This window comes from Dermacentor albipictus, chromosome 1 (assembly GCF_038994185.2).
Source record: "Dermacentor albipictus isolate Rhodes 1998 colony chromosome 1, USDA_Dalb.pri_finalv2, whole genome shotgun sequence".
NCBI lineage: Eukaryota > Metazoa > Arthropoda > Arachnida > Ixodida > Ixodidae > Dermacentor > Dermacentor albipictus.
The window spans coordinates 309,916,611-310,204,968 of NC_091821.1; the positions used below are offsets into that span (position 1 = coordinate 309,916,611).

The 288,358-nt window shown below is 45.5% G+C and overlaps 10 protein-coding genes across 16 annotated transcripts; 3 read left to right on the forward strand and 7 right to left on the reverse strand.

Moving 5' to 3' along the window:
- Positions 1-2,950: 2,950 nt before the first annotated feature.
- Positions 2,951-21,165, reverse strand: LOC135907012 (leucine carboxyl methyltransferase 1-like). Of its 2 annotated transcripts, XM_065438666.2 has the most exons (7): positions 20,528-21,165; positions 19,279-19,462; positions 18,648-18,704; positions 18,315-18,559; positions 13,980-14,089; positions 4,035-4,118; positions 2,951-3,559 (listed from the first exon to the last, which is right to left on the reverse strand). In XM_065438666.2, exons 1-7 carry the CDS (start codon positions 20,723-20,725, stop codon positions 3,421-3,423), a joined length of 1,017 nt encoding a protein of 338 aa, XP_065294738.1. In that variant the 5' UTR covers positions 20,726-21,165; the 3' UTR covers positions 2,951-3,420. The 2 variants fall into 2 exon arrangements, with proteins under 2 accessions (XP_065294738.1, XP_065294739.1); XM_065438667.2 differs by lacking the exon at positions 18,648-18,704 and having other exon boundaries at positions 20,528-21,160.
- A 205-nt stretch (positions 21,166-21,370) lies between these two features.
- On the forward strand, positions 21,371-30,403 carry LOC135907014 (transmembrane protein 256 homolog). The gene is made up of 3 exons (XM_065438668.2): positions 21,371-21,762; positions 22,253-22,374; positions 30,235-30,403. The coding sequence occupies exons 1-3, from the start codon at positions 21,540-21,542 to the stop codon at positions 30,376-30,378; spliced, it is 489 nt and encodes a 162-aa protein (XP_065294740.1). The 5' UTR covers positions 21,371-21,539; the 3' UTR covers positions 30,379-30,403.
- A 22-nt stretch (positions 30,404-30,425) lies between these two features.
- On the reverse strand, positions 30,426-53,114 carry IntS6 (integrator complex subunit 6). Of its 2 annotated transcripts, none has more exons than XM_065438665.2 (11): positions 52,835-53,114; positions 52,674-52,751; positions 52,344-52,583; positions 51,713-51,890; positions 51,240-51,502; positions 42,916-43,380; positions 40,943-41,303; positions 37,557-37,693; positions 36,252-36,456; positions 35,613-35,750; positions 30,426-30,601 (listed from the first exon to the last, which is right to left on the reverse strand). In XM_065438665.2, exons 1-11 carry the CDS (start codon positions 52,949-52,951, stop codon positions 30,426-30,428), a joined length of 2,358 nt encoding a protein of 785 aa, XP_065294737.1. In that variant the 5' UTR covers positions 52,952-53,114. The 2 variants fall into 2 exon arrangements, with proteins under 2 accessions (XP_065294737.1, XP_065294736.1); XM_065438664.2 differs by having other exon boundaries at positions 35,613-35,753.
- Positions 53,115-57,545: 4,431 nt separating this feature from the next.
- Cul4 (cullin 4) lies at positions 57,546-108,132 on the reverse strand. The gene is made up of 12 exons (XM_070531543.1): positions 107,733-108,132; positions 96,455-96,675; positions 95,925-95,993; positions 95,771-95,844; positions 92,854-93,016; positions 91,198-91,370; positions 85,645-85,825; positions 80,111-80,303; positions 79,626-79,730; positions 72,604-73,049; positions 64,484-64,885; positions 57,546-57,747 (listed from the first exon to the last, which is right to left on the reverse strand). Exons 1-12 carry the CDS (start codon positions 107,983-107,985, stop codon positions 57,652-57,654), a joined length of 2,376 nt encoding a protein of 791 aa, XP_070387644.1. The 5' UTR covers positions 107,986-108,132; the 3' UTR covers positions 57,546-57,651.
- A 204-nt stretch (positions 108,133-108,336) lies between these two features.
- Positions 108,337-112,815, forward strand: MED11 (mediator complex subunit 11). Its single transcript, XM_065438663.1, has 4 exons — positions 108,337-108,496; positions 108,622-108,703; positions 108,784-108,924; positions 112,011-112,815. The coding sequence occupies exons 1-4, from the start codon at positions 108,494-108,496 to the stop codon at positions 112,199-112,201; spliced, it is 417 nt and encodes a 138-aa protein (XP_065294735.1). The 5' UTR covers positions 108,337-108,493; the 3' UTR covers positions 112,202-112,815.
- On the reverse strand, positions 112,723-161,480 carry mus201 (rad2 superfamily protein mus201). Of its 4 annotated transcripts, none has more exons than XM_070531542.1 (12): positions 161,120-161,480; positions 160,746-160,921; positions 159,364-159,533; positions 150,166-150,334; positions 143,862-144,078; positions 132,936-133,840; positions 125,424-125,525; positions 123,080-123,293; positions 121,164-121,311; positions 118,753-118,941; positions 117,512-117,602; positions 112,723-114,417 (listed from the first exon to the last, which is right to left on the reverse strand). In XM_070531542.1, the coding sequence occupies exons 1-12, from the start codon at positions 161,205-161,207 to the stop codon at positions 114,262-114,264; spliced, it is 2,625 nt and encodes an 874-aa protein (XP_070387643.1). In that variant the 5' UTR covers positions 161,208-161,480; the 3' UTR covers positions 112,723-114,261. The 4 variants fall into 4 exon arrangements, with proteins under 4 accessions (XP_070387643.1, XP_070387642.1, XP_070387641.1 ...); XM_070531541.1 differs by having other exon boundaries at positions 132,936-133,843; XM_070531540.1 differs by having other exon boundaries at positions 143,853-144,078.
- Positions 161,481-164,910: 3,430 nt separating this feature from the next.
- On the reverse strand, positions 164,911-166,000 carry LOC135907006 (eukaryotic translation initiation factor 3 subunit G-like). The gene has a single exon (XM_065438657.2). It carries the CDS (start codon positions 165,842-165,844, stop codon positions 164,987-164,989), a length of 858 nt encoding a protein of 285 aa, XP_065294729.1. The 5' UTR covers positions 165,845-166,000; the 3' UTR covers positions 164,911-164,986.
- An 8,310-nt stretch (positions 166,001-174,310) lies between these two features.
- On the reverse strand, positions 174,311-200,239 carry LOC135907005 (eukaryotic translation initiation factor 4E type 2-like). The gene is made up of 6 exons (XM_065438656.1): positions 200,082-200,239; positions 199,687-199,756; positions 199,003-199,140; positions 189,237-189,341; positions 178,408-178,697; positions 174,311-174,474 (listed from the first exon to the last, which is right to left on the reverse strand). The coding sequence occupies exons 2-6, from the start codon at positions 199,696-199,698 to the stop codon at positions 174,432-174,434; spliced, it is 588 nt and encodes a 195-aa protein (XP_065294728.1). The 5' UTR covers positions 199,699-199,756; positions 200,082-200,239; the 3' UTR covers positions 174,311-174,431.
- Positions 200,240-200,321: 82 nt separating this feature from the next.
- On the forward strand, positions 200,322-221,668 carry LOC135907004 (beta-galactoside alpha-2,6-sialyltransferase 2-like). Its single transcript, XM_065438655.1, has 6 exons — positions 200,322-201,040; positions 203,944-204,140; positions 207,434-207,570; positions 211,046-211,245; positions 212,127-212,301; positions 221,303-221,668. Exons 1-6 carry the CDS (start codon positions 200,795-200,797, stop codon positions 221,557-221,559), a joined length of 1,212 nt encoding a protein of 403 aa, XP_065294727.1. The 5' UTR covers positions 200,322-200,794; the 3' UTR covers positions 221,560-221,668.
- Positions 221,669-225,962: 4,294 nt separating this feature from the next.
- Positions 225,963-259,559, reverse strand: LOC135907003 (interstitial collagenase-like). 2 transcript variants are annotated; one of them, XM_065438653.1, is made up of 9 exons: positions 259,320-259,559; positions 250,468-250,591; positions 237,379-237,596; positions 236,414-236,618; positions 233,496-233,654; positions 232,331-232,465; positions 229,210-229,346; positions 228,377-228,700; positions 225,963-227,944 (listed from the first exon to the last, which is right to left on the reverse strand). In XM_065438653.1, exons 1-9 carry the CDS (start codon positions 259,542-259,544, stop codon positions 227,600-227,602), a joined length of 1,872 nt encoding a protein of 623 aa, XP_065294725.1. In that variant the 5' UTR covers positions 259,545-259,559; the 3' UTR covers positions 225,963-227,599. The 2 variants fall into 2 exon arrangements, with proteins under 2 accessions (XP_065294725.1, XP_065294726.1); XM_065438654.2 differs by lacking the exons at positions 250,468-250,591; positions 259,320-259,559 and adding an exon at positions 238,090-238,234.
- Between the last annotated feature and the right edge of the window lie 28,799 nt (positions 259,560-288,358).

Sequence of the window (288,358 nt, forward strand, 5' to 3'; positions counted from 1 at the left end):
TTAAAGGGACATTAAAGCGAAACAATAAATCAGTTTAGACTAATGAAACATTGTTTGAGAACCCTGCAGGCAGTCATTTCAAAAAAATAGTTTATTAGATGAGAAAATGAAGGTCCAAGTATCAGTATTTGAACTTCGCGCCGGTACGTCAGCGTGACGTCAGGGATACCAAAGTATGTTTTCGCATTTGGGCCGCGTTGGCTGAGTAAAGGTTCTTGAAACTTGCCATGTTTAATATTTGGTTCCTTTAGAACACAATATAGTCAATCTGTACCGCTATATGTAATTAGTAGACCCTAGAAGATGCCATCAAAATCCATAACATCACAGCCCCCAGGTGCAGAAACTTAGTAGGCATCGCCACCCATATTTCGTTCTTGCGCTTTTTCTGGCTTACCAAACGTCTTGTTGTTGTAAGAGTGGTGTTTTTGGTGTAGTATAACGGTAATTTACTGATGCAGTAGAAATCATTTTTCACTTTAGTGTCCCTTTAAATAACATAAATTTGTTGTCATATAGTTGTCATGCCATCATCATCCTATTGTCAAACCGCCTTCATTATTCAATCAACACCATTCCTTCGTTATTCAATTGTGTTTATGACGCCGTTGTCATGCCATCGTCGCCACGCATTTCTTGTGCCGTCGTTTTGATGCCATCGTGGACATTCCATTGCAATTGTGACATTGTCGTCTCTATACTATATTCATAATTTAAGAACAGTCATATCATTTCTTCATGCAATCATTATAGCACCTTTGGCTGCACCCGTGTATGCTTAGAAAGCCAGTGAGCACTCAAGTGTCGGAGAGGAGTACAGTAGTTTAAACAACAATGCTATAAAACATCCTTTACACTGAAATGTCATGGAAGAAGCGGAACCCTCAGAGCCCCAAGAACTTTGGCAAGCTCAGGATACAGAGCGAAAACGGCTAGCCCATACCAAAGCTAATGCTTAAACATTCATGTTACACATTCGTAACCGTCCTAGGAGTTTTCCCTCAAGCAAACTTTAAGCCGTCTATATTTTATTTAAATATTTCTAGGACACACATTTTATATTTTGCTTTTACTGAGACATGCTGCAGATATTTCTTTTGATGGTTATAGATGTGAAGGTGTTTATGTTAAACACCAATGAAGTGAAGCTGTTTTACTTTATTTGAAAGATGACATTTCTTATTAGGTACTGTCTGAATCTTCATGCATTGCTGACCACTACAAGTATATTTCTGTAAAATGTTGTAGACATTTGTTGTAGACGCATTTAACTGTTTCTGTTGTAAATGTTGTAGACGCATTTAACTTCTCGGCTTTACCACGAGCGATTCGGTTATGGAATTCACTTCCTAATAGCACTGTCGCTCAAATGAGCAATGATAAATTCAGACAACTACTGAACCTGCAGTCTTCATCATAACAAATATATTCATCTGTACATATGTCATGTCATATAATACGTGACTTTCTTGTTATTGTGGTTTCAATTTTGTTTGCTTTATGTACTCGCGCTATGTACGTTATTTCGCGCAAGTGTTACATTGCCTTTTATGTTAGAGTGAATTGCCCTTTTCATTCCTTTCCCGATAACGCTTTGTATTGATTTAGCGGTTTTTTTTTAAACACTGTTTGGAAGCATGTGATCATTACAAACATTTTTAGCTCACATTTTTTAGCGCGCATATATATGTTTTCTCTTGTCATTTGTTCAATGACGCCCCCCTTACTCAATGCTCCCCTTGGGGCCTGTAAGGTACTTTGAAATAAATAAATAAATAAATCTGTTGGCATTTATGTATAGGGATGCCACACCCCTTTAGATGACTTCAGAGAGTTCGTTCAGTACATTACCATTGTGTTGGAATATGCAGGCGATCAAACTCTGCCTGGCATTCTGGTTCGCAACTTGAACATTAGCTATTAACTACCACACAACACGGTTGGTATATTATAACCATATAATATTAACAATGGAATATGTTTGATGACCACAATAACATCAGATGCCAACATCCACACATGCATTGTGGAAAATGCTGGCAGTATCTTGTACTGAATTAGGACTGATAGTTGAACTAGTTGCTACAGTTTCATACATTTAAACAGAGTGTGTAAGGTACACACAATAATGTAGAAGAGACAGACACCAGCACTGCAGTCCGTCTCTTCTGCACTGCATTTACAAGGATAATGTGCACCTTAGTTTACCAAATGCAAAACATGTGAACTGATGCTGTTCTGTCCTACCGTTCTGTGTGATGCAATGCACACAAACATTACACATATTGTTTTTTGTTTGACCAATAAAGTATTTATGGCCTCACCCTATCGCCAAGCTGTTCCCTGCATAGAAACACAAAACTTAGAATGCGAATTCAAGTTTTAATGTCTTTGTAAACATCATTGTGTAAATCACTTCACATATGCAATGCTGCAACAGAAGGTGCTTGAATTACTAAATGAAGGCTGGACCTTCATCAGGTGTTGCAAAACACCTTCAGCCCAACCTTCCTTGGTTTCCAGTGTATTCTGTGAATTGAAATAAAATTAAGTAGAAATAACAAAACAAACATCTGTGAAGCATAACTGCGAGTCGGCCTAGTTGGAACAGATTCATCTTAAAACTTTTTGTGCGCAAACAAACAGGGACGAAGAATAGGGGCAACACAAGGAAGCGCTCATCCTTGTGTTGCCCCTATTCTTCGTCCCTGTTTGTTTGCGCACAAAAAGTTTTAAGATGAAACATCTGTGCTTCTAAGGCTGCAGCTATTGTTTTGAATGTGCTAGATTGTGGGAAACTAATAGCTTTTTTTCCCCCCTAACAGCATGAATGGCATAGTGGCTTCACTTTAAACTATGCACATAGAGACAATGGCCTAAGCTTTGTCAGGTCATTCATAGACTTTGTATAGATGTGTGTAATATGACAGCTGTGCAATGGAACTCACACTTGGTTGTTTGCACATGCTTTAATAATGCTTCTGACATCAACTTTCACAGGATCACAATGTTGTGCCATGTAACTTGAATGGCATAGAAACCAAGGTAGACCGAATATTAAGCAGGCTGTGCTGCGGTAGGTTCATAAAACTATACAGTGGGCAAAACTCATACACCAACAAGCACGCCCCAGCAAAGCACAGGAAACCTGCTTTGTTAGCAACAAAAATGGGAGTGCTGTAATGAAACGAATGTGCGGTAACCAACAAATTTATCACTGGGATACTGCATTTATGAGCACACAGTAATGTAATGCACTTCATTTTCTTCCACATTCTGATCCCCGCCCCCAAAAGGTTTTCAGTGCTACTTCCAATTCCCTAGGCAACACATATGCCACATGAGATGTCCACATGTGCTGCCCAGACAGGATAGGCACCAAACCAAGTCTGACAGTTTTTGTTCACAACAGTTGGCACATCAGTGGCTGTCAAGTGGGAAACACAGCTGCTCAAACTTGGAGGGCACACCTCCACCCTTGTACGCTACGCAGAGGCAGTAGTGGGACAACAGTTGATCCAATAGCTCCCGTTCGTCCAGCATCTCCAATTTCTCCACCCTGGAAGGCAAATAAATGAGAAATACCACGTTAGAACTCAACAGCGAGATATTTTTCACTGGCTTTTCCTTTTTCTTTTCTTTCTTTTTACGTGCAAGATTTATTGTATTTTCTATATTTAAGTTTGCCTGCAGGGCATTTAATTATGAAGAAAGAGGATTTTAAAAGCACAAAAATAAGGCTCCAATCTGGAGGCATATAATGAGAAATGAAGAGGTAATAAATTTAGCATTAAATATGGGGGAAAACAAAATGTTGCATATGAAACACACCAATAATAAGGTAATCTTAACTCAATAATCTGGCTGTTTGGGTGTGTTGGTAGACGTGAGAAAAAACAGGTGGTGGAGAGAGGTACACACTGTTGATATGTTTAACTGACAGTTAATTGCTAGAAAGTTCAAGCCTTTCATTGGTACAAAGTTATAATACAGTGCAGAAATTGACTGCAACCACCTGTGCTTGCATGACTAACCTGTGTAATTCCAGGGCAGGGAATGACTGGTAGACCTGGTTCATAGTCCAGACTTTGCACACTTCCCAGCCTGACTGGCGAATCCTGCATTGTCGACAATGCAAGCAGCTTGTTGAAACAAAAGGAATGCCATGCATTAATTTCTACTCGGCAAAAGTGCCTTCAAAAGGCATCACTCAACAGACAACATATTTCTTACTAGTTTGCTCGCATTACAACGGACCTTGATAATCTGGCAACAAAGCTCCGTTTTATTCGAAGTCTGTGATATCGGAAACACCTCACTTCCGAAATTTTGGTCACGATGTGTAACATTATAGCAAAGAGTGGGTGACAAACATCCAAAGTAACAAAACAAACCAAAAAGTTTTGAGGATGCTTAAGTTTCGCCTTTAAAGAGTGCAACGCAATAGCATTCAAAGATCCCTGACTGCTTCTCAAGCTTCCCGGCACCTGTTGCTTATGTAACCGTAATGTTTACCAAGAAACGCTGGTGGCAAACTCTATGCACGAAGACGAGCATCGTGATAGAAACGCAGCCTCTTGCGTGGGCCGCGATGCGGCAGAGGCGAACGCCATCTGGAGCTGTTACAAGAAACCAAGTGGCTTTATGGCCTTTGAGATTTGCGAAAGGGGTTTAAGTTTTCAGTTTCTGCCTAACAGAATAATTATGTTTTCTCGTTTATTCAAATTACAATCCGATGCTCTCACGTCTTTAGGTTGTGTGTAAGTCATACTTTATGATTATTCTAACATATCTCACCTTGAGAAATTCAATTAGTTCAGTAACTTGCTAGTGCTACATGGAGGGCCTGCATGGTTGGGTATCCGCGGTTCAAAATGATTTTTGCTGAAAAGGCGGCCGACGCAGGATGTCGACGCTGGACTTTTTTTTACACTGGGCTCTTGCGTTAAAAAGTTGCAGTTTCACCTGAGAGGCGAGGCATCGATTGCGATATGGTGTCACGCTTGCACAAGTAAACATGAATACATTTTGCTCGATGACTGCGAAAATTTGCTGTCAAAATGTTGGATTGAGGAAGCGCAGTAGCAGCAGCGAGTGAATTGACCTTCGTGCTGTCTCTTGCTTCAATGTGAACTAAACGTGGGAGGCACAGCGCATACCAAGCTACCAGGCCTGGGGCACTTTGTCCACATTGCAGATCGCTTTTAATATACGGTGCCTGGGTGGGTGAACATTTCGTCCACATGGCAGATCACTTTAAAGATATGGCAGCAGCCCCGGAGTATATCTCTCCCTCGCCTCCCCCCCCCATGCCTCGCGCATAAAAGAAGGCGCGCTTCCACCCTGCCCCACCTTGCTCCCTCACGTGCACGATATTGAGCCACGATCATCGGCTGACCCTCGCAAGTGAGTTGTCAGCACATGTCGACACGGCAAAAGTTCGTTTTATACGCCCGATTTTGACAAAAATTGCTGCTAATTTTGTCTGCTGTAGCCGATAGTGGGTTGTAGCGTGGTCCGTTAAAAGCAAATTTCGTTGCATTAGTACAATAGGTCAAGCAAACTAAGGTTGAAATATGGTCTGTTATATTAGAAAGTCTATTGTACATGGGTCTGTTGTAATGAGCATATACTTTATTAGAGAATACTAAAAAAAGAAGAAAGAAAAAGGCTTAATTAGAGAGTTTTAGTTTAGCATAAAAGCAGGAACAAAATGCACATGTGCAGATCACTAAACGACCCATAGTGTTAAGCATACATATACTATTTCTCAGATTTAATGTTAGTCTGTGTGTGGCTTATGTAAAACATGGCGGCGGTCCCAGCCGCCTGTTTCGAACTGAATTTGCTGTTGCTTCCATAGAATTCACTTAATTCGTAGCAGACTGTGTACATGGCTTTGACTGTGTAAAAGGCTGCTTCAACAACAGGGTATTATGGATAACCTTGTGGAGTTTTTTGAGATCACTTTTTGGTTTGAATGCATTGAGGTCTAATGAAAGAAACTTCTGCGATGGCAGTACCACCCAACGGCAAGGTCGAGACATAGGTGTGACGGCACATGACCATCATGATCTCCCGATCTTGAAGGCCATGGACAACAGGCTTGTACTGATTTCGCCCCGGATCAGCATACGTGGAAAGTACAACTACAATGCGCTGCCTGTCCCACTTTTCAGATGTGCATGCACAGCTTATACAATACATAAAATCACTTATGTGTATTATATATATGACACCTAAGTGCCATTCGAATAGCGTCCCACATGGAAACTACGCTATCACGCTATACTAAAACTCACTTTTTGCAAAGTTCGAAATATTTACAGCAGAAATCCCAAGTCGGCCTATTGTGTCTAATAACAACACACCTACTGAGTCACTATCTAAATTCTGAAATCGCCACCTGTCAAACATCCCCACCACCCTCACATCTTTCGTTCAAGACGTGCCCCACTTCCTTCGAATTACTGACGGCATCAACGCGAACCAAATCCTTTCTGAGGGCGCTATTCTAGTCACTTTGGATGTTTCGCCCTTTACACCAACATACCCATGAGTGAAGGAATTGAAGCCGTTTAGTCTAAATCCCTCGCAATCAATCCCCAAGCGCACGCTCCTGAAGTTTACCTGTCGCTCCTTAGGTTAGTTCTCATGCTAAACTATTTCGAATTGGATTCTAATCACTACCTGCAAACTTTCGGCACTAGCACGGGTACACCATTCGCTCCCACGTATGCGAACATTTTCATGGAACAGCTTGAAGGAGACCTGTTGAAATCCTACCCTTTAAAACTCCACACCTATCTTCATTACATTGACGACATATTTATAATATGTGAACACGGCAAAAGCACCTTAAGCGACTTATTTAGCCATTTCAATCGCTTTCACCCGAGTATTAAATTTACTGCTCACCACTCTCCTAGTCAGATCAACTTCCTGGACATGACGGTCTACATAGAAAACGGAAAACTGACAACGGCACTTTACCGGAAGCCTACGGATAGCCAGCAATATTTAAACTACAACAGTTATCACCCGCGACACTGCAAGCAAGGAATTTTTGTCGGACAAGCAAAATGAATAAGAATCTGCAGCGAAGACGATTATATCCACCACCTAAATTACCTTAAAGTAATGCTAGCAGAAGGGAACTATCCCCAAGTTACTCTCGATAGAGCTTGTGATCCTGCATCACGATTGGGGAGACAGTCGGAATTGGCGAAGAAACAGCCCACACCAGAATCTGACGGACCACCGGCCTTTATAACAAAATATTCTAATGCACTCCCAAACATAAACAACATCCTACGAAAATACCACCCAATATATCAAGTAATGAGCGTCTGAGAAAAGCGTTCCTGGGTGTACCTAGGGTTACCTATCGCCACAACAGGAACTTTAAAGACATGTTAGTGCATGCAAAAGTCAGCCAACAGCATTCCCCCGTAATAGAAGCATATTGTCGCCCCAGGTGCAAAACCTGCAGGCACCTTCAAAGTGACATTAAAATTAAAAGCACCGCAAATAGTTATACACACGAAGTCAAATCTAGCTTCACTTGTACAAGTTCGGATATGATTTATATGGTTGAATGTTCCTTCTGTAAGAAACAATATATAGGTGAAACAAGACAATCAATGAACGTCAGATTAAACGGAGATCGTGCGGACACAGCTAAAAAGCTTCCCAAAGCCGTCGCCGAGCATTTCAACCAACCAGGTCATAACTTTGATGAACTTAAACTCTACATCTTACAGTCAAATTTTTGTTCTGAACGAGAAGCAAAATAAAGAGAATCATACTTTATCTATAAGTTCAAGACAGTGCAACCAATAGGCATAAACATTTCAAAGGGAGCTTTAGAATCTATTCGCTATGCTAAATTTCAAGTTATAGACAACAAATACTTAGTTTGGTTTCTTAGCTTTCTTTTTTTCATTTTTCCCCCTTTCTTTCTTCTTCTTTTTTCCAGCCAGCGTGTCAGATGCTGTTGACATGCTGGCTAACACGCAGGCATTGACACATGCTTGATAGACGGTCAGGTCACACACCTTTGCTCGTTGCCACACTCACCCGCCTTACACCCTCTCCCCTTTAGAAGAACTCCACCTATAAATACTGTGGTGAGGAAAGCATATGCCGCCTTGAAGAAGACAAGTCCACTTGTCGAGACGTTGGCTCCTGCTTTCACCTTGTTCTCATTTTGCTCATCATCCTAATGTCACATAGTGACAAATAACATTTAGGTCGATTTTGCCAGTTAAGCATATAATAGTAGTCGGGTTAAAATTTATATTTCTAAATCTAATTCAATTCTTTCTTTCCTTAAAACTTGCCAAGCCCTAGTGTATCATGGTTAAAATTTTTAATGGCAGGTGAAGCTTCTCTAGGAATTTGAAAGTGGCATTGCCATGTGCCTTTTACCGGTAGTTTCATGCCCTTTTTGGTAAACCAATATGCTACAAATGTTGCTTTCATTTAGTGATGCCGTATCTACTCGAGTAATTCTCGCACTCACATAATGCACACACTCCCCTCATGGCCCATCAAAAATGAGATCACACCCCCAAATATCGCAGCGGCAGATGTCATCTGCTCGTTCTGACCACTGATGATGATAGCGTATGCCAGCCGAGCACCATGTCTTATTAAAGCATGATGCACATTATCAACGAGTGCAGCCCTTGTCTTAGTCCCTAGCACACAGCCCTAGTCCAGAGGTCGGCCAAGAGACATTTTATTTATTTGCTTAGTGGTTCCAGGTTTAGTGTCTGCAAATAAATCTTGCTTTGTGTTAAACCTGTGGTTCTACTGCTAAGTCCTGTTTGGAAGTACTTCTATGAGCTTGTAGTGGATGGCGTGAGAACCCCGATTTGCAGCAGTTTCGTTCATTTCTTTTTTTTTTAGCACTTTGTATGTTCTTGCAGTAAATTTTCCTCACATAATTATCGCACCCCCCAAACTTCGCATCATTTTCCACAAAACGAAAGTGTGAGGATTATGCGAGTAAATATGGTACATCTGCTGTATCAGAAGTTTCAAGTTGTGCTGAATGTGCATTTACTTCCCTTTGGGTGTCTATTTAACCTGCTAATATCAGGCAAGATCAGAAGCTCACTCGACTGATATACCGCTGCAGAGGTGAGAAGGAAACACTTTAATGGAGAACACTATAACACACACAGCAAATATATTTGAACCTTGACTCAGTCATATCTATGGTTTGAAAATGACAAATCAAAGCATAAACGATTACATACCTAGAAGAAATTATAGCTCACTTAATTTGTAATCCATCTTGTTAACAACTTCTGGGTGCAAGAACACGCACTAGTATACACTCACACACAGAAGGGGTTTTTCTTGAGTGTGTGACTGCGTGCATGTATGTGAATATGTTTTCTTGCACCCTGAAGTTGTTATCAATGTTTCTTTGTTTGTTTGTTTATTTATACTGTCAGTCCAAGAATGGACCATTACAGGAGTGGATAGAAATACAACAAAAATATACAAAATATTGGTACATGTAGATAAAAAAACAATACAATAGCAGTTCCTGTAAAAAGTGACATGCGGTGATCAAGGACACTCGCAGTATGCGCATCAGAAATAGAAACAGTTGCTATGACACATCCATATCCAGGAAAATAAGATTCTCCACACCAGCAGTAAAAGCACTGACAGAAGAATATGTGACAAGTGGATTGGGTAATTCATTCTATTCTTTGATCGCCCTCGTAAAAAAACTATGCTTGAATATATATCATTCCGTGTAACTGGCGGCTGTGTGTATAAACTGTGCTTGTGTCTGGAGCGCTGATCTGGTGAAATTACACAGAAATCAGCTAAATTAATTCTAACCTGGTTATGAATAATTAAGTATTAAAACTTCAGTCGGTCAAACTTAGTCCTTGGTTCTAAAGCGTAGAGGTTTGCACGTCTGCATAGTTCAGTAGGAGAGTGCACAACGCTGATACTTAATAAATATGAATCTGGAGGAAAGTAGTTGAACTCTGTCCAATTTATGACGGTTGGTTACAGTGTTTGACATAAAAATTGTAACAGCGCAAACACATGCAACCACAAAGTATCAAGGACAAGACACAGAGCTTGTGTCTTGTCCTTGTTACTTTGTGATTGCATGTATTTGCGCTGTTACAATTTTTATGTCAAGTATGCACCAACTCGCCCAGAAAGAAGTTTTAATGGTTACACTGTGCCGGTCCCATACAATCTTAGCGTATTCAATAATTGGCCTTACTAATATCTTATATGCCAAGCTTTTCACTTCAGGAGTTGCGCTGTACAGTCTTCGCCTGAGAAACCATAAGACTTTGCTTGCCCTGCTACACACCTGATTGATATGCATATTCCACCTTAAATCTTGAGTAAATATTAGTCCTAGATATTTATATCCTGTTCCTCTTTTTAGTTCGTTTGGATTGATGCTGTATTTGTACCGCAAAGTCACTTTCTTTCTTGTTATGGTCATACAAACTGATTTTACTGGGTTCAGTGACATTTGCCATTCATTACACCATTTTAATATCCTTTGTAAATTGTTGTTAAGGTCTAACTGCTGACTTAAACATTCGACCCTATTGTAAATAATGCAGTCGTCTGCAAACAACCTTAGTGGAACAGTTATATCAGAAGGCAAATCATAATTAAATATAAGAAATAAAAGAGGACCCAAGACACTGCCTTGGGGTACTCCAGACAAAACCGGTTTGGACATGGATTTAATTTTATTTATTTCGATGTACTGCTCACGAGACTGAAGGTAGGATGTAAACCACTTATTAATATTTAGATTTCTAAATATTTCATCCATTTTTGGCAGGGGTCTAGGATGCGGTACTTTATCCAACGCTTTGGCAAAGTCTAAAAAAATTAGGTCGACCTGTCCTCGGCAATTTAATGTTTATGAAAGATCGTGAACGGTTTGAACAAGCTGTGTTATTGTAGACAACCTCTTGCAAAAACCATGTTGTGGTGGTGATAATAAATTGTACGCTTCTAGGTAATTTGACAGATGTTTACAAACGATATGCTCAAGCAGTTTGGAGCGGGTACTCGTAAGAGAAATAGGCCTGTAGTTTCGTACCTCAGATGTGCTCCCACTTTTGTGAACTGTAATTATTTTAGCTTGCTTCCAGGCTGTAGGGAAATGTTCCCTCGGTGAGCAAAGACTGAAAGACTACGGTAAGATATTTAGCAACCCACAGAGCATACCTATATAGGAACTCGTTCGGGATGCTATCAGGGCCGGGGGATTTCTTAATGTTAATGCGCAGAAGAAGCTTGAGGACTCTTTCCTCGTTGAGGAGAAGGTCAGATGCTGAAGGGCGGTCAGAGGTGTCATGAAAGTACGGAAGTGTGTCATTGTCATTGGTGAACACGGAGCAAAAAAAGGAATTGAAATTTTCTGTACGTTCTTGGGTAATCATTTCATCCTCATCTTTATATGGTTTGTTTAGAAGGGTTTACATATATCCAAAATTTACTAGGTGCTTTATGAAGGGAATTTTTCAGTGTTACATTAAAGAATCTCTTCTTGGATTCCTTGATAAGACCGTTTAAGTCGAGCCTCATGTTATGAAGCAAAGTCTTGTTTTGGGCGCTAGGATCTCGAGAACAAGCTTTTCGTTTCCTTCTTATCTTCTGTTTGACATGAATTATTTCCCTTGTAATCCATGGGTTATTTCGTTTGCATTTTTTGACGCCTACAGGGATAAATCATGTAACACAATGCATCGTAACCTTGGAAAAAAAGTCCCAGAGATCGTCAGTGCTACCATTGGATTCATAAACAGATAAAAGGTTATCAAACAACCTGTCAAGGTAATCAAAGACACTAACATCATCAGCAGCTTGAAAGTTTAGATATTGGATGCTTGAATCCTGGTGCAAGGAGTACGATGACATGTTCAAGGACAGAATAACCATTTTGTGGTCAGATAACCCTTCATCAACAAGACAGTCAATCACATGCGGTGGCAAAGCATTTGAGATTAATATAAGATCAAGTACAGATGACGTTGTTGCACACACCCTAGTATATTGGTTAACAAGCTGGGTTAAATTGTAAGAATATATTAAATCCAAAAACATCTCAGAAGATGTAACATCTATATCTCCGGCTACATATGAATCCCAATCAATAGCCTGGAGATCAAAATCACCTAGTAACAGTATGCTGCCTTGCTCTTTCACGTACGTTTCCATGAATTCTCTTAACAGCAAAATGTGTTCTATTGGAGAGTTTGGAGGCCTGTATACCGCTCCAATGAATACAGTGCGATTATTCAATTTTGTAGTAATCCATACAGCCGCAATATTTTCTGGTACTTCTGAAGTGAAAAATGTGATATTTCATTTCACCAGAAGGGCCATGCCTCCGCCTCTTCCATCTTGATCCCTGCTAACCAGCGAATATCCGGGTGGCGTGATTTCGCTATTGAATTTTTATACAACAAGGTTTCAGTAATTGCAGCAATGTCAGGTGCGTGATCAATAACTAGAGCTTCAAGTGCATGCGCTTTGTTTATCAGGCTTCTTGCATTTACGTTGATTATTTTGAAGCCAGCATGTTGGCCCTGCATGCGTCAATTATCACTTGCTCCTGAATAAGTTTGTAGTTTGCACCTTTCCTCACGTCCTTCATTCCAGCTGTACAGCATATTGTTTACCTTTAATTTATCAAAAAGAAGCTTTGCTTTATTTCCTGCTTTCTTTTCCTCACTTGCCGAGTCCCATAGCTTTTTTCTTATTCCCTGTACTCTTTTAGAGAAATCTTCACTTACGCTGTAATCCATGTCTTTCAGATTTGTGCAGTTTTGCAAAACTTTCATTTTATCCCTATAGCCTGCCATCCTCAGGATGACTGGTCGAGTTCTACCAGAAATTTTCTTGCCTAACCTATGAATTCTTTCAATAGAAGATACACTCACTTTCAGAGTAGCACTGAAGATTCCGTCTTTTACTTTGCTTAATAGGATCTCTTTATTTTCATGTTTGTCTTCTTTAATTCCTCTAATGATAAGATTATTTCATCGTGAACGGTTATCCAGATCATCCAGATGTTTGAACAGACTGGATGTCTCAACGCTGTGGTCAGCTACAATTCCCTCAAGAGTTGCGAGCCTGCTCAGAGTCTCGTCTAAGCTTTGTACCTTAGTCTAGATAACAAGAAGCTGGTTCTGCATGTCTAGGATTCTTGTTTCAAACGAGTCTTGGTTGTCCTGAACCGCAGTGAGTTTAGACAAAATTTCCATCTGGTTATGGAGCAATTCCCTGTATAATGTGACTGCATAGACGTCCATAAACGTGGAAAATGTCAAAATACTTTAAGCCAACAATTGTTCCAGCAAGTACGACTGTGGCTCTGTCTCTCATGGTCCAGAGATAAATAATCAAATTCGTTTAAGCTTGAGCAAATGATACAGTGTGCTGGGGACAACAATATTTCATTGTTCACAAAGCTCTGTGATTGTCACATTTGACGAATTGTAGTAACACCAACTTATGTCTGGTTTTGGTCAGTGAAAAGATATTCATCGCTAACCATTATACCTTCCTTGATGAGGAGGCGATTTCCCAAATGCTTGAGGGCAGTCTAGAAGGGCAAATAACACTACCCACATTGGTCTATATTGTCAAGTGCAGTTAATGTGTCAGCAAAACTATTGCCATTCTAGTGGTTTGCTCTGCCAGTAGCTTTCATGGCTGGTGAACTTACTGTGAAATATAGTGTGGTTAAGTAATGGCTAAAATGCAGAAGACATTCGTCCTCAGGGGCAGTCATTCTGTAGACTGGAAAGGGTAGTATTGACCCTTCCCTTGTATCTTCAAATGCCAATGCTCAAAGGTATAATTATTTTGCTGCTTTTTTCGTATTGGTCACCATTTACAGTGAAGTGGAAACAACGACAGCAATGTAACATTAATAAAGGAAAATACAATCCACTAGCCTTTCCTCCTGAGCTTTGATGGTAGTACATGCCTGCAGCCCCGCTAGAAGGCAATTGCGCTGCTTTAGGTTCTCCACCATCACCTCGGCAAACTTGTCAGCCATGTTGACCTGCACAGGTGTAACCAAACAAGACAAACGGAGTTAGAAAACTTGTACTGATTAACAGTGGACAAACAAGAAAAGCCTCAGTGCAGAGCCAACGTTTCAACACTTCTGTATCTATATGCTTAATAAGGTAAAAAACAAAGAAATAAAGCACTGCACAATCTACATGCACAAGTGTGTAGAAAAATTTTAAGACTGACCCTTTTCACGGTGATCCCATGGGTACCGCCATGTCTGATCACATGGTGATGAAATTGTTTGCCTGAGCTGCCTCCGTATTTACAATGGATGTGCATGACACCCGGTGCAGCTCAGCAAAACACTGTTTCGGCAGATATTGTCGACAGTAACAGGGTGAACGACACAAAGATTTGGCCACAGCTTGATGGAACAAGCAAGCACTTCCAAAGGTCCTTATGCCTTGTCTTAATGGTGTGAGCAGTGTATATGATGCCTGTACTAGAAGCGGGGCTAAGATATATTTTAAGCCATATAAACTTTACGCTTCTGAATTAAATCAGGATCAGTGTCTATTGCTCTTAGTTCTTTATTTGCGAAATGCTTTGAAGCAGTGGTTTTTCATGTTTCTGGCTCAGTAACGTTCCTCGATGCAGTCACTATCTGATTCTTTCTTTTCTGCCAAATCACTCGCAGGTTTGCTCAGGTGTGGCAAATTTGTTCTTGCGGAACACCAGGCTTGGAAAATAGATGTGCTGTATGTTATAATAGCTTGTAGCAAGGACGTATTTATCGCTAGTCACTCACTTACTCTATGGATCGTCACGAAGCATTCAGCTTCGAACAATTGTGCTGTCAGTATAGTCCACCATCCATGCTTGGGCGCATTAATTCAAGAGTGCACCTATTCACTTATTCTTGACATGTAGGCAATAGAGTGGGCATTGAGTTGGGGTGGATGTGCCTAGATGGGCGAGAAACTTACTATGCCAATGAATGCTGCTACACACTTTGCCATTGTGTGACGAGCGGTACTCGCTCTTGGCGATGTTTCGGGGTTGAAGTCCTTTCTTTTCTTTGGAGGTTAGTGATCTGACACCGATGGATGCGTGAATTTTTTTATCCTTGAAGAAAGCCATGCATCTCGAAGGGCTGGCAATACAGACAGTCCTTGTGTAGCAGCCATCCGTGAATTTGGCCGTACAGATTCATTTTATTCCTTAATATGCCTATCACTATTTCTGCATCCAACTACAGCACGCATCTTCCTTCTACCATTCCACATTTTGCAGCAAGGATGGAGTGCAGTGTATTAGCAATCACCCAGTTACATTTTCAACAGCTGATCACACAGGTAGTAGCGGTAATTGTTTCGCATTTGCTTGACGCAATGTGTGGTGTGCCGCCGAAAGTGCCATCTTGTTCTTCTAGAGCCTACTACTCTGCAGAAACAGTCTATAGTGGTATGAAGTGTCAGTATTGCAAAATCTGAAAAACTCCACTGTGTTAATAAAATTGTTGAACTTCATTTTCGGGAAAAGAAAAAACATTTTTTTTGACAGAGTGAGTTTGTATGCGATACAGTCGACTCCCGTTAATACGAAGTTCACGGAGATCGCAAAAAACTTCGAATTAAACGAACTTCCAATTAAGCACAAAACACAAAAAACGGCACTTTATTTGTGGCGAAATCGAGTATTTTCTCTAAGAAAAATAGTCGGTCATTTTGCTTTGCTTCTTCTTGCCGAATCGCGCTGCTGAAAGCAAGTTCTGCAGGCTGTAGATGTGGCGGAACGCTTTTTCCACGTTACCTTCAGCGGCAAAGAAGCGCTCCGCGAGAGCAAGGCCCGCAGCTACATCAGCAGCCTTAGGTTGCAGCTCGCCTTCAACGTCATCGTCTCTTTCCTGGGTCGCTTCCTGGGGCCGAATAATCTCTACAATTTCGCTATCCATCAGCGCACCACACGTTTAGACCGCCTTGTCTACGGCGACGTAATCTTCAAAATTGACGTCCCCGAGAGCATCACCAAAATCAGTGCCGTCGAGCTCGCTTGTTGACGCTTCCTCCGCTGAAATTTTAGAGGCATCCTCCGAAGAAGCTGCCACAAAACCGCAAGCCCTGAAGCAGTTTGCGATTGTTTCTTGCTTCACACGATCCCATGCTCGCGCCAACATGTGGATGGCACTAAGCAGGCTCACCTCGTACTTTGTAGAGCTATCCATACACAAAATCATGCGCTCGAGGAGGTGCCGCCTGTACAGGACTTTAACATTCTTGATGATGCCTTGGTCCATTGGCTGCAAAACAGCCGTTGTGTTTGCAGGCAAAAATGCGAGGCGTATTGCACTCAAGGCTGGCACATTCACGTGAGCATTGCAGTGATCGACAAGGAACAACACCTTGCGGTTCGAAGCAGCAAACTTGCGGTCCAATTTGCTTATCCAGCTCTTGAAGATTTCGGCCGTCATCCAAGCTTTTTTGTTCGCCTCATAGTCCACAGGCAGCGTCTTCACTCTTCACTCCTTTAAAACATCTCGGCTTCGCGGCTTTCCCGATCACAAGTAACCGACATCGATCCGTGCCAGTCATGTTTGCCGCGATCAGCACCAACACGCTCTCCTTGCTGCGTTTGCCCCCAGCACAGTCGTCGTCCTTGAATGTCAGGGTCTTCTCTGGTAGAAGCCGATAGAAGAGTGCAGTCTCATTTGCATTGAAGATGTCTTCCGTTCTGTATTCGGCGAGATATTCACGCAGCTTTCCGTCCCTCCACGTGGCGCATGTTTCCTGGTTAACGGACGCCTTTTCACCACACACACTCTTGAAAACCAGGTCATGGCGATCTTTAAAGCGCGTCAGCCATCCATCTGACGAAACGAAGTCATCGATCCCCAACATTGCTGCAAGCGTTCGGGCTTTCATCGCAACGATGTCTCCGCTGAGAGGAAGTTCGTTGCTCCTGGCCTCCCTAATCCAAACCAGCAGAGCCTTCTCCAACTCTGGGTAAGCGCCGGTGTGCATTCACTTCCGAGAAGTCTTGAACTTGTCGTTCTCAAATGCATCCATTATTGTGCGCTTGTTCTTGATGTAGTTTGAGAGCGTGTTCGGCTTGATCCCGTACTTCCGTGCTATGTCTTGTTTGGCGGCACCTCCCTTCTCAACTTCCTTCAAAACCTCGACTTTCGTTGCCAGGTCCAGCGTGCGATAAGAGCCACGGTTTGCCATGGCTATGAACTGCGTGACTAGGTACAGTCAATTCCGAATCACCCGAGGAACAACCTAGCCTACGAGCTTCCCGCACAAAGGCGCTCGACCAACACACGCCTTGACATACGCTGCGCACGCTGCAAGACTAATCTCGTACAATCTCGCCACTGCCAGTATGCAGCGCTGCATGCACCTATGGCACCCGCAAGGCCTCAGCGATCAGCTTCGGCAACGCGCGGCAGCCGCGCGTGGCCTTCAGTGGAAGCCGCTTCGCCTCCCGCCGGAGCTGATCGCGGAGGCCACGGCAGCCGTAGCAATGAATAATCGCGCCGCTCCAAGAAGGATGGCGTTGCGGGCGGCTGCGGTGGCGATGACACCAACGCGGAGCACGGAACTGTTGCAACACTTGAAAAATTGCACATTCTACCAAAGAATGACGGTCACCTCGAGGATCCCAGCTGAAAATTAACTTCCAATTAAACAATATTGCTGGATGAGGACTTCGAATTATCGAGCGATTTCTTCTACAGGATTACATGCAAAACTGACGGGACCAGCACTTCACTTCTAATTAACCAAAAATTCCAATTAAGCGGCTTCGAATTATCGGGAGTCGACTGTATATTGGTAATAAAGTGAGCACTACGCATTTTTGTCAATGAAACTAACAATGTCAACTGAACTTGCCAGTCTGATCTCATGTGAAAGGGGACCTCAGATGCCAATAGAAGAGGGCCGGTATAACGTAACGATTCTTTTCGCTTGGTTCTGTTTCTTTTTTATCAGTCACTGCTGATGAGTTGGCAATCCTGGTGATAATATAGGTGGAGTGTGCAATTGGATTACAGACAAAAAGGAAAGGAATTGGAATCAGAAAATCTTTGCATTATCCCGGCCCAAAAGTGCAGCATGGAGAATCAAACTGCAGAGTAGTAAGGTCTATTTTACTACAGTGATTGCCCTGCATTATGTCATTCTTCATAGCTCGCACATAGCTCAGGGCTGTTAAAATGGTCCAGACAATGTGACTACTATCAATACTGTTGCATCAGTGCACCAACTCACGGGGTCATAGGAAACGAGCACTGCATTCGGGAAGTTGCGTGTGATCCAGGACAGGAGTGCCGATGACTCGTCGCAACTCATGTAGACAAGAACACACTCTGCGATGAACATTGTAGGCAGCTTAAGGTCTAGTCCAGACTCGTGCACCACCTTGGCTTCGAACACATCAAGCTCGCGCAGGTCACAGCCCACCAGGTGGTAGTGGCCAGCATGCAAGTCTGAAGCGCTGACCCGGACATCATCATCTGCATACATGCAAGCAGTTGCACTATTATAAAGGCAGCATCACCTCGTGAAAACTGCAAAGAAGCAGCGGCACATTTTGTACTTAACCCAAGGTTGGTGTGCTAACACCTGATGCACGATGGATCAGCAGCTGGTTAAACGCATCTAGAAAGGGCAAAAGGAGACAGTGACATGCAAGTAGACAGTGAAACGTACAGAAAAAGTAACTAGCATGCTGGGAAAGAACAAAAGAGGTCCCAGCATCATAGCACTTGATGGGCATTGGCAAGGATGCATCTTACTGTAAAACAGCAGACCAGAAAGGCCAGCACTCAAGGGTTGAAGCATTGAAGGAGAACTAATAGGTTTTAAAAACAAGTTTGTATTGTGCTGCACAGTCAAAAGTGCAGCCAGATTCATAATACATGGACAGTGACCCGAGGACATGTAAACATAACTTTTTTTTCCCCCAATATGTATATATCATTGTTCCGGAGAAAAGTGACAATAGAAAGCACTCCCTTGAGGCTCTACTCTATAATTTACACCAACACAAAGTATAATAGCTAACCTTGCTTAAACGATCACAAAACTGGTGACAGAAAAGAAAGCTGCCGACACATCAGAAATGCATAACGGAAACATGACAAGACCATACACAACACATAGAAAGTCACTTGTAGAAGTATCACCTGGAAACATCAAGAAAACAAGTACAAGTGATGAAGATAAAACAGACCTTCAGTGGCTATGCCTTTGAGGAGCTGTTTGCGCAGTCTGATGTAGTAGCACTTGCGTGTGGTGACAGCAGGTAGGTCTACTTCTACGAGGCTCTTAAACTGCGCTTTCTCGTCCATGAGCCGCCAAAACAAGGTGTCGAAGCCCGCACCCAAATTGACGATTTGGCACTCAGGACCGCAGACCTACGGGCAAAAACATCATAACTGATATACATGCTCAATAAATGAAACGAAAACTACATTTATCCTTGATAGAGAGAGAGAAAGCTGATCACACTTGTTTAGCAAGCTAAATTGCCGCTGTTGCTTTGACAACTTGACAGAAAAATGTGACAGCACATCATCAATAAAGAGCACATTTGACACTGGCAGAATCAAATAATAATAAATACATGCAAAGCAAACGTCCCATTTAAAGTGTAGCTTTCTTTACCTACTTTCCCAGTTGTCCCATGGCTACCTGGATGCTGTTGTATCAGTCGGTCGCTATATCTTCGCAAGTATATCTATGAATATATATGCAAAAGTTATATGTGCACGAACGAAAGTACAAGTGAACTGACTTTTTAAACCCTTGTATGCTGCCCAAGCATGTGCGCCTCTGTTCAGTGTAACAAAGAAATAACTTCCAAAATAAAACCTGTACATATAATGTCACCTCACAGACACCTCTAAAGCACACCGATCTGTTAATAGAATGGGGAATTTCACGAATTCTTTGATTTACTTCATTTGATTTAGCCATTCAGCATGTGCCACTGGGGATGTTCCCGTTTTTGGTCAATCCTTCAGAATGGGTATATCCGACTGTCACACAAGAGATGAATTCCTAAGGGTAGTTCGACGCGTGGCGTAATTTTCTGTGCATACATCTGCCATCGCCATTCTTCTCTCGACAAGCATCATACATCGTTTTCGTCCTTGTGACAACGCTACGTGTACGCCTTACACTGTGCATTCGCTTGAATTGGTGTTTGCATTCCAGCATAGCTTCTAAACGATACCGTGTATAAATATGAAAAGATTGCATGACACTAGAGCTGTGATCTTTACGGTGGATAAAAAGAACTTCCATGAGAATAAATGCTGCTTGGGATGAAAGTAAACAAAATTGCACGCCGCACCGTTAATTGTAGAGCAGTTAATAAACCACTTTACTAAAGCTTCACTTCACATAGCTTCCAACATGTGCATTGGATCTGCGCATTTCTCTCTCTTTCTTTAAATCAAGTTGGTTGCTGCGCTCACCTTGAGGAACTTGTCCAAGAGCATTTTGACACCCTGAACTCTGGCATAGTAGCCGCGGCTGATCTCAGGTGTCTTGCGTTCCGTTGCCTTGACAAAGTACTGTATGTAAGGATCGTGCCAGTAGCCCTTCGTAACCGCATCCCTTTTGCTCGAAGTGGCATCAATGTTGGTTTGTATCACAGGGTCCTCTTCACTCATAGCGCACTGCTGTCAACCTCGTTTCCAACTTCGGCGGCACCGCTTCTTCAGGAGCTCGTCTCACCAGCAGTTACTGGGAGCGCTGCAGTATTGTCGCAGAACCATAACCCGTAACCTCCATGCAGCAACGCTAACGCTACACAGCAGTGATTAAATGATCACCACCAGCGCCGCAAACCCGCATAGGCGTGGAAAACAGATCGAATCCTCAAAAACAACCAAGTAGCATCGCTATCATCATCTGCACTACATCATTTCACGGACAAATGATTTGGCCAACTTCCTGAATCAAAAAGCATGGAGTTCTTAAGTACCGCCAGGTACCGCCGTTGATACGGTTCGCGGAGACGTAGCGGGATCACTTAGCTTCAGTAAATGTGGCATCAAACGTCAATTTTAAATATTGACGACGTAGAGCTTAGAACTGCTCGCTTGCTTCTGGATCGATGTACAGAGATGAAACCCTGAAGCCACCAATTCACACTACGTCAGCTCACGTTCTCCGATTTGTTCAAACAACGTAAAAATTGCCAATTGTTGCACATTTATGTAAAAAAAAAAGAAAAGTAACGTTAAAATGAAACATCGTGATTTTTAGGAACAATATAATTAGATTCGCAATCACCGCAAAGGGATTACATGGGATAAGGGAGAAATGTGAATCCGAACAGTGTCCGGAAACAGCTGGTGCGAGTTGAATGTGAGGAGCTTGTGTGAACAGTGTACACGAGACGGTCATTAGAGGAATCGCACAGTGTACGGGTGGTGTGCAGAACGTGCAGAAGAACTAAAGCAAATCGCCGCACAGCCCACTATGAATTTCATCAAGTACGTGTCGGACGCAATGACAGACAACTTCGTTACGCGGTATGTGCGCGGCTACGCGCACGGACCGCTGTCCCCTGCAAGCTCTCCGCACGAACTCTCGAAGCCGCCCTCGTGGGCGTGTCAGCTCGTCAAGAGTGGCGGTGTCTTCGTGCGGCTTGCGGGACTGTCAGGCGCACTAGCCGTCGCCCTTGGTGCATACGGCGCACACGGTAGGCAGCGTGCGAACGACGCACTTTGGTACGGTATAACCTTCGATCGCGACCCGGCAGCTCCACGAGAGGGGAGCCGAGCAGTGCACCTCGTGCAATTTATATGACGTAATGTTGCACTTAGGGCTCAGCTGCCGAGCAGGGAATGTATACTGAAAATTACCGTCGGGCAGCCATGCCCCCCTTTTCCTTCCAGCGATTGCTCAAAAGAAATTTCGTGTGATTATACATATTCATCTGTCGCTCTGCTTCAGTAACTGAACTAACAGATCGTACAAGGCTTGCTTCCTTCGCATTGCGTAGCAAACGAGAATAGAAAATAGTACAGACACGTATATTAAAAAAAAAAAAAAAACGACGCGCATTTTTTAAAACCAACGAGCCGCCGATGTTCGGCGTTGCGAGTCGCAACGGTTGTAGACAATCGCGCGAAATTGACGTGGCAGCCTCCCGCTAAAGCAGTCTGATTCACAATTCCTCTGTCGTGCAGCCCTGTTCAAGCGCGACGACGTACCAGAAGAGCTGAAGGAGGCATACGACCGTGCCAACCACTACCACTTCCTGCACACGCTGGCACTGCTGGGTGTCCCGCTAACAAGACGTCCAGCACTGGTTAGTGCAGTTGCTGCATACAACAAAAGTATTAATGAGCACAGTGTCGTTGTGTCACGCCAAGGCATTGGTCACGCACACGTGCTGTAGACCCTTGTCAGCTCCAGTCTTGCCCAATCGCGTAGCATGTGTGAACTTGCTGCCATGATAAAGTACGGCGGGTTGTTAAATTATGGTTTCAGTACTTTTGAACGCAATAACCAGTCGTGACAATTGCAAGATGTTAGGGTCATTGATACTTAAAAACAAAGGGGGGGGGGGCAATTTAAGAAGGGGGCTAATTTAGCACACAATATATGCTAACGTGGGAAACATGTCACTGTTTCCAGGAATTTTCTACACATTCCATTTGTGACGAAAGGCCTATGCTGACTGGGAAACAAATTTGTGAAGAGCCCAAGTTTACAGCTTGATTCTTGAAATTGAGTCTTTAGAATTTGTCAATGAAAGAGCTAGCTAATGGTACTTTCACTGCAAGATGGTGCTACAACAGGATTCTACATTGCGCACTGAAATGAACAAGTTCATGAAATGGTGCCTGTCAATGCACAAATTAACACACAAGTTCCTTGGACAGTAAATGCCAAACCTTCCTAATGTGGGTTACTGTGTAAAGGAGTGCTGTTGCCTTAAGCATGTGGCAATTTTGTCAGTTTTGAAGTATTTTTTGCTCACATGAGAAGTGTGGTTCCAGAAGTGAGACTGTGTTAACATAAATTGCCATTTCCGTCCCTTGTGCATGCTTAGCTCATTTGTCTGCTGAAATTTGTCACAAATGATACATTTCAATTGGCAATGGCAAAAAACAAGCAAATTGTAAGCACCGAGACTGTGCGGAAATTTGTGTGTCAAAAGTTATTTCTGGTCATGCTAGTGTCTAGAATAACTGGCTATTAAAATGCGCTTCACACATTTGTTTCGTCATCCGCAAATCAATTGTACAACTCTCTAGTGGACCGCGCGACTGCTTCAAGTCAGCACCATGTGAAAACAAGATAAGCTGGAGATAGAGATATACAGTCAGCTGTTCAGATAAGAGCAGCAGAGCAATCATATTGTCGGTCTTGGCAAAGTTTGTTTCACTGGCACAGCAAAGACGAAACCCATTTTCCAACCTGCTAAGGCGTTTCAGGCTTGCATGTTCTGAGGGGCAACACGTGGCAACCAACCCTGAGCGGCTACCAGCTGCAGCTGCTGGCAGGCAGCGACACAATTTATGCTAACACCGTCACAGCAGTGGCTTACATCCACATAACAAAGGAAACCTTGCATAATTATTCTTAAAAACCAGGCAATTAATTGTGCCAAGTGTTGCACTGAACAACTTAGACTACAAAATTCAATCTTTCTTTCTGCAAAATTTGAACAAGAACAGTGCAGCAGCAAGAGCAAAATATTTTTTAGAACAGTGCAAATGAAATATGCGCATCCCTGCATATGGCGACTTCTTTTCAGCAGCTGCTGCATCCATTGCCCCTAGGAATAAGTTAATGCAAAGCAGTTAGGAGAGAGGCACTGCACTGCTCCGAGCACTATTGCACTGCTCCGAGCAGTTGGCAACTGAGAGGAGAGTGTATGGTAATTGCGATGAAGTATAAAAGGGATGCGCATGTCATGGGTGCAAATTGGAAGAGAAAAAGACTGCAGCAAAATATGAGCTTGACACCACCTACAAGGACTGTGCAGCTGCATCGAAAGCAGTGCTGCTATGAAACCTAGCATGAGAATATTATAGTTAGGGTTCTGTAATTTCTGATTAGTAAAATAAAATTTTAAAGAACACCCTCCGGTAAAAGTAGATTTAGATTTATATGAAAAAGTTGGAATTTAGGCATCCTCAGTTATGATCACATGAATATGGTGGGTCTACTTTCACAGAAAAAGGTGAGAACGTCAAGGTATTTGTCGTGGCAATAAATGCACAACAACCTGGCCATCAAACAAAATTTCCTTATGAATAATTGAAATGAACTGCTCTTAAATTAAGAAACTAGAAGCTGAGCACTCTCTTGCATGGTGTGTACCATTTTCTACTGTGCACCTGCAGCTGCTGCTAAGTCGATGAAATGACTCATCTGCAAAAACCTTTGGACGGACCTTGACTGTATGCTTGACATTGTAGACGAGGAGACGCCTACCTTTCCACATTTCTACACCTCCGTTCCTTCTTGTGTCGGTGTTTGCACCACCTGCCTTTCAGTAAAACAAAACCCTTCTGCTTTTGTAAATATTGCCTGTAAGAAAAATATTTCTGTGGCTATACTGATTCTACCCCCCTCCCCCTTTTTTCTTCTTTTCTGCAACACTGCCGGCTATTTTTTGTGTGTGGGCCAAAGAAAAGGTTGATAATGCTACAAAGGGCAATAACTCCACATTTCATTGCGCTGTAAAAGCAGGCAACAATAAACTCCGATTATTTAAAGGATAAACTCCAAAGAGCGCCCTCCTGTTCTGCCCCGAAATAACTTCAGAAAACACAGAACCATAGTCATGGTATAATAAGCCTTGTGAGGCAACTTTGTGTGGTTGATGTGCAGCGGCTATCACCTCTGTTTGTCATGGTAAAATGCAAGCATAAAGTTTTAAGAATCAAGCGAGGGCAGTGATTAAAGACATGTCGACATTTGCCCCTGGTTGGTAGTTATCAGAGCAAGTTCTGGAGTGGTTCTTGTGTGTGTGCTTACCTGAACAAATACAGTGAAGCCCTGCTCGTCCTTCCATTGTGTTTAGTGGCTTGGTCAAGTGATGTCTCACAGCAGTAAGTGTCTTGGTGACAGGTAGAAAACATTGATATGTATTAATAAAACCACAGACTGAGATCCTATTTAGGTTTAAATGTTCCTAGTATACTGAAAGCAACACCATTTGGTTATTCCCATAAACCAATTGTTTCTACTCGTCGACTACTAGAAATAATTACAATTCCCTACGACATGCATATGAATGCTAAATTTTGTTGCATCCAAGAGTGGGCATTTCACTAAAGGTGCTCCTTTCTGTGTCGCACTACTATTGTGAGGTGAACAAATCAGCTTTTCCTCTTAGTGTGAAGCCTATGGGCAGCAAATGGCTCACCCTTTTCAGGCAGTCCAATCGAGCTTGCCAAGAGTTCAGCGTGCAGTTGGCGTGAAAGCACTTCATAATTTCTTGTGAGCAATAATAAGACCAAGAATCATTTGAACAATGTATAAAAAATATATCTAACAACAGCGTATGTGGCATAAGCTGTGACAGTTGGCTCAAAATTTTTCTGTGACTGTGGCACAGCCTGATGGGTGTGAACAAACAATGACTTTAAACTGATTTATTCTGCTAAGTAAATGGTAATGTATATTAAAAAAGTCAGCGTTCTTATACAAAAGCTTACAGCTGCTCAAATAGTACTGAAATTTTGCAGAGACTAGACATACAGGACAGTTTGTGTAAATTGTCTTAAGGAACACTGCACACTGTAGGAAGCATGCGACACAGGCCTGGCATATCAGCTGCACGTAGCGCTTATAATAATGACCACGAAAACCTATTTGTACAGTCACTAATTAAAACAGTCTGAGACATCCTTGTATAATTTGTAAGCCTCAGTCCATCTTCTCTTCACATTCCTTTTTCTCCAGAGGTATGATGCATTGGGATTCTTTTAGGAGCCTGCGCACCCTTTCCATCGGTTTGTTCGCTCACTATAAACAGATGGCGCTTGCACCGCACCTTGCCATGCGCTGCCTCGAGAAGTGCCATGTAGCCTTTGCCACAGTTCGATTCCCAGTCGTGTTCCGAGAGGGGTGGAATGCAAAAACGCTCCTGTACTTAGCTTTAGGTGCACGTTAATGAACACCAGATGGTCGAAACAAACCTGGAGCCCCAACACTACTGCATCCCTCGTAATCCACTGTGAAGTTTGAGGATGCTAAAGCACAATTATCTTTAAAGATCTGCTAAATATGCTGCATGCATACGCATTTGAGTAAGACTGCTTCATAATCAGTGGACTGACAACTGGCATTCTCAAATGGATCTTTGTACTAAAATCTAATCGGCTCGCAGTGTTTCGTATTCACAATAGAGAAGCACCAAAAAAAGATGTACCACTTGTTAATGGTGTTCGGTCAACTCTGCTTTGTTGTAGCTACTGTCCTCCCAGGACGTTTCTTTGCACCACAACCCCGCAATAAAATGTCAATCTATCATCTCGCTCAAATCAAGGTTTTGCTGTGGCAAAATGACATTGCAGTGGCTAAACAATTTTGCAATTATTTTTACCAAAGGCAAATTTCCCATAACTATATGATGGCCGGATAGCACTGAAAATTTAGTGTACACTTGCTCGCGCTTGTAAATATTTATTTTCTGGTCTCCAGCAACATTGGACCCCATTCACTGAAACCGAATGAGACTCGCAGTATTAGATATAAGTGCATTAGTTAGAGATTATGTCGACAAATGAATGGGGGTTACAAATGTTGCTCAGGAGTGTTAGAAGCTGAACATTTTGTCACAAGCCACAGCGTAAAGGAGTGACAAATAATATTGCATATTTTCAGTAAGCTACTAGAAAATTTCAAAACGTAAATGTTTTAAGTTCGGAGCATGGCATGAAGAAATCTAGCGCAATTGGCACATTCACATGCGATGACGTAGAAAGTAAATAAGGTAATGAAATTGCACCGAAGGTGATATTAAACCAAACACATGGCAACCTGTGGCTTCAAAGACATTGGCTATAAATTATTTTTAAGGAAATACATACCACTATATCCATGGAAAACAATTTCTAGCTGACGACTGTATGGCTACGCTTTCACCATTTGGACAAGGCGTAATGAGCTCGAAAGGACAGATATGCAACATTTACATGTCTTCTGAAGCTTTGGCAAAAGTTTTGTGCCATTCATAAGCATTGTCAGCTACTAATTCCGCAACAATGGATTGCTGTGCCACACCGGCATCGTGCGCAGCCGTTGTAAGCAGAGACAGCAGAGGCAAACAATAGGCCCGTCACCACATGATCAAACATGGCAGCACCCATGGGAGGGCGGTGAAAATAGTATAAAAAGCTTCTTTAACATGACTACAGTCAGTATATCCTGGTTGTTGTCTTATGTTATAGAAAAGTATGCAGAAACTGAATGCCATTTTTTTTTCGTCTCAAACTTAGACGGACGAGCCCATAAGCCAGCACACGGTGCGCAAGAAAAATTTTACATCTTTATGTACAGTCAACCACAAAAGTTTACGGACCACGGGATCTCAGAAAATGTTCAATTTCAGAGCAGCCTGTAACAGTAGTCAGCAAAACCAAACATCACAGTGTTGCTCACATAAACTAGGGAAGGCTGTAAATGCGAATACTAACAGTAGTCAGCAAAACCAAACATCACAGTGTTGCTCACATAAGGGAAGGCTGTAAATGCGAATACTGGGCTATGTTGTGACGCTGCGCAGGTGTACAGCTTTTTCTCAGATTTCATGTCCTGTAAAGTTTTGCGGTCCAAATTCTTAGCACATACACAAGATATTCAGGCATTTTTCTACAAAATGGCATAATGACCACCGTGCAGCTGCGCCACTGTTCTGGCAGTCATGACAGTTGTTTGGTGTCGAAGTAAGCAGCACATTCCACATTTTGAACATGTATAATCTATATGCACAATGCTGATTTATAGATGTTAGGTGGAAGACATTATTTCTATTCAGAAATGTCTCCAATGATGGCATGTGCTCCTAACAGCATTTTGTAGCAAAACATTTATTGTTTTCCAACCAAAATGTCTACGTAAAAAGTAACATGCCCTGTAGGGATGCTGCTGCTTGCAACATTCATAAAGAAAAGAAACAAAGCCTGAAAGATAATTCGAGATAATCTGATCGAGATGAAAGGCAGACAATTGCGAGGATAAGATGTGAACATGGGTGCGCTTAAATTTGTCTCGATCAAGCTCTTGAAGCGAGCTTACCTTAGCAAAGACAAATTTGCATGGTTTAAGTGTAGCCGAATCTCCACACCCCCTAATTGTACTTTTCGAGAAAAAAGATGCTGAAGATATGGCTTGGGCTGCTTTAAACACAGTAATCTGAAAGACCCATGGTACTGAATAGAAAATGTGGTGTTACCTTGGTATTAGTTTTTACTGTTCCATGCAGCCATAAGAACGAAGCTCGGGATGAAAGGAATGGTGAAGAACTATAGACAAGACAGGGCACACAGAACATTGCGTAAACAAGTCCCTATTCACACTTAAATCTTTGATGAAATGACACATAGGCACACATTGCAGTTAATACTTTGTACATGACACGCTTCATTCTCGTCTTCACTGCTGAAGACTCGATGATTGTTAGTAGTCTCCTATGTACAGGTACCTTGAGTTGCGAAACAAAAATGTATGAGACCGTTGTAAACCCAAACCCAATGAAGCTGCTATGTACACAAGGTAACCGGTCATCTGCCCAATAAGTACTGTACAGATGGCAATGAGAGTGCCCCCATGAAAGGCAGTGCATGTGCGCTGTACACGTGGCAAAGAAAACATCAATGTATGCCTGGCTGAAGTTCATTCAACCAGCAAGTGGACAGGTGCAACTTCCTTCATTTCCTATAAAAATGGGATACTAGTGATAATGCGGCTGCACATGGAAAAAGAGCTGGGAGATATACAATGTTTACATAACACGGCACTTAAAGATGGGCAGATTGAGATTGCTTCTTCACCTGGACGTTCTTCTTAAACAGTAGCAAAAAAACATGCGCACCAGACATACTATTAAAGAAAGGAAGAGTGAATGTGACGAGTCTTACGAGACACAAAAGACTTGGGACACGCAGTAACTCGCCAGAGAAAAGTTACAGTGCAACAGATTTTTTTTTAAAAAGACACCCTTTTTCTTGTATTAAGGCTTTCATATTTCATTCCTATTTTCCTAAACCTGTCATTGCAGCTCAGGGCAACAGTAAAATCTCCACTACTCTGTGTCAACTGCATATGCATATTTCAGATCCAAATACACTGATCAAAAGTATAATTGTAGTCTTCACTTTCATTAAAATAAATTGTTCTTAAGGCCAGAGGGACACCACAGTTAAACTCAACAAGTAAAGACGGAGGTGTCACCCTCTTCTCTTTGAAAGCATGATTTGCTGTCTTTAACATAAAGTGCTCCAAATGCACTGAGGAACGACTTTCAGTGTAGCTCTACAAGAGCTATTGCTGATAAAATCTGTCATACCAGGACCAGACTGATGTCTAGTACTGAGTGAAGCAAACTCTGTGTTTATTATTGCTGACAAATGTGGGCCCTGAAGTGAGTTTATTTAGTGATGAGCCATGAAAAGAAATTATGACGAAAAAAAAAAAAGACTAATTTTACTGGCACTGAACAGGTGACAGACAAAGAAACCAAGGTAAGCATGAATGTAAGAGAATAAATGTCGCAAATATGAAAGCTCAGCCTATTGTGTGGTCGGTATGCTGTGCCCAGCCACCATGCATTGTGTTGTCACCTTCACAAAAAGGATTAGAGCTTGTGGAAGGGCTGGGCAGGTAAAGTTCCAAAATAAACTACAAAAATCTTCAACTGAAGGGCAGAATTGCCACTGTAAAGACACATAGATAGACAGAAAAACATTAATGATGACACTGGCAAGTTTGCAGCTGTGTCCTTCAAGTACGAACTGAGCCAACGAGTCCTTTCTGTCACATCCTGAATTGACCCCATTTCAGGATTGGTTTTGCAGTGCTTGTAAAAGTGAACACCGGCACGCATAACGAAACTGGTCCTTGAAAGAATAACAAAAGCATGGGTTTCCCAAACTGCCTCGACCCCATTGCCAGTCAGCAAACACACCAACTTGCTTTCCGTTTGCAGGTGGGCAGCCTCCTCTTGTTGGGCATGGGCCTTTTTTGTGGCTCGTGTTATGCGTATGCCCTGACAGGCAACCCTTCCGTCAAGTATGGCGCCCCTTTCGGTGGCACTGTGCTCATCCTGGCCTGGCTGTGCATCCTCTTGTGATCAAAATAAAAGTGCACGAAATGGACTACTATGTGACACACACTCTACTAAGCTGATGGAAAGGCAGCGGCATCGACCAGCCGCTGCTCAAAGTCCTGGAGCATCTGCATGAGCAGGCGGCGTTTGAAGCGTCCTGCTTCGTGGATGACATGGCGCACCATGCACACTTGTGTTTCCAGGCCCCCCTGCACTAGGCCCAGTAGCTCAAAGAGACGCTCAAAGTCTGCAACGAGGAAAGCAAATCACACACACACTCATCAATAGGTGTGCTTCTGTTAGCACAGCAATGATTTCAATACCATAATCAGTGCAGAGGCTGTGACAGTCTGCTGCTAAAGCAACATTGTGGGTTTGACTCCCTGCCATAGAGACTGCATGTTGTTGCACACTTGTTTACAGTCTTCCACACATGTGTGTAGAGATTTTAAATGGTGTACTGCAATATGGAGAAATTTATATGTGTGCATTGCTCACCAGTTAGACAGACAAATGTGTGTGACCAACGGAAGTCACAAGGATGCCCATGCAACACAGTGCTGTGAACCTAGCAGGTGCTATGTTAGTATGTTATGTTTTCTTATCTCCTAGTGCTCCAATGCTATAGGCAGAAGTGTGGAGATGACTGTACCTAAATTTACTGCAAGACTTATGGCAAGAAAAAAAACAAGCAAAGCCTCTTTCTTAAAAAAAAAAATAGTTGAATGCGAAGCTTTCCCCCAATGCCAACTAAATCAAAGATCAAAGCCAATGACCATGCAACGACTCCAAAAAATGTTGAGCGACATGATGCTATGCATTGTGATTTGATTGCTTATTTAGGATTGTATTTTTTTAATGTTGAAGTTGAATAAGACAAATTTCATCAATTTGCATAGCCTTTATTTTAGGTCATGTAGCCTTGATTACACGCCACACACACTTTTATAGACAACTCCACGCTTGCAAAGTATTGCCTTGTGACTGCTGAGGTAGACGGTCAGAGGCTCTGCCATCATAACGTGACACAGCCTGCTTGTAAACGCGAGATCAATGCAGTAACGGTGTGATGTCATGGGTCTCTGTAGCTTCTTCAGTTTCAATGAGTAGCGATCTAGCATGAAACTCTCGATACATTTGCCATGCTCTTTCGCAACATTGATGTTAAAGTCACCGCACACAAGGATCAGCACACTATGTGGCTTTAAGGTCTCCAATGTTTCTGCCAGGGACATTTCCGTGTCACGAGATGTGTTCAGTCTGATGTACAGGCCAGCAGGCATCCCGACTGCACAAGCGTCGCCCACATGGCTTCTGCATGCTGTTGCCAATACATGAGATTGGTCTTACGGGCATGATCGCGCTCACGTTTATGTTCGCATAGGCAGCTTCTTCTGCTGTGCGCTGCACCTGCGGCCTACCCACGGTGACGGCCAGGAATGCATTGCGCGACACGCATAATGCAATGCAGATATATACAGTTCGTCTGGGTAGCGTGGCATTCAACCATTTTTCTTTAAGAAAGGGGCTTTGATTTTTTTTTTTTTTCAGATCCTAAGACGACTTTGTCTTCATGTGCACTTGCTGTGCAATACAACAGCACTGAGGGAAAGGGCACAACTGAGTTGAGGGGCAGGAGATAGGAGAAGGGGGTAGAGTCGAACCCACTTATAACGATACCAGTTTCACAACATATCTGTTATAACAATGAGAAGCTGCTGCACCATCAACTTCTGTAAGTTTTCTACGATGAAATAACCCGCTTACTACAATGCTACATTATAGGTTATAACCAAGAAGTCTGACTACAGGGTGTTTGTTCCGAAAGGTAAGGGAATGTGAAATCCTTTAACGGAAAAGGGGGAATTCTAGCCGCTGCATGCCGCCACACACTGTTTTCCAGCCTCGAGCGCTCCTCTTCAATCGCTGTTCCACCCCTCCGAGCATGAATGGGCTGTGCCCATAGCTCTATGCTGCGTCGCCCTACGAAACACGAATGGACCGCGCCAACTTCGCTGATAGAGCTGGGCACTGCTCCCATATTGCTCACTGGCCCCTTGTGCTGCGCAGTTCTGCTAACAAATTAATCTTTGTTGGTTGCATCAAAGTCATTCCTGGCCACATGGTTTCTCAGCCTTGTTTGATTCGCCCAGTGATCATCAGCAATTCACAACATTGCTGGTGAAAAGAAAGTGCTGCTATAGCTTTGGAAGTGAAGTGCTTCTAACCGATGAGGCGATGTCGCAACGTGCTTACATACGATAGCGACAGTGACGGCAGCGATGAGCAGTACAGTAGGGCAAGCTGCCTCAATGTTGTCCTCGCAGAAAACCCTGCGGATAATTCAGTACCCTCAGGGCTTCACTATCACGAGCAACCTTCCGCTGCACCATGTGGAGCACCTGGATGCCTTGGAGAAGGATGTCGGAAAGCTTCGCATAAAGCAAGCAAAGCTGACTCGTGCAAGCCAGTGATCTTGCCCCAGCGTTTCTCCCGGATTTCTCAAGCTGAGAGGCTGCCGCAGCAATGTTCTCGCATTTTTTAAAAGGCCCCTTTTGAGACCACCAAAGTGATGCCTCGGTGGAGCTCACATGTCGCTTGCCACCTGTGACCCTGATTTCCAGTAATAGCAGTGCCATTGTTGAATGTCTACAGCCGTGGCTTGTTACATGCGATCAGAGCATGCAGAAAGCAGAGCTAACCAGTTAAACAAGTCAATGCAATCAGCAGCCGGATGGAGGAAGGTGGTGGGGGAGAGGCACTGGCCTCCCTGCCATTATAGTTTTCGCACAACACTTGTGCCTTCCCCCATTTTGATATTTTTCATGAAGCCCGCTTACAACACTTATTGATTATAACAATGGAATTTTTGTGGCACTTGAATATCGTTATAAGTGGGCTTGACTGTACTGTCATGTGTGAGCTCTTGCGCACACAACCGAGCTGTGGGGAGGTGTGAGTGGGAGGAGGGAGGGACTGTCGTCTATAAGCTCTTGCTTGTTAATTCGTTCAGGCTGTAAAAGTGAAGGCCTTCCTATTACATGAGCATGCTTTGTCATAGGGGACGGACAAGGCTTCTTTGAAATAAATGCCTGGGAGATCTGCTGTCTCTCTTGTCTAAGGGCCTTGTCCATGCTCTACCATGGAGCATGCTCTTTTAGTACAAAGGCCTTTGTCTTTACACAGGCCATCCACTTACACTGAAAATATTGAAAATCATCGTTAATAGTTTATGCACAATAATACCGTGTAGACACCTGTCAAGGCCACACCCCCAACTTGGCAGCCCAAAATTTTGAGAAGAAAGAGAGAAAGAAACAAAGAAAATCATTCTATCGGAGAAGCAATCATGTTCGGTGCCCCGATACTATGTGAGTGCATCGATGAATTTTTGCGCGCTGCATACTTGCACGTGCCATTACTAGATGGCGAGAGCTGCACGTTGACTTCCGATGCAATGGTATATCCAGGGTGTGCAGCAGCCACCGGCTGCGCCGACACCATTTTGATCAATAGGTTTAGTCCTGTGCAAGGACTGCACCAGCCCTTACGTGAGTCTATACGGTAACACAAAAGTATTTTATGCCAGGCCCCACCAAAAAACTGTCCAGTGCACGCACATCACACAAATCTGTGAGATGGTGATATTTTGCCTATCTAATGGTTAAGATAGTAGGCATAGAAAGATTAGAAAGGATTGGTTTATTAAAGGGATTGTTCTCTTCATCAGATGTATTTGTTGCAATAAGGATATTTACCTATAATATATGTTGTCACTGAGTGTAATTTCATGGACAACGTGCCCAGCACCGTGGACACCTAGAAGGGTAGTAAAGATGGCAGTGCGTGGAAGTGTCTTGCTGACAAATTCAGTCAGCTTTTATGGTAGGTGACAACCTTCACCACTGGTGGCGCGGGGCTGAACTTTGAACAAGTGTATGTGTGGGTGAGTGCACAATGCCGCTGGAACTCTATGATGCACTCTTGCCACTCACGGACTGACTGATCGTGCCTGATATACATATGACGGTAGCCTCCAAGGTACTGTTTATGCTGGCCAGCATCACAGGCCTCGCATTCTTGCTATTACTTTTATTGCTTTGCCTCTTGAGTGAAACTGTAATTGATATAAGACTGCACATTTATGGGATTTATACCTGTGAATGAGCAACGAAGCTACCACTGGTTTTTAGAATACACATTTCTGTTTTGTGTTATGACCAATTCCTTCAAAAAAGATAAACCATTTTTTTTTATATGCAGTCAATCCAGGTTATAGCTAACCTTGAAGGGGATCACCAAATACAGTGAAAGCTCGTTAATTCGAACTTCAATAATTCGAATTTATGGATAATTCGAACTGTATGATTTGGTCCGGCCAAGCTCCACAGAAGTCTATGCATAAAAAAGTCCGTTAATTCGAACGCGAGAAGGTTCCCTCGCGGATAATTCGAACTACGCTCGCCTGGCACACGGCCAGAGAAACGCGCCTACTACCTACACACAAGGCTGTATTGCCTCCGAAACGGAGAGAACGGCGAGAGAAGGCAAAATCGGAATAAAATCTAACCGACGCGGGGTCAGCCAGAAGGCAGTCGCGGCTGCCGCCTCTCCGTTCTACGTAACCTCCGAGACTTCTTGCCGGTTGTGAATCTCGGAGGCTTTGCAAATCTTGTACAGCTGCTAATGTTGTGCGGAGATGGCACGGCAAGCTCCAAAACACGGCGAATCAAGTACGTCGCAGCTGCGCTTGCAATCAAGAACCAACGAATCAGGGCCTTCGCCACCTTCACATGTTCAGCGTCTTTGTCTCGGCAGTCTTCATCGGTTGTGCACCTCTGTTTTCAGCTTGGGAGGTATCGGCCATCGCGATTCATTGTGATGGTGTTAAGCCTCGGCTAACGTTCGTTTCGGTGGACATTGGTGGTGCGGCACAGTCGCACCCAGAGCTTCGACTTGAAGATGGAGTGTGCCCGCCATCTGACATGCCCTACTGACATGCCCTACTGCTTCCAAATCGCAGTGTACTGTTGCCCTCCTTCACTTTCGTTAGTTCGAACTTTCGTTAATTCGAACTGAAGCGGCTTCCCCTTGCGGTTCGAATTAACGAGCTTTTACTGTAGTTCCGATGTACTCCAAAATATAATGTATAATGAACTGTTGTGAGAACAGTGGAGCAATGCAGGCACAGTGCTCAATGCATGCCCACAGCTGAACTGATAAAAACTAGCTGGCACACACCAGACCACAAGACTCACTTCTGCCAGGTTTCCTGACTTCCTTGAGCAGGCAGCCCCTGATAAGACCATTGTCACGCCATGGTGGAGCCACCTGACCATTTCTCTCTTCCCAGGCGACTGGTTCGTTAGGTGCCCAGCCATTGCTTGCCTCCTCTTCTGCTGTGCAAGACAGATGCAATGGTTAAAACAATTTATGGGACCTGTTGCTACATGATCGTGCAAAGCCACAGCTAAGCGTCGAAAACGAGCCAAAGAAGCCGCACTGCGAAAGCAGCAACGTGATACCGCAATGTAGAGAGGAGGCCGAAGCTCGCAGAAAACGATTTACCACACTTGTTCTTCACTTTGCAGCTCGTTATGTCTTGCAAGATGTGTAACCCCTCTTATCGTATAACTTAATGCATTAACAAGTGTGCAGCAGGCTTTCGCCTTCACGCGTTAAAGGAGTTTAACATGCGGCCAAACTTTTCAAGTAAAGGAGCCCTCTTTAAAAAATTTTCGGTGGTTGGCTGATGACAACAAAAAGAGGTGTTGGTTGACATGGGAGAACATGGCTAGCTTTAAATGTTGGAATGTTCATGGTACTGCTAGGTGACCTAACTGCCATTAAGGTGGTCAGTCTCCTTGTCACAGCTTTCTTTAAGGTCATTAACTCACCCCTGGGTGGACTCCGCTTGGCAGTAGGAGGCTCGGGAGTAGAAGGAGGGCTTGGCATGGGGCTCCGGCTGCGGGTGAAGTTTCGGGGCAGAGGTCCTGGCCGCCGCTTGGCCCTGGGTCCTCCAGGAGCCTCGGCTGCGGGTCGCTTGTGCCCCCGTGCCTGGCTGGCTGCCGGGTCCAAGTCCGCTTCATCCACCATCATGCGCTGCAATGAGCAGAGTTTTGTGCATCAGACAAAGAAGGACATCGCACGGCTTTCACAGATCCCAGGCCAGCACAAGTTTCATACAAGTGGGAATAGCCAGTAGCAAATAGTAGCTCTAACCACACCAAATGACCCTTACGGCGTTTAAGTGCTCAAGTGCCCTTACTCACAGGTTGTTTGGTGCACACACAAGTGAATTGGCTGTACGCGTGGGAGCAGAATTGTTAAAAAATTTGGCAGACTGTTTGCACTTCTCCTCAAACGCATACTGATTATTTGTACATGCGGTCATCAGCCTTGCTGAATGAAAGGGTTTAAGGCACAGAGCATGAATATGAACATGAGGGTTACATGACTGGCAAGTACGGTATAAGAAGCAATTAAGCTCTGCTCTACTTTACATGGTTCATTCAGCTAAGATGGCACAATATAAAGGGTAAGAAGATCCGCATGCTCAAGCAACATTTGCTGTCCACAACCATTGTCAAAAGAAACAATTTCAAAGCCAATAGAAATGTGAGCAGTGAGCTCTGCCTGCATCATGTCACACACATGGAAATCCCTGTGCTAAATATTTTTGAAGGCAAGGTTGAGAATTTGCTTCCTTCCATGGAGCTTTCAAGCATTCTGGGTGCAGCAAAAGACAGACTCTGTCATCCACATAAGACCCTACATGCCTACACACTTTTCTGCAACATGATGCCGTGCTATCTACATCTTCAGGAGTTCTGAAAGAGTCTCTTGTTCTGCAGTGGTGTCAGTATGACAACAATTTACATCAAAGCTGCCATTCTTGATGCTTGTATGCACAGGCTCATATTATTTCTATTACAGTAATATTTTGAACACATTCATCTACCAGACAGCCCAATTATGTAACTAACTAAATAATATGGACTGCTGGGCTAGCTGATAAATGTTCATAGCTAAAAACTGAGCATGGAAACAACACAGGACAAAGAGAGATGACTGGACAGGTGCTCACCTGTCTGAGCATCTGTCCTGTCTTGTTTTCATGCTTGGTTTCTAGATATGCATATTAACTGCCTAGAATATGGATGTGACCAGCATTTCTGGAATGAAACCACAAAAAAACTAACCTTTTCAATCTTGAATGGGTTTCCAAACATGTGCTGCCGTACAGGTGTAGATTCAATTTCCCGCAATGGTGTGGGCATCCGCTTAAGGTATTCCTGGTAGTTACCCATTTGGCTAACAGGAAGGTTGTGCAATTGTTCTGCATAAATGACACAGCAGCACACAGAGCATAAAGAAACATTAGTACCTAGGCACAAGCACTGAAGCTCAAAGGGACTACGGAAAAAATGGCCCTTACAAAACACACAGATATGTACAAAAAAAAAAAAAGAAAAAGGGAAATTCATGCAAGTTTCTTGCACTTTTCGAACCAATAACCATTAATACAACACTTTTTCCAAAACTTCATCAAGTATCCATAACTGAGCTACTGCCATCAGGGCATAAAAGTGGTATATATATAAAGCAAACAAATCAACAGACATAAGAACTATTCAATACCAATGCAACTACAAGGCCATAATAAAGTGACAGGCAGCAGAAAGTCACACACCTTTCACCTAAAAGATCTTGTGGAATCAGAAGTGCATAATGTTGCATGACGCACGGGTCAAGCTAGACTGAATACATAATTCTTGCTACTATGTGCAGGCCAGTATGAAGCACAACCAATGATCAGAAATACAAAACAATAAGTGCAAGGAAGGCCTCAGCTGAAGCTTTTCTTGGAAGACTTCCTGAAACTGCAACCTTTAACAGCAATTTTCTGTTACTGGTTAACTTTCTTCTACTGAACAAAAACAGGGAGGTTTTCAAGGGAGTATTAGTGTTCATCTTTAGTATCTCTTTCAGAGCCATGCACTCTGTGTTGGCAACAAAAAACCCTCGCCTCATACTGGGAAGAAAGACCAACTTGATATTAGCATCTTAGGTATACTTGCATAAATACACATGCATGCATTGTTCTTACCCATATAGTACAGTACACTTTTGTCAATTTGACTTGGCTAATCTGATTTTTTAGTCAGTTTTATCGCAACCAAAGTCCAGCCAGGCACTAATACATTTCTATGGGCCAAAACTTTTGTTAATTCTATCGTGAAACTGGTCCTCACTGAATTAATTGAACTTCACTGGTCAGCACAAATGCACCTCACCTCAATGGTGACCTCACTGGTGATTCCAATAGCTGCAGTGTCTGACTTGACAAGGCACAGCGAATGCGTCAAACATGCGTCATCTCCCGCTAAAAACACTGATTTTCAACCTGCCCTAAGAAGAACAGCTCACAATAAATGACTACGGTATTTACCCTTTTCTAATGTACACATTTCTTTCAAGAAAAACTGGTCCAAAATTCACCAATGATCACAATACTCCCTAATGCAAAATTTGAGCACAGGTCTTCAGGCATCTCGAATGCCACGCGAAGTAGTGCATGTGCAGTGGGTCCGAAGCCCACGCCAGCGGTATTGGAGGACTGCATGCCTTAGTAATGACATCACTGGCGACTGGGTGATGGCGCACACACTTGGGGCACCATCTCGTAGCGGGTCACCACCCTGGAACACATCTCGTGTGGCACTCTTCTTTCCTTCTTGCACTTTCTTCTCTATCACAGTCTTTCATCCTCTGCTCCTTCTGCCGGTTACACTTACGCTCAACGCAGGAACGAGTTCCTAAGCACTGCACTCTAAAAATTGCCTGCATGGTGCAACTGGATACGAAACCAAGTTCACAGTGCTTGCAACAGGCTACCATCACAAGATGGCGACAGAACAAGTTCCCATGTGCTAACGCGTCAATTTCAGTCTTTGAATATGAAAGCTTTCTCAAAGGCTAAGTAGGGGTGTGTGAATATCAAAATTTTACAATATGAACTGAATACTTAACTTCGAATATCGAATAATGACACGCACATGCACTTATTAGCAAGTTGGGTTAATTTGTTATGTTAGAACATTGCAATTGCAATGTCAATGTTAAATATGTGTACTAGTAAACTGCTATACTAAAGCATTATGTATTTGGCTCATGATAACTTGGATAATTTAGTAATTCCCACTAGGTGTCTTCGCCAGCCTGTGCCTTACTATACCGCATCAAATCCCTGTAAACTCGAAGGCATTTGACTTTGTGCCAGTTGTCACTCATCGCACTTGCTGTCAAGCAATAAGCTCAAAATTGGGGGTAGCACTGAAAAAAAAAACTTGTGGAGAGTGTGCTGGGAGGCTAGTTGGTCCCTGTAGTCTCGTCCCTAACACAGTTTAAGTTCACAAGAAAGTGTTGCAAACTCATGCCCTTTGCTACTGAGAGGCTGGCTTTACCGAACAGATTATGCGTTTATTGGCTAAGCTTGCTTTACAGGTGAAATTTTGTTAGCAGCAAAATTCAGCACAATATCGCCCCAATAGTCTTAGATTAGATAGAAACAAATGCAAACAACCATGTTTACTCCTGCACAGGCAGAAATAAATGCAATTTGATTTGAATATTTGTGCCCAGGCAAATATGTGAACATTTTCAGATACGTATTTTTCGAATCGAATACAATATTAAAATATAATATTCGATAATGTTCGAACTGTTAGAATATTCGCAAACCCCTAGGGATAAGGTATCTCACATGCTAAGCCAGCGGCAATAAGCCGTGTCATGTGTTTTTGGCATCCCACAGAATTGCATGAGCCACCATCCCGTTCGTGACTGCTACGTAGTCGTTTGATAAATGCACAATATCAAATGTGCAATGGACGATATGGAAGGTGACATGTTATGGTCCATAGACACTGATAAAGAGCTGTCACACAGTGATGAAAATGGACATTAGGAGTAAATAAATGTCCATTCCGTGAAGGTAAGGTTCGCTGGTTTCATCCTTTTCTGATTGCCAGAATCAGAGGCATGCTACATTTATTTCGTTAAAAAATTAGGTTTGAACGAGATTTTTATGTTGTTTAGGAGCTTGAATGTCATCTACAAGTTAGTTTTTTAGTTTGAACCCCAAAAAAGTGGGCAAGCTTTTGATTCAGGGCCATGTTAGTTTCTAGCGAATACTGCCAAATGAAAACCAATATGTCTTGTCATTTTTTCTGTCGCTCTTTCTACCTGCAGGATAATTCGATGAAGTTTGTCAGTCCCAGGTTCCAATTACCGGGGAATATGTCCTTGTATTTTGCTTAATTTGAAAGAAGTGTGGCGACCTAGATTTTGTTGAGGCTGTACAATGCGTTACTACTACTGAAAAGGTGGCTGGAGCATAGTGAAAGTGTGTAACAGCACTTTACTCCAGCCACTTATCTTTGCCTTATTGTGCATTATTTACAACAAAGCTATACACTCTCTGATTGATTGAATGAGTGAGTAAGTCTTGGCAAGTCTTGACCGGTCAAGACTTACTCGAGACAGACAATTGACTTGTCTTGAGTAAGTGATCGACATGTCTTACCAGCATCCTGCAACCGTGTGATAGTGCCCGGGTGTAGGTAGCGTGCCCGCATCCGTGCCACCTGATGGAGGAGAGAGGCACGACCGATATCAAAAGGGTTTCTTGGGGGCGCCTCAGCCGTGTCAGGGGGCCGTGGTGGCGCTGGCGCCAGTGCGAAGCCTGGGAAGTCATTCAGCTCCTGGCGCAAGCCTTGCAGGCGCTCACGTAGGGCGGGATTCCAGCTGAGTGCCAGCTCAGAAAGCTTTGTCACCTCACCCGTTGATGGCCGTGGAACTCCAGGGCTCACCCGCACGCCTTCGGCGCCCAGGCCTGTCTTGGGCCCACCGACTGCACTTACCACCTTCTCGTACTCGGCCTTTGCCTGTATCATGGAGATGACCACAGGCGCTTATTAGTATTTCTGGCACATCTTCTCTTTAGGAAGGCACACACACACAAGAGGGGTCTTATGCTGTACAGGTTAAATAATTAAACAGCCAGATCACATGTAGGTGCATGCTTTTTGCGAAGATGCTATACTATGCCCATGCTGACGTCAAGATAGTCACAAAATGATGAATATTTTACTGCTTTAATCAATGTGAAAAAAAAAAATTGGCTGTGCGTTCACCTTTTAGTGATGATTGCAACTTCAATGTGATTAGCAATCTATCTTATGATTTGTGCATAGAAGGGTTTGGGTGCGAGCTAGTTGGTATGGATCATTCATGTTAAACAGTGCCAAAACACACAAAGACAAGCAAGAGCACAGGACCAGTGCTGTGGTGCATAATTGTTGGTATCTATCTTTATACGTGACTTCTGCAACATAACAATATATATATATATATATATATATTTATTGTTATGTTGCAGAAGTCACGTATAAAGATAGATACCAACAATTATGCACCACGGCACTGGTCCTGTGCTCTTGCTTGTCTTTGTGTGTTTTGGCACTGTTTAACATGAATGATCCATACCAACTAGCTCGCACCCAAACCCTTCTATGCACAAATCATAAGATAGATTGCTATCTTTATACGTGACTTCTGCAACATAACAATAAATCTCTCTCTCTCTCTCTCTCTCTCTCTCTCTCTCTCTCTCTCTCTCTCTCTATATATATATATATATATATATATATATATATATATATATATATATATATATATATATATTGTTCAAGGAATAGAAGCACGTAGGAAAAATAACATGACTTTACTGACGTTTCGGTCGGGGTCTGGACTTTATCAAGAATTCTCTCTTGATGAAGGCCGGACCCCAGCAGAAACATCAGTAAAGTCATGTTATTTTTCCTACGTGCTTTTATTCCTTGAACTATTTCTGTGCTGGATCTTGTGATTCCATGCTTCACTGATAAATATATATATATTGTTACATTGCAGAAGTCACATATAAAGATGTATTTACAATATTTACAAGAGAAACAACGATGCATAAATGAGATGGCTATCAAAACCGATTCCACCTCTATACGTCAAATCGTCTTCTTCCAACTGGTGCCACTCTTGGTTGCGCCGTAACAATATGATCATTATTATAAAAAGCGGCACAAAGAGAGTGACACATACTCAGTGACCCAAGTCGACATCAAAGTTCACCGATGAGTGGCGCATATCCAGTGGCACATATATACCTAGTAACTCAAGTAACTCAAGTTGGCATCAAAGAGGTTCATGGCAGAGCAGCACATATCTAGTTTTACACACCCAGTGACCCAAGTTGCTCCGACGGTTGCTTCTGAACCCAGTTCACACGGACTACCATGACCAAGTTGATGGGACATAGATAACACAAACTGGGTGAAGTTCCCAAAAAATGATAATTACATTAAACGGCTTGTTTTACAATAACTGAGACTGCCCATTATCACAGCCTTCATGGTGAAATTTGCTTAAGCATGTCCCAGTGCAAACCGCGATTCTTGCGTCACATGCCACCTTCCCCATTTCCACCTGAAAACTGCTCACCTGGTTTTTGAGGCGCTTGAGGTAGTTAAGCACGGTGTAGCTGAGGCAGTTCTCCATAGAGTCTGGCACCAGGTTGGGAGCACCCATACGCTGCAGAGCACGCTTCAGGGGTCCCGCATAGTACAGTGGCATGCCCTTGAGGTAAGTATCAAACTGCAGCTTCCACTCGCGCGGTGGCTTGCACCGATGAACACGGAAAAGCTCGTCCAACAGTGGCAGTAGCACAGGGTAATTGTAGGGAAGCACAAACAAGTTCACACATGCCAGGCTCGAGCTGGCCTTCAGGTAGCCAAAGGCACTTCCACCCCTCTGAGGTGCTGCTCCGGCCACCGAGACGGCAAAGGCTACCGTAGGCTGCTTGCGCCCCAGGATGGCCTGGGTCAGCGGCGACGGTTCCAGCTCATATTTGTCAAATGGCAAGTTGTCCAGCAAGAGAGGTTCACTTGGTGAAGCACTCACACGCACCTGTACAAGAGAAATTCTCATCTGGCTAGAACACACATACATGAAGGGGCAGAAGCACGGGCTTGAGCAAAAAAGCAACGCAACGTGACAAGGAAAAAAGAAAACAAGAAACAGAAAGATAGCATAATATAGGATGATTCTAGAGAGAAAAAATGTTTAACTTGATGTCTGAGAAGACAGCACCTCTTTCAGTGTATTGAAACACCAACGCACCTTGACACTGCTTACACTGCTTGGGCCCCCCCCCCCCATGGCATGCAATTTTTGGCGCCAAGATAAACCAAATTGTAACTAATTTCCTTGAAAAACTTGTAGAAGTAAAGAGTAATAAATTTCTCTCACATGTTGCTTTAGGCAATAGGGTTGCTTAAATTGAGTCACACCGCAGTTTCACTTGGCACACAGTGCTATGGGAAACCTGCATCGCCAGTCCTTCAACATAGTTGTAAGCCTATTTAACAGTGCTGAGCTGACTCAACTTCACTGCCAAATTTCCCATTGTATCACTCGTCCATATGCTTGACAGGCAGCAAAGAAGCATGCACCATTGCATGCTATGCTGCTCAGTGCTGCCTCCTTGAAACTGTATTTGCTGTTTGTCAGAATTGCAATATGACTTACAACAACAGCTGTCTGCAAAAGGTGGCAAAGTCTATGATGACATTCAGAACACGCCTACAGATACCAAAGCTTACAAGGAACTGCCTGCATGCTAGGCTGCCTGAGGTTTGGTGGCAAGGGTTTTCCCCATGTTGTTGTTCTCTTATTCTAACCGCACAGCGTTGCTCATTTCAAAAGTACTTGCACTAACTGAAAGTGATGCTAAGCTTTTCGCTTATTTCGATAATGAATCCACACCAATCAGCCTGCCTTTTAAATTCCAAACCTTTATTATGTCTACTCAATTTATAGTAGCTTAACGCTAACTGTCACACCTGAATACTGCAAAGTATCCCACGTCTGAAGTAGGCGACATTGTTTTTGTGCATGAGTTTAACGGAATATAACTGACTAACACAGACTATACGAAGCAGTCGTTTATCCTGAAAATGATTTTGGTGCGGAATAAGTTGCCAGTAATGCATCTACAGGTAGCACCTGTTGATTTCTCCAATCCTCCATAGTGGAACATTTTCTGAAGATATCCTTGTTTTGTGTTTATTTAACAACTGGTGTTCCCAGCTTACTTAGTTATGGCTTTCAGCTGTAGCTAATTTACTTCTGCAATAATACTGCAGGATGTTCTCTATTTAATTAAACGAAAACGAGACCGCAATAGCAAGCACAGCCTGGAGCTACATCCATTTCTGTGAACAACACCACTATAACTGTGCAGGCGACATGAGGTCATGTTGAACATAGCAGAAAGCCTTTTTTGTGTTGCCTTTTTTTTTTTGTCTGCATGTGCGTGTGTGTGTATGTGCACATCAGTGCACAAGATTTTTTTTCAGTTAAGACCAAACAAGCAATGTTTCCCCAATGCAAAGGGATATCATTACAATGTGATTATATATATATATATATATATATATATATATATATATATATATATATATATATATATATATATATATAAAGAACTTGAGTGGTGCTACAAGGTAAACAGAACAAGTATTTAATTTCGACAGTTTCGATCGGTGGACCGATCTTCGTCAGGGTTTACAAAACGATCTTCGATCTCCGATCTTCGTCAGGGTTTTGTAAACCCTGACGAAGATCGGTCCACCGATCGAAACTGTCGAAATTAAATACTTGTTCTGTTTACCTTGTAGCACCACTCAAGTTCTTTACGTTTGAAAGGTAGCCTGAAGAAACCCTCTTTGCCTACTATATATATATATATATATATATATATATATATATATATATATATATATATATATATATATATATATATATATATATATATATCAATGCGATATTACTATATGATGCCTCATCACAATTCTTGTTTTCGTCAATGCACCTTAGGAAAAAAAAAAAAAAACTTGCACTTGGTTGTGATGCCCATCATAAAGAACGCCGTGTGCCGAATGACAAATATGTATATGAACAATCTCTCTCTGCCTTCCGTAAATACTTCAATAAAACACTTTTTAAAGGGGACCTAAACAACCCCTCAGGCTTGGTGAAAAAAAGAGTCCGTAGATTGCAGGTACTGCTGAGAGTGTCTTAGCCAAGTTTTGCAGTTGTGCGCGGTGCGTGGAGCTTGTAGGTGAAGAGCGAAGTCACCTTTTTCTCAAACGCTCTCTTTTCAATGGAAGCATGCTCTCCACTCTTTTCTGGATGCTTTATTTTGTAATATAGCAGATTCCCATACAGGGCTGCTATTGGCCAATAGCTGACATCCATAAAGAAGGATGTTTGGATCAGTTCTCTTCTTTTTACTGTTACTGTGTATATTTATTGACACATTTTAATAAACAGGCTGAAGTAAGCATAAATTTGTTTTCAAATTTCAATAGTAATTATGTACTTATGGAATAAGCCGGCTATTGTCTGCTCATGCTCAGCCATGGAATTAAACCTTGGCCAACCTGCTTATCGGTGCAGTAGCTGCTAAGTCTCACTAATTTCGACTAGTTTTGAACACCCAACTAGCCTCGAACCACTCGAAACTTAAGGTCAAACTACACGCAAGCTTGCCAGTGTGCGCTCATTTCTGGCCGCTCCTGGTTAGACACCTTGGCGGACTCGCTTCGTGTTGAGTTATTAGTAGCACAATGCACAAGTTGGATGTGGCTATTACGCATCGGTCGAGCTGATGCAGGACAAAGTCGGTCCGCACCACTTAGCATGGCCAGACTGAAGCATATGAGTGCAAGCGCGCACTCTAGCCCTGTCAAACAGAAAGCAAAAGCTGCATTTTCATGTAGCTGCGGTCTGCTACGTAGCACAAATACTGCAGCCACTGCTGCGCCCGCGAGGTGCCATGATGAGCCCACTGGCTGAGCCAGTGCCCCCTCTATTTTTTCAATGCTAGTGCAATCACTCGCTCCCCAATGGGAGCCGTTGGTGAGCCTTAGCTCAGTGAGTTGCTGCGATGTGATGCTACCCAGATGGTATGATTGCTTGCTTCACAAGTGCACTTGAGCTTGCAGCGCTGCTGTTCCGTTGGAGTAGCGGTAGTCCCTGCGCCTTTCAGGTTATTACGCGTCTGTCAGTCTTCCTCCGACTTCCACTGTGAGGTGCCACCTAGATGGTACTCTCCCTCACGACAGTAAAGCAGGCGCAAACACTAGCCGATGGGGGACAGTAGGAAAGGACGACAAGCGAGGTGGTGAACGGTCAGATTGGCCACATCAGGCTGGCATCGAAAAAAATAGAAGAGGCGCTGGCTGAGCGCACCTTAGCTTAATGAGGACAAACGCATTTGGCATGTCGTAGACACCAAATCGTAAATAGTGGGTCTATGCAAACAACCAAATTCAAATTTGAACTGCTTGCCACAGTGACGTTTAGCAGGCGGAGCATTGTGGCCATGCCCTACTCAGCCGTAGCCTTCACAGTGCAAGGCATTGAAAGAGGAGCGGAAGCGCAGTAAATGGGATGTTTTATTGCCAATAACTCTGCTTCTGCTGAACGCATTGAAGTATTTTTTGCGAACACCCAACTATAGAGTACCTATGATAGAGTACCTATGATAGAGTACATATATATATGATGTATATATATATATGTATATGATGAGTACCAACAGATAGAGTACCTATGAAATTGCCTATTTTAGCTTCAAATGCACTTCTTGACTTCAATAAAAAGTAGTTCAGGGCCCCTTTAAGCAAAAACTTTTCCATTTTAAGGTTGAAAACAATGTGAAAGAAAGTAGAAGGCAAGATGGCACACCAAATTTGCATGCTGTAAGTGATGCCTTCCAATTAGGCTATAGTGACAGCTGTCCTCCACACTACTATTGTTCTTATGTATACATACATAAGCTAACCTTCATAATGTTAGCCAGTGCCACTATTGGTGATGGATGTGGAACACCCTTTTGAAACTGTTGGCGCTGCATGTAAAACAATGTGACTTCAATGCACACCAAGCTTTACAAGTAGCGCTAGCTTTCTTCCTATATGTTGTGTAATTTAAAAAGCAAAAGCTGGAAACAGAATTTCTGGGCATGCTCGACACAATCCTTGCTGCTGGAAGCAACAAGCCATATGCCTCCATTTCATGTGTGGAGGAAAATTATAACACCAATATGCAGTGTCAAAGACAGCCAAGCCACGTAGTAGGATGAGTCAATAAGAAGAGCAATAAAAGTACGGTAGAACATTTCTAATAAGATTAATATTGTTACGCGAACAAAGGATTAAGACTGGAGACTATTTACAAAATATATTTACAAGGGGTAACTTCAGCGCTGGCCAGTTCAGCCGACAGCTCGAGAGCCACAGAGCGTTAGTCATCTTCGTCGGGGCGCCCGCATGCATCGGCCAGAAGAAACACGCAATATGCATGTATGTTTGCCCCCGGCGAAAGAAGCACCGCCCTGGGGTGTCAGTGATAACCGGAGAATAATATGGCTTGAGGCGTGCGACATGCACAACGTCAGTGGAATTTGGGTCAGATGAGGCACTGGTACTGACTGGGGCTATATTGTAGGTAACTGGAGTCACGGGCTGCAGCACTCTATATAGGCCTGTGTACCGAGACAGGAGTTTTCCTGACAGGCCAACATGATGAGTCGGGGACCACAGAAGTACCAGAGATCCAGGCAAAAAGTGGACGTCCCTATGTTGGAAATTGCACAAGCGCAGTTGCTTCCCTTGAGAGGTCAGGAGGCAAGCGCGGGCAATTTCGCGTGCTTGGACTGCCCTGGTGATGGCGTCAAGTGGATACTCTGCTGCGGCAGATGGAAGGGATGCGGCCAGTGGCAATGTGGTTTCTCGGCCGAACAGCAGAAAGAACGGGGAATAACTGGCAGTGTTGTGACGCGAGGAATTATAGGCAAAAGTAACATAGGGTAGGGTAAGGTCCAAATCAGTATGGTCGGACGAGACATCCTTTGCAAGCATGTCTGTTAGGGTTCGATTCAGACGCTCAGTGGGACTATTGGTCTGTAGATGGTAAGACATAGTCAGCTTGTGCTTGGCAGAGCAGGACTGCAGGATGTCGGTGATGACTTGAGAAAGAAATATCCGACCACGGTCTGTGAGCAGTTGATGTGGAGCACTATGCTGTAGAATCACGTCGCTTAAAAGAAAATCAGCGACATCTGTGGCGCAGCTTGTTGGAAGTGCTCTGGTGATGGTGTAGCCTGTGGCGTAATCTGTCGCCACAGCGATCCACTTGTTGCCAGACGTGGATAGAGGGAAAGGGCCAAGTAAGTCCAAGCCAACACGAAAGAACGGCTCCAAAGGAATGTCGAGTGGCTGAAGGCAACCGGCAGGGCGTGTCGATGGTGTTTCTCGGTACTGGCATTTTTCACACGCTGCAATGTATTTCCAGAAGAATCCGGTCGTAGGTGCGGGCTAAGTACTCTTTAAAAAGAATGAAAGCTGGCAAAAATACGATTTCTGTTACAGGTAATGTCTTGAGGGATTACTTAACTGATCTTTTTCCAATTCTAGAACTTGGCACAAGTGCTAAGATGCTGTCAATTGTACCACTTCTAGCAGGTGGCGGTTTATTTGAAACAGGTGCTGGTGGTTCTGCACCGAAACATGTTGAGCAGCTTATTGAAGAGAACCATTTAAGATGGGATTCTCTTGGAGAGTTCTTAGCTTTAGGAGCGAGTATTTCTTAGTCCTAAAGCGATTTTTTGGATATTGCTAATTGCAGCTAGTCTATTATTCATAAAAGTAGCAATATTTTTTCCAGAAACAATCAGAGAAAAAAACTTTGAAGCTTTAACTTTTAAGTCCTTTTTAAAAAACTACTTTTTACTTTTCAAAGATCATCAATTTTTCTTTGCCACTTTTGTTTTAGGAATAAATATCAGTGTGATATACGCATGTTTAGTCACAGCTCCAGATGTATTTGTCAATATTCTCAAACTTGATAAATCTAACTTTTTATACTTACTAACAATAATGGTTACAGCTGTTGTACTAGGATCTCTTGTTTGCTCAAAACTAAGCCATCTAATTGCATACAAACATCTTAGAATGGCCCTATTATAGCAGTATCGGCTATTCTGGCGCTTTCATGTACTACTGCCAAACTATGTATCACGATTAATAGTCCTTATATGCTGCCATTAATTCAGCTGAACAAACAACTTGTCCATCAACCTTCGCTACTGACTCTGCAGTGCAGATGATATTTTTTTGTTTTACCATGCGCGACTCAATCACTAACACATCGCCTGGTACAACAGGTTTTTTAACTCTTACCTTATCAATACCAGCTAGCATAAACGTTCTTCTACCACCACCAGCTTGAGACGCCAAGGTGACCTGCCGTCGGTAAATCATGAAGTTCTTGGAGAACAGAATACGTGGCTGACTTTGTCAATCTCGGCCATTTTCTCGTCGACTTTCCGGCAAATAGCGAGCACGTCTTGTATGTATGAGACATACGATTCAGTAGAAGACTGAACTCGGTTAGCAAACTGTTTTCTAGCAGCCAGCTGCCAACCGGCGGGATTTCCAAAGAGGTTGCTGAGCTTTTCCTTGACAGCATCCCAGCTAGAGATCTCGTCCTCGTGTGCCCGGAACCAGACACGAGGAGTTCCACCAAGTAGAATGCAACATTCTCTAGCATAATGGTAGGGTCTCAGCGGTTGTTTCGGCTAACACACTCATGCAGGCTGAGCTAGTCCTCAACTTTGACATTATCTTGGCCGGAGAATATGCCAGCATCGTGGGGACTGGTAACCATAACGTACGTTGTTGGTGGGGGTCGCAGGAGTAGAAGGAGACGAGGTGTCGTCACCGGGAGCCCTGGTGGAAATCAGGACGGTGCTGCCGCTGCGGAGCTCCGTGCTGAGGATGAGGAACGGCACCCTCCACCAAAATGTTACGCGAACGAAGAATTAAGACTGGAGACTATTTACAAATTATATTGACGAAGGGTAACTGCAGCGCTGGCCAGTTCAGCCGACAGCTCGAAAGCCAGAGAGCGTACGTAGTCATCGTCGGGGCGCCCGCGTGCATCGGCCACAAGAAACACACAATATGCATGAATCAATATGTTTATGATGGGAGCGCAGAAACAGAACATACTAGCCGGCAGACATGTTACACACGTAACTTCACTAATAATAACTTCAAACTTCACCAATGTTTAAAAAAAAAAAAAGGCATCAATGATGAACATATCAAATACTTTCCACTTGTACTTGATTTTTTGACAGTAAGATTTACAATGACAACCATTCACATATTCACAAATAAGAAATGGAGCAGTACAGACACACTTGGGCACTGCATTAATGGCTGTGTTTTTCCATGTAGAACAAAACATCAAAGGTACAAGATTTTGAAATTCCACGCAGACCATTTCGAAATGTAGCATGTTTACACTGGCCTGCCCTTCAATCTTTTTTTTTTTTTCTTCTTCTTGTGGGATCAGGACTAAATGAACCATTCAATGGAACAGCATACTGTGCTCAGTGAGGATGATGTTAATAATAAATCAGGTGTGCTTTGTATGCGTATTCATACTTTTCTGCAAATAATTTATTGTCATGAGTCATGTCCCCTTGATATAAGCAACACATTGCCCACAAATATTGCATTCAGCAGACTGTGATCATATCCGCAGCATAATATGACTCCCTGATTCCTTGATGCGTTTTCACAGAGATAATTGTTAAAAACAAGGTTTATGGAATAAAATGCTGATTACTGTGTGCTGCTTTTCCTGACCTTTGTCATACGGAAAACTATTTATGCTGCTGGCGAACTCACCTGAGGATGTGCACTGCGTGGAGGGAGTGAAGGTGAGTTCAAGTCTGGCCAAAAGGCCTCTGGCAGAGGCCAGTGGCCCACTGAGTAGCCCTTCTGGGCTGAGCGTTGCACATAGATGAGTCGGCGACAACTCTGCCAACTGGGCTCCCAGGCGTCCTCAGCCGCACGTTCAAAGTTGATGACAACACCCCCTTGCACCTTGGCCACTAGGGCTTCCAAGCTCTGCACTAACAGACGATGTGAGCTCACGCAGAAGGAACGGCCTGTGAGGAAAGCAAGAGGAGCAGATTGTTATTCATGAGCAAAAGTAATAACAATGAAACAAAGCACTCTGGCTACGTGTTGACACCAAAAGTGCTTTGATGTCACATGCAACTACTGTAGCCGTACCTCAAGCTAATCTGACTGAAGAAAAAGGACCACTAGGTGAAGCATGCAGCGAGTCCAAAGAATGTCAACTGATCTGCACTAACCTCCTGTTACTTCACACATATCATCAATTGGTGATGCATCAGATGTCAGCGGCACATCCTGTGAGGGTGCCTGTGTCCCAGCCATTCTTAGTACAAGTGCAAACATGCGCTGGTCCCATCGAAACGGCTCTTTCGTAAGCTCAGACCCAGGAACAGCTGAGTGCATCGGTAGTGTCAGCTGCAATAAAGTGCAAGGTACAAACTTAAACAGTGCTTTCACAGTGTACAAACTTAATACCTTTGTGATGAACACTTCTGCTATCCTCCCTAGCATCACAAAGAACAACAACAACCACAAAATGGTTAACTCGTGCCTATATTTAGCAACTTGTCATGGCTGTTAAATCTATTTATTGCACAAATCGGCCGACGACATCGGGTACGTGCCCGCGTTAGTATCCCTTTCAAACGTCTTTAAAATTGTGTTTTGGGTATGAAAAAACGAGAAAGAACGGAAAGAATCGGAAAACCAGAGTTTAACCAGCCACACATTGGCCACTGCCGCAGCATTAAGCGCAAGGAGATTTCGGCATCCCGAGTATGACTGTTGGCAACACTACAATTAATGCTTCGGTTCGAAGGGTGTAGTCAGGTTTCCGAAAGAACATGGCAAGACACCAAGTGAACTCACTTCTTCGTGGACACCGGCAGAAGACGTGAGTCGGTTGCCGTCCGTGATGACCACCAACACGGACGGTTCAAGGTAGAAGGGGCATCGGCCCTGGCCGTACGTGTCAATGCCCGTCTGCATGCGGTTTATGTTGAGCAAATCGAAGGCGTTCTTCAGCGCGGGACCCAACGTCGTCAGTCCAGAAGCTTGGAGGTTCTTCAGCTCGGCCATAAACGTCGCGTGGTTCTCCTTCCAACCAGCCTGCAGCGCCAGTTCGTGTATTGGGATTCATCGGGCAACACAGTGGCGTACTACGCTCATAGCTCTGTCAGCGTGCGTCATTTCACTTACCTTGATGTTGGCCGGTGGTTCCTCGAAAGTGAGCAGCATGTAGCGATCACCACGACTGGCCGAGTCCCTCTGGCGGATCTAGTGGCACCCGTAAAAAGAAATCCAGGGCGCGGCGGTGAGCGTGCGTCCGATCGCGACGGCGCGCGGTCGGTCTTCCTTACCTTGATGAAGCGCTCGACCGCGTCCTTCGCAACGTCCAGCACGGACAGCCTGGCGCCCAGGTAAGTGCGCTGGTTCATCGAAGCGCTCGTGTCCACTAGGAATACAATGATGGTCATGCTGCTGGCCGCCCCGAGCTTTACTTCGGGCACTCCGCTGACGGAAGAGAGACGCGGAGCACACTTAGCAGACGCCGCCGACAAAGCGACCGCCCCGCTCCGCGTTACAAACTTTACTGGCGGCGGCAGCCGGGCCAACGCCAGGGACTAGGCCACGTGACCTCATTTTTATTTATTTCAAAAAGTGGATGCTCGTATTCGCAAGTCTTGTTGCTTGCAAATGTACCTGATACGTTAAAAAAAAACATAAATTATACGCAGCCTCTCAGTTGATATTCATTTTAGATCCCAGAAATGGTGGCAACAAAACGCTTGGCTTCACCGCCATACGCCACCACTCCACACATGCCTCCACGGAACACATATCTACTATTTTGCCTGGAACACGAAAGAAACAGATGAGACTGGGGTGTTAAGGTGGCTGGTCGGGTGTGAATGAACTGTTGAAGGAAACCGTATTTTTGTTTTTTTCTCGTGGTAGCGCAGTTCTTTCAGGATATTTCGTTAAAAAGCTGAAACATTACACACGCGCGCCGGCGCGTGCGTTCGAAGACTGGTAGCCGTTAACATGCGGAAACGTGAAAGACGTTCGTCAAGCGATTGTTTGAAAACATTTTACTAATATTTCACCTGTTTTAGAATGTCAAACTTGTTGCTAAGTTAAACTGCTCAGTTAACTTTGAACCACAATACACCAACAAGCTTGTAATTTTGAAGGCTGTAAGTGTAAAGCCGAAACTTATTCGTGGCCATGTGTCTAGTTATGGTGATGATGCGGAGCTTGACCATGCCTTGACTTAAACTCAGTGTGATGCGCGCAGCAGCCCTCGACAGTGTATTGATGAAAAGACAGTTTTGCAAATGCTTCCGAACGTATTTACTCTATTGAAATATTTGTGGGTGTTAGACACAATGAAGCCGCGATATTTCATCTTTATGTACATGTAACGGGACTAGCGCCTGACCTGCCGCTGCTGGCTTTTATCTACAAAGAAACGTTTTGCCCGTACTTTGTTCTACGTTCTTTGGTGGAGCTAGTTTTACATGTATTTTAACAGGAAAATCGGAGTTGGCCCTGAGCTAAAGCTTCCTCATTACACCAACACCAGTGCAACGGAGTTCCAGCTGTTCACATATTGCTCCTCCAGTTTCCTTCAGCAGTCTTTGCTTTTCTCACTACCACTAAACATTTTATATTTTCTTTGATGATACAAACCACGATGCCTTCCGAAAGTAAGCTGAACCCAGCAGAGGGGACAAAGGCCAAGAATGGACGGTTTGCAAAATAGTGAGCGCCACCTGGCGCACAACAGGCGAAGCTGCAGTGCTCTGCGTGCGAGAGTATGTGGTTAGAGAGCCAGTTTCGTTTCTCGGCTGCTGCCTGGCCTCTGCCGCGGCAACCGCGTTTGTTCATGACTCCAAAAATAATTGAAGACGCCGTCACTCCGTTCCAGTTTTCATGCATTTCGTAGACCTCCGACTTCTCGAAGCGTACCACTCAAACTGATCGCGTGTGGAAATAACTGCTTTCTATAACTGCCACTATTCTCCAGGCTCATCGAGGCTCGGCACTGAATGACAATTACGTTAAAGATATCGTATATTCGGGGCTGCTGATGCCAGCACGGGACTGACGCGAGCGAAATACACTCCTTCAACAAAGAGCAGAGTGCGCGTCGTCGAAACACGCTGCCGATGTGTCGCCGAGTGTCCACACTTGGTTTCGCAGACTGGCCGCGCGCAGCGACCACCGTGCAAGGCGGCTAGCCTTATTTGCTCTTTGCTGCCGACAGAGTGTAGAGAGACCCAACTCTGCGTTCATTTAACCGCGACCTAATCGTCCAGACGCTAAAATACTCATGAAAATAAACACTTTATGGCCCGCTCCGTTTTCATTACAAGCGCCGTCGGCTGCTGCTTCGACAACCGGGAGCTAGGCCTGCCGGCTCGAGCGTTCGGCGGCTGCCGACAAAGTCAGCGCGCCGAGTGTGATGTTCCGCTTAGGGGAGATTATCCTACTAATATGGCCCATCTGGAACAAAGCAAAGCTTCACGGAGCTGTTTGACTTGTTACGACGGTCCTTTTTTTGCGCACGGCAAATACGGGAATGTCTCAAACGACGCGCCGTTCTCTCGACGCACTAATTGCCATCGATGAAGACGGTAGGCCTCGCTCGCTGGCCGTGGGTGTCGCCGGTTACGAAGAAGCTTCTGCTAGGATGTGAACGCATAGTTTTTTGCTATCTCTTTACCTCATGCATCAATATTAAAAGGCTAAATAGGAAATACATTTGCCTATATGTACACCGTCGGTAGAAAAGAGCAAACCAGCCGAACTCCGTCGCGCTGTGGTCGCTCCGCGCTGCCCGTCGGTCACACCAACTGCCCTCGAATGGTGTGTTTCGATCACTTCAGTGGCGTAGTACTAGGCGCTGATTGTCATATGAGCCGCACTTTCGACTCACTTTATAATAGTCACTTTAAGTGTCACTTTAGAATATTTAGTATAATAACATGTCAGCGACAACTGAGTGACACCACGGCGCGTTCGCAAGCGCTGTCCGTCCCCGTCCATCTTGAACTTTCCCTATTCCGGCAAAATGCGGCTGCGTTTAAGGGTGTCTCGAAGCTTGCAGGCCGAAATAACTTCGCAGCTCTGGCATATGACAATTCAGTAGCAGATAATAGCGCGATGAGAACCGGCTCTGCGAGGAGCGAGCAAGTTGTGTGCTGTGATAGCATCTCCGGCCGTCGCTTATCCATGCTGCTTTCCTCGCCGGATAGCGCTTCTCGGACGGAAACCGAAATAAACTCATGCTCCGTTTGCTAGTGAAACACTTTGTGCACAATACGCAACACAACGAGCCGTCCTTTTCACGAAAATACCGCGATCAAAACCACCACCAACCGTCGTCTCAAGGCGCGCTATATAGCTGCGTTGGTTGTTCGTCTGCTTCTCGTACCTAACCATGTAGAGGGCGCTCGTGACAGCCGTGTTCGCGCATGCGCAACAGTATTTTTGCAAACCGTCAATTGGGTGGTAGTAGGAAAAAGAAAACATAAAAAAGGAACTGTGTAGCTGGCATAGAAAAATAAAGAATAAATAAAGCTAATAGCAAGCATTTCATTTTAGGAGCGCATGTGTTCAACATCATAATTCTCTCCCTTGATGTTGGTACAACAGGTTTTGGTCCCGTGATCTCCTAATCTGCGAATTTAGCTTCCTCCTCTGACTCCAATCACCGTCTGCACTTTTGATGCATCTATATGACAGTTTAGTTAGTGGCATTGTCTGTGTAGTGTTTGCCGCTGTTATTGCCTGGCAGGCACTGCATGCTCATCAAGCACCATAAAATTGCTAGTGCTAAATTCTGCTGGCTTGAGGATGACAAAGCTACAGGTATACTAATTCTGGCTCGCTGTAAAAATCGTTTCATCCAATTTATCATGTGGCAGATTAAAAACATGGTGCCAAATAAATGCAGAAAATGCAGCACAGTCTTGTATACACAGAGGCTGCATTTCTTGAGAATAAGCTTAAGGAATTTACAGCCTAGCTTTGTGTCAAGCATATGTTGCAGGGAAAGCAAAAACGCAAATGCGACATGTCATCAATATGCAATATGACCGTTGCTAGACATATTAATGAATATGCTATCCCATTGTTACTCAAAGTGAAGATTAACTTCAGCTTAACAAAGCTGTCATTTGCTAATATGTTGACAGAGCAACATATTTCTTGTACGCTTAGAAACAAAACCGGAACCTGACACACAAAACTTTTCAATGTCTTTACTATCTGAGGAATGGTTGCTAGTGCTACACAGTCTGGAAAACCAGCATTTAACTATGCTGCCCACCTTTTCGCAAATGGCTAAAAACAATAGCAGGTTGCACTGTGCCTGGCACAAGCGGTTGAAGCAACAAAAAGCCTTTCACTTTGACCTTTACTTCTCTTAGAACTTGCTCGAGGTCAAGTTCTAAATTTTTAACAAGCACTTGTGTTGTTTCAAACAGCTGCTGGCCCACTTGACACGAGATAGATGCGATGGACGAGGTTGACCTCATCAGATCTTAACTGAACAGGCAAAATAAGTTGCCTTGTTTTTTAACAGGCATGCATGCTCTGGGTATGTTTGAGCTACTCTGAACACAGTATGGAATGTGCATATTCCACAATTATACTTTTTAGTTTGTAATATTTTCTGCACTTGTGCAGTTCACAATCTATATGTGAATGGCTATTGTTCATTTTTTGGTTGAAAGCATTGCCAGTGAGTGGCACATACGGTGCTCCTTGCACATTTACATTCAACTTACCCTCATAAACCTTTGGGGTAGCAGTATCAATAAACCATAACACCAAAATAGTCGTTTACACCAGTGTAATTACACCAACCTTTACTAGCCACCTTAACATGCAGTGTCACCGAAGAAGCATTTATGTAGTTAAAACCTTTCCTTCAGGCTGTGTTCACTTCTCAACATTACTGTAACTTCATGTAACCAATTTTACAGTATGCCCCAACATATGGGAGTTCATGTCTCTCCCTGCTTATTGAATTTTGGTGATCAAGTAGTCAAAGTAGCACAATCAGCTAGTACAGCTTTTATTTGACAAGTTTGCAGATGTGCCAGACAGGTGACACTTATCAAACAAAGAGAACGGGCTATATTACAGGGGGTGTGGTGGCAAATCTTCAGGCCACATAGTGATACTGGTTTGGGTTGTCCTTGTCCCTCTCCAGGTAGTCTCGGTCTATCAGACTTTCGATCCTCTTCTTCAGGTCTGTGGGCTGCAGTGGTACAAGTGGATTTCATTCATGAATCTCGGTCGAAGCTGGTACAAACATGTCATAATGCAATGCCATTGCACCAAACAAAAACAAGGCAAAAAAATATACTTTGTTATCACTGGATGCCAAACAGCAATGGGCATAAAGCGATTACTGGCTATAGCACTGCACTGCTAAACCTGAGGTCGCGGGTTCAATTCCCAGCCATGGTGACTGCATTTCAATGGGGCCGAAATGCAAAAATGCTGGTTTTAGATTTAGGTGCACGTTAAAGAACACCCAGTGGCCATAATTAATTGAAAGCTCTCTGCTAGTCCCTCATAACCCACTGTGCAGTTTTGGAACATTAAACCACATATTTAAAAATTTCTACAAGTCTCTGCGATTTTGGAGGCGAACTGTGAATAAGGCTATAGATTAGTGAATACAGCTGTCTTCAGCTGTCCTCACATAGATGTGTTTGAAGTGACATAGCTTCTACCGAGTAAAAACAAGGTATGATGATAAAAAAAAATAATTTAAAAAACGCACAACTTCAGCCAAAACAAGGTTCTGTCACTGAAGATATGTTCTGAAAGTCAACAACGAATCCTCGGCTGTAGGACAGCTTATTCCGCTCAATTACAGTTCCGGGAAAATATGATTCTTTAAAACAGCTCAAACGTAGCAAATGGAGTCATAGCTAGTGGGTGTCTGTGTCTGGTAGCACAGCCTGTCAAACAGGCAAAAAGTCTAGATGTACCAATATTTCAGCAGCAGTTCATTAGTTGATAAAGAAATTTAAACAACATATGTGGATTCTATTAGTTACAGAAGGCAATACACTGAGAAATGAGGTTAGCCACAGAGGTACGCCCATAAATATTGTAGATAAACCTGTCTTTTCTTTGTAGATATCCTAATTTCCCTATATCTCTTTTAGTGAACAGGAAAATTAGAATTAGAATTTAAAAGAAAAGACAGGTTTATCTACAATATTTATGGGCGTAACTCTGTGGCTAACCTCATTTCTCAAAGTTTATTGCCTTCTGTAACTAATAGAAATCACATATGTTGTTTAAATTTCTTTATCAACTAATAAACTGCTGCTGAAATATTGGTACATCTAGACTTTTCACCTGTTTAACAGGCTGTGCTACCAGACACAGACACTCACTAGCTACGACTCCATTGCATATTCCAAAACCGGGCGAATCAGTGTTTTATATACCAAGAGATGTACAGAGGGTGTAGATGTCTTGAACAAATGTCTTAAAAAGAACTACTACCACAAAGAACTGCCACGAAGTGTTCATGAAGTGCAGTGACCACTTCTGTCAAGCTGGAGTGTTGAGTGCAAGAACATTCTACAATATGGGGGTTAGTCTCTGGCTCATGTAGAACAAAATGTAGTCTTCATTTACGAATAAACAATTAGACCTGAGTAGACATGGAAATCAATGTCATGGCAAGCTGGTGCATGTATTCCGGAGTGACAGTGCCACCTACCTTTCATTTCTGTTTTTTCTAGATTGCCAAGCTTCCCCTGATGGTAAGAGTGGCTGCTTTGTTATTTTAATGCACGATTTGCTAGCAAAGCTTGACTTGATATACCATTTTTACGTCCTTTTAAACTTGGCATGTAGCCTCACTGCACATCGTGCAACAAGTTATTTCTGCTTAGATATGCTCACACTTTTTGTGTTAATTTTAGCATTCACAGTTATGGCACTGCTAATAACATCGTGGATTCTGTATCATAAAATTTTGTCGCATACTATAGCAAGACCTGCTTGTGTTCGAACTTGTGAATTCTTTTGTGATACTATTAAAAGTATCTAGCTTTGCCACAGTTGAAGTTGTGATCACAAGCATTTGCTTGTGGCACCAACTGAAGATCATTTCGAAGAGTGTATTTGCACGTCTATATTAGCATGTACTTTTAAGACTTCTCGTTGAGATTTAAATACACAAACTGCCTGTGTGGCCAGATCAATAGTATAAATTTTTCTGCACTGTTTTTCGCTGCAAGACACATTTAATTTTGCTATGTAATGAAGTCACGATGATGCCTATAAACCTGGTCCATCGTTCCAAGACCAACCTTAATATCAAATTAAAATATCCTATAAATATTTCCCAACCTTCAATACTTTCTAAGCGTCATTTTTTAGATGCAAGAAGCATGCAATAGAATTTTTACAACTTTGAAGATGTGTGTTAGTCTTCAATTGTCCCATTCTGATTCAGGAACTCAGAATTCGTATGCTGAAAAATTTGGATAACTGTCCAGAAGGAGTTTAAGCATCACATAAAAGCATAAACGTTCTCGATTCATGTGTGGCAGCTTATAACCGCCTGGAAAAAAAAAAAGTGTACTGTCAGAGTATTCTACCAGTACTAGCACCATGGGGCTGAAACTTTGAGGATAACATAGATACTTGAGAAAAAATTAGGAGCCACACTGTACATGATGGAACAAAAAATGATCAGGGCAACTTTAAGGGAGAGGTAGACAACAATACGGGTAAAATACCAAATTGATGTAGCTCATGGAGATGGTAAAATTGCAGTTTGGAACGGAAAAATTTGCTGTTCAGAGCGAGAAAAGAATGCTTTGGAGTAGTAACTTACAACTCTGGTGCAAAGAGGAAGCTCTGTATAACTTAGTATCTGAAACATTGCATTCAATAAGTATATACCGCCTTGAAAAAGACAAGTCCACTTGTCGGAACGCTGGCTCCTCGACTTTTACCTTGTCTCGTTTTCCTCATCGTATTGCATTCAATATGTATTATACTAAGATGCAAGCATTTTTTTTAGCTAGCTGTTCCATTTTATTGTTATTATATAGGAAGATGAAGATAAGTGCAAACTTAACTCTAAGTCACAGCTAATTTTGCATTTCAATAAAGAGTTAACCCCTCCCCCCCAAGCTGCCCTCGGCTTTGTTATACATTTCATCCGCTAAACGTTTTATCTGCTACGGTGTTAAATCCGCTAAACAAGTTGAATAAGCACAGCCACACAATTCTTCATTAATATGACGTGAGCACTGTATCCTCGCAGCTTAATAATAATGCATAAGGATAAGCTCATGCTAGTCGCAGCTTATGATCTTCTAGGTTTTTCCAAGCAATGCACTGGTGTGTTATCTGTTCAGTGCTGTTATCTATTCAGGGACCCTGAAACAATTTTGGCAAATTTGTACAAACATACTGAACTGTTAGGGTTGGTCCTTCTGATCATTAATTGACACGTTTAAGCGCTCTGCATGAAGTGTGTAATAGGTTATAATGTTTTAGAAATGTACATAGCTACCGATCTTAGTGGCACCGCTCCCCCAAGTTTCTAGCTGCCCCAGGCCAAGTGACACGTTATGGCCATATGATGTCAGTAGGGCGTGCTATATGAGTGGCTGCCCAGGGGGCGTCATCGATAATTTTTACAACTTTATAGTGAACAAATGCGGTTTGTAATAGTTGGAATGTTAATTTTTTTCTATGAAAAAAAAAAGTAACAGAAAGAGTACGCACAAGGACAATTTCTCACTACACTGAAGCACTTGTGGCACACAGGAAGTGTTATTTGCTTGTGTTACAACGTGCTTCGTGTTGATGCAAGCTATGCGGCCTCTGTTCGTCTCGATCTGTCTTTTCACGAGCACCATGGTTTGCCCTTACATTGTGAGTTGCAAACATAGTGATCGGCAACATGTCAAGCTGGGACACTGTGTCCCTTGGCAAGGCAACATGCGAGCGCAATGACTGCAGCGCTAGTTGTCGGTATCTGATCGGCACCAGCATTTAGGTGTTTGCAGTCGTCACTTTACACCGAAGGATTATTAGCACAATAGAGTTTAGCATCTCTGGTATTCGGGTGAACGTAAGCACAAGCAGACATGGCTGAGCGGAGGCGCAAATGTGAATGGCCTGCGTCGTGCAACCACCTGGTGGCACAGAGCTCAACCAAACACAGATGTAATATAGCAGTACCCAAGTGTATTCTACTTTGCTGCTGGTGTGAACTCTTGGCAGGAGCGTAATCGTGAATATAGTTTTCCCAAATGTTTAAAATGCTTTGAACTTGGTTACAGCAATATTAGCTCTGTGTTTGGCTGGCTAAACTCTGCACCACCAGGTGGCTGGACCGTGCAGACCGACCAGGTCACTCACATATGTCTACGCTCTTTCATCACAGCGGTAGTAGTATGGAAGGGCATTAGTTTACACCTCTGACCATCCGTCAAAACGCCCAGCTGTGGTTACCGGAATACCAGACATACTTAGCACAATAGTTCTTGCTTCAGATCAACAGCCAGGCTGCTGGCAAAGAGGTTGGAGAGGCTTCACATGCTGGCTCCAAAACAACCAGAAGTAGGCAACACGACGTCACATCATGATGCTGAGCCAGTGAAGGCAGAGTGAAGGCAGAGCCGACTCGGTGAACGAATTGAGAAGAAAAGGCATGGCTGTGGAGGAGGGTAACTTGTAATCGTCCGCAGCTTTCTTAATATGAGATGCTTCTCTTAAATTGTGGCATGAATGCTTTACTGTAGCACTACCCTACATGTCTACAAAACTTGTCAGAACTGTTTCAGGGACCCTTTAAGAAAGAATTGGGTGGCTGTACTATACCAACACTACATATCCTTACAAATGAAATTACTAGCTGAGCAAGTTGGTAGTTGATCAGAAGCATGACTAAGTAGAACCTTGTTCAAATGTGTTGGGAAAAACAAAAGCAAGAAAGAACGTACTAACTGGGAAAACGTGCGACTCAAAGTAACTAAAACATTGGACAGACTCAACTGTAGCAGACATCTACGTAAGGCGAGGCGTTGCACAAATAATTGCAGCACAAGATGCCGACATGTGTTGAGCTGGTGGGGCTCCCGTGGCCAGAGACGTGTTTTGTTCTTTATCTATTACGTAGTGCTTATGACGGCGATGGAAAACCGAAACGAAATTGAGCTGGTGGGCAACAGCATCAGGGCATCAGCGCCTGATGCCGCCGAAGCGAAAGGCGACACTCACATCGCGCCGCCTGCAGCAAGGAACGGTAGCGCATTTGCGCTATCGCCTACTCAAAGCGTGCAGTATGCTTCCAACGACACTATGCTGCACATGCTGTAAAGTAGATAGCTGAAAATGCTTATCAGAACAGGGTTGACAGTAATAGGTGTGAATGCAGAGTGCGATGACCCAGGAGAAACTTTGTTGGTACCGAAATTACAAACTGACTATGCACTGGCATTTTTAAGCCAGATGGGCGGGCAGCTGCTGTTCTCAATCGCATGCGTCTCCTGCTTTTTCTTGTTTACGCGAGATCTAGCGGCCGGAAAGCTTGCCATAAGATAGAAGTTCGGAGCAGGGAATGGCGGCACATTTAGGTTATCACCAATTAAAAGCGTGCAGTATGCTTCCGGTGGCACCACATGCTGTGAAACAGATAGACATAGAGAAAGAAATTCAACTATGACATAGGTTGCAATATGACATACTTATGGCAATAAAGTTGGTGGGGATAGCTGGGAATGCGCCATGTGACAACCCGGGAGGAGATTTGCTGGTACCAGAACAAGAAGCTGAGTGTGCACCAGCGTTTTCATGCGAGATGGGCCGGCAAGTACTATTACGGTGAAGACAGTTCGGCGGGCAGCTACTGTTCTTGATCGCGCGCACTCCATGCATTTTCTTTACATGCGATCTAGTAGCCAGGAAACGTATTATGTGATCGCAGTTTGCCGATGTACTGAATGTTGGTGCCGAAAGATCGTGTTTTCTGGGAACGCATGAACCGGTAAAAAATATGAGTAACTCAATCGGTAATCTTTTTGTGTTCTCAATTGTGAACATTGGCACCTGGAAATCGTACATAGCAGGATTATATCAACAATGTTCTACCGTATAGGTTGAATAGTGTCTGTGTTGTGATTCGTGTGTACGTGACTACTTCCTTGTACAGTTTTCGAATTTTGCTGCCATGTCGGGGCTTCCTAGTCATAATAAAATGTGCCTTATGCACTTTTCGATATACCACTAAGAGACCGCGAGAAAGGCGCGTTGAGCAGCTGTGCCCTCACAATGGTGCGTCACCATATTACATAACATTGTTATTGTGACAGCAATTACATGGACACTCCAGGCAAATGTCTGTGATTGTCGTCAGTGCCAGCGTCGCCGCAAGGTTTCGTATAATGTCCAAATGCAATAAGATGGCAGCCGCACACTGTATACACTGTAGCTGTGATGGAAAGTGCGAGGGTGAGTTGCAAAGGGTGGTTGCTTGATGCGTGGTGCCTTCTCATGCGTGCAAAATATTTCTAACTCGGAGCAGGTGCGCGTCGGCAAAGGCCTGGCGCAGTACCTGCGACAAATGACAATTTGGCGCAGCATGTAGCAGGATTTCTTTCGCGGCACAGTTTGGCACAATTGGCGCAGCACTTCCATCGCTGCTGATACAGTTCAGATTGAGAGGTAATTGGAGCTGGCCAAGTCGTGTAATGCATAGAGCAAATAAGTGCTGGCCTATAGGAGTAACAGAATGCATGCCAAGAGATGGGAAACACAGTTGTTGACAGCTAAGGACTAGGCGATGTGACGAGAGTAGGATGTTTGAGGGTATAGGACTGAGTCAGCTGATGAAAGACAGAAAACTGCACGGAGTAAGATACCTTTGTTTTGCACCGAACACGAAATAATAATACGTACAGGGGGAGGAGGATGGTAGAATAAGATAAAGTGCTCTGGCCCACCTTCACGGGGAATTTGAGCTGGTCGTAGAGCTCAGTGATGAGCAGGTTGTGTGTGAGGCTCTTGCGCATCTTCATGATGCGCACCACAGCAGCATCAATCTGGTACTGCCGGTCCTGGAAGACTCGCTCCTGTGTCGAGCTCTGCTCTTCAGGTGTCTCACGCATCTGCACTTGGTTGATCTTGATGCGAAAAAGCCGGTTGCGGAACTCAGCATTGAACACAAACTGGTCACCGTCCTGCACCTCACGGCCCCTGGGCTCCTTCTGCAGCACGCGTGCCTTGCCACACGCCAGTGACTGCAACGTGCGCCTAAGCTCGCCGTCCTCGATCCGAGTCTGTTCGCTCAGCTCTGCCAGCCCGATGGGGCCGTCCACTTTGTTGAAGCACAGCAGTACCAGGGCCTGCATGGCAATGCTAGCGTTATACCCAGGAGTTCGGGGCAACCTATGGTCTCTGGAAGCTGCACTTTTAAGCATAAAATGCTAATTTCTGCAAGCAAAAATCACTGCAAAATAGAGCAAATAAACTTTTTTCATCATCATCATCATCATCAATATATTGTACGTCACTGATCCTCAGGCAGCGAAGAAAAAAAGAAAGATGTAAATTCTGAACCAGTGGTCGCAGCAGGATTTCTGCCATCACATAGGGTGCCTAAATTCATTCCCCCATCTTTACCCCTTCATTCATCAAGGCAGGTCAACCTGGGTCATGGGTGCCACTGATAGCGCTGACCCCTCCGCCTACCTCACAACTGTGATGAGTTCATCAGTGCAAGCACATACTTACTGCAGCTACTAAAGCATGTGGCACATGTTGGTGAATGAAGGAGGGAAAGAGGAAACGCAAGTGAGAAGGGCAGATCAATTTATTACTACATTCAACAATAGGAAAAAACACATTTATATTAAGACAGAGTTTTAGTCATTACACATCACCTACATAAATGTGCCTTTCTGCGTGGAAAAAGGAGCAGATGCAAGGGAGAGGTATACTGCATTACTCAACGTTACTGGAACCAAACTCAGTTTCGCAGCTCCCATGTGGAAGGCCCAAGCGGTGCTCGTGTGAAGTAGCAGCGCTGAGGCCGTGTCTTAGTTTCCGCTGAGCGCACCGTCTGCTGCTACAGCGTACGTAAAATGCAAGTAAAATGCAGAAATGCGATCATTAGATAAACAATTTGAATAAAGTTTGTTGCATTTGAGAGTTGAAGCCAAGTTCTAGCACTGTAAAGAATTTTGATTTCAGACATTAAATATTTTTTTTGCATTGCAAAGAATTCTTTAGTATTAAAAAAATGTACTAAAAGTTTACTAATTTATAACTCTGCACCAAAAAAACTCACCAATGATTACAATACTCCCTAATGTGACGTTTGAGCACAGCTGCATATGCGTTTTAATTTTGTGATATATTGGCTGGCGTGGACAGTCTATCTCGTGCGGCATGTTGCAAATGAAGCGATGTGTGGCGCGACTGTCTCGCTAATCAGGACATCACGAGAGGTGGCGCATTGGTGATGCGAGGGCGCGATTTACAGCCGCCGCCGCAGACAGATCTGTGCTCATGCGGCGCTTTGTTTCCATACAGACGACGCGCACTAACCTGGCGCCATCTTGTAGTCATCGTCACCGCAAAGCGAGTCTTGCGGGGCACTGTGTTTTTCTTCTCATGCTTTTGCCATACCCTCCTCCTCCGCTTTCCTCCTCACGCGCTCTTCACTATCGCAGGTTTTCATCTCCCACTGCGCTCCGCATTCACTTTCATCCTTCACTACGTTCATTTACTTGGTTGTTAGAGACAATGCGAATGCTCTACGCAGGAACAGGCACCTAAGAGCTGTGCTCTAAAACAGATATCACCATTATGTAAACAGCATCTGTTGGAGCCTCTCGAGCGACAAATGTGATACAGGAATGCATATCTTACATGAACCTGTTACATTTATAAAAGTTAGGCAGAAGTCCTAATTATAAATTAGCAGCTAAATTCAAAGCAATAGATATTAATGAATCAATTTTGCCTGCTTTATATTTATTATTAGGTGCAGTGAATAAAACATATTTTTTATTGCCGAGTTAGAGTTCTAAACTTTTTATTGCCGAGTTAGAGTTGTAAACTTCATACTTGAATTTCTGCAATTTTCACGAGTTATGACAAACTTTTCTTATAAGTTTTAACACAAAAGTGTTTCCTGATGGGATGCAGCGACATTCTGTCCCATGCATGTAATCATACAATCATCATCGCGAATCCCCGAGATGGCATTACTTAGCCACATTATGCTTACTTATTGGTTAGAAAAGTTGCCATAAAGGGGTTAGAAAGGTTTGCTTCATTAAAGGCAATGTGCTCTTGACCACGTATATTTGTTGTAATGAGGATATTTAAGTATCATTCGTTTTATCAGTAATTCCATAGAAAACATGGCTGGCAGCCTGGGCACCTATAAGGGCAGTAAAGATGGTAGTGCTTGGAAGTTTCTTGTAGTCTAAATCAGTCACCATCTATGGGTGAATTACTAAATGTGATCCCCACTAACTGTCACTGCTTTAGTGGCGTTATGCTGGTTCACATCATTTTCGCGCGTTTGCTCACCTTTGAACATTTGTATGGGTGCGTGCACGTGTTGTCGCCAGAGCTATAGCTATGCAGTTTCGCTATGTACGTACTCGCCGTCACATCGGATGCTACAGTACTTATGACGCCAAGCGATGGTAGTGCCCGGGGTGCTGTCTATACTGTCCAGCAGTAGCACAGACCTCGCGTGCTTGCTATCTCGCTGTCACTGCTTCGCCCTTCGAGTGAAACTGTAATTACTAAAAGAATGTGCATATTTATAGACTTGTATTTGTAAATGTGCAACAAAGCTGCCACTGCTTCTTAGAATAAATGTTTTGCTTTCGTGTTATGACCAATTTCTCTGAAAGAGGGATCAACAAATTTTCTCTACCTACTGCACCTATGAAGTTACGATCAATGTTGCATGTTGCCATGCTTTTTAAGAAAGTGTGTTTAAAGTGTTATAAAATGAAAAACCAGTGTGTCCCTTGTGTAGGCTTCGATCAAGGATACAAGTGGTCCCATGACTTTTTAAACCTGTAGTGTCCCAAAAGGCATTTAAAATGTTTGCAAGCTTTTGGCATAAATGTTGGACAGCAGTTTCAGCTTGCCCACAAGTGGTATGACACAAGTGCACAGGAAAATAACTGTGGTGACTGGAAACTAGCCTTCCAATTTCTCGGAAGGCTTCAAGACTCGCATCCGTCGTAATTCAAGAAGGAACGGAAAATACTGAGCATAGCAGGGGTCGCAAGCAGTATTTCCACGGGCAACACAGGGGGAATGATGTAGGCTAATCAAGACATGTGCAATAGAATAGAGGAGCAGTAAGATGAGGCGACTTGTGGGTATAGGCTGGCAGAAGTCAGGTGTGAGCTCAGGGAGAGGAGCTGTCCCATTAGACTATCCAGGGGTGGGACTGGTCAAAGTAATTTTGTAGCAATTTTTGAAGCAAGTAAAATTGCATTTTGGAGCAGTTTGGGGCAGACAAAATTGCATTTTAGAGCAGCTTGGAGCAGACCAATTTTAATTTCAGAACAATTTGGAGCAGATAAAATTTCACTTTGAAGAAGTTTGGACCTGGCCAATCTGAATTTTGGTGGAATAATGGAATATGAAATATGGCAGTGCACTTAGACACCACAACACAGCACAGAATAAACCAACATGAGCGCTGTGCCTCTGTCTTAAGCAATGTCTTAAGCTGAATTTCGAAGCCAATTATCCTGATACTAAAACTATCTAGTGCATACAAATTTGGTAATACAGTATTCACTAGATTTCTAGTTAGTGATAACAATCACAAAGAACGTGCATTCTTAAATAGCGAGTCTAAACCTTAGAAAAGCAGCCCAAGACATGTTTCATAAATACATTCTTTCTTTAATGTCTCGACAGAAAGAACGACAGAAAGCTGAACTAGTTGGTAAGGATTCATTATGCAAAAAAGAGGTGAGGCATGCAGACAGGACACAAGAGTAGAAAAAAAGAAAGAAGACACAAAACTCATCTGCGCAAGCTCTGGAATGGTATCACCACGTGTCAGTCGGGTACATGTGCCGGTCTACATGAGCGATAACTGTCAAGGCACTTAATCTCTTCCTTATGTAAAGTAATCGAAGGCTGACTCACGCATGCACTCCACAATTATAGATATGCCATGCCTCTACCATAAGACGCGTATCTTCATTCTTATGCTTGTACAATATCTCTCATTCATCTAACTCTGACGTGCAGTTACAATCTTGGCAATGTAGGAAAAGATTAGAAGGCAATCCACCGGTTAACAACCTTTTATGTTCTATTAGCCTCTGATTGATACACCGCCCCGTTTGCCCTACGTAGAACTGGCCACAGCTAAAGGAAACATTATAAACCACACCCATAGAGCAGTTGGTAAAACTGTTGTTTTTATTGAGCTTCACTGGACAAATATCTGTTCTTTCTTTTGTTTTTTTGCCTTTTACCTGCTCCTTGTTCCTCTGCACGGCAGCACATATCTTACACCTAGCTTATTGGGAGCAGTGAAAGCAACATTAACATCATATCTACTTGCAACTTTTTAAAGCCTGGGCGACACTGAATGAATGTACAGAATAGCCACTACTCTTTTTTTGCTATTACTGCTTTCTGTAATCACGTCCGTCTCCCTCGAAACCGATTCTTTAGGCGTTCAGCCACAGTGGCCACTGCTACGCTGGGATAGCGTGCTTCTAATAGGCGCCAGACCTGCGCATTAAAACTGGCGCTCATATTGTGCATGCAGGATCTGGTGAGAGAAGACTTAAGGCACGACATGGCAATTCTGTTTTTTACCACTTTGGAATGCTTGGAGTGATTGTTTAATAACGGCTTTGAAGATCTTGGGGAGTACTGCCAACAAACGTGATTTTATTCGAAGACCAAGGAAATGTCTAGAAACTGAATTACACGTCGCTGAAAAAATTCCTTGGTAAACTTTAATCCTCCTCCATAAAGTTTAAATTGCTCACTTACTGAGGTAGCAGCGGAATCAAATTCTTCCCTATTGCAGAAAATCAGGTAATCATCAACGTAACAAAATATCTTGATAACGCAATCACCTAAGGCTTTCTCTAAGCAGCTGTCAACCTTACTCAGGTAAATATCGCTAAGAATAGGGGGGGCAACCTTTGAGCCAATACAAATGCCTGATTTAATAACCGATATAATAACATGGTCATCGCACACCGTATGCTGTATGAGCGAGTAAACGTGCGAGTGTGAGCGGACAATAGCGGCTCAATCTCATGCGCGCAAGGGAAGAAGGTGGGAGGAAGCGTGCCATTTTCCGGTGGGAGGGAGAGAGGGGTTCTACTCCAGCGGTGACTGCATATGGCACAGCAGCGCGAGCCTCATCTTGAACACGAGGGTTGCAATGTTGGCTTGACGGCAACGCATCTATCTTGAAAGTGATCTGCGATGGCTACAGAGTGTGCCGAGTGCCGATAGATTTTTTTTCTGGTGCGTTCTCGCCGCTTAGTTTGTGTTGAAGTGAGAGGCAGCACAGAGGTCAATTTGCTCGCTACTGCTGCTGCACCTTCTCACTCCAGCATTTTAAAAGCGAATGTGCGCAATCATCAAATGAGATGTTTTCATGTTTGCTTGTGTGTGCATGACCCCATGCTTATTAGTTTAGTTAGTAAGCGAATGTCTACAAGTTTATACGGCCGATAAAACTACTATCCTTACTACGTATAGCTGCCTACTAATTTGCTATCACAATCGATGCTTCGCCTCTTGCTTTAACTGCAACTTTTTATTCCAAATCTGCCATTAGCCCCTCGGGATAGGTCAAAATGGCTCAGGCCTCGCCCATATGGGCGTAAAAACAGATTGGAATAGTTTTCCGTTATACTAGCCCTGGGTACAGAGATGTCCCCCTACTAGACCTACTGCAGAGCACACCTTCGTAATAAGTTGGCTCTAGTTACAATGGACCCTGATAATTCTACAAAAAATGTTTGTTGTATCCGAAGTTCGTAATATCTGAAACTCCTCATTTCCGAAACTTTGGTTGCGATGTGTAACAACGTTAGTGCAAAGAGCGAGTGACGAACATCCAAAGTAAAAACAAAATTGCGATAGCAAATTAGTAGACAGCTATATAAAGTAACGATAGTAGTTGTATCAGCTGTATGAAGGTGTAAACATTCGCTTACTAATTAAGTTAACAAACACAGTGTCACGCGCGCGCATGTAAACATGAACATGTCTCACTCGATGACCGCGGAAAGTCGCTGTTAAAACGTTAAGAGTCAGGAAGTGCGGTAGCAGCACCGAGTGAACTGACCTTGGTGCTCTCTCTTCAACGCGAACTAGATGTTGAAATCACAGCGCATACGAAGCTACCGGCACTGGGTGCACTTTGTCCACATTGCAGATAGCTCTCAAGATGTGGAGCCCATGCAGCCGTGCCGTAAGCAGCAGCCACTGGAGTAGAAACCCCTCCTCTGCCTTGCCTACCCCCCATGCCTCGCGTGCAGTCTTCTTTTGTGCACTTCCGCACCGCTTTCCTCCCTCGTGCGGGCGATATTGAGCCGCAATCGTCGGCTGACCCTTACAAGTCAGTTGTCAGCCCACGTTGACACGGCGAAAGTCTGTTTTATACGCCTGATTTTGACAAAAATTGCTGCTAATCTCGTCCACTGTAGCCGATAGTCCGTTGTGGCGCGATCTGTTAAAAGTGAACTTCGTTGCATTAGTAAAACAGGTAGAGCAAACTAAGGTTGAAATATGGTCCGCTATATCAGAAAGTCTGTTGCACGTGGCTCCATTGTACAAGCGTAGACTGTATCTAGTTCACTCGCAGTGCCTTCAGGCTACTTTTTGTTGTTTTCCACTTCAGTTAGGGAGCGCCGCACCACTCGAGCCACTCAGCCATTATCTAGTTAGAGCACTGCACAGGACCGGGCCTGGCTTGGGTCCGCTCATTAAAAGGTAAAAGTCTTGCCTTTGGCCTCATGTGACCATTATGCATTGCATGCTTTGTCCAAAGTATTCTGTGCCAAGCTGAAGTGCCATGTGCAAAAAGCTGGCTATTAGTATAACTTAGCAACGAAAATAGAAAAGCAGATGAAGTTCCAAATTTTTTTTTCTGTTCCACAAAAATAAACATTGTTTTAGCGTAAGAAAAAATAAATAATACAGAAAGCCACTCTTTAAACCATTTCCCTGTTATCGCTTTTACAATTGCACTGTTGTAAGTCTCAATACAATTATATTATTTTAGTGCTACCACAAAGCGTGTCTTTCTACCTACTTGTGCATTTATTTTATGCTGTATGACATCTAAATGACATGCTAAATGACCTCATAGGAGAAAATCGTACGATCAAGGTACGATCATGGCATGCACACCAGGTGCCAGGCATACGCACTAGCGAAAATATAACAGCACAGGCAATGGGCCAGATCACTGATGTTCCCATGAGAGAAATAAAGGTTTCGATCTTTTATTGCTCATACTACACTGCAACTGAATAGACCCCGAGAAGGTGAGGCTGGCGCATACGGTGCGGTCTGCAAGTAAAAAAAAATTTTTTTTACTTACAGGCCAAGCTTGGTCATGAACACACGAGCCCTGGCTAAGCTTAGTAATGAACACCTGGCCCGGGCCCAGGCTGGGCTCAGGCTTCATAAGGGCGCGTACAGTGCTCTAATTCTAGTACACTCTAAATACACCTGCCCTGGCTGTTCCGACAGCAGCAACAACAGGGAGCAGGCGTGCGTGTGTTGGCTACGTTCCAGAATCGCCAAGTCCCGTGTTATAAGGGTGAAAATTACGAGAAACTATGCGGGAGGCGCCGTCGTGTAGTGTGTGGAATGCGAACGACTGTACTCTCTTTCAGAGAACAAATCTGCACGCTGTTCGTGGTCACTGCCAGAGTACACATGCCGAAGCCGTTCTGGTGCAGTGTGGTGCAATTTCAGTAAATTTTTTGTGTTTAGCACAGTTTGGCGCAGGAATTTGCATTTGTATCAAAATGGCACAACTGGCACAGGAGTCCTACCTCTGACTATCTGAGGCAGCACTCACCTGAAAGAGTGAGACCTGCAGTTCCTTGAGACCACCTGCACCGGGAAATGTGGCCCTAAGTACACAGTGCCCCAGGCTGGGCTGCCACTGGAGCTTGCGGCCAGAATGCTTGGCCAGGTAGAAGCGACGAAAGAGGTCTTGGTGGCGCACCATAGCTGCGGGCAGTGCCACTTCCTGGGGTGGGTAGCTGGGCCAGTAGCCCATGGTCAGCACACTGACCGTCAGCTCGAGCCGCTCACGGCGCTGCTGCTGCCGGAAGGCCAGGTTCAGCTCCTTGCTCAGTTCCATGTCACGGAACATGCCCTCGAGCTTGGAGGTGAATGCCGCACCACATTCCTGCTTCAGCTTGCACAGCATTGACTTCTCTGCATCCACAGAAGCACTCTTGCCCACCAACAAGCGTTTGGCCAAGTCCTTCTTGTAGAAGGCCTCAAACACGTCTTTGCCTGCAATGACACAACATATTGTTGGGTTGAGGCAGGTGTTCCTAAACCCCCCAGGCAAGAAAATCCCCTGATGCTATTGACCATGAGACCCTGTACCTTCAGACCACATTTTTAGAAAACGTCAGTTGGCATCACATGTGGCCACACCATGTACAAGTCATACCTTTTGCAATAGTGGCTACGTATCTGAAAGCTGAAAAATAAAGTGATGAAAGTGTTTCCTTAAAATTTTGCATCACTACACGTGAAACCAGGTTTCATTGATGCATGTGCAATAAAACATTTTAATAACAAACATTGAGAACTTAAAAAGACCAGAAGTTAGTTCAATACAGTTGCAAGAATAAATTCAATATATAAATTGACACACACAATAAAAACACAAGAGATTAATTTTTTATAAAAGCAATGGTTAAAAACAGCTTTGTTAAACATAAGTGAAATTTGAAAGTAGTCAGTTCCAGCACCACTTTATCCCTTTGCAGTAATAATCCAGCACTATCTCACCAGCCTTAGAAGCTTTGTCCACTTCACTCAGTAGTGGGCAAGTGCCCTGCTTCACATAGCACTGGGCTGACACAACCAGCACTTTCAAAGCATCAGCTAGTGCTTCAAGCAACCAAAAGCTGGCCCCTGTGACTGAGGCTATTTGAATGATTCAAGTGTGCCTCTAATTGTAAGCTTACACATTGACTTTAAAAGAAGACTAAACGTTCTCTTCACATAATGCACTTTGAAAACCAAGCAGTAAATACAGTAGACGTCCGTTGGCTCAACCTTGACAGGACTGACGAAATTGGTCGAATTACACGGCGAGTTGAATTAAACTGGCAGAAAAACACATTCCTGATTTATTTGGCAGTAACACATCCCATAAGTGAACACGCGCTCACTTTCCATAGGTTCAAAGTAGAAAACTAACATAAAAATGACATTAGAGTTTCTAAACAATTAATAAATCGAACGTGCAACCAATTTTCTAACAAGAAAAACCTAGCAATCTAGAACTAGAAATCTATTAAAGTCCATTGTTATAACTATTGGACAGCACTTTATAGCTGTCTATTAAGAACCACAAGTTCTTCTTCATACAGTCCATAGCATGTTTGTTATTCTGCAATTATCAAACTGAACAACAATTGCGAATGGGATGGTGGGCCACGTCTAGGCTAAACACTTTGCTAGTTTGTCCTGCAAAGCATGAAATTCTTCAAAAGTCCAAGAACATGCGACGTGACTTGTTGCTGCTGGCTCAATATGTAAAATAACATAGTTTGAGCGTGCTTTTGTAATCAGACTGAAAGCGGCACATTGTAGTTGCCATCATGCTATGAGAGAACTTGCTTCTCTGCCATCCATGGTCGTCATTGGTGATGGCAATGACGCTGGCTAGGCTGGGTCTGACGGTAGGCGCCGCCAACACAGTTTCGGTTTCATATTGAATTGTACTGCCCAAGCAATTTCTGAACGAACTTGCTTGGAAAAAAGGTGCATGTTAGAGTTGAGTAAAAACTTAACATTGTGAGCTACCACCTTTCTGGGGCAGGCCGAAAATTGGCATGGAATACGACGTGCGTCCCGATGCATTCACTGTAACCAAGTGCCGTCAAGAGGGATGCTACCGCTATTGGAGCCATAGCTACGGTTGTCACCACTGGGGTTCGGGAGCATGCATGATGACCAGCCAAGTCCGAATTATCTGGCGAAGGTTAATTTCAGGGTCAAAATAATGAAAGTGTGGCCCCATAAAGATGCATGGGCACCAGCCGGGACCTTTGGTCGGGATCAAGTTAACCGGAGTCGAATTATTGGAAGTTCACTGTATCCCGAAAATGCCTTGCAAATAAAATGTTTACTGCCAACATAATGAATGCCCCATGAGGATAAAACAACACTATGATTGCGAGGAAACACCCATAAACCTCTCACTAGCAATCTGAAACAAGCATCAAAATAAATGTTTGCAATGACAGAAATGTTTTCAAGGATTTAGCACATTTATATTAGTACAATGTAACTTTTTTTTTTAAAAAGAAGTGATAAAGTGAAATCTCAATATAACGAACTTCAGGGGACTGCTGTAAAGATTGTTAAAGTGAAAGCTCCAAAATTAACCATTCCGCCTATCGACCTACGTTGTCACCATATCAGCTATGCACGAAAAATGTCGCTGTTGGCTCTCGGCATGCGCTGTTGCAATTTTCCATCGATTCCGCTGCCACATACCACTGAAGCACCGCATAATAAGAGTGACGTGCGCAAAACAGACGCCAACACCGAGAAAACTACCGGCAAAAAGGGTAGCTCCATGTCGCCTCCAAAGCGCAATGTTTCTTGCTTTTTGTTTGTTTTTCACATTTCTTGCTGGGGACACTGCAACTGTCTTGCTCGAGACACACACCTGAACTCTGACAAAGTGCAAGTGCGCATAAACGACACAGTCTTGAAAGTGCAAAGTGCAACCAGTGGCATCCCTGTGAGCAGTGTTGCGGAGTTGCCACTCTGGAATCGGGTTGACTCTGGAATCATTCCACATTTTTGTGACACTGGAATGGAATGGCAACAACACTTGGAGGAACGGAATGGCAATGAAATCAAGCCCATTTTGCCCAGAATGGAATGGGAATGAAATTGCGTCTTTTAGTGAAAATAGAGCACTTTTTCGTCTATGCGATTTTTTGGGGTCAAAATACGCCAAAGAAAATTAAAATTAAATTGTGGGGTTTTACGTGCCAAAACCACTTTATGATTTTGAGGCACGCCGTAGTGGAGGACTCCGGAAATTTCGACCACCTGGGGTTCTTTAACGTGCACCTAAATCTAAATACACAGGTGTTTTCGCATTTCGCCCCCATCAACATGCGGCCGCCGTGGCCGGGATTCGATCCCGCGACCTTGTGCTCAGCAGCCTAACACTATAGCCACCAAAAAAATATGCCTAAGAACCAACCAGCCCACGTTCAAACATTAGGAAGGCAGAGCCTTGAATTTAACAATAAAGCAGTATTTTTAAAATGGCTTGGCTGAATACACGCACAATACATTTATAAGCAATGCGCCTACTATAATTCTGTCCTTATAAACTGAGTTGCTCCAAAGTTTGTCTTGATTCTTAGTGTAACCGCGGCTCTATGCCATTGCTATCCGTCGTGCAGAACTACAACGGCGGCGTACTATAGGTCCTTAAAAGGCGAAAATCCAGGCTTGCCTCATGACCATGTCGCATGTCACAGGCAGGGACTGATCACGCATTTCAGCGACGTACGTTGCAAGCTTGGCCTTCAGCTCCAGAAGCGTCGCAACTTCAGCCCGCGGAAACCGCTTCGCTTGCCGTCACAGGTTAAAATTTTGCTTCACTGCGGTCACCACTCTCGCATCGCCCATTAAGAAACATCAAACTTGTGGCCCGCTGCGGAGTTATTTGTTTCTTCAGCGTAAAGGATGGCAGCCCTCTTGAACGCTGCTATGAATGAGGGCCAAATGTTTAGTGGGCCTGGAGCACTCATGACGAATAAGGAAGCATGGAAGTAGCACGTAGCCGGCAGTCAAGTCGAACGCTTCAAGCTAAGAGTTATAGGAAAAGAGAAACGCGTAAGTGGTGGCTGCTCTTCCACGAACTATCTATAGTCCCCACAAGCGCCGCCGTTCTGAGGGTGCCGCCGCAAATGGAACAGCGGCGTTTCCATCAACTGTCGACTCCCCCCCAAGAGTGTTGTGTGCACTGTAAAACTCTAAAAAATGTTGAAGAACCCTTCCAAAAAGCGAACAAACGCGCGGGATAGTGAAAAGCTACAGGTAGGGCCACAGAGCAAACATAAATTTGTAACTACATTGTAGCTCCCCTGATATCTCGTTGGTCTCCCTTTTTTGGCAGTGCCATGTTTTGGTTTCGATTGTAAGTTGACCCCCCACTTCAGATTTTCAAATTTAAAAAGATAGGTCGAATTACAATCATGTAAATACAGTATTCCTAAAGAACAGGAAGGTGCAGCCTATGTATTAATGTGCACTCAATTTATCGTAGGGCTGGAGAAAATGGCTGTGTCAGTCCCCACTTTATTTCGTCATTCTTGAAGAGTGTCAGCGTGTCGTTGAGTGGAGTATTGTACCATTACATATGTCATCATTCACTTTCTGAAACTCTATTGCATTGCATGTTTGCCGTTTGCACTACCTATACTTTCAGTGGCAATATTCACTAATTGCCGTTCTCGCTTTATTTTAGGACCCACATGCTGACGAGGAAGTCGTACGAAAATGCAGCGCCATCGTTTCATCTCTACACAAGAGCACTGTCGACAAGGAAGAAGTGTTTAATGTGGCCGGTCTGCACTTGGAATCTCACAATGCGATGAGGAGGAACTCGCAGCTGCGAATGATGAGAAAGCTCGTGACCACTTCTTGGAGTCATCCAGGCCTGACAGAAGCTCTGCATGCGTGCAAGACGGCTAAAATGTCTAAATATGAACTGAGGCTGGCAACAGACTTGGTTGAGCGTCTCTTCCCTGTAGAGGAAGCCACAGAGTTGCTGCAGAAAAGGCACGAGACAGCGGGCTTTCGCTTCCCACTTTGCAAAGTATCTAAGTTTCCCTTGCGAAAATATTAAGCAAAGGCACACTTCTTTGCAAAGAGGCGGCTAAAGGCCTACAGCGTAGCCTAGAGAAGTGGTTCGCAAGCACATGGACCGATTCTGTTTTTTTTTTTTCTTTATGGGTGCCCTCCTAGACCCACGGTTTAAGTTTTCTTGGTGTTCAGCTGCAACTTCCGAGCAGATGGATTCTGCTGTGCTGAGCCTCTTTTGTTAGGGCAAGACAGCGCCAGACCGTCGCAAATGCAGACTCTGAAGCAGGGCCAAGCAGACTGATGTTTAAAAACATCACGCAAAATGAAGATGCTCACAAAGACAATATGCCTGGATCCATCGCAGGGGAAATTTCTCTTTACCTAGCAAAGGGAACTTGCGTAGACACGGCTAAGACCCCGACCTATTGTAAAGTGAACGCTAGCCACTTTACCTCCTTGCAAGGGCAGTTTTCACTGTGAATGCAATGTCAGCTGACATGGAATGCATGTTTTCTATGGCATCCCTGATAATGACAGCGAAGTGAAATCGGCTGTCAAGCACCTCTTTCGAGCAGCTCATGTTTGCGAAGCGCAACACATACTTAGGTAGAAAATAATTGTTTTATCTCATTTTTTTGTTTTGTTTTTAGAACTAACCGTTGAAGCAGCTGTCACTAACACTTCATGCTTTCAAAACTAAATAGCGAAGTGCCCATTTAGCTCACAACATTTTGTTGCAAAATTTCGATGAATAAAACCAAAATAAAGCTTTTTGCACCTTGCATATCTTGCAACCTTTATTGCAGCATTTAAAAATCACGGGGACACTTAAGCAAAGATATGCTGTGTCGTCACTTTAGTAATAACAGATTTAAGCTTAAACAACATCAAAACATCACAAGCCATTAAAATATGCTAACCATACAAACACTATAGGTAAAGGGAGAACTGCCCTTATGGAAATTAGTTAAAGTGGTTGTATTGCACGAGATATGTGACCAAGCTACTATTCCATGACCTTGGTAATGTGTTTTGCATATTTTTACAGTTTTTAAAGCATCTGATGACATCAGCTTTATGGTGCGTTCATCGGTAACTTGATAAAACTACCAAGATGCCTTTCCTACGTTAATTACAGGAACGGAATTGAACTGCTAGGCCATTCCCGGAGTGGGAATGGGCTGTTTTTTAATTCCGAGGAATTGAAAGGAATGGAATTGCAACAAGTTCTCATTCTCCGGAATCGAATTGGAATGAAATGGGGGCGCCCAATCCGCAACACTGCTCACGAGTACGGAGGTTATATTTTACCGTGTACATAGTTCGTACAGCCGCAGAATGAAGCACAAAAGAAAGAGGCGTGCCCAGAGAGAAGGGTGAAAGAAGGAAGAGACGCACCTCCACTGCTAGTCAACACTTCTGGGTGGAGCATGCCCTCGCAAAACCTGATGCGTCGTCGCCTCCGCTCACCTGTGTTCATTTTTTCCTCAGGCGCCGTCTCAGGTTTTCCGAACCCATGCGCCGTGACGTCAGTTCTCTGTGCCTTGTCAACTGCTAGCCTACTGTTTCAGCTGCCGTGAAGCATACACGGAAATCTAAGAATCCCCAGATTTCGTAATATTAGTTCATAGTACTGAGGCGTTGGTAACACCACAAGGAAACTGAATAATTATTGTTATTATGAAAAAGTTCGGTATTCTGAAGGTCGTAATACTGAAATATTGTTACATTGAAACTATAAGTAAGCAGGGGATTTCTGAAAAGTTTGTTAATCTGAAAAGTTCGCTAATGTGATGCTCGTAGTAACGAGGCTTCATTGCATAGGTAATGTTACAGAGTATATATGCAGCGTTAGAAGGTTTAGCTTCCTACGTCAAAGCATCTGAGGTTGACAAAGACAGTTCATGTAGTCATCTAACTAGACAACAGCACAGTTATCATGCACACATGCTGTGCACAGCTACATGAGACAGTTTTACAAGGCTATCACAATTTCTTTTCTTTCACACTCACCGTGGATGAAGCGGAAAAGCACCATAATTTTGTCCAGCAGCCTTTCCAATTCTTCTTCTGTTGCCTCTTTGTTTCCTGCCCTCAGCTTTGAGTCCACAAATTTGGCTGTTTTAAGAAAAGAAGAATGGTAAAAAATTAGGAAATGCTGCGCTGTACATAACACTAAACATAAGCTCAAATTACATCATGGAGCTATTGCCTTGTCCCTAAAGGGTGCACTTAGGTCTATAATATAATGGTTGCGTAACTTGACTGACATTTCTTTTTATTTGTTTAAGAAACTAGTAGAAACATATCTGGCATCCTGGTAGAACTTATTAATACACAGGATAAAAAATTTTTGATTTGAAGAAGACATATTGTGGACTTCCAAAATGAATTCCCGCTGAATATCTGAAAATGTCTAAGACTAAGATGCCTGAAATGTCTGAAAAGCCTAACATGCCAAGCGACTTTTATCCAAGACTTCTATATAACAGCCATACCAATAAGCTCAGCTGGCTTGTTTGGCCTCTGGTTAATGAAGTACTCGAAGGCTTCCTTGAGCGAGTTGACAAACTTCTCGTTGCGATGGAAGCACTGGTTCACCACCTGATCCATCTGGTCTTTAAAGTCTAGCAGCTCCTGGACCATGGACCGATCTCGCTCTGGGTTGCTCACTATTACGCGACCACGCTTCTGCAATAGAAGGGGCAAAGGGGTGGTACATACAGTGATCAACACACGTCAGTGCTTTTCACAATTTCTAATGCCTACTTTGGTTGCACGAGACCTACGTGAAAAAGACGCCTCTCTTTTCTGGTATTTATGTAGCAGCAAGTGTAAAGTTAAGTCTAATAGTGGCATCAACCCCAGCTTTAGCTCAGAAAGAATCAATTGCACTGCATGTGCCAATGACAGAAGTCAGGAAACATCCAGTGTTACCCCACTCCTGAATGCAGGGACTTCTTTACGATTTCTTCATCCTGCAGGGGTACTTCGCCATCTTTGCTACAAGGTGTAGGGATTTAATATCAAACTATGAACTTCATTTGCAGGTGCTCTTGTATAACTAATGAGAACAATATTTGATGCTTTTGTCAAATCTCATACTTGGTGTTGCAAGTTTTGCAGTTACATCGCTGAACTTCAAAACACAACACAATAAACACTAGAAGTGAGAATGCTCATCGCTGAAACATGCTTTGGCAGTTATTATTTCATGAAATAAGATATAGTCAAACCGGTTTATAACGAACTCGATAGTTTCACGAGGAGTGGTTGTATCAGTAGCTCATTATATGTGGACTCGGCAGTTAGAATTCGACACCACTTTGGTGCAAAAATAAAATTTTCAGCACCTTCATTTTTGTTCCTGGCACTTCTCTGCATATAACTGCTAGTTTCTGTTAAAAACGTCATCTAAAGAACAAAATGTGGCATCACAGCTCCTTCGAAACAGCGCCCGGCCAATACTAATCACCTGCAATTTGAAACTACGAGTGCATCCGCTGCCATTTTTTCTGCGAGAGCATGTGATATATTTTACAATCAAACGGTCATGAATGCATTCTGCATATGACAGCAAAGTGTTCTAGTTCGCTGAAAGCGGAAACTACTGCGGCGTGCTGGTATTTTACAAGGGTACTGCTGTTATGGTGGCAGCATCGGCCACCCGTGCACCGAGAGCTGTGAACCCATATTTTTATGCCACTTCGTCAGAAAAAGGGCAAAGTTCGAAAGGCAGAATGCCACTGTGGACCGTTATCAATAAGAGTTCAACAAGAGACAGGTGATGCGAACGAAGGGCTGACGAACCGTAACCGCCGACTCTTAAGGGGTATTCACACAAGGGAGAAATCCTGGCTGTCGGCGTGGAAGTGCACATCAGTGACAGCAGCAGCACGGTTTTGTGAGATGGTGTGCCACCGTGGCCGCACATCCCCGGGGAGAGGGGACCTTCTGTTTGAATGGAACAAACAATCCCTGCTTGGCGGAAGAGGCAGCAGAATTTTGCGCTGGTGTCTGGGAACCTTGACCAAATTGCTGCTCTTGAGGGTGGCAACTGTACTATTGCAATCGCTTCATTGTTGTGGTTGACAGGCCTGTCACATTTGTGATGGCACATTGCACATGTGCCACAGCGATGGCCAAATTAAGCGACAATGTCACTTTATTTTTATTTGTTTATTTATTTATTTATTGCTGGTCGAACAATTCCCATGCCTTTGGGACACTAAATCTGAAGCGTACAACAAGGTGAATTTGAAGAAATGAAGAGCGGTGTTCAGAGCAGGTGCTGCCAAAGTATTTTATTTCGTTGTTTGTTTAATTATTTTAAACATACCTCCCAGGCTCTAACTGGAGTATTGTGTGAGAGGGCTAAGAAAAACAACAAGGAGCGAAAACAGGAGAACACAACTAACAACAAATCAAACAACTGAAAAACAAGAGATGCCATTTAACATCAAGCAATGAGGAATAACAACAAAACTCTGGACGATCAGAAACGTGAATGGCTCAATGAAACTTTTAGCAAAGAACTGCAAACGAATGTACAGTAAAAGCTCGTTAATTCACTACTCGTTAATTCAAAATTTCGGATAATTCTAAGTAGTCGCCGCGGTCCGTCCAACAATGTATTGAAAGCAATATGTAACACATCCCGCTAATTCACACTGAAATCCGCACCGCCACCGATAATTCGAACTCCGCATAATCGAGGATGGGGAGAGTGCTAGTGCGCGGGAGCACGCTGGCGTCGCCGCGCGCCGTGTTCTTTGTGTACGAGCGTGCGAGGGTGAGCCGGCGAACACGGCTCAATCTCGCGTGCGCGAGAGGGGAAGGTAGAGCGGAGCGCGCCCTCTCTTGTCGCGCGCGAGGCAGGGGGGTGAGGCGAGGAAGGGACGGGGGACGATCTTCGGCGGCTACTGCTTACGGCGCGGCCATGCGGGTGCCGCATCTTGAAAGCGATCTGCGACGTGGCCAAAGTGCGCGCCCGCGTGGGCCTCATCTTGAAAGCGATCTGCGATGTTTGCAGAGTGCCCGTAGTGCCGGTAGCTTCATATGCGATTTGCTTTCGACGTTTCGTTCGTATTGAAGCGAGAGCTGTACGAACGTCAATTCGCTCGTTGCTACTGCTGCGTGTCCTCACTCCAGTGTTTTTCAGCGAGTTTCCGCGGTCATCAAGCGAGATGCGTTCCTGTTTACCTGTGCGCGTGTGACACCGTGCTTGTTAATTTATTTATTAAGCGAATGCTTACAAGTTTATACAGCTGATAAAACTATTATCCTTACTTTGTACAGCTATCTACTAATTTTCTATCGCAATCGATGCGTCGCTTTCCGCGCGAGACTGCGAATGTTTTTTTTCTCCGCCCCAGTCAGCCGGACGAACGAGCGGATGGAGCAAGAGCCATCTCGACGTCGGGCGCGTCGGACCGCGCTAGCCGCGTCCAGTTACGTTGGCTGCACCAGTGCATCGAAGTATAGACGTTCATGCCAACGTGAAGTAGCGTGTGCGCGCGTGCTCACGGCACGTCATGCTATATACGCGCCTTAACCGAGCAATTTTTTTCGCTGACTTTCATTAGTTCAAATTTGGTATAATTAACATTTTCATAGCAACCCCACGGAATACGAATTAATTAGCTTTTATTGTATACATATAAATAGCAGGCAAGAAACAAGGATCATGACAGCGAAATCACATGAGACAAATGACACAATATGTGTACTAAGTCACATGGGACAAATGAAACAATATACGCCCATGACTATGCAATTTTCTTTTTAAATGTTTCTCCAAAGAATTCCAGGTTATTAATTTCAACAATGTGTCTTGGAAGTTCATTCCAAGGTGTTATTTCCAGAGGTAATGCAGTCTGCTAACACTTATCTCCCTCCCTGGTTTCCTCGCACTTCTCTATGGGGAACTTTGGCCTACATCACTCGACTCCAGCCATACCCCCTAAAAGCATCTCTCATGTGAATACCCCTTTAGCAACTTTGCAGAACGCTACAAGTGTATGACTCAAAGGTCAAAAAGAGCAAAAAATGTACTACTCTAAAGATCAAAAGCAGCACTAGCGTCCAAGTGAAACGATGCAGAGGAGTTTGCATCGTCATAATCATCAGCAGGAACTGTATGGGAATGCGAGAATGCTTTGTGCCTATTTGTTCCTTTATAGCCTTATTCTTGCATTTACTGCTATGTGTGACCCAGCACTGGCCACGAGCCTTCAGAACTGCGTAATCACAGTCTATGATCAAAACGACAGCGACCATGGTTTTGACCGCAGGGGTTGTGACGAGTAAAGCAGTTTTGTTTTGAGTAGGTGCAATGCGTGTGCAATGTCACAAAGATGACAAAAACTATGAAAGAAGAGGAGTGATCCTACTGGCCCACAAGCTGGCAATCAACCCACCGGCTGCATCAAGACAGACAAGATGGATGTTGCCAACCAGCTCAGTGATGAAAAAATAATTGGGATGTGTACGCAGTAGTGAAAATCCTGTCTCTGATAAAGATGCGGGTCTCATGCTGCGGCCGCAGTGCGAGAAATGTTGTGAGGCCCTTGCTGCTGCAAATGCTAATCAGTTATAATATGATGAGAATTACAGCTTCCACATTGCTTTCGTGCAAAATAAAAACAGAATCTGCACATTCATTCAGTAAATAAATGCGTGTTCATGTAGTAACCCTCTGTTTATTGTTCTCTTGATACCTTTGATAATTTTACATTCCGTTAATTCAGATATTTCTTTCTGGTCCCGTGAAATACAAATTAACGAAGTTTTACTGTATTAGCACTCCTGCTGAGCAGCTGCGTGCATACCACACCATGGTGCATACATTGATTTGAGCAGATTGGACAGTAAATGTCAAAGTAAATCTATTTATCTTTTCTTTAGGCATTGACAAAGCCCGAAGGTTTTCCCTCGACCTCAACTTGTGCACCACCAATGGTATCTTCCGACTGGTCGCCTTCATTCCCCGAAGCACAGTCGGGCAGATCCGGCGTTCCCCGAGCTCAGAGGTGGAGGACAAGCATGCGAGCCGAACTTGCGACTCGCTCTCGGAGGAGGAAATGGCAGATGCGAAACCACGAGACTACTGCCAATGTCCGATGTTTCGTCTATAAACCGGCGGACGCGCCAGTGGGACAAGCGTTCATCGAGACGCCAGCACGCAGTGGCATAGGTTGCCTAGGTTACGGTGGGCCATCACCAACAGCAGCGATGCGGCGCTGTGATGACATTTCAATCTTGACGACTGCTCTGACGACAGGGCTCGGAGTGCCTCAGAGCGCTCGAAGATGGAGGAGAGCAATCAAGATGAACCAGCCGAATGCATGGCGCGCACCCTCTTTCAACCAGCCGAAGACAACACCGCTCGCGAGAGCACTCCATAGCGCTCAGAAACGACCATTCAAAGATGGCATAAGTTTATGCCAATAGTAACATTGTTGCCAGCATTCCTCACAGCACTAGTGTTGTGACACACCTGGTACCCGCTGCAGAGCAACAATTGTCTCGGGTGTTGTGTCACGCTATATTGCACTTGTGCATCGTCAGAGGAGTCTGAGCACAACGCTAAACCTTGCTATCGCTTTTAATGCTTCACCTTCAGGCAAAACTACCAATTTTTTTACTATGTGCTGTACAATTTTACAACACTGCACCAAGGATCTGTGTGTGCGTCAGTCTTGCATGGCCTTCAAGACAGCAGCACACTGCATTCACAGAGGCCTGTCTGCGCACAAGTTTAAATGCATGCCAAAAGTATAGTTTGTTCTGCTACAGTGAATTTAGAGTGTCAAAGGCGTGGTTGATCAAAGGCCAGCTCCAGAACACTGGTGTCTGTTTACCATGACACAATGATCGCCGCATGTTTTAGACACTGCCCATGACATTGACAGGAAGTGTGCACTCCTGCTTTCTGTTGTCACAACCTTGTTTAGCCAGTTGGCACATGTTCAAAATGACATGCTTTAAAGGATAAATTGAGAGCATAGTTGCCAGTGGCATAAGCAGGCACCTTGACATAGTGATTGAAGTGTGTGCACAGCATTGGAAGTCCATCCTTGACACGTGCGAACAGGCTGTACATGAGGCCTAGATCTCGGTTGTCGTCCAGCAGCTGGTCGAGACCCTTCTGAAGAATGGGACCCAGGTGTTGTCCCAATAGCTGCCTCTCTACACAGCCGATGAGCGCTTTCCTGCATTTACATTAGAAATTTTATGCTGGTAACATGCTCTTGCTTTAACAGTGCGACGCAAAGAGCAGGACGAAAAAAAAGTGGGTGATAAACCATTTAAAAGGATGAATGTGAGTCAAGCGATAGATTCCTGGTAGACCTGCTAGCTTAAACTGCTGGACCCATTTATTGGTTAGCACTGTTGGCAATCCTATTAGTCATGAGGGTACAATGACACAGCAATGTCTCCAGTATAAGCCCATGTTGCGAACTAAATTGAACCTTTTACGAGAACACATATGGTGCACTGCTATCAGAATTGGCACGCAAAGTCACCACCTTTGATAAAATGGTATTTATAATCGTGTTTATTTTTCAAAGTGTAATTACCATATGCACCACAGCACAAAAGACCATGTGTAAAAGAGAAAATGACTATAATTTGAACTTATTTCTAAAGAACGCGGTGCCGCTGGTCATCATGAAGAGTTGTCTGGTGGGTACCTGGTATGTTTAAAGAAGGGCTCTGACATCCGTGCACAATTTGACCTGAAGAAATGAGGCTGAGGCCTCAAATTGTTAAAGTGCTTAGAATTGAGAAACTGTTGTACCTTGAATTTCCAGTAAATCGGAACAGTAGTGCCCCCTCCCGCTTTTCTTTTTAAGGAATCGAAATGTCCTAAATAAAATGTTACCCCCAGCTAGACAGAAAAGTTCAGCCACGTTGGCAGACTTCACTTTCACCCATTTTAATGAAAATGACAATACGTACATATCACGTACAGTGGCTATATATACAAACAGATGATTACATGTGGACTTACTGCAAGCAGACAATGCAGCTACATGTACATGTAGTTGTAAATGAAGTGTTTCTAACAGGCAAAACTAAATTTACCGTTAACACACACTAAATGGCGAAAAGACTAGTGTGGAGCCAGCACAGTTGTGATGGGAGGTGCAGCACCTCTGTTCTTGCTTTGCTGAGAGATGGCCAAAGGATTACCTGAAATGACATTGAGCTAAATGACAATGTGAGGGATGTGGCGACATCCTGATGGTGTGAGAGAACAATTTTTGGTGTCCCTTATTTGTTTTCTACCCTCTTCCCGGTCCCCTTTGATTGCTTTATCTATTTATTTCAGTTGTAATAGTGTATTATAGTTGTCAGTAGCATCATTGTCCATCCCCTTCTCTCATGCATTCTGTTTGGCACCCATCACACCACAATGAATCTAACTCCTTTCGCATAGCTTTGGAAGTGCCCTTGTGGAGTAACCACCTTCAGGTGCTTGAGTGTTCTGAAAGCTCCCGTGGAAGTTTTCTACACTTTTATGAATTAACGCATACTTGTTCTCTCTTATTTTTTCTTCTTCTTTCAATGAAGCAGGTGTGAATTGTCATCTGCATCGGTACAATGCTTTGAAAAATGATACTTATATGTGTGTGCAATTCCTACAGGCAGTGCTTTGAAGTTCTAGTATATAAATAGAAATCTGGTTGCTATAACAGACAGCGATAGATTCGATAACACATATAACGCATATCACATTATGGTTTGACTGTACTCTTATGATACTGCAGACATGGCATTCTTCAGAAATTAATTTAAAGGGACACTAAAGGGAAATGCTAACTTGACGTAGACTGTTTAAATACCATTCCAGAAACCTCACAATGCTTGTTTCATGCCAAGGAAAGCCTTAGTTTACGAGAAAATTGTATCTGAAGGGTCTGAGTACCTTTATCGCAATTAAAATCTCCTGCTGCCCAACCGGAGAGCGGTGATGTTGGATATCCCATCAATCATTGCCCTTTGCTGCCATCGGTGAGTAAAACAGTACCCGACAGATGGCGGTACAGTTTTTTGCACAAAATGCAAACGCCCGGCCAGGGAGAAACCAAGCCACGACAGAGCAGTGGATTCTCCGCTGCAGCTGCTTTTGGTCAAGTGGCGTGAACTGTACGGGCATCCCGTGACAACACATGGAAGTGGACTTCTCTACTACTTGCAGTTTAAGCAAGCTTCGCGAGCCAGCAACACCAGCGTAGCATTATGTGATAATTAAACTAATGACACGAGCAAAACTTTTTGGCCGCCCGGGTCTTTGTGAAACGTAATGTCAATCAGTTCTTTTTTCTAAAGATGAAATAAAACTAGACAAGTAGCATTTTCTTTCATCCTATAATGCAATACAATTATGTTTTTATAACGAGTGGTTGACTACTAGTGACAGAAATTAAATTAGGAGTGCCTTCGTCATCAGGCAAGAACTCGAATGGCTCAGGGGAGTCTCTAATGGTGTCCTGTACTTACCTCAATTTGTCAATTACTAAGGCTTCGTTCAGGATAATATTGACGCTTTAGAGATTCTCTCGAACTAATCTATTACTTTAGCTTCACTTAACATTTGCCTTTAGTGTCCCTTTAAGGTAGCATAAGTGAGATATGAGGTGGTGGTAGCATTGTCAAATCTCTGTACCAGCTCCTGTATATGTATAGATCAAGATCAATAAGAGTCAATTTAAAAGATGACCATGGCAGAAATGAGTATAATAAAGAGTTTATTGTTCTTCATCAGTGCACTATGATTATGAACCAACTAGCTCAATGAGTCATTTTGCACTGACAGTGGCCAGTCAGTGGTTTCTGCTTGTGCATTGTTCAGAACTCCTGGAGGCAATATACGGAGCATTTTATTTCATCATTAACAGAATTCTTAAAAATCACTCATGACATGTAGCACAATTTAACTTCTTGAGCCAAATTACTCTCAGAGGCAGACACATGCACAAGAAATGAGTGAATATTGATTAATAAAAAGATTTTCCTAATTAACTTTTGTACTATTTACGTTAAGCCACATATTATAATTGACAAATCGTAAGTGGTGACTTTTAAAGTCAAATTCAATTGGAACTAATTCTGAAGATGACACCAGTTTCAAGATATATGTTCCCAATGTTTGCAACGAAATTAATTGGTATTCCAGTAACTTTTCAGCTTCAAGGCATCAAGAGGCATATTGTTAGAAAAGTAAGTGGAACAACTGTGCCTTGTTACTGCAAGTTTGATTGCGCGTATCTCAAAACTGGTGCTAGTTTCAAAATTTGTTCCAAATGAATGTGCTCTCTGAAATCACTGGCTTTAATTCATGTATTGCAATATGCTTGCTAAATTATTTCACTGAAAACAATTATTAAACTTTTGTTAATTGTTCAAGTATGTGTATTGATTTACAGTCTAAGTAAACCACTTGGAGTATTTTGGCTCGGTAAGTAGACTTGTGACAAGTGCCAAAGGTAATAATTCAAAATTCTGTTAATCTAAAAGTGAAACACTTGGTATAGCACCTGTTGGAAAACCAAAAGATGTGAGATTGAGTACAAAAAATTCAGTTAGTAGATTTCACTTACTTTTCCTTTTAAAAAAAATTGTCCTCATTGACGATTCCTGCTAACACACAAAGTAATTATGGATTCGCACCAACTAGCCCACCAATGCATTGTGGTTTGAACACAAAGTATGCCATGCAAATTGTGATATCATAGTAAAGATGCAGTTTTTGTGCAAGAATTTAGAAACAGAAGCTGAGCATACAAGCGTTATTCTATCCATAAACAAAAACAGCTGCTCTGTTGTTTTGAAATAAATGTTAGCACAGTTATAAAATGGCAACCTATTAACCAAGCCGGCAAGGTTTAAATGTTTAATATTTCACTCACCGGTGGCTCTAAAAATAGCATGTGCTGCAATACTAAGAGCAGGTAGTACCTGCATAGGCTGTCTTTTCATGGACGCCACCACAATGCGTATGCAGTGGCGTCTCCATCTTGTATGTCAGATACACGCCTGGCGCTGGTTTTTGGTGTTTGTTTTCGCGCTCGCAGAGTATGTTTAGTGTGACGGGGCATCTCCTACGTGAAAAGCAATTCTGTGAGATGTACTGAAGTGATTTAAGTTGGCATGACCGGACTTTCTGCTGGCGTTGAAGTGGACGGAGCACGCAGCGTGATGTGTGCGCACTTGTTTGAGTCTACAATCATCCTCTGAGTTCAATTGTGTATTTCTGAAAATTCCGTTCGCTAATGTGACTTTACATCAGTATCCTCCTTTAGTTCTAAGCTGCGGTTTAGCAGCAATGAAACATACGCGACGATCGTCACAGCATGGGTACTGATCTGCTACTGATCTGTTATACTTTGAGAAGCGTTCAAACTCTTAGTTGTAGATTACATTGCGTGACTACTTGGTTCAGTGGACGTGGTTTACACACATGATTAAAAATAGTTTTGATTAGTAATAACTGCATACCCTACAGTGTGAATTACACCTGTCCGGCAATGTGACTGCTTACAAACTACACGAGCATCTGAAGCAGTGGTAGATGCCGGATGACAGATATCTTCATTTTATATAGTGCATGGTCCAAGCATGCGACATCAACGTTAATAGATCTATAAACGTTGTGCCGCATGACTATGCAAAGTCATACTGCGGCATTAGCCTGCTCTCTCTCTTTTTCGAGAAAGAGAATGACAACCAAATTTTGTTTTTCTTCCAGTTTTGTTTGTCCTGTTCTCTACGACGCACTCACCCGTATTACGAAAATTTTGCCCCCTGAAAGAGCTGTAGCATTCTTTTTTGCGACCCTCGGATATTACGGCTTTACAGGGCAAAAAAGGCAATGCCAAAGCGCATTGCCTATGTATGTATTATGCTGTTTCACCAACCGCAGTGATTGCTGTGTTGGGCAGTGCCATCAGCCGCCTCATAAAGGAGGCTAGCATAGACATATCATAGTGATTTCAAGTCTACTAGACTTGAAATGCATGAGAACGATGCCGGTGTGTCACATATAGCACCTGATAGCACCTGGCACTTACATGCTTCAAGGTTGCCTTAGGTTGGCTGTACATGAGCATGTGCTCTTATGTCTTAGTTCCTACGCTAAGCAATCAGATAGTGAGGAGATTTTCCATTTTCTGGCATTACACAGATGCCAGTTCTCTTCACTCAATTAAAACCTATACACCGAAAATAGTTCACAACATGTATGCACACCATGGCTGATGATGTGCATCACGTTTGCACCCCCAAGAGATATTTACAGATATTGTAGTTACTGATGCACCGAAAGGCTACACACTGGTTCCCCAACGACCTTGTAAGAACGGATATTGCGTAATTTTCACAAAGTACAAGCTAAAACATTTCTAAATGGTTCTGCAGCATGTGACAGCAATACTTTCAAGCAACGCCACACTGGATCGCACAAGCCAGAGAGGAGAAAAGGCTCGCCGCGCACCCTTTCCTTCTCACCCAATGAAAAGGTTTATACAAAGGCACCAAAGGCAGGGGAATCTTTAGTGATGACAATAGGACTACTAACTTTGTGGAGTGATCCAGGTAGTACAGCAGGCGCTCCTGCTCCTCATTCAGGCGGCGCTCGACGTGCTGCAGGTAGGCAGGAACCTCTGCCTCCTGAAGAAGTCGCTGGCCTTCTTCCCCGTAAAGCCGTTCTGTCGCCTCCAGGAAGCGGCCTTCAAACACCTCTCCGTACATCTGCGAACAGTTTTTCGGTCAAATGCATGTTACAAACTTGGCTAAGTGTTTCTGGGAGCCCAAAGATAAACATGGCCACTATGTTGCATGTTAGCTAAATGCGAAACATTACACAAGTGGAGCCAGTGTCAGCTACTCATGCTGCCATACTGTGGCAGGGTCGGGAGGCATAACCCTAAGCCTCACCCACAATATTGTCAGCTACTCAAGGAACCAATTAAAGAACACGACATAGATCGCCCAATGCCTTAAGGATAATGTCACCAGCTATAATTGCTGTCTGGGCGCACAGGTACAAGTCAATAACATGTTGCTTTCAGGTGAAACGCCGCCTCAACTTGGGTCCCTGACTGGCTGTAGAAGCTTGCAAGCTAACTTACAGCTGACCTACTGCAATCTGCACTCTTTCGAGATGGAATGCAGCGCAGGGTGTCGACTCATTGAGTTGTGAATGCAAAAGTACAACAATTTTGCTTTCTTTCACAAATATAGTACCTGTATTACTCATGTAATGTTCACCCTCGTGTGCAGCCCTCACTCCAATGCTAAAGGTCAGACATATTGTAACTAGTTTTTTAGTAGGGCTTTTGTCAGCTAAAGGTCTTCTGCTGCCCTTGTTGCCTTACTGCTGCCATTTTAGAATTGCACAACACTCAAAGTGCAGAAAACAAATTAACTGGCCTGTTAACTACCAGGTAAATTGAGTCAAGGGGCCACAAATGTAGGCGCCTTGATGCCGCCTGACATAATTACACATAAAAGAACTGTAGTCATTACATTACATTTATGATATGCACAGCAACGTAAAACAAGAGAGCTTCACAGGAAGATGGAGGATCGGAATGATTAAGTGTGATCAAACAAGGAATGTCACTTAAGCCACGATTTCAACAAGGGGACTTGTCTTCGTAAGGGCAGCAAACGTCAGGGCACAGCAATGCGTCAATTAATCTCTATAATCTATAATCTCTCAGCACGAAAATTCAGTTGTAGAAGCTGTTAGTAGTTGTACATATTTCATACTGAACTGAATGTATTTGTGGCTAAGATCACTTGACCTGCTAAACAAAATTTCCTGGCGTTACTCTTCCTCACTTCCAATTTGCAAGAGCAAAAAATAACCAGCCAGTAAAATAAGATAAGTGTTTTCTGGGCAGTACACCAGAAAAAATCTACGGGTGAACCCCTCAGTGTGCCCTAATGCTTTTTTCAATGTGCCTTAATGTTTTATTCAGTGCCAGCTTGCACCTAAATGTAGCAGCAAGGCAGTAAGGATTGTAAGCATTGCCAAGAAACCATGCACTGTGAAACACCATGAAATCATTTTACTGCGTGGCATGGCAGGGAAAATTATGGTGGCATAAGACAGCCAACTTACAGCACCTAACTATGCCTTAATTTAAGGCTGGTCATTCATTATTCATACAGAAATCTTGTTTTGAGTGTACACCAGAAAGGTGTTCACATTGTGTCCAGGACTCACCTGCAAGTCTGAAAGCATTCTAATAAGAGATTTTAGGAGGGACCGGTCGACGGCGTCACCACCCCTCTCGCGTTCAATCAATTCGAGTAGGCCATCTACGGTACGGCTCTGCACACCGGGATTGCTGGCTATGTGAGTGCGAAACAGTTCCAAGCCCACATCCCTGTAAAGAGCATCGGTCAAAGACGAGTGAGAAAAAGTGGGAACACATTAATTGCAGCTGTTTCAAGGCAGGAAAAACACCTGAAGGTAAGTTCACCTTCAGCCGTTGCAGACATAAACCCTTTTTAAAAGTCTGTAGGCTAACAAGCCTGTGACCGAGAAACCTCAGCCATGACCTATAGCTTGCCAAACATTGGAAGGCCAGGTGTGTGAGGGGTGCCATATGGCTCTCGTTGTGTGCTCTGAACTTCTACAGAGGGTTGCACATAGGTAGTATGCCCTGCCCACAAATATGGCAGCTCTGAATTTTGCCTTCACTATGACCGATACTCATGACTTAGGTGTGAAAGATTACCTAGACTGCAATTGCACCAGTAGCAGTTTGATGTGCACTATTTATGTACAGTCGTGAGCATTATGACAGAGAACAACGAATTTGTTTTCAAGCAGCAATTACTTGTGGCATGTGGATTCACATCCTACATATTAATATGCAATGATTAGCTTTCCATAGAACCTTTAGTTTCATTGAACACATTTTTATGGAACATGGATGTTTAGCCGCTAGGGTCTCTTGAAAGCAATTTGGGTGTTCCCTTTCATATTGCTTAAGGGTGTACAGCAATGTCAATCTTCAGGGCTAAAGAAGAAGAAAGAAAGAAGAGATCCCTTTTTTCACTCAGGAAGTGAGTCTACATACACACAGAGCAACAACACACTTAAAGGGTCCGTCACCAGGCCCCAATGTAAATTTTGGTTATACATTCGAAGTAGTAAAATGCCGTGTGGAGATCATTTTGCCAAAACAAATTTTTCATTCGGTTTATTATTGGAGGAGATATAAAAAACTGAATGCCCTGTTACCATATCCCCAGAAGGCGAGTGCAACTGCTCAAAGAGACATACTTCTCGACTAGTACCTGCAAGCAGCGTTCCCTCCCTGCTATCTCCCGTACTGGAGCCAAGGGACCACATCACGTTCATGAGCCCTGCCTCCATTTTCCCTCCCTTTCTTTCTTTCTTTTGTTTCTTTTTTTCTGCATGGCACACTTTCAGTGGTGGCATTGGCAACTCTGCATTGGATAAGTTACCAAAGTCCCGTATCACGGTGAATGATTATATGTAGAGGCATTTGTGCATGTAACCTTGACTCTCTGGCTAAGAGCAGAGCTTTCTTGAGAGGGAGGGCGCACGGCATTTGGTTTGAGATTTCAGCAGTTTTCATGGAACACAGCGCCGTAATGCTTTCGTGATCATCAGCGTGAGGTATATACGCTGCACTCATCATCATCATCATCAGCCTAGTTACGCCCACTGCAGGGCAAAGGCCTCTCCCATACTTCTCCAACTATCCCGGTCATGTACTAATTGTGGCCATGTTGTCCCTGCAAACGTCTTAATGTCATCGCTGACTATGTCGTATATTTACGGCGCCGTCTGTACGTTTAAAAAGCGCGCCAATTTCCAAACTTTTACTTTTCTGTCATGTGCTGCCACTAAGTGGGAATACAGCGAATTCTTTTCTCGCACCTCCCCTTCTCGGTTTTTGTTGCAGGGTTTGTTTTAGAGCTAGTTTGCTCCCGTGCGTCTATATACTACCGCTAGCGCATTGATGCACGGGCAGCGGTTTGGGTTTTGTTCCGCGGGCAGTTTCGGCTTCTTGCGCTTGCAAAACTGATGGCTATCTCATTACTAATCGCTCAAAGGGTGACCGCCTCTTTCTCGCTCATTTAGTGCTCACAGGGGGCGCGCACAGGAAGGATGCCGCCATGCATACGTTTCCGTTGCTTCTTTCTTTCTTTCTTTTTTTTTTTTGACACTCGCGAAAACTAATTGCCTCTGGTTGGCGATAAAATGAAGATTAGCAGAAGTTTGTCACACGTTGTGCTTTTTTGACGGGCATACAACCACACAGTTTTCTTGAGTGTGTGCACCTATGCAGTTCGATTACGCTATGGACATAAATATTAGTCCAAGAGCAGGAACATCTGACACTTATGAAATATTCTCGTGTGCACATTTTCTAAGTCTTATGTGTATAAGAATGCACCAAATTTTTAATTCTTTTAAGTTTATTTCCTTTTTTTATTGTTGTTATTCATGAACAAACAGTACATATATACCAACACAAAATATTTTTTTCTCACTTTAAGGTCACCCTAGAAAAATTACGGTAAATTTTTTTCGTAATAGGTCCCTAAGGAGAATTGGCATCTGCAATAACAAAAGATCGACCCTGGGTGGTCGTATATGGTGAAAAAAATTGACCCTCAAGGGGTTAAATTAGCAGAAGACGAGAACAGAATAAAGACAGAGGAAGAATAAAACTTCAGTTAGTGGGAGGAGTGAACGGGATAAAGAGAAGAGAAAAATACATGCATGCCAAACAGAATCTTCACATGCGACAAGTATTCAACATCTGCATGCATCTGTGCATGTGTAGGCAAGAAGGCCCATACTTTTGTTGCACGAAAATAGGTAACTGATCTCACGCTTCACTAATTAATTCTATGGTACAATAAAAAAATGTTAGTTTACCCTATGCTTTCCTAGGCTTCCCTGCCTGTTGGCTTCATATAATCGTACTCATCAAAACCCTTGTTCCCGTGAGTCTTCTGAGTCATGCTGTGTTCGGCTCACTTTCAGCATAATGGCACGGAAAATATAAAGATGATGTGCAAGAGACTGACACAGAAGTTTGACTTGTACTTTACATTGCATTCTCTGCTATCATTTGTGACACCTTATTACTCACCAAATAGAAGCTACTGCAGCATTTTGGAGCACATATGTTCGATCCAGAAACAGAAATATGCTTCGAATCATAATCTGTAAATGTAACAATGAAAAACAGGAATATTCAGAACAGAGCTTTGCAAGTGAACCAAGCAAGAGAAAGGGTAGCTCACCATTTGCTGGCAATGAGACTGCCAGCACGTGTTCATAAGCTTCAAAAACAAATTACTATCGAGAGAATCTGTGCTAAGAAGTCAAGGAAGCTGATACACAACACTAAAACTTTTATAGACATTGGTGAGTGCACACTTGCGCTAAAGGGGCACTGCAACCCATTTCATTGAAGCTATGGAATGTCTCCAGTATTAAACCCCACCTTACAAATCTTTTTCAACAAAGTTTTTTTAGCACTACATGGGCTATTAGCGATGCTGTAGTGAAAAGCTCCGGAATAATTTTCACCATCTGATGTACATTAATGTATGCCAGAATCTAAGTACACAAGTGCCTTTGCAATCTGACTCCAATAGAATGTGGTTGCTGTGGCTGGGAATCAAACCGCAACCTTGAGGTAGGCGCTAGAATGTCACAGCCAGTTAGCCACAACAGCAAGTACCTTAGTTGCAATGCCGAGTGAAAGTTAGTACACATCACTGTAATCGATACTGTGGCCCCAGAAAAGAAATAGATATTGTCAAGGATATCTAGAGAAGGTGCTGAGGGCGGAGCGGACATGCTGCTCGCAGAGAGAGCGCAGGTTGTCGTATAGCTGTGGCGCCATCTTGTGCGAGCAGAGATTCTCCACCGCCTGGTACAGCTCCTCCTGGGATGTGGAGATGGGCTGCGACTGCTGGATAGCCACCACAGCACCGCGCAGCTGCGCCCACGCCTCATCGGCATACCGTTCAGGCAACTGTGGCCGCTCTGTGCACATACAACGCAAACACTCAGCACCACAGTTTTGCACTAACATTACCAGAACGAATTCTGCTGCACACTCATTCAGCCACCGTCCGAATTATGCATAGTACATGGATATGCCCATAATTTTAAATGTATGTTGCAACCTTTATTATTGCTCTTTTTTAAATTTCGCATTTTCTTACAGCAGCTAAGTGTTCTATATTTGCTATTATTTTGTTGCAAGATTTCCAATGCATAAATTGGGGCACTTATAAATTTATACATTGCCAAATCTAGAGACAGATCGGCAAGAACCAATTGCTATGTATAATGACTTTTTTACTATTTCGGGCAAATTGCTCTCGACTGTACTGGAAAGCATTGACTTGCCAGAAATTGGAGGTTAACTGAAACCATGTGTTGCCATACGATGATACCACAATAAAAATATAATAATCCACAAGAATGTTTGATGCCAGAAGAGCAAAGTTAGGCTAATCAATGTGCTTCTCATCACTCCCAAGGTGACTGAGCAATACAGAAACTTACGACATTAGTGCTACATTTCCTTTTAGCGTATATTATTTAAAAACTCTCTGCTTAGGAACTTGCATATTACTGAGGCTTATGCCATAATAACCACTTAAAGTTCCTATATAAGATTTATAATAAATAAACTGCAATTGTGGCCTCATCGTAGTTAAGGCCACACCTCATCACAAATCTGCCTACAGATACCATGATTTCAACATTCAGGAATACTTCCCAAAGACAAATCTCTTTAGATTTTCATTCTTTTCAAAAACTCTTATGGAATAAATAGTATTACCTGTGGAAACTGTGAGCTGCAACTCTGCTGACATGTTTTATTCTGCTTTATACCAATTGCAATAATGCCAACCTGCTGGAACAGTGGGATTTGAGTGCATAAAGAATAAAGAAATAAAACACAGCTACTACTGAAAAGTACTAGGAAAATGCAACTGACATTGATCACGCATGAAATGTATGTAAGCGGTTTCAATGAGGTCTCAGCTGAGCTATTGCAGCACAGTCATTTAATAAGCAAGCAATGCTTGTAAGAAGAGTCGGCAGAATTGCAAAAAAGCTATAGCAGGGTCTTTCTGTTCTGAAACAGTCTCGTAAAAAGTTTAACCCCAAAAGGTCCATTACTATTTCATCATGTAATAACAAAACCAACACTCAAAAATATTTTTTGCTATGTACGTGAACACAGACTTTCCTGGAACAAAAAAATTGCGGAAGACATGTAAGAAGATAAACTTGAACACCCTAAAGAAGTCTATTAAGTGTGGGCCTTTGCTTAGAGGTACTTTTTTTTACTGCAAAAACCCACGAGGACAGTTGCCGGCTTAGAACCATTATTTCTAATGAGAGCTAGTTGGTTCATATTTAGAACTGAGGTTGAACAGTGCGAATAAAACAAGGCCATGAGTAAACAAATACCACAGACAAGTGCTGACTGCCAACTGGAAGTATGGATTTTTCCAGCAATTTTATACATTTTCCAGCACAGGCATGCGCACAGCAGTCACAAATACATCTGCAAAATTAGATATCACAATCTTTCCTTCAAAAAACCTATTTCTTTTTCCGACAGCAAGAGATGGAGTGCTTACACATTTATCTCCTTTCTTTCTCATGTAATAAACCTCTATTATTTCCCTTTCCCTCTTACATTTTCCTTTTCTATGAATTTTGTTCTTTCAGATATGGGAGTGTAGGGACACTTGTTACAATGTCCTGCTAAATTACTTCCCATAGCCATTCTTTAGGTTACTGCTGTGCTAACGAGCTCTGTCATTGAAACACTGTCCCCTTTGCCCTACATAAGTTTTTCCACAGCTCAGTGGTATCTGATAGCTAATGTTGCGCCTGCAGTCAGTGAAACAAGATTCCTTCCTCTCATCACCAGCCTTGCAAGACCCAGCATACGTATGTGTCAACCTCATCGCCATACCTACTTGCCAGTCGCGTTCCTTGGGCAACTACCTGAAGAGATGCATCACGCCACCTGAAGCCATAGCACGTTTTGGTCTCCTAGAACCTTCTTGGGGACGCGCAAAAAGGATGTGCAAATTACTGAAGTCTGAAAAAAAAAAACTTGTTGACCAAAGAAAAGACCCCTGTAAAAAGGATCGAACACTGCACGAATACAAGAAACTTGCTAGGCAATCTACAGAGTTCCTGTGGCAATGCACCAGGATCTCTTTACCGAAGCCGTGCACTAGGATCACCAGTACCAACATAGTCACCATGCTTGGAAAGGCTACAATTCCAGATCAACTTAGGAGAACCCTAGAAAAAGGCCCAAAATACGGTTTTGAGCCAAAGCTTACAAAGCTTACTGCTCCACAGCTCCTAGCCATGGGTAGAAGCATAGGAGACAGAGCTGAGGACTGCATTCTAAAGCATGCACAATGTGGAAAATTAGGTACGCCACCCATAAAGAAAAGTGTAACAAACCTGAAGAATGATGTGCTTGAAGTACTACAGGCAGATAAAGAAGGCGGTTTTGTTGTTCCACCTACAAACCTAATGAATCAAAAATCCAAGCAAGCTATAATGAAGAATTTCAAAGTTGTTTCTTTCAAACCGAAAAAGCAAAAGAGGGCCGCCCTGAAGTTACTCAAACACTTGCACCTGAACTCGTTATGGCAGCTTGTGAACAAAGCTGAGACAGAGTTTCTTGAAGTTTTCTTCAGTTGCAAAACCCACAAGCCTGAATACCCTTTTAGGGTTATTGTGTCCGAGAAGATGTCATGGTAGTGCCATGTAGGAAAAGCTCTACAAGACCATCCGAAGAAGTTGCAGATAAATTACCCTTTTCTGGTAAGAAGTTCTGAAGCTATCTTGGTGATAAATGAAGACCAAGGCACTGCACTAGCCGCATTTTCAATAGAGGTAGAGGACCTATCTTATTCTGTGCTGCATGATGGCTTGATGTGCGCTGTGCATGAAAGGATAGAAGATCTGGGAGAATGGAATTTTCAGAATTCTGTAGGTGTGAACAGCGACAATTTTAGATTTTTATCTTTATTCAATTGCCATTAATTATGATGGCCAGTTCTACATCTAACGTACCGGCATCTGTATAGGGTCAGCCATAGCCCCCTTGGTGTGACATTTTTTTTTATCATCGATTGACAATGTAATTTCTGCTAAGTTGGTGAACACACCTGTAACGCAAGTGTTTAGGTACACTGACGACTACTTAATTGTTATGAAGAAAGATATCTGTATGCATTTTCATGACACAGTCGTCGAATAAATTTTGAGCATGTTCATCAACTCCTCGGGAGGACTTTAGTTCACGTACGAATTGCCAATTAACAACAGCATTCAGTTTCTCAATATTAATGTCTATTTTTCTTTGAATGAGCATGTACGCTTGGCATATCATCCAAGATCTAAGAAAACGTTGTTGCGCTACGACAGCGCACACTCTAAATTGATTAAGAGGGGCATAGCAACCACGTGCATTAAGGCAGCGCTAAGTCGTGTGAGCACGAGTGCGAGCAAAGTTTTTAAAATCAGATAGCACGCTTACACAATGAAGGTTTTCCCTGTTTTGTCATCACTTCAGTATGCAAAGCCATCTCACAGAAAGAAAAAAAGAATAAGTTCCAAACCAGCACACAAAGAAAAGAATAAAGACATGAGACCAGTGCAGGTGGTGCCATACCTGCACAAGTTGTCACAGAATCTAAAGAAAGTTTCCAATAGACATAACGTTAATCTGCTTTTCAGTGCCCCTTACAAGCTTTTCTCGATATGCAATCGTATGAAAATGCTTGAAAGGCCCCTGTGCACCACAAATCAGAAATCTCGTTTCACTGATTGCAGGCGCAACATTATCTATCAGATACCGATGAGCTGTAGGAAAACTTGCACAGGGCAAATGGGACAGTGCTTCAATGACAGAGCTTGTCAACAAGGCAGTAACATAAAAAATGGCTATGGGAGTCATTTAGCATGACATTGTAACAAGTGTCCGTGCACTCCCATATTTGAAAAAACGAAATTCATAGGGAAAGGTAACATTTAGAGGACGCTTAAGCTTTGCCTTCAAGAGTGGAACAGAGCAGCATTCAAAGGTCCCCGGCTGCTTCTCACGTTTCCCGGCAAACTGGAGCTTATGTAACCGTAATGTTTACCAGGAAACACTTGCCGCGAACGCTCTGCACGAAGGCGAGCTTAGTCGTGGAACCACGGCCTCTTGCGTGGAGCGTGACGCGGCGGAGGCGAGCGCCAGCTGGAGCTATTGCAAGGAACCAGGCACACAGCTGCGTGGGCCCCAAGACACCTATCACGCTGGCACGCGCGAAATGGTGGACGCCGCAGCCGGTCTATGAACGCCATGGCTGGTTTGTGTGTGTGAAGCGGTTTCTCTGAGTTTTTTTGTAACAGAATTATGTTTTCTCGTATAGTCAAATCACAATCCGAGAGCTGCAAGTAGTAGTTTACAATTTTTCGACGCATTTTAGCTTGAGAAATTCAATTATTTCAGTCAATTCCTTGCATCACGTGGAAGGCCTGGGTATACATGGTTTGAAAATCTTTTTGCCTAAATGATGTCTGACGTGGGATGCCGACATGTGATTTTCTGCAACACGGGCTCCTTAACGCTGTCGAGTTAAAAGGTACGAAGGCTAGGGAAATAATAGAGGCTTATTACATTAGAAAGGAAGGAGATAAATGTGTAAGCGGCTCCCTCTCTTGCCTTGTTGGAAAAAGAAATAGCTTTTTTGAATGAAAGATTATGATGTATGCAGATGTATTTGCGACTGCTGTATGTATGCCTATGCTGGAAAATGTATAAAATGGGTGGAAAATTTCAAATAATCTTCCAGTTGGCAGTCAGCGCTTGCCTGTGGTATTTGTTTCCTCATGTCCTTGTTTTATTTGCACTGTTCAACCTCAGTTCTACATTATTTTCTGAATGCGGCACTTGGTAGTTGTAGCTCGGAACTTTCCTTATGAAGGCGCTCCGAACGCTCAGCATTGAGGAGCCTTTTTTGATCCGCAGCGCTAGCAACTTGACCAGCCACTTTAAGGAGGGCAATGCAGGAAGCCTTTCAGGTTTTTACATCAACATAAAAGAGTTGTATGACTCCTTGCCACAAGCAAAGTTGTGGCCTTATCAAAAGGGAAGCCATTGACGTGGCCAGAAGCGTGAAGTTCCAGAATTTATTTGGGATCAGCATCGACAACTTTATTGAGTTGTTGGTGTGCTAGCTGCAGTCCACTGTGATCACTTTCAAAAATGAAGTGAGTGTGAAAAAAAAAAAAAGGGTCTATGTGTCGGCTCTTGTCTAGTGCCTGTGCTTAGCAACCTCCTTGTGGGAAATCTGGACAGGTGCCTCGAAGCTGAACATTCCGGGTGCAACATGCATGTTTTTTCCGGTATGTAGATGAGTTTTTAATAGTGTTCAACAAAACAGCTTGTGACCTTGCTTCCCAGGTTAAGACCATATCTGCCATCTCTGCCCGAGTGCTGTTCAATTTTACCCTCACAAGTGAGTTTCCGAAGGATCGACAGCCTGAGGTTTCTGGACACAAACTTAACTCTTCTCAATGACCATGTGTGTTGGCAATATGCACCATGCCCAGAATAAGGCCTGCTTTCCTTTAACTGAGCCCACTCGAAACTTGTCAAACGAGCAAAAGAAATTGCAGCACTTAAAAGCGCCCTTTCAAGTTTGTGCTTCCACAAGGTTGACTAGAGCTTCAGAACTCAAGAAAGAAGTTTAACTGACATGGTATTTCCTGTCCCACTAATACAAGACCTAGCGGAAATGATCCTGAAATCCTTCCGCAAAAGTATGCAACGTGGGCGGAATAACTGCAACTGGTCAGGAACAAGTGTAATTCCTTACGTCCACATTGTATCTCACAGGATCAAAATAGTCACTCAGCAAGTAGGAGTTTCTGTTGCTTTTGTTCAGCTCCAAACGAGTTAGGCTGTCTCTGCAGACGTGTGAACCAAGAAGGACCCAAAAAGGATGAGTGCACTATCAGGCACACGAGACAGCATGTGAATAGTACCGTCATAGTCGTGTATGAGATTCCACTGTCCTGCGAGAAGATGTACATTTGCCAAACCAGATGGTGCCTCAATTTTCGCCTTAAAGAACAGAAAAAGAACCTTCGGCAGAAGCAAGGATGCCACTTGGCACTACACTGTGGCATCTGTGCATGCATGCCAGACTTTCGCACATGTAAGGATATCGGCAGATACTGACAAGTTTACGTGCATTTTATAGCCAAAGCACATGCAATTCTCAAAGGCAATGCATGTCTGAGCACGGCTTCGATGGCTCTAAGCAAAAAAGAAATCACATTCTTAGAAAGTGCACCACAGAACGTTCCTGAGGGAAAAACACTCTTCTAAATTCGATGATTTGCCCTTCTACACAAAACATTTCATCAATGACTCTATCTTTGACTATATGCTAGATGCGTGCAGGGGCTGCCCTGGTTCTATATACTGCGTGTATATATTGCAATAAAGATATTGTTAGTCTGCGCACGTTATCATTGAAAAGGAAAGTATACAATCAGTGCATTTTACTGGTGCTGACATAAGGCGAAGAGACTTGGAGGCTGACAAAGAGGCTTGAGAACAAGTTAAGGACCGTGCAAAAAGCAATGAAACGAAGAATGCTAGGCATAACTTTAAGAGACAGAAAGAGAGCAGTTTGGATCAGAGAGCAAACGGGGATATACAATATTCTAATAGACATTAAGAGAAAAAAATGGCACTGGGCAGGTTATGTAATGCACAGACTAGATAACCGTTGGACCATTCATATGACAGAATGGGTACCAAGCGAAGGGAAGCGCAGTAGAGGACGGCAGAAGACTAGATGGTGCGACGAAATGAGGAAATTTGCAGGTGCTAGCTGGAATCGGTTGGTGCAGGAGAGGGGTAATTGGAGATCGCAGGGAGAGGCCTTCGTCCCGCAGTGGACATGAATAGGCTGATGATGATGATGAGTATGCACATGTGTTGTCCATCTTTTTTTTTTTTTTGTCCTCGTCTCATGTACTGTTTCCCCTACCAAATACTCAGGGTGTTCTGCACTCTGTGGTGCTTCAAGATAGGCAGCCTTGCCTAGCTAGAGTGGCTATGCGACAGCTCAAGACATCTGCCGAAGCCACCTGTTGGGCTCGCAGGTTAACACACGTGCACCAGTCTGCTTTGGAACCTAATCCTGCACCAGACTTTTGCTATTAACTGGTAGGGACTGAGTAGAAGAGAGTAGATGATGAACTATGTAGATTTATATATTCTGTTATTATCTTTCATCAAAGTTGTTCTTTCATCCAAATCAATTTCCCTTTTCCTTATTATTTTCACATTTATGGTTTCCCTGTGATTACCACAGCTTAATTTCAGGCTGGCTTCATGCAGTTGTCACTATGTAACAGCAGCACATCGAACTTACAGTGCAAGATTCTCAACAAAGTATCTTTAGATTTCAGCTATGCTTAAGCATTACCCTTAAACTTAATTGGTGAAAACAGTCACATTATCTGTGAGGGAAGTAACAAGACCTGCCTAAGCTTGTCAATGCATTTTCGTTGTAGGCTTGTGTACTTTGCATTTGTCAGCGTTATCACTACAACCTATATCGGGCTATATGGTAGTTTCACTGAGTGGGAAAAAAAAAAGTGAACTTCCATGATAAAATCTTTAACAAAAATAATAAATAAATAAATAAACAGCCTTTTTATCCATGGAATAGCTGCACCCGTACTTCTGGCCCAAATGTTGACAAAAGAATAATAATATATACGTAAAAGGTATGGTTATTACATTAAATATGTGTGCTGTATATGGCTTAGGTACATTTCATAGTTAATGCTGTGGTTCGCCACTGCATTTTAGCTAAAGAATCTACCATGTTAGGCATACATTGTGAGGATGAATATGTGGCACATTTTTGGGGTTGCAAAGGAATAAAAAAAGTTAGACCCAACACTGCTGCATGGAAACATGCAGTTCTCTATCTTCATTGGTCATACTGCCATTTATTCACAATCTACACCAACTTGCTGAATTTTCAGTTCTAAGTACTTGAACATAGTATGAAAAGTATGTTTTACAAGGCGAAATTCAAATGTGAACCTGCGCGATATGTGAAGTCTTATGGTACTTTAATTACTCCAGATACTTATTTTCCTGTACCTTATTTGCTGTTCCTTAAAAATTCTAGTGATCATTAGCTAAGAAAGAATTCTTTTTGTATTTTCACAACCTGGCGTGCACACATTTAATGTTCTGCATTAGGAGCTGCCCTCTATTATACATAGCTGCATACCTGCCTAACTTCCAGCCATATTTTCACACTTTGTAAATGTTAAATTCTGCTGGCAAAGTAATATGGGTGTCCCGTGGGCACCTTCGATTGTGCTTAAGCCCAACTGGAATCTAATTTCTTCGCTGCAAGTGGTTCTTTTGCACAAGCTGTGGAAGGAAGCCAATTGAAATGGAGAAATTTTATCCCAATCGGGCTTGACCACAATCTAAAGTGCCCCGTGTGACCGGGCATTATGTGGTACTTCTGTAACACCCAAAACTAATCACTACATTTATATTTAGACCAAAACATGAGAGATGAGAATGCACTACTTCACCTTCCTGTTGCAGCTACTGCATACGAAATGCAAAGCAGGATGTGGCTGCAATGCAGCCATAAATGATCATGCAATACAACTAATAGGTGATCATGTTCCAGGACTCTATAGCCGTCACATTTTATAGAAGTGTCCCTCTAACTCAGTTAACAGTAAATTTCTGTACTGCCTTCTTACGTTATATACTTCATAAAAATGAGTGATATGTTAATGTAGAGTAATCCTATGCAAAGTGATCTAGAATTTCTTTAATTTTACAAATCTGAAGGAATGATTTGCACATATTGACAGCTGCATGAAAGTGGATTTGCCAGCTTAGCTATCAAAAATGTTGGCATAAAATGGAGACACTTCCATTTTTTGTCAGATCCATACCAAGTGACACCATGTGACATTCTCTTTCAGCATTATGTTAGAAAAATTTGGGCAAATACCATTTTTGGCAAGTATGTGAGCTGCTTGGATCATCAAAACATATTTTTTTGAATGATCAAATAATGCTGGTGCAGAAATGTGTGTGGTCCAAACTCAGTTATTTTTCTTGAACAAATCGTAAGTCTGTCAGATAAAAAAAATATAATTGAATACATAGTCGCAAGCGCGATATATTTTTTAAACATCACTGTTATGAAAAATCCTAGATATCACCTCTATAAATAAAACATTTTTCATTGCTAAAACCTCTCAACAGTTTTCAATCAGTGCAACAATATGGTCTGTTTGTTTTTCTGTCCCAAATCTAAAAAAAAAGCTGCATACTTTCTCCCAGATCTAGCCAAACTCCTAAAAATTATATTATCAACACTGCTCACAGTGCATCAAACGATCAAAATCGTTTATTAGACTTTTTATTGTGTTCTGCATGAAGTTTACTTACAAGAGAGTTTACTTTTACTTACTTACACTTACTTACTTACTCACTTACTTTTACTTACTTACAGAGTTTACTTACTACATGTTGTCAGGAGCATAGGCAGACACAGTTGTATGTGCTGCATTCATATAGCTCTAAAAATAACTACAACAGTATTAGAACTTGGGATTGAACACACTGATTTAGACAACCCCAAATGGGACGAACAGCACACAATGCTTAGTCAGTGTCCTTCGCACTCTTGGATGCTATTCATATCAACAGCTATGATAATGTCGGGCTTCATGTTTACTACATCTACAAGGCTAGTTTTCAATTAGTGATATGATGTCTCTGCACTCAATCATGGATTTCTCAAAGTAAACCCCAATGAACTTCCCTTAGCTCTTTAGTTATTAAAGCACACGAAGGCCCCAACAGTGTTCGCTCCCCCCCCCCCCCCGGAGTGCTATATATGTAATTAAAAAAAAAAGGCTTTCGAATAGGCAAGTACAGCAATAACTAGGTACTCACACTGATACTTCGCTATACCAGTGCAACGCACAGTACCAGAAATTATATCACAGAAGCCTACTAGTTACCAAACTAGTTCAGGAATCACATGTGCGTTAATTGCGTCAGCAAAAGCCATCTGAGCAGGCCATGTGTGGACAGACAAAACGAAACCTTCAGAATATTATTTACGTTACATATACAAGGAAGTCAAGTACTCAACATCAAAAGCAAACCAGCAAGTGACATGCAGGTATCACGACGCGCTGGTCAGCGCGCATAACGTGGTGCGACAAACGAAACATATCCTTTTACTTTTTAAAGGGAGTTGTCAATGCGGCATCTGCAACACAAGCGATAAGCATACACGCTGTTTTTCATTTACCTTCAACACCACAAGGCAAGTAAAACGACAGGTCACCGCGCCATCAAAGCTCACTTGCATCGCAAGAACACGCAAACGTAGCTCACTGACGGGGTTCTATCGCGAAGGCTACGACGAAGTTTCACTTCCTGTCACACTATTTATCCATCCACAAATATATGCAAAGTATACCTGAAACTGCAGCTCACGTTAGATGCACGTTCTCGCTAGCATGTTGTTAATAAATTTCAACGCCTGCCAACGTTTGTTCTCCCCGTGCCTTTGTTTATACACTAAGGGGAATCGCAACTGAAAAGACGCAACATAGGCGTCATACCACGATTCCCAGCTGACATTTAGCGCGCACTATATTGCAGTAAACTTTTAAAACGAACGGTTGCGTTCCAAAGGAAGTCTCGCCTACGCTCATGAAGGGACTTCGGTGTGGCGATAGTCCGTAAGCCCGCTGCAACCGCTCTGACGAGCGACTGTGGTCGTCGCCCACTGAGGTGACAGTGTCATGCAACGGCCACCCAAAGTTAAGGCGACTAAAATAATGCATTGTATACGTAACAATATCCATTTTCACCACGCAGAAGTCTCTGAGAAGTGCGAGTCACCGATGCGAAATCAGACGCGCAGGAACCGAGAGGCGCCTGTCGGACAGACAACTTTCGGGCTTACCGAAGTTTTTGATGACCAGCTTTTTGGCTGAGTTGGGCTTGTTGTTGGACATTGGCGAAGCAGTCTTCTTGACGCCATTGGAGCCTGCTAATGCCGAGTACATGACTCTTTTTGTCGTGTCCGTCATCGAAGATGCCCTTTTGCACGGACGCTCCGAGACGGACTGGTTCCCCGACAATTTTCTCCGCCTGAAAACCGACTGGTCGCCTGTGCTCGGTTCGTCACTGGTGATAAACGTGCTTGTGGCTGACATATGCGCACATAGCTCCGTGTTTTCAGCGCTGCATTTATTTATTGCAGGCGACCGGGCACACGCGAAATTCCACTGCACACATCAAAATAGAAGATTTAAAGATGGCCGACCGAAGACGGGAGCACATGGTTAATCTGCGTAACGCTTCTTGCGCCGTGTAGCCGTCTGCTCACCTTTTGGCTAAAAAGAAAGAAACTGTTCCAAATAAAAAATAAAATTGGACCACTTCAAAAATACTTCTAGTGCACGAATGACGACATTGGCACAGACATGTTTGACGATTGATTGGGTTATTATAAAGCAAGATTGTTGTTTGATGGGTTTGATGGTTGTTAACATCTAGAACGAGATATACGAAGCCGAGACAGGTCCGTGTTCAAGATCAAAGCTAGCGTCAAAGCATATGATCAAAGCCTTGTCAAAGCGGCGTGAATGCTTTTCCCAGCTGCATGGTAAAAGTGAATACACCGGCGTCTGTATCTGTCGAACTTACCACTAAGAATCGACGATGGTAAGTGCTGTATTCATGCTTGTGTTTTAAACGGTCACAACTCTTCAGCGCAATGGCTAGAAACCTTACGCTTACAAGTAGCCGCTTTAGGAGTTGAGTAACAATCGGCGTTTGTCGCTTTGCAGAACTCAATGACAACTCTGAAGATGAAACTCAAGGAACTTGAAGAGATCGAGAAGGAGGTTGCTACGGCCTTGCAGAGCGCAGGTAACTAGCCCTGAAAATTTTGTAATTGCGAGTTATGACCGAGTTAATAGTGACCGATAGTCTACTCGATCGCATTGCAGGTCAGGCGTGCTTGGAGCTTAGTCGGGAAAAACCGAGCATGAAGCAAGTGGAATCGAATACGTCGAGCTTCCTGACTACGTTGCAGAATGTCGAAGCTGCTCTGACAAAACATATACTTTACCTTACGCAAGTTTCCACTGGTATGTGGTGCAGCAACACTCGTTTCTTCAAAACTAATCCCTCTATTAAAGAGAAGGGCCAATCAAAGGTTATTTTTAAAAAACCCAACCGGCTCCTTCTTCAGGGTTGAGATGGCGTGAGGCGTAGCAGTGTTCGGATGCGTTTTTGGCGCTTTGATAGGCGCGCAGACACTTTTCGTAGACCTTGTGCGTTAACGGCGGGAAGTGTTCCTGACTAACGATTGATGTTACCCGGCGTCTTCTGGATGTGCCAAGCTTCCAAAAGGAACCGCCACCAGTGGTTGCTCTCTCAAAACGACAACGCCGTCAGGGCTAATCCGGTGATAAAAAAATTAGTGACGTTTGACTTCGGTAACGCGGGTTACGCGCAGCGAGCACCGCGGGGTCTAAGCAAAACGATATATGCACGAAGGCGAGCTTTCTGGTGGAAACGCGGCCTCTTCCGTGGGCCGATCTTTTGTTATTGTTTCGCACTTTTAATATTCCAGTCCGAGAAGATTTAACATAAAACGCACGCGCTGTCGTTTTGTTTCACGACATTTGTTTGTGGGCTGTCATTCTCAAAATTCCGAAGAATAACTGTGTAAAAATGCAAATATGAGCAACTTTAGTGATAGACAAACAACTTTTGTGCCAGATAGAATGCTTCACGGCTCCAGACAAACACTGCGAATTTGAAGAGCTGGCCAGCTATGCTTGCGTGTAAAATCTCGCAGTGTTCTGCCACATTCTCTGTGTAGGTGGTGAAGGTCATTCTTGTGTTTATGAATTCTTTCAATGGAGTTTTTAATCATGCCAATATACGAAGTGGAGCATTTGGTGCAGGTAATCTTGTACGCAATGCCTTGTGCCTTTTCGACAGGAACGCGGTCTTTTGGAGTAGGGAAGAGGCTACCGATTGTAGAGAGGCTTGTGAGCGACGTCAACCCATGCCCCTCGCCGCACACGGGCTAATTTCTCACTGATGCCTCGAACATATGGTATCGAGACACTGCGCCGTTGCCCGGGTGGTGTGGCAGCTGCCGTCTTCTGATTCTCGTTCCGCCGGAGGGCGCGGTGTGATGAAGGGGTGTGCCTTTGAAAGGCACACCCCTTCATCTGAAGGTCATGGATCACCGTGTTTTTTCTTCCTTCTGGAGTTGCAGAGATGAACAAATTCTTGATGAGGTTTCAGACCACAGAAAACTTGTGGCAGGTGGGGTGATTAGAGTGAAAATATTGTTTTGTATGTGTTGGTTTTCCGAATATGAAAAAGGAAAGGTTTGGTCGCTCTCTGTTCACAAGGACATCTAAGAAAGGACATCCTTGCTCGTGAAAAGAGCGGCCGCCTTTCCTTTTCCATATTCAGGAAGCCAACTCGTACAGAACGATATCTTCACTTAAATTCTAATCACCCCACCTGCGACAAGTTTCCTGTAGTCCGAAGCCTCATCAAGAGAGCCGAAAGAATTTGCTCGTCTCCGCACCTCCAGAAGGAAGAGAAAAAAAACACAGCAATCTGTGAGCTTGGGATGAACAGTTACACAAAGGCATTTATTCACTGCGCCCTCCACTGACGAAATGAGAAAGAAAGGAAGACGGCAGGCTGCCTGCACCACCCATGCAACAGCGCCATGCCTCGATAATATATGTTCAACGCGTCAGCGAGACATAAGCTCGCGTGCTGAGAGGGGCAGGGGTTGACGTCGCTCACAAGCCTCTCTACAATTGGCAGCTTCTTCATTCGTCCAAAAGACCACATTCCTGTTGAAGAGGTGCAGGGCATTGTGTACAAGATTACCTGCACCGAATCCGCCACTTAGCATATTGGCATGACTAAAAACTTCACTGAAAGAATTCATCAACACAAGAATGACCTTCACCACCTAAACAGAAAATGCAGCGCTGTGATAGAACACTACAAGCTTTGGGATAACCGGATTAGCCCCAACGGTGCTGTCATCTCGGAGAGAAAACAACCACTGGTGGCAGTTCCTCTTGGAGTCCTGCCGTTTATGCTCAAGGTCTACGAAACAAGTCTGCGTGCCTGCCAAAGCGCGCATACAAACACTGCTACGCCTCGTGCCATTTCACCCCTGAGGAAGGAGCCAGTCGGGCTCCGAAACGTCAGGTTTTTAAAATTAAATTTAGTTGGAGTTTTACTTCTCTTTAATACAGTTGCCCCCAACCAGGCAGATATCTGCCGCATGTTTACCTTTTACTCTCTCTGTGAGTGCACTTTTCTTTACTAACCGTGACGAGCCTCCTAATTTTGCCGTCGCCAGCAATTTGACCGCAGCTGCACCGTAGCCTTGGCAATGCATCACGTGACTTGCCACAGCGAGCTCTGCCGCCGCCGTCGGCTTGGCGCATGCGCTTTCCGCAGCTGGGTCACCACCTGGCTAAAAGGAGCGCCGTGCTTGTCTAGTCAATGCGAGCGAGGCCAGGTCGTCTTCTGTGAGCGGTGCACGGGAGGCTTTGAGCCATCATCGCCAAGCAGTGTCTGACCACCCCGCGCATATTACCCTGCAAGCTGCTTCACTGGAGAGGGTCCGGAATGCAACAGGCGTCGCACTGTCGAGATCAATATAGTGACCGCGTTGCCGCCTTGTCCCTTTGTGCTTCGACACTGTGCATGTTCCCGGCGTCTCTCGGCATGTCTAGCACTTGTGCTTTCTCTGTGGCACAACAGGTGTCACACCGTCGAATAATGCTTGTCTACCCAAGCCTAATCAGTCATGTCTAGCCACAGACCCAGGCACAGTCATCATACCTGGCTTAACGATGATTGTATACCTAAGTATAATAATTACAGCGGAATCAAAGGTTATCAAAGTGAAATCAAGACTTAACTAGGCTAAACCAAGCTTTCACTTTGCATATCCAGGGTTATCTGAGCTAAGCCGTAGCCAACTTTTTTGTATTCCATGTGTTGTGGTAGGGAGGCATTAATATTTATTTTGGGCTATGGCACTGTAGCCTCATGTAGTCGGCTGTAATGCGTTCACGCTAGCATGCCTAAACAATGTCACCGGAAAGGTCAGTGATGAAGTATTTACTGTCATGAACGTTACCCTGCAATGAATTGCATCTGTCTTCCTTTACAGTGCAGCCACATGAAGGCTCAAGCTATGCAGCACAGAAAGTATTTCACATGGCTCTTCATCGACTCGAGCACGCCCGTTCACGCATGAACGAACTAGAACGCCTGCGCCACCAGCAACAGCAGGACCAGCCACAACAGCAGCCTCCGATTCAACAACAAATGCAACAGCCTCAACAGGAGCAAGATTCCTGAAAACTAGGCGGAAGTGCGTGTATATGTGCCTTGTGGTGGTGCTGGCTTTCCTTCATTGTGAAGAAGTTGTGTTTATGTGCATGAAGCTTCAGCAGAAGTGACCTGTTTTTGTGCACATGGAGGCAGTGCGAAAAGTAGCATTCTACAATTAGGATTTGTACATATGGAAAAACGAACACTTGTGATATGCAGGCCACCTAGTTGATATTTAAGCCTCACTTATATACAGCATTCAGTTCATCATACTCCTTTTTGAAGCTTAATATGTGTTATTGTGAGAGCTCTTCAGCCCTCATTTATTTAAGCTTTTATTTAACCAAACAATACAAGAAGTTGCGTGACACGAATGTCTATGTTAATTTAGCACACACAATAAGACGCTGTCCAAAGCTTGTTTCATTATACTTCACAGCCTATTTGAAAGAAGTGAAAGAAATGCAATTAACTGAGGGAAGTTTCTGCTGCACACAGATTGGAAGAAGTTCTTCATTGTACAGTATGAAAGCACACTAAGATGTACATAAGTTTGCGTAGAACTGCCTTTATTGTCATTAATTACCCGCTGTGCCAAGGTCTTAAAGATGATCAAAATAAAAGCATTCAGTGTCTTTACACATCTCTGCTGTGAGAAATCTGATCTGTGCCCATTGGGCTTGATAATCAAAGGCTCAATACTATTCCATATTTTGCTGAGGCACTTGATGTACCACACCAAAAAAGTTTGTTGTGTTTTGAAGCACACGTAACATGCAAAATCTTAATTGGCACAATTCATCATAAAAGCATTTGTAAGTTCGAGCAAACAATTTTCATTACAAGCCTTGCAAGCTGTGGTTCTGATCGGCCAACAAAAGTTAAGGCACCATTCTATACAAATGATGTGCATAACAAATTGAGATATATCAATGTGCAAAGCAGCCTTTGGGCAACACTTTTTTTAATGCATGTCACTTAAAACACATGATATGCATGTGGTGCAGCTGTTGAATCGAACTGAAAGCAGGGTCTTTGAAAAAGTGTTAGTGTGCTAACTGATTACGCAACTGGGCAGAGCAGCAGTAATACACACTATTGCTGTTTCAAAGTTCCATGGATGGGACAATGTCCTATCACAGTTCAGCACGCTCTGTTTCTGCTTGTTAATTACTAAACACTTGATGTAGACATGCATTTTCACCACTTCATTTTGGAAACATGCTTACTGCCAGTATATCACTCGCTTCAAATGAAAAAAAGACAGCACATTAAAGATAATGTATTCTGAAACTAATTTATTATTATTTTTGCAATGGCTTACTTTCAGTAAATGAGATATTCACCTATTCAGTAATTAAACATGATATGCTCACCTTAGGGCGCATGCTGCAGTTACAGAATCAAACATGGTAGTTAGCTGGCATGTATATGTACCATGTTTTCCCAAAGACAAACTGAGTTGTGAGTCAGCACTGGTTTGTTAACTTGACTGTGAGTGCAATCTAGTAATGAACAACTGCCAACTTTCTTTCAGTTTTGCAGAATTGAAGCCTGTTTGCTGAGAACACATCAACTTGTCCTCAAACTCTACACAAAATGCATCAGTGCTCTACTTTTTCCCACAATGTGTGATGGATACCATTTGGGTAAAATACAAACTGAAATGCCAATGGCATCTCTTCGTTAGCTTTAAGAGAAATATCTTGAAACCAGTGTTGGTTTCAGGATTCCCAGTAATTGTACACATGCCTTGAGGACTGATTGGCTTGTATTCTGCAACTGCAATGTGTGCCCTAACGTAATGAAGCATTAATTGACAAATTAAGTTAACTAGTGAGAAACGATTTACTGGTGTATATACTCCTGTGAACATTGTGCTGCCAAAAAGTTCATTATTTCCGCTGCACTGCCTTCAAATACTTATCTCACACAAAGCAAATGGTATGCGACTACAGCGTCAGATGAAAATGTACTGAGCTGTTATTTCAGTTTTAGTAATGTAGGAGGCATGTTGAATTCCCAGTGCACCATTCAATGTTGCACCATTGTCTTGCTTGAACAAGAGTGTATCCTTTCTGTTCCTGTTAGCTTGAATCGCTATCCTCGGAAAGCTGTGGCCCTTCGATCTTTGCCCTTTTCGCTGGTGCCAGCTTGCCCATGGCCTTAGTAAGCCGTTTGCTCGGGAACAGCTTGGGTTTGGGTGGTGCCTGGCAAGCCTCCAGGTATTGGTCCATACGAGTCTACAGCAGTGCAAGAAAGGATGTGGTAGTGTTAATAGCACCAAAATTAACAAAAAAAAATTTTTTTTGTAATGAACCCACTATTATGCACTCCCTTGAGCAATATGAAGAAGCCGCAATGGCAAAACATGCATGCAAGTGTCTTATGACAATAAATGTTGAATAGAAAAGCTAGTTCTTAATGCTTGTAAGTGCCATTCCCAACTATAGCTTGGCATTTCTTTATGATTCCTGTGGCTATAATTATCTCAATTAACACCAAGGAGTGTTACTGACATGACAGTCAGTACACACAACAATAGGCACACCATGTTACAGGGAACGCGTGTGTGAATGTGATCACTTATGAATGTGATCAACATGCAAGGCAAACAAAAAAAGTGATCTCCTCAAATGTCAGTGACAAATTATGTACCCCCTTTTCACTGTCCTTGACATTTTGAGTAACAAGGTGCTAGGTCAAATACATTAAAAAATTTTTTTTTTAATCGGGCAAACACTGAAAAAAACCACCAAATGTTCCAGATACTGTGCAGCTATTACCATTCCCTCTGCTTAATATAGAGGGGCGCAATCATGCAAACAGCTCGCTTTCTGAACGATTGGTGTGGCTCCAACATCACAAAGTAGGCTGCCTGTAAAATTTACGAGAACGGGAGGGAGAGCATCAACAAATGAGTGCAGCCCTGTTGCGTCAACTGGAATGTCAACCAGGAATGATACATTAACAGCAGAATGCTTCCGGAGCTTAAAAAACTAAAAATTTTATAACGAAAAAATCTCTCTTTTGCTTTTGCAACATATAATCTGTGCAGAAAAAGTTGTGCATGAAAGTTAAAACAATTTAATAGCCTCGTTTTCCCTTAGCCACTAGGTGGTACCGCATGCGCACAGCGTCATTGGTTGTCTGCTAATGCATGTTTACACCTTGTCCGCTCATTCATGTCGTCGCATAAGGACAATCACTTGGGCCTTTGCGCATCTCAACACCAGCCTGCTTGCCCGTTTTATGAAATAACAGCCACATCTGGTGAAAGCGGAGCTTGGCTGGGCTCAGTCCTTAGGGCAAGCACACGCGCGAAATACAGCAGCGGCATGAAAAAGCTGTCTTATTGCTGGCCTTGCTGTTGGTTGTAAGTGAAAATGCTGCAACTGGCCTACCACTGTTATATCAGCTTGGCCACTTCGTGTATGGCATCACTAACCTATGACCTTCACATTGATAATGACAGGTTGTGTTGGAGGTGGAACTTATTCCCAGAAAGACGTACAACACTTCGATCACAATGACAGCAACTAGCATTAACATGTCATCGAATCGAACGAAAGCCACTGGAGTCTGCTCACTTATGCATTCGTGCATTATCGAATCTTCCAGGTGTGCTCCTGGCGACAAGGTAAATTCTAGAATGTACCACTATCATCTACTAGCACACCTACAAATTGATACACAATGGGCCCGTCTTTCAGAAAAACTACAGTACTGTTACGTTCAAGAACTATAGATTACTTGATAGCATGAGCACACTGTTGTGCGAAAGCAGATGTGTGATAAAGCCGCACAGCGAGCACAAATGAAACTCACACTGCACTGTAGAATGGCGACAACGTTCAAAAAACTTTGGATACTGTAAGCATGGCTTGCATCAAGTGACAACTACATAAGAGTGATAACAAGGTGAAAACAAACCGGCAAAAAGTAAAACTATGATGCGTTGCCTAAAGGACTTCAAACACTTTCGGTTCTGAAAAATGGGAGAGCACAAAGGACTTTCTTCTTTGTCCCAGGGGCACTGGCTCACTGGCTGCCAAAAATACCCACCAAGCGGTTGCAAAAGTGGCAGTGGAGTGCATGTTCATATACAGTTAAACCTCGATATAATGAACTTCAACATAACAAAGTATTTAATTTTTCATAACTTTTTGTTCATAGAACATGTATTTAGAACCTCAATTTAATGAAGTGGATTTGTGTGCGATTTCAATATAACAAAATTTCACTTCTGCCGCAAGGGAATGCCGAGACAATAAATGGAAACTTCCACAGATGCAGATGATCAAATGATTGAACTACAAGCGGCTGTTTGCAAACGCACCTCTTAAATCACTCCTGGCACGACATGAGCGACCGCCGAAGTGGAGCCACATCATGAGCCGCATAAAGTCCAGGTGCAATAAGATCCTATTGTGCTCTGCACACTTTACGCTTTAGGTGCAAGTCAAAGTGTGCGAGGGTGAGAGAAGAAAGATGGTGGCTTCACAAGTGCCGCTTTCCCGCGTGAGCAAAGAAAAAGAGGGGACAGTGAGTTGGCGCGCGTCTCGGCTGTAGCTGCGCATGGCTGTAAGCGCGGCTGAGTGCAGACGTAGCCACGCACCTTGCATCTTGCGTATGCAAAGAGTGGGTGTGCCAAGATGGTGTGGCATCATCTAAGCTGTCTTCTCTCACGTTTAGTACTGGAGGTTGCGTAATCTTGAGTTTCGGTGACCCGTTGGAGCGAAAGGCAGACGAAGCATTCGCTGCCAGCGCTTTTCATGATAGCGTCGTCCCAGTGCAGGCAACGCCATCAGCCGCGGAGCGGGATGCACGCGAAAACGTGGCTGGCTTTGCTTAATTCGTAATGCCGATGGGACGATATCGTCAAAGCATGGAACCGTATAGTTCGTCACCAACTCGACTCCCAAATTCATCAAAATGTATTATTTTCTCATTCAAATTTTGCCTACTTCGTTATATCGACATTTAACTGTAGAAAAATTCGGCCCGCGACGCCAGCCACTAAGGTTGGCCGAGCGACAAGCTGACCAGCAGATCATTACAAGCAGATGCCAAGTATGTTGTCTGCTGTGAGTGAAATTAAGGGCCCTTCATTCCAAAGCAAACAGCGAAGCAAATGGCTTTGCCGCCCGTTCTACTCTTAGAAGACAGTGCATTCAGTCTGAAGACTGACAGGAATGCGACGTTTGCACATACTGCAGCAAAGTGCCCCGAAAATCACGAGAGGGCAACTGCACGCTCGGAAAAGCGAGCAGCTTGTGTGATCGCGCTCCAGAAGATTTGGCATTCACATACGTATAAGTGAAGAAAGAAACTTGCCTGCTTTTGCTTTGCACCCATCCGCTTCAGCACTGGCAGTAAGAGGTCATCCAGCTTTTCCCGGCTCCAGCCAAGTTTCTGGTTTGCATACGTGCATCACGTGCAGTTAAAGATATTTCTCACCAATCTGTGACTTGGAGACAATAGAGAAGTTTTGTAGTCCAAACCCATACAGATAGGTATTCTCAGCTCTCCTGACATGGGTATGTCTAGGTTATGGGTTGTGCTGGAAACCTCTGCTTCATAAAAAAGATCCCTGTTGCACCACTAACATCGATACCTATTTTGCTTTGTGGCTAATCTGAGGGGCCACATTCTGGGCTATGCCTTGGGAGCTAGGCAAAGGGCGAAGGCACCTGGGCAGGATGAGGTAATGGCAGGTTTGTTGAAGGATGGTGGGCAGATTGTTCTAGAAAAACTGGCCACCTTGTATACGCGCCTCATCACCTTGAGCGTACCGGAATCTTGGAAGAACGCCAACATAATCATAATCCATAAGAAAGGGGATGCCAAAGACTTGAAAAATTATAGACCGATCAGCTTACTTTCTGTTGCCTACAATGTATTTACTAAGGTAATCACAAATAGAATCAGGAACACCTTAGACTTCTGTTAACCAAAGGACCAGGCAGGATTTCGTAAAGGCTACTCAACAATAGACCATATTCGAACTATCAATCAGGTGATAGAGAAATGTGCGGAATACTGTATAACCAACCCTTATATATAGCTTTCATTGATTACAAGAAAGCGTTTGATTCAGTCGAAACCCCAGCAGTCATGCAGACATTACGGAATCAGGGCGTAGACGAGCTGTATCTAAAAGTACTGAAAGATATATACAGCGGCTCCACAGCTACCATAGTCCTCCATAAAGAAAGCAACAAAATTCCCATAAAGAAGGGCATCAGGCAGGGAGATATGATCTCTCCAATGCAATTCACAGCGTGTTTACAGGAGGTATTCAGAGACCTGGATTGGGAACTTGCCGCAGGTGGGGAACGATCCCACAACCTTCACATGGTTGTGGGATCGTTCCCCACTTGCGGCAAGTTGTTTTTTCATCCACTTTCATTTCCATTAATTTATCGTTTCTTTATTTAAGTTATTAAGCACAAGTAATTTCCCATATGTTGTCCTTGGTGTCAGTGTTTGTTGGCTTCTTATGATATGACTATATATATATATATATATATATGCATATGCCCAAAGGTGATGGTCGCGCAAGCTTGAAAGGATATGTTCGCAAAGCATCCAGGTCCGGCGTGCCCCAGGAAAAGGTCTCGCGTGAGTCATCCACGGTGGGCTCAAGGTATGCTTGCACCACCCGACTGCTGGGGAAGCCAGGCTCCAGAGAGAGGCGCACCAGGTGCGATCGTGTCTTGCTGCCTGGCTGGACTTTTTCTTCCTTAGCCTTATTAAGCCAAGCGCTGTGAGGCATGTGCAAAACAGTTGGTGATGTGCTTTACACTTTTCTATCCGGTTGTCGGGATTCTGTAATGTATTGGTTCTTAGTTAGGATTCTGTAATGTATTGGTTTTTAGTTATCAGTTCTGAACTCCTAAATTGGAACAGGATGCTTAAGCAAGAGGAAGCTTGCTTCACACGCCATGTGTAGTTGTGCAAGTAGTCGGCATGTTGCCATCTATCATTAGAGAACAATCCATTGCTCACATTGTTTTGAATGAGGCTGAACACACTAGGGAGCTCATTCAGTTGCATCCATACAGGTGCGCAAATTGCAGACATCTCTGCAACTATGTGTTAAATGTATTACAGGCTGCTATAGGACATAACATTTGCCTTCTGAATCATGGGATGTACTATGACAAAACGTGAATGGATACAGTAAAGGCATTCTCTTGCAATAGATGTTCAGTTTAGGTTTTTGTAACAAGCACAGAAATTTCGTCTTGAGATTCAAGACTAAATTAAACTAATTTTTTATATTGTAACTTCACATACAAGTACCTTTAAGTGCAATTCAACTGTTTTCTTTTCCTCCGGCAAAAAGAAAATGAGGAAGAATGACCACTAAGAGGTTAAGGAAAAGTTAGCACAAATATGTATACAGTAGGAAACACTGCTTTTCAAGAAGTCCTGCAGTTCTAATCTTTTTTTTTTGCACAAAATCAGGGAGCATTTAGCATTGCTGCAACATGTGCTTAAATATTAAACAATTTACTTTCCTTCAATAAAAGCAGGAAGTTCTACTTTTAAGCAGCTTCGGATAGCTAGGGTGCATATTGAAAGCATAGAATGTACAAAAACCTATAGAGTGAAAGTTTTGTGTATGCCTCTGCTAAGCAAACAATTTGCACTATGAAGCTCACTTGGTAAATGGCATAGTACTCAGCTGGCATGACTATGATGTCCCGTTAATACAGTGTACTCCAGATAAACTAAACTCACCTGAACGGAAATGCAGGATAAACAGCACGAGGATAACAGCTTTGGTTGGCCACACATAGGAACAATGTTTAAAACTTCTTTTAAACTGAACGATACTTGTCATGAACTCCGGTTAAATGGAACTGGAACCAAAACTGCACCTACTTCATCGGCTGTCATACTTCATATGAATGAGGATTAGGTTGAAAAGAATTTCAAGTGGTGATGCCAAATAGCCAAGAAAATTCAATGCATTAGTCATTAGCACTGTCGTGGCATCAGTGGCTGCTCTGCAGCACTCAGGTTGCCTAGTTTTCGCATCCCTCTGTGAATCATGATGGTGTCAATCAAAAACCAAAAATTCATGCACAAATAACTTGTGCGAAAGCTGTGATAGTCCAAAAAAGGTACAATAACATCTTTTTTTCACCACAGACAAATTAAAACATTTGACACTTTTGAAATAAAACAATATTTCATCATTTATGCATCCTTCATATATTATTAAAACTTCTCAAATGCGGAACTCTATTTTCTCTCCCTTCGAGTCCCGTTTAAGTGTAGTCAGCTGTATATATGTGTCAATAGGAAAATGAACCTCTCCATAAAGATCTTGCTGGGCTGTCCCTCGACTAAGTAAGCATTAACTTACACGACACTTGGATATTGCCTTGGCATGTGGTGCAACAAAGAAAAGATGAAATTAAACGGAAAAAAAATGCCATTTCTCTGCAGCAAAAGCTTGCTGCACATAAGATATCATGGCAAGAGCATTACTACTGAACAGATAAGACAGGAACTGACTGGCTGATAAGTGCTAATGTGTGTGACATCATACACGAGTGAGGACAGCTGATAAAGAATTCCTAGTCAAGGAGTGACACAGCACAGAAAGATTGGAACACTAATACATGAAAAAAAAGCACATAAAAATACAGCAGTAGAGTAATATAGTAGTTACATAAGCACATGAACCACAGTTACACTAGTGGAGTTACGCTGACCCGAAGTTACTGCCCACAGCAATTGCACTTACTAGTAGACAAAATGTAAAGTTTCTTAACTCAATTAACAAAATAACTCGGGTTAGGTTTTTCATGTACCAACACGTAGCTACAGTCGAAAGTAATTGAGAAACCAGCATGGTTAGGATTCCCATGTAACCAGAGTAGAATAAAACAATTAAAAACATAAAAATACGATAACCCTGCAAGGTTACCATTCCCATGTAATCAGAATGGAAAAAAGAAGGAAAACTAACCGAAACTCCTCTAGGAGTGAAATGGCATCGTTTCCTTTAAACTCGCTGAGCACCTCCATGGCCGTTACAGGGCCCACACCATTAACACCCGTAGTGTAGTCGCTGCCACACAGCAGAGCAAAGGCCACCAGCTTCTGACGGTCAAGGCCTGGCAAGAAGAATGCCAAAATTAAAGTGAAGTCCAGAAGTGAACAAAAGCACTTGGTATGACATCAACGAAAAACACTGACAGCCGATGTACTCCTTAAAGGGGCCCTTTAATAAAATGTAGACTCAAAACATCTGTTTTGTTGCATGTGCAGTTTTTAAGTTTTCATCAGGGTAAACATGTTGAGTCATTTCCACTTAGGTATGTACTGTGCATTAGATGCACGTTAATTCACCCTAGGTGGTCAAAATTAATCTACAGTTCAACATATGGCATGGCTCACAATCAGATTTTGGTTCTGGCACATAAAGCACCCGAACTTAATTTAAATTTGAGTCATTTGCAGCAGGTCTAGAATATTTCAGCACATGGAATTCCCATGATACTTGGCCACTCGCGATCAACCATGCTACCACGACCTGCATGGGCTTCCATTATAGCATTGTGCTACTTTTGAGTGGACTTTTTTACTTTTTCCCCCTTTGTTTTATAGAAAACTGACAGTGCGATAGTGGTATGTAGTTATGAACATGTCTCAACAAAAAATGTTACTAGCCTGTCCGTCTGGGTAACAACCGTTAATACAAATTATTTTAAAAGAAGATTAGCCATAACTGAACTAGCTCCTGCCAAATAATTAAAGAATGGATCATTGTCACTTCATTTTGTGCAATAATTTAATAAAAGCACCCATTTTCCAAGCAATATTTGTGGCTAACGAGGTAGATTGTGCCATTAATACTAAATTATATGTTTAGACAATGGTGCTTTCAACTATTCTTCTAAGATGAGATGGCAGTTAGTCAAGCACTTGCATTTATTTATTCATTACTATTCCTACTTGTGGAAAAATAAAGTTCATTTAATTCTAAATACATCTGTGGGATTTCCAATATTTAGCTCACAATATCCTGTATGGAGGCGTGAAACCTTTGTGAATGTTATAAGGAGTACAATCTGCTCTGTAACTATAGTTTCTAAAGAAGTGCTACTCATGGAAATGTCCACTAATAATGACCAGGGACTGTGTTCTAGACCAATCACTTCCAGCTATGTATTCTCCGTATCCTGTCTATGCACTAAACAATAACGAAACATGAAACTAGCACTGAAGAAAAACATGCACAGTGGTGCGATTGTGCAAGCACACAACCCACAATTTGCAGTACGCCATCTTTATGTGTCAACAGAGACAATGTGTACGCATTGCACAAGCAAAGGTATTCACTCAGAGGCCATTGAGCTGATCTGAACTGAACAGGGAATCACTTTCCAGACACTGACAAAAGCTCCAGTTTCCGGATTTCTAATTTTCTCCAGACCAGAAAATTATATGCCGAGCTACCACTGATGCATACATTTCTCTTCCCCAAAAAATCATTCATAAAATGCTTGGCCCTGTAGAGCTACCACTGATGCATACATTTCTCTTCCCCAAAAAATCATTCATAAAATGCTTGGCCCTGTAGAGTACAATGCTTCGCAGATGCCGTTAGTGCAGTTCTTCATGCTTGCATGGTGAGTTGAGATTGCCTCTTCCAGCACATTCAGCTAGCATGCTGCAAATCACAAGTCAAGTACTAACAGTATGCATTTGTTAGGCTAGCAGCAGACTGCCATACTCTCCTTTATGAGTTTCTTAGCGTACATGCACTTCTGCAAATTTAGCTGACAGAAAACAAACCAAAAATGGGAACATTCCTGAAAATGGTTAGTCAAGAATACAACTCTTAGCTATAAAAGCAGGCGCAATGAGAACTGCACACACCAAACTGTGAGGAAAGATCTCTCATCTGAAAGCGCATGGGGCGCCGATCAGGGCGGAACAGGTGCCGGTAAACGCATTGAGCCCCAAACAGCCAGGCGTCACTGTCATCTGTCACGACCCCATGACTGAGCCCATGCTGCTCCAGCCACGCGCACTGGGCTTCTGCCTCCCCAGGGCTCACCACGTACGGCTGGCCAAGCAGTGCAAGAAGCTCCTGCAGCAAAACAGGCATTGGAGCCATGTCAATCAACAGGAGCTGTGAATAACTGTAAGAAGGCAAGGAAGTGTTCATGCTCAAATAGGTAGATTGTGGAATTTTGGCTCCTGAAACGACACCGCATCTCATAATCTTGAAGGCCATGCTCCTGGTGTACTGTGATGTTGCCACTTATCCTTATACAAGTGGAACGGATTGCATTTGATCTTTAGTGCATAAAATAAACTGGGCTTTACTGAAATAAATTTCAAGCATGAAAGGCATGGTGTCATTAGGTGCACATAGTGCCATCACGAATCACATAACAAGAAAGAGATGGTGATGATGAAAACAGGAGCATGCTCGTGCAACAGCACAGCAGATGTAAAGGGAAAGAACAAAATCCACTGAGTACGCTTGCTCTAAACTCTGGAGTGGAGATGCAGCACCATTGTGGTGAAGAAGCCGGCAAAGAGATGTGACAGCAGCAAAAGAAGTTGCCTGTTAGACTAGAAATGGTCTTAGGCGCAAAATAAGACACCGACAAGAAACGAGACACAGAGAGATGGCTGTCCTTGTCTTATTTTGCGCCTAAAACCATCTCTAGCCATGAACCAACTAGCCAGACAACAAACATTACTGCCTGTTAGACTAAGGGTCAGGGCTCATTTTGCCTCTGCCTGGTGCTTCCTCCTGGAGCCTGCCACTCTATGTCCCAAGCTGGTGCACATCTTCAGAGTGTCTAATGGGGCGCCGAACCCAACCTCTTCGCTCCTGTTGTGAATACCTGGTGTTCCGACTCAAATTCCCAAATCCCGACCAACCACGTCTCCGATTAACCCTTCGAGGGTCGATTCTTTTTATTGCAGATTCCAATTCTTCTGAGGGACTTACTTCGAAAAAAAATTACCGTAATTTTTCTAGGGTGACCTTAAAGTGTGAAAAAAATATTTTGCGTTGGTATATATGTACTGTTTGTTCATTAATAACAACAATAAAAAAAGGAAATAAACTTCTAAGAATTAAATATTTGGTGCATTCTTATACACACAAGGCTTAGAAAATGCGCACACGAGAATATTTCGCAAGTGTCAAATGTTCCTGCTCTTAGACTAATATTTACGTCCATAGCGTAATCGAACTGCGTAGGTGGGCACACTCAAGAAAACTGTGTGGTTGCGTGCCCATCAAAAAAGCAAAATGCGGGGCAAACTTCCGCTAATCTTCATCTTATCACCAACCAGAGGCAATTAGTTTTCACGAGTCTCCTAAAAACGAAAACAAAAGGAAACGCATGCACGGTGGTAACCTTTCTTAATAATGGTGGGGTTTTACGTGCCAAAACCACTTTCTGATTATGAGGCATGCCGTAGTGGAGGACTCCGGAAATTTTGACCACCTGGGGTTCTTTAACGTGCGCCTAAATCTAAGTACACGGGTGTTTTCGCATTTCGCCCCCATCGAAATGCGGCCGCCGTGGCCGGGATTCGATCCCGCGACCTCTTGCTCAGCAGCCCAACACCATAGCCACTGAGCAACCACGGCAGGTGGCGGTAACCTTTCTATGCGCACCCTTGTGAGCTCTAAATGAGCGAGAAACAGGCGGTCGCCCCTTGACCGATTAGTAACGAGATAGCCATCAGTTTCGCGAGCGCAAGAAGCCGAAACTGCCTGTATATACTACCGCGCGCCAATGCGCAAGCGGTAGTATATAGACGCGTCAGAGCAAACTAGCTCTAAAACAAACCTTGCAACGAAAACCAAGAAAGGGAGGCGCGAGAAAGGAATTCCCTTTATTCCCACATAGTGGCAGCACATACCAGAAAAGAAAAAGTTAGGAAATTGGTGTGCGTTTTAACCGTACAGACGGCGCCGTAAATATATGGCATCGACTATTTTGGACTTTTTTCGCGGCGTCGTATATTTAACGTCATTGACCCTCAAAGGGTTAAGGCACCTCATTCACAGTGGACATCAATGCCTATGTCGCTCCAGCGGTCCCTTATAATGGCCAAGACTTGAAGAGACTTAGTATACTTGAAAGAGATTAGATTGATGAGACTTGGACTTAGTACTTAGTACCTATGGCACACATCAGATACAAAAGACTGTTATGGAAGCAAGGGCTGAAGCATGTGGGACGCACACCTGACACTCCTTCACAAGCAGGTCATTGAGGCTGGCAGCATGGCGTTGCTGACGGGCAGCTTCCTGTTCCAGCTCCTGTTCCCTCATGTGCAGCTCACGTTTCTGTGTTGAAACACGACACACACACATAAAGAGCAACTCTCAGTTACTTGCCTTTTGAAGGCTCATAGCCCTGAAATATCATGTGCTTTAAAGCATCAGAGGTTGCTGAACATAGCCGTTAACAGGGAGCTTTAGCTTGGGAGCTCCTATCTAAATATATGGCAATGGAGGTATCATTTTTATCAGCAACTACTGCACCGCTTGTGATGAGATTTGTCGCATATAAAAGAAAAAGTTAAATCTAGTGACTGTAGAAAGCAAACATTTCATATAAGCTGCCAGTTTCTCTCCCTCTTTAATTCTTTAACGTCGCAATAGAATAAATAAAATTCAGCTATCAAGTTTACAACTCTGCAACTCTGTTACAACTGAGCCTAATAATACATCTAAAGCAGACAAAATTGACATATTATACACTGCTGTGAAATATATTACAAATTTGCTAGTAGGACTTCTGAAAAACCCTCATAAACACTATGACAATTTCATGTACGCTGTAAATTGAATATCAAATTTGTCTGCTTTAGAAGCTCAAACATATGCAGCTTACAGGACTGCAATACTATTTGCTTTTGATGCAGAGTTACAGATCTGTAAACTGCGTGCTTCATTTCTTTTTAAGCCTACCAATTTTAGCGAATTGCAAATAATTCTAGGTTCTAAATCCAAATTCTGCTTCCTACATTCGCAAGAACTTAACTTTCACTCACGACTACGCTAAATTTCATTCAAATCATTAAGCGGTTTTCTCACAAAAGCATTTATGCGTTTTACATGAATTTGAATAGGCGGCATCAGAGTTTGCCCTGAGCTAAAGCTTCCTCTTAAGATCTAAAACACTAAAACATAACATTTCAGTTTAGAGGTACCACTAAATAAAAATACAAGATGTAGAGGCAACAACCTCCCCTCTCCACCATTTCTTTACTTGTTTGCTACCCATAATCTGCCCCTGCATCTCTACCCATGCAGCACTTTAGTTCCACTATATATATACAATCAAATTTCTTAAAAATTGCCAAAAACAAGAAAGGGGCTGGCAGATGGAATGGCACACTGTGGTATAAACTTTTTTAAAAACAGGGTTGAAGTGCCTCAGACAGGCTGGCCAACGTTTCGATAGGTGGACCTATCTTCGTCAAAGGCGGCCTCGTCATCCTCGGCGTGTTAGTTTTAAAGGGTTAGTGCAGTGACGTCACGTGCGGGTGTTGTCGCTGGCGGCTGGTTTTAAAGAGAGAGTCTTTAAAGAGAGTCTTTTAAGAGAGTCTTTAAAACCAGCCGCCAGCGACAACACCCGCACGTGACGTCACTGCACTAACCCTTTAAAACTAACACGCCGAGGATGACGAGGCCGCCTTTGATGAAGATAGGTCCACCTATCGAAACGTTGGCCAGCCTGTCTGAGGCACTTCAACCCTGTTTTTAAAAAAGTTTAAAAATTGCCAGCAACAGATAGTCACACTATCTGCCCTGTGTTATGATTGGGGGTTCAATCCCATCGCTCGTGATTTGTAGTTAAGATTGGAGTCGGGCATGAATTAGAAGGTAGCTGGCCCATGCCGTCGTCCAACTTATTTACGCTAAGGACGTTGATGAAGGGAAGGACTGCTTCGCATCGAGAACGTGCTCAGCGTGGATAAGTTGGACGACGGCATGGGCCAGCTACCTTCTAATTCATGCCCAACTCCAATCTTAACAGATCACGAGCGATGGGATTGAACCCCCAATCATAACAACTGGCTGACAGCGGTGAGATGGACTTCGCGACGTGGTGCTGTGACTGCGGTGAGTGCTTGGTTCTTGCTTTGACTCTCTAGGCTTCGTTTTGTGGTTGTTCTGTTTAGAACAGTAGGGAAGCTAGATTGTTGAGTGTTAGCTAGGTTGTGTTTTACTAGCTAGATTTAGCTAGCAGGATCAAGGCAGTAACGCAGCAATCATGGAGTTAAGGAGACTGCTGAGAGACGAATTGTTGATTGTTGGTGAGGAACTGGGCCTAGATGTACACAAGGAAATGCTCAAATCGGAATTATTGCAGCTAATTTCCGAACAGGCCAGTGAGGAAGAAATTGAAATGGGGTTGGAACTTCTGAAAAAAAGAGAGGAACGGGACAGAGAGAGAGAGGAACGTGAGTTAAGAAAAATGCAACTTGAAGTTGAAAGCAAACGTTTGGAGTTTTCTCAAGGAAATGAAGGGGCTCTGGGACAATCAAGTGAGGCAGAATCATAACGCATGGACAGGCTATTAAACCCATTTGAGGTCGGGACCGACATAGGCTTGTTCCTAAGCAATTTTGAAAGGACTTGCAAGAAGATGAACTTCGGCCCGAGTACATGGCCACAGCGGTTGCTGTTTATGCTGCCGTGTGAGGCGGTGGAAGTAATCGCCAGACTGAGTGCACAGGATGCATATGATTATGCAAAAGTTGAGGCTAGTCTCCTGAAGAAATACTGCCTTTCAGCCGAAGCTTTTCGGCAAAGGTTTAGGAGCACAGGCAAGAAAGATAGCGAGGGCTATCCGGAGTTTGCATATAGCTTAAAGGCCAACCTAGTCGAGTGGCTTAAAAGCGCGGAAGCGTAGGACAGCAGAGACATGATCATTGAATGCATGTGTCTAGAGCAATTTTACAAAACCATCCCCCAAGCTGTGAAACTGTGGGTGCAAGACAGAGGTAATGTAAACACTGTGGAAAGGGCGGCTGAATTAGCCGAAGAGTACGCAACCCGTAGAAAGTTGAACGCCGAGGACGGAAATTGGGACGGTCGAAATGGACTGCGGAAACCATTTCCATTCAAAAAGGGTTCGCAGACTAGACGATCAGAGCCTGTAGTAGTGGAGGAAAAGCCCGCAGAAAAGAGCAAGGAGAAACTTAACGGGGAAGCCGCACAAAAGGAACAGAAAAGAAAATTCGAATCTTTTAGGCCGATCCGCTGTTATAAATGCCACAAACTGGGACATATAGCTGTAAACTGCGGGAAGCCTAGCATAGTTTTTTCCTACGTAGAAGAAAAAGACGAGAATATGGAACTTTTAAGCCCCTATCTTCACGACCTGCAAGTTAATGGCAAACCATGCCGAGTGCTAAGAGACAATGCCGCCACGACGGACATTGTCCATCCGTCTTACGTGACGGTAGATGACTTTACCGGAGAAGTAGCATGGATCAAACAGGTTGTAGAAGAACACAGCGTATGTCTGCCCATGGCCAAAGTCAAAATCAGTGGACCATTCGGGGAGCTAGAGACTGAGGCTGCAGTTTCCAAATTTTTGTCACTGCAGTACCCTTAAACTTTTCGAATCGTTCGAATCAGTTACTGCGTGACGAAGGGCTTAAACTGGGAGACGGCGTAGTACAGGCATTGACCTGAGTCCAAGCTCGTAAAATCGCGTCGCTTTCGGCTGAATATGCACAAGCTGCTCCAGTGGAAGCAGAAAAGGGGATAACTTCAATACCCGAATCCGGGCTAGGCTTGAGGCATGAAAAATCAGTCGAGGAGAGCCTGCCAGCTGACCAGCTCAATGAGTGCGAATCACTAGAGTGTCAAAGTTCAAGCCTGCAGGAAGAGCGAGCTGACGCAAGTGCAAGCGAGACAGGGTCGTTATTATCACCGACCTCAAAGAACTTTGATCAGCTCTTACATGTGGATAGAGAGTCATTGGCAGCCGAGCAAAAGAATGATGAGAGCTTAGCTAAATTACATCACACAGCCAAAGAAAGCATTGCTAGGCGCAATGTGACGATACATGAGAGAGGAGGATTGTTGTATTGGCACTACAGAGATCAAAAGGGTAGGATTTTAGATCAGTTAGTCATACCTACTAAGTATAGGGAGGACTTTTTGAGTCTCTGTCATGGAAATGGGTGGTCCGGCCACCTAGGCATAAACAAATCAAAGGAAAGATTGCTTATGGAATACTACTGGCCTGGCTGTTTCAAAGACGTAGAAAACTTTGTAAGATCATGCAACGCCTGCCAGCGCTCTGGTAAACCAGGAGAGACATGAAAAGCCCCACTAAAGGTAGTGCCCTTATTAACAGAACCTTTCAGACGACTTGTAATAGACACGGTAGGGCCTCTTCTAAAAACAAAATTGGGCTACAGGTACTTGTTTAATATGCTGTGTCCGGCTACAAAGTTTCCAGAAGCAATCCCTCTGAAAGAGCTCAGCTACACCGAAGTAGTAGACGCGCTTTTGACAGTGTTTGCACAAGTTGGGTTTCCAGTCGAAATTCAGGCAAATCAAGGGTCAGTATTCACGAGCACACTGACTTCCACATTCTTGCAAAAGTGCGGGGTAAAGTTAATACACAGTTCTGTCTATCACCCTCAGTCAAACAGTGTAGAGAGGTGGCATTCGGTACAAGGAGCATTCAGCACAAGGAGGACTGGGAGAACTGTCTGCCGGCCACTTTGTTTGCTTTGCGAACGGTTCCACATGAAGCGACAAGGTTCTTGCCAGCAGAACTAGTGTATGAGAGAACACTCCATTCTCCACTGAGAATGTTAAGAGAGATGTGGGAGGAAAGAGGGGAGAGTCCAACAGTGGTTGAATACGTGCTAAATTTGCTGGAACGGCTAAGCACAACCCAAGAACTAGTCGGAAAGAACATGGGAGTAGCTCAAAAGAATGCCAAATTCTATTATGACAAGAATGCGAGGCTTCGTACGTTTAACGCAGGAGACCAGGTAATGATCCTCAAACCTTCAAGAAAGAACAAGCTTGAAGTTCACTGGGACGAGCCCGTTAAAGTGTTGCACAAACTTTCAGATACTAACTATGCTCTGAAAATGTCCGGTCGCAGGACGGACGTGAGGATATATCACTGCAATTTGATGAAGCCGTATATAGAGCGCAGCGGAGTCGTTAACCATCAAAGAGCAGGATGGCACTAGTACCAAGTTTAAAAAGTATAGGGCGACCTCCAACTCTGAAATCGGCCTAGAAGAAGTAGTAGAACACTCGGTAAGCTCGCACGCTCTAAGACCCGAGCAATTAGATGAGCTAAAAGGGGTGTTAGGGGAATATCTCGACAGATTCAGCGATCGGCCGGGTAGAACCGAACTAATAACGCATGAAATAGAGCTGACATCAACCGAACCAATAAGATCAAAGCCTTACAGGGTGTCTCCAAGACAGAGAGAGATTATGGAGGCAGAGATACAGCGCGTGCTAGAGTTGGGAGTTATTGAGCCCGCTGAGAGTGACTACATGTCACCGCTAATACTGGTAGAAACCCCTAACAAGGACCCTCGTCTGTGTGTTGACTACAGGAAGTTAAATGCCATCACTAGGGATCAGCTGTACCCGATATCTAACATTGAGGAACGAATTGAAAGAGTTAGCGCTGCTAAATACATTTCAACTATAGATCTCGTGCGGGGGTATTGGCAAGTTCCCCTTTCAGAAAGTGCCAGCCGCTATGCCGCATTCATCTCACCTGTAGGCACTTTTCGCCCTCTCGCACTCAGCTTCGGGCTGAAGAACACCCCGTTCAGCTTCTCTAAGTTAATGGATATTGTCCTAAAAGACTTGCAGGAGTTCGCCTTGCCCTATCTTGATGATGTAGCAATTTTTTCGGACAGCTGGGAACAACACGTATCACACCTCAAACAGGTGTTCTCACGGATGAGGGAAGCCGGCTTAACGATGAAAGCGGAAAAGTGTAGGTTTGGTTGTTCGCAGGTTACTTATCTGGGCCATGTTGTCGGCCAGGGCATGAGACGGCCAGCCGAGCTGAAAATAGCTACGATTGAAGAATTTGCTCAGCCGCGCACAAAAACAGACTTTCGTTCATTTTTGGGACTTGTGGGGTACTATCAACGGTACATTCCGAATTACTCGCAAATGGCAAGTCCATTAACGGACGCCCTCCGAAAGGGAGCACTGAGTAACGTACACTGGGATAAGGACAAAGAGAACGCTTTCCAAAGTTTGAAAACGCTATTGGTTTCTCATCCTGTGCATCACGTGCCAGACTCTACAAATGAATTCATAGTTCAGTGCGACGCAAGCGACAGAGGTATAGACGTGGTACTTAGTCAGGTCGGCGACGATAACGTGGAGCATCCTATCCTCTATGCCAGCCGTAAACTAAATGTAAGAGAGGAAGCCTACAGTGCTTCAAAGAAGGAATGCGCTTGTTTAGTTTGGGCCGCCCAGAAGTTGTCGTGTTACTTGTGCGGAGCGAAGTTCATCTTCGAGACCGACCACTCTCCTCTGACGTGGCTCAATCAAATGTCACACAAAAATGGCCGTTTGCTTCGATGGAGCCTCACTCTCCAAGAGTACAACTTCTCCGTTAGATATAGAAAGGGAAAGCTGCATAGCAATGCGGATGGTTTGAGCAGGCTAATTTGAATTCTGCGTTTGAGGGTCCCGCCTAAATTTTAGGGTTACTAGTGTTAATTTTATTAAGCCAAGAAGATCCCCTCTCATTTAGCAGGATTCCCTCCATGATTGCTGAATTTGTCAGCACGAAATTGCTTCAGAAATTGGCATAGCGAAATGCAGCCTTTTTTTGTTTGTGCACTTTTTTTTTTTGAAGCCTAGCGGGTCTAAAGTGGGGGCCAATGTACGTCATCTCGGCGCAGAGCCGTGTTGTGAGGTTCATTTTGCAGTGGCCTGTCCTTGTTGGATGTTTTGGGGCCGGTGACACTACACAAGTGGTCGCTGCGAGCCAAGGCATCACCCCCTGGCCACCAGCCGTTCTCTTCCTGCCCAGCGGTTATGTGCGCTAGACAGTCGAGATTTTCTGGGCCATAGAGGCGCTGTTAAGAACGGCCAGCTGCAGTGCAAGTTTTGCCAACCGGTTGCGATTGTAAAGGCAACATCCCGGGAGCATCGCCGCCAACCTCTAGCCACGGCGTGACTAGAGGTTGGCGGCGATGCTCCCGGGATGTTGCCTCCACAGTCGCAACCGGTTGGCAAAACGTGCACTGCAGCTGGCCGTTCTTAACACCTGCGATTGACAGCATTATTTCACCCCTCCAGGTGGATTGCTGGAAGAGGACATTCTTATCATGATAAATCACAATGTCAGGGTAGATAATTAAAGAAGTTTCACTTATTTAAAACTTAGTTATTGACATTAAAGCAGACATTTGAAGTGCAGAGTTGAGGTCGGGCAACAATGAAATCATATCCACAAAGAAGTTCGAAGATTATATATACCAACGTCAAGATATCTGTCCCAATATCTGCTTAAAAATGGATTGGCTGTTTGGCACATGCAGTATAATGCAGTACAAGGTCCAGTTCATTTCCATGTCCGAGCGTTCCTGCCTTAAATGAAAACAAAAGTTAAAAATATTTTTCACGAGGCAGAGCCACAAGGAAGTTGTGGCATGTTGAGCTTACACTGGTGTTATCATAGGCAATACTTGCAAGCAGATAGAAAGCTGCCCTCCTCACCTCTTCTTCAGTCCTAGGAGGCTTCCAGAAGCTGCTGCTGCTACTGCCGCCACCACTACCGGTAGGTTGTTCACCGGTGTGCTTTTCTTGCTGCTCGGACAAGGAGGCTTGAATAGCTGCTAGAAGTTCTTCATCTTTTTCTTCCTCGTCCTCGTCCGAGAGCACAATGTCACTAGCCTCTTCCAATGCCTTAGACTTCCTTGCAATATTGGAAGAGCTCATTTTCTCATCCTGTGTTTCCAACAAATTTGAGGCAGAATTATTATCTTCTTGTTCAGCTAAGAGTTCTTGCTTGCTCTCCAACCAATTTGAGGCAGAACCACTATCTTCTTGTTCAGCTGAGAGTTCTCGCTTGCTCTCACTTTTGTCCTCATCACCTGGTACTCCTGCTGGCTCCATAGATGCTACCACAGGGCCTTCACCCTTAGCTGCAGACAATGCGGGAGCTGGCGAATCTTGGGCCAATGACGGCAGTGCTGAACCAATGCTTGCACCGTCTTCACTCCTGTCAGGTAGCCTGCATGTTCTGTCGCCTGCCGCTGGAGTGTCCACTGCATTTGGCCGAGCACAATCAGTAGCCTGCTTTGCGTAACTTGCAAGGTGATCCTTTTGACTACTGTTCCTGTTTTCTGGCTCGTCTGGTTCATCTGTCAAGTCCACCACCCTCCTAAAATGAGACCGGATAGTTCTGGAGTGTGCTTCACTAGTCTGGGTACATGTAAAATTTTTGTCTGTTGCAGGGCTCTCTTGCATAGCCTTGTTTGGAGAGCACTCTTCAGACAGCCACTTTAAAACAGCGGGGTCTTGAGCTGATAAAGATGAGCTTTTGTTAACAGCCTGGCTTGAACCAGCACTGTGCTCTTCTACTTGTGGGCTGGCTGTCTTCCAGTCCTTTATTGCACCTTCTTCTGGAAAGACAATAATAAAACAAAAGGCAGCTAGATGACCATATGCAAGGAAAAACTATGAACATAAGAGAACTACTGCCTAGATTCGTGTAAGGGCCACAACCCCAACTTTGCAGCCCAAATATTGGGGGAAAAAAAATTCCAATGCAGAAGCAATTGCATTCGGTGCCCCAGTGCCACACACGCACATCGTCGAATGTTTGCGCGCTGCATGATGATGATGATGAAAAACTTTATCCCTCTTTAAAGGGAAGGGGGCAACAAAATAGAAGGTGGGGGGAGGAACTACTTGAAGTACGCCTCCTCTATTCTAGAAGCCCACTCCAGGATGGCCTCCTGAAGGTCGGGCCTCGAGCTGCACAAGGCAGCCTCCCACTGCTCCTCACTAGATATTAATTGCTTGGAGAAAGGGGGTGCATACTTTCGCATGCCACTACTAGATGGCGAGAGCTGTGCGTTGAGCTCTGATGCAATGGTACATCCAGGGATTTGGGGTGTGCACATGTCACCAGTGGTGCTAGCACCATTTTGACAAAAAGGTTTGGTCTCGTGCAAGGGCAGCATCTCGTCAAAAATGTGAAAGTGCAGCCCTTACATGGGTCTACAGGGTACTTCCACATATTTCTATGCTGCACCTTACTACTTCATGGCTTTAATTTTTCTACAAAAATGGCCTGAACTGGGATTACTTACATTTATGCATAACCATTCATTTAAAACGAAATGAAAGAAATGCCTGAACTTGTTTTTACAGTCCCAATGTGGACACTCCTTTTCTTTTTTTTTCCGGGTATTCATTTGAAAACAGTGGCCTGATCTGTACCTCCTGAATCCAGGAGAATATAAAAACTGAAATCAAATCCCAATGTCTGTTTCACCTCTTAGAATTCATAATTACCTGTTCATCCGCTGCATTTAGTATTTTAGCCCATTACTATTGTTAATGCTCATTTGGAGAAACAGGGTAATTAATAGACAAAAAATTAATGTATATAAGTTTTTAAAACAAATGACGTTCTCTATAGTCAATACATGTACGTGTCTGTGAAAACTGCGTCCTTATATTAGCATGCACTGACACTGTGGTTTGAACAAATCAACTGTCAAGTGGTGATTTATGAAATATTGTAAGAGAAACACTTTAATAGTAAAATGGAAGAACTTATGTTCATTTTTTAAATTCTGCTTGGGAGAATAGCATGCTTTCCTGTTGCTAGCATGTTTCACGAGTGATATTTGAGGAAATACATTGTTCCCATTTAGCTACTTCACACTTTTGACATTAATTACAACTGAAGCCTCAAAGGAAAAATAAAGTCAAGGCTATGACTTTAACAACAGTGGCAGTGTTTCAGACAGACAGTGTTTTGTGACGGTATGGTGCAGCAAAATCAGGGAATAGCTGTACTGAGTACAGACACAGAAGTCACTTCATTTCATTTTATTACCTTAAAGATCTCCATACGAGGTATTCCATAAAGGGTGGATAACATACACATTCGTAAAGAATACAGGTGATAACAAGAAAATGTTGCATAGCACGTGTTGGAGATGAAGCCATGGTCCTTCAACTGTATGGGCAAGTGCTAGGGCTGTTTGCTGATCTCACTTTGCGATGAAAGATCCTTGAAAATGCATAACTATTAATTTTTCCACCTGGCTAGTTTCTAATGATACAGCTAACTTTTACAGAGGCAAGGCTGTTTCGCCAACCATCTGAATGTCATGCGTTTGCTAGTTTTCCACACTTCCTAGATTAGTGGCTGAAAGACTACATTAGGTAGACAGTGTGTACATTAACACAGTAGTTATATAGATGTGAGTACAGTCAGCTGAAAACTTTTATGAACTTTGGTAAAAGTGCAACACTGACTTTGTTTTTTTCTTACACCAAGAAGTAACCTAATTACGAAGGAAATAGTAACTGAAGGGGCTGCAAGATTCTGCAATTTGAACTTCCCACAAAAAATGGCATGAGAAAGCTTTAGCTCAAGGCCTACTCCGATTTCACCTGCTGAAACACATGTAAAATGCAGAAATGCTTTCATGAGGCAACTGCTTGACCAATTTAAATGAAATTTCTAGCATTTGAGAGAGAAAGTGAAATTATAGTGACTTTAGGAAGCAGAATTTTGATATAGGCTTGAAAATTTTTCTAAGGTTTCCCCAAAATTGGTAACGTTAAAAAAAGATTGCAGCAAAAAGTTTACAAATTTGTAACTCGGCCCCAAAAACAGATGTCATAGTTCTGTAAAGTGCATCTGTTAAAGCATCTCAAGCAGAGAAATTTGGTATGTGAATGTACAGCTTACGTGAAACTGTTACATTTGCAAGGGTATTGCAAAAGTCATCCTCACAAATTAGTGCGATACTTCAGAATGGTGTAGCATATATTAATTTTCTCAGCTTTAGGTGTATTATTAGGTGCACTTTACAGATTCTCACATAATTTTTCATTGCTGAGTTACCAAATAGTAAACTTGATACATGACTCTTGTTTTCTTTTTATCTTGCAATTTTCAGCAATTTTCTTAAAATACTGGCAGCCTAAATAAAAAATTTGCTGCCGAGAGTCATTAGATTTTATCATTTTCTCTTAAATGCAACAAACCTTATCAAAAACAGTCAATTGGTTCCCACCAAAAATGTTTTTTCGTTGCCATGTGTTTCAATTCCCGTGCTAAAGCCTCCTCTTAAAGGAATGCTGATATGACATTTTCGACTGTTAATATTTGTTTCCATTAAACGAAGGTCTTATACTTCTGAACCCTATAAAAAATGCTGACTTGCCTTAAATAATTTATTATAATAGCTTTTCTACAAACGGCTTTGGTTTCATTTTCCAGGAGGTTATTGTGTTGTGATGTCATTACGCAGAATGTGGTCACATAGGAGCAGAACATTGTGATGTTTTGGCACTCACTCCAGCTCACTTGGTCATCTTCTACGCTTATTTATTGTGAATGCTGATGTAGCGAGTCAGACAGTGTCAAACGTCATGCATCTTGTGCTCCCACATGACTACCTTCTGCATCATGACACAGCAGAAACAAACCCGAAACTGGCTGTAGAAAAGATATCATATTAAATTATTTGAGACACTCCGAGGCGTGCCGGTATTTTTTCTAGGCTTTGAAAGTCCTGGACCTCCATTTGACACAACAAATGAAGAGTTGGGATGTCATGTCAGCACTCCTTTAAGGAGGTATCCTGAGGTGCACGAGCATCTCTGAGGCCATGCTCTTCACGACTGCATTGCCTGCTCCAAGTTGGAAGCACAAATGCATACAGGTAAATCAAAGGTAACCACAGGTTTACTAAAGGATGCACATGGATACACAAGGATCTGATAGGGGTGCCTCAGCTATTACTGTGACAGTAGTGTGGATTTGCACAGAACTGTAGGACCTCTTTAAAACAAAGGTACTTTTGCCTACCATCTCGAGTTTCTGTCTGAGTCTATCCGTCCGTCTGTCAGTCGTTTACTGATCAGGTTTTCACCGAGTAGATTAAATCTCATTCTCAAGGAGAAAAAAAAAAAAAAAGGAGTGTACCCTGTCACGGGATTCGAACCTCGGCCCGCCAGCTCTAGCCACCAGCTGCCAGCCCTCTGCTCTAAACATTAGGCCATACACAAATTTTCTATTTCTTTTTTTGTGTCTGTTTGTGGGTGTGGCAATTGGTATCTCGCCACTTCTTTTGTGACAGTTCTCACCCTATAGGTCAAGCTTTCTTGCTGGTCAGCCTGAGGAATGCTTTACTTATCCCAGTGGTTTCATCAAATGTCTCTTTGCGAGCATGTCTTTCGGCATTTATGCATGAAGTTCATTTCTCAGTTCGATTTCTAACAGTGAGGTTTCAAATAAATTTTTTGTACTGCGTATCACAAAAAACCTTTATAGAGATTTAATATCTATGGTGTTCCTGCCACAACTTCACTGTGCAAAATACGAGGGTTGATCCAGATATAAGGGTCCCATCAATTTTAGAAATAGACAACACTGTTTATTCTCATAGAAATTTACATCACTGGAAAGATGAAACTTTCCTCTATTTTTCTACATAATTGACATCTTTTTCTACGCATTTTAGTAGACGGTGCTCCAATTTCTGTATTCCAATATCGTAGAACTCTGCTGCCAGCCCATTGAGGAAGCATTTCACCTCTTCTTTGACTTCATCGTCGCTCCAGAGTCGTTGGCCAGTCAAATGTTCCTTGGGGAACATTCCACTTGGGGAACAAGTGATAATCACTAGGCGTGAGGTGTGGACTGTACGGTGGGTGGGGCATGACAGTCCACCCAAAGTTTGTCAAAAGTTCCTGGGTTTGATGGGAGACGTGAGGTCAGGCATTGCTGTGAAGCAGTGTTACACCGGCTGTCAGTTGTCCTTGCCGGCAGTTATGGATAGCTCGCCTGAGTTTCTTTAGTGTTGTACAATAACTGTCTGAGTTGATTGTTGCTCCATGAAATCGATCAGCAGTATCCTCTTGCGATCCCAAAAAACACTAGCCATGACTTTGCCAGCAGAAGGAGTTTGTTTGAACTTCTTTGCAAATGGTGCCTCTGGGTAATGCCATTGTTTGGATTTTTGTTTCGTTTCGGGAGTGAAATGAAACACCCACATTTCGTGTCCCATAACAATGGAGTCCAACAATCCTTCCTTATCTTCTTGACACTTTTGAAGAAACTGGCGAGCACAGTCAAGGCGTTTCTCCTTGTGGTCTGATGTCAATAGCCACGACACCCACCGAGCACAACACTTGTGATAGCTCAATTTTTCAGTCAAAGCTCTTTCCACTGTGCCGTAAGAACCCCCAGGAATCTGAGCAACAAGTTCATGGACGGTGATCGTCCTGTCTTGAAGCACTTTGCGTTGGACCATCTCAATAACCGTCTCCGAAATTGACGGTCTTCCACTCTGTTATTCATTGTGGACTTCCTTCAGACTGGCACTAAACTCCACGCACCACTTTTGGACATGTTGAATGGACATACACTTGTCGCCATACATCTCTGTCAACTGACGATGAATATCCACGAGTGGAGTCCCTTTGGCGTTTCAAAAAGCGAATTATGAAACAAATCTTACACTTGGCGGGATCAACAATGGGAACCTCCATATTGGACAGCTGCTGAGCCAAGAATGAGCGGTGCAGCAAAGCGTGGCCAGAGGGAATCGAGAGTAGGGGAACAGCTGTGCACAGCAGTGTTGCCGGATTTCGCCTCGCACCTTCCCATGTGGCTGGAGCTCTTTGGGAACCTTATTTCTGGATCAACCCTTGTATTTTGGCTTGCCAGGACAGGATGTACTAGCTTGTGCGCATAAAATGCCTCTGCCTCCACCTACAAAAACTTTCCTTTTTAAATTACATCTTGAAACCTTGCCTGTCAGGACTTGGCTACGTTCAAGAGACATGTTCGTGATGTCCATTAATTGTCTCTTATGTGATGTACCTGAAACAATTGAAAATTGTTTTGTAAGCTGCAGGGATGCTATCTTATTTTGGGACGTGCTTTAGCGAACTCTTCATAAAGACTGATTCAAATCCTCTTTCTATGCGATATCTGGTGCCAACTAGTTGTGACGATGTACCCTTTGATATGTTCCTACCTACCCATTGGAAAACACACATGTTGGATCGAAATACCAAACCTATAATGTCATTAGCCACTCATTTTATTAAAATGATCATCCAACTGAAAGATCTATATGAACAAAGTGAATTTTGTCCAAATTCGAATTCTGTATCGATAAGGTGTTTATTCTTAGCATTATTTTAGTGTTCCCTGTGAAGATCGACGGCGACCTAAGCAAAGTGTTTCAAGAATAAAAAGGAACTCTATGGTGCTCTGTGCACGTGTCTTCATTGCCGTGCAACTACATCTCGTTCATCTGTTTCTACCTTGCAGGAGTCATGTGTGCTTGAAATAACTACCATGAAAAAAAATTTTCTTTTTCAATTAAGTCATAAACACACGTATACTTCTCTCATGCCAACACCAACTACTAGCTCTTTCAGATGGTCGCCACATGTTGATTATGATGTTCTATGGTACGAGTACATGCCCACACCAGGTGGGGGGAGGGGGGGGGATTGGCCAAGAAGCAGAGGGTACATATCTTGCCACCAACAAGCTCTCTCAGATGATCACCATGTTTTGATGGTGATTATAATTTCCATGCCATTGCACATAACCACAACAGGGGACTGGTGAAGAAGTATGTTCGCACGTTGATTATCATGCATCGTGCCACCAGCTAGTTCTTTGATATGATTGCCATGGGTTGATAATGATGATAATTTCCACACAATGGCACATACCCACAATGAGGGATTGGCTAAGAAGCAGGTGGTACATACTGCGAGATTGTCAACTAGCTCTCCGAGATGATCGCCGTGTGCTGATGATCATAGTTACGTACTATGGTGCAAAACGTTCATAGATACTTTTTCAGTGTCACAATTCCTCCTCTCGAGCCAGGTGCGACTTGTTCCTAGGGGGTTGTGAGGGCACTGCGGTCGAGCTTTGCGCCAAGTGAGCGGCGCTGCTTTGCTGACATGTGCAAGCTGATTGCGATTGTTTGTGCTGCTTCTTATGCTGGTAGCCAATTTTATTTTCTCACTGTGTGTGCCTTGTTACTGCCCTCGTGCACGTTTGTTGAGGCCTTTTATGACCGGTCCAAGTTCTGTGCTCACGGAAACACGAGTACCTGCAACGTGCTAGTCACCGAGTGTTGATGTTGTTCGCACACTTTGGTTTGTAGGCCCACTTTTTTTCGTCTCCCGAGAGAAACCTTACTCCTGGTGCCATATTTTACATCATGTTATGGAACTTCACGACAACATGCCGACGAGTTTCATGTCTGTTTCCATTAACAGGTACAGGAAAGCTCTTACAAACGGCACATAATTCCCCCCGCCGTCAGATCTGCATTGTTACTTTAGAATTGGCAATGAGCCATTTCCTTCACGGAGAACGGTTTGGGAAAATCATGCAAGGTACAATTTCTACAGTTTATATAGTTTGAAACTGTACAAGATGTACAGTTTCAGGAGTGTGGCATAATCAAGACACATGTTACACTCCGCATGTATACCAGTGAGTGCGATGCATGGGAATGCACAGTTCCTTGCTTGTTTCTAAACGTTCCAGTCTGCTCTTGCTCCCATCGAAAATGTCAAAGGTCGTCAAAACAAAGGGAACTTGCGCATGAACAAGTTGCAGAACCATGTTGTGGCCTGTCCGGAAAGTATCCGCAAGTGTCACCCCTTTCTTCGGACCTATGCTTTCAGCTATGGTACCTAGAATATTATACTTCAGCTTAAACAACACCAGAAAGAGAAAAAGAAAGAAAATGCTCATGCCTCCTTCTGAGGACTGAAGCTCTTCCGCCCATGGATAGCAATGATGTTACGCTTCTGGTGCACAGCTGATTATGTGGCAATTAATGACAGTCATGTGTAACTATGCGACTATAGAATGCGCCCAATTTTAACCACCTTATGTCATGGCAAGATGAGGTGTTTATCCGCATCACACAATTTATGCATAGCGCGTCAAAGATCTCTCCCAGAAATAGCTTTCACTTTACTTAAAACGAGGATGCTTATAGGACACACCGCTTTTATCCAGACTCCAACAAGAGACAGCTCGTGCACCTATCCTCCCAATTAGGTTCTTCCTATTAAGAGAATAAAAAGTTGTGGAGCAAGATGGCTGCTTTATTTAGTGAGCACCATGTAAATGCCGAGCGCCGCGACAAACCACCATAACCGTGCCAGGCTACAGCAGACGACGCTTGCCCGCTTGGCGCCTAGGTCAACGGCAGCGCTGTGGTGGCATAAATGGCAGCGGGCCGCTTGCTACGCACAGGCGAAGCGAGGTGTTTGGAAACTGCAAAAGTATCTATAAACGTTGATGGTGCATATCCACAACAGACGATTGGTCAAGAAGTGGCCGGTGCATTTAAAATAAAGAAGAAATGAAGAAATGCAAACCAATATAACATTTGTCACATTGCATACCACGGGTGCGGGAAAGCGCACAAGCGTACCAGTTTCCTTCGCCCCAAAGACGCAGGAACAAATTGGGAAAATTTAAAGCATTTTATTAACCGCTTTACGAAAGCTTCACTTACATAGATTTTAACATGCGCGTTGGATCTCAATAATTTTTCTCTTTCATCATACTAATGTGTGATGCCAGGTATAATGTAAGATTGTTCAATACTTTTGTTCAGGTGAGGAAACTTCCTTTAAAGTTTCATACAGGGACAGATGGTAACACCAGAGGTGTTGGCATAAGGGCACCAATCTGCCACACTGGTATGGCCCAGGGTGAGCAATCACGCAAATGTTTCAGCAGGAAAGGCAGCTCAAGTGTATTTCAGCATGTTTGCAGACTGAACATGCAATGGAAACTTTAAGCGAAATAACTTAGCCTGAAATGTGTTTGTGCTTAATTATACACCACAGCATTACGTGATGGGCCTGGCCCTCCAAGTCTTATTGCTTGCACAAAAGGTTCCAGTCAGCTCTGCTACACGAGAGCAATTTGCCATGCCTATCCTCCTAACTGTCAAATTACTACAGCACATCACTGACCTCCCATAGAGGTGAAAGCCAAGTATACATTGAACCACCTTTGCAAAGTGTGCATGCTCATTCTAAGCAGCATGCATGGCCTACATATCGAAATTCTCATTTTCATATCAGAAGAATTAATTTTGCATGTGCTTTCATTGATGGTGTTTAACGTCCTAAAACAGGACTATAAGAGAAGGGCTTCGGAAGGCTACAGGAGGGCTTCAGAACTTGCGACCTTGTGCTTATCAACAGAACGGTGTATTCACTGAGGCCACATGGCGGATAAAGAACTTAGTAGCAGTAAACCAGATGAAGCTGACAGCTAGAAGAAGGGAATGAACCTTAACCGACTCATTTTCTTTAGATGGAAACTTGGGTGCAATAGTTAAATTTATTCTAGGACCTCCTTGGGTAGGAGGAGTTTTGTTCTGTGCTATAGGTATGCATTATGCAGGTCAGTCTGTTGGCTTAACGAAAGTGCAAAATGATTGCCATCATAAAGCACTTATTAGACAGTAACTGCAAAAAACTATTGTGCCAGTGGACAATACCGTGTCACTGGAGAAGGTTGTTCTTTCAGCTCCGACAAGTAAGCCTGCAGGCCTTCAAAAATCCTTGAAAAGGAATTTGCTTTGAGCTTACATCACTTACGTTACGAGACATTTTTGTTCACTGTATGCATGAACGTCTTCAGCATGAAATTTCTTTTTACACACGTGAACAAGTTTCCAGCCAAAACTGAAGCCAAGATTTCTCTTGCCGTAAAATGGCTCACTTCCAACTGTCTCCTAGGTCTGTGCCAGTTGGGGGACAAAACAAGGATACTTTTTCGTCAGCTCCCTTGCAACTGGATCGTCAGGCAGGCATACAACCAATGTTAGGCATTGTGATTACCATGAAGCATCATTGCCATTACAAGGGAATAAATGTACAGAAATAAAGCGGCAAATTACATGTAGCAACGACAATGGCAGTGAGCCCTTACACAGTAGTCAGCGTACGCAGAGAATGTGTATGGTGTCCGTCCAGCTTTTGCTCTGATGCCCTTCTATCCGTGCCAGCACTGTGGTGCATCCATAGTGGGTGCTATATGAAACAATTTCGCAGTGTTATGTGGGAGCCTCGTGATCAGCAGAAAAGTATTGAAGGGCTCTTAGTAGTACCCAACATATGTCTGCTCTCAAATCAGTGCAGAACCACAAGCATGCTACTTTTCCATACTGAAAAGCAATGAGTAGCAAAACATGCCTCCCTGTTTTTGTTGTGCAGATGACAGCAAGAACAACCAGAAAATTTGATTGCTCATCAGAGTGCAGCCTTGACACTTCTTGAATCTCTCTACATATTTGTATTTTGCACTGTAGAAGCAGTGAATTATAACCAACTGGACAAATTATATGCCACAAAGCTAACACATACTTGCATCACCTTCCTCACTTTCTGGTTGCAGGACATGTTTGGTGGGGCTGGTGTTCAGAATGACCTGGTGAGTGTTGGCCAGAGAGGCAACCCGACTCACGTGGGCCTCTTCGCCCCATAATAACGGCTCGGGCCTCATCTCACGACGAGCCTCCTCAGTACGCTGCTGCAGAGTGCGCTTGCGCAAGAGGCCCTGCAGCTGGTAGGCAGAGAAGTCCTCCGATTTCTGGGAACAACACACCATGGGGTTAGCTGTGGTAAACAATTCCTACTTTTTTTTTCTGACTAAAGCTGCCACCTTTCCTGTGAAATAAATAAGAAGATTTCTAAACTTAACTGTCTAGCTTCTAAAGCATTCTTCTAGGGAATATCGGAAATTTGACAAATGCATGCCAGTGCAGAGGTCTGATAACATGCGAACAAAATCCCCCAGTAGCACTTCCAGCTGGAAGCTTTTTTTTTATCATATCTATACTAGTATATTTTGACAAGAAATACATTACTGAAAGCTAGAAAGCTAGCTATCTGCAAATTTTGAACTGTGCATTGTCGCCATAAAGTCATCTACTATTCAGCTACCACAAGTGGCTGTTTTAGCATCAAAACATCCAGCACACCTCTGAGAACAGAGAATGCTTCCAGTCAGTGCTTTCTTCAGCCAAGAGTACCGTGGTAATGACACGACACACAAAATGGCATTTTGCAAACATAATTGTGTATTTTTAGGGGGTTTAACTTTCAAAATGTCCTCTCTATACTTAATGAGCGAGTGCACATGAAAATCAGCCTTTTTTGTAAGAGCTCGTGGCCCTGCTAGTGTGGCGGAACACAATGCCACATCAATTGACCAGAATGGTGTTCAACCAACCGATGTCCTTTCTTCATGCTGACAATGACCAGCAGTGCACAATTATCTTTGCTGGTAATGGTATTGTTACGTTTCGCCTATGACGCGCGGTGTATCCGGCGCGGATTCAACGAACGCCGGGGCTTCGTTCAAAGCGGCGGACATTTTGGCCCGTTCAGAGCGGCCGCGACGCATCCCCGCCGAGCGCGTCCCGGCATGTTCAGTGCCACGTGTCTTTGTGTGTGCGTGTGTGTGTGTGTGTGCCCACGCTTGTCAAAGCGCGGCAGTTGGGGAGAGGAGCTCCCCCAGTGTGAAGCGAGGAGGTCTGACCGGCGCCGGCCCGGCTGATGCGTCACCTCCTTGTCTCTACATGTCTCTCAGTCCGTCCGTGCCTCGCTGTCACGTGGTGTCATCTCGTGACCTTCCTTCTTGCCCGCGACGCCAAGAGTATAAGAGCAGCTGCCCCCGGACGCCAGGAGAGAGGCTCCGATTTCTTCTGTTGAGTAACGTGCTCTCCCGTCTCTCTACTTCGGTCGACCTGACCGCCCGCTCTTTGCGATGCTAGAATAAACAAGTTGTTCTGTTAGCAGTCGACTCATGCTTTGCTGGGACCTTCGGATGCTTCCAGTGTGCCCCAGGCCGCCAGGCCAATGCTACCCTTGGGGCTTGCGACCCATTTGCAACAACGGGCGCCAACGGTCCGGTTGCAACAACGGGTGTCAGCACTGAGGTTCCAACAGCTGGTGGCAGCGCTGAGATTCCAACAGCCGGTGCCATCGGTGGGATCCCAATAGCTGGTTGCCAGCGGTGAGATCGCGACAACGGAGGCCAGCAGCGAAGATATGCGGTTGACTGTATGCTGAGCAGCACAACGACCATCCGGGAGCAGTGCAACGAGCCCTGTGTGATGACTGGTTGCCTGCAGCGGAACGACTGCGCTGAATTCTTGGCTGCGAGGTTTGGTGAGTGCGGGACTTTCTTCTTCTGAGTTTTGCCAGGCTTTTGTTAGTGTCAGAAACAGAGCTGGTAATTGTGGTTGTCGTTGCTGCCGGGTTAGTTTGCGGCAAGACAATAGTAGGCAGTAGAGAAAGCAGCATTCAGAGCAGTCATGGATTTGAAGTCGTTGCGCAAACCGAAATTGTTGGAGCTTGCAAGAGAGTTGGGTCTGGATGTCTCAGACAAACTCAGAAAACCAGAACTGCTAAGGGCTATTCTTGAGTTAGGAGCTGAGGATGACGAGCTGTCGGAATGCCTTGAGACCATTGAGGAGAGGGAGACGGCAAAAAGACAGGAGCGCGAGCTAAAAGAACGAAAAGAGAAAGAAAAAGAAGAGCGCGATCACGCTTTGGAAATGAAGCGTCTCGAGGTAGAGATGGAACGCGCTCGTAATGGAAGTCAGGCACACGGTGCAGGAGAACGAGTATTGTTTAAAATGACTGACCTGATGCGGCCGTTTAAGCTTGGAGAGGACATTGGCTTGTTCCTGGTTAACTTTGAGCGAACGTGCGAGAAGCAGGGGTTCTCTCGGGAAATGTGGCCACAGCGCTTGCTCACTTTGTTACCCGGCGAGGCGGCCGACGTAGTCGCTCGCTTGGATAGAGAGGAGGCAGAGGATTTCGACAAAGTGAAATCGAGTCTGCTCAAAAAGTATAGGCTGTCAGCGGAGGCGTTCTGTCAGAAGTTTCGAGAAAATGAGAAAGGCAAAAGTGAGTCATATACAGAGTTTGCCTACAGGCTAATGTCAAACATGCAGGAGTGGCTCAAAGAAGAGAAAGCGTTTGGTGACCACGAGAAAGTTCTGCAGTGTTTCGGGCTAGAACAGTTTTATAGTCGGTTACCTGAGAACGTGCGGTACTGGGTCTTGGATAGGCCAGACGTTAGTACGGTGGCTAGAGCCGCTGAGCTAGCCGAAGAGTTTGTGACGCGTCGGGCTCGCGGAGCTAAGGACGGTCAAAAGGGTGAATTTGGCTCCAAGTTTGAGAGGCCGAAGTTCACGCCCATGAGAGCAAAGGGGGACACACGTAGTGCGGATGCGAGTGAAAGCAGTCCGACCGAACGTAAGGAGACGGCGGCAGCCGAAGCCGAACGCAGAAAGCGGTTCGAGACGAGGCAAGCGCGCGTGTGTTATACGTGCCAGAAGCCGGGTCACTTTTCGGCGCAGTGTCCGGAAACAAAAACAAAAGTAGTGTTTTTGTCATTATGCAGCACTGACGAGAACACGAAGCTTTTCGAGCCTTACATGCGAGACCTCCTCGTGAACGGGAAGGAGTGCCGAGTGCTTCGCAATTCCGCAGCTACGATGGGTGTAGTTCACCCCTCTTACGTAGAACCCGATATGTTCACGGGCGAGTGCGCATGGATCAAGCAAGCCGTGGAAGCTCATAGCGTGTGTCTGCCCGTAGCAAAAGTGCTCATTGAAGGTCCTTTCGGAGCACTTGAGACGGAGGCGGCAGTGTCATCTATGCTGCCCCCCCAGTACCCGTACCTATTTTCGAACAGGTCCGATCACCTCCTGCGCGAGAAGGGGCTTTTGTTTGGTGAGGCTAGCGTTCAGGCCTTAACCAGATTGAAGGTTCGGGAGCTCGCTGCAAAGGCGGTAGTTGCGAGGCCGACGTTGTCGAACGATGAGAAAGGGTCAGAGGCGCAGCAAGCTGATATTCAGAGCACGCCCGAACCGAATAAAATTGAGCCTGTAGCGTTAAAGGCACCAGATACTGGAGAAGAAATGCCCGATGCGGGAAAGTTAGAAGAGATATCTGCAGATTTGCTCATCGCGCCTACGTCAGACGGACTTAATAGGTTGCTAAAAGTCAGCCGGTCGGCTTTGATAGCCGAGCAAAAGAAGGATGGCAGCCTAGAAAACATACGCTGCATTGTCAAGGAAGGTATCGCCAAGAAAAATGCTCGCTTTGTGGAAAGAGGTGGGGTCCTGTACCGGAAGTATCTAGACCGCAGGGGAGTGGAGTTCGATCAGCTGATCGTGCCTCAATGCTATCGTCAGGATCTGTTGCGCTTGTCGCATGGAGGTTCGTGGTCCGGACACCTAGGAGTTAAGAAAACTAAGGACCGTCTCTTGCAAGAGTACTATTGGCCAGGGTGTTTTCGGGACGCAGACCACTTTGTGAAGACATGCGACACCTGCCAGCGGGTGGGCAAACCAGGGGACAAATCGAGGGCGCCGTTGAAGTTGGTACCTATCATTACGGAGCCTTTTAGACGGCTCGTTATTGATACAGTGGGACCTCTGCCGGTAACAGCCACGGGGTACAGACACATTTTGACTGTGATCTGCCCAGCGACCAAGTTCCCTGAAGCAGTGCCGCTTAAAGAACTCAGCTCAGTTGAGATAGTCAATGCACTACTGTCCATATTTGCGCGAGTTGGTTTTCCTGCGGAAATCCAATCAGATCAGGGCACAGTGTTTACTAGCGCTTTGACGACAGCCTTTCTCGAAAGGTGCGGGGTAAAGCTGTTACACAGCTCAGTGTACCACCCCCAGTCGAATTCCGTTGAGAAGCTCCACTCCGTCATGAAGCGCGTGTTGAGAGCATTGTTGTTTGTACAACAAACTGACTGGGAGCTGTTTCTGCCTGGGGTGATGTTTGCATTAAGGACCGTGCCGCATGCCGCTACGGGGTGTTCGCCAGCTGAGCTCGTGTACGGTCGCTCGCTGCGATCTCCGCTTCGCATGCTTCGAAACGGATCACTGCCCTCTCCAATGGCTGCAGACTATCTCTTTCACAAATGGCCGCCTCCTGCACTGGAGCCTCGCTTTGCAACAATATTCCTTTGAGGTGCGTTACAAAAAGGGGAGTCTCAACGGTAACGCCGATGGCTTAAGTCGAAGCCCCTAACGTGGGAATCAGCCTCAAAATTGTTTGTTATTGATGTTTTTCTTCCCGAGGCAGGATTTTTAACATATTGCTTTTGTGTAGTGTTTCAAAGTGATGATGTGCTTTCTAGTGCAATTTCCCGATTTGTGGACGCGTTCTGAGTGCTGCTAGACTACTGTAAGGAACTAGGCAGTAGTATAAAAGGGGAAAGAGCCTGGCATGGCTTAGTGAGGGTTGTGCCGTGCTTGCTGACTGAGCGGCTGAGTTTCGGCGTAGTTCTAACGCTTGCTGGGAATGAGAGAAAAATGAGAACTCTCCCGAAGTCACTTTGCAGTGTCCTGTATGAACCTGAACGTGAGAACGAGGCCTTCTCGGTGCGCTGCGCTCAAGAAACGCCGAGGGACGACCGACTTCGGTTATGAGCATCATCGAGCGACATCCCTCCGGACAGCGGATGCAGTCCCCTGACCATCGGGATCTCCTTCCCCCGGCGGGGCGGTCTGTTACGTTTCGCCTATGACGCGCGGTGTATCCGGCGCGGATTCAACGAACGCCGGGGCTTCGTTCAAAGCGGCGGACATTTTGGCCCGTTCGGAGCGGCCGCGACGCATCCCCGCTGAGCGCGTCCCGGCATGTTCAGTGCCACGTGTCTTTGTGTGTGCGTGTGTGTGTGTGTGTGCCCACGCTTGTCAAAGCGCGGCAGTTGGGGAGAGGAGCTCCCCCAGTGTGAAGCGAGGAGGTCTGACCGGCGCCGGCCCGGCTGATGCGTCACCTCCTTGTCTCTACATGTCTCTCAGTCCGTCCGTGCCTCGCTGTCACGTGGTGTCATCTCGTGACCTTCCTTCTTGCCCGCGACGCCAAGAGTATAAGAGCAGCTGCCCCCGGACGCCAGGAGAGAGGCTCCGATTTCTTCTGTTGAGTAACGTGCTCTCCCGTCTCTCTACTTCGGTCGACCTGACCGCCCGCTCTTTGCGATGCTAGAATAAACAAGTTGTTCTGTTAGCAGTGGACTCATGCTTTGCTGGGACCTTCGGATGCTTCCAGTGTGCCCCAGGCCGCCAGGCCAACGCTACCCTTGGGGCTTGCGACCCATTTGCAACAACGGGCGCCAACGGTCCGGTTGCAACAACGGGTGTCAGCACTGAGGTTCCAACAGCTGGTGGCAGCGCTGAGATTCCAACAGCCGGTGCCATCGGTGCGGATCAAACAGTATTGATAGAAGGTGCAGTTGTAAAAAGTAAAAGAAGATCTGCCGTGGCAATTAAATAATTTACAAATGCTTTCAGAAGCATAGACTGTTGGGCCACTTGGTCATGTAGTGTCGTTGAGTGGAAATACGGGCAGGCAAGAACGGAGTGGACAGGACAGGCGCTCAATGAGCGTGTGTCCTGCCTACTCCGTTTCTTCTCGCCCGTATTTCCACTCAACGACCCTACAAATGCTTTCTTTTCCACCAGTCTGATCACATGCACTAGAGCTTTTCTGGTGTTCATTCTCCACGTGATGTCATCCGATATCATGCGCACAGAGCTTAGTGCAAGTGTGCTTATAATAAGCAAAATAACGATCTGATAGGCAAGTCTAGTCTCATAGCCCGCAAATCCTGAAACAGTGCAAGGACCTAAAGACCTACCTCAGGTGCCTTTCTGGGACGGCCCCAACGATGGTGATGCTGCATGGCAATCAACGCACGGTGACGCATCTCTGCTGGCAGGGCTGCAAATTCTTCTGAGTCGCAGTCAAATGAGGACAACTCCCAGAGAGCATGTCCGGAGTGCCAGCCTTCATCGTCATTCTCCACTCTGAATAGTGATGTTGGAAGAATCGTGTGTGTGAACGAAACATTTTGTTAAAGCAATTCATCATAATCAACATCACCCAAATTTATGCCCACTGCAGGAAGAAAGCCTGCCCATCAATCTTCCAATTACCCGTCTCTTGCATGCACTAACTCCATCCCATGCCTGCAAATTTCCTAATTTCAGCACACCACCTTCTACTTCTTTGCCATCCTTGACTATGTTTCCCTTCCTATGGCGCACAAATTTCTTACTCCTGCAGGCCACCGATTGCTGTTAAAGGGCCCTTCACCAGGTCTGGCCATGCTGAGCTGACAAGCGCAGAGCATACATTGCGTGATAACGATCGTGTCTGCAAAGTACTACACCGCTACATGCCGTGTAAAGATCTGAAATACTGACTTCATACTTTCTGCTGCTCCCAGCATAGTGCAGGATGTAGAAATGATAGGTAGGGTAAAATGCAGTGATCATAGGTTAGTGACGGCTAGGATTCACCTCGATTTGAAGAGAGAAAGAACAAAATTGGTCAAGAAGATACAGGTGCCCCTAGAAGCAGTAAAGGTAAAAGCAGACAAATTCAGGCTGGTACTTGCAAACAAATATGTAGCCTCAGAACAGAGAGATGATGATGACATAGAGCCTAATGAATGAAACAGTAACTAGTCTGGCTGCAGAGGCAGCAATCGAAGTTAGAGGCAAGGCACCAAAGCAACCAGTAGGCAACCTCTCCCAAGTAACATCGGACCTAATAAAGGAACGACAAAGAATGAAAGTGTCCAACTCCAAGAGATAAGATAGAATTCGCTGAACTGTCAAAACTGAGCAACAAGGCAACAGTAAGTGACATTCGAAACTATAATGTGAGAAAGATTGAAGAAGCCGTAAAACATGGACGCAGCATGAAATCAGTGAGAAAGAAACTTGGCATAGGACAAGCCAAGATGTATGCACTGAAAGATAAGCAGGGTAATATCAGCCATCTCGAAGATATAGTAAAAGAAGCGAAATAATTCTATACTGACCTGTACAATAGCCAGAGGAGTCAGGATACCTCCATTAGAAACAGTAATGAACAGGATACAGAAACTACTTCTACAGCTAGCGATGAGGTCAGAAGGGCCTTGCAAGACATAAAATGAGAAAGAGCAGCAGGAGAGGATGGAATAACAGTTGATTTAATCAAAGATGGAGGAGACATACTGCTTGAAAAACTGGCGGCTCCTTATACAAAGTGTTTATTGACTGCAAGGGTCTCAGAAAGCTGGAAGAATGCCAACATCATACTAATCCACAAAAAGGGAGACGTTAAATCATTGAAAAATTATCAGCTCATTAGCTTACCCCCACAGTATTATATAAAATATTTACCAAAATAATCTCCAATAGAATAAGCGCTACACTGAACTTAAGTCAACCAAGGGAACAGGCCGTCTTCAGGAAGGGATACTCTGCAGTGGATCACACCCATGTCATTAATCAGGTAATCGAGAAATCCGCATAGTACAATAAGCCTCTCTATATGGCTTTTACAGATTATGAGAAGGCATTTGATTCAGTAGAGATATCAGCAGTCATAGAGGCATTACGTAACCAAGGAGTACAGAATGCTTATGTAAATACCTTGGAAAATATCTACAGAGGTTTTACAGCTACCTTAATTCTACACAAGAAAAGCAGAAAGATATTTATAAAGAAAGGGGTCAGACAGGGAGACAGGGAGCTCTTAAATGCTATTTGCTGCATGCTTGGAAGAAGTACTCAAGTTATTAAACTGGGAAGGCTTAGGAGCAAGGATCAACGGCGAATATCTCGGCAACATTCAGTTTGCCGATGACACTGTTCTATTCAGCAACAATGCACACGAGTTACAACAAATGATTGAGGACTTTAACAGAGAGAGTGTAAGGGTGGGGTTGAAGATTAATATGCAGAAGACAAAGATAATGATGAATAGCCGGGCAAAGGAACCAGAGTTCAGAATCGCCAGTTAACCTCTAGAGTTGGTGAAGGAGTACGTTCACCTAGGTCAATTAATCACAGAGAACCCTGATCAAGAAAAGGAAATCCATAGAAGAATAAAAATGGGTTGGATCACATACAGCAATACAGCAGGCATTGTCAGCTCCTGACTGGAAGCTTGCCATTATCATTGAAAAGGAAGGTGTATGATCAGTGCATTTTACCAGTGCTGACATATAGGGCAGAGACTTGGAGACTGAAAAAGAAGCTTGAGAACAAGTTAAGGACCATGCAAAGAGCAATGGAATGAAGATTGCTAGGCATAATGTCAAGACACAGAAAGTGAGTGGTTTGGATCAGAGAGCAAACGGGTATAGAGGATATTCGAATTGACATCAAGAGAAAAAAATGGAGCTGGGCAGGTCATGTAATGCGCCCTTTAGATTACCATTGGACCATTAGGGTTACAGAATGGTGTTAGGGTTGGCGTCTGACACCACGTGGCGACAGGAATTTCACCCGACCTTCTACCAGGATTCGTCGAAATGAGGCTTGACTTCTCCTGCGATGGTTCTCCTGCGACTTCTCCTGCGATGCGCTAAAGGGCCTTCTACCACCCGATCTTCTGCCACCCGGCCTTCTACCACCCGGCCTTCTACCAGGCTTTGTCGAAATGAGGTGTGACTTTTCCTTTCCTTGCTCGGTAATGCCAGAGGAGGAGGGGCCTTCTCTCTGTGCCTGTCACGTGACATTGACAGAATCAAGATCCCGCCCACACTTGTAGAGAGCCTATTTAAGGGGCTCCGAAATGTACTTTTATATACTTCATGCTTTTCTTATTTTCTTTCATCTACATTTGAATAAACCGTGCAAGTTTCGCACTAGCAAATCGTCTCGCCCTTGCTTGGTCGCCATGGTCTGCTGGATGCCTGCAGCCTGCCGAGAACGCCACGCTACCCAATAAGTAACGTTGGTCGAGCTTCGATAGGCAGGCGCCGCTACTTCTCGGCAGCAGTACGATACGCTACCCTGGAGTACGCAACAAACTGACTGGCAGCGATTGGGATACGGAATCCTGGAGACCTCAACTTGGACGACAGCTACGAGATCGTAGCCTCTTCGTCCTGGCGACAACGTTCGGAAGGAAGCTGTCTGGATCATGACTGCATATGGTGAGTGCACGTCTTTTCTTCACTGAGACATCACTTGGCTTTTACGTATTTTTTGGAAAGTACATAGCAGTGATTTTTCTTTAAACCGTTGACGGAAGTTTGAGTACGTCAAGGTTGTATAGAGTGAAGGTTTAGCAGCACTAAGGGCAGCCATGAACTTGAAGGCACTAAAGAAGCCGGAATTGTTGAGCTTGGCCAAAGAGTTGGGCCTCCAAATTGCCGAATCAAAAAGAAAGCCGGAGATCATTGAGGCGATCGAAGCGACCGGGGCAGATGACGAGGAACTGACGGAATGCCTAGAGAGCATTAAAGAGAAAGAGGAAGAGCGTAAGCGCCTAGAGGAAAAAGAAGAACGCGACCGTGTTGCACGCGACGCACTCGAAATGAAGCGCCTAGAGATTGAGCTCTTGAAAGCTCCAAATTCTGAAAGACCTAGTACAGAGGCACGTGAAAGTGAGCGCAGAATGACAGACTTGATGGCACCCTACGCACTAGGAGGGGACATAGGTCTTTTTCTGGTACAGTTTGAGCGCACGTGTGAAAAGGCGAAATTCGCGAGAAACACGTGGCCGCAACGCTTGCTTACGTTACTGCCACGTGAGGTAGCTGATATCACTGCCCGAATGGGGAAAGAAGAAGCAGAGGACTTCGATGAAGTCAAAGCAAACCTGCTTAAAAAGTATAGGTTATCAGCGGAAGCATTCAGGCGAAAATTCAGGTAAGTCGAGAAAACCAAAAGCGAGTCATACTCAGATTTTGCATACACTTTGGAAATAAACCTGACGGAATGGCTCAGAGAAGAGGGTGCACTCGGCGATGCCGAAAAGACAATGCAGTGCGTTGCTTTAGAACAGTTCTACCACCGGCTGCCAATAAACATCAAGTATTGGGTTCAGGATAGGCCAGGCGTAGACTATGTTACGAAAGCGGCCGATCTTGCTGAGGAGTACGTAACTCGCCGTGCGGACGAAGGTAACGAAGCTCCTAAGAAGGAGGTGAATAAATACAGACCCGACAAGCCAAAGCGATGGTCAAAGTCGAGTCAGTATAAAACAATGGAAAGGTCAGATTCGGTGAAAACTAGTGACGAGGAAAGCGAGGGAGAAAAGGAGTCACCCGAACAGAGGGCAGAAAGGCAAAAGAAAAGGGCTTTCGAGGCCAAGAAACCAATAGTTTGCTACAACTGCCAGCAAACGGGGCATATCTCCGTGGGATGCAAAAATCCCAAACTAGTGTTGATGTCGGTAACTAGTAACGTAGACAATCTGAACTTGCTAGAACCCTACATTCGAGACCTCGTGGTAAACAGCAAACCGTGTAGAGTGCTTTGCGACTCTGCAGCCACAATGGACGTGGTGCATCCGTCGTACGTAGAGGAAGGCCAGTTCACGGGAGAATGTGCTTCGATAAGGCAAGCCGTAGAGGCCTCCAGTGTTTGTCTCCCGGTGGCCAAAATTCGTACTGAAGGCCCTTTCGGAGTACTGGACACTGAAGCCGCCGTCTCGTCACATCTCCCGCCGCAGTATCCATATTTGTTTTCTAACCAATCAGAGGATTTGCTACGACGCAAGGGAATCGGGTTTAGTGAGAGAACAGTGCAAGCCCTAACTCGTTCCAAGGCAGTGTACGAATGTCCAGTGGTGGAGAAAACAGGTTTGACAGCTGATTCGTCAACCAGTACTGAACAGGACAGCCCTATAGGGGATGAGGCGGAAAGTACGCCAGCTAATGAAGAAACCAGGAAAGCAGCGGAGCCTGAAATGTCGCGAGAGGCAGAATGTAGGAGAAAGTTGTCAAACGTAAGCCCTGCCACAATGACTGTTGAGCAGGAAATGCGTAAAGCACAAAAAAATACTGAGCATTACTATGACAGGACAGCTCGCACGCGACGCTTTGAAGTTGGGGAAAAGTGAATGATCGTGAAACCCTCTTTGAATAACCAATCTGAGGAAATGCCTGTTGACTTTCCAGAGTTAACAGCCGTGACGGAGACAAAAGACATTCACGAGACCATTAATAAGTTAGTGGAACAAGCGGAGTTGAATCCCAATCAAAGGGCCAAACTGAGGGAACGTGTTTGAATTTAAAGACGTATTTTCAGACACACCGGGCAGGACAACTACGATTGTTCACGATATCGAGTTAACCTCGTCGGACCCTGTTCGTTCGAAAGCTTATCGCGTTTCGCCTCGTCAACGTGAAGTCATGACCGCTGAAATAAACAGGATGTTAGAGCTAGGTGTAATCGAGCCAGGAGAGAGTGATTATACCTCACCTCTTATTTTAGTTGAGGTCCCAGGAAAGGAGCCGCGCCCATGTATCGACTACCGCAGGCTCAATTTAATCACGAAGGACCAGACTTATCCAATACCGCATATCGAGGAAAGGCTTGAGAAAGTGAGCAGTGCTAATTTCATTTCTACGCTCGATTTAGTCAGAGGGTATTGGCAGGTTCCGTTGACCGAGAGGGCAAGCAGGCTTGCAGCGTTTATTTCCCTGATGGGAACCTTTCGTCCGAAAGTCCCGAGTTTTGGATTGAAGAATGCGCCATATTGCTTCTCTAGCCTTATGGACCAGGTGCTACGAGGAATGGAGGACTTTGCACTTCCCTATCTCGATGACATAGCTATTTTTTCTTCATCATGAGCGGACCATATGCAACACCTGCGAACCGTGTCTACGAGAGGCCAACTTAACTGTTAAGGCTCCCAAATGCCAATTAGGGCACTGAGGTAGCTTATCTAGGTCATGTAATAGGGCAAGGCCATTGTCGGCCTTCCGAGGTTAAACTGACCGCAATAGACAACTTCTCGCAACCACGCACCAAGCGGGACATCAGATCATTCCTTGGCTTGGCGGGTTATTACCAAAGATATATTCCGCGGTATTCTGAGATTGCGAGTCCTTTAATGAATGCTCTCAGAAAAATAGAACCACAAACGGTAAAGTGGGATGACGCAAAAGAAAAGGCTTTTAGTATGCTGAAGAACGCACTAACGAGTCAGCCAGTGTTGAACGCGCCCGACTACTCTAAGCCATTCATTCTTCAGTGTGATGCCAGTGACAGGGGTATGGGGGTGGTGCTCTGTCAAAAGAGAGATGACGAGAACGAACACCCTGTACTGTACGCCAGTAGAAAGCTTTCAGTTCGTGAAGATGCATACAGTGCATCAGAAAAGGAATGCGCCTGCGTAGTTTGGGCGGTACAGAAGCTAGCTTGCTATATCGCTGGCTCAAGCTTCACCATAGAGACTGATCACTGTCCCCTCACATGGCTGCAGTCCATGCCTACGAAAAACAATCGTCTTTTGCGCTGGAGCTTGGCTCTTCAACAGTACACCTTCGATATTCGCTACAAGAAGGGTAAGCTTAACGGCAATGCCAATGGTTTAAGTCGCCGCCCCTAGAGTATCGGAAGCCTCATGCTCATCCGGGTTTCCGTGGCATTTTTTTCGTTCGTTCATATGTTTTCCGAATTCATATGTTTTTCCGAAGTGACGCCGATTGTTAGCTGATTTTAATAACCACGTCTTAACGCTTTCAAGAAATGGCTGTGTTTAGTGTTGAGGGGAGGAGGACGCGCGTAGGGAATGGGAAAGGTGGAGTGGGTTTTCTTTTCTTTTTTTAAAGCCGGGTGTGTCTCGGGGGAGGGTGGCGTTGTGCTCGCTGCTTTGTGGTTGTGGGTCCGGCACTGTTCTGGGGTGATTGCTTGCCCACGCAGGAGACGAAAAGTTGCAAGACCTGCTTGCAAGACCAATTTCACTGGACCGGACCAGGGAGAAAAGTCACCAGAGCGCCACGAGGACAGATGACCACTCCCAGGAATCTACCCACTACGAACTAAGGGTTCGTGACCTCTACGGGGAATTCTGATACCGAAACGCCGATCCCTCGTACAGCGGCTGCTGGCCCCTACACATCGGGATCTTCCTCCCCCGCCGGAGATGCTGTTACGGTTGGCGTCTGACACCATGTGGCGACAAGAATTTCACCCGACCTTCTACTAGGATTCGTCGAAATGAGGCTTGGCTTCTCCTGCGACGGTTAACGCACCTTGCGCACAAAGGGCCTTCTACCACCTGACCTTCTACCAGGCTTCGTCGAAATGAGGTGCGACTTTTTTTTTCCTTGCTCGGTAATGCCAGAGGAGGAGGGGCCCTCTCTCTGTGCCTGTCACGTGACATCGACGGAAGCAAGATCCCGCCCACACTTGTAGAGAGATTATTTAAGGGGCTCCGAAATGTACTTTTATATAATTCATGCTTTTCTTATTTTCTTTCATCTACCTTTGAATAAATCGCGCAAGTTTCGCACTAGCAAATCGTCTCGCCCTTGCTTGGTCGCCATGGTCTACCGGATGCCTGCAGCCCGCCGACAACGCCACGCTACCCAATAAGTAACGTCGGTCGAGCTTCGATAGGCAGGCGCCGCTACTTCTCGGCAGCAGTACGATACGCTACCCTGGAGCATGCAACAATGGGTACCAAGAGAAGGGAAACACAGTCGAAGACAGCAGAAGACTAGGCGGAGCGATGAAATTAGGAAATTCGCGGGCGCTAGTTGGAATCGGCTGGCGCAGGACAGGGGTAATTGGAAATCGCAGGGAGAGGCCTTCGTCCTGCAGTGGACATAAAACAGGCTGATGATGATGACTGAGTTTGCACTTTTGTCATCGTTAATTCAACATCTTCATAAAGCTGATCTACTTTAACATCATCATGACTGGATGTTGTAGCATAGGCTTGTACTATTTTAATCTACATCTCTTATTAAGTTTGATTACTACTGCTACCCTCTCCTTAATGCTGTATAATTCGTCAATGCTGCCCGCTATGTCCTTATGGATTAGGAATCCTACCCTGTATTACTTCTTATCTGGGGGACCTCTATAGCAGAGGACATGGCCGTTAGTCAGCACTGTATAAGCCTCACCAGTTCGTCTAATCTTGCTAAGGCCAATGATATCCCAAGCAATATCTGATAGTTCCTCAAAGAGTCCTGTTAAGCTAGCCTCACTCGACAGAGTTTGGCTGTTAAAGGTTGCCAGGGTCAGTTTCCATCTGTTTCCAACAGCGGGTGGTCAAGGGAAGTCTCTGTCCGAAGCCAAATGTTTGGAATGGGAGACTTGCCTTCGTTGGGGAATTGTGACTTGACGCTGATGGTTTACTTCTACATACTGTTAATTCTGCCAATGGAATTAACAGTATGTAAAAGGAAACCATCAGCGTTAAGTCACAATTCCTCAATAAAGACACGTCCCCCATTCCAAACATTTGGTTTCATACAGACTTCCCTTGCCTGCCTGCTGTTAATCAATTGAATTGACCATTTTCCTGTGACCCCTTTGTCTTGCTTAGACTTAGCTAAGCAAGCAATTCAATGAAACGATCCCCATCCTCAAGAATTACAGTTAATGAAACCTCAAACCAACAAACACAAGTGATGCACCAGAAATAGTGAGTACTGCCGTGCAGAAAATACCTAATACTACAGTAAAGGAGTTAGTGAGAAGTGCTTACATGGATCATTCTCAGAAAAAGATGTGCTTAGTCTGTAAATTACTGCTGGTTCAGTTATACTTTGCTCAAAAAGCTGCTAACAATGACGATGCAGATGAAGCACCAAAAAGCACAAATTAGTAGATGCAGCAAAGTTGATATACATGCATCCTACACCATTAGGCATCTGTGAACCTCAAGAAATTTATGTGACATACATAATTTCCAAGTCAAAGTGTATGCTGCCAACTAAATGAAAACTGGAAAACAACAGTAAATGGACACAGGTGAGAAAAAAGATACTGTGCATTGATACGAATTCGCTAATGACCTCACAAAGCTCCATGCACTATGAGAATTATGTACATACTTGTACATAATTGTACATAATTGTACATACTTGTACAATTTGTTCCAGTGTTCTGGCAGAGGTGGCAGAACATACAAGTCATCCACAGGTGCCTTGGGGGCTGGTCGTTTTGAGCCTCTATGCCGGGCCTTTAGAAGCAGTAATCGTGCCTTACGTTGGGCACTTTCTTGTGCAGAAGTACGCCTTTCTTGACGAGCAGCCTGCAGGATTAAGTTTGAATTTGCACTTCCTTTCCACATTGCTCTGTGAGCTCTCTTTTTTTTTTTTCCAGAGTGAAAATGGCGAAAATTAACAAGAACACACACAACATACTACTTAATGATATTATTAACACTGCATCATAGGTATTGCACATTAAAAATTTTAAAAATACAAGCAGTGCATAAAACCCTACTGCCTAGAGAACAAAAAGAAATACGGAACCTACACACTGTGGGAATCGGGGTAAGCGAAGCTTTCTGTGCCGTTTGCTCTGATTGACGATAATTAGCGGTGATGTTGACTGCGAATGTTTAATTTCTTTCAACGTTTAGTCTAACATGAGAGTGGCAAGTTCACGTTAAACGTTACCTTGCGTGCACCGCTACTGCTTGTCTGCACAGTGCACAGAACACACAAGGGGAGGTGTTTGCTTCAGGCGTGGTTCTGCGCCATACTTCATAACCTCTGAGAGGGTTGAGCACATTCACTGCCTCACATGGCAGAAGTATTAAACTTTAATTATGGGGCTGTACATGCCAAAATTACAATCGAATTATGAGACATGCTGTAGTGACAAACTCCGGATTAATTTTGATACCGTGGTGTTCTTCAACATGTCCCTAAATATCCAAGTGCACGAGAATCTTTTACTTCGCCTCGGTCAAAATGTGGCTGCCGCAATCGGGATCAAACCCATGACTTCAAGCAATGCCATAGCCACAAAGCTACCGCGGCGTGCACAGAAATGTTAATTTGACATCTGACCGCTTCCGTAGTGTCACATAGACCCTACGATGCGCTTCAATGCGGCTCTGCTGCTACACGCATTGTCCACACTCAACACAGTGCAAAGGTCCAAACGAGTTTCTCGTGCAATCACCTTTCCTCTCTGCCACGCTCCTGTCATGTATACACATGCTCTGAATTCCCCACCCCTCTGACGCGGTGTGCCAGACTGCAGCAGCAGAAGTGGAAAAGTCGAAGGAAGAGGCAAAGAAAGCTTCGCCTTAGAACTTGTTAAGGGAAGCTTTCACAAAACCGCATGAGGTTGTATCTTAACAGCAAATAGTTTTGGGAGCCTCGCTATCCCTGAGACTTCTGCACTGCCCAATTTGTTTCCACTTTCGAATGCTCTGGTTCCGTTCTCAGAAATCAGCTCCTGGCCAGGGCGGGTTCGGATGTATAAACTTTTGAAGTTAAAAGATAATGACCAGAGTCTGTTTCTTCAGCTGTGGCACGCCTCCATCGAAGACGAAGACGGGCTTGACTCCATAAAAGAGAAGCTTGCAGACTCGCTGAAGTAAACCCAACAGGTGAGCGTTGGCCAAGGGGCTGCCTTGGGCATCGCGGAAGCCTTTGACGGCCTGATGAAGCCACAAGCTGACGTCTACAGTGGAAATGTACAGCGTCAAGGTATACTCACGCTGAATCGCTTCGATTAACTTTGTTCCATGGTTGCAGCAAAAAAGAAAAAAAAAAGCTTTGATCTAAATGCTTTGATGCTTTATTGAGACGCTTTGAGAAGCTGCTTCGGCGTAAGCATGCGGAAATCAAAGCAAGCGCTACCCGGAAAACAAAAGGATACCAACGGCGAGAACTTTGTTCTCGAGCGTTTCGAGGGCAATCGGCTTCCCCGCAGGTTCTAGCACCTGCCATAGGCCGTGAACACCCATTGCCAAGCGCTGATGCCAAACGGGAGCCGGCACCACGACAGAAACACAGAAAACTTAAGATGAAGCTCGAGGATGAAACACAGGGAACAGAAGCTCCATTTTCTTTGGCGACGTTCAGCCGAAATTTATGTATGTTACGCGCCGACACAGCCACAAGCTCTCAAAGTGGTGATGTGTGAAACAACGCTCCGATGCGAATCGTGTCATCGCAATATCAGGCAATACCAGCCGCAGAGGACGCCATAATCATTGGATAAAAAGCCAATGAAAAAGCCAACACCAGGAGGCGTTGGAAAAAGCATAATAATAACACGCACGTATAAAGCGAGATATAAGAAGGAAGAAGAAGCATGTGCTTGCTGCGGTAAAGCTAGGGAAACGACGGAGCATATTTTATTAGAATGTGAAGACATCTATCCAGCGGTCGATTTAGGCACCACTGGCCTCCTTGAAGCCCTTGGGTTCAGCGGGAGCAGTGGTAAAGCAAACAGGTCCGCAATAGACATCAGTAAGAGGCGATTGGAGGATTGGTGGAAGAAAAGTAGGGAAACGACAAAGGACGGAGACGTACAAAAGCACAGTTCACAATAGGGTATCAGAAAATTTGGATGTGGTAGTTCATAGTGTTTTTTTTTTTTTTCGTTGGCTAACCTAGGTAGGATATTAGAGAGCATAGTAGCAAGAGCTTGGTGGCGCAAGCCACCGCCCCGTTCCAAAGGGGACGCTCATAACATCCATCCATCCATCCATCCTAACGCATAACAGTGGACAAATAAGAATACGTTAACAATAAGCTGATAGCGCATGGAGGGAAGAGACCCACCACTACAGCCTGAAGTAGGGTAACATTAGCGTCACATGCGGTCGATGCCGGAACCCTTTCTCTGACAAATCCCGCCGTTGTCGGCAAAGAACGTAGTCGCCCTCACAAACGCCTCACTCATTGGATTGAGTCGTTATGTGACTGCGCTGTAGGTTGAAAACGTAAGCAAATTGATACATTTTTATTGGGAGGCAGAAATTTTCGCTGGAGCGCATACGACCATCGATATGATACTCTGCACAGGAAGAGAAAAATGTTTCCAGAGCACTGAGTATAAAACAAAAAAAAAATAGCTAGTAAACTTGACAACGAACGTCTACAGTCTACAACATCAAGAACTAGCGCTCTATCATATAGAATAAAGAATCAACTGTATTGGCTGTGTGGCTATATCGCTTTCAAGGATAATTTCCCAGTTACGTGACGTAGTTTAGTACGGTAGTACCACAGAACACCTATGGTAGTACGTCCAGCGCGACGCCGGTGTGGCGACTCATGTAACGAGGTGTTCTGCGGCTTGCCGACGCTCCGACTTATCCACAGAATGCGCACCGACGTTATTTGCAATCATGGAGACATATTTGCAATGGTGTTTTCACGCTTCTCACTGACCATGAATATATATGGAACGCTAACCATGAAGGGTCGACTTCGAGCATTGCCTCGAGTGACAAACGCATGTAACGTATGTAGTATGTACGTAATGCACATGAAATTGAATGAATTCGATGTGTGCATAAACAAAGGCTGATGCCTGCAATATCACAAAGTTGTAAGCAATTTGTAGCGAAATCTCGCAAGTATGCAAGCATATGGCTGCAAATATCCTTTTCAGGTGCCAATTAATTTGGTTCATTGTAAGTTTAGTCTCACCAGTTTTGCATCTTCAGGATCAGGAAACGTGTACTGCTGCAGAGGATTAAGAATTTTCAATTACTCAAGAAGTTTTGTCACGTTTACAGATTGTGGACTCCATGCAAGAAGTTCCTACAGTAATGCCAAATATGAGAACAAGCTATCTCATGTCTAGCATACTTGGAAAGCATCCACCCAGTCCCTCGAAATTCATGCTGATTAATGTAAAACATTATGAAAAATAATGAAAGAAGTGAACTGCTACATGATGCCGTACTGATATACCAAGATAAAAACACCCAGACGTCTAAGCTTCCTGTATTAATACACCTTACACATTAAAAATTTTGGCACAGGTTGAATCACAAGTACTTCGATATTTTTGCAGATACATTTTGAATAAAGGTATTTTCACTTCTGTGAAATATAAATGGCATGAAACTAAAAGGGAACCAATACTCAAAAAGAAGAAAACACCAAAGTCTTGGGATTAAGAGGGAGATTAAGAGGAAGCTTTAGCTCGGGCCCAAATCCGACGCGGCCTATTCAAATACATGTAAAACGCAAAAACGTTTTTATGACATAGCCCCTGGACAGACTTTAATGAAATTTGTTGCATTTGAAAGAGAAAGTTAAATTCTAGTGACTGTTGGAAGCGGAATTTCGAATTAAGGTTTGAATTTTCTTAAAACGATCTTCAAATATTTCACAGTTTGAAGGAAATAGATGCACGGAGTTTACAAATTCATAGCTCTGCATCAAGAACCGATATCGCGGTTCTGTAAACAGAATCAATTAGATCATTCAAAACGGACAAATTCAGTATGCCAATTCACAGAATTGTATTATAATTTTTAGTTAAGTTACAGAGTTGTAAACTTGATAGTTTCGTTTTTCGAAAATTTTCTATTTTTGCCAATTCTTAATAAAAAAATTGACGACTAACTCAAAAATTTTAAACCAACAGTCACTAGATTTTGTTTTTCTTTTAAATGCAACAAACCTCATCAAATTTGATGCAAAGGTTGCCGAGGAAAATGAATTCTCCTTTTACATGTATTTAGATAGGAGCACTCGAGCGCTTCCTCTTAAAGACATTCAGAGACATGATGTCTCCAGCAACACTGCCCTTGTTCAGAAGAAACAAACACTGCTTTGTAGTACAAAACGAGGCGCAACATAGAAAGGGACACAATTATTCTAGAACATTTGTTGTTTGAAACATTTATATTTACACACATGGAAACAAATGGCCAAAAATAAATCTTAACTGGAAACTACGAAAAGGTTGCACATGCATAGCTAAGTTTTCTTTGTGGCGATTGTTTGGCTAGGCGTTTATAAACGCTTCATAAGATGTTTCAAGGTAAAGAATCATTGGTGGTGTTCCATATATGGCATGTAAGCATTTATCCAAATTTTCCAGCCTATCTAGACAGGATCGAGGCTATAGCAGATGGCCAATTGACAAGTATACACTTATTAATCGAATATGTGCTTAAGATATTCACAAGGCAGATGGAGATTTATGAAAAGGAAACATGGTCCCCATGTAAACTTTCTCTTTGCCTTGCTTTTATAATGAGCCCCTCACGCCGGTTAGATAACCGTTGCACTATTAGCGTTACAGAATGGGTACCAAGAGAAGGAAAATGCAATCGAGGACGACAGAATACTAGGTGGAGCGATGAAATTAGGAAATTCGCGGGCGCTAGTTGGAATCAGTTGGCGCGCAGGACAGGGAGGGGTTCGCAGGGAGACGCCTTCGTCCTGCAGTGGACATAAAACAGGCTGATGATGATTGAGCCATTGAATCTTGTTTTCATTACCTAATCAGGAACCAAAAACTTGTTCCCTTTACCTATGTTCTACATCAATGCCTCATGGTCCATCTGGCTGTGTGCGACTCATACATATGCACGAGGGTCTCAATTGGTCAATCTAAAACTGGCAGAGTCGAATACGAGCCAAAACTGAATCAGCACAGAATGCTGTAATGCCCCTCTTAAGCTTGAACACAAGTCAAACAGTCACATGGCCTTTTAATTCCTTTACATTAACTAATAGTCCCTGGAGACTTCATCGTTTACTGCTGGTGTCTTCAAGCAGTTCCAGATGGCTTCGCCCATTCCACAGAGAGGATCAGGTTGTCATAACCAAAGCCGTTGACATTGGCAATGGCTCGGGCAGCGTCTTCGCGATGTACAAAGTTGATAAATGCGAATCCCTTGGACTGTCCAGTCACCTTGTCCTTAGCCAGATAGATCCTGGCAATCTGCCCGAAGGGCCGGAACAACTCCTGCAGGTCAGAGTCACGCACGTCTTCAGACAGGTTGGTCACTCGGATAGTGGCCGCCTCGTCCCTGGTGCGCGACTGCGCCATCGACTCTCCGCGACGGTTAGCACCCTCTCGCATGCTCGGCGGGATGTATTTGCCGGACTTCACCTTCTCCTCAACCTCGGCGGCTGCAACAGGCTTGGCCTCCTCCTTGAGGTGTTCGGGCAGGGCAACCTTATCCTTAAAGGGGCACTGCGTAGTCCAGTGGTCTTCCTTGCAGATTCGGCATTTGACCATCTTGGTCTTCTGGCTGCGTAACTTGGCCAGCATGTCCTCCTCGGGGCTAGTCTCTTCCTCCTGGGCACTCACAAACTGCATCTGGATTTCTTCGCCCACCACCGTAGTGGCGGCGTTGGGGCCCGGCGGGTCATTCTTCGCAGCACCAAATTTCTTCCAAAGTTTTCTTCGTGCCACAGACTTGGAAACTTGCCTTCTTTCAATTTTGTAGTGCCGCAGCACCTTAACCCTCCTGCCTTCCTCATCTTCGCGAAACTCGGTAGTGACCTTCTCTTCCCCGTCCGAGGCTTCGACTTGCGCAGGTAGGGACGGCAGCGGAACGTCTTCGCCCTGCTCGACCCGGTCAGCCCAACTGGGCTGGTTCGCGTTGTCGGCAACGGGCATTATTACTCACCACGTGTGCTTCAACCGAGCTAAAACCGAGCATCAAAAGCTCGAGGTGCTGTCGGAAGGCGATAGGAAATACCATAAAAGACGACGTAGAAGATGTCACATGCCGGCGTGCATATATCTGCCTGCCTGCTCTGAAGAAGATGATGATGATCGACGCGATGCTGGCGATGCTGCTGCCGGCGCAATGGACGTAGCCCCAATTTTCATAGAGTTTCGTAGTATTTACTTATAAACTCTATGCCGATTTTAGTATAAAATTAAATAGAAATCTCTATGCTTAGCACTAAGAAATTAGTTGCACAAATGGTACATCGCTCTCTTCAATGTAGTCAATCACTCTTAAACGGTTGCACCCTTTGGGGTGTGTATTTGTCCCACAACGATAATCGTCATTTGCCTTGCTGGCGTTTCCTTTCTTGAAAACTCGGCTCTGGCTACTTTCCTGTCGAGAATGCTGCTTCACACTGATAACGCGCATGCCGTTCGTGACTGGGAACTACCGGGCTCGCAGCGTTAGAGACAGGAAATAGGGGCAAGACAGATGACGATTATCGTTGTGGGACAAGATAGGCCCCAAAGGGTGTAAATTTTTCTAAGAGTGATGCGCATACAGAATACATACAAGTTATATCGGTAAATAGGTAAACTGTATAACACACTCTACGAACAGTTTACACCCTTTGGCTTGCCCCTTCTGCCACGCAAAAATAATCGTCATCTGCCTTGATGCGTTTCCTTTCTTTATCGCTGCGAGCCCGGAACTTTCCAGTAACGAACGGCACGCGCGTTATCAGCATAGAACAGTTTACACCCTTTGGAGTGCCCCCTCTGATAACGCGCGTGCCGTTCGTCACTGGAAAGTTCCGGGCTTGCAGCGATAAAGAAAGGAAACGCATCAAGGCAGATGACGATTATTTTTGTGTGGCAGAAGGGGCAAGCCAAAGGGTGTAAACTGTTCTTAGAGTGTAGATAAACTTGATGTATTAGTTCTGCGAAAACCCGGAAGGTGGATAGAGGTAATTAAGGAAAAATGAGACATCCATCCAATCGTAGAAATCGCTACAAGGAAACTTGCATCAAATTTTTTTTCAGCGTACGACCATGTTTTATAGTCTAGTACCCTCTAGCTACCACCGTGGTACCCCATAACACCTATGTGGTACACTCTTAAAACTGTTGCACCCTTTGGGGTGTAAATTTGTCCCACAACAATAATCGTCATCTGCCTTGCTTGAGTTTCCTTTCCTGAGAACTCGGCGCTCGCTACTTTCCTGCCGAGAATGCTGCGTCACACTGATAAGGCGCATGCCGTTCGTGACTGGAAAGTACCGGGCTCGCATCGTTAAAGAAAGGAAACACGGGCAGCACGGATGACGATTATTGTTGTGGGACAAGATACGCCCCAAAGAGTGTAAATTTTTCTTAGAGTGTACATTCTTAGGCAAAGTTACACCTTTTGGGGTGTATCTCTGCCACACAACGATAATCATCTGCCTTGCTTGCGTTTCCTTTCTTGAAAACGCCGCGCCCGCTACTTTCCTGTCGGGAATGCTATGTCATGCTGATAACGTGCATGCCGTTCGTTACTGGAAAGTACCGGGCTCGCCGCGTTAAAGAAAGGAAATGCGAACAAGACAGATGACGATTATCGTTATGTGGCAAAAGGGTGTAGTTTTGCTTAAGAGTGTACACTCTTAGAAAACTTTACACCCTTTGGGGCTTATCTTGTTCCACAACGATAATCGTCATCTGTCTGAACCCGGTACTTTACAGTCACGAACGGCATGCGCGTTATCAGTGTGACGCAGTATTCTCGACAGGAAAGTAGCGAGCGCCGAGTTGCAATACCTCCAGATAGCGCTCGCCTTCTAAACCTCATCCCGAGCACAGCTCCCAGAGGGCATAGGCAGGCAAAAAAAGCGCAGCTGCCGCAGGGTGAAGCAGCCAGTAAATGGGAAATATACCGGCAGAAAAAAGCTATGGTTCAAATACTGGTGCAAGCAAAGGTAAAAGGTGACAGTGAACGTTGGTTGTCAGAAATACATGAGAAAAAGAAGGCAGCACCTAGAATATTTTGGAACCACATAAACTTATTCGGCAGCAAGTCAAGAACAACAGCATATCCTAGAAGATGGAAACAAACTGGAAGGGGACTCGGCATTCAATTACATCCGAAAAATAACAGCTGAATCTTTCCAAGGCAATGACGAGGTTGTATTTGGAGAAAAAAAGAGCATGAAAGAGAACCAGATGGAAAAGGAGCTGGCGCTGACAAAGTTCAACTGGAAGAAAGCCGAAGAGAAAATTCTTAGGCGCAAGTATTTGTAGAAATTATACCCAAAAGCAAGAGCCAATCCAGCATACTTATCCTCAATCTATACAGCAACCCCGCGCACATACGACAGTGCTTCCTAACCCTTTTTAGGAGGGCCACCGACATTGCGGGCTCCCATCCCCTACTAATCGGGGGAGATTTTGACGCCCCAAACAGAGCATGGGGCTGCGCCTATACGAGAGCCAAAGGCAAGGCTTTATGGCAGGATATACAGGAGACAGGCCTGACCCTCATCACCAACCCCAGCTTTCCCACCAGAATGGGAACAGGGCTGACAAGAGACACCACGCCCGATCTAACATCAGTGAAGAAAGCGAGAGGAGCGAGTTGGAATAACACGTTCGAAGACCTTGGTAGTGACCACAGAATTCTCGAAAAGAAATTATTGGAGAATTTAAAGATCAAACCCAACAAAACCTTCAACTGGACAAACTGGTACTAGTTCCGCAAGAATCCAGCCAAAATCACGCAAGTGCCCATCACAGACATTCAACAATGGGCCGAAAAAGTGATGGCTGATGTCAATAAAATAACAAAGACCGTGACACCAGAACTTCCCGTCGAGAAGATCGACAGCCACCTGGTGCACATGTGGGAGGCCAAACGATCGCTTCAAGCCAGGTGGCAGAAACAAAGACACAATAGGAAGTTGAGGAAACGCATAGCATTACTCAATAAACAAATAGAAGAACACTGCAGAACTCTTTGCAAACAACAATGGGATGAGATCTGCAATGCGATGGACGGACGGATTGGCAGTGGTCACACATGGCGCCTGCTCCGACACCTGCTAGACCCAGCCAAGACCAAGGCAACACATAAGGAAACCATGCGCAGGCTAATACACACACACGTCAAGGACGAGGAAGAAATCCTTCCCGAACTCTGCGACAGATATGCCCCGCAGAGCCCAACTATTCAACAGGGGGAATACATGGAAAAACCCAATTTCTCCCTGGACAAAGACCTTGGCGAGGCATAAATCCGGGCCGCTTTGCAAAAGCTTAACAGCAAGTCGGCCCTGGGACTGGACGGCGTAACTAATAAGACCATTCGTAACTTGGATGAGACCATCCCCGAATTGACCACGTACATTAACAATTGCTGGACACAAAGATGCATCCCCGATCAATGGAAAAGAAGAAAAATGGTGCTCATCCCCAAACCAGGGAAACCCCCAGATCTGGCCAACCTTCGACCAATATCCCTTACGTTGTGTGTCAGCAAGTTGATGGAGCACGGCCTCCTCACCTGGATCAACGCGCACTTGGACGACATGGAAGTGTATCCGGACACCATGCTCGGGTTTCGAGCTCATCTCTCCACGCAGGATGCAATGTTGCAAATCAAACACCAGATACTTGACAACAAAACAAGAGGCACCAGGGCCATTCTAGGATTAGACCTCAAGAAAGCCTTCGACAATGCAGCTCACGTAGCCATACTACGCAGCATTGCCGCACTCAATCTAGGAAACCGAGCGTACAGCTATGTTCAGGATTTCCTCACAAACAGGAAAGTCTCCTTAACGCTGGGCAAACTCGCATCCGAAGACAGGAACATGGGCAGTGTCGGCACCCCGCAAGGCTCAGTCATCTCGCTGATGCTCTTCAATCTCATTATGATCGGCCTCCCTGAACGCATCAACGCCATCGAGGGAGCGCATCACACAATATACGCGGATGACATTACGGTCTGAGTGTCCGAGAAAAGCAACGGAGAAATCGAACAGCGGTTACAGACCGCGGTCGAGGTGGTGGAAGAGTACCTCATCGGAACTGGTCTCGTCTGCTCGCCAGAAAAATCAGAACTCCTCCTCTAACGTCCGACGCTTAGGGAAAGACCCCCCAAGGCTTACATCCAGCATGCTGCATACGAAGAAATTTGCATACGCATATTTCTTGTCCGTACCAAGAAATATCCAGGGTGAAGCAGATTAAGGTGCTCGGACTCATCATAGAATCGAACGGCAACAATGGAGAAACGGTCATGCATTTGGAGACTAAGATCACGAACACGATGAGGCTCATCGGAAGAATCACCAACAGACATCAGAGTATGAGGGAGGCCAGCGTCATCAGACTCGTGCACTCCTTCGTTATTAGCGACATTACCTATGTGGCTGCCTACCACAACTGGTATGCAGCCGAATATGCCAAACTGAGCACCCTCATTAGAACACACAAGATGGCACTGGGCCTTCCAGACAGCACAAGCACGGAACTTCAGCTACAGCTGGGCATCCACAACATGCTCAAAGAGTTAATTGAGGCACACCAAATCTCACAACTCGAGAGACTAGCGAAGACACGAACGGGCAGGAGCATTGTGAACAAACTCGGGATAAGTTAAAACAAGCAGCACGGTGACAAGACACCCCTTCCAAGCGCGATCAGGGAAAAGCTGCAGTTGGCTAATCTACCCAAGAACATGAGCCCTGAGTTCAATCAGGGTTGAAGAGAGAGTAGAGCCAAGGCTTTATTCCAAGCCTTCGGTAGGGACAAAGAAGCGCTGTTCGTAGACGCTGCAGAATACGAGGATCGACATGCTTTCGCAGTGGCCGTCCTCAATACCGACAAACAATTGGTCTGTTCTTGTAGTATACGTGGAAAAAGCCCCGAGATAGCGGAAGAGGGGGCGATAGCCCTAGCCATCGTTAACCCCAGTTGCAGATACGTACTCAGTGACCCACAGACAGCGGTCAGAAACTATGCACAAGGCAGAATTTCGCCGAAGACCGAGGCTATACTAAAAGCCAACGCGAACTATGTCACCTCTGAGGAGACGGAGGAACGACACGTAATATGGTTCCCGGCTCACCCGTCCCCTGACACCCCTGTACCCAACCTCAATGAGGAGGTCCACAACGTAGTGCAAGGTCTCGCATTACGCGCCCGCATAGAAGGGTCGTCTTTTGGGGTTGGAAATCCAACGGAGGCGTGGACAGAGAGGGACAGAATGACCAGGTACTGTGACATTACAAAATTTATCAAAACTCCAGGCGTGTTTATCCACCCCCTAACCCCAATCTCGACAGGGCCCAAGCGGTAGACTGGAGGCAGTTACAAACCAACACCTTCCCTAACCCCGTCCATCTCAGGAAAATATATCCGGACATCTACTCAGATGATAACTGCAAACTATGCCGCAGGCCTTACGCATCTCTTAGACACATTCTCTGGGAATGTGAGGTTATATGCAGAGAAAATGCAGTTTCCCTAGATGAAGCTGCGGTGCAATGGACGGCCGCGTTGCGCCGCTCAAACCTCCAAAATAAACTATGGGCCATCCAGCAAGCCCGTGAGGTGGCAAGGAGACAGGATCTCCGGACCTCCTCGGGGATGGCCTAGGCCCAGGCCATGAATTTGCCAAATTGTCAATAAAGTTGTTACCACCACCACCACCACAACCACAGGGCTAGACGAGGTTCCCGTTAGGCTGATTAATGAACTAGGGCCAAAAAGTAAGGAAGCTCTGTTGAAAGCAGTGGAAAAACTTAAAAAAATAGACGAATACCTGACAGTTGGCAACAAAGTAGAATGAATTTAATTTAGATGGGTAAGTGGAGGAAAGAATTCGCTCGTATAGAGCGTTGACCATTACATCGGCAATATACAGGCTAGCAATGAAGGCAATTAAAGCTGCAAGCATGGGCAACGAATAATGGCATTTTGGGAGAGCTTCACAATGGCTTCAGAATAGGTAGGTATTTGGATGATAACTTATTTCTTTATACTCAGTGTATTGAAATATCAAGAGTATAGAAAACAGACCGTTAAATGTAGCCTTTTTAGAGATTACGGGAGCATATGACAACGTAGACTGCAACATTTTAAGAGATATTCTGGAAGGGGAAGGCTTAGGCAACGATTGTCTACAGCTCTTGAGAGAGATTTACCTAGAAAATACTGTTTGCGTTGAATGGGAAGAGATGAGGAGCGAGGAGAAAGTCGATATCAACAAGGGACTGAGGCAGGGGTGCCCTTTATCCCCGCTGCTGTTTATGATGTACATGGCGAGGATGGAGAGGGTGCTAGAAGCAAGTAATATCGGGTTTAATCTCTCATACAAACAGGCAGGTAAGTAGTAGAGCAGCAGCTCCCAGGTTTATCTTATGCTGATGACATTGTGTTGCTAGCTAACAAGCAAAGTGATTTGCAAGGTCTGGCTAATATCTGTGGACAGGAAAGCGATAAGTTAGGCCTGAAATTTAGCATCAGAAATTTAGGTGTTATGGTATTCAATGAAAACAGCAAACAGACAGTGACAATACAGGGCCAGGAAATGTCTCAGGTAAAAGAATACAGATACCTTGGTATATGGATAAACGAAGACAATAGATATATGGAAACACAGGAAAAAACAATACCAGTAAAGGGGAAGAGAAATGTGACCATAATGAAAGAGAGAGCGCTATGGGGATACAGTAGGTACGAGGTGCCCCGGGGTATGGAAAGGTTCCAGGACTTACATTTGGAAATGTGGTCGTTTGCTTAATATCAGGGTTACAATCAGGGCTCGATGGCAACCAAAGGTCAGTGGGACGCCTCACATTGGGTGCTCATGGGAAGACTACAAATGAAGCTGTGCAGGGCGATATGGGCTGGACAAGTTTTGAAGTGAGGGAAGCACACAGTAAAGTTATGAAGAACAACTGAGGAATATGGAAGGAAGTAAATGGGCTGGGAGAGTGTTCAGGTATTTGTACAAAAATAATATTGATTCACAGTGGAGGAAAAGAATGAGCAGGCTTACCAGCAAGTATGCGGCCTGCGTGGTGAGCAACACAGCAACAAAGAATGTCAAGCATCAAGTCAGAGAGGCTGAGATAACCTCATTAGTGGCGGCAATGGAAAAGAAACCTGCCATGAGTAACTGCTTAAGAGGAAAAAAACGAAATCAGGAAAGAAACAATTTACAATAACTCAAAGGGAAGCTCATTACTTTTCGAAGCGAGATCAGGATGTCTTAGAACACGCACCCAGAAAGCGAGATATAAGAAGGAAGAAGCATGCGCTTGCTGCGGTAATGCTAGGGATACAATGGAGCATGCTTTATTAGAATGTGAAGATATCTGCCTAGCGGTCGATTTTAGGCACCACTAGCCTCATTGAAGCACTTGGGTTCAGCGAGAGCAGGGGGAAAGTAAACATGTCCGCAACAGATTTGCAAGAAGTGATTGGAAGATTGGTGGAAGTAGGGAAACAACAAAAAACAGAGGCTTACATAAACAAAGTTCACAATAGGGGTTCAAAAACATTGGTTATGGGAATTAATAGTTTCTTTTTTAATATCGGTGTCACACGCACACTTCTGATCGAGCTTGATCCAGAGCGGGTGTTGCTACACGGTCATTTGAGATAGCGATCAGCCCCTTAATCGCGATCGCAGGCTGATGTTTGCGCCCTCTAGTGCAGTATTCTGAAAAAGCTAAAAACAAGAAGTGAAGCCAGCTCAATTAAAAAATGTTTAAAATTTTTTACCAGCAATGATAAGCTGTAAAATCGACTTTCAAGGCCTTGAACTATGTGTATAAAAATGCATCAAATTTTTAATTCATATAAGTTTATTTCTTTCTTTATTGTTGTTATTCATGAATGAAGAGTACATATATACCAACGCAAAATATCTTTTCTCACTTTACGGCCACCCTAGAAAAATTGCAGTACATTTTTTTTGAAATAGGTCCCTAAGAATTGGAATCTGAAATAAAAAAAATCGACCCTGGGTGGTTGCATATGGCGAATAAAATTGACCCTCAAAGTGTTAAGGCTTGTTGATGAGTTATGTAGTTGATTCTGATTCATAGTGAACAAATAACAGTGCGAAATGACGAGGACAAAACGAAAAGGTGACACACACAGTGCATGTGTGTGTCGTCTTATAATACTTCTAGTCTCGTCATTGGCTTTCGCACTGCTATTCGTTCACTAAACCATGAGCAGCATGTATGACGTATATAACAGATAACCAGTTGTCCATCCTATCAATAGATAAGCTGTCATGGTAAAGGAAATGCAGCCAAACTGGCAGAGAATCAAATGACGCAATGATACATTCACAGATGTAATGCACACTTCTAAAAACCACGATACAATCACAACTGAAATATTTGCTCTGAGTCAAGTGATGTCCACTTTATTGGGTGAAATTAACCACAAATTACGATGGCACGTTAATGTAGGCTCCAGAGTCCTTTATCACGAGCAGCGTGTCCTGTCTTGGCTGGAGCTCCAATCCTGGTCATCTGAGGAAGATGTCAGTGTTGCGAAAACTGGAATTGTCCCTTTGAAAAGGAAGAAGAAAAAAAAGTAATGAACATATGGTGCCTCTTGCAACACAATAAACCTTAGTGCTGAAGAATAGGACAGAGCAAAGTGAAGAAACAGCATAACTAGGAGTGCACGGATACAGCTTACGTCTGTTAATTTGACCCTGATGGGACCTACGAAATTGTCCAAATTATCCAGCAGATCAAGTTAAACAATAGGCATAAAAAACAGCAAAACACATAGCTGATTCATTTCACAGCATATGCCCAGATTCTGACACGTCCCTGAATTGAAGGCCCTCTTTATGGGTTCAAAGCAAAAAAACTAACATAAATATGACATTAGAATTCCTAAAAAAAATAGAAATCGAATGTGCAACAGGTTTTCTAGCAATAAAAATGTAGCATGCTTACAATTCTGGCAATGAGAAAAAGATGAAGCCAGCAAACTTTATCTTCACAAAATGAAAATTTACTTAATGTCCACTGTTATCACTTTCACACAGCACTTTATCGCTGTCTATGAAGAATGAAAATATGTTGTTCTCTGTAAGGTCCACAGTGCATTTGTTATTATTCTGCAAGAATCAAACCACACCGCAACGACTGCAAATGGGACGGTGGCCCACACCTAGACTAACCACTTCACCAGTTCGTCCTGTGACGCATCCAATTCTCTGAAATGGCAAGAACACATGATGCGACTTGTTGCTGCTAGCTTAACATGTAAAATAACTTATCATTTGAGTGTGTTTTTGTAACTGGACTGAAACTGGCATGTTGTCGTCATGCTATGCGAGAACTCGTTCTATCGCCATCCGTGGTTGCAGTATTGTGATGGCAATGGTGATGACACTGGCTAGGCTGGCTATGACAGTAGGCTGTTGTGAATGTGGCTTTGGTTTTAGATTCCTATCAAATTGCACTGCCCAAGCAATTATCAGACAAAATATTTCTGGAAAGAAAAATTGCGCGGATCCCACAAACTGTGGGAATCAATGTAAGTGAAGCTTTCTGTGCAGTTTGCTTTGATTAATGATAATTAGTGGTGATGTTGATGGCAAATGTTTAATTCCTTCAGCATTTTGTACAATACGAGAGTGGCGAGCATTGTTTAACTGTGCGAACAAACGAACCACAAAGACAGAGAGGGACAAGGACGGGCGCAGTCCTTCCTTGCGCCCGTCTCCTGCGCCCGTCCTTGTCCCTCTCTGTCTTTGTGGTTCGTTTGTTCGCGCAGTTAAACAATGTTCGCTAATATCTACCAACTCGCCCAACAACAAGTTCTACTAAACGAGAGTGGCGAGTTGACGTTAAACATTACCTTGCATGTACCACTGTTGTTTGTCTTCGCAGTATACAGAACACACAGTGAGATGTTTGTACGAGGCATTGTTTTATGCCATTGTTCATAACCTCCGAAAAGGTTAGCACTGTCATTGCCTCACCTGGCACATTGCATTGTGGCAGAAGTGGTGAACTTTAATTGAATTATAGGGTTGCATGTGCCAAAACCACAATCGGATTATGAAGCATGCCGTAGTTGCGGAACCTGGATAAATTTTTATCCTCTAGACTTCTTTAACGGGCACCTAAATTTAAGTACATAAGCATTTTTGCATACCACCGCCGCCAAAATGCAATTTCTGCGATCGGAATCGAACACGTGACTTCGAGCAACGTCACGGCCTCAAAGCTACGACAGCGGGCACAGAAGTGTTGATTTGACGTGCGGCCACTTCTGTAGTATCGCCTGGACGCTTTTGCATCTGCATGCCCTGTATTACTTGTCAGCTTAACAAATTTGCGCTACGTCGATTGTTCAGAAATAGCAGAAACATACCGTACCGTACCTTAAACTTCAATTTATCCACTTTGTCCACAACTACTGTTATGTCTAGTAGTAGCATTTTTCTGCCTTCTTAAGTCTCCTTTCCCTTTACCACTCTCCTCTCCATGTATGCGGGCAAAGAGTGGCGAGGCTATTACTCATTTTCTGACTGCATCGGTTCTACCCACTCTGTCTCCTCTCCCTACCTCCTCTTTATCATTCTGTCTGTCTTTCCCTCCAGACTGTTACACGTTAGTACAAAGGTAAGCGCTGCAATTTCTGCAATAGTTTGCAGGGGGTCACGGATAATTACAACAGTCAAGAGGCTATTGTAGCCCAGGGAACTCAAGGGGGGCACTGTGGCCACCGTTGATGGAAAGGTCCAAACAAGTTTCTCGCATTGTCATGCCACACTCCTGCCATGCATATGCACGCTCTGAACCACTACCCAATGGGGCATGCAAGACAGTAGCAGTAGCAGCCTTAGCAGTAGCAGCAGTAGCAGCAGCAGTTGAAAAGTCAGAGAAAGAGGCAAAGAAAGCTTCACTGTAAATGGTGCGCATTAGAATCAGGTAAATACTGTAATAATTCGCCGTGAGCTACTATCTTTGTTTTAACATCTTTCCGGGGCAGGCCAAAAATAGACATTTTCAATGAAAGATGGCGTGTGCTCGACGCATTCACGGGACACTAAGTGCTGCCAAGACAGACAATGCCGCTATTGGAGTTACCCCTGCAGTCATCATTTAGGGCATGTACGGGATGACCAGCCAAGTTAGAATTATCTGGGGATGGCTAATTTCAAGAAAAAATAATGGAAATTTGGTCCCATAGAAATGTATGGGCGCTGGCGAATACCATTGGTGCTGGTCGAATTATCAAAAAATAAAATTAACTGGTGTGAGAAAGACAGATACAAATGGCGACTGTTCTGAATGATTATGCAGCAAACGAGCAACACTTACTGCGTAGATGCACGAGTTGTTGAGTAAATGCACTGAGCAGCTCAGCTCCACTCATTAATTGTCAGTCATTCAATACAAGTGCTTTTGTAAGATGCTTTAAGGCATTTTACCTCTGTTCCTGTATTTCATTACTCTCATCGTCATGGGTCACCAGATATAATCACCTTCCAGTCATTTCTCATTTACAAGCTCCTCAGTTGACTTGACACTGAGTTCAGAATGGCATGACATGTATCAAATGATGCAAACAAGCTTTATTTTTCCTTTTAACCAAGTAAATTACACACAACCTTTATACTTGCTTCGTTTAGAAATGAAAAAAATATTTCGCATGCCATTCAATAGTTAAAGGGTGTTTTTGTACAATATGTATATTTGATTAAATTCTGATAGCTCGATATTTGACACCCCCCCCCCCAAAGCACAACCCATTGCTTTTGCTTAAAGGCTACGATTGTAAGCTTGAATGGGAAGAGTCTTCATATGATGAATAAAAAGAGTGAGAGATTAGCTTCTATTCAGTAGCTGAGCAGCAGAACAATATGTATGTTATGTGACTAATAACTTTTCATTCAATCATACACAAATAACTGAAGACCTGAAGTACAAAAATCACTGTCCTGGCCTGGCCAAGCCAAGCCAAGCCAAGCCGACTGATTGCCTACATGCTATAGAACTTCTGGCTTTCTCCATGGCACTTTGTGCTTAAGGATGCTAACTTTGTACCATGAGACAGCCTAATGCTGACTAGATTCTTCATTCTTCTCTTTATAATGTTTATGTGAAACTAAAATGCCACAAATTCATCAGCAGATCAAAGTGTTCAACTGAGCAGAGTGTGTCTCAAAGAAGTCTACTGAGCAAAGCAGCTACATAGCACGTCAACTTCGTTTAAATTTACACTAACATGCAAAATAAAACATATGGTGATTTGCCTAAGCACCGTGATAGCTGATCAGATAACAGGTAATGCTAATTATACTCTCCCTTCCCCTTTAAGGTTACAAAAAAATATATTCTGTATAGTTTAGAATGTCAATACGCCAAAGAATTTACATGATATCAGTGTAAAATATTATTCCAAGACGCCCTCAACAATGCACATAAGTAAACTGCATGCAAGATGATGATGATGTTGCACACAACAGGTACCTCAGGCTGTCTGTATGGGTCTTGTACTCCATGACAGTGTTGACGGGCAGGTTGAGTACACGGCGCAAAGTGTCACGGATGCGCAGCGTTGTCTGGCTGTCGCTGGCCGTGCGGTTCCAGATGGACACAATGTCTTCCTGAAAGCGCACCGACACCACGGCACCACACACCTCTTCACCAACCATGAACTGCTCGCCCAGGATGGCCAGGATCAGATTCTCCCAACAGCGGGATGCCAGCCCCTTGCGCAGCCGCACAATCCACTTGCCACCCGTGCGATTCGCCTCGTCCTGCAGTTCATGTTTTAATAAGTACAGCTATCAATATTAACAGAGCACAAAGACAGTGAAGAAAATGAGATCACTCGCAAAAACTCGGTAAAATTAGAGCAATTCATTTGGACCTTAACTCATCTATACGACATCAGCAGTTCAGATTCCCACCAATGCCCCTAATTTTGTATGAACTAATTTTGCGTGAACTAAATCATTACTATTCCTAAGGGTGTTGCAAAAGTCTCGCTCCCAAATTAGTGGTATTATATTTCATAGCAGTGTATAATACGTCAATGTTGTCTGCTTTAGATATGTTATTAAGTGCAATTTACAGAATTGGGATATTGTTTTTTATTGCCAAATTAAAGAGTAATAAATTTGATACCTAAGTTTTTTTTCTAGCAGTTTTCAAGAGTTTTTATAAAACTATCCATGGCATAAAAGGTGGTTGCCGAGAAAAACAATTTTTCTGTTCCTATGAGATAGCAGGCCTCAAGCTAAAACTTCCTCCTAGCTGCTGTTGCTATAAAAAGCTTTGACAGTGTGGTCTTGTTCGTGAAGAGACCAAGGCTTCACTCTTTATTCCTAAGAAATGCACCCATGTAACCAGTTAACAATTTACAGCACAAAATCAATAAACATGCAATCAGTGGCTTAATTCAATCAACAGGTTTAATATGTAATCAGCTGTTAACAATTTACAGCACAAAATCAACCAACATGCAATCAGTGGCTTAATGCAATCAACAGGTTTCACAAGAGGCACCGAAATGCCATTCATGACCGAACTAACTTCTGCCATGCTAACGGGACATGAAAATGTGCAAGTTGTTGCTTGCAGAACAGAAACAAATGCATAAGATTAAAAGAACTGTTTGCTCAGCTAGTTGATTTACATGTCAGGAAGACAGCACAAGCTAAGACATTCACATAAAAAGAATACAAGGAAAAGTGCTACCAATAGCTGGTTTACTCACCACCTGAAGCCAACAATAATAAGTACATGTGCGTAGACTGCAGACGCATCATGGTAAGAAATCATGATGATAAGAAAAAGGCTGTGTTTCATAACAGAAGAGTGATAGAGATATCTTTAATACATTTATTGCCTCTTTTTCTTACATAAAAAGCTTTCAAAAGTTCCTGTACTTTGAATCTTTGAGGTTTTAGATTAGAATTATGGACAGAAGCAAATATTTATGGAATGGGAACTATGGCATGCTTTTAATGTAAGAAAAAGAGGCAATGGCTATTCGTTTGTGATGCAAACACCTATCTTTATGTGACCCAGTTCCACTGCTGCGCATAGATATTGCTTTACCTTAACTAAATTCCCTAAATATATAGTTAAACCTCGATATAATCAACTTCAATATAACTAAATTCTCGATGTAATGAAGTATTTAACTTTTCATAAGCTCTTGTCCATAGGACACCATTTATTTAGAACCTCAATTTAACGAAGCGTGCTTGCATGCGATTTCAATATAACAAAATTTCGCTTTTGCGACAAAGGAATGCCGAGACACTAAATGGAAACTTCCATGGATGTAGATAGTCAAATGACTGTATTAAAAGCCTCTGCTTATAAGCACACGTCTCAAATCGCGTGCAGTGCAACAAGAACGACTGCTGAAGTGGAGCCACATCATGTTCCGCATCAAGTCCGAGTGAGATAAGATTCAATCACACCCTGCGCACTTCGTGCTTTATGTGCGAGTGCAAGTGCGAGGGTGACACAAGAAAGATGGTGGCTTCTCAAGTGCTGCCTTCCTTTGCGAGCAAAGGGAAAGAGGGGGAGGGGAGTGAGCTCACGGTAATGCGATCAAGCACGCGCAATGGGTGGGGGGCGAACGTCGCGATTTCTGGCACGCATCTCAAAGGCTGCGCATGGCTATAAGCGCGGCTGAGCGCATACGCATCTGTGCACCCTGCTTTAGACGTACTCTTCCGCATGTGCAAAGAGTGGACGTGCTGAGATGGCGCGGCACCATGTAAGCTATCTTACCAAGCTGAGTATTGGAGGTTATGTAATCTCGAGTTTCGGCCGCCCGTTGGAGTGACAGTGTGACAAAGCATTCGTTCCCTGCTGTCAGCGCTTTTCATGATAGTGTCATCTCAGTGCGGGCGACGCTATCAGACGCAGGGGCGGAGTGCACACAAATGCGTGGCCGGCTTCACTGAATTCGTCGATGTGGCATGAAACCGTATCATTTGTCGCCAAATCCGAAATTCATTAAAATGAATTATTTTCTCATTCAAATTTGCTTTCTAACAGAGGAGCTGTTTAAGCTTTTGTTCCGCCATGGAGCATTACCAGAAAACTCAGCCCAGCTGTGTGACGCCTCGTGTTCACTAGCTACCACCTGCGAGAGCACCGAGCCACGTAACCTCCTTGCACCCCATGCGCGTAGGGCAGAGTCGTGACGTCACAGGCCTTGGAATAGCCAGTGCGGCGACACACCTCTTGCCTCTTTTACTCCATGCGTACGTGCTGCTGCCATGGGAGGGGCGAAGAAAGTCCACACGCCTGAAGAGGAAGCGGCTTACCAGGAAGAACGCCAAACTGCCAAGCGAGAAGTGATGCGCCGCCGCCAAGCTGATCCGGAATACCGCGCTGAAGCTGGGGCTGAGAAGAGGCGACGCCGAGTCGAAGATACAGAGTTCCAGTCCGGGGAATGCAAGAGTTGGTGCCTGAACGCTCGGCATCACTGAGAAATCAATCCTGGTCTGCCACTGCTTGAAAACTTCCAGCGTCAAGCCCACCAAGACGACTTAGCAAAACCTAGCGTAACCTCGCGCAAGACCTACAAACAACTTAGGCAAGACACATAAGAGTTAGGTGATCACAAACTCCGCTGTTGACTCCAGGATTGCACCACTAGTGCAAGCTGCAAACATTTTTTTCTATTGCCTGATAATTTGGAAAATTCTGCAGCCCCTTCCCGTGTAAGGAAAATCAATCGATCACTGTACTTGTCTACATAAAAGGTCGAATTTCAATACAACGAAATCTCAGTAAAACGAAGCAAATTGCCAATATTACCTACATCGTTATATTGAGGTTTAACTGTATATAAAAAAATATTATTACACCTACTGCCTTTCTTTATAGTGGCAGATGGCAGAATAACTTTGTGTAGGCTTCTAGGCTGTGTAGTTACCCAAATAAATAGCCTGGCAATTCAATTCACTGGCAAAGATGGAATAAATATGCAGATATGCAAGATATGCATACCAAAAAAAAGAAAAAGTGATGCACTTATATTTTCATGAACTGAAAATTTATACGTACATGCAAGCTTGAGGTAAAAGAAATGCAGAAAAAGCATGTTATAAGTGCATCATAAATCTGGGACACCTGCTACACCAGCGTTCTCCCCATGGTGAGTGCAGTGGAAATGCTGCCCACCACTCCGGATTACCACGCACCACTCCGGCCTCACCGATCAAAATTCCAGTTTTTTTTTTTTTGCAATCCTGGGGTGTTTCTTTATCATGTGGGGAAATAGTAGAAAGAAAAGTGACGTGGAACCTCAGGAAATTGCACTTTTCTATAAAGCTGCCGATAAAAATCTGGTAGAAAACTAAGTGCCGCGACGTGCCACTGCCCCAAGAAGGTGCGACTTTCGGTTGACGCAACGATGCCATTTTGGTACCATCATAAAGATAAACAGGTGAGATCCAGATAGGCACGCTGTCATATTTGGTCGTGCAGAAGTAACAGCAAAAGAAGACGAAGAAAGAAAACACACACAGGCACACACAACTAGAGTTGCGATTTGTTATTATTGCCATGTGAACATAGGAAGCACTTCTATTGCCTGACGCAGATTTGAATCGCTGGTGAGTGTTTCACATGCAGTTTGACAGTGGCAAGCTGTGAATATTTTTGTCCTGGTGAAGTTTGCCAATTGAGGTAGGATGCGTCGCTAGCTCGCATTAGTTTCATTAGTGCGTCCAAAATGCAAAATTGGTGAACTTACACAATTTAAAATGGCGGAATGCTCGTACCCAGAAAAGAAGTAAAAAGAAAAAGCTAAACAGATCTCAAGCACTATGGGAATCGACGCTATGCGAAACATTGACAGGCAGCCATTGTCTGGGATTCTGCAAAGCGTTGCCAGGTTGACCAAAGCATTTGTGCATATCCAGTGTTTGTGTGTGTTACGTGATTACAGGGAACTAAGATTAAGGCTATTGTGTATGTGTGATAGCAGCAGCAATATGGCAATGACGGTAACGGTGATTGCAGGATTTCTACGAACAATCATATTGATGTAAGCGAGTGGCGTGGAGGAGCTAGGTGCGAAAGAAATGCAGGAACTGAATGCTCACTGACAGCAGCATGTTATCGTTTAGAGGACACAAATGGTTGACCTGACGGTGATACTGCAACACAAACTGAAGTTCGTGTCTGCTATAGCCATTTGGACGAGTGGCGTAGTGCAGCTGCTCGCATTGACCAAGCCGTGACGACGCTGCCATAGTGGAATTCGATGCAACCTTGTCTTACTCACTGTGCGAATTAGAAAAGAGCACACCTTGATGCTTAATTAAGCAGCCTGTTAATGACGAGAAGGGCCACAACCTTTGGGATGAAAGAGGAGGCTGCGCATTGCTGTCTGGTGCTTGGAAATTAATGTTCGTGGGAAACTTGCTTCTCAATCGCTGTTTGAACAGATGCAACCACCATCCGTTGTTCTGCTGCCGAGATGCTGGGATCTTCTTACGCGTGCCACATGGCTCGAGGGCAGACGGCATGCGTGAATCAGCAGTGAGAGTCAGATTATGAAGCTGGAATGATGATGATATGACCATCATGGCATCACAGACACGAGCATATCTACATAAGTCATCGGCCCAAGTTCTTGTCATGTAGTAATGTAATGCTGTGCATGCATGCATGAATGTCCCAAATTTTTCTCATTCTTCTCATGCACGTCATGACATTCATGGGAATCATGTCATGGCTTGACATGATTAACCATGGCATTCATGCTAATCATTATATGACATGTCACTAATGTCACACATGCATGTCATGTCAATCAACCCATTATAGTCATCTCATTTATGACATTCATGTCATGATTTTCATCAATGTCAGTTCCATTTTTTAAAGTCTTATATCAGGATATCCACGACACGAATTAAATGACAACATGCATCACATGAATGCCATGAAGTGATGGCATCATGGTCATTTGTATATGTAGTACATATATGTGACTGAATATGTACCAGGATATGTGTGGTAAGACACAGGCATGGAATGACATGCTCACGCATGTAGTCATTGATGTCATGTTATGCAATTTGTGGCATTCATGTCATGACACGTGAGGCATTCATGTAAGGTCATGCATGCATGTCATGTCATATATATCCAGATACACATATACTGAGTTAAAGAAACAACTACCACAACAGCATCATGTCATTCATATCATTTATGTCATGACATTTATGTAATGTTATCCATATCCTGATACTATAGGTATATCGAATTAAAGAAACGACCACATTGGCATCATGTCATTCATATTGTTTATGTCATGGCATACATGCCATGACAAATATGTCACGTCACTGATGTCACGACATGTCATTCATGTTATGAATGTATGCTGCCCCATGCCTATTCTGATATACATCCAGTTAAAGAAACAACCATGATGGCATCACGACGTAGGAGGCTAGGTGGACAGATATGATGATAAAAACATATTTATTATTACAAAGGAAGATTGATGGTGGTGCTCCTAGTCCAGAGCCCCAATGACGGCTCCAACGAGTTTGCAGGCACTCCGAATTAAGGCCTGGCAAACCTTGCAGGGTCCATCACGAAGAACATCATCCCATCACTCTCAGTTGGAAAGGGGTAGAGGATGGTGGGAAGGGGGTGAGATAGGGGTCGTTGTGCACTATATCATAACGCGAAACGTCGTGGCTTGAACAACACAACCCGGGCAAGCATCAGAGTATCTCTCAGAACAGAGCAGAGGTTTGGGAATGTGTGTGTGTCTCAAGCTGCCTGAGCGCCACCTCATCCTTGCAAAAGAAAGGGGGTGGAGGAGAGAATCGGATGCATGCACGTGCATAGTGTGTGACTATATCGCGGTACGAGAGAAATGGGCTCCAGCTATCTGAGTTGGTCGCCTCATTAAGTGGGGCAGCTCAGAGGGAGAGTTTGCAAGCGGCTGATTGAGTGCATTCATTGCACGGCAATGAGGTACGACCAGGAGTCCAGAGCAGGTGGAGTTGGTGTGTTGTGAGGAAGCTGTGATAGGATGCGATGAACAGCTAGTGTAATGCCTTTGCCTAACAGAAAGGTTTGGCATGCCGTCTTTGAATTGGTGAGGATAAAATAGAAGTCTGGAGGAGACAAAGCACATCTCAAATGGCCAGCTCCACCCCAAGGACTGGGGTTGTGGAGCTGCGTGCAGACACTGTGTCCACTAATTCATCACCACCATTGACTATTGCTGCTACGAGAGCTGAGGAATTATGGGCTTTGTCAGTGCACATGGTTCTGAACCTCTCTAAATCTTCCAGCATGCATATCAATAGTTGCACCATAGCACGGCACCTACCACTATTGTACTCTGGATGCATATTACGTGGGATGGGGTGAACATTAAGAGCTTGTGCCACTCGGTCTGGAACTGGGGTATATGTCTTTTGGAGAATGGTCGTAGGAAGTGGATAGCCTAGCCTCAAAAGTAGGTTCAACCATGCGGAAGTGAGGCTGAGGTGATAAAATTGGCTCCTACTCTGTGCTCTGAGAAGTTCACTTAGGGTGTTGTAGTTCCCTAACGCCAATAATCTCTTAGCTGAGCTATAATGAGGAAGACGCACAGCTTGTTTTACATCCTAGAATATCAGTCATTCGATGTGCATCTGCTGTGATAGGGTGAGATGGTGGAAAGGTAGGTGATAAGTGAAGCAGCTGAAGGTGCACACTTCGAACAAGCGAAACGTATCCTGTTCGTGGAGACCTGCAAAGTGACTGCTCTTTCGACGAAGCATATTCATGATTTGATCAGTCAGGTGGGTGAGAAGATGCATGGTCTGCTAGGCCCTCCCTTTGGACTACACTAAGAGCCTGAGTATGCAGACGCATTGGACCTTCTCGATAGAGTGCCAGCTGCTTTAACCTCTATATTTGGTGATGCAGCATGGGGCGGTCCGACAAGGACTAGCTCTAATTTCTGCGGGGTGCAACTGAGCCTCCCTTTTCATGCGTATTAGGCGACAGTGTCGGCTGTGAACTGAAGCCTGTCCTGGATCTCACTATCTGACCCCAGAGTGGTCCAAATCGTGGTATCATCTGCGTAGATACTGTGACAAAGATCTGGTATACACTCAAGTTGTTGGGGAAGTCCTGACAGTGCGATGTTAAAAAGGCTTGGGGACAGTAGCGAACCTTGGGCGGTACTGTGACCCCGTTAAGCGGATAGTATCCATGCAGTTAGGGCCCATCCCAACTGACACTGTGTTGTTGCGTAGGAAGGCATGGACTTAGTTGTAGACACGTGACCTGTAATGCAAGGAGGAAAAATTGCCAAGGAGAAAGTCATGTTCGATGTTGTCGAACGCGCCTTTCAGGTCTAGGGCGAGGACTGCTATCGTTTGGCTGTGAGATCGAGGGCCAAGAACCTCCTCCTTTAGCTGAAGAAGCTGAAGTCCTGCGTGGATAGATCAGAGCAAAAGCCGAATTGAGTGTCCGCAAAGAATGACTGGCGTTCGAGGAATGATTACAGGCGGCAGAGGATGACAGACTCTATCAGTTTTGTGATGCACGATGGTAAGGATATTGGGCGTACATTCTCCATTGAGATATTTTTACCTGGCTTCCGAATTAGAAAAGGTTGGCATGCTGCCACGCTTGTAGTAGCGCCCCCTGCCATCAAGGCTTGTTAAATGTATTCACCATGTGAACGTAGTCCGAATCACTGAGGTTGTGCAAAGTGCCGAATTGCAGTCTATCTGCACCCGGGGCTGTAATGCAGTGGAGGTCCTGTATGGCAGCCCTAGCATTGTCTACTGTGATGACGAGTGGGTACGAGGAGGAGGGCCGGTCGGGGTCATCGTGGTAAGCGTGGGTGAGGATGCGTAAGCTATGATGTGTGCATCTTACTCCTTGTGGGATTGATGAGGGCCCTGAGAATTAACCACGTTTTAGCAGTACCCAGGGTGCGTAAGAGGCGGTTGTAAAAATTGCGCCAGTTGTTACCAGTTAGTGTTTCAGCATAATTCTGCACCTCTCGCATGATCTGTCCCATGTGGCGTTGGAGCCTATGATGGTAACGCTGTCATTTCCAACGCTTCTAAATTCCTCAGCGAGTGTCCCATATGTGTAACAGATGTACGTCAATGTCAGGGTTAGATACCATGGTTGTGATCTTTCGAGCAGTCGCTTCTAGGTCATGTGTTAGCGAGGCTAGCCACTGGTTGTATACTTTGCCTTTCAATGGCTCTAACCATCTTTCTTTCAACTTCGTCCAATCCATCATGTGGACCTTCTGTTCAGGTCGGTGCGATGTACAAAGTGGTAGGACCATAGCCACAATGTAATAATCACTAAGTTTTTGTCGAAAGGACTGTGAGTCACGATAGGCCCGGTGCTGTGTGTGAAGGTGAGATCAGGGAACCTGTCTCGCGTGACGTTATTGCCTCCTAGCATTGGCTTTGCCGGGTTGGTAGAAAGAGTAAAGTGCAGGTTGCAGATATCTTGCCAGAGCCAGGCCTCTTTCACTATGGATAACGGGTATCCCCTGACGGGGTGAACTATACACAATAAGAATGACAATATTTTTGCTCCATTTCTCATGTGAGATGAGCTCCAGAATTTGATGAGGAATGTCAGTCATTGTAGTGCAGATGCGGCATGTTATATGCTTGGACACCAATGCTCCCACTAGAGGGTAGACACTCTCTACCACAACATAACCCGAAAGGGAGGAGGAGGACAGTTTGGTTCTTGGAGTAAAATCCCATCTGGCGGTTTGGCAGCCATGGCAACATATTGTGACAGGAAGCTCTGTTTTCTGTGGGACCCCCTGCAGTCACGTGCTGAAGCCTGTGCTGGACCTCACCATTTGACTGTCAAATATAGAATGTTGCCTTTGCAACATTCCTGCAAAAGAGTGTGTTCTCACAAAAAAATATGTCATCGCAGGCTGCAAACTGAGTTAGCACTTTAGAGGGCGGCAGCATTCACATGACACAAATAAAATCTGAAAACACATTTTTGTTGAAAACAAGCTACCAGAGCGAATTTTTTTTACAGTACAGAAATGAGAACTTTGAGAAATGAGAATTTACGCACAGTGGAAACTGATAGACAACCAGCAAAGGCACCAAAGCCAGCACGCTCAAAATCAGCCACTTTGGCTCATTACATTTTGTGAAAAAGCAAATGAGGAAACATATCGCACCCATGTTTTGCCTGACATAAGCAGACCTCCATTAAATTATTTTAAATTGTGATCAGAGTTCCTTTTTCTTTTTTGGAGAACTTGCTTATTTAAATTTTTTGTTATTTTGTATATATTGCAGGCAAAAATTTTTTTCAGGAATGTTTCAAAGGTGACATTCTATATCTGACAGTCCTTACACAAGTTTCTGGGTGAAAAAGAAAATGTGCAAAGGCACACTTAAGTTACAAAACATTTCTCATTATGGCTGTGTTCGAAATTTTTAGATTATTTTTCTTTTGTGGACAGCATAAAAAAAGACATAGAATTTATTTACATTTAAGCATAGTAAAACAAGCAGAAAAGGTTTTTGCCACAACTTCTTTGTTTGCATTGAATTCGGCTGTGAAGTCGGACAATATTACAGTAAGCAGTAGCAGGACACCCATGGTGCCACCTTTAAATATTTCTTCTGGTGCGTTAAGAATGCTTCTTGGGAATCAAATTTTCAGTTCCATACAGTTTGAATATGCCAACATATAAAAAGCAGACAAAATAAAAATATCAAGCCAGCATGCATGTTTGGTCTCTCCTGGGGTCACCCCAGCTGTAAGAATGCAGCTTGACGAGGCCAGGGGAATTATCCCTTTCAGCATGTTGCTTCAATACAGCAATGGCCGCTGATAAATCATGAAAGAGGAAAATAATGGTTAACACGAAATGTCCCTGTCCAATGGTCGTCTGTCCATGCAGCCAAATGGCATGCACCCGAAGCGATATTAAAAAAAAAGATAATGGGCACAGCCTATCATGTGCAGCCCTACACTGCCAGACTTTCTTGCTGAAATTTTCTCCATTCCATTACCTAATTACTTGTGGCTGTGCATTCATGACCAAATGCACTGATAACTCTCAAGTGCCTTCTGACAACTGTGTTTAGCGTAGAAAATTTGTTTTCATGTGAACGCAGCTTCACATGGTGTTTACTGCAGTGAGCCAAAAGTATGCAAAGTGAAATAGACAACTAAGTTTAACCTGCAGTGACTTCAATTGCTGTTGTCACATTCTCAGTAGCAAGAGATGCAAGATGATGCACATGCAAAAAAAAAAAAAGGGAGAGAGAGCCACTTGCCTCCCACATTGGTTTGATTCCTTCCTTGAATAGGTGATAGTCACTGTGGCCTGACATTTCTGAAGGCCGAATCAAGTGGCTGTAGTGCCTCCAGAACTGCTCCACCTGGCATTTAACAAAACCGACAAAAGAGAACACGTCAGCTGAGGCAGTACTACTGAGAATTAAAATGCTGTGCACTGAAGTATGCTGCTAAAAAAAGAAAAAGCATCTAGATGAACTCTGAGGTGAGCTACTGGCTTGTAGTCAACCAGCACACCCTTTCCCCAGGATGGTCTATGATCTTTTGATTGCACCCTGATATCAACCAGTTGAGAGAAACACCCCACTAATGCGAATTTGATCAAGAAATCCTTTGATAGCACACTTTGTATCTTATTCACATTATCATAGAGTTCACTAATACACTGCACTACAAAAGTTCTTGGTGCACAGGATTTACAAACAAGTTAAATTTAACCAATACCAGTGTGGCTGCCACACAGATATGAAAGCAGCTGTGTATATTTCTATATTTACATAATTTAGTGAATCATTCCACTAAATTTGTTTATTCAAAGCCTACAAAGCCACTACTACAAAATTTATCCATGCTTTTCTTCAACCTTGTTGCTCTGAAATTAAAATTTCTGTGGCCAGGTGTGCAATCTATTAACATACAACATGCTAATTGGTAATGGAAGTTTCCGTGGTCAGGTGTGCTCTCTATTAGCATACCGCATACTAATTGGTTCTTTTCCATTGCTACAAATCTGACAGTGGTGTGGATATCTCAGGGCAATTGAATGATGTTCAATAGCCAATTCAAAGGTGAAATCCAAGAATTTGTTCAGCCACATGTATGTTGACTAAATGTTTAAGATTCACTCTGAGACCCTGCAAGTTAAAGGGACCCTGAAGCAGTTTTGATGGCTGTGAACAAATGCAAAGAGTGAGTAGGGTAGGTCCACGTGATCACCAAGGGTCTAATTTAATTGCTCTGCATAAAGCATGTAATGATTAAGTTTTTGAACATCTGCATAGCTACAGACTGCAGTCGTTCCACTCCCTTCATTTCCACCTGCCTCTGTCCATTCTATGTAGAATGGTTGAGTGATGTCACTTGGGCGAGCAATCTGATTGGCTTCCCAAGGTCCCTGAGAATACTTGCAGCATGCAGCTGCAGTAAGCTCCAGTTTAATGTAGACTGTCTGCTGCAGCTATTGCCTGTACTTGTGCATTAGCTGTGCATGCAAAGAAAAAAGGTGAGATAAAGAGTTTCATTCATAAAGCTGGGCTCTGGTGGACTTGTGACTCTACAAGGCATAAGGTTGGGGAAGAATGCGACAAAGGTTAGCTATGGTGCAGTGGTGACAGCTGTCGGTGGCACACAATGTGAATAGTACCAGTGCTTGTCTTTCTGTGCTGAAGGTGTGCGCAGGGAGTAAACTGCAGTGAATGCATGCTGTAGAAGACACAAGCGCTGCATGTAAACTTTAGTTTAGGACCAAACAAGAACAACTATGTTGAGCTGACACGGAAAGACACTCAATTCAATTTAACCACAAGGAGACGGCGCTCGCATCCCTGCATGAGGTTATGCGCAAGGAGGTAGCACACAGCCATGCACATAAGGAATACAAGGCAATGGGAAGCACTGTGGCTTGAGAGGAAAGCAATGCCTAACCATTAGTAGCTTTTTTTAATATAGTGTGCCGGCATAAAATTATTGTGAGGAAAGATTAAGTGAGAGACACTCTTTATGCCTAAGCAGCATTCTTGCAGTGTGTCTACCAAGTTGACATTTCCAAATTCCCTGAGTTTTTCAGGTTTTCCCCGAGTGCCTTTACAAAATTCCTTAAATGACACAGAACTTTGCTTTATGTCAAGACGAGTTGACACTATGTCGCCCGATGCTGTCACTCCCTAGGAAGCATGTTAAAGAATAAAAAATGACTTAATCCAGTTTGAATAGTAAAGAGTAGTGTTTATTTTATTCAAAAAGAAAACAGAAGGGCGGGGTTAGTAATATGCACAGCAAATAAAATATCTTCGAAATAGATGGTAACACCCATTTCAAATCGAGTCGAACATTCTCTATGTATGAATAAAAGGTAGATGCAGACTGAAGCAAGTATTTTCGAATATGAGCTATTTCTATCAACTGATAGCGTGAATGAATGCTCGCGCCACTGGGCTGACTCTAATTGCTGTCGCTCTTGTACGACTGCACCAACTTTTGCTGGGCGTTAAGCTGGATGGCATCAGCCGTGCTTGCAGGAGCCTCGAAGGAAAGAACTTCACTCGTTGGGATCCGTTTCGAGACTGGTTTATTTACAAAAGATAGATCGAAGAAAGAAGAAAGGAAAGAGAGAAGAAACACGAAGTCCACGCTCTCTGTTGGTCGCACTGATGCCTTCATCCCTGTCGGGGATGCCGGCACCTCGTACTCAGTAGGCGGTTTGCCGAAAAGCCAGTGGAACAGATCAGTTTGCGGGTAGAGGCACCGGCCGGGACGCGGTGCAGTGGGGCGCCCCTCGTCCGTTTGCCAGCTCCCTCTCTCTCTTGCGTCGTCGGTCCCCCAACCATGGGTGCAACAATGTATGGTGGTCATTTGCAACTTTCAACAACCTCCCCCGCAATGAGCGCCGGCTCATTCCCGGCCACCACTGTTCGCACAGGCTGGCACTTCTCGCTGAGCTCGCGTGGGTACAAGGCTTGTGTGGGTGGTTGCAGTTTGCTTTGGTTTGGGAGAAGGATCTTGCAAGTGCGTATTCGGCCGTCTCTTCCAGGAAAGGTTTCCAAAACAAAACATATTTTCCACATATGGCATGGAGCCCGACCATCCCTGAGGAGAACTATGTCTCCCTCATCGATGCCTCTTCCTCTGCCTGGCTTTGTGACATGCGCTGAGCAAAGCTGCGGTAGGTATTCGCGTCTCCACCGTTGCCAGAATGAGTCAACAAGCCTGGTGCGTCACCTCCCTTGGCATTAGTGTCTCTGCTGACGATATGACTTTGGTGGTTTCTTGGAAGAGAGGCAAGCTCGTTAGCCTGCGACCAACTAGGAAATGTGCTGGAGTCAAGGGCATAAGCTCCCCCACGTCTGAGACGAAAGTCAACGGACAAGAATTTACGGCAGCGTCTACTTGGGTTAGAACCATGGAGAGGCTGTCATGGTCCAGGCAGCTCCTTCCGAGCACTCTGCAAAGGGTGGCCTTCACGGTTCTCACCATTCTCTCCCAAAAGCCACCCCACCAAGCCGCTCTCTCAACAATAAATTTCCAACTGATATTGATAATATTATGAGCCGCCACAGCGCCAAACGCAAGAGGGGCACCTCGCGGCTGCATTCGGATATCGCCAGTGCGCAAGAAGGAAGCGTGGAAATGTGCACGCTTGCAGTCTCGCAGGGAGGCGCATGCGTACAGGCGTTGGTCTTGACACCAGGGGTGCCCCGCTAGCAGGGGAGGAGGGTCGTTTCGCCATACGCTCACGCACCCCGCAATATTTTGTGGGCGAGTGTACAGGATACACATCCTCCTTTGTAACTCTGTTAAGGTTGCGGTAATTCATATGAAATCGTCATGGGCCATCATTTTTCTTCAACAAGACAACAGGAGATGCCTATGGACTATATGACAGCTGAATGATGTTCTTGGCTAGCATTTTGCGAACTTCTGCGTGAACTAGAGCACTGCACGGGCCATATTTTCAGGCCCGGGCCCGAGCTCGTAAGTACTATGCAGTGACCCGCCCAAGCCCAACTCAATGGTTTCAAACCTGACCTGTACCCGGCCCGAAAGATTTGGGCCCAGCCCGGCGCGGTTCGGCTCTTTAGCCCTTGTGCGTAAGCGAAGCATGGTCCAATTCTCGGTAATTGTTAAGATACCATCTGTGGAACAGGACATATTCTAGAGATAGTTTTGACTGTGTCAGGACTTCGGCAGGCGTTGTTGCTGATAAATAAACAGGTAAAATGGAAAGAATACATATTCAATGCATTATACTCATGCGTTAACATGCGATATGAAACCCTGTGCTACATTTGCCAAATAGTTGCGTGGCAATATATATAAAAAGAATAGGGCACTTCTTATGTACAGAATCACCAACAACTTAATCTAAATATCATATTTAAAAAAACCATTGCAACGTACAATGCTAGAACTCAAGAGAATAAACTTGGCTTGAAATTTATAGCTCTACAAAACATAAGTTGATGACATGCAACGGTGATGCTCATATGGAACCACATTTGGCGTGCAACAAGCAATTTTTGTTGCTTTATTATGCTTTATTTCAATGGCAGTTGATTCCAATGGTTGACTTTTCAGGCAACTTTCAAGACCCCATCGGTTTTGTTTCAACATGTAGGGTATTCAGCGCATTGCAAGTACGACATAGACTGACTCCAGCAAGTTCAGATGTGATACCTCTCTTTTCACTCCTGGCAAATTGATGTAAGGCTAGCAAGAATACAAAGCAATGACCACGAAAGCTGACAATCTGACAGATTAAATTTTCTACCTCGTATTAGACTTTGCAGGTCTCATTCATTAGCGCTGCAATTTTCTGAACGCACTGTCAAAAGCACAGCCATTTGCTGTGTATGCGGGCGAAAGCTTGCGAGTGAACGAGAAGGATGGTGGCTTGATGTGCGCCGTCCTCCAGCATACCCGATGTTGAAGGCCACGTTATCAAAAGATAGCAAGAGCGGGAGCAGGGGCGAGGGCAAAGTGAGCGTGCACTAGGGGGAGGGAGAAAGAGGCAAGTGCGTTTCTCCTGCTTGGCCGTACCACAAGCTGTGCATCGCTGTCCACGCGGCTGAGCCCACTCTGTAGATTCTGTGGGGAACTAGCAACACTGAATCACACAATACGGGACTGCGAGGAGAACAAGCCTCCTCCTAACCTGATGGCCTCTCCCTCGCCTAAAGCATGGGAGGCAGTGCTGCGCAGTTCTAGCGTGGACACCCAACTCCAAGCCATTGAACGAGCTGCAAAAGTCGCCATCAAACATAGATTGACGGCCATCTGGCCTGCCTGAAGAAACCACGCCTAATCACCCCACCTAATGCTGATGAAATAGTTTTTCCTACCTATAGTAAAAAGTTTTCAAAAGTCGCCAATAGCATACCCGGCCTATTGCGGGTCTGATGGAGACCCAGGCCTGGCCTGAGCCCGAAACTTCTTGGCCTGAGCCCAGCCCAGACCCGCAACAGAGATAGCTTACCTGACCTGAGCCCTGCCTGTGGGCTGGGCCCGGGCCCAAGCAGTGCTCTAGTGTGAATAACTTGATGCTCAGCCGGCGACAATGCCTGGATGATACGGGCAGCAATGAATAGGTGCTGCGTCGCCAGTATTTACGTGATGTTCAGCAGGTGTAGCTTGGGCTAAAGGAGGATTGCTAAAGTAAAAAATATCGTGGTATGAAAAAGAATGTGGTAGAGCTCATAAGCATGCCCAGACGGCAAGTTGGGCACCATCATTTTCTGTAAGTTGGCGATGCCACAAGCTGCCGACTGTGATGGTAAAGCAGGATTGGTTGAATTGTTGTCTACTGCAATAGATGCTACTGAGTGATGAGTGATCCTCGAATGCCAGAGACGTCCCGCGTGCCAGCACTTGTGTTGTCAAGCCAGAATTGACCACTGGCAGGTGGACACAATTCGCCGTAATAGATGAAACCGCATGAGGTACTGTGATGCGGTGTGTAAGGAGGACGTCTTGCATGGGTGTCGCGATGTAGCGACCGTCGGGCACTGGTGGGGATGACACAAAGTCAACGTAAGTCTGTGCCGAAGGTGGCAAGCGAACGAAGTCTATGCAACTGTGTCAACTTAGAGGTGGTTCAGGCGGAAGGTACTGGCTGTACAGTCTATGAGAGCAGAATGTGCGGAGAGAAAGTCCAGGCCCAGAATGATTTTGTGGGGACAGTTGGCGATGACAGTGAAGAGAATGATAGTGGAGCAATTGGTAAAGGAGACTCGGGTGGCACACATATCAATTACGGGGGCCGTTCCGCCATCGGCAACACGGGGAACAGGCATTGTGGTGGGTGTTACTATGTTCTTCAGGGGGTTACGAAGGTCAGCGCTCATGACAGATAAATGTGTCTTAGCGTCTATTAGAGCGACGCAGAAATGCTGTCGACTTGCACTTCAAGAAGGTTCATATGAGCGGGTTCATATGAGAGGTTAATGTGAGTAGAGGATTTTGCGGCATAGGGAGAAATGCACTGTCACCTCAAGGTGCTGCATCGTCGTCTAGTTTTCAAGCTGGGAGCGTTCGTAGGGAGTCAGGGAATATGAGCGACGGGGATGGGTCGAGCGAAATTGTAGGCGTTGGGGTGAAGACGACCATGAATAGAAGTGGCTCGGTGCAGGAGATTCAGTGGCGGCATTATCAAACTGTGCAGTATAGGGATGAGAAAGGCCACTTGGGTTAGAGTAGCCAGTATAAGTGGCCTGGGCCAGGGAACTCCTTAAAAGGTTAACAGCGCACACAGATGGGGACAGAGTGCGGAACTACAGGACACAGCGCTGCAACAGTGGCAAGAAATGTGCCTGACTCGACAGCAATGAAAACAAATGGGCTTGTCACCAGTGTGCCATTCACATGGGCTACGAAAACGTGGTAGTAAGATGTGGCCCAAGGTAGAATTGAAGAATCCGAGTGGGTGTTGAGGCAATGGGCGGAGCAGACAGAGCGAAGACCCATGTTGGCAAACTCTTGGCGGACAACTGCCTGAATCAGGGAAACTGTTACTACAGGCGAGTTGGAGGAGCTGGAGTCGAAAGCAGCCAGACATTCCTGGTAACATCGCCAGTGTTGTTGGGACGAGGAGCGTCGGCACAGGAAGATGTCGCTGGGGTGTTTGATAGATGGGCAGACTGTTGGTAAATACATTGGCTTTTCGAGAGTTCCAGGTGGCGGTGCTCTTTGATAACTGCATCCACCGTGGCCATGTTGAAGACGAGCAAGTTGAAGGCATCATCGGCGATACCTCTGAGAATGTGGGAAACCTTGCTGGCTCAGACATGTGTGCATCAAGTTTGTGGCATAGAGCCAAGGCGTCTCTAATGTGTGTGACGTAGGGCTCCGCTGACGTCTGCACATGGCTGGATAACACTTTTTTTGTGGCAAGTTGGCGACCGTAAGGATTGCCAAAGAAATCTCGCAGCTTTTGTTTGAGTGCATCCGAACTGGTGAGCTCATCGTCGTGTGTCTGAAACGTAACTTGAGGTGTGCCATCGAGGTAATATCCCTGTTGCATGGGCACTTTAATGGCCGTTAAGGAACACGACAGTTGGCCTTAACGGCCGTTAGGCGGAGTTACACAGCAGCGTGAGCGTCGTTGGAAACCCAATGGCAATTAACACCAATGGAACTTGCTGGTCTTCGTTTCACCGCTGTTTCCATCTGTTCTGTCGTGAAATAATCAAGATGGCAGCCCCCAGAAGCAACGTGTCCCTGCTGCAGGCGAGCACGCCGGTGCAAAAACGCTTTGCCTGGACAGCGTCACTCACGCATTTACTTAACTTGTGGCAGGATCACCTTGCCGGGTCGCGGGATCGAATCCTGGCCATGGCGGCCACATTTCAAGGGAGGCGAAATGCAAAAACAGCCGTGTATGTAGATTTAGGTGCACGTTAAAGAACCCCAGGTGGTCAAAATTTCCGGAGTCCTCCACTACGGCGTGCCTCATAATGAGAAAGCGGTTTTGGCACGTAAAACCCCATAATATATATATATATATCACCTTGCCGAACTGCGAGCTCAGAAGCACAATGTGCCTGTGTACGCAAGGATGACGTTGCTGCTCAACAGTCTATACAGCGAGAGGGCGATGTGCTGGTGTAGGGGTATGCAAGCTCGCATGTTCGTATCCTCCCGTGCTAGTGAGGGACACAAGCTCACGATGTGGGCAAATGTGGAACGGGTCACGCGAAAGTTGGCCTTAAAATCTTGATCCGACAATGTCGGCACGTTGGTGTCGTACCAAGACAATAGTCTGGGAAGCGACCAAACACTCCTTTGCCTGGCAGACATACCACAGCGAGCGCACCGAGGCTGCGACATCGCCTCTCGGCAGCCTTTCGCTTCCTCTTGTATGACGCTTTCTTAATGCACACAGCTTGCAGTTCAGCCCTTTTTGCAGACACCAATGCCTCGTAGTGCGCAACCAGGAGAAGCAAATAGGGTGGATGATCACGGTTGCATTCATAAAGCGGCCAGCTAAGCACCATTCCATGGCTGTTCTAGGGTGCGCGTTGCAAAGTCGCGCCACGTTCAACACTGCACCTGCTGAATCGCGCAGACGGTCACTCGCGGTACGAAAGAAAAAAGGAAATGCACAGTGGTGCTGTGGTTAGTGCACACGATCGAACGTGAAATGGGGCGCTTCACTACGTTGAAACCACAACAAACGCAGTTATTTTGCAACGCCATGGATCGGATTGAATCGGCTGAATGAGCTTCTACGCTACTTTTCCATACAACTCTTGCGAATAGTTAAAAAAACACATTGTACAGCATGTAGCGCAGAAAATAATTAGAGAAAAAGAATTTTTTTGAGTCGGTGAGGTAAAAAGTTCAAGAGTCACGTGATAAATCGTCGAAGCGGAAGTGAACAGACTGAACACAGAAAGTGCCGTGTGAGTGCAGCCAGCACCGTTCCGTTCCCACAGGCGTTACAGTATTCAACTTCCACTTGCGTTAACGGCCGTTGCAAGTGCCAGTGTAACAGGGGTATAAGACTACGTTGGCGAGTATTACAGTAGGGTCCCACTGGTTATTGGTGCTGACGTGTTCGTTCAGGCTGATCCAGTCCTCGTCGTATTACCCATCTTTTCTTGAGAATATGCCAGTATCACAGGGAGTGGAGAGTGTGATGTAGGTCGTCAGAGAGGCAGCAGGTGTCGGAGCCAGTTGAGTCGAGCTGTTGTCTCCAGGAGCCATGATGGAAGGCTTGACATACCGTCCACTGCGAACCTCTGTGACTAGGACAGGGAACAACCACCTCCACCAAATATGTTACGTGGGAAGATGAAGACGAGAAGCTATACACAAATATATTTACAAAATGAATATGTTGCACTTGGCCAAAAGGCAACAGCCCATGCTAGCCTCCAATCGTCTTCACAGCACTGGCCTCTTTGTCATCGTAAATACTCGTTTGTAGAAATATCATAGAAATTTGTTGCTGTACATTTTGTGCATAAACAAGAAGAAACATGAGGACCGATGTATTTGATATTCAGTCAAATAAATGCTACATAAAGACAACAGACACTGCCGCCCAAGAAAGAATAGATGAAATGAATTTCGATTGTTTATCTGAAGCATTTAGTAAATGTAGGGGAGAATAAATTTACTTTTACCATCACCTCAATTATCAAACAATGCTTTGCACGGTGTACAGTACTGTTTTAGATTTTTTATTATTGCTGTTATTTGTTTTATGCAGGCACATGTCGTGGCCTTGGTAACTATATTTTGACTGCCTATTTAGATAAAAGAATGACATTTCTTTCTTCTGATTATTCCTTCTGACTTTTGTTGCAGGCAGTTCTCATAAAATATTTGCTAAGGACTGAACCAACCCTAAATATGCAGCAGATAGAGATTAGTCAATTAAAATCACTATGAGAACTACCACGGAGCAATGTCAAGCTTTGAAGCGGGCCAATCCAGATACGCTATTCCCCAACTATTGAATATCAGCTACAATGTGGTTGCTATTAAACATATAGCCACACATGATGTACGATCACAAGGACTTACTGTATCAAAGGTACAGACTAGCTTGAGGTTCTGATCATAACGTTGGTTATTCGGTTTGTTTCCAGGGGCTCGCCTTGAAAACCAAAGCGAGTACGCAAACTGCAGCCTGTGTTCACCACGTTCTTCGGGGGTTGTAGCCTGCGAAAACAAAGCAGTGTATTGTTGAATCTCGTGCCACTTAAGCACACAGTCTCGTTGCTAACCCTGAAAACATGAGTTAAGCAACTTGGCAGGACTTAGTGTACCGCAAGCAATAATATTTGACAAAGTAGCAAAGCTGTATTGAGGCACTCTCCCAACCACCTGCTCAGACCAATCCACTCTACAAAAGCCACCATACCGTGGCTCATGGAAACAGTTATTCTGTAGGCAGATGATTTACGTTGTCGAAAGAAATTTTACGCGCGAACTTCTTTGCTCGCCCCACAAGCAGCACAAGTAACGACGTAGAATGAAATGCGGAAAGTAAATAAATAGAGCAATTGTTATCGCCGACGGAATGTTAACGAGGCGCGGAGGTAAGAAACTACACGAGCAACGGCAATGTTCAACAACAAAATCGCAACGGAATATGTTATTCAGTTCCGTGAAAACGCAGTTTACTTTAGACAGCGAATGTATCGCCAGTGCGCGCTTAAAAACACGTTGCAGTAGAAAACATACGGTCGAACTACCGGCGCTTACCGGCGCAGCCATAATCGGTCTTCGCCGATTCGCCTCCTCGTCGCCGCCTTGAGAATCGTCTTGCGCCAGCCTGCGAAAGAATAGCGCTGATGGTGCCAACTGTACAGGCTCGGAAAGTGCCATACTGGCGACACAGTGCACGCTGTTTAATGTCATTTGTAGGAATCAGTTCTCAGTTCTATAAATCATGGAAAAGTGAAGCCGCCGGTGTACAAGATTGACGTAATGTTCGGTGCTACGTTTTCGCGCTCCTTGAAAACGATCAGAAGCAGGGTGAAATGGAAAATTACAAAAGCCAAGCTGCATTGCATACATACGTGTTGAGAGAAACCCTGCAAATATTAACAAACTATAATCACAGCACACGAGGAATGCAGCCTTTAGGTATGACTTACTTTGCGTGTAGTTGTTAACAGACTTTACAACAAGGGAACGTTACAAACTATAACAATAAAAAACAAGCATAGCGAAACTTTACATGCCACCTGAGCTGCACACAGCAGCGCAAAAGGGTCAATATTGGACTTGTCTTGGATTGGCACGGCTTCGCTCATCTAAAAATTGCAATTAATTATTAAGGGCTATGTTTGGCTTCATGTATGTCTTCATATATGGCTTGGCTGGAGCAGTTTTGTTTCGTTTTGCATTGAGCATCGCGGCATCGTAGCGTGGAGAGAGGCGTCGAGCCGAATTAAACGTGATCGCGCTTTTATAATGCGTTTAGTACGCTGGACGTGAGCTTAGTAATTAACACCATGGACCTAATTACGAAGTTGTGCTCTTTCGTTGCCAGTGTGCAAACACTGATCCACGGATGGCACGAAAATGGGATCCCAGGTGCGAGGATATGAAGAAAGAATTTTGAACTCAGAATCAGAGGTCATGCCGCCGGGCCGCTGAAAGAGTTTTCGCGCTTCGATACTCCAGCATGCCGTCATCATCCGCTGCACGAAAGATCCAACGCGCCTTGGTTGCGATCAAGATTACGCTGAACCGAAAATCGTGAAGATGCGACGAAAGAAGTCCTTCGCACGGAGGCCTTTCAGGAGTGATTGTTCTATTTTGCATCTCTACTCGTCTCGCAAGCAATTTATGCACAAACTGTGATATGAGGTTGCTTGCTGTGACGGTGTGGGCATTCGTTTGCGTGACACTGCTGGGAGTTTTAGCGTACAGTATGCTGCTGTGGAGTCAGTATTGGAGGTGGGCTACTCCGCGCAACACCGGAGTGCGAGCGGCGGCACCACGAAGGCGGTCGCACTTATCCAGAGGATACAGCAACGCTTCGACGGGTGGTGGTGTGCTACAGCCTCATAGAATGGCTCCATTGCCTAAGGACAAGCTTTTCGCCAAGGTTCTTGTTTGACGTGTTTTTATTACAGGAATATCACGCCAATATACAATTCCTCCTTCTCTTTTTTACTTCTTTATTTATTTTTATCGCTCAGATGGCAGTTTAGTTCCTTGTCATCCTCGAAGGTGGTTAGTGAGTGAAAGAGCGAACATATGAGTGATAGTGAATGCATAGTGCCTATAGTGAATGAGCGAGAGACTCAGCGGGAGAGTTTTTTACAGGCAAATTTAGTCCTGTGGAGAAATTGTGGCAACGGATCACAACTTCGTTTATGCTCTTGTCGCGTTGCTGCATGTGGCTGTTACTTTGGCCTTTTTTAGTAATGTGTTGGTTGTTCCCTTTCATTTCGATATAAATTTTGACATTGGTGTTTGCTCACAAAACACGCCAAGAGAAAGTGAGGGCAAATCTTAGAAAAGGCCGCATGAGCGCCTCGTTTAAGCGACGCACAGGTATAATAATAATAATAATAATAATAATAATAATAATAATAATAATAATAATAATAATAATAATAATAATAACTTTATTCCACAAAGTTACAAAGAAAGCAGCGTACATATCAGGCCTGCCAAAGCCACATAGGGCTGAGCGGCAGTGCCTGGCAGGCAGCGGAGCCAAACAGTCATTCATTTGATATACTTTGCACAAAAAAAGAAACGAGTAGTTCCCTGAGGCGACTAGTTGTCAATTTGCCTGAGTGCCTTTTTTTAACTTGTATTTGGTTTGAGCGCGCAAGACGGTTTGAGACAATTTGTTAAAATATACATGAACGTAGTAGTCTCGTATTCTCTTGCCATATTTTGTACAACGCCTGGGTACGAGGTAAAGATTCTTAGGCCACAAACAACGTGCGGGAACGTACTTGACCTTGAAATTTCTTTGCCAGAAATGCTTTAGCACAACAGTTTCCAGCAGTAGTTGATTAAAGTCCGGCATAAATACGGTTTTGAAAATGACACTTTTGTCATTAAGATTTAGATCATAACTCATGTTCTTTAGAATAGAAGGGAGAATAGAGTTGACCCCAGTTTGCCAACGAATTGCGCAATGACCATAAACTTATGCCGTACCTTAATACACTATAACACAACGCATGTACAACAACTTTTCGAACAGAGAGGGGCATATAATATCTCAAACTGCACAGCACACAAGATACCGCACGAAGTCGTTTGCGTACATAATCTAAGTTGGAGCTCCAGGAAAGATCACTAAGTACAAACCGAGCTATATTACATAAGTACAAACCGAGCTATATTACAGAAGTCACATAATCTAAAGGTTTACATAGACATAGGGAACACTTTGAATTGTGTAGCACGAACGGGTAATTAATGTCTAGTTTTTCCAGAGGATTGTGAAAACAAATAAGTTTTGTCTTCGATGTATTATATTGATTAAGTTAGCAGAAAACCAGTCCATAGCCTTAGTCACCATTGCTTGTAAGGAAGTAATAACATGCATAAAGTTTGTTGATTGAGCTATAATGACGGTATCATCTGCATACTGATACAATGCAACAGGCACCACATCAGCAAGGTCATTCACCTAAATATTGTATAACATTGGACTGAGTATAGACCCCTGGTGGACACCAGATTTTATTACAAAGAAATGGCTCTTAGCCTACTCTAGTGAAACCAGCTGGCGGCTAGCTGTGATGCAGAAAGTTTTCCAGGAGTGTCAGAAATGTACCACGAAATCCTAATATTGAAAGCTTGGTTAACAGAGTACCATGACTCACTCTATCGAAAGCTTTGCTGATGTCAAGGAGGACGGCACATACGATCTGATTATGTTCGAAAGACAAGTTCAACACGTCAGAAAGAGGATAAAATTCTGTGTTTTTGCAAGAAACTTGTCATTGTCAGTAATAAATGTTTATCCAATACTTGAAATAAGCAGGGCAACACAGAAATTGGGCGATAGTTTTCTGTTCTATTATGTGCTCCTCCCTTATAAAGTGGAATTACTACAGCAGTTTTCATATTTAATGGAACTGTACCACTGGAAATGATGTTGTTAAAAAGCAACAGAAACACATCCTTGATGACACCAAAGATGGCTCGCAGGTCATTTACATAAATTCCATCGATACCTTGTGATTTGTTACACTTTAGGCTAAAGATAAGTGACCTAAGTTCGTCTTCGGCTAGCAAAGGAAAATGCGCGGACTCCAATGTACTGTTAAGCAAAGTACACGACGATGGAAGCGGTGATGCATTACCCGACACTCGAGGGGATAAAGTATTAAAATCATTCGCAAGAGTACGGTCATCGGTACCGAAAGACGTGAAATTAAATTCGCGATTGCGGTGCTTATATAGCCCCTGTAAGGTTATTTATTACTGACCATGTTTTTCTGGTGTCTGTTCGAGCGGATTTAAATTAATTCCATAAATGCATTCGCTTGGCACGACGAATCATCGCACTTGCCCTATTTCTGGCTTCTTTGAATTTTGACCGCATCGCTTCGGAGGCAGGATAACGTTTAATTTGCGCCCAAAGAAAGTCTTTTTCTTTCATTGCAGCCAGAATTTCGGACGATCTATTCAACGATCTAAGATTTAACGTCGTAGCAGGGGTAAGAAGCAACGCACCAGCACGCACGTGCTGCAAGACACTCCGCGATTCTCGAAATGACACGTGCTCTTCGCAAGATATTTTTCTTACTTTAAAAAGGTTTTACGAGAAAGAGTGCTTATCATGCAACCTTAACGAGAAAAAAATGCGAGTTGGAGGCAGCAAGTTCAGTTCATTTTTGCAATGTGGACCCAAGTTGGAAACCGTTTGTCTGACCCCCGGCTCCCATGAGACCCTCAGTACGGAGTCCCGCTAGCTGCGTTCGTCACTGCCGATCAAGTTGGCGGGAGCTTCATCGCTCTTCCATTCCAACGCAGGTGGAGGCGTACCGGGCGCAGCTGGAGCGCCAACTGCGTCGCGCCCAGTGGGACAGCGTGCGTCCCGTGGGCGCCGGGGGCCGGCCGGCGCCGGACCGCTACGGGCTGCGGCCCAGCAGGCGCAAGCCGGCCCGCTTCGCGCCGCCCGACCAGCTGCTGGCCAGGGCCAGGGCTCTGCGCATGCGCATGCTGACCAGGTATACATCGGTGTCCGTCGCGGTATCGGCCGAAAGAACTCGTTTTTCAGAAATCAAGCGACTGCTAAGGAAGGAAGGAAGGAAGGAAGTGTGTTAATATATATATATATATATATATATATATATATATATATATATATATATATATATATATATATATATATATATATATATATATATATATATATATACAGAGGGTGTTTCAGCGAACACTTTCAAAATTTTTTAAAGGCTGCCTGTGGCAGATAGCTCAATTCTAGCTCATGAGCCGTTCTACTCGAGGTGGCGGACACTACTTGCACAAGAAATTGAAATGCAAAATTGATAATTAACAAGAATTTACTAATTAACTTTCTAGCTAATTATCTTATGATCCATATTGCAATTTACAAATTCTAGCTGTAGACTTCGCAAGGCGGATCCACTTGGAACGAATTCTCGGGACGACACCAGTTTCGAGATATAAATTTCCGAACTTTGCGGAGAAATGCCCTGGCGTTCCAGTTACTTGTGTACTTCAGTGCATGAAACGACGTTTTATTAACAAATTGACTGAAACGCCAATGAATTTCTCCGCGAAGTTAGGGAATTTATATCTCGAAACTAGTGTCATGTTGAAAATTCGTTCCAAGTGGATCCGCCTTGCGAGGTCCACTGCTAGAATTTGTAAATTGCAATATGGATCATAAGATAATTAGCTAGAAAGTTAATTAGTGAATTCTCGTTAATTAGTCGATTTTGTATCTTAATTTTTTTTTTGCAAGTATTGTCCGCCGCTTCGAGTAGACCAGCTCATGAACTAGAATTGTGATATCTGCCACAGGCAACTTCCAAAGATTTTTAAATGTGTTTGCTGACACACCCTGTATATATTGGCGCGTAAAATTTCATAATTTTGCACCACTGATGGCTACTGGTAGTAACGTCTGTTAGTCGGTTCATTAGGAGGCAAACTGCGGAAAGCGGTAAACAGGGCTCGCGCGCGCAGTGACGTCAGCCTTCGCGATCCGACGCGCTGATTTCTGTCGATGATGCAAGCACGGTGCGCGACGTGTGCCCCTTTTGCCGCTGCACTTGCGATACCTGGAATTTAGCAGTGGCGAATACATGCTCGCGATCTACGGTAGTACAAACGGAAACACGCGAAAACGAACACACGTGCAAATGTAGGAGAAATAAATGGACGCAAACTACGACCTTTCTTGTTTGATAAAAATCTGTATGTGAACTTCGCAACTGCTGTCACTACGTTATTTTTTTTCCTTGTTGTTTACATTATATTTCAAACCTTCTCAGCAGTTAAGTATCAGTTCAGTATCAGTTCCGTCTCGTTCGGAAAGACTTCTCCGATGCCATGAGGTATAGGCAGACGAGACCGTAAGCTGTTTGGGGTACCTCCGTCCACACTCTTAAGCAAAATTACACCCTTTTGCCACATAACGATAATCGTCATCTGTCTTGTCCGCATTTCCGTTCTTTAAAGCGGCGAGCCCGGTACTTACCAGTAACGAACGGCATGCGCGTTATCAGCATGACATAGCATTCCCAACAGGAAAGTAGCGGGCGCGTCGTTTTCAAGAAAGGAAACGCAAGCAAGGCAGATGACGATTATCGTTGTGGGGCAGATATGCACCCCAAAGGACGTACTTTTGCCTAAGAGCGCATACACGCCTCGTGAATTCCTGGTGAGCGCTGAAAGCTTTCCTCTTTCTCATTTTCTTTTTTTTCCATACTACTCTTAAGTGCTCTTCAAGTTCGTCGAAAATATATCGTGTACCTAGCCACGTTCATGGCCGCATGCGTACGGGAGACTCCGAAATCACGTTGTTAGAACCATTGAGAAATACTATGTGGTGCCACCTACCGCGATCAGCAAAACCTGTACACCGCGGATACGACTCTACTGACATGCCTTGCGCTGACTTCCTAGCGAACCCTCCCGCTCCCCCCCCCCCCCCCAAAAAAAAAAAGAAATAGATGTCGCGTGAAACGTTTATTGAAACAAATACTCTTAAGCAGCTGCCATTTGGTCTCATGGAGTAGCCGACACGGGGCAGAGTGACTTTCACAAAGCTCTCTAGATCTCCAGGTTTGCACGAAAAAGCACCAAGGGCCATCACGTGTGTATGCTCCATCTGCTGCAACGAACCGTCGTCGTCGGATTTTCTGCTTTGCACTTCTGCTATGCGGAGTGCACTTCGAACATGCGCACTTCGAATAATCCTGTTTAAAGTGCACGCGCTGTTGTTGGCACTACGAAACGCTTCGAGTAAAGTGATATTTTTAGAAGAAAGCGATTTTTTTTTTCCTAACGAGAAATTAGTGTACGTGGGCTGCAGCGAGATAGGTGGAGCGATGTTTCCATATACAAAGAGTGAAGTCATCCCAGTCTGACAAATGCGCACGTTGTAATCATAGCCTCCTGTAGAATGGGCCATGTTGTAACACACGCCGCCTCTGCAACTTGCTAATGCGCTTTGGTGCCTACTGTATTATGCGACAGAGTTTTCCGTAAGTTAAAAGACCACGCCCGCATCTGCTGCTCCCACGTGACGTCCACGGAGGCGCCAACGCAAGGCGGCATTTTCTTTCCTTTCCTTTTTTTTTTTGCTCCTGCTAAACACACCATGTGCGGCTCGCATCGTGTTCACATTGCCTTCGCCGGGAGCAATCGAACCTGAGCGGCGCTAATCGTTCAAATGAATCAACGCACGTGTCATCTGGCGTCCAGAAAGCCGGTGTGCTATACACGAGGGCCCACGCCTCTCGCCTTATACGCACGTCACAGGAGTGCGCCCTCTTTTGAACTCAGTGAGCCCATATATGTTGCTTAACTCTTGCAGATAAACACTTGGGCATCGGTGTTTTGGCACCATCAGCCAAATTGAGGCACTATTCGTAATAGATGCTCATTAGACAGTTCTAGCCGTGCGTTATTACTGTGCGGAAATAAACCCAACTTTTCATTCAGGTTCAAGGGAGCGGATTACCGTCTGACCATGCCCATGACAAAAACAACACACAAAAAAAGAACATACATGATCTGGGTATTTTTTCATAAATCAATTTGCAATATATCATTTTGCAATTTGCAGCCGTTTGCATGAAAAAGTGGTGACCAATCGCAATTATGAGTTTAGTATATTTATAGAGAGAGGCCGGTCAATGCAAAACCGATACGAACGAAAAGCTTCCGGAACGCGGTTGCAGTTTCTTTGCTCTTACGCGATCAAGTGCAGTGACCTTCTTGTGGTCGCGTTTTCGCTCATTCGCCGTCTCCTCGTACCTGACAGGGACACGGAGCCGTTTAAGCGGATGGGTTACAGCCAGTACTTCCCTCCCGCGGACTTCTACGCGAGTCAGTTCAACTCCTGCGCTCTGGTCTCCAGCGCGGGATCTATGCTCGGCTCCAAGCTTGGACCGGAGATTGGTGAGGATGAACCTACACACCACAGGGCCCTTGTATGGCTATGACGCCCTGCTGCTGACTACGATATATTTCGTAACCCATGGGTCGCCTTACGATGTTAAACTTCAACAGTCAGTTAAATACCGGGACTGGGATAGTCCTGGTTAAACCGTCGTGTTACTTAGGGTTATTCATGATTTAGAGTCGTCAGGAGTGTAGTCGATGTTTTGTTTAACAATATTTTGTTCAGCAACCTGCGGTTTGCAGTTGGTATTGTCCAGCTCGGCAATGCTGGAGATCACTTGAAACAAACAAGTGAGGATCTTTGCCGACAGTCTAGTAATAGGTTCGAAGATTAAGATACAGAAGATAGAGGTAACGTTTAACAGCCTGGCAAGAGAACCAGAATCCTTGATTGGCAATCAGCCTCTAAGATCTGTTCAAGAGTACGTTTTTCTAGGCCACTTAGCCACAAGAGACCCGGGTACTGGGATAGAAATTTACAAAATGGATTGCTGAGCGCATGCATATGGCAGGCATTACCAAGTCATGGCCAGTAGCTTACCGGGCAGCATCTTTGATGCTGCCGATGAAGCTTGAGAAATTGAGGACCGGGCAACGAGCGAAGGAATGAGAAATGATAGGCACAGGAAGACGGTTATGTGGATCAGAGAGCAAGCGATGAACAGTGGCCCATCAGAGATGAAAGTGGGCGCCAAGGGAAGCGCAGTCGAGGACTAAGCGGTGTGATGAAATCAGGAAACATGCAAGTATGGGATGGTGTCAGCTGGCGCAAGGGAAAGGCAATTGGAGCCCTCTGGGAGAGAGGCCTTCGTCCGGCTAGACGAAGGCCGCTGGCTGATTTTCCACCGAAACGCTTCATGTATGAGACGTGCAATGCAGTCGGACAATGTCCAGACAAGATTGTCTGAATGTATATGACGCGGTTTCGATTCCGCCTAGCACAGGGAAAACTTTAGAGGAATTTTTTTTCTCGATGAACAGCGGCACATACCCAGTGACCCAAGCTGGTCCGGCGGTTGCTTTTGGCAGCGCCGTTTTGAACCCGGCTCCGTCAGCACAGCAACCTGATGCTCCATCCATTAAACCCCGCACTGTATGTAGCGACCCAAGTTGGCGGGAAAACGGACGGACACAGTATTGCGAATTATACTACACTGTACTATACAGCTGAACCCCAATTTTACAACGTCGGCGGAAAATGGTCAAAGCTTCATAAAATAGGGAATTTCGTAAAATCGAAAAATACTAGAACATCGAGATTCAGCGACTAAACGAATAAATTATTTCTAGCGAAAAAGGCGGTTATTATGTTCACATTGTGTTCACATAAGATGGCTCGTGGGTCGAAAAATGGACCGTCGTGCGTTATGGCACCAAAATTCAAGCGCATGCGCGAGTATTTCTATATTCATATTAATAAAAAAAAGAGCTCGATTATCTCTGTTCGCGTCGAACGGACCCCCTTCTAAATAATCAGTGTGGCCTCAAAAGTGTGTGCGTGTGGTTTTCCCGGTTTTGCTCCTTGCCGAGCAATGTCCACGTGTCTTATGACGTTTTCAGGAGCATAAGTATGCCTGCAAGAAGTAGAAATAAATTTGTTGCAGAAAGTTAGCGCTGTGTGTTTGTCTAATTTGCCTTTCCGTCACCCTCTCGTTCTGCCTGCACCACAAGAAAGTAGAAGGCACCATATGTACAGGCCCATGTGCTACCGAGCCAAGTAGTCCGACAGCGTTTGACAGTGCTTCCGGGTGCTTCGCGTTTGCCCAGACACGGAAGGGAAAAGACGCGAATTTCTTACGCTCAATGGTGTGTTCTGTCTTATTTAACTGTTGCCAATAAGGTGTCTATGTTTTCCCATCCCAAGCCTAAACTAACGTGGATTAAAATTCGGAGATCTTTTCAGAAGCGCTCTCACTTGTGTGCGCTTTGCCTCCGTGGCTTTCGCTTCATAGCCACAGAAGGTCGTTCACAGCTGTCCGCGAGTATATCCTCGTCGATGAAAGTGTTAAAAAAATAATTCAGTGAACCTGCGTGTGTGTCTTAATGGTCTTTATAGACTTGCCACGACCGTTATAACGTGCCTTAACCACGCATAACCAGTGGTGATATCCAGGCGACCGAAAAAGAGAACAACTAATGAGAAAAGCATGTAAAGAAAACACAAGTAATAGAAAGTAATAACGCATTCGAATGACAACGTAATTTAATGAATGTCTCGCGAGCGCGCAGGCTTTCGCACTCATCCTCTATGCTAAAGAGACTTTTTGGCTTGCCTACGGTTTTTCAGTAAGGATGTCACGCAGTTCTCGTAGCTCGCGAGAGCGATGAGAGCTTGTTCCCTTCCTTCCTGAGATCCAGAAAATCGTCCGGGGAGGTCGACGGCGTCCATGACCTGTCGGCACACGGTAAACGTTTGCGTCCGTGTGGTGATATCCTGACATTTGTTCTGCGTCGGCAACAAGGAAATTAAATTATGGGGTTTTACGTGCCAAAAGCACTTTCTGATTATGAGGCACGCCGCAGTGGAGGGCCACTGAAATTTGGACCACTTGGGGTTCCTTAACGTGCACCTAAATCCAAGTACGCGGGTGTTTTCGCATTTCGCCTCCATCGATAGGCGGCCGCCGTGGCCGCGATTCGATCCCGCGACCTCCTGCTCAGCAGCCCAACACCATAGCAACTGAGCAACCACGGTGGGTGTGTCGGCAACAAGCTTCACAAGGTGCTCGTCACCTAAATTTTCTGCTGCGTCCATGTCAGCACCGGCATAAGTGCTCACGTATAGTCGGCGGAGGTTACGCATGGCGGGATAGTGTGAAGCTGGCTGAGATGTTCCGAGGAATTGGAAGCCGACTGTTCGACCAGCTACCTGGTCGGGGCTCGATTGTCGAGGTACCTAGATTCCTCGTGGATGATTCCGAAACGAGCATGCTTGAAACGACTGATGATTATGAACTGTTTTATTTCACTCCAGGCTGCGGCAACTATCTCGATCGCCATAACAACGTCGATCTTCGTTTTTCTGCTCATCTCCAAGTTCAATGTTTAGTTGTTTTTCAGTCTCTTTCCTTCAGGCTGACTTCGTAGAATCGAGAGCGATGGTCAACTTTTTTCTTTTCGTAAACTCGAATTGGTAAACACATTATACCCAAAGGAAAACATTTGGGGAACTTGAATTTCTTCGTGAAATAGAAATTCGCAAAATCGTGGTGCAGCTGTATAGATAGGCAGACATACAGACACTTGAAAGTGCGTTAAGTATCCCAAAAGAGCTAATCGCAACATTGGTGTTCACAACTGGTTACATTTTCGCTATCTCAGCGTATACTTCTATGCCTGCTTCTTGCAAGTGCCCGGGAGAGGCCTACACAGTTAAGAGCAATGGGTGGTGTGCTGACAACGTTTGGAGACGCGTCAGCCGGCGTGCGCATGCAAGCGCCCCATTCACGCGTGTGTCGCGCCTGCCCCGCAGACGGGCACGAGGCCGTGCTGCGCTTCAACGACGCGCCCACGGCGGGCTTCGAGGCCGACGTGGGGGCGCGCACGACGGCGCGGCTGCTCAACTCGCAAGTGCTGGCGCGCCCCGAGTTCGACTTCTTCAACTCGGCTCTGTACCGGAACGTGACCCTGGTCGCCTGGGACCCGTCGCGCGACCGTCAGCCCCTCGACAAGGCGAGTGCACCGAGTAGCCCCGCCCCTCGGGCCACCACGCGCGGGCTGCGCGCACGCTCAGCGTCTGCGCGCGCCTATAGCTCCCCCAAGGCTTCACCGCACACACACACAAAAAAGCCTACGTGAGGAGAAGCCGTCTGTCGTTTTGCAGGTGCACTGGAAGAATAAGGCCACTATTGATGCATAACCGCGAACATCAAATCGGGAGCGGCAAGCGTGAACTAACTGCAGGTAACTTGGTTTCTAGCCACGCTGTAACTTACTGACTTCGCACTGTTGTTGTAGATTTGATATTCGGCCCCAATAGTCCATAATACTCCTTACATAGTTGCTTGCTCTGCCTAAAAGGAATACTGATGACCAATTAACATCTAATCAACTTAACCTGGTAGAGTATCACAACCGCCCGTGAGAGTATTCTTTCACAACCATATTTTTATTCATTTTGCGAAACATTTTTGATTATTACACATAAAAAAATCAGGGCCAAATCTCTTTTTGTTGAAGTTTGAGTCCGAAACTCGTCGCATTGGAAACCGCTGACGTAACGTCACCGATGAGAGGCGGGATTACGAAACCTACCTGTTTCAGTAAAAGCGGCCGTATTGCAATTGCAAAAGCGCACTTTGCTAATAAAGCTTGACTCAGTACTCTAGTTTTTCTTTAAAGGCCAACTACAACGAAATTTTACTTTGTTTTAAATTTGTAATGAATTATAGGCGGAACGTAAAATATTTTACATAGACTGCTTTACACGCTATACGCTCCCTGAAACTAGGCTTCCTACGTGGCCCATAAGTTCGTTGCAGTTGGCCTTTAATTACCCTTCGTTCAAGATAAAATATACGTGCTACCGGTGCAACGTGCGGCGCCGCTCGCAGTGGGTGGAGCATCCCGAGTTCGACCTGTTCCCGGCGTACTGGCTGCGTCGCGAGGTGCTTCCGGACGAGCCTTTCTACCTGCTGCACCCGGACTCGGTCTGGGAAGCCTGGCACTTCCTGGACAACGAGAACCCGGGGCCCGTGCTCAGGAACCCGCCGTCCAGCGGATTCCTCGGTGCGAACGGCTCGTCCACCCACGGCGAGAGCGCGGCTCGCCTATCGAAGTGTCACTTTTATTTCTCGAATTTGCCCAATTAAGGGCACGAATACGCACAAATCTAGGCCGGCAATATATGTCGGTATAGGGCCCAGCGGTGAGAACCACAGTGCCACGAATCATAATCCGCTAGTCTCGTGGGATGTAGGCCCACTGTTTGCAGGTAGCGGCGCCTGCTCTGCATGGCTGGCGCCAGGGCAGGTCTACAAGAGATGCTTGACGCGGTAGCTGTGTACAGGTTGTCCCACATAACTTGAGCCAAAGTTTTAAATATGAAGCGCACTCCGGACGCGAGTTTAACCGAATGCATAGTGTTGGCACTGGCCTAGAGTTCCTCAGGCTATTTTTTATTTTCTTTTTAACTAAAGGATTAGTTATGTTTAATTAATTAACTTCTGAGGTATTGGCTGCAGACTCGAAGTGCGATACGCAAAGTCGTAGAGCACCTTGAGAAACCTCGCAATAAATTGTTTCCAACACGATGTATCTCACGTGGTTCTTTTTTCCGCGTTTCAAAGAGTGCCGTCTAAATATGAAAAAAAAAAGCCACGTGACTGGGCGATTGCGAGCTGTTATTGTGCTGCTCTCAAGCGTGCGATGGAGGAACAAGGTCGGCTGCAGAGAGACTGGCCCGCGACAGGACGTTATGTCTGGTGGAGGTATCTGGGCATGCGGCTTTTATCGCATGACGGCGCAATGCGTGCTGCTGGCCGAGCGGTGCCGAAGCGATAAAGCGTCTAAGCAGACGGAAAAGAACAAGAACATAGCTTTATTTTTTGATGCTCGAAATGGGCAAGAGCGGGCAGCCTGCCGATGGAGTGTAATGGGGTTGGGTGGGGAAGCGGCGTTACGGCCGCAATGATTTTCTAGTGACCTTCAATCCAAAAAGCGCCTTTTGATTATAATGCGTCTTCGAAGAGGTCACCATCTGCTGCAATGCACACTTGGCATCTCATAAGTACATTTCCCGAGGCGTTCTTGATCATGGTATCAGGGATGGAGTTGCAGACTTGTTTTATTTTTTCTTTTAGGTTTTCTGATGTTGTTATTAGTGTCCGGTATACTTTATCCTTGACGTAGCCCCAGAGAAAGAAATCGAGGGGAGCTAAATCTGGCGACCGTGCCGGCCAAGCAATGGGCCCATGTTGTCCAATCCACCGTTGCGGGAATACTTCATGTGGCCATTTGTAAGCTTTGTTGCTGTCGTGCGCGGGAGAGCACAATCATGCTGATACCAAATATCCGTGATCTTAGCCAGTGGAACTTCGCAACGAAAATCCTCAAGCACCCCATCAAGGATGTCGTTGACGTATATTTCGCCTGTTAAGCGTGTTATAAAAAAAACACGGGGCCAATGATAGTGCCACCGTAAATTCCACATCACACATTAACCGACCATTGATATATTGGTGATGTGTCGTCAAAACCCAGTGAGGGTTTTCGTCGCTTCAACAGTGAGCGTTGTGGATGTTCACTTGGGCATTACGTGAGAAGGTAGCTTCATCGGTCCATAGAATTTGGTTGACAAAGCCTGGGTCCTCTTCCGTCTTTATTATAATCCAGCTTGCAAAGTCCTTTCGATTTTGGAAATCGCGGGGCTCCAACATATGGTGCAGCTGCACGTGGTACGGATGAAGTTGCCTCTTCTTAAGTGCTCTCCACACTGAAGACTTTGACACTCCAGCTTCAGCACCCACGCTACGAACACTTGTACGTGGGTCTGAAGAAAGCTTTGACAGAATATCTGTCTCCGCGTCCTCGCCCAGGACTGAAGATTTACGTCGTTTTTTCGTAAAAGTTCCAGTCTGTCTCAGCGTTTCATATACATGCACAATTGTCAGTGAGCTCGGACGCGTACCAGGATGCCAGCGCTGAAATAGTTCAACTGCGCGCCTTCTATCTCGGCTTGACGTACCTAGCGGCAAAGCCATATCCGCTCTTTCCTCATTGGAGTAAGCCATATCTGCTGCTCAGCGTTGGTCACAGCCAAACAGCGTTGCTGTGGCGAGCACGCAGCAATACGGGCGCCTGAGGAGCACTGGAGCCGATTCTTATAACGGTTCGTTTTGCCTCACCTGATTGGCCAAAATTTTGGTTACGTCACAGGTCGTCAGAGGCAGCGAGGCGGTATCGCAATTGATGAATACGTCATGCATCTGTAAATTATCTTCAAAGCGAACCGGTCGTAGGAACCGGCGAAGGCGTAGTCCGCTTTCGGTTCCGTTGGTGTGGCTTGGCTGTTGGCTTGCGACCCTGGCCCTGGCCGCGCCGGTCGCGCGACCCCGAAGACACGCGGGCGTCGCGCGCGCGTGCGGTGGTTGCTTCGGAGGCTACGACTTGCCTTCGTCGTCTGCTTGGCGTTGCTCTCTCGATGACGACCCCCGGAAGTGCGATACGCGTTCGAAGAAGTGACGGATAGTGAGTTGCACCTCCCTTGCCGGCTTTCTAAGCAGACCTTTTGCAGGCTACGCTATCAAATGGAGGAGGCTCGGGTGCAAGCTTACCAATGGTCATTCCACGCAGAGGAAGGAATATTGCGCGCTGCGGTCCATCGCCACCGGCCTGCAGCTCCCAGAGGTCGGTCGGAAGCGAAGCATTCATCGGAATGCCCTAGATCTCTGCTGCCGACGCTGTCCACAAAGTTGCTGTCACAATTACTGTGTTGGCTGGTAGAAAGGCTGGGTCAGCTTTCCCGTGGCCTCCGCTTCAAAACCAATGCCAAGGAGATATTTGCATGGCGAGATCGACTTCCCAGTGCTATCGCCAGCGTGAATAGCTCGCAGATCGCCGTTCAGCAAGCACAAGGGTTCAACCTAGGCTGGTTCAGCGCTTCCTTCGTTCGGCTGATAAAACTATACAGTCAGGACAGGAAGATATTGTAGAGCTCTCTTATTTGGCTGCCCTTTTTTCTCTATTTCGGGAGTGCCACGCTTTGTTCTTCAATTTCACGGCACAGCGCGCACCGTCAGCACCATACTCTTCGATTTTACTTCGCGCAGGCAATGCAGGGCCCGTATACCGTAATGTTCGATTTCAAGTTCTATTGCTTCTTTCATGCGACGCGCCGTGGGGCAGATCGCAGGGATGGCGGCAGCGTGGTGGCGAGCCAGTCATATCCGAGCCGATGACGAAGGGCGAAAAAAAGAAGGAAAATTGATATAGTTGCCTAGTAAAGTTGTCCCTAAGAACCAGTTCGCGGTTTTGTCGCGCTCGCTACTTAAGTGCTGGCAGTGCGTTCCTGTTGCGTGCATCGTGCGAGCTCCTGGTAGCAGACGACATGTAGCGCTGCGCTCTGCCAACTCATTTACGCTAGCGATACCGCCTGTCGGCTGAGAATGAAAAAGAATTACATTAATAAATTACTTCTTGCGTAAATTACTTCTCGCGTACTGCATTGCGTAAACGCCCGCCACTGCACGTTTATACTTCAGAACTTGGCGTATAATACCTAATTTATATTTTACATTTATTTAGCAAGCTGAAACATTCTGCAATTCCTCAATTAGCGCGTCATATAATGACGTACATTTCAGAGGTGGCGCCGTGTAATCTATTGGTCGCGTCCTCCCCTTCCACCACCGACTGGGGAGGGGCACATCTAGTGACGTAAGCGGCGAAGTGAACGGTTCGTATTCCGAACCGTTATAAGTTTCGGCCCCTGGATATATTGCAGTTCGCTGGGATCGGTTCAAACGAGGTACATAAGGTACGATCTACATCCGGTAAACCGGAACAGCCTGCAGGCGCACTCTCTCAGGCACTGACGCGACAATCACGGTGTACAACTGTGAACCTAGACGCGGCCACCCGATACTGCGACCACGAAGCCATGCGCAAGTGCGGGGTGCGAGATCAAAAAAGAACGTCTGGTAGACAGTAAGTGTGAGAAGGATAGCAGACGGAGCCAGTGCGAAAAGAGTCTTCGCCTCAAGAAGACATGCGTAATCTTCCTTAAATATAGCCAAGTATTTTTTTTTACTATTAGTTAGTTTTGTTTTCGTGTGATTTATCCACTGTTATTCGAGCCCTAAGGTTTAAAGTTGTAGCATCATCGTTCAGTGCGAAAACTACAGCAAGGTCATTTGTGCACAAAGGCAAAATTGTAGCAGCCGTCATCGCCTTCCATCGTTCCTACGCGCTGTTAGGATTGGGGGCTCAATCCCATTGCTCGTAACCCGTTGTCAAGATTGGAGTCCGGCATGAATAGAAGGTAGCTGGCCCATGCTGTCGTCCAACTTATCCACACTGAGGACGTTGATGAAGGGAAGGACTGCTTCTCATCGAGAACGAGGAATATGGGTTTATTTACAGTATCTATATCAGTCTAGCATGACTGCGAGAGAGAGTACCTCAGTCTAACATGACTGCTTGAGAACGTACATCAGTCTAACATGACTGCGAGAGAAAGTGCATCAGTCTAACATGACTGCTTTAGAAAGTGTACTGTGCATCCGCACAACAGCGGTTCATAAACACTCGGTACCCCACCCCCCCCACCCCTTTCCCAAGGTGACGGAAACGTTCGTCCAGTCACCGTAAACAAGCCGCCTCTCTGCGGGACGGCTTACACACACACACTTCCGCACAGGTTCACGGTTCGGAGCTGACGTCAGGCGGACTTCGTAGATCTCGGGGCTTGTGTCAGGAAAGGTGCCTTTTATTCCCCGAGCTGACCCCCGCAGCGCGGCCGGGTGCACATTGTCTTGCGTCTTGGACGGCGGGTGGAAAGGAGCCTCGAACTACGTTCCCGCGAGCACTCCCCCGCTCGCGGCAGACCAAGGCGGCGGTGGCGGCTCAAGAGAAGTTCCGCCCCTGTCGCAACTGGCTGGCAAAACTTGCACCTCAGCTGAGCCGTTCTTAACAGTGCTTCGACCTTTCCTTCTTTCAAGCAGAATCAAAATGCTGCCTTCGTCTTTTCTTTTGCATGACTTTAGACGCTTCATCGCTTCGGCAACGCTCGGCCAGCAGCATGCAGTTGCACCGTCATGCGACAAAAGCCGCATGCCCAGATACCTACACCAGGCGCACAACCTTGTCGCGGGCCAGTCTCGCTGCAGCCGACCTTGTTCATCCAGCGCGCGCTTGAGAGCAACACAATAACAGTGCGCAAGCGCCCCGTCACGTGGTATTTTTCCCTATTTCGCGGGCTTTCTTTGGAACGCGGGAAAAGGAACCACGTGAGATATATCGGTTTGGAAACAATTTATTGAGAGGTTTCTCAAGGTGCTTTACAACAGTGGGTATCACACTTGGAGTCTGCCGCCAATACTTAAAAAGTTGATTAATTAAACATAAAAATCCGTTAGTTAAAGGGAATATAAAAGGAAGTAGCCTGAGTAACCCTAGGCCAGTGCCAACACAGTGCCTTTCATTTTCAAAAGTGTGGCTCTAGTTATGTGGGACAATCTGTATATATATAATGACCGGTAGGATCTAGTGCGGGAGAGTGAGGAGTTCATAACTTGAAGGACCCCTGTGGGGCAGTCGATTGGACATTAATGCTTTCGTATTCAAAACACATAAGAACTGTTTAGGTGTCCTCGAATTTTCTTTTAGAAGTCGTTGTTTGCGTAGAGTAATTAATTGGTCATCAGAACTGCGAGGGAGGTATGCATGACTAAGAAGTGCTCGTCGTGCCCCTGCTCACCTCGCTAATTTTGTGCTGAAATTACAATAAAATAAGGAGGTATACAGTCACCTTACGCCGATTACGGCTGCTCTGTTCCGCGTGGCAGCGTGAAAAAAAAAGAAGAGTATATATGTGTAACACGAGAAATTAAGAAATGCATTTATTGTTCGCCTTCATCTTCAGTCGACGACTTTTTTTATAATCTTGATCATACTTTACATACCCTTTCACTAGAAAATAAAAATGTAATTATAATGGGTGATATCAACATTAACCTACTCAATGACACATCACCAACAGTTATTTCTTACAGCAGTCTACTACAAAGCTACGGATATGAATGCTTAATTGACGTTCCTACACGACAGGTTCCTAGTGGCACAGGAACGCTAATTGATCATGTCCTATCTAACTTAATAACTTCACCAGAGGCAAAAGTTCTTGATATGGACATAACAGATCACTACCCATTGCTTCTACGTTTTAAACATAACTCGAGTCCTTGCCCTCTTCCACACTTCAAATACGTTCTGGACAAAGAGAGCTTCATAACTGCCATTGCTAATATAGACTGGTCTGAAATAAAAACTTATAATGATCCTCAAAAAACATTTTCTAAATTTCTTACTGTAATTATATCACATATTCATAAATTCACTTGTAAAAGGAAATGTAAAAAAAACCATTGCATTCTCTCACAATCCATGGATGTCTAAAAAGTTATTAGCAGCTTTGCGTAAACGCGATAACCTGTACAAAAAAACTAAAAACCAGCCTTTTAATACCAAATTAATTGCACGATATAAAAGGTTACGTAACTCTATAAACAACCAGTTAAAAGTGGCAAAACGATTATATCTTGAACAAAAAATCTTGCAAGCCGGCAATAACAGCAAATTGAAATGGAACAACGTCAACTCCTTTGTAAACAGAAATTCTAAACCAGAACAGCTATCAAAAATTATATACAATAACTCAGAGTATAACTCCCCTAACGAAATAGCCAACGCCTTCAGCTCCTACCTTTTTGATAATGACACACCCTCTCCTTCACAAGTCACTCAACTTAATCGTCTCCCTCACACATTTTTTCTTTTCCCCACAACGCAGAAGAAATATATAACGTTATATGTCACCTAAAACCCACCAGTGCTGGAATAGATGAAGTTCTACCTGCTACCATTAAAATGATTGCCCACCTAATTTCTGATATCATGTCTCATATTACTAATTCGATATTCAAGACTGGTGTGTTTCCTAACGAGCTTAAACGCGGTAAAGTCATTCCAGTTCTAAAAAAAAGGTGACAGTACATTAATACATAACTACCGCCCTATTTGTATATTACCCTTTTTCGGCAAAGTTCTGGAGAAATTAATCGCAATGCGTCTAACCAAATATCTCACTAAATTTAACATTCTCTCTTCATGCCAATTTGGCTTTCGTAATGGATACTCCACCGATTTGGCACTCATACATCTAACTGACCAATTAAAAAAAATAATTGACGATGGTCTATTTGCAGGCTCAGTTTTCATTGATCTAACAAAGGCATTCGACTGCTTAAACCACATTATCCTTTTTTCTAAACTTGAGGCTATCGGTGTTCGTTGTCCTGCGCTCTCATTATTAAAAAGTTACTTATCAAATAGGGTTCAGATAGTGTCTGTATCTAACGTCTACTCCAGAGAACAAACTACTAACATTGACGTCCCTCAAGGATCCATCTTAGGACCACTACTGTTTTTGATTTATATCAATGACCTACCTAACTGTTTGTCCTCTACTAAGTGCATTCTGTACGCTGATGATACTACCATATTTTCCTCTGATAAACACATGTCACTTCTTATTAACAAGCTAAATAGTGATCTACAAAATGTTTTAAGTTGTGTAATGCCAACCTATTATCCATTAATGCCACTAAGACTAAATTTGTTGTATTTTCCTCACATCAACAACATTCGGTATTCTCCCCTTCTTTAACTTTCGGCTCACACTGCATCTCTCCCAGTCCATGCTCATATTTTCTTGGGATTTCTCTTGACTGCAGCTTGAAATATAAAGATCACATTTCTCACATCAAAAAGAAAATAGCATACGGTATTCGCGTTCTAATTAAAACTCGTCCCTACTTTACACATAATACATTAATCTCGCTATACTACTCATTCATTCACTCTCATATTAACTACGGCATACTATGCTGGGGTAACACTTATAACACTCACTTGGCATCCCTCCAGGTAATCCAGAACCAATCCATAAGAATAATTACAAGCAGTTCACGCTTTGCTAATGGAAAATCCGTACTACATGAAAACAACATCCTAACCATTTCAGAACTGACCAAATATAATCTAGGAATTTTATTCTACAAATATATGACTAAGGAACTACCATCAATCTGCTTCTCACCTTGTGACCTAATAGCTCATAGTCATACTAGATTTGCACTCAATAATAATTTTCTTCTGCCTAAAGTGCGAACTAACTATGGCAAACAGACTGCGGAATTTTCCGCAATATCGCTTTGGAACACTTTACCCCCTATCATCAAAAATGCAAAAATTTATACCAATTTAAAAAAGAACTAAAATCATTCATAATAAATACTTACTGAAACTCTCCTCGTTTTTTTGTATTCCGTCTTTTTATATTGTCCTGCTGTTAACAAGTGTTCTTATTACTCATATGCTATAAACATGTTTCGATATTACTCTTAGTTCTCATCTATACTACTGTTGCTCTAAACTTTGTATAACATCATAAGTGTCTTTAGCAGGAGGTCCCGATACAGTCTTTGACTTTGGGACCTCCTTATGTATACTACGCACATGCAATTATCTGTATTTTTACTAATAAATAAATAAATAAATAAATAAATAAATAAATAAATAAATAAATAAATAAATAAATAAATAAATAAATAAATAAATAAATAAATAGTTTGAGTAGAGGAAGCACGGACTCAGCTATGAAGAGTATGGGAGGTCCTGATGGAGTCCGACATGTGCACGTTCATATGTGAAAATGCGAATACGCGCGCAAAGTTACAGAAGAAGATCTGTGCGAGTCAGGTTATCAACACAGTGGAGACATGAGGTGGTCGAACGACGGATGTCTTCGTAGCCGACGTTTCGACTAGGCAAAGATTTGTCAAAGAGCTCTTGAGTATATAGCTCTGACGAGGGCAAGCTCCCTTCTCGATCCGTTCGCTTGAGAGGCGCTCCCCGTTCGACCACTCCGCGATCGCTATACTAAAGGCTGACAATTTTGTCAAGGTCCGAAGGCGGAACGATATTAAGCGCTGCATTCTGCGTTATACAGGGCTTCTCCTGCTGCTCAAACAATGCCGTCACGTGGACGCCTACGAGCTTGTTCCCTCGATGCGGCTGACCAAGCGCTGCCACTACTACGAGGTGCACGAGGACCTGGGCTGCACCCTGGGGGACTGGCACCCGCTGGCCGCCGAGAAGCTGCTCGCGCTGCACCTCGCCTCGTCCTCGGTGCACGCCCTCGAGCAGGCGTTTGCCCGCGGAACGCTGCCGCTCAGCACGCGCGACGGCGAGCCACGCGGGCGCTGAGCACGAGTCGACGGGCGTGCCACTGTATAGCACGTGCAACGCCAGAAGGTGCCATCTACCGCGCCTGTGCCATCTACCCCACCGCTTATTTTGTTGGAGGTGCTGCGGCCGACTAGAGTGAGTTGTGGTCAGGGACATATACGCCCACAGTTTGGGTTCGCTGGTGAAGCTTCTTAAGAAGCGAACAGCGCAAAAGGCAAAGACGAACCCAGCGAAGACGAACCCAGCGAAAGCAAACGCTAGTGGTAACATGTGTCGACTCACCGAGGAAGTGTCGCAAGCTTGTTTTCTCAGAAGCCGGACGACCGGAACCATTTCTGACCTCTCTTCATCCGATGCAAGAACCGCGTTTGTTCAATATGCGTTACTGAAATGGGGCCTAGCCTATCGAAGGTATGGAGCGCATGTTTTTAGGAAGGACCAGATTTTATATGCAGCGTGTGAGCATACTTTAATCCAAAACAAGTATGGGCAGCGCTAATCGAAAACTAAATTACTTTAACATGTGGCTTTTGTCTTCTTAAACTGGCGGCATTGTAGTGGACATGCGTGAGCCGCAGTAGTACATAGGCGAAAGAAACATCCTGACGCGTACGGTTACGACCACTTGTAGCTAATTTACATGCTTTGGTGGATGTTCATACATTACCGCAGCTCCGTCGACCTTGTCTTGCTCCATATTGTGCCGCGAAGTCAACAGCCTTGGTGAGCTATTGGCTACGGCCACCAATTGGATTGGAAAAACTTTAATAAAAGTCCTGCAGGACGCACGTCAGCGCGCAGTGGGCGTCTCCCACGCAGGGACCGACAGGGAATACCTGGCGGCCGCCGCGCGAGCCCGCTGGACGGCCCATTGCTGGTCCTGTAGGAGCGGGCACTAATGTCATTAATTTGAATCATTCACTTTCAAGTTTCTCAGTGTACAGTCGCACCTGTGTCCTTCCTTGCACGTTCCAATGTAATTTCACGCTGTGTTCAATGTGCGCCCATGTGCAGCGTACGTTAATCTAAGTTGGCTCATAATTGTGATGGACGAAAAGAAACAGAGCAAACGAGCATACTTGTGCTGTGCCGTCGCGTATTGTGGAAGTTTGACCACACGTTCAGAGAATAAATACTGCCCTCGAACCACACTAAAGAAAACGCGCTAAGAATGAAAAAGGAAATGGGGATGAAATATTAGTAGCTGAAGTTTGATGTGGCTATTCTTATGTTATCGCAGGCACGATAAATATTTTATTCTTGAAACAAATGTGTTATGTAATTAGCGTCCTTACTGTAAGAGAAAGCACGTTTTAACTTTCAACTCCATTTAGGCAAAAAAGGTTGCTGCACAGCCTACCAAAGCTGGCGGAAAACCAAGCATACTTTATCAATTTCGTATGAGTGCCTCCTCTACAACGCACTTTCTCTGGTGTACCCTTTGATGGTGCCCTATGCCAGCCTAATCGAAACCAACAGTACAGAAAGCATAGAAGTTAATGTGGAAAATATATTTCTGCCGTGATGTGTGGATGCGGTGGCGATTCGCGGCTGACGTTCACATTATCCACCTCGGGTCTTCGAAACTTCGCAAGAGGCTTCGCACAGGCACGTATACGTATTTTCGACTTTGCACATCGCAAGCATGCAACAAACCGACAGTAGGACATCCACTTTGTCTGGAAGAAACTACGAGTTCGATCCGGAGAACCGGCGGTGAATTATAAGTATTTGCGAGGGCATAATGGCAAATTTATAGGCGTGACGATTGATATTTAATATGTAGTAGTAGTGGTAGTAGTAGTAGTAGTAGTAGTAGTAGTAGTAGTAGTAGTAGTAGTAGTAGTAGTAGTAGTAGTAGTAGTAGTAGTAGCAGTAGCAGTAGTAGTAGCATAAAGCTTTATTTGTTATTTGGTAATGAAATCCAAGAGGGTGGAGCCCTCAGTCCAGAGCCCCATTTGCTGCTGCTATCCGGCTGGCCCGGTCAATCAGGTATCGCTGGTCGTCCGAGGCTGTGCTGGAAAGAGCGGCTTTGTGCACTGCATCGGGAGGCGTCGGGTATTGTAGCAAGGCCGGTTGGTTTGGAGCATTCTCACGTAGTATGGTATAGGTCTGGGTGTTCTCCACAGAAAGCACATTTGTCGGGATACTGGGTATACGGTAAAAAGTGTGGCGGAGAGCAAGGCTGGGGAACGTATTAGTCTGGAGCTGTCGCCAAGCGGCCGCATCTGCACGGTTTAGTTTCACGTGTGGTGGAGGGAACGTTCTACGGGATAGTCTGCAGAGTTGTAGCATATGCGTGTGTATAAGTGGTATCTTTTCCACCCTGTCTGGGTTCGACTGGCCTTCCACCGGCGCCCGGAGGGTTAGGCCTCGGGCTGTCGCATGGACGCGCTCACTACCAGGGAGAGACGTATGTCCAGGTGACCAAACTAGGGGAACTAGTGGGGTATGTTGGTCCTTGTTGGATGGATGGATGGATGCGAAACTTTAATAAGGTCCTGAGGTACGCGACTCAGCGCGCTGCGGGCCGCTCCCACGTTGGGACAGCCAGGCCTTGCCCGACCGCCTTGTGCGGCAATTTATTTGTGCCCGATAATACTGTTTCGGCCCTCCCGTCGGCCACCGCTACCACTTCAGCTGCAATGTCGGGGTAGCACGCGGCGTCTGTATAGAAGGTGTCGCGGTCGTTGCCGTATGCTCGGTGCAGTGTCATTGCACGTGCAGCGCGTTTGCCTTTATGGTGTTCGGGGAGCATATGCCGAGGTATGGGGGCCACTGTAATGTTTTTTTTTCTGATGTTTGGTGCGATTTACAGGGGCTCGCGTGGGGCAAGCATTGATGTTGGGTTTCGTGGTTGTCCGAGTACGTGCCTTCCGGACGACATACGTTTCAGTCGTTCGATCCGATTGACTTTCTGAGCTTTGATTAGTTCGGCCAAGGTGTTGTGCAAACCAAGCTGTAATAGTTTGACTGTTGAGGTGTATATAGGAAGGCCTGTCGCCGTTTTCACCGCTGTGCGTATGAGGATGTCTAGCTGGTTTATTTGTTTTTGGGCGAGTCGGTGGTAAGGTGCGTGATACGTAATGCGGCTTACCATTAAGGCGTGTATATGATGCACATGATGTCTAATTCTTTTAGGTCGTGACGGCGGTTGGCGACCCTACGGATCATGTGGACTACCTGATTAATTTGTTTCTTCAGCAGCGTCAGGGTATATGTCGCCTTCGCGTTGACTTGAACGTGGAGTCACGGTAACCATAATTTGTTTCCGTTATTTACAGGTGCACCCAGGACAGTCACCGTGATGCCAGGGGGTACGTAGGTGATGTTACCTCTGGAGTTTTTCTTACTATAAGCAGTTGCGATTTTTTGAGCTGCGCACGTAAGTCCTCCTACTCGTGAATATTGCTGGGTGGCATCCGCTGCTGATTGTAGTACGTCCTGTATTTCACCATCTGAGCCACTGGTGGCTCAAATGGTGATGTCATCAGCATAAAGCGCATGTCTAATTCCCGGTATAGCATCCAGTAGTGGAGGTAGTCTGCTCATAGCTATGTTAAATAGCACGGGGGAAAGCACTGAACCTCGTGGCCTGCCTTTTCCCGCAAGAGGGATGGAGTCTGAACGTATGTGTCCTATACTTATTGTTGCAGTGCGATCTTTGAGAAACTCCCAGACGTAATTATATAGTCGTCGGCCACATTTGATTGCAGCTAGATCGGTGAGTATGAGATCGTGAGCTAGGTTATCATACGCGCCTTTGAGGTTTAATGCAGGATAGCTTTGGTTTGCTGGGTGCTGATATGGTCAATTATCTCTTCCTTAATTTGGAGCAGTACGTCTCGAGTGGATAGACCCGGTCGGAAACCGAAAATTGTGTGCGGCAATAACGATTGCTCTTCTAGGTACGGCTGAAGCCTAGCCAGGACGACGTTTTCGAATAACTTATGTAACAAGTTTGCCACCTAATACCTGCGATCATCATAATGTTTAATGTTTACTGACGTTCGGCGAAGATATCTCCCACCGATCTCCATCTACTTTTTCTTACGTCATCTAACTGCATGCTGACCCCACAAAATTCCTAAGGTCGTTACAATTCTCTGTCGTCCTCGACTGGGCTTTCTTTCCACTGGCACCCATTCTGTTATTGTACCAGACACCGGATATTTTCACCACAAGACTTACTCAACTGCACTTCTTGCTTTTATGTCAACGAGGAGGTGGGGGAGGGAAGTGGGAAAGGAAAAGTAGGAAAGTCAACCAGACTCGTTTCCGGTTTGCTACCTGCAGAGAGAAGGAATGAAAGTGATGACTGGAGATGGAGGGATGTATTAGCAGCGCAAAGGCGTGGGATTACGGCTCAGACCCACCGATACAGCGGGATGGCTTGGACGTCAGACAACACAAACACAAGACACAATGGCAAACGACTTTAATGAATAAACAACCAACTCCCACGGTCGTCGTCGGGAGGCGAACGCCGCGGGAGATCCGAGCGTTTTGGCTGCGAGAAATTGAAACGACGTAGCGCGCTGCCGCGGGTCCTTAGTGGTGTCCTCGCAGGAACAAAACGCACAGCGGAGGATGAGTGAAGGGTGCGGTAGTTAGGGACCGCCCTGGGGTCCGGCCGCCTTCTGGGCAGAGCCCGGGCCAGCCGGACGGTTGGGGAGTTTGGGTTGATATGGGAGGGGGGGGGCGCCAGGGGGGGCGGCCTGCGCCCCTCTTGGTCAGTCTTTGGTGAATGGCGGCGGCACCACTACACGTACTGGTGCTCGCTGCCTGGCACTATCACGCCACGCGCTTGTCACAATTCACTCCGGCTCCCGCGTTGCCACGGCTCCTATACACAAAGGAAACCGCCTATCCTTCGCAAATCCGTTCCTCGCGCTCCCGAAAATGCTGCTAAAGGTAAGGTTGAAGTTCGAAGTTAATCGGATCCACGGCAGCTATACTTGCTTGCACTGTGAAAAAGATGACCAAAATGAGGGCCTTATCACATTTCGGTTACACTGAGATTGACTGTGCGCTGAGCGGTCCTCTTGGCTCCTGCCAGAGCTATACTCCAAACGAGTAAGAGTGAGTGAAGGCTGTTGTATAACTCTCGATGCATTTTCGAGAATGATTGGAACGAATCGTAATTCCACAAGGGAGAGGAGCACTTTTCGGGAACCGCACTTAACGAACACAAACAGTTCTTTCAGTCCTCAACCAATTCGCCACTCACCTAGCAGTAAGAAATAAGAGAAACGCTAGCGAAATGCAAGGAAAAAAAATGAAGAAAAGGTGACTTTCGGCTGTCCGGTTTCTTCATGGAAGGAGCCGCAAATTCACAACCTCCTCCCGACACGGTCAGGAGGCTCCACCACACACATGAGTTATCACTACAAAACTGTCCACGAGTGAAAAAGATGAGGGTGTCTGTGTCATCCAAAACAAGGGGTTGGACCACGAAATCTTGATGAGGCGCTTGAAGACGCGAATTGAGAGATGTGGCACGTTCTCTTCAACAAAGCAAATACTTGGCCGAAGTTGTCCGCAAGCTTCGTCTCTGCAGAACTCGCGAACTTTGCGATCTGGTGAAATTATGCTTAAATAACAAGCCCACCGGTCGAAGCACACCATGACAATAGGATGGCGCTTGAGCTTTTACAAACAAGAACGATTGCAAAACGAAGCACGCCTTGCAGGCTCCCCGGTGCCTAACTCCATCGGCCGCTTGCACATCGTCAACACCGGAGCAAGGAACTGCTCCCATAGGCTCCTTCTGCGCAAGTACCAGGCTTTTCCCAAGCGGCCATCCGAGCGTTGTCATAGTCATCTACAAACTCTCGAGAAGCACGCGCTTTAAGAACTAGGGTGAACGTGTACACAACAATTGGGCACGTCTTCCCACAGCAGTCCTACCAACTGTCGTGTGTGGCTCGCACGGAAATGCCCTCTCAGGAACGCTGCTTCTTTGCCTTGCCTGTGATGTGGTTAGCAGTCAAGGCGACTGTGGCGCAAGCCATCTCCAGAACCCACACTGCGCTCCGTAGAAGCTCGGTCGTGGTCTTCACACGAGCGGCCTGAAGAAGGGAACCGCCAGGAGCGCGAGCGCTGCGGTGCCGGAGGCCAGGGTGCTGGCACCGGCGGCGACTGTGGTTGGCGGCGGAGGTTCGGCGTGCCCGACGGGTCCGAGTTCGGGCGCCTCTGGCGCGGCGTCCCTCTGCAGTCCCAGCGGGCGCACCGGGACCCCGGCAGCCATCGGTGCCTCGGTGCGGTCGAGCACGTGCGCCGTGGCGCTTTCCGGGTGCCGCCGGGAGGACGCCTGTTGCTGGGCCATGGCGCTGGACATTGCCTTGCAGTCGAACCACCAGACGGAAGTGGCCCGCGGGTACGGCGGGTCGCCCTTGTCCACCTGCCGCAGACAGGAGCGTCCGGTACAGGTTATTAGGATCGCACACGTGGCTTTCGCGAACCTCCAGGCGAGCAACGCGTTGAAGGTTTGCAGCAGCCAAAGCAAAACTGGTTTTAGCGCGTCTCTGGCAGAAGCGGCCGTGCGCGCTCGTACTCGCTTTCGTTAAATCTAGGTGGCTTTTAACTTCCGTTTACTCACGTTTTCTTTCTCTGTGTTTAGGTTTTATACATTCGTTGCCGGTTTAAGCTGGAGTTTAAGGGTAAAAGAAACTTTACAAGCTCGTGTAAATGGGCTGCCTATACGGCTGTTCTGTGTAGATAGTGTGTGAGCGAGTTTTATTGCCGCATATTCGAACAGCCGCACTGTTTGATGAGATCGGAGATTTAAATTAAGTCCATATTATTCGTAAACGCCTTCTGTATGAGCACTCACCCCGAAGTCCTTGTCGTTGAAGCGGTAGTAGTTCGGTCCCTTGAAGAAGTAGGAGTAGCCGTTCTGCCACTGGAAAGCTGCGTCCAAGTGGCCGGGCAAACCGTTCCAATTGCTGACGGGCTGCGGGTAGCGGTCGCTGACGGGCACTTCGTTGCGGCTGTCGTAGCGCCAGTACTGGTTCCCCTTGAAGAAATACGTCTTTCCGTTGCCGCTCCAGACGAGCGCTGCATCCAGGTTGTCCGGGATGCCCTGGAAGCCGACGCTGATCTTCTGCGGGTAGCCCTTGCTCATCTGCTTGTTTCGGAAGCGCCAGTAGTTTCCCCCCTGCAAAGAGCCGGACGAGAATCAGAGATTGCGTGCCTCACGGCGAGTGATGCAGTAATAGTGGCATCGCTAGCGTCAGCTGCTGTGGGGGCACATCTAACCGTATGGAACTATAAAATACTGATGAAGCCGCCGTTAGGACGGCAAATGCGTTTGGTTAGGCAGTCCAGTGCGAGGTCGGACAGGTCAGCAGATGTAGTCCGGTAGATTTGGTACGCATGCACACAGAGCAAATGCGTACTTTGGTGTAGAATCTTTATTTCAAGCGCTGCACTCCGAATGAGGCGCTTGATGGCAGTGAAAGAAGAAACGCGTCGTATGCCGCGTGTCATGGGACAGCTACCAAGTTCAGAAACATGGGTGCCAAATCCTTGTGGCGGGCGCCACATTTGCTAGGGTGCCTTGCTCAAGAGCCGATATTTGTAGGTCATCGTCGCGCAACGCCCCCCACCCCCCGCCCACTTTTCTCCCGTTTGGAATTCAAAAAGAGAGCCCGCAGATACATTTACCTTGAAGAAGAAGGTCTTTCCGTCGGACCACGTCAGCGCTGCATCGATGTGACCTGAAAGGCCACCCCAGTCGTCCGATATCCTCCTCGGGTAACCGTCGGCTACGCCGTCAGTCTCAATCTTCCAGTAATAGTCACCTGGACAGCATACAACGGAGTTTGGGTTAAAACACTCGACGCTCTCATCTTTACGCGAGGCGAGAATAAAGAGATTTTAATCAGTGACATCACTGTGTTGCATTGCTGCACATGGTACGAGTATTAAACTGAAATCACATCTATTGCGTGAAGTTCTGACACCACTCTAAGGTACAAGCTGTTCTAGAAATTTCAGCTACTCTTTTCTTTTCTGTTTGGGACACACTGCGACTGTAAATATCAATCGTGGCGGTATTTTGCCACCCTAGCGTAATATTCAAACAACGGGCGCGATATTGAGTACTAGTTTCCCGTGGACGAGGCATAAAAGCGATGACGCGCGAACCTGGACATTTGTTTTAATGCTCAATCAGGCTTCAGATGTATACCATAATAAATAGCTTTAGAAACAACGAACGCAGGAGGCTTAGCGTAATTCTGTGAACGTGCGCAGGACCCAAGCTGTATGCTAAGGTCCTGAAACTATGCACAACCCAAGCAGCTCCACCTTCCGCAAAATAGCTATGCTCGGATTATTTTGTGCTCCGTCGGGTTCCTTTGCCAGCTGGGCCGATAGCGTGCGCCAACGTTGGGCCTTCTGAAACTCGCTAATGCGACGGGCGCCAAATCGCTCAGCGTCTACAGTTTACACACGCAACACCTCCTGAAAGCTCGACGACGATCAGCGTCGTCGTCGGTGTGGCAAGAGGAGGGAAAGCCTCCCTGTCAGCGCGTCACGTTTTGACCGCGCTCGTACGCACCGTTTTTCCTTGCCCCGAATTTATAAACACCGGCTATAATTAGGACCACGACAGCCTCCGCGCGTGTGGCCGACAGGACGGAGACGTCTTCGTGGTCGTGCGGTCGAGTCCTTTCTTTCTTTCTTTGCGCGTTACGCAACGCAGCCTGTTTTGTTGCCCCGTTCGTCCACGCGCCTGCAGCGAGCGGATGCGCGTGGCCCGCGCGTTTCCCGTGGCTCTCGCGAGACTGCCGCATAGCCTGGCCTTCGCAACTGAAACCGGGCTCGTTCATCGAATTCAATAATTAGACACTAAATAGCAACGCCAAAATCAGTTTGCGCGAGTGAAGTATAAAGCCAGCTCAAAAGAAAAAAGAACACACACACACACACACGGCCCCATTTAGCCCCCATCGAAAAGCTTTTGATACGAAGCCAATATCGTACTTTTTACTTTCAAGTATATATATATATATATATATATATATATATATATATATATATATATATATATATATATATATATATATATATTTGCATTGCAAAGAGAGGCAGCGCGACTATAGCGCGATAAAGTGAGTGCACACGCACACATACACAAACATCAGGTGCATAGCAATGTGCTATATTGTGTTTGGTCAGAATGCTGCTACCTAATAGGCAACGCAAAAGGTAAACAAAGCCATACGCATACGGCGACCGAACAAGCAAAGTCGATCTCGTGTATCTCCTTGTGTCGAATGGTTGCGCTGCCGGGGTTGGCTCATGCTTCTCGGTCCGGCTGCTCACGACTCGAGAGGCGCGCCGTACACAGTATCCGCCGCCATTACCGACGCGCCCCGAGGCTTGAAGGCTCGCTACGCCATCGGCGAATAAAATCGTTCCTGTCTTTCATTTCTTCGCATTTTTCTTTCCTTCGCATTATTTTCGTTTTTCTCCTTTCGTTTCCTCCGCCGCTCTCGGCAGATTCTTTTCTTTCTCTATCGTGCACCGCTTGGCAGCAGCGAAGAGAGAGAGAGAGAGAGAGAGAGAGAGAGAGAGAGAAAAGAAAGATGATAAAGAAAGTGCGTGGCACGAGGAAAACTTGAGAAGCCACGACGTTCCAGGTGGGGAGATGCCAAGGTCGATCGACTGGTTAATCGATGCTGAGTGCGGACGGGCCAGCAACACAGCGAACCCAGCTGCTTATAGCGCAAAGAAAGTAGCGCGACCTTTGTATTTCTCTCTCGGGCTCGCAATTTTGTTCACTTATTTGTTTTCATACTTAAAAACCCCGCACAGGTCGCACGCGACCACAAAGTCTTCTTTTTTCTTTTTAGTTTTTCCGAGCGGGAAACCTCAGCCACTCGCGGCCGACAGTACAGAACGCGCATCCGCTGCCTCGTTCAACCTTCGACGCCGCTCGTCTTTTGCGTTTGTCCTTCTCGTGGGAATTTTCCGCATGCGTGAGGATTGGAAAACTCGCGGTGGTGTTATCGCGCTTCATCCAAACGAGAGCTTAGAGAGCAGCCAACCTGCACTCCTTACGAGGCAGCCAACGTCCTTTAAACGATGTCTCTTTCTTTTCCGAAGTCATATGTTGCATTGGGCGAAATATATCGATTTATCGATTGTTCTCTCTCTCTCTCTCTCTCTCTCTCTATATATATATATATATATATATATATATATATATATATATATATATATATATATATATATATATATATTATAATGTGACCTTATGAACGTCAATAATAAAAAAATCTAGCCCCTCGGTTTCCTTTCTTGTATATGCATACAGGTGCTGCGTATGTGTGTACCCCCAGCACCACCACCACGTCTGAGGAATTTCTTTAGTCTCGAAGATTCCGAGCTCCGCCGACAAAGAAGTCGCGCCCTCATCCTTCGAACCTTTCCGAGCAGAGGCATTCTCCCGAGTCTCCGGATCACTTACAACTGTCGTTACTCGGACGAGGGGTCTATTACTCGAAGATCAGATGATTTGCAATGCCCCAAGTTTTCTACTCCTGCGGAAGCTGCTCATCTATTGTTAACGTGTAGCCTGGGACAGAAACTAGCCACCCAACAAGCTCAAGGCCGTTAGATGCTACGAACTGAGCAACCTGACGATTACGAGCGATGGCTAATAGACATATCAAAAATCGCTTTTCGTATGTCGCTCTCCGCAGTACCCGCATAAGACGGGCCTGGATACTCGCGTAAAATAAGAAAGGGAAATAACCAACAGGCCGCGAGAGCTCACCCTTGAACACGTAGGAGCTGCCGTCCTCGGTCCTGGTGGCCGCGTCGATGGCGGCGTCCTGGCACAGGTCGGGACCGGGCTGCGCCGGCTTGCGGCTTCCCTTGCTCGGCGTCTTGGTCGTTCTGTGCACGGCACCTGGGGGCGGAGAACGTCGGGGGATCAGAGCGACACACGCGCACGCGAGCAAGGCGTTAGGTGCGCGCCAGTGCCACAACATTCGCCGCATACGCAGTAATCGAAAACTTATCTGCTCGCTTGCCGAGCCATGCCAAGAGTCAAGTGCAGTTGATTTCTCCTTCATAGTTTCCATGCACAGTGACGCAAGCCAAACGTCTCAGCTCTGTGTACGTATATGTCACTTTTTAAAGAGCAAAGTAAATGTTCGAGGCTCGAGCCTATGTCATAGGGCGCTGAATGCTTCAAGACCCCCCCACGCACACACACTTTGGTCCATATGCGATGAAGTTGTACTTTCGTCCACGTGACGCGCGGCTCCCAAAGGCCGCCGCCCATACACCGGCCTTCTGCGAAACGAAGCACCGGTGCGCCGCTGTTGTCCATCCAAGCCTCGTGATTGCACCGTAAGCAGCGCGTTCAAAGCTGCAGCTCGTAAGCGGGGAAAACGCTGCAAGCTCGCAAGGAACGGGAGGCTCTCAGAACACAGAACGAAGAAAGAAGCTTGCGAGCTGCGTCAGCGACTCACTGGCCGTCGGCGTACAGGGAAGAGCACGGCGCACGCCGGCCTTTGGACGCTGCAGCGCTGCCTGCGTGCAGGCGTTCCTCGGAGGCAAGCGAGGGTGTTACAGGCACCGCGGACGCACTGCGTGTTGTCAGTATGTGTAGAGAGCCAGGCAGAAGCGCACACAGCTCGACGTGAGGCACGACGGGCAAGCCATGCGGGGTGTCGCTTTATTGTTAGTCATGCGAGGTTAGCGAGTCCGCTCATCGACCACGACGACATGCAGAAGCAGCGGCTCAGCGGGGTGGTGCGGGTAGCGCAGCAGTAAGCGGGCTCTCCTACGCGGCGGCCAGTAGGTCGGCCAATGGCGTCTGCGCTGCGGCGGGCTCCAGGAAGGCGGGAAGCGGCGGCGCCGGTCGGGATCGTGGGGCGGCCACGCTGGCCGGGGGTGCCAGCCGCCGGGCGCTTGGCGAGCTCGGCCCTTACCGTAGAGCGACTGGATGCCATCGATGTCGTCGCGGTCCAGCTGGAAGCCCGGCTCGAAGCCCCGGTAGAAGGGCGCCATCAGCGAGCGTCGCACGTCCGAGTGGGACAGGCCCAGGGAGTGGCCGAACTCGTGCGCCGCCACTTGGAAAAGGTTCACGCCTGCGAGCGAAAGTCGTGGTGTCGTCGCTATCTGCTGTGCAGATGTATATAAACGCAAAACGACGGCGCCCTCACTTAAGTGAAGCACACATTCATAGCGCTAAAGACGAAACCAAACGTAATGTAATATATAGGAAGAGCGCTGTTGTAATAGGTCGCATCAGCACCCGTCCTACACCTTCCATGTCGCGCTCCGTTTTTAGCGCTGTGAAGATGCGAGATATTCGTCGCCCGACCTGGTTTAGCATTAAAGTCCGTCCCGGCATTGTATTCTCGGTATTTGCCTGTGCTATTTAGATTCTTAAACCTCGACGCTTCTGATAAACTATTACATTGAGAGCTTCCAATGTTACAGCTGACCTTCCTGGCAGTTACGTTTACCGCGCGCACATCGCATGCTGCATATGTTGAAGACAAATTTCGTCAACTATTTACCACACGTTGTAGTTTAACACCAATTTATATACATTTTGTAGTCTTTATGCGCGACAGCCACATGGAATGCTTTTTATGCAGAACTACAATTATTGCAGAATCTTGGTTTGAGGAAAGATAAGCGGCACTGAACAGTCGCGGGCAGAGAAAAACCTACAGAACGCATTTTGCCCATTCTGTTGTCTCTCACGGTCCGCGTTTGTTTTGTTCCGTTTATTTTTCCTGAGGTACAAGTGTGATGAAACAGGACATATGGGCTCTGACAGTTATGGGTACCATTTATATTTAACCCTCTCATTTTTTCCCTATACTGCGGGAGACGTGCATATTTCACGGAGAAAACTAAAGTAAGCAGCGGCGCTGCTCATTTTCTGCTAGGATATTGTATTTCGCAAAGAACTTGCTACAAAAGTGCTCTGTAAGTTGTTTTTTCTCTTTCTTTTCTGAAAGCGATGCGCAAGATACTTGCTTGCTCGGGAACAATTATTCTCGGAACGCGAGATTCCAATCAAGCAAGCGCGTATTCCTGGTTGCCGCCATGTTGTCTCGCCATTCTTAGAAGCAAAGCCACGGGGGGGGGGGGGGGGGGGTGGAGTGGCGGCGTACTAACCGCGTCGCTTCCCACAGCGACGAGGCAGTCATTAGCGAGGTCGATGGGTTTTTCCCTAATCACGTTGTTCCGCGTAAAAGCGCCGCCCGGTTGACCAGGCACGACCACGAGGGGGCGTTCGGACAGAGAAGAGACAGCGCGCGACTTAATTCTTGGAAGCACGCCCGAACGGGCTCGAGCGGCAGCCTAGCCTTCCCGAGCACCAGTCGGGAGAGAAATCGCCGAAGGATAAAACACCCCGACGCCTAGCAGCGATGTTCGACTTCCGACGCAGACCTCGGGACCTGGCAGTCGAACGACCTCCTTACATATCCCGCGAGAAACATCGCATGCTATTATCACGAGCTATTATTGTCAATCGAAAAAGGGTGCGCCGTCCGAGAGGTCGAGAGGGATTGTCCTATCTGCCAGGGTGCATGGAAGAAAAGTATGCGAGACGCGTGAACCTAGAACAGCAATAGCTCCGCAATACCCAACTGAGCCAACAGCACCTGAAAATACTGTATACGTGCACTGCAGGGCTGTGCTGCAATCATCCACGCTGCGAACTATAATTAAACACTTCCCTAGCAGGTGATTACTGTAGCCTCGTGCTCCACCTTGGCCACTCTCCGGATCGAGGAGGACTAGAAATAATCGTGCCTTATTTTCCGTTTCCTTAAGCTTTTGTTTTTCATTTCTTTAGCGGACTGCGCTCTGGAGACCCGGTCGTGCAGACATGGCTACTGATCGGGCTGCCAGCGTTATGGAGCGAAGCAACATAAACGCTTGAGTGCAGTGGGGTCGTGCCGGGGCCCGGGAGCCTGCGTGCTCCAAACTCCTCAGTCTTACAATAAAGTTTTTATGATGATGATGATGACTGCGGACTCTGCGTCTTGGCTCCAGCTCCTACATTGATTCCCAAACAACGCCAGCTCAGACTGACTTTGCTGCGGACTTCTTATCGAGAATGTCGGCATTGAACGTATATATGGTATCGTCGGATTCGCATGGTTTTGCCACGTCACAATCTCTGTAGCGTCACGTGATGCGGCATAATGTAGTTGGGGGCCTAAATGTTGTGAAGCATGCTTTAACAAGTTGAAAATATTTGACACCAATGCCAAAGAGTGTACCATGTGTCGATCTGTTAATACTTAGAATATTGGACTATAAAAGCGGGGCATTGCCATATTTAGGCACTACACAACAGAGAATTGGCAGCGATGTGTCTGCACTTAAAGGGAGAACGAATTTGGTATTTATTCTAATATAACTTCGATAAATGGTCACACTTTTCGAAGAAAGGAAAAAGATAATCTAAATGATGAGAAGCTAGTTTGTAGTGAGCGAGGTAGCTTTGTTATTAAACGTCTCTCTCTCTCTCTCTCTCTCTCTGTGTGTGTGTGTGTGTGTGTGTGTGTGTGTGTGTGTGTGTGTGTGCGTGCGTGCGTGCGTGCGTGCGTGCGTGTGCGTGCGTGTGCGTGCGTGCGTGCGTGCGTGTGTGTGTGTGGGGCGGATGACATGCGCCTACGGCCTCGTCGTCTATCAAGAGACCGAAGTCGATGTGTGATGCTTCTCGAGGCAACAATGGCGGTGAGATGTGTGCGGCAATCGAGAAGCATGTTTTGAAGATTCTATATGCACCCCGCCCCCCTTGCATTGGCGCACGCCCCTTCTGAGGCCCTGCGTGTAACGAGCAGAAAGTGGTGTTCTCGTTGGGCGTAGTACTCACCCGTGTACTCATCGATGGTCCACTTCTCCTCGTCGTCGAAGTGGGCGTCTCCGCCGTAGCGCGGGAAGAAGGCGTGCGCCAGGGTTCCGCCCGGCCCGTTGAAAGGGTCGCCGTCGCCGTGCTCGCCGCGCACAAACTGGATGTCGATGTTCACGGGGCCCGTCTTCTTGTGCGTGAAGGTGAGCGGCGATACGTCGGACCACATCTGCGAGAAGTTGACGTGCGGGGGTATCGGAAAGGGGGCAGAGTGGGTTCGCTATTTTTATAGTGAATAACCACTTAAGTAAATAGCCGCGTAAAAATATAAGGTCTTAACATAAGGTTTAAGCATCACGAAGCTGTAGACATTGGACGGAATCAACGTCGCCACATGCGCGAATATTATAGAAACGGGGCTGCGCGGTTTCACTCTTTTTGAGTAAATAAGCAAGTAAAAAACACGCTTTCTTTTATTCATTCCGTTTTCCTTAGGAGACCGAATTTCTTTCAAAGCATAGCGTTACACGCGTAGCTCGTCTCTCAACCCTGTAGTAAATTTGTGTCACTCTAGCAAAAAAGAATTGAGGACGACTCTGAAAAAGAGAACTCATTCAAGTAATTATTTGTTGAACTACATTTATTCTAGACACAGACAAGGGAGTTATAGAGCTATAACAGTACGCATACGAAAGGCTTGTTTCAAAGCAGAAACTTACTGAAGTAAGCCGATTGGTGAATTATAACACACAATATATACGTTGAACTATGAAGGTAAGGACCCCAGCTTTCCCTCCAATTTTCACCTTTACATACTATCGACTTGGTCGCGTCGCTTTATATTTGCCTTTTTTAAAATTTTTGCCTCAAGCAACGGTACAAACTACGAACGTCGATAACACACTACGTTACGTCATATTTTTGCTGCGATTTGCAAGCGCGCAGCCTTATTTCCGGCCAGAGCGTAAATGTCGATGCTTTATGCGCACCTTGAAGGCCCTGGCAATCTCTTTGTCGACGGCCACCCGGTCCTTGACGCGGCGTGGGTACTTGCTGATGCGATAGGAGAGCTCGTTGCTGGCCCACTTGGAACCCTGCAGTGCGTAACGCCTCCTCCTCCGACGAGCGTCCAGCCCGAAGCCTACTTTGTCCCGGACGCCGCAGCGGGGAAGCTGCATCGTGGACGCCGTCTCGTTGTCGACTCGTCCTGCGAAGGGCGGATGGTATCCGTATTAGGCGATGCGAAAGTTCTCAGCACGAATCAAGTTTTGCACAAATAGAATGAGTGTAATTCCGCGGTTGCTCATCGAAGCACGGCTCCGTCTAGGTGCGTGCGTCAAAGGAACGTTCACTCGGCTACAAGGTCGAAGGTCAGCCTTTGCCGCAAGTTCGAAAGCACGTGCGTGTGAGGGTATCTGACGCCCGACATGCATATTTGTCCGCAAACACTGGCTGTCTAGAAGTTAAGCACATAAGGGAAAGAACGACAGGAGCGATGCAGCCAGGTTTCCGTCTCAGGGTCCGGCGACCACCCTCGTCACTGCAGACGGGCGTCTGAAATCTGTACCATGCGCTGAACGCATTTTCACGCCTGCGTGTTAACTGACTTCTGCAATTCAACTTCATTTTACTTTTAAGTTAAAGTTGGGTCAGCATCGCGGCTAAAATGTAACAAGTAAAATGGAGCAAGTGCTTCCAACCTCTTCAGCGGCTCCTTCGGCTGTCAGCCATATCGCCAACTTCACTGGAACTCGGACTTTCGAAGTGAACGATGTTTCGGATGTACGCTGTAGCACTCCCGCACCCCGCGCGCCCAAATACAGAATGCAAACAACAACACGGGAAAACATCGACAACGAAAGCAAGAGAAGCGCACTCTCGAGGCAATGCGAAACGGAAGAAGAAACGCGGTGGGTGAGTCACGGCACGCGTGCTCTTCGAAGACCCGTCACGACAACCGCACCGGCGGGACGCGCGTCGCCGAAAGCAAACGTGCCACGCAAGTTGCTCTGCAACGCGATATACGTCCGACTGCAGCTCCGAGTCATTCAACAGTATACGGCCTCGTCGCTGCAATGCCGGTGTACGGGCGTGTCTTGCATACCGCGCGGGGGCTCGGTGCACGTGTGCGATCCACACCGCCGTATGCGGTTGCTCCAGTTAGCGTGCGGTTTCCGTGCCAGCCAGGCGTGTGTATAACCGACTGCACTTGACTCACAAACTAGTGGGGCAAGATCGCCGAGCGATTGTCGAGCTGCTTCCGGGGGCGGTGAGGTTCCTTGACTCATCGCCGATGGGCCGTGCGGCCCGCGCAATAGCGGCTTCCCACGCGTTGCTCGAGCAGTTTGGCGCCGCTTCTGGCGGCGGGTGAGTCACAGCCTCCGCGCGTTGCGCAGCCATCACAATGCTTCGACGAGAGCTCAGTCACCAGCAATTCTTGCCGGCCGCCTGGGCCAATGCGCTGTCGTGCTATGGCCCGCGAAGGGAGTGACGGACGTGTCTTCGCTGTGTCATTAACGCCGCATTCAGCGAGGAGCGTACGCAGGAAGTCAGCCTTCATTTGGTCTACGTACGCTGCCGCACCGAAATCGTTTACGTCGGCTTGGGCACAAATTACTCGACGTAATCGTTCATATAGTACTCAAAACAGCCTCTCTCGCAGGTCTCGTTTTCTTTTTTTCTTTCTTTTTTTGCATTAGCAAATGCAGGCTAAAAGACTTATGCGGAGGCGGAAGTCCTGCTTGAATGCCGCAAGTCTTCCACATTTATGATTGAGAAGCAGGCTGCCGCACGAAAGCCCTGCAGTCACGGTTCATGAATACGCTGAGATCGTAACCCCTATATGCACCTGCATGGGCTCGAACTGAACATAAATGCAGGCCATCGACTATCCTCGTCGTTCGGGCTCTTGTCGTCACGCGTACAGCGATCACGTTCGTGTTGGACGACTTGGCCGCACATACAGCCAGACAATTAATGAAGCCCTGCATGGGTAGCATTGCACGAGCGCCACCGCGGATGTTTACTATACAAGCGATGCCGTGCGAAACGCTTTGAGCCTCACAGGGAGCGTAACCTTGTGAAAGCTGCACCGCTATTACATTGCCGTGCACGTTGGACTGAACTGCAAATTATATTTAAAAACGGCATAAAGACGATAGGCTATAACCCTGCCAAAGCAAATATGGCTAATTGAATTTTGGGGTTTCACGCGCCAACACCACGATTTGATTATGAGGCACGCCGTAGTGGGGGACTCCGGATTAATTTTGACCGCCAGGGGATCTTTAACGTGCACAATACACGGGCGTTTTCGCATTTCGTCCTTATCGAAATGCGTCCGCCGCAGCCGAGATTTGACCCCGCTACCCCGTACTTATCAGCTCAACACTATAGCCGCTACAGCGGCTGGTTAAGCAAATATGTCTAAGCGAGGGGATGCGAGAAAATATACAATTTTATTGCTTTGTTTTTATTATCTTTACGCAAACAAGAGATATCGACATTATCACAAATGTTGAAACTGCGTTATTATTATACCAGTTCCGTCCACCCAGCCTCCGCGCGTTAAGCGAGTGTATTTTGATATTCACTGATACCGCTATTGCATGCTCGTCAACGCGCATCACAGCATCTCCTAACTTACAAAACGCGGGTGATACAAAGGCGTGCCACAGCTCACGAGTTGTGTGTATACCAAAGTCTCACTTGGTTCAGACTACGCATGGCGAGCCCTGTTCGAAGTGATTCGCAGAGCGCTTTCAAGGCCAAATGTCTGCTTCCCCAAAGCCAGCCGACCGCGGTCAGGTTAGATGCCACAACAGCGCAACAGCAATTTTACTAACGCAGTCGTCGCTATGTGGAGTGAGTGCCTCTTGTGCCGTTTGAAAAGACCATTGTACGCTTCAGGGAAATTAGCTACAATGCTTCTTTCGTTTATATTAGACTTGCCGAAGTGCCGTCAGCTTTTTGCCTGTGGTAATTAAGGAACTCTGCTCGTTACCACACTCGCCGAAAGGGCGGAAACATGCAACACTTTACAACGAACAGCGCAACTTTCTTCTTTAACTTGTTTTCGTTGCAGAGAGCGGTGATACAAGGACACCGGAAAGAGTAACCGGTATTTTGTTGCCGCGCGCGTCAATTCTCGCCCTCCGAATGCACCGAGCGAACACACGGCCGTTCTGGCAGAACGAAGCCGGAGTTTCGCAAGTGCTCGCACGACGCTGGATTCTGCCGTCTATTTAGAACTGCGCGACCGCACCATTTGGAACAGCGTCGCTTAATGATATTCGTTGTGGTTTACGAAAGTGCGTACACCATGACTTGTACACGAAGTCTAATTTTGTATCAAGGCTTCATGGGCTGGAATGTATTGGACTGGGCTCATGCGGTAACAGTACACAGGGGCGCTACAACGTAAAACTCTCCAAACTTTTCATTTCCATTTTTGCTATCAGCCCTCCGTGACTGGTCAAAAACTTTTTGGACCATCCCCACTTCACCTGTCTGTCACGCGACATCACGAAAACCGCGATACCTCCCCATCTGATATGATGTGTGCACACTGATTATGCATGAATTGACCGAAAAAAAAAACAGTTATTTCTGATTCGATGCCTTTTCGCCATTAGCCCCCGGCTATTGGTCAAAAGTTTTCGGGCTGCACCCACTTCACTTGCCTGTCACGCGACGTCACTAAACCGCCAAAACTCACCGCGTCAAAGTGCCATGTACGAATTAAAGGTGCATTAATATGCCGAACAAAACTGACTTTTCTTCTGAAATAGCCGCAGGCCGCCCCGTTCCGAAAGGAATACGAGATGGCTGCCGCCAATCACTGAGGCGCTGGCTACTCGCACCTGCCGGAGAGCATGGTCTTATTTGCGTATAATAAAGCTTCTTGCGTGGCCGTGTAACGTTTGCGAGAACTTTCGGCAGGTTTACGAACTCATTCGGCCAGCTCTTGTTTCCTGAGGATCCGTTTTAGCGTCTTTCTTAAGCTTCCGTTGCACGCCGCCGCGATTTTTGACCAGCCACCGCAAGCTAAGTAAGGGAAAGCGGACCAATCGTACACGCCGGCACCACCCTCTTCATCCGGTTGTCGATTTTCATTGCACTGGCTCTGCCCCATCGAATCCCTCTCCACTTGAGCGTTCTCCTCGCCTCTTGTCAGCCAATCAGATGCGACAAGCCGCTCAGTGTAGGCAATATTATTCGTTTTTCAAGCAAACAAAAGTGACCTCCCTTGAACGAGGAGAGCGTTCGATTGGTCTGTTCAGACAACCCTGCGGGTGACCGCCCAGTGCTTGCGTCGATGGTTACGCAAATTTGACGTCAGGAGATTGGAATAAATACATTTTTGAATAGTTTTAAGTTATACAGCCCCGGAAAGAAAGAAAGAAAGAAAGAAAGAAAGGAAGAAAGAAAGAAAGAAGGAAAGAAAGAAAGAAGGAAAGAAAGAAAGAAAGAAAGAAAGAAAGAAAGAAAGAAAGGAAGAAAGAAAGAAAGAAAGAAAGAAAGAAAACAACCAGTCATGCTGCTGCGTCTTTATCTGCGTGCTTGTTATCTTCGTGCAAGCTTTTTTTTTGTTTTCCCTTCTAGTTCCTTTTTATTCTTTTATTCAAACGATTACGTTTTCTAATTGGTTCTTGATGATAACACTTGCACTGATGAGTTAGCTTAACACCAAATGGCTTGATGTAAAAGTTGTTAGAATGGGGCACTGGAAAACTATCGTGCATTTGACGAGTGTCAAAGTGAACGTTCTGTAATTGCTGACGTATTATGTGCCTTTTGCATTACTTTTCGTTTACCGTCATTATTGCCGAGTGTACGCAACGCCGAAATAAATCATGAAAATTTGAAAAAGAAGTGTGTCGGGAAGCCACACATGCGAAGGTCACGGTTCCGATATGCATTCGCCTGCAGCTTTTGCCTCTCTTTCGGCCATTCTCCCTTTCAACGTGCTCGTTATTTTTCCTTCAGTAAGCACACACAAGTCAACAAGCCACTGCAAAAGTTGTTCGCTTGCCTCCGAAAGCAATGATAATTGCTCGGTCAGTAAAGCACCATACAGGGTGTTACGTCAGAAAAAAGAAAGTACAACGCGATCGCTAAAATTTAGCACCACCGATTAACGGTAAAACACAACGGTAAAAATTAGCACCACCGAATAGCCGATATTACGCACCCCTGACTCTCTCCCTTTTTTGTTCGTTCGTTTGTGTTTCGCACAGTGACAGCGATCAAAGAACTAAGTGACTAGTACAAAGGAAAACACACAGTATGCCCAGGGATGTGACAGTGAAAGCAATTTTTTTTTTCGCTTTCCTTTAGCAACTAAAATGGCACGGCTGCAGCTGTCGTGAATACGACGCAACCATTGCGGCGTATACTATAAAGGAGGGCCGATGTGCCGCTATTTCTTTTTCCACATATTCGCCCGAGGAAGAACCGCCCGATCTGTGCTTTCCCCCTGTCCTTGCACCTACAACGTCTTTCAGAACCAGTAAAACCAGTGCCAAAGCTAAGCAATGCATCGGCTCCCGGGTCTTCACTGCGATGTTTATCTCTTCCAAAGTGCGCGCGTGGGGCTATGGGAAAAACACTCCGCAGCCCCGGCTGCTGCTGCTGCTTCTGTTGCTTTCATTTCTCTTTCCTTTGTTAGTGTACTTTCTATCTGGCTAGCACAATTCTGAACCAACTTTGCTGCCGACACTGGTGCCAACTCTCCGTGGCGCTAGGCTTTTCCGTCCGCGAAGTTTTCTCTCTAAGCTCTGCGCGTATTTCCCATCTACTTGCAATTTGCAAACCGGCGTCGCAAATATATCTGTATATAATACAAGTAAAGGGAGGTCATCGCGAGCTAGATATTGGCCCGTGCGCGTTTCTCTTGTATTGTTTCCTTAGTATATATAACTCGCAAACGATCTGCCACTGCGTATCTGCAACAATTCTAAACCCACACATTTATGATACGATACTCCCACAACGAACACTGATTTGCCGTGGGAAGTAAATTTAGAGCGCCTAGGTAGCGCATGATATGTGACAATCACGAGCGAATTTCAATCGTGCTGTAATGCGGTCAGTTATGGCTCTGGAAGCCATGGGACGTTTAGCAACTCTTTGAATTCTACAAGCTCTTCCCTGACGAAAGACGGCTGCTTCGTTGGGCCGAACTGACGTTATTGCACGCCGCGATTAGGAAAGTAGACGATGAGAACAGTAGAGAAGGAACACTGTCCATTGATGCGATCTCACTACTATTCGTTTGTTCCCAATTTTACCTTATTATACACCTATTTTACTCCTCGGTTTCATTTCAGTAGTTATTATCTCTTTGTGTGTGTGCGTGTTTTAAACGGCCCTATTCTTGGCCTATGACACATCGTGAATACGCGATATGTTTAAGAATCAGCAGCAGCAGCATCACTTTTATCTTGCACGCTTTGCTGGCTGTCAGCATGGCTGTAAGATGCTGCCCGCCTCTCGAGGGGCAAGCCTGTGCTTTAGAATAAACGCGTACGTACGCACCCTGCACACGCTGAAGGCAATGTTGTTCACCTTTAACGGCCGCACATATAAATACCCGAAAAAATGTTTATTTCCATCTAAATGTGCAATACATATCGAGAATAAACATAATTAACGAAAAGAAGAAATATTTCGCGGCATAATTTACAGCAATAGAGGGGAAACACCAGGCAGAAAACTGTAAGTGGGCTTCACTCCAAGCTACCTATGGCTTCACTTGGAATTTACACAGGCAGCTCTCGTCACATGTGTACCGTAGATGCCGATTTAATTCACTCTTGTGACACCAGTGCAGCCAGAGATCTCGCATCGGCATGCCTCCACTGATCATAAGAGAACGAATCGCGCACCAAGCGTCCCGCTCTAAACCAACAAACGAAGCTTGCTGCATGCCACTCAGTGTTGGCCAGACCAATTTAGCGAGAAGATTCGTACTCAATACCGAAACTCAGCAAGAAAATGTTTTTTTCTCAGTATGTTGCCTGCAGGCGACACTCGTCAACAAAGAAGTAACTATAGAGCAAAATAGTGATTGGAATGCAACTAAAGAACATCGAAAGAGGGCCGTGCATTCATCGTTCTGTACGGCGTACTTCGAGACTTGTATTTTGTGTCACCCTTCTCCCACTCAGCGTATAGAGTAGCCAGTCCGTTACTCTCGTTAACCTTTCACCTCTCTGTGCACTTCTGGACTCGCGAAGATTAGCCGGAATCCCAGAGCGGATGAATTTCCGTGACAGTCGAGAAGACGCGTACACTGCAAAGTAATTTACACCCTTCAAAGCGAATAAACATATAAATCAGTCTACACCTCACACCACTACGCCCAAAAATAGTGTGAGGGCGTGAGTTATAGATCGGATTTACACCCTTACTCACTTGTAGGAGTGCAAATTATTTTGCAGTGTACGCGCGACCAACCGCAGTGTCTGGCCGCAGCGCCGCGCAGCCTTCGCGAGGTCGTCGGGCAAACAAGCCGGGCGGCGGCGACGTCCTTCCACGCCGCTGCCGGTCCGGGAAAAGCGCGCGCGCTTGACCGACCGCATGACGTCACCGAGCCTCATAATCGCACCGACAAGACGGGCGCTCAGGCGAAACCCTCGGGCCTCTACACGTTCCGCTCAGGTCCAGGCCGGCTCGGATGCGACCACGAGCGTTCCGATACCAAGTTTCATTCCAAGCGTGCGTGTACGCACCACTGGCGTTTTCGCAAATGACGTAAGCGGCACAACTTTACGCTTTCGGAGGAGAAAGGAGAAGTCTTCCTAAACGGTTGGCTGCTTGCAGAAGAGGAAGGAACGGGCTCAATCGAGACGTTTTCTAAACGGGCGCGCTGCTCGAACTGGCGCGAATCTGGTTGCCTCACCTGTATTGGCTGTCCTTTTCGATCGTTCTCGACTTGAAGTAGGAATGGACTAGATCGAGGCAAACGGAAATGTTTGATTCGTAAGGCAAAATGTTTCTCAACATTTAAAAGCCTCAGCACCACAGACTTTTCGTTTGAGTCGGGGAAGTGTGAGGCCACCTGCGGCTTACGACCTTGGCTTGTTTATGTGCGCGGTGATGACATGGTTTCTGCAGAAGCCACCGATTTAAATTTCTGTACTTACTCGCATGTGCACTGATCATAGTGACGCGAAACTTACGCATTAATCTGGCACGTATAACTTCGAGACAGTCGCGCGCCAGTATTCCAGAAAGAAGAAGGACCCTCGCACATATACGTCACGGATCCTTTACTAACTTCTGAACACGCTGCCTTTCCGGAAAGTTCCAGAGCACCGGATAATTATGGGCCACTAGCAGAAACCTTAAATAAGTAAGAAACGCAGCAAAAGAACGGTGCCCGATAAGAGTTTCGGCGGGCTGCTGTAATCGCTCGGCGTGCGGCCAATGGAAATGTAAATGAGGCATGGAAAACCCAGCGGCCGCCACAGTTGTTATCGCCGAAAGGAACACGCGTTCTCGAACGTCGGCGTGCCGCGTACAACAGCCAGTTGAAGTGGGTCGGCAGACTCTAGCGTGGCAGGCATGTCAATGCGCACAGCGTCCACCTTGGAATTGCGAAAAAAAAAAGCAGCCGAATTGACGCGTGCGCGGTTTCAGGGCTAATCGTGATCGTTTTCCTCTTCGGGCTGAGCTGCAGCTGGAATGCGATCAGCGGGCAGGAATGTGATCACACACGCCGCACGCATACGCGAGCAGCGTCTTCGCCGGACTCGTCGTCACTTCGCCTCCTGCCTCATCGGCACGGAGCTATTTATCGACGCGCACGAGAACCAAACGGCTGCCGCTAAAATGACGAGTATATATACAACTTTAATAAACTAAAGACAACAGTTAGCCTGATTTTTCTTTGACGAGGCGTATTTCTCACGTGCCACCAGGCCTGTTGTGGCGTCCTGGTGCATGAAACTTGTAAAAAGGCGCCTGCAGAGTGCACGTGCCATTTTCTGAGCTGACGCACTGCGAGACTTCACGACTGCGCTTCAGTGAATTACTCGTCCATGCGTAAGCTTGGGCTGAGTCCCAACTCTGCCGCCGCGTAAGGTGGCGCCCCAAGCTCTCATAGCCTAGAATTACTGTATATGCTACCGCAGGTAGCAGAGTTGCGCGTCTGTTTTATCACGCCGCTAGCGCCCCTATTGGCAGAGCGTCATCACGTGGTAGTCAAGCAACCGTGCATTGCGGAGAAGCAGATGCCCGGGCCAATTTTTGTATTTCCCGACGCCGCCGCTGCAGCGAACTGGATTGACACAAGTTATCGCCAGTCAAATTCAAAGCGAATCCGGCCGATCTTGGCGTTCGCTGTTCGCGTGCGCGCTAGCTGCGGAGAAACAACACAACGCGCGCAGCGCATCTCACAGTTGGTTCATCGCAGTGTCCGCGCAGTCCCATCGGAATGATATAATGACCGGATGCTCTGCTCCCGTCTGCACGAATCGCTCTGAAAGCGGAAAAGCTTTTTATTCGATCCCATTCAAACCCATGCACCACACTGCTTTCACAGAACTGTCATAAAAAAGCCAGCTCACATTTTCAGGATAATGCACTGCTTTGGTTGCTGTTTCTGAACATAAAAGAGGTTACACAACTAAGTAAAGATATTTCATCTACTACTGCTTGTGTGAAGCAGTATGCAAGAGGAATTAATGTCGTTATTTACCATTCGGTAAGGGCCTTTACTGTGTTTTGCATTATTACCCATATTGTAGCTATGTCAATCCTGTGACAAAAAAACTTTCACTACACTCCCACAGAAGGTTACTTTTCGAATCCCTGCAGTGAAAAGGCACATAATGAAGTGGCACTTGAAGATGTGGCTGATATCCAGTGCCTGCTAGTAGGTGGGTACGTTTCTACAGCAAATTTAAAGGGGGACCAGAGTCGAAATACTAATGGTTGGTCATTTATTCACCAGTAATATTGACACGTTGAGAGCGTTGGCACATAAGCAGGTATGGCTATTGCAAAACTCAGTATCCAGTGTCCAGTGCAGCGCCGGATTATGGGCCCAGTGCCGCGCGCTGGATGCTGGGGTGCTGGGCAGGCGCGGCGTACTGGGAGGCACTGGGTACTGGTTCGAAAAACAGCTCTAGCGCGTTAAATACGCGGTGCCTGGACACCATATATATATTTTTTGAGAACAGAAAAAAAACATAGAGCGTTTTGGCGCAATAAAAAAAAAACAAAAAAAAAGCTCCGACCAGGATTCGAACGTCGGACCTGCAAATCCCAAGCCCGGTACCTTACCAATACGCCACGCCAGAAATCGAACATCGGCGCATGATTTTCTACGTCAAGGACCAAGAAGCAGTTTTAGTTTCACAGAGAGAAGTCTCGCTCAGTGATGGTAGATGCGCTATCGCCCAGCAACTAAAGCTCACGCCTGTACCACAAAGAAAATTTTGCTGTCCATATTCAGTAGCTTGCTCGGAAGTGCCACAACACCGATTTTCACTTGCGATTGGCATTTTAACTTCGAAAAAAGTCCTAAATGAACCACCGACCCGGGACGCTGTATGGGCTGTTACTACCGATTTGGATAGCCGTTTGTTGTTCTTCACGCGAAGGGTATGCAACGTTTTCTTAGTTCAATGATGCCTTTCAGTCAACACGTCTGTCTATTCATATATCTTCGTCAGAGAAGGGCAGGCTAGGACTGTGATCTTTCGGCGACAGCACATATGTAGCTGTGTTCATGACGCGTCACATCGGCGCTCATCGCTACTTGTGCTGTTTGTGCGCTCATGCTACTTGTGTTTATTTAAGGACACTGATGCGAAAGCTGAAATATGGTGATTTATCATTATCACTTCTTGATTCCTGAGCCTAAACGCGCCGAGAGCGTGCAGATGGACTCGGCGGATACGCTTGGCATAAGCTTCAGTGGGGACCGATCTCGGCGTCTTTCCTTGACGATCTTATTCAGTCAGCTGTTTCGATGCACTTTGTTTGCGATTAGGCGGAAAAAAGTCCACAAGCGATGCAAAAGCGCCCACGGTCGATCGACTATACGGTAGGCATGTCGCCTGCAAAAACAGAGTGCGGCTTCGCCGCATAGATTTGGTTGCTTGCCAGGCAAGATGGCGGACCTACGCGCAACTCTGCTACCTGTGGTAGCATATACAGTAACTCTATCATAGCCGTACAATGGAAGTTCCATTAAAGTGCAGCCTGCCACTGAAACTGGTAAGCACGCGCCCAACGTATTGGTCAACTTCTTGTGCTACAAGCCCTCGACCTTGCTCGCGCAATCAGCGACAGGTCAATTCAGTCTTCTCGCTCGCTACGCCATACATTGACTTAAATACTACAAACGGCTCTCGTGTGCCTTAGCGTGAGCGAGGAACCCGTGTGGGATCCGGAACGTCTCTGTGTTTCTCGACATGGATTTCGTCAGTGACCGCTATACTATTTTATCAGCCTTCTCTCGTACAACCATGATTTATTTCCAGGTGCCAGTTGTTGCTTTCGATACATGCCCCTCAACATAATTTACCTATATTTTGCTGAGCCTTAAAGCCTTAATTTCTCAACCAGTCGATCCCTGTTCCCCTTGCGAAGACCGCGGAGTGCTCATTGGACTGCGAGTCGCATGCTGCACGTGCCGCCTACAGTTGGCCCCACACGCCGCCTGCCACAGCTCCTGCTGGTCTTAATGTGCCTCGTTATCTCGCCCCTTCCCCTCTCCCTTCATACTCACCCATCAACCCCTATCATGCGGTATTGCTGCCCACGGGAAGGTTATGTGACTTGTACGAGTCTCGATGCCGATCTATACTGAAGCTTATACATAGTGGATGCACTACAATAAAGAAGCGAATCTGTACGTTAACTTAACATGCACGTGCCGATGTGTCCCCTGTATCCACGCAAACTAGTCGAATGCGCTTGCAAAAAAAAAAGAAAAAGAAAAGAAAAGAGAGAGAAAGAGAGAGGGAAACCAGCCGCTGTCCGGCCAAGGACGGCACTTGATGCGCCTGAGTTAAGCAGCCGCACGCGAGGCTGTTTCGGACACGCGCGACGCCGTCGTGGCGGCGCGCAATCTCGTCGGCGCGTTTCCTGCTCGTCGCGCTCCCGCCGACGTTGAAGTCGTCGGCGAGTGACAACCCGGCTTCGCTGCGCCGCCGCTGCCGGAGATGTTGAGCAACGATCGAGAGAGGCTTGCGCCGATAGAGTTCCGCACACGGCGGGTTCGGGCGTGTGTCTGTGTGACAGACCACCGAAATTTTCCTCTCGCGACTGCGTATTCGGCATTCACACGTCAAGACGCACGTTAAAGCGAGAACGCTGCGACCAGCCAAGGAAGCTGGCGTCGATTCTCGCACGAAGGCAATTCCGGTGGCTGCACGAGGAAACGAGGGCGGCTCGTGTGGAGGTGGCAGGAAAAATGTAAATCGTTTACACGCAAGGGGAAACTGAAAAAGAACTTACAGATGTCGTGGAATGGAAAAAGAAATACATCGGAAACAGGGACTCTATATAAAAAATAACGCAGCTGACAGAAAATGGAGGATATATTAAACGCCCGGGCAGCATGTGTAGAGGAGCCCGTCTTTTACGAGTGCTATCGGTGGATTTTCGAAACGACGAGTACCTGCTCAATATAGGAGACAGAGGCAAGTGGTAGCAACAGTAAGCTTAATTACAGGTGCAATGTGGTGTATACGAGCAGCGCATGCAAACACCTTGTCATCACGGCTGACATATTCGAGCACCATTATCTGCGCCTTCGTCTGTTATGCTTATACTCTACAGTGCCCGATATAAGAATTGGTAGTAGTGCTCCGGGGGTTTAATGTCTCTGACGACACGCGCTAATAACTGCTACTGCACGAGAACAACATGCACAATGTACACGCGACAGGTACAGACCATTTTACCACTTGGCACCTTTTTCATGCACGGTCACGCTGTAAGGTGCCGAGAGTGACAGCGCCAAGTGCGAAGCTTGCTAGCAGTTGCGAGCCGGCGGTGTATACGAAGCAGAGAAGCCGCGAGCGCGCGTTCTTCGAGGCAGCGCAGATGCGACTCACCGGTGACCCTGAGGCCAGCGAACCGCTGGAACTCCTTGACGGCGTCGACGAGGGCCTCCTGAGAGCGCAGCGCCGCCGTGCCGTTCTTGGTGGGAGCGATGTAGCCGAACTTCTCCAGGTAGTTCTGGTGGTGCAGGGAGGAAGAAGCGAGGGAACTCGTAAACCGGGGCCTGTCTTCCACGTTTGATCTTTCAAATGCACAACAAAGAGGACTATCACCTTAGGATGCACTATTACATTGTACGCTTCTGAAGTGTCAGTACTGAGCCCCTCGGACCTGTTAGGGGGCTCGGTGAGCCATATTGAGGCGAAAACAAAAGTCGGGCGGCGTAGCTGACTTCAAGTTTCCGCGCGAGCTTACCATGGCGTCACAAATTTTGACGGAGTCTGGTCGAGCCCATTTAACTGTTTGTTGGTGAACAAAGATCGCATTGCATTCTGAAGGGACCAGAGACTGTATAGCAACATAATATAGCCCCCAATGTCACGCCGAGCTGCAACCGCATACCTTCTGGGTGAGGGTGGTACACTGCTATCGTGACCCTAAAACCGACTTCCGCTCTTTGAAGTCGGCGTGATGGAAATTATCGAAGGTCAACGACGCCACAAGTTCTTGTGCCAATGTTTTATCGGACGGACACACACACACACACACACACACACACACACACACACACACACACACACACTATATATATATATATATATATATATATACATATATATATACATATATATATATATATATACATACACACACACACACACACACACACACACACACACACACACACACACTATATATATATATATATATATATATATACATATATATATACATATATATATATATATATACATACACACACACACACACACACACACATATATATATATATATATATATATATATATATATATATATATATATATATATATATATATATATATATATATATATATATATATATATATGAATGATGCGTTCGTAAAACAGGCTTCAGGAAAAGACCCGGATGAATCATTTCTATGTTCTACATTCCTTTTCTGAAGGCCTGCGAATGCACCGTGGTGCAATTAAAGGTGTTGTGCCTGCTTCAAGAACTATAAAACCGCTTTTCAGAGGGCAACAGTTGCACCTCGAAGCTGCTCGAGAAACATACTTCCGTGACGCGAAGGGTTGCGCGCCCGAGTGGCCGCCGGCGCTGACGCGAGCACTGGCGGTGAAACCTTTCGAGCAGTGATGTCAGTGCACGTGTCGACTCACTGGCGACACCACTTTGTCAGCGGCCCTCTGGGTTCAGGCTGGCTCAGGGAGAGAGAAAGGGACACCGATTCTGCATGTGAAAGCACGGCTCTGCATTTATGGTCCAGGCCGCCTAGAGACCTGAGCTGTTACACCGACCAGGTTCAGCGTTTGAACATCTTGATTGCGCGCGTAAAGTCTGCGAACCCATTACATATATACACATACACAGACGAAAATGTGGACATGTCGTCGTCACTCAGAGTGCTAAATAAACATTGCCCGGTAATTCTCGGGTTAACTTTACAAACTTTAGAAAACTTTAACTGATTACCGAAATCGTATTTACGGAAGAGAAAAACAAATAAACTCGGAAGGAAGATATAGGACATTAAACATAGACGACGAGCAGTTGAAAAGGAGCGATATCGCGGTGCGCCAGCCTGAAATCTCGCACACTGATCGCAGTCCGGTGGCGCCAGCGCTATCTAGGCGTACACGGTACACTTGCGACCCGCTCTGTAGACTACGCGCGTCGCAATTCGCGCAAGACATCGCAAAAAAGAATAATAAAAAATAAGGACGGAGAGCCCTACACTTCTACGGGGACACCGAAACTTGCGGATAATTTGGTAGCGCTAAGGACATTATTATGCCTCAGTGTTTTCGGTGAAATTCTGCGCGGATAATATATACCTTATTGGACATGGTACCATTTATTTCGGGACACGCTACACCGTATCTGCGAATCTTCTGGCATCGCGTAATCCCTGCTAATCTGTCCTTGCTCACGTAGCGCGGCTGAGGTGCCCCGATGGCAACGGAGGTGGCGATAACACGAGGACCGAAACGCGCGGAATGCACTGCGCACGCGCGTATCGCAAAGCCTCGACCACCCGTTACTGAATCGCCGATTCGCTGGCTTCTTTTCGCGCTCCGCACCAGGTCAATGCCGATGACAGTTCGCATTGATTAAACGGCAAGGACGGTCTGGAGAATCATACGTAAAATGTGGCGGCGACACGCGCTTCCAGGTCCTTAATTTCGGCGCCCGGGACTAAGTAATTTAGGGGTAGTTAGATACGTTCCCTTATACGATAATAATATTATAGCTGAAGAAGGAAATGCATAAATTTTAGGCAGCTAGATCAACAAAAATCACCACAAAATGGAAGGAATCACCTCCACATGATCACCATTCACGCGTTGTATACACGACAGTGCATTTAATGTGCATGATGCATTTTATTGAATTACTCCTGGTGGTGTTGGTTTACTCGGGTTCTGCTGTGTTGTTAAGAAAGGCGTATATATAAGCGTGCCACATAAGGACTCCATCGCCTCCATATCCACGTAATATTCGCATACTCTCTCGAATAGGACTTCTTCACCTATATATGCATGATGCCGGTTCATCTAAAAAAAAAAAGGCATACACACAAAAAAAAGACGACACATAAGACTAGATGACGGGCACCTGTCCTGTTGTCTAGCCTCCTGTGTAGTCTTTCATTGTGTTATTTCTTCTAAGATTAAGCTATATAGTACATAAATTTCGTACACGAGTATGGATGATAAATTAACACGATTGTCGTGCTATGAATGAACCCTTTTCGAAGCATGGAAGCGCTAACAGATCCCTGGCAAGTGTCGATTTGCCGCGCGGCTTTCTGCTGGTCAGTGAGGTCTGGGTACGCAGGGATCCGGCGCGCATGGGCCGAGTCGCAATGAGACCGGATGCGGACAAGGAGACGCGTCTTCGTCAGGGCCCTGGCACCAGCTTGTACACCGTAACGATCTCGCAGCCAGCTGGAGCTTGCCTCGTTCTGTCCGATCGTCTGCATCTTACTGCGACTCCTCTTGCACTTACTGCCCGTCACAGGGCGCCAACGCGTCTCTGCAGCACCTCTCGCCGTGGCGACGCAACGGGGACTGTCGCTGTCAAGACGAAACCTTAACCGCGTTCGCGAGCCCCTTGCCAAACGGGCCGTGTTGAGCCAACCTGCCCCGTGAAGGCGGGTCGGCCTAGACCGACAGAATAGCGTTCACGCGACGGCCAAGTTTGAACGCTCAGAACCGACTCGACCCGCTTTTGTCGCGGTTCGTGTAAACGCCCTGACAGCGTTGCCGCAGCACAGCGGCGCCATGTATTGACTCTGGTTATTGGGATATGCGTCGTTCACCTCCGCGAGTGCGCCTGCTTTTGCTCTGCACTCGGAGCAGACTGATCGAACGGGCGCGTGCAATGCCACGTCTGAAAGCTGTTTCTCAAAACATGAAAACAACTCGCGACCGTCGCCCGGAACGACCGGCAAGGTAAGCGTCTGCGGGTATACACGTTGCTTCTTTTTGCTTCTCCGCAACCTGTACCACGCGTATTGCCTTTCAATAGCTTCGAAAGGCAACGCCAGTTAAGCAGAAAAGTGGAGGGGTTAGGGAGGAGGCGAGTTCGCATCTGTCTTCGTCCCGGCGCATGCTCGAAAAAGTGACTCACTGGCGGCGGCAGCCAGAGGCCGCGAATCACGTTTCGCGCAGCTTTGCGCGCGCTTCGGTCGGTGCACGATGGCCTTTGGCCGCCAAAACAGTCGGCAACGTAATCAGGCCGCTGTCGACGCGTTCTTGGAAGAGCGAGCGAACAAAACAGCTACTGCTTTGTCGACTACACTATTGATTCATGCGTGGAAAGAACAACGCCGCATATAGCCCGTGAGTGAGCGAGTAAGAATAAAAGAAAAACGGGGAGGAGTGGGCGGGTCGTAGTAAAGCGTGCGCCTGCGGCCTGTACTACTCGGAAGCAGCGGCTGCGCAACTCCCGCAAGTCAACGGTGACTTCACTCGACTTGTAAACGTGTTCGCCAATGTCATCACTGTTGTACACAGGGGTGGCCATAAGCCGATGTCGTCGCGCGGTTTAGTGTGATACGTGTGGCCGACAATACTGTATGGGGCGGGCGTTTACTGACAGCAACCTGCGCCATCGACGAGAGTGCGAACATATATAGTCTGCAAAATGGAGACAGTCTTCGGGATGCGTTTTACGTGGTGGAGAACATGAATCGTGCTTTTCAGGCTGCACTAGTGATCTGTCTGCACTGGTGGGTGCCCACGACCCGGCATCGTGCAGCGCCGTCGTTTCCGAAAACTAAGACCCTTACGCCTTCACAATGTTGCGCTCGGAACAGTACCGGCGCACGTTCGCATCCTCAGAGACGGCACTGGTGGTTGTCAGCAGACGGCGCTCGAGCATTTACTGCCACTACTAATACTTTTATAGGATAGGCGCTGCACCTTGTGAAGCCAGCAGTGAACGTACGCAGCGTGAAAGAAGCCGGTGTTCTTTTGTTCTGTTTGCGTGTTTGTTGCCCGCCGCAGAGCAAGCAGACGCGGCTCGTCGGAAACGGGCGATCGTCGTCGTCCCTGAAGTGCAAGTGGCGTCGAAGCCACGCACTTGTGACGTAACGCCTAGACCTTTATAAACCGGTGCCACGATAACATCGCGACTATCCAATATACGTCTGTGCACACGACCAACGTCAACAACGCCAGGGCTATGCGTCCCGGTACGGCACGCCTCCTGATTGCTGGTGCCTGCTTTATATATATACTGGTGCTTGCTCAGACTCTGCGAAAAAAGAAAGAAAAGCACCGGCACGTTCAAGGCTCTCGCCGCCACCGCGGACAGAGAGTAGCGCGAAATCTCGTACGGGTCTTTGCCGGAGCGGAGTTGGTTTAGCGGGAAGGAGGGGGAGCGCACGCCCCAGTGCGAGCGAGCGAAGGACTGGACGCCGGCTGAGCCAACACGAGGCTCGAGGTCTCGGGCCACTGCTGTTTCAGGGTCGCCCCTGAAAAGAGCCCGCGCGGTCTTTCCGCACGCCACAACTCTAGGTTTGGCGCGGCGAGCGCAGTGTAAACTGTGGCCCGCTCCTTAGGCATTGCGCTGTTACCGTAAATTATTGAGTAGACACTAAGCAGCAATACTATTTAGCTGAGCTGTTATAGCTAAGTACGCTTTTGCAGCAACAAAGTGACCGCAATAAGGGTGACCTGATACTTCGACGCGGTATACAAAAATATTAATAGGTAAAAGCAAAGCTCATTTTCGCTGATGGCAAACGTTTGACACCAAGTCAATGATTTAGACTTTAGAAAAATACTTTAGCAGCCTAACTTGATTTACTGTCACTCTATGGTGTATCTTTAACGAAGTAAATGATAACCGACGGATACTGAAAGTTATCGCGAAAACGCAGAAGGAAAAACCAGCTCACGTTGTAGACCCAAACATTGAAAGGGATTATACGCGCGATACGCTTGTTCAATGGTACTGTAACAAATGCTGTTTTACCTTTACCTGCAAGAGAGATATATACTATGAGAGAAACATCACGGGATCTTTCGATACGCCGGCTTTTACGTTCAGGGGAATAAATGACGAGCTGAAATATTTCGTGTGAAAGTGGAAGGAGCCTTCATATTTAAAGGTTCAGCATTAATAGTGAGTCCTGCTCAGCGGACTCGAAGAAGGCAAAAAAAAAAAGTGTTTTGCTTACAGTTGCCTTTCGGGTACAGGCAAGCATTTCGCGACTAGCCTTGAAGTCCCCTCGAATCAAGGCGTCAGCATCAAAGTCGAATCGCTTTGCACACGTGGATGAAAAGTCGTGCCGCGACCGCTGAAGTCGGACGGAGGAAATGGAAAGCTCACAAAAGCCACCGTATGATTAGGCGAGCATAAAGACCCCCCAGCCTATTACGCGCTCTCCCGTCCTCAACGCTGCCCATGCTGCGCAACTAAGTTCTTATTTGTTAAGGAAAACAGACTCGCTGCTTGTCCCCACCGCTTCCCTCGTGATTCAGCTGGGACGCCCATTTGGCTGTCGTCCAAAGTGTGGGTAACACCCGTGGCGCATACGGGACACGTGCGCGCGCCATGCTCTCTGCCCGCTAATGACCGCCGTCAGTTTTCGTTAACACGCGTCGCCGCGGACTATACCAAAGAATCAAGCTACCCGTATGACGTCATACAGCAGCTGCAGCACTGCGTGCCAACGGTCCACATTCGTCTATCGACACTATCGCTTGGCTTCTCAACGAGGAAGCGGCGTTAAACACGCGGAAGACTACTTAAAAATACACTAGCACCCGCATACGTCGACGAAGCTCCCAGGAAGCAACTTGTTTTACGGAAGCGTCTAATGATGAACGGCTCGGCAAAGCGTGCCAGGGACGGCTGCCAAGCTTTTGACGTTCGCCGCTCACTTGGAATGACTCGCTCGTGACCGCGTCATCGTGGTTCTGTCAGTGTCTCTATCACGAGACATGTCAGTGCTAGGCTTCATGCTTCAGATTAAGCGGCTGTTTACAGGAGTTACCGGGGATGTAAAAGCCAAACCATGCGCAAAGCCGTCACGAAAACAATAATAATAATGAAGTATCGTAGATGCTGTCTCTGCATGGCGGAAGAAGTGCGCATCAGGCTTCTTGCCAAGATAATGACCAACGAGGCTGCACGGACGTTACGAAAGGTATGACACCTACCACAACGCGCCTTACAACGTGTAAACATGATCCTTTAAATCTCTCCGGACCAAGGAACCATGCGCTGTCCGACATGGAAAGGAACTCAGCTGTCAGAAAGTGCACGATCTGGTTCAAGCGCGGTGATGCACGCCTTCCGTGCTGGTCGACGACACCACGATCCTGCGCTTAGCAGCTTCAGCCCGTTCTGCCTCGTCACGGTTCACCCCCAAGAAGAAAAGGCGCTTCACCCCTGCTTCACTTTTGCTGCTAAGTTCGAAAAAAAAATACAAGGGTGTGTGGGCCGCGCGTTTCCGAGGCGGAACCCCCTGACATCCATTAAGGGTTACATTCAGGCATTTGCGTTTCATATGGGAGGGAGCGACGAGTTTCCCCATATGAAAACAGTAGGAGAAAAAGGTGAACTATAACCAAGACTCTACGTCTACTATACGTTACAGATTCAATCATAAACCAGGCAGAAAAGAGAAAAAGCAGCTTTTGTCTGCGAAATATAAGCAGACAGGCTGAGAGGATGCGAAAGACCGGGAATCCTAGAGTTGGGTGTGGGGGAGTCGTTTGCTACGCTTCTTGCAGGACTCGCGCGCTCGAAGTGGTGAACGCTTCCTCGGAGGAGACGGGGGTCTACGCTCGCATGCCGATGAGAGCGCTTTCTAGAAAGCGGCAAATAAAAAGCAGGGAAGAAAGCTGGCATCCGAAAAGAAGACGATGGGGAGACCGACCTTGAACCCAGCGGCAGCCGCTCGCTCGCGGTTCACAAGGAGCCACGTAAACAGGGCGACTCCCCGCAAGAAACGACGAAGCGGCGCGGCAGAGCACGCGCCCCCCCCCCCCCCCCCCCCTGGCCCGAATAAATTACGCCCCGCGTCGCATCTGACTCGCGTATACGTTCGTCACTTTCTCCCAGGTGGCACGTCAGTCAGAGGTTGCCGCACCACGGAACCCTCGCCCTCCGAGAAAGCCGCGATGGGCACGCACCAGGAATGCGACGGCGGCGTACATCCAGTCGAGGTGGGGCGCGAGATGAATAAACACCTTCGTCGCGGACGAGGGTAGCTGCTGTTACCCAGTGTTGACAAACACCACTAGCGTCGAGAGAGAGAAACCGCGCCGTTCTTGATTCGACGAGTTGGCGGCGAAGTAAGTGCGGCAGGCATTCATATTACTCGACCGTGGCGAACGGAACGGGAAACGGAGAAGAGACGTTGCACACGCAAGCTCTGAAGGGCGCTTTTCTTTGAAGCTATTGTGCGCGCCGCCCCCCGTCCGAGCGGAAAAAGGCCGCATGGAGGAAAGAAAATCCGCAGAGGAAAACAACTGGCCTTCGACATTCTCTAAGAGTGAGTGCTTCTAGAGAGTTGTCTTCGGTATCTCGAAAAGAAATGGTAGAACTGAGATGCGGTCTGCTTTTTCGAATCGTATGATGTTACCGACAGAGAAATCAGAAATTCAATAAATAACTGGATGACCAGAAAGGTTTTTTGGTTAGGTAGAGCAATGAACATCAATGAAAGGATTATAGCCTACTCCTAGCTCCCACAATTCTTCAGATGTTCAAACAGTCATTAGAGGGGGAAATGAGATGCGGCATTTCCTGTAGGACAATACCTGGCTTACATGCCACCAGCAGCCGGTAGTGACTGGAACCACAAATGTGCATAAGCACAACGGATGCGGACGGCTGGACGAAGAGGCTATGCGCGCGCCTCTAGCACCGGTACGGGCCGAAATCGAGGGCGCCCACGGGAAGGCCAAGGACACGCGGCCGAAGCACGGCAGAGAGCTCGAAGACCCCCGTCGCCACCTTGGCTCTGCGGGCAGAAACAACATAGCGACGGTCACACGTGTGTCCGGCCAAACCTAGGCGCCGGGCACGGAACTGCGTCGTTGGGCTGTTTCTGTCGGGGCCAAGACGTCGGGAGTCTTCGCGCTGCGGCACGCCAATGGGGGGAACACTGCGCTTTGGGCAGCAACTTCGCAGACGACATCGGTGCCAGCAGTCGTTCGAACAAGCGTCCTTGGTCCCTTTCCTCGTCTCCGGTCGAGGTAGCGGGGCCTCGAGGCCACTCACCATGGCCATGTCGCTGGACTCCGAGACGGCACCGGCGAGCAAACTGGGCGAAGACGCCACGAGGAGGACGAACGGCAGCAGCATCGCGGACGGCAGGAGCCGGTACGCGTCGACTAGTCCCCGGCGGCGCATGGCTTTGTTTTGCGACCGCGATCGTCGGCCGGCGCTCTTATGAGGGGCCTCCTTTCCCCCGCGCGCCGCGGGTGAGAGGCCAGGGACGCCCATTGGCCGCCGCGGCCGCTCTCCGGGACGGCCCGAGTCCCCCCTGGCAGCCCCGGCGGCGAGGAAGAGAGCGCGCAGTGCAGGGCCCGGGCCTTGAACCCGGCCCCGGAATGCGCGTCGGGGACAACAACCGAGACCGCCCCCGCACTTGTCCCCCAAAACTGCTCCCGGAGCGGGGCAGTTCCCCAGTCGACTTGGAGGCTGACCGCCAAACCTTCGGCACCGGGGCAAGGGGGCTCGTGCCTCGTGAGCAAGCCGCCGAACAGGTGGTCCTCGCCGCAGGAGTTCGTTTCCGGCGGTGCTTCCTTCCGCACGGGCGCGGAAAAGGGTGACGTCAGGTTCGTCGGACGTCGGCCCCGAGCCGTTCACCACGATTCTCAGAGCCGGTCTGGGCGGAGTAGTGCTGCTGGGCTGGCGCACCGCCAAGCCTCCTTTTCCGCGAACGCAGTCGCCGGCGGCAGACAACAGCGACGTCGCAGCCTCCTGCGACCAACGTCGCAGCCTCGCGCGGGGAACGCTCGCGGTCCCGGCCCTAGCGCGCCTGAACACGGCCGCACCCTTCTCGATCCTCGACGCAGGCCCCCTAAAGCTGGGCTGAGGTTGTCACGCGGGAGAGGCACGGGGATTCTGGAGGGGGCAGCTGTCCCACAATGTGGGCCTGGATTCTGGAACACGCGTGGCCCGTGGACCTCTCGTTTGCGGCCAGCGCAGTCCTCACGATTAGGCGGTGCTCCACCACAGCCCTTGTTGCGTAAGGCTTAAGTTGTTGTTTCACCTTTAGCAGAACACGCCCCAGGGTGACCTCGGGAGCGTTTGTGTCATGCACGCATGGCCAGACGCGTGCTTGACGTCCCTGATCCAAGCTGTGCCTGGTTCCTGCCAAGAGACGTTGAGCAGGTGTGGTGCGAGTGACCATATAGTATCTTTTCTTTCAAGTGCCTCTCAACTTTACTACAAAAGCGGGTAGCTTTTGCTGGTGTTGGCGACTGATACCCCGCCTTGCTAAAGGAACGGGCGTCGACGGCGGCCCAGGGGGCGGACGACTATTTTCGGAGTTTATGTCGGCTGACTTTGCCAGAGCACACGGCGTAAGATTAGCACAGACAGTGAGAGCATGTCAGGGTAGGCGCACGAGCAGACAACCCGCCACTATTTTGCTACCGTACTTGTCTGCGCGGGGATTTAAAAAAAAAAGAAAGAAAGGGACGCCCGTGGAAATGCGGGGCGTTTCGTGCTCGCGACAAGACTGCCATGGCGTAGCGCGTGAAGTGGGAACACAGGTGAATTGAACGTCAAGGCCTCAGGAATTAAATGAATAAAGTAAGAAATGAAATAATTCTGTAGAAAGAGAGATGAGGTATTGAATGGGAGGAAGGTTAAAATAGCAGGCAGTTTTCACTGACTGTTTGTTCGAAGATGCGAACACCGTGTTGTCCCAGTCTCTATCCGGCCTCGTTGTGCTGGCGCTAAAATAATATCTATATGCTGCTGCTTAGATACACCCCGCTAGGGTGAAAAAGCTAGGAGACGAAAAAATAGGCGCAAGGACCGTAAAGCACGCTTGTACAATCCAGTGATAACACGCAGTGCTGTCAGTCTATTATGATGGCTTGTGGGTCTCGTGAACTGAGGCAGTGCATATTTATACGCTATACTTTGCGGGCGTCTTTTGGGAGCTACTGGCCCCGAATATTTTCTTCTAATAGCACACAACTGTCAGTAACATGTCATGCATAACCCAGGGGCTGCAGCTTAAACAGAAAATGCTTTCTAATTCCGGTGCTTCGCTTTCAGGACAGCCCAGAAACACACGAACGCACGCAGGCCGCGCGCACACTGCTGCGTCCTACGAGGCACGATTCAAGTGTGACCACGAAAAGAGCGCCTTCGCGATAGGCGCCGTTTTTCTGACAGCTGCGGATTGAGACCGGACAAACATTTACCGCCCATCCGGTGCCGACATAGCCTTGTCTGACAGACTAGCAAAAAGAGCCAGCCGCCACACCGCATGCATCGTTTGTCTCTCACGTTTCCCCTTCTCCTCGTTTTACTTGATGCGTGCCACCCGTTGCTTCCATTCTGCGCTGACTTGTTTGCATTCTGGCCGCAGTCCGACAACAAAAGGCTTGCCGCTTGGCTCGCTGAGATCATCGGAGCGCGACTTTGCTGAATTGAGAGTTCCAACTAACTCCGCGTTTACTCGGTATTCCCCGTGACCGCAGAGGGTTCAAAGACATGGTGCGCCTATAAGCGCTGCGGCGTGTGCATAATGCGAGCACTGACCAACACCATTATGGTCGGTATCTAACAGCTATTGTGTGCAGTTCTTATTGGGAGAGAAAGAAAGAGAGAGAGAGAGAGAGAGAGAGACATCTTTTTTTTTTTAATTCAGTTCGCATTGATTGATTCGCTTCACCATAGGCCGGAAAAATTGTGCAACTCGTCTCGCATTGGAATGGAAGCGTGTTCCCTGAGAACTGAACTTTGTTCTGTATTACATTGCGACCTGTAGTTAAAGAAAAGAAAAAAGAAAGGAAAAAGAAGAAACAACGAGGGAGATAGAACTATTCAATAGGGAGCGGGCGAGGGGGTGTATTGTGCTTAAACTTCTTTACGCAAGCCGTAAAGATTCCGGGACCTAATTATATGTAAATATCCGTTTCCTTGTCCACGTCTTATAAAGCAGTCTCTGTCGAAAGAAACGAGGCCACTAATGGTGCGTACACGTCGCTCCGTCCTAGTTGCGTCACGTCGCGCACCCGTCGAACTCTAGGTGCTGGAAAGGCTCTTAATCGGAGAGTCTATTTTGCGCAGGTTTCGAGCCGTGATGAAGGACAGCGAGACATCGCATAGTCAGCTGCAGTCATCCGCGCAGTGACTTCGCTTTTTCGGACAGAGGCTGCGCCTTATAGAGCCTACAAAAGTCTTTTTTTCTTCATGCGTGAAATTTGCTTACCGTGCTTGTACACATCGTCTCAACGATGTCGCAAGTGGTGAACTATACTCCTTATAGGCTTTACGAGTGCTGTTATTGCAAATGCGCTAATCTCTGGGCGCAAGAATCTGTAGCTGCAAGTGGGTACAGCAAGTACGCATATTGTAGAAGGTAGACTATCGATGTAAGATAAACACGGCGTTGTGTTTTGACAGTGATGTCTGGGGATGCCGAGTGGACGCAAAAGCGCAACGAGTTTTAAAGCGCGCGGGCGAACCGAACGAGTGCGGACGCGAAGCCTGCAATCAAGGCGGTGCTGAGGTTGCGCCACACATGCCCGCGGCTCAACAACGTTGAATATTGCCAAAACTCAGGTCCGGCACAGCTTCCGTTAACAAAGGCACTTCGCACGTGCCCGTCGTATGGCAGCTTGACTAAGAGGCTCGTGACTGAACAGAGCCTCGCACAAGCGGCTTGTTGTCGACCGATGTCGCAACTCCGAAGGCGTGCATTGGCCTTATGTAGAGGGCGGGGCTCCCGTACTATGTTTTTCAGGCTGGCGTGACGCGCAATTCCTCGCAAGTGTTTTCAGTTTCGTCTTTCTTTCTTGATATGCTCATTCAAGAGAGCTGCAGGTTCGACAGAAGGAGGAGCTGGGAGAGAGCCATCAGGAGATAAGAAAAAAAAAATGTTGCGAAATGTTTTCTCACAAGGCGGCCATGGCCGTCGGTGTTGACTTGATCGGGCCGCTGTTTTAAAAGCTCGAGTCCTTTTGTACACGGATTAAAAGGTGACATTACATTCTGAGCTGCACTTCGTGGATCGTTGCACGAACGCTCTTATTTGAGATTTAAATATTAGCCTCCTGGATGGGTTAGTCTACATTTCCTGCATCAGGGAATCTAGCTGTGCATAATTTCCCATGCCTTAAGGCATGCCCCATGGCTAAAATACAGATCTCCGTACGCTACGCTTGTTTCTGCATGATCGCCTCAATGGAAGTGGCTCTTATGAACGACAAGAAAAGGGGGTTAACCGAGGGACCCGATTTTTATTAATCATATCAAAAGAAGCGAACAAACAAAAACACCAGTGACAACACAGGGGAAATTCCTTGTACTTACTGATTGAATTAAAGAAATGATAAATTAATGGAATTGAAAGTGGATGAAAAAACAACTTGCCGCAAGTGAGAAACGATCCCACGTCTTCGCATTACGCGTGCGATGCTCTACACTCCTAAGCAAAATTACACCCTTTTGTTGCACAACAATAATCGTCATCTGTCTTGTCCGCATTTCTTTTCTTTAACGCAGCGTGCCCGGTACTTTCAAGTCACGAACGGCATGCCCGTTATCAGCATGACAGAGCATTCTCGACAGGAAAGTAGCGAGCGCAGCGTTTTCAAGCAAGGAAACGCAAGCAAGACAGATGACGATTATTGTTGTGTGGCAAATATACACCCCAAAGGGTGTACATTTGCTTAAGAGTGTACCAATTGAGCTACCGTGGCGCCATTTTTCCATCCACTTTCTGGGGTATTTTTGTTTTACTACTAGAAATAACCTTGGGAGTGCTAGCCAGCGCCATCACTCACGAGCCTTGGCGGGGGATGTGGAACATCCTCTATGCCGCATGCGTCCGTACTCACATCCGAACGTCACGTGCTCGTGACGCCTGCGGCAGAAAGGATGTGCCACAATTGTGAATGATGGCGCTGGCTAACACTCCTAGGATCAGTTCTAGCAGAAACACATAAATGCCCCGGAAAGTGGATGGGAAAATGGCGCCGCGGTAGCTCAATTGGTAGACCATCGCACGCGTAATGGGAAGACGTGGGAAAGTTCCCCACTTGCGGCAAGTTGTTTTTTCATCCACATTTAATTCCATTAATTTATCAGTTCTTTAATTCAATCACTAAGTACAAAGAATTCCCCCGGTGTTGTCATTGGTGTCTTTGTTTGTTGGCTTCTTATGATATGGAAACGGCTGTTGTTACATATATGAAAAGTGCCGGAGGAAAATCAGCATACCGGTAAAATAAAACGTGAACCACGCGCATTTATTTGTTCGTACGAGCTCTCGGCTGCGATTACAATACTCAACGCATGTTTAACAGCAATCAAGGTCTCTATTGCCTCCACAGAGGAGAGAATAGAGATGTCGATGGGAGAAGGGGAGGTCAGATTGAATTCAAATGGCTAAGAACATTTCAGCGAGAGAGAGGTATATAATTTTGACGATGGCAAGAGAGATCTTGCCGACAGGGAGAGCCATCTATCTGGAATGTAGTGAAGTATAAGGGGTTAAGAGAAACAGAAGAAAAAGGGAGAGCAGTGTGGAATACAATAGCACAATCAGTGACGCATCTAAAGCATGGTCCGTGCGCTGCATCGAATGCATTCACATGCGAGAGCATTACTCGCAGATGAACTTGGCCCACCAGTTACGCAGACAGTACGCGTATACCATGAGCGTAAAATCAAATACGAACAAGTTCAACTCGACCGGCGCGAGTTCTTGCGTTGCTTACATTAAGTCAGCGTTTGTGTCATTGGTGTGGTTTGGCATCCCACATGAAGTTCTGGGAGCGCACTGTGCTTCGAAAGCCTCTGTGCAGTGATTTCACGTCGTGCTCTGAAGGGAGTCGTACGTGAGGGGTGTTCTTATTTGTTGTTTTCTGATCGCGGTCAAGTTTATTTACTAATTAATTAATTAATTAATTAATTAATTAAGTTATCGAGGCCGGAAGGCATCGCAGAGAAGAGTGAAGGTAATTGGTGACATCTTTGAACATCAGAGATGGCAGCGTTGGCGGCGGGAAGGTGGTTCCAATCGTGGGCAGTTCTTTGAAGAAATAAGTTAAAGTGGACATTGGTGGGACACCAGCATTGCATCGGTGATCGGCGCGGCACAACACGTGGGACGTTCAATGGCACAGGTGGCCCTTAAGGATGGGGTTAGTGTATAATATACCTCGCGGTAAAGGCTGAGTCGTACAGTAGTTTGGGGCGAGAAGGGAATGCTAATAAGCCAAGGTTTTCTTTCATTCCTGATCCACTAGAGTGGCGAGAGTAATTAGAGAAGAATATTAAAGCGGGCTACTCGGTTCTGAATAAATTCAACAGCATCTGTAAGTGTTGCCTGGCTTTCGTCCCAAATTGAGCACGCGTACTGAATTTCCGGCCTGACTTATGTTTTCCAAAGTTGAAGCTTGAGGGTAACGATGACAGAAGATAAATTGCGGCGTAGGAAAAGAAGCATGCGATTATCGTTCTTAGTAATATAGTTGACGTGCATGTTCCCGGAGAGATTGCGAGTAATGTGGACGTCAAAGTATTTGTAATCTGTCACGAGAGAAAGCTGATTATTGCTAAGGTTATACGTGAAAGGAACAGTGTGGCTACAAGGGCGAGTTGCACTCATGCATTTACATTTGTCAGCGTTAAGTTTCGTTAGCCAGCGTAACACCATGAGGAAGCAACGTCAATGTTCGGGCTGCAACCAAAAGTCATCAGAGGGGCTAGTGATTACGTGATACACGACACAGTCATCAACGAATAGTCCGGTAGAAGGTGAGTTCAGGCTCGCGCTATAGCCCAACATCCAAGTTGGCTCTCGCACAAATATCGGCAGACAGCATTCCCCACTGCGGCCTAGACGAGCGTGCACTGTCAGCTGAAGTGTTTCGTCACCTCCTCCCATTAAACCACATTCCTCAGCTACCGCGCTGACGCTAGCGTCAGCTGGGCGTTACCTTCGTTTGCTATCGCTGTTTTTACGTGAATGAAGGATTCGCTATCTCCTTCTCAGTACCCGAGTTATCATCAAGCGCTTGTGACTCATTCACCGTTATCATTTGCGCTTGTTTATCTCTTATAGTGAGCAAGCTTCCAATCAAACGGACACACCCCACATTCGCTGCCGCTGGGCCTTGTTTCATTTCTCCCAAGGCATCTCTTGTCCATATGTGACGTCACACGATGACGACACCTGTACTACAGGACGGAAGCTTGTGAGTTTTAAAGCGAAGCTTCCTTTGCCGCTTTTCACGACCTTCTGGGCGCTGCTGCTGCTGCTGCTGCTGCTGCTGTGGTCTTGCTCGCGCGCGCCGCGGGGTTTCTTGCAACACCACCAGATGGCGCTCATGCTGGGTTACGAGCAAGAGCTTGGTGGCGCAACCCACTGCCCCGTTCCAAAGGGGGCGCTCATAACATCCATCCATCCATCCAGTAGAGTCACTGGAAAAAATTTCAGAGTACCGCATTCGTTTTCATCGCGCCGCCGACGCGTTCATTGGCCCAACCGTACCACGTGACTTTGGGGTGCCATACGCCTTCCAAGCGCCGGGCGGGACGGCTGAGTTATAGCGCAGGCAGCGCAGGTTCCCTACGTTCTTTTTTTGTGTGTGTGTGTTCCGATTGTCGCGCTCGCGTTTGACTGCAAGGAAAGCATGCCTGGCTGCTGCGCCTTCGGATGCTCCAACCGAACTGAGTCTGGAAAGACTTTTTTTCTAGATTCCGACTGGGAAAAATGACCGAGAGTGTCGTTCTGCGTGGTTACACAGAATTGACTGGGAGAACTCCAAGCCTACAAAAAACACGCGCGTGTGCGAGGTGTGAGTACACTTTCCTTGTGCTTTTCGGCACTGTTTTAGAAGATATTTAGGCGAAGTGCACGCGGTGTTAGTGATGCTACGAAAATAGGAGTTCATTGCAGGGATCGCGTCTTGACCGCTTGACGCGGGTACACGTGTACACGTTTGTAGCTCAACACACGCGGTAATTCCGTGTCCTCACGTGCACCAGGTACTCGCATGATTTCTCCGCGCACGTGAGCGCGCCCTCGCCTCGAGTCACTCGACTCATATGGCACTTGTTTTTCGCAGATCGTGATGATCGCAGTCAATAAAAACATGGTCAATGCGAGGCCCATGATACCTCCTTTTTCCCACTTATCCTTTGTTCATTTACACATACGCATTTGGAGCTTGAAACCAACGGCATTCACAACACATGCTTCGAATTTTGAGCTTGTAAGCCGAGCACATGCAATGAACTGAAGCCAGTCTACATATTATGTTTTATGTTGAAAAGCTACGGTGCATACCCAAATAATGTTGTGCTTGATGCATAACAAGAAATACAAAACAACAGAACAGCCAGTAGCTTTAGTTTGACTCTGTCACTATGCATGTTACATAAACTGCTCTAAAAGCACAATAATTTTATACATCGCCTATGTAACTTAGAAAAAAAAGTGCTGCGTCACCAGTGGGCGTTCCTGCTTTTTTTTTTACACAGGCTTCAAATCTTGGCAGTCTAATAAAACAGACACAAATAAGTTGAGAATAGTAGCCGCTCATGAAACGCACTAGACAGCCGCGTTCATAAATCGCAATGTAGCAAACTCTCGCTCACTATCAGTGTACAGAAGTACATATACGTTGCACTAATCACGAAAATGTCTCATATTGGTCTTCCACAAGATTTAATGTGCCAAATGGTCATCGAAGTTGGTTCTTTCGTCTGCTGTGCACAGATCGTCTTACGATCACGGCCAAACACCGGTGCGCACACGGCAGTCGCAGTGTGTCGTGCGTATACGGTGGACGAAGTCGCCCGGCAGAATCGAGAACGCGCGGTATCCGTTTACAAACTAAATTAAATGTATCCGATTTAGCTTGTGAAATTATACGATGAGCGTACGTGCCTGTGACACTGTCAGGTGTTAGTTTCGTCCTGCTTGCAAACATTCAATAGAAGCCGACGGCGGTCCACGATGTTCAAGCCCAAAAGCAGAAGCTTGCCTCATTCCGGCTCGAAGTGACGAAATGTTTCCTTCGTAGCTCGCTCCGCGGAAGAGGGGAAAAAAAAAACGCGTGCTTAAGCTTCCGATAGCAGCGCTAAGCTGCTGCCCACAATCGTAGCACAGTTCCAGCAGTAAAGCCGATTGGCGTGCAAAACAACCACCGGCTGCATTACTTCGAACAAAATAACATTTTATTTTCGTTCTTAGGCACCATTATCTCCGGGCACAAAGTATTTGTACTTCAGTAAACACTCAACCCGATGTGTCACCGAATATGAAGCTCTTCCAACACGGGGGCCTTTCCGCGACGCAGTCGGCTTGGAAGGTATATGGCGGTGGCCGCTCAGTGTTGCCAGTCAAATCCCGACTTTTGCGATACTCTAAAATTTTTCCAGTGACTCTAGTTACGAGTCTCTCGATCTTATCCTCCTCTTTTCGTCGCTTACACTGAGTGGCTGATCCTTGAGTAAACGGTGTACGTGTATTATGATGTACTGTGTAATCGCAGCAGTGCATAAGGAGGCGTGCAATGTGAATGACAAGCGCTGTCTCCTTACGTCCCTCTACTGGACATAAAAAGAAAGACTGAAAGTGAAAGAACGTAAAATATCATCCTAGGGCAAAAAAAAATATGGCACAATAGCAAACACGCTATGTGCCATAGATGTCAAAGCGTGCGCGACTGGAGCGTGGCAGGAGCAAACCGTCTCGCCGACGCTCGAACCGCTCATGCGCGTGCATCACTGTGGGCACAATTAACGCAAGGTCTTGAAAGAGTCACGACACCATTTGCTCGGCCAACGAACACCAAGGAGCGACTGTGTTGAAAGTGCAGGTCGCAGCCCTTAATTGCCGCCTTGCAAGGTGACCGGTTCAGACATCTTTGTTACTGGCGCAACCTCATTATGCGGAACACGTCAGTCACGGCGATAAAAAACGACCGTTTACGAGCTCGTTTTTATCATTGAGTACTAGGATATTGAATTTAAAGTAATGTGCACATTTAATTTTTGTTAAGAACAGAAACGGAATGTTCTGGTTAATGTCTTGTCGACTTTAGCAGTAGCACCCATCCGATCGGTCGCTCGATCCAGTCAGTCAGTCGGTCGGTCGGTCGGTCGGTCGGTCGGTCGGTCGGTCGGTCGGTCGGTCGGTCGGTCGGTCGGTCGGTCGGTCGGTCGGTCGGTCGGTCGGTCGGTCGGTCGGTTGGTCGGTTGTAGTATGATGCTTTCCCACATCACTCGATTAAGTTGCAATTTTTTTCTTGCGTGCCTCAGCTTGCAAAATAAGGGCGTGAACCGAAGAGGACACGTGATTGCGTTGCTTGCAGACACCACTCAGACACGAGCGAGTCAGCCCCTATGCAAATAAACACGATAATGAAGCTCAGGACAACGTTGTACCTTGCCCAGCCGGAAGTACGCGCCTCGATTACAGGATTTAAACGCACGTGAAGTCTTCCGGCGCCAACTCTCGGTGTCCCTGCAACTATATGCGCAGTTTCTAAATTTGTGAAAAAATTGCACACTTTACAACAGAATGTGGATATTTGCAGCAAGGTCCCTATTACGTTAGGTTATGTTTTACGCGAGAATAAATTACCCTGCTTCGTTCACGATGCGCCCACGAGGGCTGCGAAATGAATGCTGGCAGCGATTCGTCGTCTTTCATCTGAATGTTACCGAATGCGTTGGAAACCACACGGTGTGATTCGAAGGCTTTACAGCCGGCTTTTGGTATAGCATTTGATAGTGCGTGCACGTGTACGACATTGGCTACTGCGGTGCGGCTGAAGAAGGCGTACGTGTGTTCGCATTACTGGTGATCGCATGGATTTATTCTGAGCTTCTTATTGGTGGGCTTTCAGCGCCTTTCTCTCATTCACCGTTTTGCTGTACGCGATCTTCTTAGGCACACGGGCCTGCACTTGTGACACTTGCAATGTGGTGCCCTTGAAGGTAAGCTATAGGCTGAGGGGATTTCGCGACCCTCGCAGCTAGCATAATATTTTCCAGTGTCGCCTCTTCTGTTACTCTGTACTTCCTCGCAGCTCTTGGTTGGAGAATAGGTTAACCATAGTTACAGAGCACGTTCGCAAAGGAACAAGTACTTTGTCTACTTCTTTCATTTTCCAAAAGCTATGGCTCCAGTTTAATAATTCCATGCGATCACCAGAAGGGAAATAAGCCACGTATTTCAACATACGTGCGCCTTCTTAGACGCACCGCAGTGGTCAGTGTCGTACACGTGCACATGCTATCAAATACTATAACAGAAGCTCCCAGGTGCCGTATCAGCTCAGAAGTCTGGTCTTAAATAAAGAACTCATCGTTTCGTAGCCCGTTAGCTACGCACAATGTTAACATTAGTTTTAACGCCTCGTTAATCGGATTATAATAAAGGAGAGTGATTTAGAAGTACACTCTAAAAACTAAGAGAGTGCCGGGCACTCCCTTTGAGGGAGTAGCGGCTTGTCCCATATTTCACTCTCTTTTCGAGAGTAGATCGACCCTCTTTGAGAGAGAGTAGGTCAACTCCTGTTGACAGAGTTTTGTTACTCCGCCGCAAGGGATTGCTAGTACTCTTCTGCAGAGTGATAATACTCTTCCCACAGGGAGTGCTAGTACTCTCCCGCAGAGTGGTAATACTCTCACCGTAGGGGTAACGGCACTCCACCAGACCGAGTACTTCTACTCCCCCAAACAGAGTGCAACTACTCTTCCCAATACCCTCTTAGCGAAGTCCTGGCCACGCATGCAGGCAGGAAATCAGATCAAATTAGGGTCGCTGATACACCGTTCTCTAGGCGGCTCCTCAGACTCAGTGGCCCGATTCCAAGCGGCCTTCAGAATAGGCGTGAGCAATGTTATGCAGGATTTTAAAGTCATTTTTCCTGGCTATTTGCTGCCTACCATGAGTCGTGACGGCTCGTAATCGGCCTATGCGTATGTGTCCCGAACGCCACTGCGGAGAAAAAAAAGCAAATTCACATTTAATCCGCAAATATCTTCACATATTTCACAATCAGGAGACACATAATCTAATTAGAACACAATAGTCGAGGGAATCACACACTTATGGAGAACCACATTGCTCTATACATCACGTGGATTCGAACCCGCGTACACTCGCATCTATACAATTCAAAGCACACATCCTAACCATTACACCACAAAGCCACCACGCTCAGTCGTGTTGTTTTAGAGCTTATATACATAACAAATGTATTTGAGGAATCGGCTGCGGTGGTTGGAGTTTCTCTGCAGTGTGCTGTGCTGTTGTGTACTGGAATACGTTTGCGTTTGCATCATTTCCATTCCTTGCTACGACTAACGGAGGAATACAACGTAGACGACGACGTGAGAACTATTCACGGCTTGTCGTCACCCCAGGAAAATAACAAATGTGCCGTTCAGCTCACGATCGAGTGCTTTTCCAGTCCATGCATTATATGTTCTCCGAAAATACGCGGATACAAAGTATCGTGCCAACCATCCACGTATGTGAATTTAAGTCGCGCGTATACTGGTGAGCATTTCTGTTTATTTTTTCCGCCAGTTCCATTCGTATGTGGTCAACTGCGATGCCAGTACCAGGCATTTCGACGTGCCTCACGCTGCCGTGTAGGCGTTCTTTTCAAGTGCATTAGTTTAGAGTTTGGTTCAGTCCGCTGTGAGCTGTTGTCCTGCATTAGCAGCGGATCGTTAGCGTTTTGAAGAGCACGCATTCCAGCATTTGGAGACTGCTTATGCCGATAGCCGCGTCACATGCATTGGCACGCATGTTTAAATGAGTAATGTGTCCACTTGTTACGCGTGCACTGCTCGTATCCTTTGGCAGCGCTCGTTCTAAAAGCTTCGAAGACCATCTACATTCATACGTGTGTTCAATATATATGCACAGGATAGACTTGCCGGCTAGTTGGTTGAGCATTTTAGAAGAAACAGCGCAACACAAGGACGACGCAAAAACATGGACAACACCACGAAGCGCTGGTGTGGTCGATGCTTTTTTTCGTCCTGGTGTTAGCGCTGTTTCTTCTTCCACGATACACGCACACCACAGGTACGCGAAAGTTTAGGAGTATAGGGCGTTAACTTTGTTTTCCCCGTTTCCTCTCAGTGTCAATGGCACAATGCGTTGCCCGAAATAGCGCACGCTTACCCCCATATTCAGAAATGCATCATAACTTGAAGCCTATGCTTGATCTAAATGACGCAAGTCGTGAACGCACCAAAAGAAAGGCAGTGAGCGTCTGGGGGACGTTCGCACCAGGCGTCGTTTATATAAAGTCAAGCATGGGCTTTGTATTAATATACATTTCTGAATACGGGGGTTAGTCATCTACTTCTCACAGAAAATGTCGAAGAAACGCCCACCAAAACCAGGCACATTCGTAAACCTAACTAGGCAATACGAAGCTCCATAGAAAAAGAGTGGTATTAAAAGCTTTCAGTATTTTTCTTTACTCCAAAATGGTTGCGCTCTCGTGGTTTCAATGTACAGAGATGATGCAGCGTTAGCTAAAAAGCATGAATTTCCGAACTCCATGCCAAAATAAGCTTGTAAAATTATTTAGGTGCTAGAAACCAGGGTTTGTAGCGATCCTTGAAAACCCTTTATTTCTAAAATGCCATTTTCAAGGCATTGAAAAGCCTGGAATTTTTAGAAGTACTGGAAAGTCCTTAAATTTGTACACTTGGCTAGACATAGCAGACATTGCCAAGTGTTTTTTTCCCTTCTGTGACATTCTTCGTATGTCACAGAGAATTGTCTGTGGAGGTAATAGAAGGAAAGCGACATCCTTAAAGTTCAAATTACAAAGGAGCTGCAGATACCAGTTTTAGGCACATGGAACCGGCGACAAATGTACTTGGAGGAGCAGAAGCAGGAAGCTCAACGGTTGAGGCATTCAAAGAAAAGCCGTGATGAGTAAATTGAGAGCTACAGACACAATAAAAGATCACCTTTCTCCGGTGCTGTGTTGTTCCGCGATCTTGAGCGCGCGTGCGCGCGGTGGAGAACTCCGAGTGAAAAAGTAGAGCGCTCGCTACGCGTTCCTTTGAACTGCGGCGGCCTGTTCTCTTAGAAGCAAAACGATGTGTTCTTTGCTCAGCGTGCATGAATGATACATTGCCATGTTCGGGGCCAGCCACCTACAGTTGAAGCAGAAGATCACGCTACGTTTTGTTCTCTATTGCCGCAAGAGTAGAAATACTCTCTCTCTCTGAAGGGGGAGAGTGAAAAGCACATTTCACTCTCTCCTTGGTGAGAGAGTGAACAATGCATTTCACTCTCCTCGACATTTTGCGAGAGTAAAACGACGCTTTGAAGAGTGAACCGGCCGCTTCACTCCTGCGATACCCTTCCTAGTTTTTAGAGTGTACTGACTGTTATGCGTGTTGGTAATCCATACTTAAGGAAGAATGGCGCAACCGAACAGGGACGAGGTCTGATCTGCGCTCGTCCGTGTTTTCTATCTCGTCCCTGTTCGTTCGCGCCATTTATTCTTGAGGAAGTGAAATCCTACGTTACACACTTCTTGGAACTTTTTGCACACACTTCTGCATGCATACGTGACAAAGAAGGATCATTGTATGGTTAGGGCTCGCGTCATGACTTCGTGCCCCAATGTCGGAAAGAGGGAGAGGAGTATAGAGCGTAGTATTTGCCTAGGTCGCCTGCCACGTCTCCCCAGTCTGCGGAGTGGCAGCTCCTGCCTACACGTTGGCCCGACAGCAAAGCGGCGTGGCAGTGACTGTTGCCTAGGCGGACAGCCACCATCAGTCTCTTTAGTACCTGAATTATGCTGTCGCCCATAGCTCAGTGGTGATGATAAGCCTCCGGTTTTCATAGGAAGCATACTCGCGCACGCTCTATTATTGCCGCCCTTTGGCGACATAATGCATCACATCTTGAATCCATATATCTCGGAACTTCTGCGGTTAGAAGATAACAGCCCATGATGTCATTAATTTAAAAGTTAATTACGGTAAAATAAATAGTTAACAATTACATTCCCGATTATCGCGCAAATTATGCAGTCGACCGCTGCTACGAAGCTTGAACAGTAAAAAAAATATATATAATTTTGTCTCGAATTCAGCCTGATGCACAGGAACACGCGGTACTTTTCGTGCAGTGGCGGTGTCTTCTTCTAACGCTCTCATTTCTCACAGTCGTTGCTGCTCATTTCTTTTCCCACCCTCGCTTGAAGCAAAGCCAAGTTCCACTGTTGCTGTGTGCGCGCCAAGTAGGAATGGCGTCAAGCAAGCCGACTCTGCAGAGCCCGTTGTGCGGCGAGCGCTTTTCGCTTCCATGAATGTGCGCTTCCCTCTCTCCCTTCGTCGCTCGCTCGCAGCCATTCGGTCGCAGCTGTGTCCACCGGGAGCCAACTGGAAAGCACGTGTGTGCCCTATAGCATCTCCGCGTGCGATGGACCGTCTGTGTGCTGTATCTGAGTAACGTGTTTCCTCTACGTTTATGAGCCTAATGGTACATCACACCACGAAGTTCATATAACCTCTCCGTCGCCTCCCCTAAAAGCGGGCGTAGCCAGGATTCTACTTCGGATTTTCAGATATGCTTCTTTGGCTTATGAAGGCGAAAGCCTTAGACGGCTCATGGGACAAAAAAATCCGTTGTCCGGCGTTATGGCACCAGCATTCATGGCACCAACATTCATAGGGAGTCGAACCCTCTACTTTTGATGGTTGTCGAAACCAGTACATGTGGTGTTAATTAAGGCGAATTTAATTAAGACCCACGACCGTCGGTGGGAGTCGAATCTACGACCTTTGGTTAAATTAGGGGGAATTAAAGGCCATAAGTTTCTTTATAAGAAACAGCGAAGCCGAGGCGAAGAAGAAGCGTCAGCACGACCTATGGTGTTAATTAGTCCAAATTAAGATAGAGCTAATTAAGGCGCTCTAACCCACGGCCTTTGGTGGGAGAGAACAAGCAGTAGGAAGTAACAAGGCATCACAATGAAAATGTCAAGTAATGTAACGAACGTCTCCCGAGCGGGCACGATTTCGCAGTCATTTTCTTTAGCTTATGCTAAAGCGACTGTCAACATTTCTTCGGTCAGCTGCATTAAATTTTCCGTATCTCGGTTGTACTTTCCAAAGGGTTTCTTCAAATTACGCTACAAATTACTCCCTTCTTTCTCGACATTTGTACTTGATGGTCTTCGTATTTTTTTGATGGGCATCGCTAGAGCCATCCATAGAAACCGTGTTGTTAAAACCATAACGTCCAGCTAGAGGACGGCACTAAAGCGCCCATTGTACAGGCTGTTAGATCATGCTGCGTCTGGACAGGACTTCAGCGAGAGATTCAGATCCATTCATCACTTTAGGTTTTGAGTGACAAAGTTGTCTTAGCACAGTAATAACACAACGCACGTTATTGGTGCGCGACATGGAGCGACACAGTCGCACATTCACGCTTGCTTGTTATTGCAGAACCCAAAAATTGTGTGTCTGCTGGCCTCGCCGCGTAATTGGAAGTCGCAGAGAAGGGAACGCGTGTAGTAGAGGAGTATTAGGCCGGACATTTACAAAGTACTTCAACGTATGAACGGCAAACTTGCCGCAGGTGATTCGCATACGACCCCTGTCTTTACGCCGGTGCGCTGTACAAATACCAAAATATCGTGCTGCTGAGGCTTTGATGTTTACGACCCGATGCTATACACGTGAGATGTGAGAGAGGAGATATATCCGGACCGACTAAAACAGTTTCCGGTTCTCGGACGTGGGCCAAGGCTTCAGTACACGTGGTCGGTGGCAGGACTCGCCAAGGAAGACGTACGTACGTACGTACGTACGTACGTTCGTTCGTTCGTTCGTTCGTTCGTTCGTTCGTTCGTTCGTTCGTTCGTTCGTTCGTTCGTTCGCCAAGGAAGACGTACGTACGTACGTACGTACGTTCTTTCTTTCTTTCTTTCTTTCGTTCGTTTGTTCGTTCGTTCGTTCGTTCGTTCGTTCGTTCGTTCGTTCGTTCGTTCGTTCGTTCGTTCGTTCGTTCGTTCGTTCGTTCGTTCGTTCGTTCGTTCGTTTCGCTTAATTGGCAATCATCGACGATGTTTCTATACGCTACTTTCATTAAACATTTTTCGTCCATATCGGAAGGCGGACGTTGTCCCAAAGGTTCGAACAAGTGACCTCGTGAGCTATGTGTTCTGCCAAATTCACTGATCTGCAGCTCGGCTAAGCCGATTCTAAGTTTCGCTTCGCAACTGCTATGAAAACAAAGGCAACACGCCGATCAGCATAATTACATTAATGATATCTGTACGTTGGTTACGTTGCGCAAAAAATAAAAATAAAGCAAGAACGACAGGAAAAACGAAACAAAGATATCTTTGTGTATTGCTCTCGTCTCTATTGCATACCATTGTCCGACGCGTTGTCCGGTCATGAACGCCTACCATCTGTCGTCCAAACTCGCCTTCATATTTCCTCCGCGTGGACCACAAAGCCTCCATTCAATGCGTGGTCTGCAATTTTTCAAAGCCGCAGCCGGGTTGACGGCTATACAATAGAAGCAACCCGCGCGTCCCCAGCGGAACCCCCGAATCAGCCGCATCTCTGAGGGTCATCATTGCGCGACGGACAGGAGCTGACTAACCGAGGAGAGCAGTTGCAGTAGAACAAGCACAAAACAAGGATCAGCGGCGGTAATAGCACAGGCACGCGTGCCTCGGACTCACCGTCCGCCCGTGGTCGACGGCTTCTCGAAGTAGGGGGAAGCCAGCACCGTGGTCAACCCGCCACACTTATAATGACAGCTTAGCGCACCACGCGGTCTGCAAGCCCAGGAATAACCGCTGTGTTCACAGATCCAGCCGTCAACGACACGTGACTGAACAGAATTGTAAAGCCCGTCGACAACGAGCACGCATGCATGCATCGTGACTGTGCTGGCGGTGCGTCCGCGTGATGTTGCTCCCGAAGTGCTCCCACGGTTTCGCTCGCCACGATCGGTCACCAGCAGCTCGCATATACGCTTGACCAGTCCGTGCGCTGTCCGGAAAAAAATGACTCACTTGCCACGAGCGAGTTGACTGCAAGCTGCATCTTATAACCAAGCCAGACGTCTTACACGCAGAGTGACGAGGACTCGAACTTGTTATTACCTTCTGCCACTCAGTATCGAGGAGGCCACGTGGTATTTACTGCATGAAACTTCAAGGCCTCGAGACTGGAAATCCGGAGTTCATTGCTCGTCGTCGGCGCCTTGTTCGGGCTTTGTTTTTCACCGCGGAGTTCCACGAACCGGTATTGCGGCCGGCATCTATTTTCTGCCAAAGTGCGTCGCGTTTTCGACACTATCGACGAGGCTTTGGTTTTCTTGACCGCCTTTCTGGTCAATGTCGAGTTGGGCCGAAGGTGTCACGAAACCAACGTGTTTTCCAATTGAAGAAGAAATTAAGTCAAGTCTTAATTTACAACTACGAACGCTGGGGATTCGACGATCGAAACGTGGCCATAGACCACTTGGAAGTGCCTGAGGGCCATCGAGCAGCGTAGTTGTCTTTCTTACAGAAATCGGCCGCGCTTAATTGTGTCGCGCGCGCGCTGTTTTTGTTGTTTCTGATGGCCGCAACCGCGACGCGTTTCATCCGGTTTGTAGCAATGCGCGCATTCGATCAGCGGGTTCAGCTCCCCGGTCGAGGCGAACGTTCGTTGTCAGCATCTCTGCGCAACCATACACAGCCCGCCGGCACGCGGCGATGTCGCGCGTTGCAGTCACAGCTCGTGCTGTCACCCTTCCGTCCGCTCGGTCGCCGAAGAAGCAGCGCTGCTGTTCTCACGCTCTTCGCGAGGCGCTCTAATCAGCGCGCGGATGATTCAGAAAAAAGTGCGCGCGTTGAGCAACAATTTTTGCTCAAATGCACTTTATGGACCATAGAAACGCAGATACATTCGACTTGTACTGCACACATTTGCCGGTCCAACTGAACAAACGTCGTGTCAGGATGGCTCGACTCGCACGCAAAGGATAAGTTGACTGAGCCCGACCCGTATGACAACTCACGCTGGCAAACTTGGCCGGGTGGGGCCCGTGGCTGCTGGTAAGTGAGGCGGGCGGACAGAGAGCAGGTTGGTTCCATTTGCGTATACTCGGAGCTCATGCAGATGACTCCAGGTTTTGCAACCCAATAAAAAATAAATAAAAAAAGAGAAACAATCCAGGAGATTTGAAGGCGGGGCCGTTCCTCGCCTTGCATGGTCGCACAGTCGTGAAACACGCGACACGTTCAACCGCGCTAGGCGCCATTGATGCGGCACCCTAGATTGCCGTGCATTGTGGCGAGGTGGAGGAGTGGGACAGGAGAGTGGGGGGTGTTTCCCCACGCAGCCGCGCATTGCACACCTTTGCACACTCGGTCGTTCATCGGGGATCTTTTCCGCTTGCCGAAACGACAGACGCCGATCGTAACGTGTGCCTTTCCAGGGAGCAAAACCCACGGCGCACGTTGCACGGCGCGGCGCCGGTCCTGCCTCCACGCACGTGTCGGATGTTTACAGCGCGGCGTCCGTTTCCCAGCGGCTGCAGAAGGCTCGTTTCCGGCCTCCGGCGAAAACTCCCGGCTGCACCCAAAAAGCTAGTGCCACCGGTGCGCTCTTTGCACGCTGGCGCACCTTGCTTCCCGCTCTTTGCTCCGCTTTGACTTTTGCGCGCCATATCTGCTGCATGCATGGTCCGTGCCGTGCGTTTGTTTTCCGTCATTCTGTGCTGCAGTGCGGACTCATCGCTACAGCTTCTTAATATAGGCTTAATTTGGACACACTGAAGCACACGTACGTAGCTCAGGCTCATTTATTCGTAAGGCACCACAGAAAGACATGAACGCGGAATAAGACCACAAACGCAGGTGTCGTTCCGTGTGCGTGTCACACGACATGTTCTATGGTGCCGTTTCGAGGAAATGAATGACAATGGCGTTTATTTTCGAGTCAGTACAGTGTAATGATACGAAGGAGCGTGCGGAAAAAGCTGTCATTTCGACAGCTTGACGAAGCCGCAGGCCCCCGTATGGGCGATTACAGCAACAACAAACACAATCTGTTTATAACTTTTGAAAAGTTATGCAGACAAATTACGCAAATAGCAAAAGAAAGTTCTGTAGCAGAATGCAAACTTACACAATCTTACAGGTATACATGAAATATAAGCATGTATGCCTACACAGACCAATGCAATCTTCTTTGAAATGCAAAAGAAAAAAGAAGCCCGAGGTGTACATAATTATGCAAATATCTTTCTGCTAGATGCAGAGCAAGAACCAACAAAGCAAACATACTGCTCTTGTCCAAAAAAGGCTACAGAGCAAAAAATATTCTTTTTCTGTAAAAAAAAGTAAGAAAGAAAACATCAAAGAAATTCGTCTAGTTTTGAGTTGAAATAACTACGAATAGCTTTAAAGGTAGTGCTCTCCAGTTGAATCGCTTCGCTGTGTAATCTATTTAGTAATCTTGGTAGTTTATTACGAAGCGTCTGTTGTCCATATTTAGTTCCTACTGTCGGTACTTTCCAGCATTCCTTTTCGCGTATTGCATGTATAGTGCTATTGTTTTCTAACTTGGCAAGTTGCTTAAGAAAACTCGATCCAGTGTTTAACTCTTGTTTATAAGCTCTACACAGTCGATAATCGTACATTGTTTCGATTGGCATAATTTTATATTTTACAAAAAAATGCGAGTGTATGAAGGTAACCAGGGACATTTTCAATTACTCGCAGGAACTTTTTTTTGCAAGACATGAATGTTGTGCAGATTTTCTTGAGTGGTAGTAGCCCAAACTGAATGGCAATAATTAATCCAAGATTGAAACAAACGGTTAAAAATTATAATCAGAACTTTCTGTGGCAGTATATAGCGATTACGATAAACAATACCAATTACCTGTGACAGTTTTACTGCTAAACAATCGACATGTGTATCCAAGGATAACGTTTCTTGAACGACGACACTCAATGTTTTAAAGCTGGGTACAAAAATGGTAGTAGGAGAATTTAGTAGTATGGGTTTGTTCACGACAACGTCTTTATTTTTACTGCGAAATATCGTAGCTTTAGTTCTTTTTATTTTGTCTAAAACTATGCTGACATGCCCATTAATATAATTTATGTAAGGTAAAATTAGCTTGATCAATTATTTCATCAACTGAATTTCCTATTAAAAAGATGCTGGTGTTATCAGCGTAAATTACATAATTTGTCGCAGAGTTTATATTGATAATGCTATTAATGCAAATATTAAAAAGAAAGGAGCCCATGATGCTACCTTGTGGAGCACTACAATATACAGCAAGCAGCCTAGACAGACCTTGAATTATGTCCACTGTGCGGACACGGTACTGTCGGTAGGATTTAATCAGGTGTGCAGCTTTGCCGCGGCAGCCATAGCTTAAAAGTTTCTCAATTAGAAGAGAATGGTTTATATGGTCAAAAGCTTTGTACCTTTGAAACCGTACTGATTCGCCCAACTGTCGGTTATACTTAGTTTAGTCTATAGCACGATGTCGCGGGTTCGCGTACCGGCTACCGCCGCTGCATTCCTACAGGAGGTGAAATGCAAAACCGTCCGCGTGTCGTACGTGTTTAACCGATGTGGTTAAAGGGACACTAAAGTGAAAAATGATTTCTTCTGCATCAGCAAATTACCGTTCTACAACACCAAAAACACCACTCTTACAACGATAAGACGCTTGGTAAGCCAGAACAAGCGCAAGAACCAATTACGGGTGCCGACGCCTACTTGAGTTCCCGCGCACCTGGATTCTGTGACGTCATGGATTTTGATGGCGTCTTCTAGGGCCTACTAATTATATATAGCGGTACAGATTGACTACATTGTATTCTAAAGGAACCAAATATTAAACATAGCAAGTTTCGGGAACCTTTATTCAGCCAACGCGGCCCAAATGCGAAAACATACTTTGGAATCCCTGACGTCACTATATATCGTCACTATATATCGTCACTGATATATCGTCACTGGAGTTTCGGCGCGAAATTCAAATACTGATACTTGGACCTTCATTTTCTCATCTAATAATCAAACTATGTTTTTTTAAATGACTGCCTGCAGGGTTCTCAGACAATGCTCCATTAGTCTAAAGTGATTTATTGTTTCCCTTTAGTGTCCCTTTAAGCATGGTACCGAGGACCCGATGTGGTCTAGCTGATCCGTCAGCTGCTCTGTCCCGTGAAGCCCGGCCAGTTGGCTTGAATGCACACAGTTGAGATGAAATGTCGAAGCCAGGAAAAGGGAAGGTTTCGGGCTTTACGCGTGCAACTGCGTGCGTGCACGGGCCTCTTACTGAAGAGCGGCTGTCGTCGTTGCGCAACGACAGTTCCACGTGACCGCGAATTCTACAGTGCGGGCCAGACACGACGTACGCACTTTAGACGAGTAGAAATAAAAAGGAGACCGCATCTGACAGGAATAGTGAAAGGCCGGAATGGTGCGGCCAAGCGAAAGAAAAGCCACCGTTGCGCGGTGGCCTATGATACTACGCAGTGGTCGGGCGCATGTCTTTACCTTTTGATGACTAGGCTAAACGCAATCCCACCTTTCGTCGAAACTGCACCGACACATTGAGGTGAAGCGTGAGAATTTTACGCACACTCTGCGAGCAGGACTTCCCGCATCCGTGTCAGTATACGTGGAGCGCGACGGACCTGTGTCACCCGTCGCGCAGCCACGACGCTCGACCAGTCCCGCCACAACTTCCTTTGAGTGTGGGCGCGTCGTGTCATTTTCGATGCGGCCGAGAACACGCCGGGAGTGAACACCCTGAAAGCGGCCTTCCCCAAGGTAGCGCTTTTCGGCGTAAGGATGACTTGTGTGATTCCGCACGCGCACCTTAGTTGTTCCACGCGTTGATCTTGTCGCTGTATCTGTTTTTATTGCTGAGCTGCCCTTTCGACGTATACCACGAGAGGCGAAAAGGGTGACGGACGAAATTTAAAAAACAAATATAGTGACGGCTTATCTTTCTTAAGCAAAAAAAAAGGAACAACAGAAATAAGAAAGAAGAGAAAGAAAGAAAAAAACGGTACACTTTTAAACACATGCACACCTTTTGGGATGTGTATTTGCCACACAACGATAATCGTCATTTGTCTTGCTTGCGTTTCCTATCTTGAAAACGCTGCGCTCGTTACTTTCCTGTCGAGAATGCTCTGTCGTGCTGATAACGCGCATGCCGTTCGTGACTTGGAAGTACCGGGCTCGCAGCGTTAAAGAAAGGAAATGCGGACAAGACAGACGACGATTATCGTTGTGGAGCAAGATACGATCTAAAGGGTATAATTTTGTTTACACTCTACACTCTAAAAAAAGTTTGCACCCTTTGGGGTGTATATCTACCACACTCTTAAAACGGTTGCACCCTATGGGGTGTATATTTGTCCCTCAACGATAATCATCATCTGCCTTGCTCGCGTTTCCTTTCCTGAAAACTCGGCGCCCGCTACTTTCCTGTCGAGAATGCTGCGTCACACTGATAACGCGCATGCCGTTCGTGACTGGGAAGTACCGGGCTCGCAGCGTTAAAGAAAGGAAACGCGGGCCAGGCAGACGACGATTATCGTTGTGGGACAGGATACGCCCCAAAGGGAGTAAACTTTTCTGAGAGTGCACACAAGATAATCGTCATCTGCCTTGATGCGTTTCCTTTCTTTAACGCTGCGAGTTCGGTACTTTCCAGTAACGAACGGCATGCGCGTTATCAGCACGACATAGCATTAGTAGCGGGCGCGGCGTTTTCAAGAAAGGAAACGCGTCAAGGCAGATGATTATCGCTCTGTGGCAGAGATACACTCCAAAGGGTGCAAACTATTTTTAGAGTGTAAGAAACGTTTACACCCTATGAGTCGTTTCTTGCCACACAACGATAAACGTCATCTGTCTTGTCCGTATTTCCTTTCTTTAACGCTGCGAGCCCGGTACTTCCCACACTCTTAGAAAAATTTACACCCTTTGGGGCTTATCTTGACCCACAACGATAATCGTCATCTGTCTTGGCCGCGTTTCCTTTCTTTAACGCTGCGAGCCCGGTACTTTCCAGTCACGAACGGCATGCGCGTTATCAGTGTGACGCAGCATTCTCGACAGGAAAGTAGCGAGCGCCGAGTTTTCAAGAAAGGAAACGCAAGCAATGCAGATGACGCTTATCGTTGTGGGACAAATATACAACCTAAAGGGTGCAACCGTTTTAAGAGCGCAGTAACGAACGGCATGCGCGTTATCAGCATGACATAGCATTGCCGACAGGAAAGTAGTGGGTGCGGCGTTTTCAAGGAAGGAAACGCAAGCAAGGCAGATAACGATTATCGTTGTGTGGCAGAGATACAACCCAAAGGGTGTAAACTTTCTTTAGAGTGTACACTCTTAGAAATATTTACACCCTTTGGGGCTTATCTTGTCCCACCACAACACTCTAAAAACACTTTGCACCCTTTGGGGTGTATATTTGTCCCACAACAATAATCGTCATCTGTCTTGCCCGAGTTTCCTTTCTTGAAAGCTCGGCGCTCGCTACTTTCCTGTCGAGAAGCTGCGTCACACTGATAACGCGCATGCCGTTCGTGACTGGGAAGTACCGGGCTCGCAGCGTTAAAGAAAGGAAACGCGGGCAAGACAGATGACGATTATTGTTGTTGGACAAGATACGCCCCAAAGGGTGTAAATATTTCTAAGAGTGTAAGACTGTAGTCGTTCACTGGAGCAGGTCGTTTTTGTTTGACCTCCCATTTCCGATCTCAGATACAAGAACAAATGGAAACGGAACAAGAACGAAGCGGCAAATGCAGCAAGGATTATATGCCGCCATATATATAGATAACCGTAAGTCATCATACAACATCAAACCGTAAGATTCTGTCGCAAGAAGTGGGATCCTATAAAGTGACACAAGCCTTGTATGTAAAACTGCATGGAAGTTCGTTTCTTTGAGAAACAGCGAAGGAGAAGGTTAAAAGGCCGAATATCCGCTGTCTACCTATCACGTAAGCGAAAAACTGATGATGCACCAAACATTCGTTTTTCTTTTGGCAAAGACCGGTTCAGGTGATGACTCGCTGCAGAACCGGCAAATGCCTCGAAACGTCAGCCCCGTTACTGTGGGCCCTTCTAAATACATTCTGTAAAACTGAGCCGGGCAGCCGCTATACGCCAGTTCTTACAAGATAAAAAAAGAAGAAAACAAAGAAAAACAAACCCTAAATAGGTTGAGCAAGCTTCCTACGTACGAGGAGAAGTATCCCCCGAAATCACGCGCCCTGTTGCAAGCGGCAATTTGTTCGCTAGAAAAACGTTTTCTTGCACACTACGTGTCGTGCGAAATTCCGCTGGTATATAGTGAGCTTCTCCACTGCGCATAGACGCTGCTTGTGCAAAGATCCCTGTGAGCGGCACTTTCATACGCGCTATACATGAACGCTCGACACGTGAAGTTGTGACGCGACTTTCGCATGCCTTTTCTGCGTCTGTCCACTCCATAGTTCGGATATGCCAGTAATGTGTAACGTGTCTGACATACTGGACAGTCGTGCACTATCAGAAAAGAAAGCATCGAGGTAAGCGCTCCCAAAGGAAGTCTATCGGGGCTACGTAATAGACTTGCGGGACGCTGCGTGCTACGCCTGGATTGTGCGTTGCGCACTTATTTATTGCGTTGTTAGTGCACTCCTCCTTTCTTCTTCTGTCCCTTTAACCTTTCCTCCGTGCGAAGTAACCAAATAGAGCTACCTCCGGTTAACGTGCACTTTAAGAAAAATGGCAAGGAAACGGGAGTAACTGGGCAGTTAGTCCTAAAAAGGACCCTTTCGTCCTTCAAGGGACTAACCGTCGAAGTGTGAGTGCCGTGTGCAAATTTCGGAGAGTAATGTTTTAGTCCCTGGTCGGACAGAGAGCAACGGGAGGACGAACGGCCACAGCTGCTCCCCAGGCACTCAGCTGTTTTTCTCCGTGTCGTCGAGTAATGCGGCGAAAACGGCATCGTGGATAATTCGAACTTCGTATGATGTCTATTGAACTACATGCAAAGCAGCACTTTGCCTCTTCGTGAGAAAATTGCGTGAATTTGAATTAAAAGAAGCGAAACAGCCACCGGAGGGGGAGGTTTTCGTGTGCCGATTTATGCATCTATGCCCATCTTATTCCCTCTCTTTCATCGTATGTACCCATTTACTTCGCTCCACAGATGGTAGCGAACGATACCTCAGCGCCTTTAAATTATATCTCTCTTCTCTCTCCGCGACATTGTTTAAGGTAAGTTAGTGCTCGCTCTCTTATTTCTTGCTAACCCTTCGTACCCTCTACCCATGTGTAGGGTAGCAAACCAGACGCGCGTCTGGTTCACTTCCCTACCTTTCCTTCCTCTCACTTCATTCTCCATGAATACATGCTGCCTACTCCGTTTCACAATACGGCAGCCCTGGGCAGCAGTATATACGACCAGTACTCTGGTTCTCGAGACTATTGACACGTGTACTGTCTTTATTGGAAGACACGTTTCACCACCTAACAAATGTTATCGCACGGGGCAGGACGCGCCTGCATGTATCGAAAGTTTCTGGAATGTTATCGATGGTTCCATCCGCTGTCTGTGGCCGAACCTTGTGAAAATTGATTGCATGCGTACGCGACGCGAATAATTTAGAACTTTGTGGAAGACACGCGGGTCCCAGCGATTAGTCTGGAACATTCGACGATTGATGTATAAAAGCCGACGCGCATGACCCGTTGATCAGCTTTTCGACGATCGCCGAGTGTGTTCGCCGTTATCGTTGTTCTTTGAGTATCGCCTGCTTTTGAGGGCACAAGTTCGCCGAATAAAAGCTGGTTTCAATCGATCACGCTTAGGATGCTTCAGACGAGGTCATATCCCTCGCGAGGTTTCTAGAGCAGGATTCACCCAGAAATTGACCCACAGTGCCCGGATTGTGGTAGCACTCTATCTCATATGCTCTGGCAGTGTCCTGCGTTACGGGATACGTCCTTCACCAGCGAATGGGACTGGGACGAGGCCACATCTAGTACGGAACTCAAGCTCTAGTCCATGGCCGTCCAGAGGGCCCGTGAAAGAGCGGAAAGTCTTGGCCTCCCGATTCCGACATGGGAGCAGCCAGCGGCGAGCCGGGGGCCCCGACGGGTCGCCGCCGGATAGTCCCTCAGGACCTCAATAAAAGTGCATTGTCCGTCCGTCCGTCCGTTTGTCTGTCTGTCCGTCCGTCCGTCCGTCCGTCCGTCCGTCCGTCCGTCTGTCTGTCTGTCTGTCTGTCACAGGATTGCTACTGTGTTCTTCAACGTCAACCCCACGTGACACTATTCGAGATTGAGCAGACGGCTCTCTGCCGCGCAGATATGCAAGCGTGTGGACACGTGTATCGCGTCATTGAAATGCTGACGCTAAAGCTGTACATCTTAGACTGCAATGACATATTATTGCAGAACAGAATACCGTCTTTTGGTTCTTGCATAAGAGTGAAACCAACGTGGAAGACTATCAGCTCATCGTCAAGGCCGAAACGGTGTCCCTCGAGGCGACACGTTTTTGTGGCAACCTGAGAAGAAGCACCGCGGTCGCTTCCGTACACATTTCAAGCAGTCGTACGTCTAGACGTATTATGAAAAGATTACGATCGTGTGTCCACCACGCGGAAGAAACAGTCGCGACGTGCCTAAGATCCGGAAAAATGACACGTAACGAAGAGTTGCATTCCATAACTCTTCACATACAACAGGCCAAGCCTGGCATATATATATATATATATATATATATATATATATATATATATATATATATATATATATATATATATATATATATATATATATATATATATATATATATATATATATTCATTTCAACAATAACGTACTTTTCGCAAGCGTTCGTAAAAAGTCCACGTAGAAGGCCAAATAACACAGAAGCAAAACAAAGCAATACAACGTCGCATACTGCCGTTTCTGCTATTATTAAAAATACACACTATGAAGTCAGGTGCATATATATATATATATATATATATATATATATTGTACCTTCTTATAGAAATGATTTTCGTATCACCTCATGATATCAGCTTTCAAGCATTGAATAATTTATTGTTTGTGGAGAGGCTGGCGACACCACAGTTGCCAACATTTCCGATTTCTTCCGAATTAATCAATTAGTTGATCGATGGAGACAGTTTACTTGCTTGTGTCAACACTGGCGTATCGCTTCGTACTTCGTGACGTGACTAATCAAATTTCATTTCAATATCGTATTTAAAACTGGGCCTTACAGCGTTAATAAAAACAGGGGCAGAATCGAAAAAGCTTTCTTGAACGTCAGTGCTGCTTGCCATAGGCCGACCACTTTCGCTAATATGTCCGGTATCAGGATTGCTCGGAAAATCAGCTCCTACGAACAATTTTTGCGCAATAGATTTCAGTGAATACGGGCCCTGGTTCGCATAACGGCATATAATTTCCGAAGTTTGCGAGGGCAACTGCTTCTCCGTGTTACTTGCTGATGGTTTTATTTCTTTTCCCCTCTTTTCTGCACCTACTCCGGCAGTGTCGCAATTTAAGAAAGCAATATTTGTAAACAAATAAGGCCAGAACCAAATGGAGTGATTTACAGGACAGCGTAAAGTATGGCATACGACAGTGAATAGAGAGCCTTTAAGTTTGATGGAAGGCCTTTATGTTTTGTTATACTTGATCAACAGGACAGAAATTGATGTGACAAACCACAAATATTGACTAAATTAAACAACTGTGCCTGATGACCGTATTGTAAACGAACAGAGTGGAATGAGAAAAGAAGAAAGTGAGTAACGTCGGTCATGTAATGTCATGTAATGGTATATGCGTAGCGTCTTCTCCCTATAGGTAAGCTCGAAAACGAAGTGTTCTCTTTATTATTCTCTCTCATTCACTTATTTAAAGCAAACTTATCGTAACTTTTGCATATTAGAGCAATGGAGCAGCCGGAAGCGCACTGCCTCCAACCACTCCTGTTAGACCCCATGCAGCCTAACACCAGCAACGCCAGCTCG

Coding starts and splice junctions, on each gene's coding strand:
- LOC135907014 (XM_065438668.2), top strand. CDS start 21,540: ATGAATTTCATCAAGTACGTGTCGGACGCAATGACAGACAACTTCGTT. Junction 21,763..22,252: donor TGGTGCATACGGCGCACACG/GTAGGCAGCGTG, acceptor TCTGTCGTGCAG/CCCTGTTCAAGCGCGACGAC. Junction 22,375..30,234: donor TAACAAGACGTCCAGCACTG/GTTAGTGCAGTT, acceptor TTCCGTTTGCAG/GTGGGCAGCCTCCTCTTGTT.
- Cul4 (XM_070531543.1), bottom strand. CDS start 107,985: ATGTCAGCCACAAGCACGTTTATCACCAGTGACGAACCGAGCACAGGC. Junction 96,676..107,732: donor GCTGGTCATCAAAAACTTCG/GTAAGCCCGAAA, acceptor GTATGTGCACAG/AGCGGCCACAGTTGCCTGAA. Junction 80,304..85,644: donor ACTTCAATCACTATGTCAAG/GTGCCTGCTTAT, acceptor CTTCTATTGCAG/AAGCGTGGTCGCGTAATAGT.
- LOC135907005 (XM_065438656.1), bottom strand. Junction 189,342..199,002: donor TAGTCTGTACCTTTGATACA/GTAAGTCCTTGT, acceptor GTTAAATGCCAG/GTGGAGCAGTTCTGGAGGCA. Junction 174,475..178,407: donor ACCCATACAGACAGCCTGAG/GTACCTGTTGTG, acceptor TCCTTTTCAAAG/GGACAATTCCAGTTTTCGCA.
- LOC135907004 (XM_065438655.1), top strand. CDS start 200,795: ATGAGGTTGCTTGCTGTGACGGTGTGGGCATTCGTTTGCGTGACACTG. Junction 201,041..203,943: donor AGGACAAGCTTTTCGCCAAG/GTTCTTGTTTGA, acceptor ATTCCAACGCAG/GTGGAGGCGTACCGGGCGCA. Junction 207,571..211,045: donor CAAGCTTGGACCGGAGATTG/GTGAGGATGAAC, acceptor CCTGCCCCGCAG/ACGGGCACGAGGCCGTGCTG.
- LOC135907012 (XM_065438666.2), bottom strand. CDS start 20,725: ATGAGTGAAGAGGACCCTGTGATACAAACCAACATTGATGCCACTTCG. Junction 14,090..18,314: donor TGCTCGTTTCCTATGACCCC/GTGAGTTGGTGC, acceptor ACACCTGTGCAG/GTCAACATGGCTGACAAGTT. Junction 3,560..4,034: donor CCTGCCCTGGAATTACACAG/GTTAGTCATGCA, acceptor TTTGCCTTCCAG/GGTGGAGAAATTGGAGATGC.
- LOC135907006 (XM_065438657.2), bottom strand. CDS start 165,844: ATGCCCGTTGCCGACAACGCGAACCAGCCCAGTTGGGCTGACCGGGTC.
- MED11 (XM_065438663.1), top strand. Junction 108,704..108,783: donor TACGGCCTTGCAGAGCGCAG/GTAACTAGCCCT, acceptor ATCGCATTGCAG/GTCAGGCGTGCTTGGAGCTT. Junction 108,925..112,010: donor CCTTACGCAAGTTTCCACTG/GTATGTGGTGCA, acceptor CTTCCTTTACAG/TGCAGCCACATGAAGGCTCA.
- LOC135907003 (XM_065438653.1), bottom strand. CDS start 259,544: ATGGGCGTCCCTGGCCTCTCACCCGCGGCGCGCGGGGGAAAGGAGGCC. Junction 233,655..236,413: donor GACCATCGATGAGTACACGG/GTGAGTACTACG, acceptor TTTCGCTCGCAG/GCGTGAACCTTTTCCAAGTG. Junction 227,945..228,376: donor TCAACGACAAGGACTTCGGG/GTGAGTGCTCAT, acceptor TGTCTGCGGCAG/GTGGACAAGGGCGACCCGCC.
- mus201 (XM_070531539.1), bottom strand. CDS start 161,207: ATGGGTGTTCACGGCCTATGGCAGGTGCTAGAACCTGCGGGGAAGCCG. Junction 117,603..118,752: donor GACCTGGATGCTTTGCGAAC/ATATCCTTTCAA, acceptor CACGTGATGCAC/GTATGCAAACCAGAAACTTG. Junction 114,418..117,511: donor TGGGTGCAAAGCAAAAGCAG/GCAAGTTTCTTT, acceptor GCACTGCTGTAG/ACTCGTATGGACCAATACCT.
- IntS6 (XM_065438664.2), bottom strand. CDS start 52,951: ATGACCATCATTGTATTCCTAGTGGACACGAGCGCTTCGATGAACCAG. Junction 52,752..52,834: donor CGGTCGAGCGCTTCATCAAG/GTAAGGAAGACC, acceptor GGGTGCCACTAG/ATCCGCCAGAGGGACTCGGC. Junction 37,694..40,942: donor CACACGGTTGCAGGATGCTG/GTAAGACATGTC, acceptor TCATTTATGCAG/AACAATTGCACAACCTTCCT.